The 228,500-nt window shown below is 46.8% G+C and overlaps 3 protein-coding genes and 2 long non-coding RNA genes across 24 annotated transcripts; 3 read left to right on the plus strand and 2 right to left on the minus strand.

Moving 5' to 3' along the window:
• Nucleotides 1-26,186: 26,186 nt before the first annotated feature.
• YWHAH (tyrosine 3-monooxygenase/tryptophan 5-monooxygenase activation protein eta) lies at nt 26,187-37,724 on the minus strand. The gene is made up of 2 exons (XM_004283675.3): nt 37,323-37,724; nt 26,187-27,627 (listed from the first exon to the last, which is right to left on the minus strand). Exons 1-2 carry the CDS (start codon nt 37,407-37,409, stop codon nt 26,974-26,976), a joined length of 741 nt encoding a protein of 246 aa, XP_004283723.1. The 5' UTR covers nt 37,410-37,724; the 3' UTR covers nt 26,187-26,973.
• On the plus strand, nt 36,414-67,533 carry LOC125961262 (uncharacterized). The gene is made up of 3 exons (XR_007471711.1): nt 36,414-36,941; nt 62,789-66,407; nt 66,641-67,533. It is a non-coding gene; the product is annotated as an uncharacterized LOC125961262 (long non-coding RNA).
• On the minus strand, nt 65,077-158,562 carry DEPDC5 (DEP domain containing 5, GATOR1 subcomplex subunit). 10 transcript variants are annotated; one of them, XM_033412802.2, is made up of 43 exons: nt 158,413-158,562; nt 157,606-157,723; nt 154,109-154,196; nt 153,668-153,714; nt 152,113-152,198; nt 151,357-151,440; nt 149,741-149,790; nt 146,369-146,438; nt 142,391-142,469; nt 141,455-141,516; nt 138,788-138,857; nt 138,363-138,435; nt 134,295-134,398; nt 133,565-133,639; nt 131,948-132,106; nt 131,101-131,162; nt 130,886-130,959; nt 130,034-130,103; nt 129,803-129,839; nt 128,812-128,932; nt 126,118-126,338; nt 122,300-122,503; nt 120,319-120,454; nt 118,967-119,064; nt 110,753-110,818; nt 107,210-107,366; nt 106,857-107,017; nt 103,626-103,743; nt 102,985-103,152; nt 100,851-101,070; nt 99,172-99,305; nt 93,761-93,869; nt 90,692-90,835; nt 84,732-84,886; nt 82,440-82,517; nt 81,836-81,968; nt 80,628-80,736; nt 79,029-79,253; nt 74,294-74,463; nt 71,005-71,176; nt 68,169-68,229; nt 65,892-65,974; nt 65,077-65,745 (listed from the first exon to the last, which is right to left on the minus strand). In XM_033412802.2, exons 2-43 carry the CDS (start codon nt 157,661-157,663, stop codon nt 65,453-65,455), a joined length of 4,884 nt encoding a protein of 1,627 aa, XP_033268693.1. In that variant the 5' UTR covers nt 157,664-157,723; nt 158,413-158,562; the 3' UTR covers nt 65,077-65,452. The 10 variants fall into 10 exon arrangements, with proteins under 10 accessions (XP_033268693.1, XP_004283726.1, XP_033268692.1 ...); XM_004283678.4 differs by lacking the exon at nt 90,692-90,835 and adding an exon at nt 90,836-90,901 and having other exon boundaries at nt 131,948-132,082; nt 158,413-158,561; XM_033412801.2 differs by having other exon boundaries at nt 107,210-107,393; nt 131,948-132,082; nt 158,413-158,561.
• On the plus strand, nt 101,079-105,762 carry LOC125961263 (uncharacterized). Its single transcript, XR_007471712.1, has 3 exons — nt 101,079-101,238; nt 102,892-103,013; nt 104,780-105,762. It is a non-coding gene; the product is annotated as an uncharacterized LOC125961263 (long non-coding RNA).
• A 3,302-nt stretch (nt 158,563-161,864) lies between the features above and the next one.
• PRR14L (proline rich 14 like) lies at nt 161,865-218,414 on the plus strand. Of its 11 annotated transcripts, none has more exons than XR_004479050.2 (10): nt 161,865-162,015; nt 169,306-169,829; nt 181,263-181,335; nt 191,755-196,930; nt 199,869-199,940; nt 200,624-200,795; nt 201,331-201,437; nt 202,198-202,231; nt 212,825-212,896; nt 214,117-214,173. XR_004479050.2 is itself a non-coding variant. In XM_033412818.2 (10 exons), exons 2-10 carry the CDS (start codon nt 169,356-169,358, stop codon nt 214,394-214,396), a joined length of 6,171 nt encoding a protein of 2,056 aa, XP_033268709.2. In that variant the 5' UTR covers nt 161,865-162,015; nt 169,306-169,355; the 3' UTR covers nt 214,397-218,414. The 11 variants fall into 11 exon arrangements, 8 of the variants coding, with proteins under 8 accessions (XP_033268709.2, XP_004283840.2, XP_033268714.1 ...); XR_004479049.2 differs by lacking the exon at nt 202,198-202,231 and adding an exon at nt 201,542-201,694 and having other exon boundaries at nt 214,117-214,171; XR_004479047.2 differs by lacking the exon at nt 214,117-214,173 and adding an exon at nt 201,542-201,694.
• The last annotated feature ends 10,086 nt before the right edge of the window (nt 218,415-228,500 follow it).

Genomic DNA, 228,500 nt, shown 5'->3' on the forward strand with positions numbered 1-228,500 from the left:
ACTAAGGCCTCAAGACTAATGATTTATCCAAGTTCCCCCAGTCAGGTGTCAAGAGAGCAGAACTAGAAGCCAAGACTCCTGCCTCCTAGTGTTGGAAGGGCCCATCCAAGCCAACCTCCATCCACAATTCAAAGACAAGGGCAGGGACTTCCCTGGTGGTCCAGTGGTTAAGAATTTGCCTTCCAGTGCAGGGGACAAGAGTTTGATCCCTGATTGGGGAACTAAGATCCCACATGCGCGGGGCAACTAAGCCTGCGCGCCTCAACTACTGAGCACATGCAATCTGGAGCCCACACGCCACAACAAAAGATCCCGCACACCTCAAGGAAGATTCTGCGTGCCACAACTAAGCCAACGCAGCCAAAAATAAATAAATAAATAAACATTTTTAAAAAAACAACACAAAGACAAGGGAAGCAATGTCATCATGTGCACAGGGTCTCCAAGAAGGTATCCCTAGCTCAAGGTGCCAAATGTACAGTCAAGCTCTGCTGTTGTGTGAACTGTGTCCCACCAAAATTCATATGTGGAAGTCCTAACCTCCAGTAGCTCAGAATGTGACCTTATTTGGAGATAGGGTCTTTACAGAGGTAATCAAGTTAAAATGAAAAAATGAGGTCATTAGGGTGGGTCCTAATCCAATATGACTGGTGCCCTTATAAAAAGGGGATGTTTGGACACAGACACATATACAGGGAGAACGCTGTGAAAACATGAAGACGGCCATTTTATATACAAGACTTGAGCACCCCGGGATTTTGGTATCCGTGGTGGGGGCAGGGGCGGCCCTGTAACCAGTCCCCCATGGATATGAAGGGACAACTATACTTTGTTATGGCAGCAGTAACAAATTGACAGAAGCCCTCTAGAGCAGTGGTTCTCAAAGTGCAGTCTTCCAGTGGGAAACAAGGGAAAAGTAGAATCAGCATCACCTGGCATTTGTTAGACAGGCAAGAACTACCAACCAGAAACTCTGAGATGGGGACCTAGCAAACTATGTTTCAATAAGCCCTCCAGGTGACTTCTGATGCACACCAAACTTGAGAACCATGCTTAAGAGCTACTCTATCTATGCTGGGATGACTAATGTCCCCCCCAAATTCATGTCCACCAAGACCCTCAGAATGTCACCTTATTTGGAACTAGGGTCTTTGCAGATGCAATTAGTTAAGATGTGGTCATACTGGATTAGTGTGGGCCCTAAACCCAATGACTAACAGAGAAAACAGAGACACAGACACAAAGGGAGAACACCATGTGACAACAGAGGCAGAGATTGGAATGATGTGACTACAAGCCAAGGAATGCCAAGGATTACCAGGGGGCACCAGAAGCTAGGAGAGAAGCAAGGAAGAATTCCTCCCTAGAGCCTTCCATCCGTGCTAACACCTTGATCTCAGACTTCAACTCTCCAGAACTGTAAGAGAATAAGTTTCTGTTGTCTTAAGCCATCCAGTTTGTGGTAATTTGTTATAACAGCCCTCAGAAAATAATTTCATATTCAATACAAGAGTAACAAGCCACATGCAGCTATTTAAGTTAGTTAAAATGAAATAAAATCAAAAACTCAGTTCATCAGCTGCACTGGCCACATTTCAAGTGCTCAATAGCCACATGTGACTTGTGGCTACTGTATGTGACAGCACAAATATAGAACATTTCCATCAGAACTGAAAGTTCTATTGGATGCCACTGCCCTAGTGGCCCATGGGCTAAATCCAGCCCACCACTTGTTTTGCTATGGCCCACAAGCTTAGAATGGTTTTTACATTTTTAAATGGTTAGAAAATTAAAAGAATAATAATATTTGGTGACATGTAAAAATTACATGAAGTTCAAATTTCAGTGTCTATATGTAAAATGTTATTGGAATACAGCCACACCCATTCATTTACATACTATGACTGTTTTTGTGCTACAACAGCTGAGTTGAGTAGTTGTGACAGAGATCATATGGCCCATAAAACAAAATATCTACTATCTGGTCTTTTTCAGAAAACATTTGCCCTACTTTTTTCTAGAGCAAGTTTATGCTGCTCTAGAGGATAATGAAGAGTGTCAGGAGAGGATATTGGAACAAATTGGCATGATGTTGAGCACTGAGAGACTCGCTTTGAGATGTCCATCGGTATATACTTCCCAGACCAGAGAAAAATCAAGGAGATTACATATTATCTTTTATTTATATGCATATAGTATACATATAAATAATAGCCACATATATACACTCACACATGTACATTATACACAGTCACATACACACAGAATATGCTTAGAGAAGGGACTGGAGGAACATATATTGTGTGGGCCAAAAAAGTGCCTTCAGTTTTTTAAGTAAAAATAAAAGACACATTTTTCATTTTCACCAAGAACTTTATTGAACAACATATCTACCCTTTTGTTCCACTACCTTCTGCCATTTTTCAGGCAACTTCATAATTCCATCTTCCCAAAACTTTTTATCTTTTTGAGCAAAGAACTGTTCCAGGTGCCTTTTACAGTCTTCCAGGGAATTGAAATTTTTTCCATTAAGAGAATTTTGTAAAGACCAAAATAAATGGAAATCCGAAGGTGCAATGTCTGGTGAATATGGCAGATGAATCAGAACTTCTCAGCCAAGCTGTAACAGTTTTTGCCTGGTCATCAAAGAAACATGCGGTCTTGCATTATCCTGATCGAAGATTATGCACTTTCTGTTGACTAATTCTGGACGCTTTTCATCGAGTGCCACTTTCAGTTGGTCTAACTGGGAGCAGTACTTGTTGGAATCAATCGTTTGATTTTCCAGAAGGAGCTCATAATAGAGGACTCCCTTCCAATCCTACCATAAACACAACAATATCACCTTTTTTGGATGAAGACCAGCCTTTAGTGTGGTTGATGGTGGTTCATTTCCCTTGCCCCACGATATTTTCTGTTTCACATTGTTGTACAGTATCCACTTTTCATCGCCCGTCACAATTTGTTTTAAAAACGGAACGTTTTCGTTACGTTTCAGCAGAGAATCGCATGAGGAAATATGGTCAAGGTTTCTTTCGTTTAACTTACGTGGAACCCAAACATCAAAGCGATTCACATGACCAAGGTGGCGCAAATGATTTTCAGCACTTATCTGGATATTTTGAGTATGTCGACTATCTCCCGTGTGGTATAACGTTGATTGTTCTCAATTATTGTTTCCATTTGATCGCTATCAACTTCAACTGGTCTACCCAACCGTGGAGCATCGTCCAGCGAGAAATCTCCTGCACGAAACTTCACCGACGACTTTTGACAGGTTCAATCAGTCACGTGCACCTTCTCCATTCACTGCACAAATCTTTTTGTGCATTTCAGTTGCATTTTTACCTTTCTTGAAATAATAAAGCATAATATGCCGAAAATGTTGCTTTTTTCTTCCATTTTCAATATTAAAATGGCAACACAAAAATTCACCAATTTTGATGTCTTTTTTTAAATGCACACTGACATGACAGCTGTCACGTACAATCTAACAAAATTGTTTCGAATGAAGTTAAAGACAACTAAGTGCTACTAGAGCCATCTTATGGAAAACAAACAAACAAACCTTTTGGCCCACCTAGGTATTAATGATAGCCCTCTAACGGGGGAGGGGAGAATGGGACGGTGGAGTTTATTTCTTCTGATATTATTGCCCTCAGTATTTTCTGATTCTTCTGTAATAAGGAGATACTGCTTTTTTCATAAGAAAAAAAAAATGTGCCTGATTCTAAAGCCAAGCTCCTAACCTCTATACCAGATTGTAAAGGCTGGGCCTCCTGGTCTGCCCTTATCTTTTTGTAGCTCTGAATACCTTCATGCTTTCTTTCCCCATTAGTACTGACTCTCAGGAAAGGCTCTGCTTGCCCCATTTACACTGAGCTATTGTCAACTGACTCACAGGTGACTACGTATATTCTTCCTCTCAGGGCAGAACAGCCTAGAGCTGCGGGCATGAAGCTCTACCAGTGGAATGGTAACTATCGGTAGCCAGGTAGGAACACGGAGGGCCTTCTGGTCACCCCTGAAATCCCTGGACACAGGGAACTGCCCACCTTGGTTATATGCGGGAGCCTAGCCAGGGTGCAAACTTAGCCTCTGCTTCCAGAACAATCAACAAATACATACAGCTACACTTACAAGGCAGGATCCAAGCTTGAGGCTTATGCAACACTAGACAGAAAGCCTCTGAAATCCAGCCCACTTTTAAGACCAGTTGATGATGACCTAGACTCAGGAGACCTGAGTTCAAGTTCCTGCTCTGCCACTAACTCCCTGGGAAACAGCAGTCCCTCTATTTTTCCTCTCCTGGCCTCAGTTTTGCCTCTGGTAAAGGGTCAGGCTTGGACGGGGTGACTTCCAGGTTTTCCCTCAGCTCCGCTCTGGGCTACCCTGGATCCTCCAGTTGTGTGTGTAGGCCTGGGACAGGGTCCAAAGAATTCCTCAAGGGTCAAACGATTAACCATTGGGCTGGGTCACTTCCAGAAAGGACTCAAAAATTAACCTGGTTACTCCTGTTTTCCCCTTTAATCTTTACCGTCCACACTCTGGTGAGGCATCGTTCCTTTCCTGCCTGCATGGTCCGGGTGCCATCCTGCAACCACCTACCCAGGGTGCGCCAGTCCCTGTCCCCTCAATTCCCCCTCCCCCTAACTAAATTATGCCAATCCTCTCTCCCCCCAAATCTTTTCTGACTTCCCAAGGTCCTGTGACCACAGCCCTCTGTTCAACTCTATATACTGTGCTATATCCCAGGGGAAGGTGCTTAGCACAGACTATCTGGGGTTGTAGTGACCTCTCCTATAGCCACTTCTTCCTACTTGGCTACTCCCCTTGGGGGTAGAAACTGTGCTGTGTTCAATCTTTTATCCTATGCACGGGTTCATTGTTGAGGATGCTGGAACACTTGAAATGCCTTTCACTGAGCTGAGAAACAAGGTCTGACAACGAGGAAATGTTCTTAACTATTCAGAGTGCTTGTAAGCTCTCTTAGCTCCTTGGATCCTTATGGGAACCCTGTGAAACCAGCCAACCACTTAACTGGAGTGTGAAGCACTTAACATGGAGGTGAAGCAATCTCCTTAAGGCCACGTGGCAAGTTGGTGGTAGAGCACAAGCATATGCCAGAGTTTTTCCCTACGAGTTCTGGGCTTTGGGGTGTGTGGCACGCAGCAAAACCATAGCCTCACCGTCTTTTTAAGAAACTGCAGCCAGTTGCAGCCTCCATACCAACATGTGGACACACACACACTTTATAAATACCTTCACACTGGCTCCAGGCTGCTCAGGGCTTCACCTCTTTAGAATCTTGGGCTGTTTCTCTCCCCACTTTCATCATCACTATTTAACAGTCCAGCACAGTTCCCAGCCAGATCAATACACTTTTCAAAGAGAATACAAAGGGCCAGGAGACACTGAACTTGGTCCCACTTGCTCTGGCATGCTCTCCTCAGCCCCTCCCTGTGCACCAATTGCTTAGCAGGGAGAAGAGAGGCATAAAAGCTTTAGAGTGTGGGCAAGCATCCAAGCACACAAGTGGGAGCTGAGCTTCCCAGTCAAAATATCTTTGCCCTGTCCAGTGTCCATGGAAAAATACTTTCTCCTCACAGCCACCACCTTTGCAGTTTAGCAGGGTCATTTAGGAATCTGTAAATAGATGCACATATTCATATGCATAGGACTCTTAGGTGCCAGTGTTTATAGACAGGTGCATTTATGCTAGTGTGTGTCGGGTGGGGGGGGGCGGTGAGGGGGGTGCGTTGTGTAGGTATAATGTGGACATCCGTGGATGACATCTGCAGGTACCCTCCTGAAAATGCATACACATGTAGATGAGTATGTGGGTGGGCAGAAATCACCATTCACCCATCAGTTCAACACAGATGTATTGGTGTTTCTGGCACTGTGTGAGGCTCTGGGATGAATAAGACACAGTAGATGGATAGGTACACACCAGAGTACATGAGTGGTAGGTGTGTTTTTCAGTACTATGTAGATGTCTATGAAATCACTGCACATATGTATGTGTACATCAGGGCCTACAGCAAGCTAGGATTGCATAAGTGAGGGTGCTTCTTCTGTCAATGCTGCAAGATGCTGCTATGCTCTCTCCCCGAGCCCCACGGATCAGATCTAAACAGCCCTCACCTGAGCCTTGGGCAAGAGAGGCATCCTCTGCCCACTGCTCTACCAGGGAAGAAGTCTGAAGTGTTGGGTCCCCCTCAACATTCCAGCCATGCCACCCTCCCCACCCACAGGAAGGTGAGGCAACATTTCTTGATAACAGGGCACCGAGAGTCCAGGCTGCTGGAAACCACCTGAGCTTCACGTGGTTTTATGGTTTCATAGTTAATGTTTGGCCCTGGGTTATTTCTACTCTAGGAGGTAAGCTGGAAAAGGCAGGGGAGAGATGGAGGCAGGGGAGATAAGGTGCCAGGTCACCTGCAAGAGGCACCCACCCCAGCAGTCACCTCTGGCACCACAATACCTGCAGTGTTCCAGGCCCTACCAAAGGAGGGAGCCACCCAAACAGGAGAGAGCAAGGGCTTCTGGGGACAGGGGTGGAAAAGAGAGCCCTTACAAAGTGCACCTCAGGAGCCCCGTGTCCCCTCTGCAGCCTTCAAATGGATGCAGGAAGTCCCTCTACCAATATGTCAGCCGGCCTCTGCGTGGTCACCTCTCAAGACACAGAAGCTCACGACCTCCAAGATGCTCTCTTGAAAATTTCTCTTTTATACTGGGACAAAAATCTACCTCCTAGCAACTTTCATTCATTGGTCCTACATTCCCTTTCAAAAAAATTAGTCTTCCTAGGAGTAACTGTCCTTTGATTAATGTCTCCAGAAGGTTTCAAATGCTAATACATAACCTGGGAAAAATACAGTATTATTTTATAGTTTATTTGAGTATTTTGCTTCCCCATTTGAAGTCTTTAAACTCCTTAAGAGTATGTATGTATATGGATGTATTTTTATGTATATACATGTACACACCGTGTACATATTTTACATTTACTGTGGATGTATATATAATATACTTTCTATGTATATACTATATATGTGTGTGTGTGTATGTTTACATATATAATGTATCTACCACCATTTAATTAATGTTTACCATACCAAGGACCATGCTCAGAGTTCATACTATCTTATTTCATCTCCACAGCACTATAGAGCACTATTATTCCTATCATATCAAAGAGAAAACAGATTACCTCAATACCTCAAGTGAGGTCTCCCAGCTATGAGTAGAATTCAAACCCAGGTCATTTTGATTTTAGGCATGTCCTATTAAGCACACTATAATCTTTCATATGCCTCGTGCACAGTAAACCAAAATAAATGCTAAATAAGTGAATTATTCATTTAATTAATTAACTAACCCATCCATTCCCAGTAACACTTAGAATAGGTGAGTTTATCACATTAATTGGCTGCATCTGGAATGGGTGAGATGTAGGACAAATGAAGAGAGAGAACAAGGAGACAGTCTGGGGTCTGGGCCACTTCACCGGAAGACAGGAACTCTTGACTTCAAGGTTTCCCCAGCATAGCTGGGGAGGGAGAGACAAGAAAGGAAATGCGGTGAGCTTCTGACCTTTGCCCAATCCCTGAGTACCTAGAATGCCCTTCTCTCCCATGTCAGCCTCTCCTCCTTCAAGATCCAACTCGAACGTCACCTTTTCCCTGAAGTTCATCGACCCATTCTTTCTCTCGAGGCAGAATTATTCCTCCTTCAGCTGTGTTCCCACTGAACTTCACACACACCTCGATTATAACACACATCACATCATGTTGTATTTGTCTGTCTGTCTCTCTAGACTGCAGCCCTCAAATGCTGGGCTTTATAGTCTCAGGGCCTAGGACAACGCCCTGCAGAGATGGCACTCAATGAACATATGTTGGGAGTGAGTCAGTGAGTGAGAGATCAGAGAAAGTGAGGGCCATCTTGTGGAAATAAGGGAACCCCTGAGCCCAAACCGGACCAGGAGTTGGTACCCCACAAATGACGTGTAGGTTGTCATCACTGTCATGGGCTCCTACTATGAGGATTGGGATGGCAACCTCCTTATTCTCCACAGCCAGGGTCCTCCAGAAACCTCCCTACCGTTTCTGGTGAAAGCTGAAGTATGAATCACCTGCCACTCTAATACCCTTCACGTTGGGGAGATCGGCCAGCCAGTCTCCCACCCTTCCTCTAGCTGTGCACACAGGAGGGGCCCCCCAGTTGGAAAGTTTACCAACCCAATATACCCAGGACTAAGAGGAAGAGTCTAGGAAACCTTGGAGGCCAAGAAATCTAGATAACTGGGAATGAGTAGACTGTGGACAGAAGAATTCAGAGAGGCCAAAACGGACAGAGGCTACAGCGGGTAAGCTCCAGATAAATAAACAATAAGGAACCTGTCAGGGCAGAGGATAAGAGCTCCCAGAGACACAATTGTTACCCCTTGGGAATGGCACAGCCAGCAGAAAAAGCCAGAAGCCTGAGGCAAGGACTGGGATGCGGCCAGGTAGAGAAGGAGTCACCAGGATGTGTGAGGCAAAAAAGGCTCTTAGACTGCATGTTTAACATCTAAGTCTAGCTGTTTCCCAGAGCCCTTTAGGGAACTCCCACAGTTTTTCCCAGAGCCCTTTAGGGAACTTCCAAGGTTTTTCTTATGGAACCTGGGGGCGAATTCACCAGGCTTAGATCAAAAGAATCTCAGACTGTGCCACAGGCATGTCTAAGAAACTCCTCTGGATGATACAGTTCTATCCATCAGGGCTTGATTCTATCCAAACAGGGCTTGATTCAGCTCAAAAAAAGATGACAACAAGCACATGAAAAAAAGCTCAGCATGACTCATCATCAGGGAAATGCAAATCAAAACCACAATGAGACACCACTGCACACCCACTAGGCTATAATCCAAATAAATAACAAAAGATAACAAGCATTGGAGAGAATCAGAACCCACATACATTGCTTGTGGGAATGTAGAGGTGCAGCTGGTGTGAAAACCAGGGTGGTGATTCCTCAAAAAGTTAAATGTAGAGTTAGTATGTGATCCAGCAATTCCACTGCTAGGTATATACCCCAAAGAGTTGAAAACATATGTCCACACAAAAATTTGTACATGAATGTGTATAGCAGCACTATTCATAATAGCCAAAATGTGAAAACAAGCCAAATGTCCATCAATTGATGAAAGGATAAACTAAATGTGGCATATGTTATTCAGCATAAAAAGGAATATTGATGTATGCTACAACATGGATGTACCTTGGAAACATTATCTTGAATGAAAGAAGCCAGGCACAAAAGGTCACATATTTCCATGTATGTGAAATATCCAAAATAGGTAAACCCATAGAGAAGAAAGTAGATTAATGGTTGCCAGGGACTGAGGGAAAGCAGAAATAAGGTGTGACTGTATATGTTTCCCTTTGGGGTGATAAAAAATGCTTTGGAACTAGATAGAGGTGATAACTGCACAACATTGTAAATGTACTAAATGCCACTGAATTATACACCTTAAAATAGTTAATTTTATGTTGTGTGAATTTCACCTCAATTAAGAAAAAAAGACCTGGGCTACCAAGGCCATTTAAATCACTGCGTAGGCACTGCCTTCTCACCAAAGTGGACACTGTGCCTCTGCTTAACAAAGTCAGGGAGTCACAGCTAGGAACCTTCTCTACCCAGCCAGGCAGTGAGGCAGGGCTCCTCTTCCTCACTCTGTCTCCACCTCAGCAATTCTCTCTCTCTGCCTAATGAGGCCACGGGTGCCCCCAGAGCCCTCAGAAGGTGTCAAAGCAGAAAATCAGGGCAGAAGCGAGCTCCTGAGCACTGACCTTCCTCTGAGCTCACTGTGTGGCTCCTTCACAGTTCCCACAGCCAATAATTCACCAGCTGCCCAAAGCACTGGTCCTGTTAAAGGGGCCCAGGCTGGTGAGGGAGACTTTCTCTGCTTCCCAACAGATAATGACCATTTACTGATGGCCTACTATGGGCCCGCACAGCACATGTTATTTGACTTGATTATCATAATAAACCTCACAATAAGTCTATAAAGTAGATATTATCAGGGCCACAGTAGGACTTTCATGGATCCTAGGCACTGTTGCCCTCAGGGATCCCTTCCTGAACAAAAAAATGTTTAAAATTGTATTTAATGACTGCATTGGTATAAATATATTAACACTGTCTTAATGTTGTATATTAAGACATTTTCTTTTACCTAAAAGTTTATCTTTTTCTAATTTGAAAAGAAACTAAAACATTTCCATGAGCCCCTAAAAATATCATGGGTCCTAGATGTTGTACTTTCTGTGCCTGATGGATAAATTCAGTCCTAGATATTACTGCCACCATTTCACAGATGAGAAAACTGAGGCTTAAATTACAGAGCTAAAAAGTGGTAGGAATAGGTGTATGGTCGGTTAATTTTTGACAAAGATGCCAAAACAGTTCAATGGGGAAAGAATAGCATCTTCGACAAATGGTGCTTGGGACAACTGGATATCCACATACGAACGAATGAAGTCGGACCTCTACCTCACACAATATACAAACATTAACTCAAAATGGATCAAAAACCTAACTGTAAAAGCTAAAACTTAAAACTCTTAGAAGAAAACATAGATATAAATCTTCATAATATTATGGTTTCTTAGATATGACACCTAAAACACAAGCAACCAAAGAAAAAATAGACAAATTGGACTTCATCAAAAATTTTTAAAACATTTGTTTTTCAAAGGACACTATCAATAAAGTAAAAAGATAATCCACAGAATGGGAGGAAATATTTGCAAATCACTTATCTATTAAGAACTCTTTTTTTTTTTTTTGGCTGCTTCGGGTCTTAGTTGCAGTGTGTGGGCTCTTCATTGTGGCACACGGGCTTCTCTCTAGTTGTGGTGCACGGGCTCCAGAGTGCATGGGCTCTGTAGTTGCCTCACGTGGGCTTAGTTGCCCCACAGCATGTGGGATCCTAGTTCCCCGAACAGGGATCGAACCTGTGTCCCCTGCATTGGAAGGCAATTCTTAACCACTGGACCACCAGTGAAGTCCCTGATAACATTTTTAAAACTTTCACAACAATTAAAAACCCCAATTTAAGAATGGACAAAGGAAATAGAAATTTCTCCAGAGATATGGGAATGGCCAACAAACATGTGAAGTGATGTTCAGTGTCATTAGCCACTAGGGAAATGCAGATTAAAACCATGAAATACAATTTCACACTCACTAGGATGGCTTTTTTTTTAAAGGAAGTAACAAGTGTTGGTGAGGATATGGAGAAGTCAGAGCCCTCATACGTTACTGGTGGGAATGTAAAATGGTGCAAGCTCTTTGGAAAAATAGTTTGGCAGTTCCTCAAAAAGTTAAACATAGAGTATGATCCAGAAATTCTACTCTTAAATATATCCCAAAAGCAATTAAAATATATATTCACACACTTGAACACAAATGTTCAGAGCAGCATTATTCATAATAGCCAAAGAGTGGAAACAACCCAAATGTCCATCAAGTGATGAATGGATAAACAAAATATATTCTATCTACTCAATGGAATGTTATTCAACCATAAAAAGGAATGAATTATTGATACATACTACAACATGGATGCAACTTGGAAACATTATGCAGAATGAGAGAAGCCAGATACAAAAGGCCACATATTGTATGATTCCATGTTATATGAGATGTCCAGAACAGGCAAATCCATAGAGACAGAAAGCAGATTAGTGGTCGTCTGGGACTGAGGGGAGAGGAGAATGGGGAGTGACTGCTAACAGTTTCTTTTTGGAGTGATGGAAGTGTTCTGGAATTAGATAGTGGTTATGTTTGCCCAACTTTGTGAATATACTAAAAAACAATGAAATGTGTATTTCAAAATGGCCAAATTTATAGCAGGTATATGAATTAATCTCAGTTTTTTTTAAAGAAAAAAGTGATTGTGGTTATGGTTGTATAACTGTGAATATGCTAAACACTATCAAAATGTACACTTTAAATGAGTGAATTGTGTGGTATGTGAATTATATCTCAATAAAGCTATTACCAAAAAAATTACTGTCCCTGGCAGTCCAGTGGTTAGGACTCCATGTTTCCACTACCAGGGGCCCGGGTTCAATCCCTGGTCAGGGAACTAAGATCCCCTCAAGCCATGTGACACAGCCAAAAAAAAAAAATTACAAGACTACAGTTCAAGTCCAGGTCTTCCCATTCCCAAATAAATTCTTTTAACCATGACATGACCCAGCTTTATTTGCAGGCTGACTAGTCCCTGAAGAGCTCTTTATCTCCCTCCTTTCCCCATACAAGCTCCTTTTTCACTCCCTACCTTGTCCTGCCCTCTGAACACCAAAAGCTCCAGGCAAGCGGTTTCTTCTTTCTAAATGGTTTCTTCTTTCTAAGCAGTCCCTCTTCAATTGTTCCCAATTGCCTACAATCTAAAGCCAAATCTCCTCACCCTGGAAATCAAGGCCTCTCAAGATCTAGCACCAGCTTTCTTTTTCTAGTACTCTGCTCCACACCCCCAACATTCTAGCCAAACAATTCTTTCTGCCCTTCCCTGAATCATATCCTTTCCTGATGTCCCATGTGCCTAGAAAACCCTCTCTCCACCCCTCTACAGTACAGCCAAATCCTGCCCCTCTGCTCTGACACCACCTGGTAGCTTCTTTGAGTTCAAAATTTTACACACACACACGTACTGGCATTAATTCTTCCTCTAGTTCTCACAGGTCTCTATTTACACCTCTATGCATTTGTCCCTGTGTTAAGGTATTTGGACATATGTTCCTTGAAAACAGCAAAATAAACAACCCAGAGCACCCAGCCCAGTGTCTGGCACACAGTGGTACTCACAAAAGTCATGCTCAACTAACTGAAGTGAATTCAGTCTCACTCCCAATCACCTCACTTCCCTTTTTCCCCTAATGGCAGTTTTCCTGCCAATTAGAAATGCTACAGGCAATTTGAAGAAGGTATTTAGAATACTAATGGATGAAAATGGCTTTCAGCCACGTCTATTTCATATAAATTAATCGCTGTGAGTTTTATGGCCTTGGTTGCCTTGACTACACAACTGTTGGTGGCATACCCTGCTCAACTCAAGGAGTGGAAGTATTCCCCTGCCAGGTGATGTCAGCCAGGGGTGATACAAAGGGGATGAGAAATCAACATCTGAGGTATCAGTATCTTCCTGAGCTCGCTGGGATCCCTCCTGCCTCTTCCTCAGCTCCAACTGAGACAGCCAAGGAGTTGGGAAACCCAAAGGGTGTGCTGCAATTCTGCTCTGACAAGGTCCCAGGAAGGGAGAGCCAAGCCAACAACCCCAACTTTGGGTGTAATGTAGGGCTGCCCTCAGCAGAGGTGCCCTGCAATTTCCTAACCACCACTGCCCCCTTGTGCCCTGACTGGCCACATCCAACAATGTCCCACCCGCCCAAACCTCTAATGCAGCACTGCCCAACAGAAATACAGTGCAAGCCACAATGTAATGTTTAATTTTCTAATAGCCACATTTTAAAAGGTAAGAAGAAACAGGTGAAATTAAGTTTAATAATATATTTTATATAACCCAGTATATCAAGAATATTAGCACTTCAACATGTAATCAATATAAAAAATTATGAGACAGTCTACATTCTTTTTTCCACTTTAAATCTTCAGAATCTGCTGTGGGCTTCCCTGGTGGAACAGTGGTTGGGAATCCGCCTGCCAATGCAGAGGACACAGGTTTGAGCCCTGGTCTGGGAAGATCCCACATGCCACGGAGCAACTAAGCCCGTGAGCCACAACTACTAAGCCTGCGCTCTAGAGCCCATGAGCCACAACTACTGAAGCCCGTGCACCTAGAGCCTGTGCTCTGCAACAAGAGAAGCCACCGCAATGAGAAGCCCGCGCACTGCAACGAAGAGTAGCCCGTGCTCACTGCAAGTAGAGAAAGCCCGCGCACAGCAATGAAGACCCAAAGCAGCCAAAAATAAATAAATAAAATAAATATATTTATTTAAAAAAACAATCTGATGTGTATTTTACACTTGCAGGACACCTCAATTCAGACAAGCCTTTTTCTTTTTTTTTCTTTTGTTGTACGCAGGCCTCTCACTGTTGTGGCCTCTCCCATTGCGGAGCACAGGCTCTGGACGCACAGGCTCAGCGGCCATGGCTCACAGGCCCAGCCACTCCGCGGCATGTGGGATCTTCCCAGACCGGGGCACGAACCCGTGTCCCCTAGCATCGGCAGGCGGACTCTCAACCACTGCGCCACCAGGGAAGCCCCAGACAAGCCTTTTTCTTTTCCTTTTCTTTTTTTGATGTGGACCATTTTAAAGTCTTTATTGAATTTGTTACAATATTGCTTCTGTCTTATGTTTTTTGGTTTTTTGGCCCCGAGGCATGTGGGATCTTAGCTCCCCAACCAGGGATCGAACCCTCACGCCCTGCATTGGAAGGCGAAGTCTTAACCACCGTACCGTCAGCGAAGTCCCCAGACAAACCATTTATGTTAAGTGCCCAATAGCCACACATAGCTAGGGCTACTGTGCTGGACAGCTCAGCTCTAGTGCCTTGACCAGCACTGTCCCTGCTGGCCTAACCAACACTGTCTCGTGTCCCAAGCCACTGGTAACTCTAGACCAATCCTCTCCCCTAAGCTCCAGGCTCAGAGAGCTAGCTGCCCTCTCAGCCCCTCCACTTGCCTAACAAATCTCTGTAAGTTCTCTAAAACTGCATTCTCATTTTCCACCCCCAAACCTATCTCCACAGCCCACTCAACTCAATGACATCACCATCCATTTGTTGCTGGAATTAAAATCCAAAGAGTTATTCTTTTTCTTCACCCCCACCCCACATCCAAGCAGTCATCAAGTCTTATCGGTTCAGCCCATAAATACATCCGATTACTCGCCTCCATCTCCACTACGACCACCCTCGTCCAGGCCAACATCATCTTGCCTGGACTATTGCACTCACCTCTAAACTGTATCCATTCCTACCCTTCCACCCCCTCACTCCACACCCACAAGGAGCACAAAGGGATCAGACCTCTCACATCCCTCAGACTGCTCACATCTCTCCATCAGCTTCCCAGTGCCTTCTAATAAAATCTAAACTCTCCTTGCTTTGCCACACCCTTCATTAACTGCTCCCTGCACCTCGCTGCCCATCACTCTCCCACCAGACTTACACTGCAAACATGCCAAACTCATTCCCACTTCCCTCTGTCTGGAATGTTCTTCCTCCAGACCTTTGCATGGCTGGCTCCTGCTCATCATTCGGGTCTCTGAGCGGCCTTCCCTCACCATCCTATCTGCCAAAGTGTCCTCATCCTTAGTCATTTTCTATCCCATAACCTTGTTTTTATTTTCTTTATAGCATTCATCACTCCCTGAAGTTGCCTTCTGTCTCCTTCCACTAGCACATAAGCTCCACGAGAGAAAGAATTTCCCTTCTGTTGTCCACTTCTGTTCTAGCAACTAGAACAGTAGCTGGCACATAGTAACCTAGGAATGAGAGTGTGAGTGAGTGAATGTTATTCCCTCCATCTGGAACACTCTCTCCACTGCATGGTTGGTTCCTTCTCCTTCAGGTCTTAGGTTAAGTGTCACCTGCCCAGGGAGCCTTCCCAAACTGCCCTGCTTTATTTTCTATCTCAGCAACCCCTTTGCTACTCTCATAGCACGATTTTGACCACAGTCAACTTGTTTACTTCCTTTTTTGTCTTCTCTGACCGCTCTTACGACCACTCTATACTCTGCACCCCAGAAACAGGGCAGCATCTGTACCGTTCGCTCCCGTCTCTCACCGCCTAGCTCAAAGCTGCACTTGTGGACGGCCCACAAATGCTTGTTGGACAGACAGCCTCCTGGCACCTCCCAGCCCCCACCCGGGGGTGTCCTGCCGGCCCCGCCCTCCTCCGGCTCCAGGAGCTGCGGCTCCCACCTCGTGGACCACAGGCCCCGCGCCTGACGGGAGCAGGGCCCCCAGCTTGGGAGAAAGGGGACGGGCCGGGGCAGATGGAGCAGACACCAGTCTCCGGAGCGGGGCCGAGGCTGAGACCCCCTCGCCCCCCTCCCTCCCCGCGCCGGCAGAGCCTCCTCCCTGAGAAGGTCTCGGAAGGCCCACGGGCCGCGCTGCGGGCGCCTTCCGCCCCGGAGTCCCCGCCCCGCCTGGCCGAACCTCCGCCACCGGGTCAAAGCTGCAGGCCCGTCCCCGGCCCCGCGCCGTGGCTGCTCGGAGCGCCCCCGCGTCCCGGGGCGATTCTCCTTCCCCTCAGTCTCGGGCCGCGGGCTTCGCGGTCCGGCTGCCCCGTCGTCACCGAAGCCCGGGCAGGGGCAGGGACGCGGCCCCGGTCACGCCGTCGGCCCCGGGCGACCTTCAAAGGCGACGGTATCCCCTGCAGCCCAAGTCAGGCCGCCTCCGCCCCCTCCTCCTCCGCGTCCCTCCGTCGCCCCAGGGAGGCCACCGAAGCCAGGTGGTGACCCGCTTGTCCCCGGGCCTCCGCGCCCGCTCCCACCCACGGCGCGGAGCTCCCGCCACCGGCCCCCAGTGGCCCCGCCGCCCCGTCAGGGTGCCGCCGCCCGGCTCCTCCCGCCCCCCCGGCCTCGACACGGCGACAGAGCCCCGAGGTGGCCCGAGAGGCCCAGTGGCTGACGAGAAACTTCGGGGCCCACTAGCCGTGTGACTTGACCAACTGACCTACTGACGGGCTGACTGACTGGCTGACTGGACCGACAGATTGACAAACTGACAGGATTTCTGATGGGATTGACAGGCTGACTGGATTGACTGACAGGCTGACTGACGAGACTGACAGGTTAGCTGACAGGCTGGCCGACAGGATTGACAGGCCGAGTGACTGGACGGCTGACTAGATTGACTGGCAGGTTGGCAGCTGCGGGTGTTGCCGTGGCCTCAGCCTCGGCCTCCGCCTCCCGCTCACTTCACGCCAACTCACCCACCACCAGCGGGTTCCTGAACCAAAAGGCGCCGAGGTGGGCGGCCCCGATGTCTTTCAGAGGCCGAGCCGGAGCCCTTAGGCAGCCCGCGGCATCACCTGGTGGACGCGCCCAGAACGGAGGGGAGGGGTCGGGGGTGGCGGTAAAGGGTTGTGATGGGCGGGGCGATGGGGGCGGGGTAAGGGCTGTGGTGGGCGGGGATAACGGCAGGGCGTGATTATGGTGAGCAGTGTAGGTGGGCGGGGATAGAGGCGGGGCTACGGCTGGAGAGTGGAGGGGCGGGACCTTCGCTCTGCCCCTGGGTCTTCTTGTCCTCCCCGGCAGAGCGCGCGTGTCCCCTCTGGAGCCTGAGCCGCGCGGCAGGTCTGTCAGGCGACCTGATGGGGGAGCGAAGTTCCCGGCTTCCTTAGACCCGCTCCCGCCAGCAGCCTGGGCCTCCCGGCTGCGGCAGGGGACGGCGGGACCCTTCGGGGGCCGGGCCGACGCAGAGCTCCGCAGGGGTGAAACCTCTACACACGCGGGGCCCCAGAAGACTCTTGAGGGGCCTGGGGGACCTGAGTGAGCAGGTGGGGACAAGAACCGGTTGAATTTGCCTTGTTTCTGTTACTGGGCCCAGTCCTCACCCCGAGTTGCTCCCTACCACCATCCCGCTGCCTCTCAGCAGCTCACCTGCCCCCTCACCTGCCTTTCAAGGGCCTGTCTGGAGCGTGGCGAACACCGGCAAGCCCCCTAGGTGGCAGCAAAGGCCCGAGAAAGTGCTCCCAGAACGGACCCTCCCTTCCGCCCTAAACCCAGAAAGGCAGGGTAGAAGGGAGCCACCTCGCAGAGGAGAACTGAAGTCCAGAGTGGCAGGACCGTGCTCACAGCACGCAGCGATTTGAACTGTGACTTGTGTCCCAGGAGAAGAGACACAGGAGAAGAGGACAACAAGGAGGGGCCAGAGACCTGCCATCCCAACCATGTGACCCAAAGGATGTCCTCACCTGTCTGAGGCTCAGTTTCCTTACCTGTAGAATTAGGGACAAGAAGGGCACCTGCTTCACAGGATGTTTTGAAGATTAAATGATATGCTGCAGAGAAATCACTTGGCACAGTGCCTGACACATGGTAAGTGCTCAGCAAATAGTCACATTAATAAACGTAAAGCAGCTTCCCATAGGCCTCCAAGACCATACCTAGCTGCTACCTGAGTGTGATGGCTTTGTTTAATGTGTCAGCTTGGCCAGGTTACAGTCCCCAATTATGCAATCGAACACTAATCTTGGCATTGTGATGAAGGTAGTCAATTTAATCAATTGACTTTAAGGGAGATTATCCTGGATAATCTGGATGGGCCTGATACAGTCCCATCTGGAAGGCCCTAAGAACAGATCTGAGGGGACTTCCCTGTGGTCCAGCGGTTAAGACTCCGCACTCCCAGTGCAGGGGGTGCAGGTTCGATCCCTGGTCAAGGAACTGGATCCCACGTGCTGCAACAAAGATCCGGTGCAGCCAAATAAATAAATGAATATTTAGAGCTGAGGCTTCCCTGAGGAAGAAGAAATTCTGCCTGTGGACAGCAGCTTCCACCCTTGGCAAGAGTTCCAGCCTGGCTTTACGACCACCTAGAGGGGTAGGATAGGGAGGGTGGGAGGGAGACACAAGAGGGAGGAGGTATGGGGATATATGTATAGCTGATTCACTTTGTTATAAAGCAGAAACTAACACACCATTGTAAAGCAATTATATTCCAATAAAGATGTTTAAATAAATAAATAAATAATGGATTGTGGGATTGGAAAAAAAGAGAAAGAGTTCCAGCCTGAGCCTCACAATTTCAAACTTGCCTCACCAGCCCCATACTAACATAAGTCAACTCTTTGCAATAAATCTCTTAATTTGCACCTCCTATTGGTACCATTTCTCTGGTTGAACCCTGTAATACACAGAGGAAGCAAGGGTGTGTGTGTATGTGTGTGTGTGTGTATGTGTGTGCTGGAATCACAGGGCCCAATCCTCATGTTTATTCACTCCTTTTTAAGGTCAAGGTAGGGGCTTCCCTGGTGGCGCAGTGGTTGAGAGTCCGCCTGCCGATGCAGGGGATACAGGTTTGTGCCCCGGTCCGGGAGGATCCCACGTGCCGCGGAGCGGCTGGGTCCGTGAGCCATGGCCGCTGAGCCTGCGCGTCCGGAGCCTGTGCTCTGCAACGGGAGAGGCCACAACAGTGAGAGGCCCACGTATCACAAAAAAAAAAAAAGAAAGAAAGAAAAAAAAAATAAGGTCAAGGTAGCCTGTGCCTTTAGGGGTCTGTAGTTGGAGGCTAAAGCAAAACCATGGCTGTTTAAAGGCAGGGCTGGGGGGCGGGCCAGGAGGTGGATGCAGCAGAGGGCCCAGGTGCAGGCCTCTAACTCCCTTGCACCACCCCTGCCCCCAGGCTTTGGCCTCCAGGGTGCGACCTACTTGTTTCCAGGCTTTTTCTAAGATCCTCTTTTCCCAAGGGAGGCCAGGCTCATCCTCCTCCCCCTGCAGCGGGCGTAGGATTGGAAGGAAAGGTATAAACCGTGCTGTCTCCCCGGGAGCCAGCTGGTGAGGAGGCTTCTCCCTCTGTCACCAGCCAGTCCTCGTGTCCCCGACCCTGTCTCTCCCACCTCTGTAGCACAAGCCGTGTGTCACACGCACACCCACATTCCCACCCTCCTGCTCTAATCCCAACAGCTGCTGACATCCATCCATCCAGTCTACACTGGAGCACCATGCTGAGTGCTTTGCTCACCTCATTCAGCCTCAGCACAAACAGATGGGGTGGGAACTCCTACTGTCATTATTCCCATTGTACAGAGGGGGAAGCTGAGGCACAGAGGTGGCTCCTCCTGGGGAGAACAGCCCCCAGGAAGGGCCCTGAAGATCCACTGAGAACACCTGTGGTAGAGAGAAAGGGGCTCCGATCATGAAGCTCTGCAGAGCTGAGGGGTCTTGTCCCTTCTCAGACCCTCTGTTCGTGCCTCAGCACAGATGAAGCAGGTGGCAGGCCTGAAGGTGCTTGGCTTCCCTTCCTTCCTTCTTCTACCAGGAAACTGGGGAGGCTGTGGAACATGGTCTGGGGGCCAGGGGGTGGACTCCGGGGTCAGCAGGCCTGAGTCTGAGGCCTGGTGCAGCCACCTGCGAACGTGAGTGAGTCCTTCAGTAAGTTCTGAAAGCTGTCTGAGCCTCAGTTTCCCCATCTGTGAGATGGGCCAGTGAGGAGCTCCTGCCCTGGGTTCCTGTGGGGACTGTGAAGCAGCTGGCACTCGTCGGCACTCAGGCTTCAGGCCTCCAGGCTGTTCTCCCCACTTTTATCAGGGGGCTGGTGGAAGTGAAGGCCCTTGTCATAAACACAAGAGGTGGTCATTATTACTGCTCCAGAGACTTGGTCCCGCACCCCCTAAAACCAAACCAAAGCCTGCTCCTCCGAGGTCACGGCATTAAGGAGGCACTCCTTTTAGAGGCCGCCCCTACCCCTGCCCCTCATGCCTCCTTAAATGTCACACCCTGGACTCTTCTCTTGCCCACCTTAGCAGAGTCACTCTCCACCCCAAGGCCCTCATGCCATCCAGGTGTCTACCTGACACCATGCCATCCAGGTGTCTACCCTACCTGACCCTCACTCCTGGACTCTTCTCTTGCCCACATTAGCAGAGTCACTCTCCACCCCAAGGCCCTCATGCCATGCCAGATGTCTACCCTACCTGACCCTCACTCCTGGACTCTTCTCTTGCCCACCTTAGCAGTCACTCTCCACCCCAAGGCCCTCATGCCATCCAGGTGTCTACCTGACACCATGCCATCCAGGTGTCTACCCTACCTGACCCTCACTCCCTAGCCAGTGCCCCAGCAAATCCTGTCCGCTCAACCTCCCAAATATATGCACTTCATCCCTCCATCTCCCTGTTGCCACTCAGCTCCCCACCCCCCAATTTCCCTCCTGGGCAAACTGCTCTCCACTCTGCCCCACACAGATTTTGAAGATGCAAACAGGATTGTGTCTCCTCCTGCTCAAAACATGTCCATGGGGCTGCCCAGGGCTCTGGTCTCCGACGCCCTGTGAGGCCTGGTCCCTACCACCTCTCCACCCTCGTTTTACACCTGCCCGCTCCCTCCTGCCCTGCAATCGGCCACCAGCCTCCTTTCGGTTCCTGCTGCTCAGCACACTCCCTCTGCAGATGCTGTTCCCCCTGCCAAACAGACTTCTCCCCACGCCATTCCAACCCCCTTACTAACTCCTCTCCCGCCCTGGCTGCTTTGGGCACCTGTGTTGAACACGCCCCTGGTGCTCTCTGCCTTCCCTTCTGAGCGCTAAACTCGGGCTGCACAGCAACACTCACCGGGTGACTGCGCCGTTACCTCGGACCACACACCACCACACACACACACACACACACACACACACACACACACACACACACGACTGTGAGCTCGCTTAGGCCGGTTTGATCACTGTGGTATCCCTGGTGCCCGCACACAGAAGAGCAGAATCCACGCTTATAGGATGAGCCATAGGTGAGGGAGTGAGGCAAGGCACCTGCCTGACCTGGGCAGGGGACACATGCCCTGGTTTGCTGGGGGAGGCCCAGTTTTCATCTGTCATCCAGTATAATAATAATGGTGCCCTTATTCACTCTCAAGTGTCCCAATCTGGTGACATATTAAATGGTCAGCCTAGTTATTAGAAAGGAGAAGGGCTTCACCCCAGAGCTTCTGCTCCTTCCCAGCCCCTGCCCTGGCTTCCCATTTTTTCCCTACAAGACCAAAGCTTTTACTTCTTGTTCTTGAGATCTTTTTCTTCTGTTAATAATCTCCCTACATTGTCCCCAAGCCCCCAGAAATAAATAAGAATTCTATTTGTCCCTTTTACTGCAGAACTGTCCTCCTGGAGGGTTGCCATGGTGACCGAATGATGTCACTGCCCTGGAAACAGTTGCCTAGGAGATGAGTGATGTCACTTCCAGGAGATGACTGCCATGGAAACCCTCTTGGAACTAGGGGGTGGCCAGGAAAGTGAAGGAGGGGTGGAGGGTGGATGCAAAAGGGACAGATGTGAAAGGAGGAAGGAAAAGGGAGGGGGGAGAGCAGGAAAAAGGCCAGGAAGAGGATGGGGACCATCCCAGAGCAGTTGAAAATAACAGAGAATCACAGAATCTCCAAAATGCAAAAGTGCCCAGAGACCACCCCAAGCACCTGCCTCGTTTTTAGAGGCCGCTGAGAGGTGAGGACACACTCAAGGTCACACCACCAGTTTATAGGTGATGTTAGAACCAAGCTCAAGGGCTCATGGCCCTCGGTTTCTTACATGGCTCATTGGTAGATTTGGGCGCAGAAATGAAGGATTCCTTTCGGTCATTTCTTTTGTCAAAATTCCGGCCTCAGATCAGTCATTTACTTATGAAGTCAACAAATTCTTACCGTGAGCTGTGTGCTCGATGCTGAGAAGAACCTGAGTGGCATTTTCATAGTTACTGTATTATTTTATATTTTTATTGTATCCCCCACTAGTGTTAGCCCCACAAGGACAGGTAATTCACCAAGGTATCCACCCCCAGCACCCTGCCCAATGCCTACCACATAGGAGCTCAACATGTTTGTTAACAAGACAGGTGATGAATGCCATCATGTGGTGCAGACCCACAGTACAGGAGCCCAGAGAGGGGCTCACAGTAGCTGGCAGGGAGGTGGGATTTCCTAGGTAGAGTTTGAAGAGGCCAAGATCAGAAAGCCATTCAGGAAGGCAGAGTAAAGACCTGAGCCAAAGTGAGAGCAGGCTGAACAGGTGGGTCCAGCTGGGCATGCTGTGGTCCACCTCTTCAGTCATCCTGTAGCTGTAGCCCCTACAGGTACCTCCCTTCTGGTAGAAGGAGCCCCGAGGATCGGAGGAAGACAAGCATCAAGGTCCATGTCCCTGGATATGCCTGGGCGGTGGGGGTGGGGCAGCAAAGAAAAAAAAAAAAAAAGGCTGATCCAGCTGAAGAGGCAAATGTAAAGAAGGTAACAGAGAAGTGGGCTGGAGGGAGGAAGAGGTCCCATCAATGGAGACCTGGACTGTCAGGCTTCCAGCCTCTGCCTGAAGGTGACACATTCAAGACAAGAGCAAGGGCCTTGGAGCCCCACACAGATGCTCTGCCCCTTCCCAACTGCGTGACCGCATGAAAGTCACTTTTCCTCTCGAAGCCTCCTGACTGGAGCTACAGCCCAGTTCACAAGAATGTTAGCTCTGAATTGAAATGCATGTAAGGCCCCACTTTGCAGGTGATCGCTGAGTCACCCGCAGAAGGCAGTCGGCAAATGTCCTTTCCCTCTCCCTCCTGGCACAGCCTCTGCCCTTCAGACCAACATGGGAGCTGTACTTTGGGAAGATGAACTTGACAGTGGATTCCTTCATCTTTAGCTCCCCAGCCTTTTGGAGCCCTTCCTTTGCTTGGCAACACAGGGGCCCACGGTCCAGGGGAGGTGGAGGGGAGAGGTGCCCGGTGACTAGGAATAATCAGTCAAGTCTGACTCACAACCGCCCGGCAGGGAAGCCTCAACCAAATCAGAGGTTTCATAAGAGACGCCATTTCATTAGGCCCTGAAGGAAGGATTTGATTTGGGTAGGATGTCACAGAGGCTGGAGAAGAAAAGACAGAGACTAGAGAGGCAGAGGGGTTAGCTATTGTTATGACTTTTCTAGAACTCCTTTTCTCCAGGTGGGGATCAAAAAACCCATGGTGTGGCGGGAAAAGCCTTGAGGTAGGACTGACCCGGTTTTATCTCAGTGTTACCTCTTACCAGCTACGTATACCACCTGATACCTCATCTCCTCATCTGTTAAAAATAGTATCATTCTGGGACTTCCCTGGCAGTCCAGTAGTTACGACTCTGTGCTTCCATTGCAGGGGGCATGGGTTTGATCCCTGATCGGGGAACTAAGATCCTGAAAGCCGCGAGGCCCTTGTATCATTCCTACCGTCCAGGGTTGCTGTAAAGACTCAGAGACCATGCACTTAAGGTGCCCAGAACACACAAGGTGTTTGAAATGGTTGTTTCCATCAGCCCAACGGCTGTTCTTTGTAACAGGAGATGATCTGTTCAGTCCCACTCAGCTGTGACTCAGTGCCTGTGCCTGCCCCATAGTTTGGAGGTCTCCTGAGAACTGAGGACCCCCTCAGCCTCTGAACGGCACGTCCTGACTGCTGAACATAGCCTATTTTACAGAACCAAGAGGCATCCTGAGCTTCCCAATCCCAAGTGACTTAAGATGGCCAAGTATTTACCCGACAATAGCTCCATTATCAAGAATCCTACCCTTTCCTCCAACTCAAACAAATGGACCTTTGAGCAGGGTTTGAGGAGTAATTGAAAATCTGAGCATTAGTTAGCATCAATATATTTAAATTTCCTTTCCAAGTATAATTCATTCAACTCTAAGTGAAAATATTAAAAGCACTCAAAGTGTCCCCATAATAGGATGTGTGTCACATCCATTTTTTCTTCTCAACCCCAAGACTGTGGCCTGGTGAAAAGAACCATAAACAAGGATTTAGGGGACCTGAGTGCTAGTTTAGGTTCTGTCACTAACTTTGCAGTGAGACTCTGGGAAAGCCATTCATTTCTCTGGTCTTGTTTCCCTTGCAGTAACACTGAGATGACCCCATCTCATTTCATAAATTTATCTTGACAAGCTTTTTTTGTCTTTTTACTTTGATACTGACAAGTTTTAAAACATCAGAGTGTGCAGAACTGGAAGGAAGCCTTTGAGATCACACAATAGGGAAGGCTTCAGCTTTACGCCACGTGTAATTTCAAGTCCTCTCAAAGAACCCCATTTACCACTTGTAGGGCTGACTGGAATTGTGTGCCCATACTTCCCCACACCCCATTCCAAGACCCAAGAGGATGCCTTGCACATGGTACTTTGGGTTGAATTAAATCTTATATTCCAAATCCTACTCTTAAAAAACGAGGGGCCTGAGCCTCAAAGGTTGTCGGCTGCCTGGAGCCTACCAGAGGGCAGTTAGGACTCTGAATTTAAAGGTCGTGGGCAGAGGCCGTCCTGTCGCACCAGCTGATTCCAGAGGTCCACCACCTCTGCACCTCAGTTTCCTCCTCTGTAAGGTGGGAACAAAACTTTCCACAAGATGGTTGTGAAATGAAAACGTTAAGTGCTTTTTCTAAAGCCCTTTCCGTGAAGTGCACTCCAAATGGACGAAGTTTCAATGTCTACGAATTTTTATCAAAGCCAAATGCCTTAGGAATATAAAGCTCATGGCTTTAAAATACCTGACCTGCTAATTGAAGCAAAACCCATAACGATTTTTGCTGGCAATTAGGTCAACTTGAAATAGGCTTCCTAAGGACTACTTATTAGCATGTGGGTCATCCCTCTACTTCAGGATGAGAAAAATAGGTTAAATGTCCACGCTCCACCACAGTGTAGGTTCAAGGACAGAGGCTGGGCATGGCCACCTCCACCAGTCTAGTGTCAAGCTTCAGTCAAGAATAAGGTGTTTAGGGCCTTTGTGTACCTGAACCAATCCACTCGACAAGCATGTCCGGTCCCGAGCACCACGCTGGAGGGGACAGAAATCGTGAGTGGCTGGAGTCCACATCACCGGGGGAAGGAAGAGTCCACTTGGTGATGCAGGGCCTCAGGAGCGGCCTGAGGTGCAGGCAGATGGGGAAAGTGCACTAGAGGCCAGGCCATTCTCTTTCTTAAACTCAGAGGGAGGTCTGCTGTCTTATTTTTTAAAGAATACTCAAAGCTTTCGTAATAATGATCACTAAAGTTTATTTCAGGGATCCCTAATTAACATTTTATTCCATCTAGTGCAAAAGAATATTAAGAAAAACTGAGAACATGCACCGACTTTGAGTGATACCTAGCAACCAATGTTCCAGTAGGCCGAGTGGAGCTACACCCTCAAAGTCAGACACACACACCCCTTCCAGAGGGGCTGTGCCATGGAACACGGCATTGGGGTCTGCTCGGCTCCTCCCGTACAGGCACCAGCAACAGGAAGAGGGGGTCAGAGAGGCTGTTAGCTGGGTTCACACAAAACTATTTAAAATTCATGAGTCTTTTGTGTACACTGCAAAATGTGTGATGGAATCAGGGGGCACCAGGACTCGCTATTCTAGAAATGCTTCAGGGTTTGAGAGATCAAACCAGGATTCCAAGCGGTGAGCCGTGATAGGGCTCCTTGAGAGCAGGAAAAACAAAGACCATACACACAGAGATGATATCCCCAAAGCAGCATTTATTTACCCACTGAATTCCAAAACATTTAATTTAGAAGTCTGGCATTTCATAATTACCCATCTTGATCGACATGGGCTGACACACATGGCGCTGTCAGGATACACAAGGACAATAGCCAAATAGTTACAAAAAAATAAATCCATGATTCTTAAACAGTCGCAACCAAAAAAAAAAAAAGTTACAGGTATCAAAACTTTAGATGCATTGCATTGAAAAGAAGGTTTGTGCACATCATAATTTAAAGAGGCAAACAAGGCGCTACTGAAACCTCACGTTAAAGTTTATTATTAAGCTGATGGAATGGAGCAAGTGGTCTCTCATATCAGCTTCCCTTAACAGTTTTCCATTAGCTAAGAAAGAGGTGGGAGGGGTGAATTCACTTTTGCATGCACAGATGTACTGCTTTAACAAAACACTAGCAGCTGGTTTTAAGTGGACCATTTAAATACCAACTGTAGCCTGTGTGGTTAATTCTCCTAACTTCCCCGAGGCTTTCGCCTGCACTTCACCTAGATCAGCAGGCATAGGAAAATGCCTCCTTCAGAATGCACCTGTCTGCACAATTCAGAAAGGGAGCTCCTGTGGGCTCAAAGCAACCATCAGTCCAGCAATGCCCATAAATTTATCTGGAACTGCTTCCCGGGGGCAGAGAGCAGATCTGAGTAGCTGTGCTGCCATACAGATAGGTTTAGCACTAGATACTTAGTGACTGTGGTGAGGAAGGACCGGTGGTGATGGGGTCGGGGCGGGGGTGGGCCGAGGCGCTCAGTTGCCTTCTCCGGCTTCCTCGTCCTGCTGGTCGCTCGTCCAGAGGGTGAGGTTGTCTCGCAGCAGCTGCATGATGAGCGTGGAGTCCTTATAGGAATCCTCGTTTAGTGTGTCCAGCTCGGCTATGGCGTCATCAAAGGCTTGTTTGGCTAAGAGGCAGGCCTGCTCGGGCGCATTCTGGATCTCGTAGTAGAACACGGAGAAGTTGAGGGCCAGGCCCAGCCGGATGGGGTGTGTTGGCTGCATGTGCTCCTTGCTGATTTCGAAGGCTTCCTTGTAGGCTGCCTCTGAAGCTTCGACCACACTGTTTTTCTTCTCGCCAGAAGCCACCTCTGCCAGGTAGCGGTAGTAGTCGCCCTTCATCTTCAGGTAGAAGACCTTGCTCTCATACTGGAAGTCATTGCAGTTCTTGATGAGGAACTTGTCCAGCAGGGCCAGCACGTCATTGCACACTGTTTCCAGCTCCTTCTCGATCTTCTCCCGGTAAGCCTTAACCTTCTCCAGCTTCTTCTCATTCCCGTCAGCCGTGGTTTTCTGCTCGATGCTGCTGATGACCCTCCAGGAAGACCGCCGGGCGCCGACCACATTCTTGTAGGCCACAGAGAGGAGGTTTCGGTCTTCATTGGAGAGAGGTTCGTTGAGCTCGGTCACCTGCAACATCCCCAAAAGATAAACACTGAGACCCGAGTCTGAAAACCCTGGAGAGAGATCTTCCCTTCAACCCAGTCAACAACCCTCCTCAAAAACAGGATTACGGACAAGCCACTCAAGAAAAACCAACTGGACAAGGATCCTATCTGAAGGGAGACTGCAGTCTAACAGAAGAGATAGATATTAACTCAAAATATTAATGATAAGGACTCTGAAAAAGTCATAATAATTTAGGCCTTCTAAGATGCCGCCTTCACCTTGGCGGAGGTGTGGGGATAAAGATGTTGATGGAAGGTTGTGAGGTGCTGGTGCACAAGGAGGTGGTGGGGAAAAGCCCTGAGGTTCAGCTATTCTGCGTAAGATATTCTCACAGTAAAATCATACAATTCCTTTGTCAAATATCCAAAGGTTATCACAGACTGGAAGTCCACTTCCAGCTTTCTATTCTAGAAAGAACCAATCACACCTCCCTCAAACACTTATTAACAAAGAAGAGTTTCCCAGATGAGCTCAAACACCACACAGATCTAGTGGCCAGAGTTTCACCCTGGTTACACGTGGAACCCACTGGTAAACCCAGCCCTCCTCCAACCCAAAACAGATGCATTAGTGACAATAAGGTGTCCCCAGCCTCTGCTGAAAGGAGGCATAACTACTCAGCAGCAAGCTTTACTCTGACCTACCTGACAGGAAACCCTGACTGCCCATCAAGGATGGAAGCACCAATTATTTTAAGTGGAAACGTTAAATTTCAAATTCTTCATGATGCCAACTGCAAGCAAGCCAGCTGTGTCATCAGTAGAAGGAACACTGGACTTTGCTGTGCTGAGCTGTGCCACCAAAAAGTCATGTTGAAGTCATAACCCCTGGTACCCATCAACGTGACCTTATCTGGAAACAGGATCATTGCAGGTGTCATCAAGTCAAGATGAGGTCATACTGCATAAGGTGGATCCTATATCCAATGACTGGTGTCCTTATAAGAAAAAGGGAGATATGAAGACGAAAGCCATTGCCATGTGATGATGGAGGCAGAGACTGGAGTGATGTGTCTACAAAGGCCAAGGATTACAAGGATTACCAGGAGCTACCAGAAACGAGGAGGGGCAAGGGAGGATTTTCCCCTAGAGCCTTCAGAGGGAGCACAGCCCTGCCAACACCTCGATCTCAGACTCTAGCCTTCCAAACTGTGATAAAATACATTTCTCTTGTTGTAAGCCATCCAGTTTGTGGTGGCTTTGTTTGGTGGTCCTAGGAAATTAATACAGACTTAGAATCAGAAAACTCTGGGCCCCAGCAAAGCCACTAACACACTAAATTGGCCTGTATCTTCTATAAAATGGGGGGATTCCTCAACTATGTTACCTACTGGGAAAGGTCTTTAATTTTAAAAACAGAAAAAGAAAAAAGAAGAGCACTTAGAAAACCACAAAACTCAACAAAAAGGCATTACTTAAATCAAACTATAAGGACAGAACTTGCTCCAATGGAAGGGAAAAGCCAAGTCTGATGGAGAAACTTATTAACAACATAATAAAACAGACACGCTTACCATGGATTAAGAAGACTGAGCAGCAGAGAATCAGAAGTTTAAAAAAAATGAATTAAAAAGGATGATAGGTCTATTTGAAAAATTAGTAGTTCAAGAACATAAGCAACAAATGTAATCATTAAACGTGTAAAATTAGAAAACTTGTGCCAAGTTCTTAAAAGTGAAACACGCAACTGTCTACCACCACCTCCCTCCTCAACAAATCCCAGACAAAATAAAAATACCAGCTCCCTCTTCTAACTTCCCCATTTCCCTGTCCCCAGAACCCCTACTCTTCTGCTGCAAATCATTAGCCAGGGATGGCCTCTCCCTCTTTGCCTAGTCAATCAACCCAACCCACTTCCTCCTTCAGCGTGGTCTTCAGCTACAAGCCGCCCCTGACATTCCCCAGGAGGGCTGCCTGCAAGCCCGGCTCCTCATTCCTCCCCACAAAGACAGGAATGGTCTCCACGCTGGTCTGCGGCAATCCCCTCCTCTCTACTAATCCACAATCCATGTTCCCCTCAAGACCTGTAACCCCACTAGTTTTCTCCTTCAGGGAGTGCCTTTAAACACACTTGCTTACTAAAAGTATAAAGAGACATTGTAGATATTTTTCTGATAATTTGGCCTTTTAAGGAAGCAACCCTTATAAATCAAAATTCCATCTCAAATACTAAGACAAATCTCAGAATGCTTGAATCCTTTAGCATGACACTTTTCTAGGCCAATATTCAGTAAAACAAAACATGAGGCAAGAAAAGAATTTGAAAAGCTCCTCAGATCTTCCAATAAGTAAATCCAACTAAGGCCACTTGATGTTAAAATGCAAATGACATCCATAAGGAGCCACTATATACTTCATCCTGCGACCAGTAAAGCTGCTTTTGTTGGACTACTGCAAAGACACCTCATAGTATGTCCCCAGAGCACATCATTAAAATTGAGTGCATATCTGAAATATTTATATATCACACAGTGTTCGCACAAGGGGTGGTATCATTACTCAAAAAAAATCTTAAGGGCTTCCCTGGTGGCGCAGTGGTTGAGAGTCCACCTGCCGATGCAGGGGACACGGGTTCGTGCCCCGGTCCGGGAAGATCCCACATGCCGCGGAGCGGCTGGGCCCGTGAGCCATGGCCGCTGAGCCTGCGCGTCCACAGCCTGTGCTCCGCAACGGGAGAAGCCACAACAGTGAGAGGCCCGCATACCGCAAAAAAAACAAAAAATCTTAAGACATCTACAGTTTAGCCTGAGCTAGCTGTGTGACATTCAACAGAACACAGCTTTTCTGGGCATCAAAAGTCAAATAAGGGGGACTAGCCCAAACAGTCTCCAAGGACTTCTTCAGCTCTGAAATCCTAGGATTCCATTTTTCCTGAGCAACTATAACAGGTGTGGTAAGGCCTGAGGTCAATACTATTGAATATCAACATAAATGTGGGTGTATCTGTAGGTTCCAGGAATCCGAGGATCCCTGCTCCATCAGGAATAAAATGCCAAAAAAGGCTACTGGACAATATTTATGACACCTTCACAAGAAAAATCATTGACTAGGAGTGTCAGTGTTTATGTAACGATCACCTGGTGGCCTGCCAGTCTGAATGAATCACTATCGGCATCAGCTGAGTGTGACTAACGGCTACACAAGCATTGTTCTCAGAACCCCAGCCAGGGCCTAACTAGGAAATAACTGGATACGTTTAAATATAGTGTGTTTTAATACTCCTGGATTACAGCTCGGTTAACAAAAGGAAACTTATGGGAGGAAGACAGTTTTATTACTTGATCGGATAACTAAAGAAAATTGGGAGTTTTCCCCAGATTGGAAAATTACGGACTGAAGTAAAATCAGATGGTCTATTAAAACAAGATTTACAGCCAGTCTTGGCTGGTGATACTTACTGCAAATAACCTTCGCTAATGTTAGTTAGCACGAGTTCCCAACACTTCAAATTCCAAAATACGGGAGCCAGGAGACTTCAAGAGAAGTCTCGTCACCCACTAAGAGGCGCAGACACTGGGAAGCAAATGGTGTAGGGAAAGGAAAGCAGGAACGGGTCCCAACCACCCTAAGACTAAACCAGCGGGATGGCCATCTGCGGAGTCTACGGAGATGATTTACTGCATCTCAATAATCACAAGTTTCCAAATGGTTTCTAATAAGGAACAAAGACTAAACACGGATTTCTCGAGATAGAAGAGACCCAGACAAAGGTTCTCAACCTTCTTTCTACTCCAACTCCAGTTTCAACACTCTCGTTTCCGTCGCACACCAGGTGCGCCCAGTGCGGCCACCCCAGACATCATATCTTCACGTGGCTATATCAGCTGCAAGGGGTTCCACCACCTCTGCTTGCAGCCACTCTGCTGTCTTGTTCTCCTGTCCACCTCCCCACCCCAGGTAATCCTACTTATAGGCTTCCTGAAAACCTTAAATTGATGGACCCTTCCCATTCAGGAAGGCTCTCCTCTCATCTCCTTTGAGGACTGGACTCCCTGCCAGCCATTCTGCTCATGTACATCCTCACCACGCAGCCTTTGGCTGCACCAACTCCTTTCACCCATTTTCTCTGCTCTGGACTACACAGCATTTCTGAAAGTCACGAACAACCTGGTCGACTACGAATTCATTTATCTTCCTATGACACCACTGGCTTACTCAAAAATCCCTAAGGGCCTCCTCCCACTAACTCACAAGGCAATAAACTATGTGTTTGTGAGTAAAAATAGACCCACTGCCAAAAACAGCCCACGGACTATTTGGGAAAATTTAAAGTTCTCAATCTGGGAAACATCCAACCTCAGAAGGAACACTGAGCAAACAAAAAAACATCACCCCTGAGCTGCCAAGCCACACTGCTCAAGTTGGGGTTGATGCGACTCCTCCTGAACAGCGCTCTCATCCTTCACAGCTACACACACACAGCACAGCCACCACCCCGAACTTTATAGCTACCCACACCCACATGCTACCAGCAAGCTTGCTTTTGATATAAGAGCTTATAACAGAAAAAAAACAATCCTCATGAATAATTATGTAAACATAACCACATCATAAAATCTTTAAGCTTCTTTGGCAGAACCCTGTATATATTAAAAAAAAAAGAAAAGAAAAGTGAGCTTGAGGGATGAAAGCTTTTTTGGCTGACTGTTTCCCAAGTTAATGCCCCGAAAGTGAGGATTCTGCCTGTACCCCAGCTGGCAAAGCACCTGCCATTGGTCACCACTTGCCCAAGCCTGGAAAGACTGCCCTCTGTCTAAACCAGGGCGAGACTGCAGTTCTGCAAGGCTGGGAGAGGGGCCAGCTTCAAGCTCAGAGCAGGTGAGTTCAGGTTATGAATATTCACTCTAAGCTTAACATTAGTCAAAATAGCTCGCTTTGTATCGTTAAGAGACCACCTTTGTCTTGCTCTGAACATAAGTAAACATTTTCACAGGTCTTGGCAGGCATTATATATAACCCCATCTGAACAGCGTCACTCTACCCTACTGCCCCTGAGGCACCAGGACCGAAGGCTTCAGAAGCTGTGCCAGTTCCCATCACAGGGAAGTGCCAACACCCACCACCAAGGAGGGGATGCCACTGCGGCGAGGAGTGGGAGGGGCAGCCTCAACCTGGACACCTGGGAGCATCTCACCAACAACCTAGACACTGAAATTTGGGGGCCTCTAGGCTTACAAAATATACTAAAAGCAATATGGAAAAACAATTTCCTAAAACACCACAACTATAATGTAACATAGTCTTGCACTTCTCAATTCATAGCAAGAACTCAAATTCAATTAATACTTTGCTTCTTAAGCAAAAAAACTGGTCTTCAAGAGAACAGCACAATCCAGATGAGTCTGCCTTTCATGCTCCCCTGCTGCAGCTAAGAACCGTAAGTGGTAGATTCTGTTTTTAATCAAACTTGGCAAAAATGACTTACATCTAATAGAGGGAATTATTTGTTCAGTAAGCCCACTTATGTTAATGGCTTGGAACTTAGTCACCAATGATGACAATGGCTAATAGACCAGAAAGTACACTAGAAAGAAATATGATTCCTTAGCCTCATGGGGCATTGTCACAGTGGTTAAAGTGATAGCTCTAAATTTGAGAGTTCAAATCTTCCCTTTACAACTCAACCTTGAGAAAATTAATCTCTTCAAATCTCATTTGTAAAATGGAGTTAATAACAGGATCCATCCAGAGTTGTTCGCAAGATTAAATGAAAATGTATAAAAGCTACCATTTACTAACTGCCTAATAGGTAAAATGATAAATTTCATAAACTTGATGAATTGTAACATGGAAAACACATCTGGGGTATCCCCTCCCAAACCGTTTTTCTGGAAAAGTGTGACACTGCAGTCTACCACTAATATTAAATTCCAGACAATGATGAGAAAATACATTTTTGGTTTCCTTAAGGGAGTAGTGAGGTCCTTGACTGTGGGAGCTCTTCCGGGGATAATGCAGCAACCCCAAATCCAGATGGGGACAACTCCCACGTCAGTGCAGCAAAGCTATGTGAACTGTTCACCAACTGAAGTGTCTTTTAACTGAGGATATTGCAAGAATAATGCAGAGACTTCTTCCTTCCTCAGTCAATACGTGACAAAGCGATACTTACATGGGAAACACGACTTGCTATTTTACATAGATTTCAAACGGTCCTACCAATGTGGCTTTAAGATGTCACACTAACCACAATTCTGGTACACCTCAAAATCATCCCTAGTTTCAATAACTGCAATACGGGTTAGGTCTCACCCTGGGCCACTCAGCTGTGCTCTCCTTTTACATACCACCTGCTCACTTCCCCACTTCCCAGGATCTCACAGCTGTTGGAATAACAGCCTCTGGCCACTGGTTGGACCTCTTCCCCTCCGACCCATTTCCTTAAGCTGCAGCTTTGTTGCCTGCACTTAAGATTGCTACAGATATTCTTCAAGTCCTTCAGACATATTTCTCCCCGTCCTTTGTCAACTTTGTAATCAATGTTAAAACACACCATGCCATCCCAAACAATTTTAAAACTTCATGATTGCCCCTATGTTTTAATATAAAAGATGACCAAGGGCAATAAGTGACATGACTGAATTATGTCTGTCCATGAATATTCACTAGAAATCTATCTGGTTAGTTACTCTCTTTCCTTAGAATCACTTAGTATTATGCACAAGTATTTTTATGCCACTTTATGGGTTTATCTCGTAGTTCTCATAAGATGGTACTGTACTCATTTTATAGAGGTTATGAATTGTATAAGGGCATTCCAAGCCTGGTCTAGAAAGGACTTGGGTTCGAGAATCTTTCACAGTGTTTCTTTCTAGTTAAGGGACAAGGTACGAGATGGGGGAGAGCTGGAAGAAACGTCTTTACTTCACTTCAAAAACATTTCTTGCCTCTTCAAATTAGGACGAAAGGCAGGGAACTGCAGTTCTCAACTGATGTGAGCCAACACCTTTGTTTCCAACATGCGTGATTTCTTAAAGCCTTACTGACAGCATCCTCCAGGTGACGCTGGTAGCATACGGAACATCAATCATTACAGGCAGGCAATATTATTAGCTACCATTTAAATTATAAAGGAAACAGAAAACAAGTTAGAAGAATGAAAGCTGAAAGCCCACTTGATAGTAACACGAACATTACAACTTACACACTTTAGAGGACCAGAAGACAAGAGATGTGAGCTTCAAGGTCACAGAGTGGTGGCATCAGAACATCCCCTCACTCAGGTGCGGTAGAGAAGCCTACTTACCTGCCCTGAAGAAAACCCACACAAGCCCAGAGGGTTATCAGAATTCCAACTCTTTCCAAAAGCTATATTTTAGGTCTATGATATTAATGAAATAGGGACTGAGTCTTCTCAATAAAATTAAGAATTTAACATACAAATATCAACTTAACAGGTAAAACATGAGAAACAGTTTTCCACTGACCCTTGCCAAGTCCTTTCCAATTAATATATTCCATTAATTTAGATGACCAAAAAAAAATTATTTAATAGAGGAAACAGGCATACTGACCAAAAAAGTTCTTATTTTTTAATAGGAGTTACCTTGAGGGAATGTTTATCACAATTCTGAAATGACATAATTAGAGTATGCACTGAATTTTCAATGGCCTATCCAACCCATCAATCATCTCAGATACAGATATTACATATTCCCAATACATGAAAGGGTCCATTAGTTTGCAAAATCCTACCTTAATGTCTCAGAGAAAATCTGTGTACACAAGTAGGTAGCTGCAGGAAAGCATCTTTCAAGTCTGCTTTCGAAGACCAGAAAACCAATTATTTTCTCTCCACAAACTGTATTCCATTCGGTTACATCTCTGTATTCTTTCCTTACTTCCAATTGCAAGTTGCCTCGGGTTTCCTATAGCTCCAGAACTACATTCTAGTCATTTTCCCTTAGCCTCAATTCACTTTGCTTCCAGCCCCATCCCTTCTTTATTCCCCAAAAGGCTCCTAAAACTGCGGCCTTCAAAGTGCCACTTGCAGGATAGGCGAGGGCCTCGCTAAAATGTCCAGAAAGCGGCCTCAACCGCACAATCCCAGTTCCACTCGGTGACTGGGGAGAAGAGGCGCCCTTAAGTGTCACTTGCTGTGTGGACAGAAGTGGCTTTATCCCAAAGAAGATTAAGCTCAGGACCCCTTCCAAGGAAATGCACTCAGTCAGTCCTGTTTCTGTGAAATTTGCTAAACTCATATACCCTACTTTTTTTTTCTTATAAGACCCCCAGAATTACACAGACTTCAGGTCCCAAACCTAAATCGTCCCTGGTCTGGATGAAAAGCTCCTACCTGGCCCACAACACCATGATCAACTCCGCATCACCAATGAATCAACAAATGGGTGGTGGTGGTTTCCAAACACCTGGTTCAACGTGTGACGTGAACGACATGGAAAAGATAACACTTCTTACCTGGATAATCCTAAACACGGACCTCAACAACATGTTTCATATATTAATATCAAAAGCTTTAAAAGGAATTTTTCACATGACTCTGAAATTTTACGGAGCCTCGATATTTGTAGTTTTTTCTTTAGGAAATCCCCTCCCAAGGCCCTAAGAAGGGCAAATGAGCTATATAACCCAGGGCAGTAATTCTTGAACTTAAACCCAATAGCACTTGCCATGAGGGCTGGTTCAAGTGCAGATATGAGTCCCACCCCTGCGAGTTTCTGAGTCTGTAGGTCTAGGGTGGGGCCCCGGCGGATCCTCCCACGTCTCAGGAGGTTGTGCACTGGGTGAACATGGCACGTTGGCGGCCGCAGCTGTGGCTCTACCCCTCTGTGACCTTGACGCAGAGATAAGTAATGTTTATTAAAAGAAAACGTGAACTACTGTGAGGAGACAGGGACAGTGGGAGGGTCACCGGAACTCTAGGTCTCAGACACGCAGGTGGTATCTAATCCACCGCATTGGCCAGGGTGTGGCCGGCCGCGACTCCTTCCCCGGAAATGGAGCTGCAGACGAGGCTCCAAGGGTCTCGGGAAGGCAAAGGCACAAGGGCTCGCCTCCCCCAGGCGTCAGGACCCGTTTTAGTCTCCGGGCAGATGGGCGCAACATCCAACCTGGGAGGGGGCCCCAGGCCCGCCGCGCTCCCGCCCGCGTCCTCGTCGGACTTCAGGATGGGGGGTCTCCGCACACAAAGCGGACCCCGGGCGCGGGAGAATGGAACCAGAACGATGCCGGCGATCAGAGCAAAAGCGGATCGACATTACACCGAGTTCAGGTCGTGGCAGAGGAAACCAGGAGAGACAGGGCGCCACTCACTAGGTGATTCTTTATTACAAGTTGGGGTGTGTGGAGGAAGGCGAGAAGGGGTGACCCAGCCTGGCAGAACGGTCCAGGAGGAGAAATGCGGCTCCCTCACCCTCCCTCGAGCACCCTCCCCCACCCGCGGCTCCGAGCTGGGATGCCGCGACCCCCGCCCACCCCCGGGGTCCCCGCCGCGCCCCCTCCCTGGACACCCCCCAGGCCCGGCCGCAGGAAATGGCGGGGCACGCGGCGGGCGCGGGAAAAGCAGGCTGAGAGCGGGCGGCCGCGCCCAGTGGGGCGGCGGGGTTGCCCCTGGCCCAGAGGGGGCCGCCGCCCGGCTGCCCACCCCTCCCCTGCGCCGGGCCCCCGGCCGGCCGCCCGGGCTCCCGGCGCGCTCACCGCCTTCATGGCGGAGGCCATGTCGTCGTAGCGCTCCGCCTGCTCGGCCAGCCGCGCCCGCTGAAGGAGCTGCTCGCGGTCCCCCATGTCGCTGAGCCCTGCCTCGCCTCGCGCCCCGCTCCGCTAGCTCGCCCGCTCGTCTTCTCCGGTCGCAGGGGAGGCCGCCGCCGCGCACGCGCACTGGCTCGCCGGCCGGCCCAGGCTGCAGGCAGCAGGTAGCGCCGCTCGCCCTCTCGCTGGCTCGCCCCGCGCGCTCTGGCTCGCGCCGCGGACGCCGCCTAGGGAGGACAGGCGGCCGCGCGGGGGGATGGGAGGACGAGAGGACGCCTGCGCAGTGGGAGCGGCCGGGCCGGGCGGCGCGGTGCTGCGCGAGTGGGGGGGGGAGGGGCGGGCCAGCCCTAACGGTCTATTTCAAGGTGACGTCACCTTCTATAAATAGCTGAGGCCACCGCCCCGCCCCAGAGCCGCGCAGGCGCCTAGCGAGTGCTGCATTTTACCGCCGCAGAGGTGGAGGTGGGAGAGGGGAGGGCTGGGGTTGGGAGGGCGGAGCGGGGGTGGGGGTGGGGGCCTCGGTGATGGCAGCCGTGCAGTCTGCGCACTGTCACGACCCCACCCGGAAAGGCGTCTCTGAGTCCAGGTTAGAGGTCTGGCTTGAGAAGGGCCCCCAAAGCAAATAAACCTAGTGCTTGGGGAAGCCAGGAGGCCGCGTGCTGGAGGGACGGACGTGCCCCGGACCCGCCCCCGCCCAGCCTGGCCGATGGGTTTCTAGGGGCCACACCCTGAGCTTCGGTCAACACTGGCCGGGCAGGATCAGGTCCGGCCTTTGGGGACAGCCCCAGGTACTTTCACTCACTGCGTCCCCTTCCTGGGAAGTGGCCTTGTGCAGACTGTGCCCTCCACGGGAGGAGAGACTGAGTGGCCCCGCTGGGACGGGTAAGAGTCACCACACACTTGCTAGGAGATGGGCCGGTGCTAGGCCTTTCCAGGTATGATCCTATATAATGCTCACAGCCCTCCACCCCTGGTGGGCCCTGCTGGCCTCCCCGTCTGTCAAAACCAGACTAGTGACTTGCTCAACGTTACACAGCCTGTAAGTGGTGGCAGGTTCCTCCTGTGGCAAAGAGGAGAGTGGACCAGCTGGTCACTGAGCCCAGTCCTGGCGTTCCATGCTGAGGACCCCTGGTGCCAGGCGCTGGTCTGGGTCCCGGACAAGGGAGGAAAATCCCAATCACTAAAGCATGGCCAGACTTAGTACAACATGCCAAGGAGAGTGCAGGTGACGGGGCCTTATGTTCTCTGAGCATTTTATTGAGCACCTACTGCATGCTCAGCACTAGGGGAAGGAGTAGCCACAGAATAACTAAGATACAGCCCCTGCCTCTGAGAAGTGGAGGTCTAAAAACCGAAGAGCAGGTAAGCTGGACCTTGAAGGAGGTGAGAGTCAGCGAAAAGGTATTAGGGAGGGGGGTCCAGCAAGGGTGAGGGCTTGGTAGTGAGGATAGAAACAAAATGGGGAGGAGAGAGGCCTGGCAGTGGGACATGAGGTGGGATAGAACAAGATCATGGAATGTTTTCAGTGCCAGGCTGAAGATTTAAGGCTTTATCCTTAAGTAATCAGGAGCCACCAGAGGCATGGAAGCCATATTTCAGGCCCAGAATCTTGCTCCACAGAGTTAGATGCATTAGAAGGGAGAGGGAGGGACTGGAGAATGGGCCTTTTCTGGACCTCAGTTTCACCGTCTGGAGCACTGGACTTGAAGGACTGTTTAAATCACTGTAGAATAGGAGAAATCCTGGAATGTCAGAGCTGGCAGGACCCTTAGACTCACCACGGTCCAACCCCTTATCCTACATAAGGGGAGAGTGAGGTATCAGGGGGAGGAGAGGCTGACCCCAGTTTGCACAGCCAGCAGAGCTGGGACCTTCATACTAGGTCTCCTGCTTCCTGGGCTGCCTTCTACCTGCTGTGATGCTACAGTGAGGACCTCAGTACCCATGACACAGCGTTTGGGAGGAAACCCCCACCCCAGGCTTCTCCATGCTTTGAGGATTCGCCTTTGCTAACTACAAATGGAATCGAGGTTAACAAACCAGGCTGATCTTTCCCCTAGTGAATATCGTTAAAGAGTGTGGTAGATAATAACTTATCATCCACCGTGGGCCTGATGAGGACAGATTCCCGTGAGAGGTGGAGGAGGGCCAGCACTGGGGGGACCTCCACAGTTCCTTCCAGCCCTTAGAGGGGTTAGAGCCCTTCTAACTTCTGATCATGTTGGACTGAGATTGATTTCAAAACAGTAAAAATCAGATAGACTGGAGCATTCTAAATAACTGATTTTGACATTCATAAATGTCAAATGGGGGACAACTTTGGTTCGCCCATAAAGCTTTGCTTTCTTTCTCACCAAACTTCACTGTCTCCACCTCCTCACCACCCACCCACCACCCCCACCTCAGCCCAGTGTACTCTGGCTCTACCCCCACTCCTCCATCTAGGTGGCCCTTGCTGTGGCCACCAATCCGAGGTCACTGCACAGTCCCCACTTTCCTGGCCCTCTTGGCTGCACTTGGCACAACTGCTCGCCCCTCCTTGACAGGCTCTCCTCTTAGCTTTCATGACCTTGCACTCTCCTGGCTCCCCTCTGCTGCTCCAGCCACTCCTCTTCTGTCTCCTGTGTGAGCTTGTCTTCTCAGCCTACCCGGAAATTCGGGGGTTCCTCAGAGCTCTGCCCAGGCCCTCTGCCTTATCCTGAGCGACCTTAGCCACTCCCACTCTTGAACGGAAGGGGACATCTACCACGTTGCCAGCACTGGGCCAGGTGCTTTGCAGAGATGGGCATATTTTTTCCCTCAAGATACCCCTGTAAGGTAGGTAGGATTTCCATTCCCATCTTACAGATGAGGAAACTGGCTTGAAGATGTTCCATGTCTTGAGTAAAATCACACAGCTGGTAATCAGCAGAGCCAGGATTCAAGCTCAGTTCTGTCAGACTCCTAGGCCTGATGGCCCCACGATGTCGTGAGGTGTGAGCTGACAAGGGGTCAAGGTGTGACTCCCCTTTGGGGATCATTCAGATTGTAAAAAGCACACACAAGCCTCCCTCTTGTAGCTTATACACTTATCAGCATCCATCTCCTTCATCCTTGGGAGAGAGCTGCCCACTCCCCAAAGTCTTGTAAATAAAGCCAGGATGACCACCTTGGATAGGTCACCTACTCCCAGGGGTCTAAGTCCTATCAAGCAATGTAGCTTTTGAACAATTTCCAAGAGGGCCTCTGAACCAAGGCAAGGGGGCTGATGATCAAGGTCAGACACACTGTGTGGCCCCCAGAGCTCTGAGCAGGTACCCAGAGCAGGGGCCAAGTCCGCTGCATCTTTACCTGGCAGGGTCTCACTCAGGGAACAGAGCAACACTCTCCCCCCAGCTATCCAAGGACATGTGTGTGATGTGATGGGGAAGAGGATCTGAACTCAGGTCTAAATCCTGCTCTGCCGGTTACCAGCTGAGTACCCTTGGGGAAGCCCCTTTTATTTTTGAATTTAATTTATTTTTTTATACAGCAGGTTCTTCTTTTTTTTTTTTAATTTTATTTATTTATTTATTTTTGGCTGTGTTGGGTCTTTTTTGTGGTGCTCAGGCTGCTCATTGTGGTGGCTTCTCTTGTTGTGGAGCAGAGGCTCTAGGCACGCGGGCTCAGTAGTTGTGGCGCACAGGCCCAGTTGCTCCGCAGCATGTGGGATCTTCCCTGACCAGGTCTCGAACCCGTGTCCCCTGCATTGGCAGGTGGATTCTTAACCACTGTGCCATCAGGGAAGTCCTTAGCAGGTTCTTATTAGTCATCAATTTTATACACATCAGTGTATACATGTCAGTCCCCATCGCCCAATTCATCGCACCCCACCCCCAGGAAACCCCTTTTAAATGGGACTGACCATCCTGTTTCTTAGGGTTGGGGTTCGGCAAGAGCACATTCACACCCTGCCTGCACCAGCCATCACAACTGTAGAAATTTCCTTGCTGCACCCCACCCTGAGCCAGTGGTAATGACTGCTTCTCACGCAGGACTGGATTTCCAAAGCATTGCCAGAGCCCTCTGCCAGAGCCCCGTGAATAGGTGACCCAGAAAAGGCACGTCCTGCTTTTTTCCTTGGGTGTCCTTGGACACTCTGAGCTCCCTGCGAAGTCTGGGTGCCAAGGGACGTGTTACAAAGAAGCCCTGGTATTGTTCTGGAGAGATGGCGTTCACACTGTCAGCATGGTTACCGGCTTGAGACGGAGGGGCCACCCACCCACAGGTTCGTGTCACCCAGATAGAATTTTCTTTCCCCTCCCCCCCCCAAATGCAGACCTCCTGCTGCCCGGGTGAGCCAGCTGATCCCAAGCCAGTGATGATAGCACCACCACCAGGAGCAGCAGCTCTTGCTGTTAATTGCTGGCTGTCTGACTGGCTTGGGGGTAAACACTTGACCCGCCTGTACCAGCTCCCCAAATCCTCACAACTCTGGGAAAGAGGCTGTTAACCCCATCATATGGAAAGGGAGACCTAGAACAGTCAGGTGCTTACTCAGTGGTCAAGGCGGTCACCCGCGGCCTCCCACTCATGGCCACTCTCTGCCAACTGCCTGGGCCCCAGTGTCCTTTCACTGATACCAACTTCCACCCCCTGTGTCTAAGATCAGCCTGAGTGCACAGATTTTAGGATCAGCCAGAGCCTCCCGCCACTCTTTGAAAGCCCGCTTTGGGAGCAGATCGGCTTCCATGGCAGCTTTTGGCATTAAGAAGTGTGAAAATGTCCTGGTAGCTGCAATCTGTGAGCTGGCAGAGCTCAGAGCCCCGTTCTCAGCACCACCCCCCCACCACACACACACACAAGTTTGTTCAAAGGAGCTCAGCTCTGGGGGAGAAAGTGAAGCTCTTGCCTATGGAATCGCAGTTAAAATGAGGGTGAAGAAGGCTTTTGCTTCAGTTCGGCAGATGGTCAAGGAACTTGTGTTTCTTAGCCAGAATTTTCTAGATCCTTTGGCTGGAACCATCTGGATAATTGCCTCAAGCTTCTGTGTGGTTCTCACTAGGTCGCCCCAGGTGGGAGGGGCTGTGGTGGTCCAGGGAAAGCTGGAGGTCAGAGCCTGGAGTGCGGTGACTTCCAGTCTCTGAGCCTTGGATTTCCTGTCTGTGAAATGGGAGACTACACTGGCTTGGATGGCAGAGTTCTGTCTTTTTTCCAGCTCTGAAGTTCTAGGGTATGTCACCACTGGAAGTTCAGCAAATGACATGGCAGCTCAAGAGGGTGAAGCAGGGATGCCTCACAGGCCCAGTGTCTGGACCACATCCATACAAGGAGTGGAGGAAAGTAGCAGGACCTACTCCACAGCAGGCCACAGGCAGCGGGTGGCCAGCACACTCCCACTTGGTCAAGGAAATGTCAGTGTTATCGTTCCGACTTTACAGATGTGGAAGCTGAGGCCCAGGGAGGTTAAGTATCTTGCCCAAATGCAATGCAGAGAGCAGGGAGCAAGAACCCGGATCCAGACCCACTCCACCATCACCATTCTTTCCATGCCCACCCCAACCTTCTGAGCACCTGAAAACGTTCTTTCAGTCTTTGAGCTGCACACATCAACAGCTGTCATCAACTGCTGCTTAAATCATAACCTTGGAAGTGAAGGTGAGGTTTGCTGAGTTTCCACCAAGGTTCCCTGCCAGGCAACTATGCTACAAAACAGCTTTTCCTCCCCAGTATGTTAGTAGGAGGCAAGCAGATTTCTACAGCCTTCTGTCTTCTTCCAGACAACAGTGGTGGGCTGGCCCTGACTCAGGAGACAAAGGGATCTGGCAGCACCAAAGACAGAGGAGAAGGCTGACTCCAGGGGGCTGGTCTCTGCAGATAGCCCTGAGCTGCCGCTGGGGTCATAGGTAGGAAGGACACGCTTTTCCCCTTAAAAGATACAAGCTCCTCCACCTGGCCCTTCATGGCCTGGCCCTGGCCCACCTTTCCAAGCTCAACACCTACTTGTTGGACATCCTAGGACCACCGGGCTCACAGAGCCTGCCCACAAGTTTCTACCAACCTTCCCATTCTTCTACCTCTTCCTCTAAGTCTTTAATACCCAGCTGAAATCTTACCTCCTCTAAGGAGCTTTCCCAGGTCTCCACCAAGAAGCACTCTCTCCTTCTGCTCACTCCCACTGTGACTCTGGAATCCACCACCTGCATGGACTTCTTTTGGTAGGATTGGTGTTTCCTGGCCAGCTACTAGGCATCAAGCCCTGTGCTATGCAATTTCATCTAATCCACGATCTCATTTAATCCTCATGACAATTGTGAGGTGGGGAATTCCTCTTGTACCCATTTAAGCAGATGGCGAAAAGGAAGCTCTCTTACCCAAGGTCTTGGAGCTAATAGGGGCAGAGTCACTCTTTGTCACTTATACCACCTGCTTCCCACTTCATAAGGAAGTTGGCATTTCCCTCGTAAAATGTAAACACTGGAGGACAGGGCCTGTGTTTCATTCATCATCTGAGGCCCTGGGGTGCCCCTCTTCATGAGTGCTGAATCGAATCTGATCACACCTTGTGCCTATTGCAGAAATGCCACCACAAGAGCCCTCTTTGTGAGTGGCCAAGGCCTTCCAGGAGGGAAACGCTTTAAATTGGCTGATAGCTAACTGACTGGCAGCCTCGTGGAAGATAAGACCGGGGAGAGAGCCAGGGGGAGGGAGGCAAGATTGCAGGGGCTAGGAGGGGGCTGAGAGGAGGAGGAGGAGGAAGTCTCCCGGATGAATTTGGCCACCTTGCAGTTACTTGGAGTATAAGATCTGGAGTTGCCAGACGCGGCCTCAAATCCCAGCTCTTCTGCAGTAGCTGGGATAGCCTGGGCAAGTCGCTGCACCTCTCTGAGCTTCAGTTTCCTCATCCGTAAAGTGGGCCTGTCGCTCACGTTGAACCTCCCACCCCCGGGGCTGATGCCAGGAGGAAAGAGGTTGTGGATGAGGGAGAGAGTGGGTGCTGCCTGCCAGAAGCCTGTGACAGTGCTGTTACTGCCTTTATTTAATTAATCAATTTATTCATTCATTCATTCATTCATTTTTGGCTGCGTTGGGTCTTCGTTGCTGCGCACGGGCTTTCTCTAGCTGCAGCGAGCGGGGGCTACTCTTCGTTGCGGTGTGCGGGCTTCTTATTGCAGTGGCTTGTCTTTGTTGTGGAGCACGAGCTCTAGGCATGCAGGCTTCAGTAGTTGTGGCACGTGGGTTCAGTAGTTGTGGCTTGAGAGCGCAGGCTCAGTAGTTCTGGCGCACGGGCTTAGTTGCTCTGCGGCATGTGGGATCTTCCGGGACCAGGGCTCAAACCCATGTGCCCTGCATTGGCAGGCGGATTCTTAAGCATTGCGCCACCAGGGAAGTCCCCTGTTACCTCCTTTATATGGGACAGTTGGAGAATCAGCCCAAGCTGAAATGCCCTCCCTGTGAAACCACTGGGCCCTGAAGGCCTGGGGGCAGCATGGAACTCACAGAATCACAGACTCACACTAAGGATCTTGGAGACAGCTCAGGCTGGCTTTCTTTCTCTGAGAGACAGCACTGCATGATGGGCCATTAGTCAGCTCTGCCAGCAGATGGGCCTGGCTTCAAATCCAGCCCCCACTTGTATGTGGCCTGGTTCCTCATCTTCAATATGGAATTAAAAATAATTCCTCTGCCACAGCTCTTTGGGAGGATCAGAGACCCAGGCAATGAGAGCCGGTTTTAGTGTTAACTATGGGGAACTGAGGCTCAGAGAAGGAAGAAAATTCACTCACAGTCACACAGTAGATTAGCAGCAGAACAAGGTCTATGCCCAGGCTCCACCCCAAAGCCAAGGCCCGGGCTTGTCCTTGGACAGCTGCAGCCTTACCTCAAAGAAGGCCGAGATGGGGAGTGTTGAAGGCCGAGGAATTCACACTGAGATCTCTTGTGATATTCTGTGTCTCGCTGAGCTGAGGCCACTGCTTGGGTTGCCTATGGCCAGAGAATGTCAAAAAGCCCGCGTCAGAGCCTGGGATTGTGTGTCCAGCCTGGGGTCTGATCCACAATATTACCCAGGGCTTTGTGATGTCACCCCTCTGAGCCTCAGTTTCTCATCTCGCCAAATCAGAGTAAGCCTCCATGGCACGGTGAGGAATTCTGTGAAGGCACAGAGCTATTTTCATAACAGCTACCGCTGAGCTCTTGTCCTGAATCAAGCCCTGTGCCATCACTCGCCATGGCTTCGTTTGGTCCTCATAACACCCCTGTACAGCGGAAACCCAGCTTGTAGATAAATGGCTGGGAAGGGGTAGAACCAGGGTCTGAGCTCCGATCCTGTTCCCTCTTCCTGAAACACTCACCCCTCCTCTTTCCAGACCTAACTCAGGCTCCTTCTTTGGGTTCAGCATAGTCGTAGCTTCCTCTGGAAGGATCCCTCGGCCACAAGCTGGGTCGGGCACCTGCTCTGGCGCACAGTGCTGGGTCTGCCCCTCTGCGTTGAGACTGTTTCTCCCTCTCCTCCACCAGACGGGGAATCCCATGATGCAGGGACCTTATCACGCTCATGACTGTATCCCCAGAGCCTAGAACTGTGCTTGGCATACAGCAGGTGCTCAATAAATATTTGCCGAATGACTAAAGGCATTGTGCCAGCATCGGGATGCCAGCCGGGCCCCGAGGGAGCAGGGGAGATGGAAGGAAAACTCCTGGACTCCTGCCACGCCTTACATTAGCTGCATCTTCTCTGAGTCCGACAGCCAGCCCCCTGGGACGCCATTTGAGCCAGCTGAATTCCAGGCACTGCTTCACTTTGGAAAGGCAGCCACAGCCCTCATCAAGCAGCCCGGTAATTGACGTCACAGCGGTGCCAGGAGCTGCCCCGTTAATATTTAATGCAGACTCCACTGCGGCAGAGCGGCAGGCTAGAAGGGCTGAGGGGCCTGCAGAGTCCCCAAAGGGTCGTGAGGAGGGCACAGATGGGAAAGGGCTTCCTAAACCGGAAAGCCCCCAGCAGATGAGCATTACACCAATGCGTTTTAGCCCCTGGCTTAACTCAGAAAGAGCCAGGGCAGCACGTGCCTGCCATGGGACAAGGAGACTGCTGACTGAGCCCTGGTGATAACTATGTGGGGGATTAGGGACTCCCGGGGACGTTTCCTGGAGACAGTGGAGGACAGAGCCCTGGCGCCGGCCAGACCTGGACTCCACCCCAGGTTTGCACTACGCAGCTGTGTGACCTGGGCAGCAGCTGCACCACTGAGCTCTCAGTTCTCTGATCTGTGCAATGGGCATAATGATACCCTCCCTGAGACGCTTTTGTGAGAATTAACATGAACGAATGATGTAAAGGACCCAGCTCATCACACAGTAGAACCTCAGCAGATTCTGGAGTGCCTTCTCCCAAACCAGGTATGTGGGTGTTTCTTGCATTCATCGGCTGAAGTGATGTTGGAAGGGAAGAAGGAGCAAGGTTTGGACTTGTCACCATGGTGGGGCACCACCCCAGAGAGGCATCAGACAGAGGATGGACAGAGAGCCCAAGATGGCAGGAACAGAAGGGCCCTTTTGGACCATCTCTTCTGATTGAACCCCTCATTTGACAGAGGAGGATGCTGAGGGCCCCAGAGGGAGCAGACCAGCCCAGAGGCTCATGCTGCAGAGCCAGGGTCTGACCTGGTCTGCAGTCACCGGCCTGAGACTGCATCCACTGAGGGATTTACCCAAGGCCACCCTCTCAGTGGAGGAGGCAGGTGACCTGATAAGTGCTCTGTTCCCTGGCCTCTGCTTCTCTGGCCTGGACAAGGCAGGAGCCTCATCCTCCCCACCCGCTTCCTGGTCTCCCTCCAGCGTGTTTCCCCACAAATCCCGGGAGCTTCACAAAATGTAAATCCGACCACGTCATTCCCTGCTTAAAACGCTTCTGTGGGCCCAAACTCAGGGTTGCCAGAGAAAATACAGGAGGCCCCATTAAAACTGAATTTCAGATAAACAATGGTTTTTTAGTATAAGAATGTTCCAAATACTGCATGCACATAATTATACTTAAAAATTATTTGTTGTGGACTTCCCTGGTGGTGCAGTGGTTGAGAATCTGCCTGCAAATGCAGGGGACACGGGTTCGAGCCCTGGTCTTGGAAGATCCCACATGCCGCAGAGCAACTAGGCCCATAAGCCACAACTACTGAGCCTGCGCGTCTGGAGCCTGTGCTCTGCAACAAGAGAGGCCGCGACAGTGAGAGGCCCGCGCACCGCGATGAAGAGTGGCTCCCGCTTGCTGCAACTAGAGAAAGCCCTCGCACAGAAACGAAGACCCAAACGAAGCCAAAAATAAATAAATAAAATACTGAATACATAACTACTTTAAAAAAAAATACTTGTTGTTTATCTGAAATTCAGAGTTAACAGGACAACCTGTATTTTTATTTGCTAAACTTGGCAACCCTACGCAAACTGCATTCAGGAAAATGTTGGAGTGTTTAACTGGCCTCCGAGGCCCATTTGGGCCCCAAGCTCATCCTTTCCCTCTCTTCCACATGAACGCTCTGCTTCAGAAATGGCTCTTTGCCTTTATTTGAGAGTCCCGGGCTCTCCCTCTCCTCTGGCCTTTGCAGATGCTTCCTTCCGCTGGAACCATCTCAGTGCCTCCACGCCTCCTGCTGCCCCACCATGCTTGACCTGACACCCTTCAGGCCTCCGAAGGGTTGCTGCTTCCTCCTGGAAGCCTTCCTGGCTCTCCAGGCCTGGGCAGTACCTCTTCTGGGTTGCCACCGTGCCTTGGGCAGGTCCTCCGTCTGTTCTGGTCCCTTGATGGAGAGTAGGGATTCAGCAGACATTTGTTGCATTTGCTAAATTCCACAGCCCCTCGCACTTCCCCTAGCAAAAGTTTCCCCTCTTTCATCCAAGTCCTATGTGCTCAGATGTCACCTCTCCTCAGAGAGGCCTTTCCTGACCATCCTGGCTGAAACAGGACACACACACCTGCTGTCCCGCCCCACCCTGCCCCGGCCCCACCAGTCACTCCCTGTCCCGTTACCCTGTCTCATCCTGTCCACGGCTTTTACTGCTCTCGGGAATCACGATTTATTCACTTATGGACCCACCGTCCCTCTCCTCCACTGGGCAGCAGCTTCCACAAGGGCAGGGGCCATAATGGCTCGTTCCTTGCTGTCTCCCTAGCATCTGTGGGATGTCTAGCCCAGGCAAGATGCTGCAGACCATGGCTCGTGGTGAACTTGTGGGCCTGCCCCTTGCTGGTGTGGGCCTTAGGGGAGCAGAGTGGCGGGCATGAGCTCCCACCTTCCGTGTCCTCCAAAATCAGTACCCTTGGGAGGGCAGGAGGGCAGGCCAGGTGGCTGGCCTCTGTTTCAGGGGCAAGAGCTTCTGGGAGCACAAGCTGAGCAGGAAGGAAAGAAATCTGCCAAAACATTCATTTTCGGCGGGGGCTCAAATTCAGAGCAAGGAAGTCATTGGGTTTTCTCTCCTCTGTGTTGATTGCCAAGTGCCAGCTGCCCAGCTACGTCCTCCTGAAGGGTCGCAAACCTGGGACACTAGGCAATGGGAGACAGTGTTGGGGGTACCGAGCCACTCCTTGGCAGCCAAGGATTTCTAAATCCCTAACACAAAGCAGATCCTCTGAGCTTGTCTTTTCCAGCAACAAAAAATAGGTCCAGCCACTGCCTCCACTGAGGGAAAAATGCACACCCAAGAGCAAAAGACTCTGCTCTGCAATGCCTCTTAGAGCTACTGTTCTGCATCAGAGAGCCCATCACACTGTTCAAGCCAGCCTGCTTTCGAGTCAGGGGGCCTCCTGTCTGAATTGTGGCCGCACTGTTGACTGTGTGACCTTGGCACGCAGCCTGACCTTCCTCAGCACCAACCTCTGCATCTGTAAACAGTGGACAGTGACGACCCAAGGCTGCAATGAAGAGTCAGGCAGGCCCTCAGCACAGCTTCAAGCACAGAGCAATGTTGAACTGATTGTAGTTAACTTACTAGTGTTTCTTCTCCTGTCCATGTAGGGGAATGGACAGCGAGGTTTGCAATGAAACAAGGACCCTTCCTGGGGACTAGAGCCAAATTTAGGAGTTGCCTGGCAGGGACTGGGGTTATGATGTGAAACCCTTGGTCCATGTTGGAGACATTGGAATGCTTGATTCTATTCAGCCACTGTTCTCTAAACAGATGAGAGGACCCCTCAGAGCATCCCTCCAACCCTCCTGGAGGCCCCCTGGTATGGATAAGTCAATGGTTTGTGGGTAGAGCCCTGACAAGGATTCAGGAGGCCTGGGTTGGAGTCCCAGCTCTGGCACAAATATGCTGTGTGACATGCAACAAATCACTTGCCCTCTCTGGGCTCTGGTGTCCTCATCTATAAAATGGGTCATTCCTCCCTTACTTACCAAACTCACAGAATTGTTGGGAGGATCAGATAGGAGAGTGTTTTAGAAAGCATTAGCTGTTTGATGAATTAAAGGAAGATTGTTACTAAAACTGAAAGGACTACAGGAAATGTCTGTACCTTCAGCTCTGTGCCTTTGCTATGAACCTAAAAGTGCTCTAAAAAACAAAGTCCATTTAAAAAAAAAAAGGAACCCTAGATTTTCCACCAAAGACCCTCTAAAGCCTTTAAGTCAGGCAATATAATGCGGGTTCAGGTTCTAGCTTGTAACTTGCGTGACTTTGGGCAAATCAGTTAACCGCTGGCACTGCCAGAGGTTTGGTTTTCCTTCTGCAGAGACAGTAGCCCTGGAGCAAGAGAAGGATTGGGAAGATGCTGCAAGATACAGGATAGATGAGATGAGGCAGAGAAGCCCAGCAGCCTCCCAACACCCTGGACAACCAGGGAGGAGGGTTCCCCACCTGAATTTGAGCTGAGGTGGGGTCTACCTGTTCCAGTTTGCATCCCCTGCAAGCAGCCCTCTGGATCTCAGCTCCACCCCAGGTAGATAGTGACTCAAGTTGTTCTGCAGAGACTGGTCCCTCTGCCCCTGTTGCTATGGCGCTGCAGCACAGCCTGGCCAATCAGGAAGGAGATGTGTATCTGAGCCTCTGTTGCTAAAGCCGGAGCAGGACGCCCAGCCAATGGGAAGGGCAGCAGAGTGGAGCCACCGTGGAAACCTCAGCCGCGAGATTCCAACTGGGTTTTTGTCTCCATGCCTTATTTGCAGGGGGTAGGCTGGGTTTTCTACATTCCTTTTTTGCAAAGAGCATCTTGCAGCCCTTGGAGGACACCCAGGGGTCACAGCAGGGGTGCGTGACCAGAGGCATCTTCAATAAGTCAGAAAGGACCCCAGCTCAGCAGGACACAGCTTCAGATGTCCCTTCATCACTCTTCTCCCAGATGCTCAGCATCACCTGTGTCTATGATCTTAGCCCATCCCCACAGCTCTGCCTAGCCCCCATCTGTCCTAAGACATGGAGGTAGGCTGCAGAAAAATCCCCACCCCCAAAGTAAGCAGAGGACCATGGGGCTCACCCCAAAGGGTGCTCTTCTTCCCTGTAGCTTTGTGGCTCTACACAAACTGTTCCTTCTCTTCTGCTACGTGCAGGGTCGGGCAGGAAGAGAGAGAGGAGGATCAGACACAGGTGCTGCACCTCTGTAAAATCAGAGGATGGGGCAAGCGGGCTCTGTGAGTCCTTTCAGAGCTCACATTCTAGACTCAATGCTATTTTAACCTTCAGGCTCTGGATAAAGGGGATCTACAAGGAGTAACTTTCCAAGGGGGAGCCCTGTAAATAATGCCAGTGGACACGAATAAGACTCAGATTGCGTTATGCCCTTAAAATGCCTGACCAGCAGGGCTGTCAGTTGTAGAGCTGAAGCCCACAGGGGTGAAGCTGCCCCCTCAAGGTCACACAGCTACCTGGATACAGAGCCAAGACTGGAAGGCTAGCTCCCCGGCCCAGCTCTTCAGCCTGCAACGTGCAGCCTCCTTAAACCAGCCTTCTCACCCCTGAGCAGGCGTTCAGGGAGCGGTGCACACCCACACTCCTGACACCGTTATTTTGCAAACACAGACTTAACAACAGCAAGGGAAATTGTGTCCCACCCCTTCCCTGCGCTCTCCTGGCTTTCACTCTGTTGCCTGGCAACAGTTCCATCCAGAAACCTGGGTATCATCCTAGGCAACTCCCTCACCCTCATTCTTCCCACCACACACATCTCCCCATCATGTCCATTTATCTCTTAAATGGCCTCACGCACTCCTCCCCTCCCCAACCCCTTCCCAGTCCGAGGTTCCATCATGGATTTCCTGGACAACTACATTGGCTTCTCACAGGTCTCCTGTTTTACACCTGCCCGTCCCATCCCCCCACTTCCATTTTCTATAACCATAGCCAGACGGTCTTTAAAAAATACAAATCTGATCATGTCACCTGATGCTTGCTTAGAACCTCTAAGGATAAAAATCGAAATCCTGAACATGCCCAGGAGGTCCTGCATCATCGGGCTGACGCCCCCCAACTTCATCTTGCCATGGCATGTGCTCTGCCCTCTCTGCCTGAAACATTCCCCACCCCCAATACACTTCCAATTCTTCTAGTTACTCCAGCTTGCCCATGAGTTCTCAGTTCAGTGGTCACTTCCTTGGGGAGACTTTCCTGACCTCCCTGTATAGGTTGAATTGCTCTGTTTTGGACTCTCCTGGCACCATGAACCCCTTTGACCTGTAGCACTTACCACAGTTGCAGTTTTACACTTATTCATGTCATTATTTGATTCATATCTGTAAGCCCTGCCCCCCTTGATGTAAGCTTCGAGTGGCTTTGTCTTGTTCTCTGCCTGAAACATATGGATGGATGGATGGATAGATGGGTGGATGGATGGATGTGTATGTATGTATGTGCGTGTTATTGGATGATGGACAGGTGTGTGGCTATATGGAAGGATGCTCTTATTTTCCCCAGGTCACTTAGAATCTAATCATATCTCCCTCTATTCTGTGGCAGCCAGTCCTGCGCATACAACATGCACCAAGCATCTCTCATGAGCCAGGAATGTGCCCACAGAGCCATGGGAGCCCAAGGAAAGAGATTGCCATGCCCTTGAAATTTAGGTAATAATAATAGCTACTGAACTTCCCTGGAGGTGCAGTGGTTAAGAATCCGCCTGCCAATGCAGGGGACACGGGTTCAAGCCCTGGTCCGGGAAGGTCCCACATACCACGGAGGAACTAAGCCCGTTGAGCCACAACTACTGAAGGCCACGTGCCTAGAGCCCGTGCTCCGCAGCAAGAGAAGCCACCACAGTGAGAAGCCCGTGCACCACAACGAAGAGTAGCCCCCGCTCGCCGCAACTAGAGAAAGCCCGCACGCAGCAGCGAAGACCCAACGCAGCCAAAATTAAAAATAAATAAATTTATATTTTAAAAAAATAGCTACTTACTAGACCCATACTTAATAGATCACTATATGCTCTCCTCCCTGGAAGCTCCCCACTCCTTCCTCTCTACTTATCCAGACCCAGGCAGCGTCTCAAGGTTCAGTTTAAGTGTTACCTACTTCCCTGATCGCCCATACTCAGAAACGCCCCAGCACAGCCGTCGGGGCCACTCTTGCCGGTCCTTTCTCGTAAGTTGCTTCACATTATCCTTTCTCTGTGATTCTGCTGCTCTCTACCAGACTCTAAGTAAGCTCCCTGGGGGCAGGATTCACAGCTCCTAAAGGCCTCACTCCCTTTTTTAATCCTCACAGGACCCTGAGGGTGGTAATACTTACCTCCATTTTAAATAAGAGGAAACAGAATTGCCCAAGGTCACACGGATAGTAAGTGGTGAAACCGGTGCTGAAAGCAGGTTGAATCTAAGACCAAGACCCTTAATTGGTACCCCAGGCCCGAATATTTTCTCCACCAGGCCCCAATGGAGCTGCCCCACCTGTGCCTGAACACTGCCGGGTGGGGCAGCCTTATCTGTTGTTGAATACTTGCCTGTCAGAAACTATTCTAAGCCATGAACGTGCCCACCTGAAACTGCTCCCCAGAGACCCCAGGGGTGCAGGCAGAACAAGCGTGTCCCCTCTTCCACATGGCAGCCCTTTGGTAGTTTACAGCCAGCTCTCATGTCTCTCCTGCATCTTATCTTCTCCAGGGAGGGGCTGCAGAGTGGAGAGACAGTTAAACTGGAACCAGCAAACCTGGGTTCTCATCTCTGCTCAGCTGCTGTCCACGGACCAGGAAATTTCAAAAGAAATTAAGTAGGTGATTTGACAAGCCAGGACATTAAGAAGGAAGAAAGAGAGAGAGAGAGAAAGAAAGGAAGGAAGGGAGGGAGGGAGGGAGGAAGAAGGAAGAAGGAAGGAAGGAAGGAAGGAAGGAAAGAAAAGAAAGAAAAGAAAGAAAGAAAGAAAAAAGAAAAGCAGGGAGGGAGGAAGGGAGGAAGGAAAACCTATCACTGGGACTTCCCTGGTGGTCCAGTGGTTAGGACTCCATGCTTCCACTGCAGGGGGCACAGGTTCGATCCCTGGTCTGGGAACTAAGATCCCACATGCCGTGCAGGAAAAAAAAAAAAGAGAGAGAGAGAGAATCTTATCACTACCTCCATCAACCTTATTTCATAAACGAAAGGGCATCCTGACACACAAAAAAGGAGGACAATCTGAGAATTAATTTAGCCTTATGAGAACACCCTATAGTGTCCCTATTTTTCTCATTTTGCCATGTCCTGTCTCAGACTCGAGGCAGGGGGATTGGCCCAGGACTGAAGCCTGCGGGGACCTCTGTTCCAAGCAATCAAAGGAAATACCGTCAGCCAGAAAAACCAGAGCAGAGCACTCGGCCTTCAGGACCCCAGAGTTACCCTGTTTTGAGAGGGAAGGAAGAGCTGGATGTCTGGCCATGAGCCAGCAGAGCTCAGGAAGCCAGACAGACTTCCCCATCGCGTCGCTGCTTCACATCCAGTTTCTATCTTGGCTTCACCGAGCAAAGGCTCTCCCAACTTCTGTAACTCTGTGGGCACTGTGTGAAAGAAGGCAGCACGCAAGCAGCGGCTGCCCCAGGCCACGTTGCAAGCAAGTGGACCCTACTGGAAGTCAGGAGGGCTGTTCCAGCTCTGTGGCCAGAGGCCGGTGAGAAAGGCTGGTTGGTTCTGCAAAGGCAGCAGATTTTCTCTTGGGGCGTTGTGTGCCCAGCCCAAAGGCTTTCTCCCCACTCCTTCACTTAATATTTACTGAACACTTACCATGTGCAAACACCGTGAGTACAAAGGTGGGCAAAGGATGACTGGGTCTTTGCTCTCGTGGAGCTTAGGGTCTCGTAGGAAAGGCACGGATCGATCCAGGGAAGGAATGAGTGCCCGCTCACAGCTATGAAAAGGGCTGCAGCGCAGGTTCACAGTGCCTGGGGGCGTGCAGGGAGGCTGAGAGGCAATGGCCACACTGAGGAGGCATCAACCAGGGGCAAGAGGAGGGAAAGGTCATGCCAGGCAGAGTGCCTGGCATGGGACGAGCATAAATCACGCGAAGAACTGACATGAGGCCCATGTGAGTGCAGGGAATGGAGCAAGGGGGAAAGTCATGCAAGGTGAGGCTGGAGAGGGAGGTGGGGCTTCCAGGCTGCTTCCAGGGGCTTGGTCTCTTCCCAAGTGGATTAGGAAGCCACTGAAGGGTGCTGAGCAGGCAAAGTGGCCCGGTAAGTGTTATTACTTGAAGGCAGAGAGGAAACACCAGTCAAACTGGTGATGACGGTGGTGATCATGGCAGTAGAGCTAATGGTACTGAACGCTGGGTCCCATGCACTGCAATTAAGCCTCTTTCTGCATTAATGTAATTCTCACATTCGCCCTATGAGGCGGGCACTGTTACTATCCCCACTTTACAGCCGACAAAACCGAGGCACAGAGAGAATAAGTAATTTGCCCAAGGTCACGTAGTTTGTAGGTGGTAGAGCGGGCAGGTAAATGAGCAACCTCTGAGCACTTAAAGAAATTACTGTCTTCAAGAAGTCAAAGGACAGGGAACTGCTGTCCTACAAGAGAGTCCGGGGACAGCAACCCGGGATGAACCTGATTTGTAGCTTAGGCCCTTGTGGTTGGTTCTGTGAACAATCACTCACTGAGCGCCTACTGCATGCCAGGCACACTGTAGTAAGTACTGAGGACGTGGAGGGGATGAAAAACAGTCCTGGAACCTGCATTCCAGTGAGGAAAGAAGACAGTGCACAAGTGTGCCAGTGATGCAGGTGGTTTTGGGTGATGACAAGGGCTGTGCGGGGGAGATAACAAGGCAGTGTGATGGGCAGTGGCGGGCAGAGGGGTGGTGCTTCTCTAGACATGGGAGTCAGGCAGGGCGACAAGCAACACCAACAATGAGGAAGCAACAGAGCCATGATCTTGGGAGGAGGATTCCAAGAAGAGGGGAGAGTCATGCAAAGCCCCCGAGGCGGGGGCAACCTTGGGACTTCCACGGAACAGAAAGAGGAGACACTGCATGGTTCAGAATGAACAAGAGGAGGTGAAAACGGAGATGGAGGCTTCCAGAAGCCCAGGCCCCATAGGGCAAGGAGTTGGGGTTTCATCCCAAATTGTTGGGAAGTCACTGGAGAGTTTTCAAGCAGGGGAGGGATGCAACCTGTTATGTGTTTGAAAGACAGTATGTTGGTTGCTGTGAGGAGAATAAATTCTTCAAGGCAAAGGAGGATGCAGGAGGACCAGTTTGGTGGCTGCTGCATCAGATAAAGGTGGAGATGGGAAGAAGGGTCAGATTACAATATATTTTTGCTGATGGATTAGATCTGGGGGTTGAGAGAAGGAAATACAGAATAACTCCAAGGCTTTCAGCCTGAAAAACTGGGTAGATGATGGTACAGTGACTAAAACTGGGAAGACTGTAGGTAGAGCAGGTTTGGCTGGGAGCTGGGAGGACGCAGCTAAATCAAGAGCTGTGTCTGTTTTTTTTTGCTGTTGTTCTTGCTTTTTTTTTTTTGGCCCTGTGGCACGGCTTGTGGGATTTTAGTTCCCTGATCAGGAATTGAACCCTGGGCCCTCGGCAGTGAAAGCATGGAGTCCTAACCACTAGACTGCCAGGGAATTCCCAAGAGCTGTGTTTTAGACACAACCAGTTTTTTATGCTCTCAGGTCTCTAGAGACCAGCCAAGAAGGCAGCTGGACAAATGGGTTGGAGTTCAGAGTTCAAGGCTAGAGGTCTACATGGAGACCCACAGGCATGTAGATGGTAATTAGAATTACAGGACCAGGTTGCCCAGGGAATGAGATGCAGAAAGGAGGTCCAGGGGCTCCGGGCTGGGATCCTCCAACGTGCGGAGACTGGACAGGGGCCCAGAGGCCAGCAAGGGAGGTCACGAAGGAGGCACAAGGAAAGCCCACCGGCTCTGCACCAACCAACCCTGTAACCTCAGGCAAGCTGCTCTCCCCCTCCAGACCTCAGCTTCCTCTCTGTAAACCAGAAGGGTGGCCCCACCCATCACTGAGGTGCCTCTAGCTTGTGTGACATTCCCGCAGCCCCTTGCCGGATGAAGAAACCAAAGCTCAGCCTTGCCCACCTCGTTTCCAGGCCTCCTACAATACCCTCACACCAGATGAAATACAAAAATACAGCAAAACCCAGCCCAAAGGGCCACTACCAAGGGGCAGGGGGCAGGGCAAGGTCACGGCGACCTGGAGTAGAATCCAGACTCTGCCACTTGTCAGCTGGGTGACCCCAATCCTCAGTTCCTTATCTGTAAAAGTGGCCAGTAATACCCAGCATGAGGGGTTGTTGCTAGAACAAAGCCAGGTAGCAAGCAGAGCACCTGCATGGCTCCAGGCACGTGTGCCCCGGGTCAGGTCCTTTCCCCTCTAGGGAGATTCCTTCCCTGAATGAGAAGAGAGGGATTCCAGGGTGGCTCTACTGTTGCAGAATAATGCAGTCCTGCTGCCGGTCAACCCCGGGGCTGCCAGCTCTGCGTCACCCCCGCCCCTCGCCTGCAGGCACGTGGCTGCCATCACAGAGACTAGCTGATCAGTCATCTGCCGGAACCTGGGGCGCCGCGGGGGCTGGGAGGTGGGAGAGGACATCGGCTCCTAGGCTGGCCATGGCTGTGGACCAGAGCCTCTTCCCAGGCTGCATTAGCGTGGCTGGCAAAGGGCAGTGAAATGACAGCAGGGAAATGCTTTATCAGAGAGCTAGTTGGAACTCGGGCCAATGTGTTCAGTCCTGATGACGGCTCCTGGCTCCGTGTCTCTTAGAAGCAGCCCTGGACGGGGGGTGGGGGGTGGGGGGGGTGGGGGTGGGGAGGCAGGAACTGCAGGCACAGCCATTGGAGGGGGAGTCGGGCTGGAGCCTGGATTCCTGGCCTGCCTCGGTCACAATTAGACTAATGGCTGCACTTACAGGGCACCTCCACCGTGCCAGACGCCGCGCCAGTGCTTTCCATAAAGGCTCATCAACACCCCTGCAAGGACTGCAAACATGTTCCTACTGAAAAGATGAGGAAACTGAGGCAGAGGGAGGAGGAGAAAGGCTTGCTCAAGGTCCCCCAGCCTTCAACACTCCTCTTGAGGATGCATCCAACAGGCGGAAACCCTTACATAGCTTGCAAGATCTTGCGTGATCCGGTCTCTGCAGTGACACCAGTCCCCCTGTCCCTCTCCCTCCTGCCCCCCAAGCTTCTTTCCATCACAGGGTCTCAGCCTCTTCCAGCCAGCTCTTCCGCCTCTCTGTCGTCTCTGCCGTTTGCAAGCCCTGCCATCCAACAGGCCTCCACAGAAATGCCCCAGAGCCTCCCCTGAGCCCCATATGTGGTCGGGGGCCCGTCAGACCTCCCACAGTGGCCTCTCCGTGGTCTTTGGAGCACTTTTCACAACTATTCTTGTTCCACAGCCATAACCATAGTTATTTGTGTGGTTTTTGTTCATGCCCTTCTCCCTCCTGTATCCACACAATGCCTGGCACACAGATGGTTCTTAATATATTGGTTGATGGGAGAGTGGAGGTTGAGTGTGTGAACAATGAATGAGTGAACAAACCACAAATGAACCTCCCTCGTGCAGCGATGGGCTGGCTGTGGCTCTGCCGGGAGACTGTCTCCCTTAGAGCCTAAATCATAAAAACTGGAAACAGTATCTTGCAATCACAGGGATGCTGCCCAGGGAGGCGTGCACGGTGGGAAGTAGACCCCAGCTCCCTGTGTGGTTCCCCAGACCAGGCCAGCTTCTCTTTGTCGTCCCCCAGTCTCAGATCCCAGCGGTGGCAGCCAGGCTCCTGCAGGAGGTGGTGGTGAGGGGGTGGTTGGACTTGCCTCCTGTCTTGCAACGGGAAGTGTGCCTCATTTCACTTCTGCTTTGAGGTGAGACACATCCCGTGTGTCAGACCACCCTGGAGTGCTCCCATCCTCCGAGCGCCAACAACCAACGGTGGCTAGTGCGGTGGTCAGGCCCTGGGGAGGCCAGACACGGCCCTCATCACTGTGCAGGGAGTCTAGGCCACAAGCCCTGTCCTCCCTACTTCCAGGACGTGGCTGCCCCACCCTGAAAGCCACTGTTGGTAGGCTGCTTCCTCCCACATCCCCCCCTTCTCTCTCTAAGGGAAGAGCTGTGAGGTGGAGAATCCCTGAGCCCAATCCTTCCTCTGCCATGTGTGTGCTCAGTAACCCAGGGTAAGTCCCTCCACTTCCCTGAGAAGCGGGGGAACTGCCCTCAGGCTCCAGCACTAGGACAATGGATGCACACTAGCTTGGGATCCAATGTTACTTTTCTTCTGTTTTCTTTCCCTCCCTTCTCAAGCTTCCAACCAGCTGGTGTACCAGGCTCTCAGTGGACCTCCAGACACATTCAAATCAGAACGTTTGGACGGCCTCAATGCCCCTTTCTCTAGTCTTCCCCAGCCCCCCTGTGCAGAATTAAGTCCCCTCCTCTATTTCTGTAGTGCTTTACATGTCTGCTGCCCTCCACCAAGAAAGCAGGGCCACCTTGGTTCGGCTTTGCATAAACGTTGGGCTGAAAAAATGAATTCAACCGATTCTAAATGAGCACCTTTGTGGGATGGAGACCCGCAGTGGAGGATACAAGATGAGCAAGATGTGCTCTCTGCTCTTGGGGAGCTTAGATACAGCTGGAGAGGCAAGCCACATGTACAAGGGAAGGGAAACACAAGAGCCGCATCATAGCACGTGGGCGCTAAATACAACCAGGATTCTGACCCTGGTTCTGTCGATAACCTGCTATGTGCCTCTAAGCAGGTCTCTTAGCCACTCTGGTCTTGGAACCCAGCAAGAGAAATTGCTACAGGACATTGGGGATGGGGATGCCATCAAGAAAGGATTCAGATCTCCACCATCAGGGGCAAGTGGCGGGCCCTCTTCCTCCAAAGTCACAGGAGGGAGGGGTCCCCCATCTGGACCGCTTTCCCCATCAGAATCTAGTTCAGGGCTTCTCAACATCAACACTACTGACATTTGGGACTGAATAATTCTTTGTGGCAGGAGCTGTCCCGTGCACCATACGGTGTCCAGAAGCAGCCACTGGATGCAGGTAGCACCTCCCGCAGTGTGACAACCAACTGTCCCCACATGCCCCTTGGGGGTCAAAATTGCCGCCAGCTGAGAGGCCGTGGCTCTCCTGATTCTCCTCCAGCGCTGTAGCCAGGGGCTGGACAAATGTTTCTCGGGCTTGCCTCTGGCAGAGCCCTGCTCGCCCCCTTGAGCTTGTGTCAGCTCAGGTTCTGAGGACACAGGGCTTGAGGAAAGGCAGGACATGACACCTTGAAAAGGGGCCCCTTCCCCAAGACAGCAGCTGATCACGCCTCCCAGAGCTCTCATCCTGGGTAGGAGGAGGACCCAGGATGTGAACCACTAGGGTTGGATGAACATCAAAGGCACTAGGGAAACATTTCTCTCTTGGGATGCCACGGGCTTAAAAATAAAATTTTCTGCTGCTTAAGAGACATTTGAGGATGAACAGGGGTGGGGGCAGGGGGACGGGAATGGAACCTGGATAAACAACCTGGTACGTGAGACTCCATTCCAGTCACAGCCACCACAAGCTGCTGAGGGATCGACAGGGACGCCAGCCTTCTGGGAACTCAGCTTCCCGTCAGTTGAGAAGGGGAGGTCTGGAATCTTGTGGGCCCCCAGGTTTCACCCAGACTCGCTGCCAAGGGAGACAGCACTCAGAGAGCAAGGGGCCTCCCCTCACCTTCGTGGGGGAAGAGGGCACCTTCTTGGAAGGACAGTGTCGTGATTCCCTGAGAAACAGATGGATCTTGCTGCAGCCAGAGAAGCAGGTGGAGGTCAAATTTAAAGGCTGGTGTGACTGAGTTCATGGTACCCACACATTCCAGGCCAGGCTTGGGGCCAGTGTGAAGGCCAGGAGCTGCCTGAAGCACTTGCAGGCTGAAGTCAGGGGCCAGAGGGGAGGAGCCTGGGGGGAGAGGAAAGACCCCGCCCCCTTCCTACCAGAGCCTTGAGGCCATGTCCACACCTGCACCCCAGCAGGGCCGCACCACACACGGAGCATAGTCAGCCAAAAGGGAGAGAGGGGCCCCCAGGACGGAGCAGAGGGCAACACCTCACTGTCCCAGCTGCAGCCGGAGGGGAGGGGGACAGCACAGTGGGCAGGGCTGTGTTCTGGGGCCCCACAGACCTGATTCCAGCTGCTGTCGGCTCTGTAGCCTGAGGCTCCGCCACCTGGGGCTCCTACCCCACATCTGGTGTGACTCCGCCAAAGATTACAAGATGGAAAGGCATGTAAAGTATGCTACACTGCCCAGAACGCAGGGAACCCTCGAGAAATGGGGCAACCATTTTTATTTCATGCATCTGAAACTATTCAGTCTTCTCTCCCACTCTTTCCACTTTAGCAAAACCTTGTGGTGTCTCAGGTGTGTATTGTGTACTTGTTCCTCGTAATACCTGAAGTTTCCATTTTGTTTTGATGGGTCTCTTCCTACAAATGGGAGACGGGCTTCCGTGCCTCTCCAACATAGAATTTGGCAGTGTTGGCCCATCGTTTGGGGGTCCCGTGCCTGTAGGGGTCCCATGCCCTGGGAGGTTCTCTGTCCACCCCTGCTGCCATCGTGCTGTCACTTGTCGTTTCACCCTGCTCTTGAGTTCTCTGCCTTCCGGTGTGTGGCGACCTCTGTTCTGCTTTGGTCTGAGAACCAGATTTCCAGGCTGGTTAGGCCTGCGTGTAAAGTAAGAGGGAAGAATCCCAGAGAAGGGGTCTGCAGCAGGGTTTCTCAAATGGACCACCAAGACCAGAGTCACTCGAGCATCTGTTTACAGCGCAGAGTCCAGACCCCTTGAATCAGAATCTCTGGGGTAGGCTGTGGAATCTGTGATTTAAGCAGCTCTTAGGCACAGGAGCCTTGAGGAATCATGGGTGGGACTAACGCAGCTCCTTCTGCTTTGAAGCCCCTTTGGCTGAATTCTCGTTCCTTCGGTAAAGGGATGTGTTTCTTTCCCCATCATGTTTTCTGCAACCCACACCTGTGTGGTTCCTCACCCCAGACTCACTACTACGTCCAGGAGGCTGACTGGCACCGCCCCAGGTGTACAGGGGCCCATGCGCATCCACCTGCCCCCAGCACAACCACAGAACTGAGAAATGTCTCCAGAGCTGCCAGCCTCGGGCCACAACCCTGTTCCCGGTGGGCAGGAGCCAGGAGGCCCTTCTTCCTGCTCTTAGCAACATGGCACCTCTGCCAACAGAGGAAACTTCCCGGCAGAAGTTCCTGGGACCCAGATAAGGCAGAACAGCCACAGCTGTTAGAGGAGTGCAGCCTCTTGACCACACCGACTCCTACACATCCTACAAGGCCCAAGGCTCCTTCCTCTTTAAAGACTGCCTCGTCCATTCCTGCCCTCTGTGGTCATTCCCATCTCTAATCCCCTGGGGTTCACAGAGTCCCAGGCAGTCATTATCATCATCATAACAGCTCATGTTTAGGAAGGGCTCACAACCTTCCAGGCACCGTCTTAGCTCTTTATGCGAATTCTCTCGGGCAATTTTCACAACCCCATGAGGGTATTATTGTCTCATTTTTCAGATGAGAAAACCAGGGCTCTGAGAGGCACAGTAACTCACTCAGGGTCACATGCTGGCAAGTGGCCCTGCTGGAATCTGGATCTGGTGCCTAGAAAGGTACTAGGCCAGGAGCCGGAGGTCCTGGTTCCTCCTGCTGGTCCCACCCTGAGCCTGGGGCAGGTCACTGTCTTATCTGGGAGAAAATGAAGAGGTTGGACCAGATGTCCAAGAACCTCCTGCTCTGGGGCTCTTGCCTTATGGGACCAGCCTCATCTCCACCCGCAGTGGGGTGACCCAAGGCATGTCACGCATGTGTTGGGGACTCAATGGCGTCAATTCTCAACACGAATGAGTGCCTTCCAGGAGTCAATTTAGGAAGCCAGACCGGGGATCCTTTCAAGGTGTTTCTCACAGTTCTTGTGTCCCTCCTACATGCTGGATCCCGTGAGGGGCCCTGCAGCGTGCACCAGCTCCCTTGATCTCACCAACTCATTCTTCTCTCATTAGCTGAAGAATGTGCCAGAAGAAAGTCCCAGCAAGTGAGCTGAAACGGGTCAGCAAATAATGACAGTGTCGCAAGCACAGAAAAAGAGAAACACTCAGAGGCGTGCTCGCAGGTTTGTGTGTCTGGGTGGGGGCTGGGGAAGAAGCTGAGGCCACACCATTCCTATTTAATAGGGGAGGAAACAGGCTCAAGGCACAGAACCATCCCTGGTTCTCACAGCTAAGAGATGGCAGGGCTGGAATTTAAAGCCAGGTCCTTTTGGGCCCAAGCCCACTGCTTTTCTCTTTCCACCAACTAATGGCTATCACATCCTTACACCCGGTGGTGGCCTTGCAATCCGCACCTGTCCTCCGAGTCTAATCAAACCTTGCCCTCCCCAAAGGCCGGGCTCCGCACCTGGGCAGCAGGGAGGGAGGGAGGTGGTGGGCGGGCCTGAGGGACAGGTGGGAGTCTGATGGAGGAGGACTGAGTTTGACTCCCAGGTTCGGTCTTGGACAAGTGGGTGGAAGGAGGTGTGGAGCAGCGGGAGGAGGGATGCGGGGGGAGCAGTTCGAGGGCACGTGTTTCATGCCCAGCTCCCAAGGATGGGTGACTCGGGATTCTAACTTGTCAGCTGCCCCTTCTCCCACCAAATCATTCTCTGAGCCTTCTCCCGGGTCATCTTTGGAAGAGGGAAGAGGGCAGAAAGCAGGGGCGATTGCTGGCCTTACACGCAGGACACCAAGGATCACAGGTATGGCGGTGGGTGACCTGATCTGAATGGGCCAGCGGCTGCCGTGTCCACACAATGACTCAGGAAGCTGGCTCGGAAGCACATGAAGACTCCCGGCCTGGGGACATGAGGGTGGGCAGCCTGCATTTGTGTACTGCCTGCTGGTAAGTCAGCTCTTTCATATACATCTGTCTTTAGATCCTCCAACCACCCTGGGAGACACCCTCCCATTTTATAAGTGAAGGACACTGATGCTTAGAAAGGAGCAAAGATTCAGCAGAGGGAAGGGAAGGCGAAAAAGGAAAAGAAAATGGGTTTTTATGGAGGACCTGCTACATGCCAGGAATCAGCAAGTGCGGTCTCACATATGTTAACAGACCTATTCTTTCAAAATCTCTACAGGCAGCATCAACACCTGCATTTGCAGAGGAGAAAACAGGCTCCATTAAATAAGCTGGAAGCCCAGGGAGTGAGGGAGAAATTCAGATGGGACACCCAGTGCCTGGCCCTCGAGCCCAGAGCTCATTCATTCACCCCATGCGCTGGGCCAACAACCACTTCTCCAGCATCTTCCATTAGGCCAAACATTTAGGAAAAAAGGATGAACAAAATAGTCAAGCCCCCTGCCACGTGCCGCGTGTGGTGGGAGGAGGGCAAGATGCCGTGGGAAGACATGACGGGGTCCCACAGAGCTTCTCTGGAGAAGGGACCTTTGAGCTGAGGGCGGATGGATGACGGCCAGGATGAGTGAGGAGTGTTCCAGGCAGATGAAACAGCGTGTGCCAAGGGTCTGAGCCCATAAAGAGTTTCTGACGTTCCTGGTGGCTGGAGAGGAAGCCTGGGACCAGATTGTGCAGCTATGTCTAAGAGCTTTGAAGTTCAAGTCACCAAAGAGGTCTAAATAGGTGGGAGGAACAATCAGAGTGGTGACTGCCGAGTGGAGAAGGGCCTGGAGGGAAAGCAGAGACCAGGTGGGAGGTGCTCCTAGCCATGCAGGAGGAGGAAGAGGTGAGGGCCAGGCTGAGAGCGGCTGCAGGGCTCCTGGGAGAGGGGTACGGACTTGCAGGCCATTGAGGTGGTAGATCAATAGGGCTTGTGATTAACTCGGGGTGGAGGGGAAGTGGCGGGAGGGGAAGTGGTGGGAGCTGTCAGGTCCCCCACCCTCTACCCCCTGGCCAGTGAGGGCGGGGCTGCGGTTGAGGACCATGCGGAGTCTTATCCCACGGAGCAGTGGGTCCTAACCTCAGCCAGAGTCAACAGAGGCTTCCTTGGATTTTTTTCGGAATGCCACATTTGTGCGTCATGCCAGGCTCACCTACTTAGCAAGACTCGCCTCCCACAACCAGGCCCGCGGGATCCCAGCACCTCGTCCTGTCTGCTCATGAGGCCTGCCCGGAACTCTCTTCTCCTGCCCGAGGGCCCGTGAAGAGAAACCTTTCAGTAAACTCACAGCCAGACCCCCAAGTGAATTCTGGAGTCCTCCCCAGCGTCTGTGGCCGCCTCATCGGCCTCCAGGGCCCCAGCGGCAGGGCACGACTGCCCAGCCGAAGACAGGATTGCTGCTGCCCGGTACCGGGCTGGGGACAGAGATGCCACATGGGCCAGTTTATTCCTGTTACTGCTCTGTACAGGTATATACAGTTGGTGTGAGCCTATGGTACATTATTTCACAAAGTTATCTTACATCCTGTGCACACTCCTCCTGGGCGAGAAGTACCTGCGGGCGGTGGAGGAAAGGACGCTCACGGGAGCCACTCTGTTGCTGAGGACGTGCACGGGGGCGCCCTCCCACCTGCTCCCGGGTGCCGGAGGCTTCCGCAGTCTTTCTCCTGGAGCGGATAGAGGCTGGCGGGGGCCAAGCAGCACCCACAGCCCCCACCACCCCAGCCTGCCTGACCCCACCGAGTACCATCAGCAGCAGGACAGTATCCCCCGGCCCCTCGCCCCCCGCCCATCACGGGGCGCTGGCGTGCATCTTCTCCAGGCAGCTCGTCCAGAAGGTCACCAGCCGGTTGTCACGGTTGACGCAGAAGTCCGTGAAGTCCTTCAGCAGCCGGTCAGCAAACCTCTCGTCGCCGGTGGCGCTGGAGCGCCAGGTCTTGGTCAGCATGGTGTTGTAGGCCCAGCTGTAGCCCACCCTCTCCTCGCAGAACAGGCTCTGGCTGGCGGAGCTGGTGGAGTTGCGGCGCCGCCGTGGCTGCCCTGAGAACTTGCGCTTGGAGTAGGGCAGCTGCAGGAACACCGTGCCTGTGGGGACAGGGGCCAGGTCACAGCTCCGGGAAGGAGGGAGGGAGGGTGCCCGGGCCAGTCCCCCGCCCCCACTCTGGGGCTCCCGGTCCTACCTCGGCCGCCCCAGACCCCGCCCCGTCCACACTGCGCCTGGAGCGCCTCACCTGTGACGTGGATGTACTGAGGCTTGGTCTCAGCAGGGAAGTTGAAAGCAGAGGCAGAATATTTATCTTGAACAAACCCAAACCTAAGGGAAGGACAGGGAGACAGGCCGATGAGGGCCCCCTGGGCTACAGGGACATGGCGGGGGGGGGGGCGGGGGGGCGTGCTGGGGGGAGCGAGAGTGTGGCTAACACGACTCTCCGATGGCCATGGGATCTGGAAAGTCTCTTTCAGGTGGAACATTCAGGCTGCTCCTCACTGTCCTCACTACTTCCCACCATCCCGGCCCCCTTTCCTCTCTGGTGCTGAGAGCCTCTCACCTGCCCAGCTCTCCCTCCTCCAGCCTTCATCTCCACCCAGCCACCCCCCACTCCATCGCATCAGCCCTCCCCCCTGCGCCCACCCCCAAGACTGTCAGCTCCCCCGGGGAAGGCCCTTATCTTAACTCTGCTGAGCCGGGCCCCTCTCCCCTTCCTCTCAGTTCTCCCACACTAAGCACATAGTAGTTCTCAATAAAGGTTTTTTTTTTTTTTTTTTTTTTTTTTTTTTGCGGTACATGGGCCTCTCACTGCTGTGGCCTCTCCCGTTGCTGAGCACAGGCTCCGGACGCGCAGGCTCAGCGGCCATGGCTCACGGGCTCAGCCGCTCCGCAGCATGTGGGATCTTCCCGGACTGGGGCATGAACCCGTGTCCCCTGCATCGGCAGGCGGACTCTCAACCACTGCGCCACCAGGGAAGCCCCTCAATAAAGGTTTTGCATTGAGAAATATCATAACTGGAGTCCTTTCCTTAAGGCGAGGAAAGCTAGGGCCCTGCCTCGCTGTGTTCTGGAAACAGGCATCCATGGCTTGTTCTATTCCTGGTTTTTTAATTTCCACAAAGTGCATGTATTACACTTTACCTGCTAAGTGCTGTAAAGGATGCATTGGCAGATATGGCCCCTGCCCTGAGTCTGAGGGGTTTATGTAATGAAGCCTGTGATGAGGCAGAACTATAGCTGGGAAAACCCTGTCTCCCTTCCTGGACTGAGCTCCAGGGAGGTGCTGTGTTGCATCCTCTACAGAAGCTGCTGGCTTTACACGGGCACTTGATAATTATTTACTGAAGAACATGTGAAGTCAGACGCATAAACAGATCGGCTGATGGGCACTGCCAGCTCATCACTGTCAGCTGGTTCTAGCACATGCAGGAACGGCTCTGGAGTCTGCCCTTCTTCCTCTCTACTTTCCGATCAAGGCTCTCTATTTACTCAGCGTGGATCAGCAGGACCTGCTGACAAACTCGTCTTCCTCATAATAACTACCATCTCCTGGGGCCCTACTAGGTGCTGGGAACGTCAGGGAACCCTCCCAACAAACCCGGTGAAGGGGGAGAACTCGAAGGCAAAGCACCTCACGGTTCCTCAGCCAGATGCCGGTGGAGGCCGAGGTGAACCAGGCCTGTCCGCTTCCCACATCAAAGTCCTTTCCCACCTACCTCTTCATTGACCGCCCCAAATCGCACCCCCTCCTACTGGACGGAGGAAGTCAGGTGCCCTGGCATTCATTTCACAGCCTTTACCAAGCATTGAAGAAAAGGGCTGAGTAAGGTCTAAGGCAGGCCTGGGCCGGCTTGGGTGGGGGAGGCTGAAGAGTCCGGACTTTATCCTGCGGTTGGTGGGGGGCTGTGCACGGAGGGGGGTGTGCCAGGTGGGGCGGGGACAGCTGAAGGCGCCTGAACAAGATGATATGACACTGAAGCAGGCACAGGAGGCTCTGATTTTCTATGAATAACACAAGGCAGCAACCGGACACTGAGTTAGTGATGTTCTAGAGACCCAGCTGGACCGGCCTGGGGGATACAGCTAAGCCTAGGAAAGGCTCTCCCTGGTATACATATTAGGTACCAGTAAATATCTACTGAACGTATCTATTGCTTTTTAACCATTCATTGTCTTCTCAACATGTGTCAAGAGGCTCCTGACAGATTCTACAGTTTTTCACCTCCTGGAGAGTTTGGCTCCAGGTCCTGTAGGAGGCTGAGGAGAGAGCTCTCTGCTCTCCTACAAACTGGAAGAAGAGGGAAGCAAGTCTGAAAAACTACAGCTCCAGGAACCGGACAGGTGGTGCTCATCTCTGAAACCAAGGCAGAGGGACTAGTCGGAGATAAGCAGTGAATCTGTCACTGGTGGACTGGGTCCATCTCCCCAGAAAGGGAATGAACTGGGCTTCGCTGTGGTAACTGCTATTTGAGACAAACACTGATGCCTCCCCATGCTTCCCTCTTGCTAAGGGACAAACCTGTGTGCAATGGCTTCCTGGAAAAGGTGCATTCGGTCCCAGTATGTTTCTGGTTCAAAGCCTAAAAGGAAAAAAGAGTAAATGCCGAGTTGTGATTCCAAGATTTGCAAATCTCCCTGGGTCCAGCCTTGGGTATCCTTCACTACTCTTGGCAATGCTCCCCCCTTGAGCCTGAGCTCTGCTTTTTCACACCACCTGCTTTCAGAAAGACCAGCCTCCACCCCAAGGAGGGATATCCTAAAGACAGTGACAGCCCTCAAGCTTCATCAGGGTCTAGAAAGGAGAGGAATATGAGTCCTCAGCGACCCGTGTGAGCTACTAGAACTTGGTATAAGACTCATTCTAATGACCGTCTGTGCCAAAAGCGGAAAGGAGCAGGATATTAAAATACAACCAAGAGATAAGCTTGAAATGAATGTCATTTGCTTCTAAGGAGAAAAAAAAAAATCCCAATCTTCCATTTTAGGGGTGGGGAAATTGAAGCAAATCAATATAAAATGATTTTTGGAAATGTGATCAGCTGGGGAGGGGAGGGGAGGGGAGGGGGCAGGGCAGGTGAGTGCCCGCCCCCACCGCCCACTTCGTGCTCCAGCCTGGCTGGTGTGAGGACAGGAGCAGGGTGAGGAGGTGGCAGGGCTGAGGCAGCTGTCACACAGCAGAGGCAACAGGCCGGGGCTGCTCTCGGGATCAAGGTGTGGAGGGCTGGGGCAGCAACCACATGAGACCTCGTCCCAGAGGCCAGGGGTGCCTGCAGGGGCTTTGTTGCTCTTTCTGTATTTGGAATTTTATATCTAGGTTAGATTTGAGGATTCTGGGTAACCAAAGAGCAGAAAAGAGAAAAGACTTTGGCTTTAACAGATAAAAACAGACAGTGTATTCTTGTCAGATTTTTAAGATTTTGAATTCCCTGTTATCAGAACGGGAGATAACAGGAAGAGAGGTGGCACAGAAGCAAGAAAATTGATTTTTAGATTCAAGTCCTTATTCCTTTCAACTAGGACTCCTTTCGTTCAGCTGTAACCATGGCAACCAACAGAAGTTGCTGGTCTTGAAGACTGGGTTACGACTGGCAGGGAAAACCATCGGTTCACACAGAAATGTCCTCCAGTGCCAGCCCTGCGAGCACCCCTGCGCTGTTACAGCGAAGGTGGAAAACCCCAGAAGAGTCTTTGGGTGGTATGGGGGGAGATCTCGCCTTCCCCTCAACATGTTAAAAACAGCAGTAGGAGGCGGTGCCTGGCTTAAAGTCATCAGATGCAGACATAATCACCTGCCATTTCAGGACGGCAAAAAACAGTCCCCCCTCGGCCACACCGTGAGGGTAAATGAGAATGTGTGTGTGTGGGGGGGTTGGGGGGTGCTTTGTAAACCCTAAAGATCCCAGGATCTTCAGCCTCCAGGGGCCGGGGGGCTCACCTGGAACCCCAACTATCACTTAAAACACTGTGTCTATACACAAATGTCTTCCAAGATGTAAAGAATGTACAGGTGGGCCTTTGGAACAAAAGCTCTTTGCACCCCGGGGGTGGGGGGGCCGTTTCTCTGCCACCAAACACAGCACAGACTCATAAGAACTCAGGAAAAAGCATCTCCTTCACCTCAAAAGTTTTTTTCTCCACACTGATAATTTCTACGCCTGAGAGTCTACAAGGCTCTGACACACCAGCAGCAACTCTAGCTTTTCGTTATAAAAAGATCATCCATGAGCTCATGGGGTGCTTTGTAGGAGCTAATTACATGCTCACTGAAATGAGTGCTTGGTGATGAAAAGTCCGTGCTGTGTGAAGTCAGCTCATCCCTCCATCTGTCTACACCTGCCCTCAGAGTCTGGCAGACGAGGGTGGAGCAGCGGGTGGGGTTGGCCCCATGGTCTCCATTCCGGGGAAGCACTCTGAGGGGGTCCCGCGTCCTCCAGGTGCTGACGCATCTCAGCTTTGCACAACAGCACACTGTGTCCTGTTTTTGCTTTCAATGCCTCCCATTTCTGGCCTTTATTCGTGGAGCAGCAGATCCAAGCCTCCAGTGAGGATCAGATTCCTGCCGCCCAAACCAGTAAGGCTGGAGCAGAGAGAGGAGGGTGTAGGGAGAAGCCTGGTGCTGCTCGAGATTTACAGAGCACAGCGCCCTCTCCCACCCACCGTCCCCTCCAGGCCTTACGAGGGTCTTCTTGAGCTAGTGAGGCAGCTCTGGTCACCCCCATTTCAGGAATAAGGCATTTGAGGCTCAGAGACATTAAGTGACTTGCCCAGGGTTGCTCAGCCACTAAGTGAAGAATCAGGATTGAAACTCTGGCCCCAGCACTTCCCTGGTGGCGCAGTGGTTGGGAATCTGCCTTCCAGTGCATGGGACACGGGTTCGAGCCCTGGTCCAGGAGGATCCCACATGCCATGGAGAAACTAGGCCCGTGTGCCACAAATACTAAGCCCGTACTCTGGAGCCCACGAGCAACAACTACTGAGCCTGAGTGACACAACTACTGCAGCCTGCGTGCCTAGAGCCTGTGCTCCGCAACAAGGAGGGACCACCGCAATGAGAAGCCCGCACACTGCAACGAAGAGTAGCCCCCGCTCGCCACAACTGGAGAAAGCCCGCGCGCAGCAACGAAGACCCAACGTGGCCAATAAATAAATAAATTTATAAAAAACAAACAAACAAAACCCTCTAGCCCCCTGACTACAAGGCTCCTTCTTTTCACTGGCCCGTGAAAAGCTGGCCTCCATTTTACCAAATTGAAAAAAAAAAAAAAAAAAAAGCTGGCCTCCAGGCGCCTCGAGAGGCGACCCTGGGGGAAGGGTCTACGTGGGTAACAGGCCCTCTGGAGAGGGGTGTCTCTTACTGTCAAACAGGTGCTCGCTGCCCTCCTTGAGCAGGCAGCTGATGTTGAGTGGGATGAAGAGCTGGGCCCGGAGCGGGTCGCCGTACAGGTAACTGGGCAGCGCAAAGGGACCCTCCAAAACCGGCACTAACAAAAAGCCACAGGAGGTGGCCTTGCGATGCCAACCTTGGACCTGGTGGGAAGCACAGAAACACACAGCGTCACCTCCAAGTTCATTCTGACAAGAGAAGTAACTTCCTGAGGAGTGAAGCCACCCGAGTGATGGCCTGTGTATTGATCCACAGGTTCACTGATTAATGTCCACCGGCTCCAGACCCGCCCTGGGAGGAGGAAACACAGTTGAACCTCCTGTGAATCCTTGGAAGACCGGGAGGTAAGCGCATGGCTCCTCACAGCCTGAGTTTCTGCAACTTCAGGGGCTCTTTCGGGAGGAACAGGCTAGAGAGAGCTATGTCCTGCCTCTTCTTGCTCCATAGGATGTTGGAGGAAAGTCACAGGATATAGGTTAAGTCCTTCTAATTTTGTCCTTTATCAAAAATTTACTAAGTCCAAAGTATCAAATAGGAAAACAATCCACTCAGGCTGGCTGAGAGAGATAAGACGCGGGCTGCAAGATGATCATGGTGGCCTCTGGCCAAAAGTGACAAGCGCTGACCTCGCAGAATGAGAGCTGCTCTCTGCAAGCTCCCAAACGCCATCTGTCTGAAGACTGACCGAGAATAAAAGTTACTGGGGCTTAACGACAAACCTCCCCACTCTTAGCTTTTCTCCCAGGAACACTCCTAACCATGACCAAAACACCAAGGTCTCTGTTTGACCAAGTAATTTCTAAGGCTTATGTAATATTTATCTAAATAAAATGTGGTTTATAACAAATGTGGACATGGCCTTAAAATAATAATTAACCTACACTCGAGATTCTTAAAAACTTAATAAAATCATGATAAAAATGAGCAGCTTTCAGTGGGTTTTACATGAATTGATGTGCAAAGTGTACTTTTTAAAAGATAGATGCTAAACTCCTCTGAGGAAATAAATACTCTTCTTCCCGCCAAATTATAACTGTATCTCTGTGTGTGTGTGTGTGTGCGCGTGTGTGAGTGAGAGAGAACACTGTGGCTGTGTGGTTCTGAGACAGTGTCACCTGGTGGGGCTTCTGAGGAGGACGCTATCGCACTGGGCCAGAGGGTTAGTTCTGGCTGGAGGGAGTGGTCATCCCAGCGCTGACCCGCTGGGGAAGAGCTGGTGTCCCCTGCAAGCTGAGCGGAATGGGCAGCTGGGCGTCTTTTTTGATTTGGACCTTAACAATGTTCCCTGGATGGGAGTGTCTCCATGGGAGGGGTCCTCAAAGACAGTAATGCCATTTGGAGGCAGACAGGGGTTGGGCAGACAGAGACGTAGACCAATCTCTTCCACGTCTTATAGGGATAAAACTAGGCTTTTGAGCCCCGGACAAAAAAACCTGTACGTTGCCAGCCGACGCTGTGCTCCTTTCCCTTTGGTCATCTCCTAGGCTCTTCCAAACTCTTTTTGAACTTTCCAGCTGCTTTCAGCTGTGCAATGAGATGTTTGGACCAGTGTTGGAGGGGCGTGGGATTCAGTTGAAGCCACAGAGAAATACTCTTTGGGGCTGAAGGAGAGAGCATATAAAAAAGGGTAGGAGACCGTAAAGATGGCTCACGAAGGCTCCTGGAAGACACTGACAGCTCGGCTAAGGAGCATTTATTTTAGACACACAGCCTGGGATGGGGGGTGGCCAGGAGCAATGAGTGACCTGATGAGGCAGCTGGACCACGGTGGACGAGAAGCAGAAACAGTCAGGAGACCAACTGAAACAGGGCTTCTCAGCTTTGGCACTTGAGACGCTGGGGCTGGGGGATTCTTTGCCGTAGAGGCTGTGTTGTGCTCTGTGCTATAGGATGATGGGCTACATCCCTGGTCTCCCCACCACCCGCTAGACCCCAGGGGCACCCCCACCATTTGGGGCAAGTAAAAATGTCTCCAGATATGCCAAATGCTCCTAACAGGTCACAACCACACACCTCCCCCACCCCTGTAGAGAACCAGTTAATAGCAGTGATATTCACGAACAGAGGATTGTGTAGATAAACTATGATACAAACAAGCAACAGAGTATTCTGCAGCCCTTAAAAATAATGAGGCAATGTCTTCCAAATTGAGCTGATGTAGTGTGTTCTTGGTTACCAAAATACTCAGGTAGCTTTGGAAATTTGAAATGGTAAATATTCATGATGTATAAAAAAAACATGATACAGGGACTTCCCTGGTGGTCCAGTGGTTAAGAGTCTGTGCTTCCACTGCAGGGGGCGCTGGTTCGATCCCTGGTTGGAGAAGTAAGATCTCGCATGCCACACGGTGCAGCCCAACAAAAACAAAACACATGATACATAACTATAGAATCTTAATTACATAAAAATGGATGCTTAGTTGCATAGATACATAAACGGGACCTAGAAGGACGTGTCAGACTCTAAAATACTTGTGATTACGGATGACTTTGATTTTTTACTTCTTGTGTTTTTTAGTTTCCTATTACGCACATGTTAACTTTTAAGAAACAAATGTTATTTTAAAAACTTTCCCCCCAAATGAGGCAAAACAAATTAAAAAACAACTACAGCGAAGCCGACTTATTTATATTGATACAGAAGATATATAGGTGATAGGAAAAGCACAACATGAATAGTAAATATTCTGAGCTACTATGTCTGTTAAAAAAAAAAAAAAAAAAGTAAAAGTAACAGGGCCTCTATATGCACAGAATCTCTCTCCAAGTACCAGCAAAGTGGCAGGGCAGTAGATGGAAGTCCCAGGGAACAGGGTGAGGGTGGGAGAGAGGGTTACATTCTGCTCTGCACCAGTGATTCTCAGCTGGGGGCAATGCCTCCCCTCCCTGGGGACATCAGCAATATCTGGAGACATTTTTGGTTGTCACAGGAGGGTATGCTACTGGTATTTGGTGGGTAGATGCCAGGGATGTTGTTCAACATCCTACAATGCACGGGCCAGGCCCCCCCATGACAGAACCATCGGCCCTACGTGTCAGTAGCACACCAAGGGTCAGAAACCCTGATCTACACACCCTTTTCGACTGTTTGAATTTTTCACTACGCTTAATTTTTTCAAAGAGGCTAATCCAACGGTCCACGTGAAGGTAATAGGAGCCTGAAGTGAAAACCATTTTTTGAGTGACGTGAATCTCTACCGAGCACCTGCGCGCCCGTCTGCCAGGTGAGCCCAGGCCTGACCGCACATAAGGGGGTCTCACCATCTCAAAGAGCACAGCGGCGGTCACCGCCATCCAGTGCAGCTTGATCTCGAAGGCCGCGTTCAGTGAGAAGTTGCCGTGGTAGTAACAGCTGCACCACTCCAGTCGGTCTGTGCGGTTGTTCACATCCACGTCCAGGGTCACGGTCCTCTGCTCTGGGACAGTGGCAGCTACATGGCAGGGGGGGAGGTTGGTGGGCGGGGGGAGGGAAAGGAAGGCAGGGGGTGAGGAGGAAGAGAAAACAACTGAGCATCCAGATGTGAAACTGCAGATTCCAGATGCTTCCTGGAAATCAGCTAGTCCAGGGCTCGGCAAATGCTTTCCATAAATGTCCACGTAGTAAATATTTTAGGTTTTGCAGGCTACAAGGTCTCTGTTTCAACTATTCAATGCTGCCGTTACAGTGCAAAAGCAGCCTCAGGTATTACCTAAACGAGTGGGCGCAGCTGTGTTCCAGTAAAACTTTACAAAAACAAATGGATTTTTAGGGCAGTCAGGCTACTCTGTGTGATACAATAATGGTGAATACATGTCATTATACATTTGTCAAAACCCATAAAATGCACAGCACCAAGACTGAACCCTAAGGGAAACCATGGGCTTTGGGTGATAATGATGTGTCAGTGTAGGGTTGTCGATTGTAACAAATATCCCACTCCAGTGGTGACGCTGATAGCAGGGGAGGCTGTGCATGTGTGCAGGTTGTGCAGGGCGGGGCAGGGAGTATATGGAAACTGTACTTTCTGCTCAGTTTTGCTGTGAACCTGAAAGTGCTCTAAAAATAAAGTTTATTATAAAACAAACAAATGAACAAACAGGTGACAGGCCAGATGTGGCTGGTTAAACCATAGTTCGCTTCCCCTAATCTAATCCAATTCCTGATTTACAGATGAGGAAACAGCAACCCATGGAGGAAAAACGTCTTGGCCAAGATCAGAGTCAGAACCTCAGCCAGGCTGAGCCCCAGATCTTCCAATTCCAGTGACCACGAAGGGACATGATGGGACACACAACCCGGACCACAGCGAGGAGAAGGTCTTGCTTTTCTGGTTTCAACCCAGGAAGGCAATAGTTCTATAATTGTTTCTCAAGAAATGAAACCTCTTAATGAAGCCTAACGCTCTGTCCCAACAACCGTGTGCTGCCCAAGGATGTCAGGTCAGTGCCAAAGTGGCTCATCCAATCTGGGCTCCTGCTCAGAAATCCTTCTCAACCAAGACAGGGGTGTTTTAGAGACGGGTCAGACTGTCAAGTTCCTGACCAGACTAAAGGCCCAAAGCGGGCTCAGAAGTAAGAAGATCAGGGCTCTGCTCCACCTGGCTGGGCACTGCCACACATGGGGCTTCCGCAAACTACGATCGGACCCTCTTTCTCCCCTGCCCCCTTGAATCCAGTGACATTTCTCTGCGGCAGTCAGCTTAGTTCTGGGTTCTGCAGGTAGAAGCCCCGAGTGGCTTTTATCACACAAAAGTAACAGCTCTTAAGTCAGCAATTTGAATGAACTTGTGCTGGGGGGGCAGTGGAGCTGCCGCTCGGACGCTGAACGGGACCTGGGCAGACCAACACTCAGCTGCGAGGTACACAGCTTGTCATTCTCTCAAAACCAGAACGTGCAAAAAAAAAAAAAAACCAGAACGTGCAAAGTGGGAGACACTGTCGACTTGGACTGGGAAGACCTAAGCCCTGCCGTCCAAGCCCTGCGCCCCTGAGAACATTGCTCCACCCCTCCTGGTTTGGCTCCTCGTCTGCAAACTGAGAGGGCGCCCGTCCAGCTGCTCTGCAGAGAAGAGGGGAGGGTCAAGTGAAACATGGATGAGAAGGGCTCTCGGACTCCCCTCCTGCCTTCTCCTCTGGCCACCCTCCCTTGTGACTCTCCTCCTTTCCTCCTCCTCCTGTTATTCCTTCCTCCCAGTTTAAGCCACGGGCTTATTACCACTGCTCCATCAGAGGTCTGCCTAAGACTCCCATGGACGCTGCTTAAGCCTAAAGAACTAGGTGGCTCTGGTGCTAAAAGTCTCATCAGAACGAGTTTCTGTCTCTGCCTCGTGTTCCTGACTCCTGACACCGCCAGAGGAACCCTTTACTGAACAGCCCAAACTCAAGGAAGGAAGTTTGCTCTCTGGGCTTGGACAGTGTGTTCTCTGTAGGTGAAAAGCCCCGGTCACAAAAGAAAGGGCACTCAGAAAACACCAGCAGTGACCTTGCACATGTCTCCTCTCCCATGTGGCACGTCAAGTTCAGAACAGGCTGGTCTGAGGAAGCCAGAGGAAGCGCACTGTTCAGCCTAGTGGTTACGGGCTCAAGATACCACTGGCTTCACTCCTCAGTAGGGGAGGTGACAGTGCAGACGCTGCGGGCTGAGGATGCTGACAATGGTGTGAGTCCAGCTGAGGTGCAGCCCCTGGCCAATTCTCTGCATCTCTTCTCGACTTCCATGAGGACCGGCTTGTTCCCCTTGGGATAGGGAGATATAGCGAGGCCAGTGAATAAGGACAAACCCAGGGTGAGCATCCTTCACCCGTGTCACAGAGACGGGTTGTCAAAGACCTGAGGAGGGGATCGGTGTCACAGGAGGAGAAAGAACAGCATCTCAGGGAGGGGAGTGAAGGTGAAGGTAACAACCAGCTCTGCCCACCGACAGAACGAGCGATCTCGGGAGTGAGTGCCACGTGGGTGGGAGTTTTCAAAGAGCGGCTGGCTCCCCACTCCTCAGGGCTGCTGTGGAAGACATTCAAACATCAGGGTTTGGACCGAGGTGCCCTACAGCCCCTTCTGAGCCTGAGATCCGGTGGGCTGCAAGAGAAGGCTGAGAAGTAAAAGGCGTGGGACTGGCTCAAGGGATGCAGTGCTGCCTCTTCCGGGGTCTCGGATCCCCTGAGCTTCACGGCTCAGCGACACAAGATGACAGGGGTGGGGAAGTGGAGCCACCACAGACCAAGCCAGACAGGACCATGTGCCACCGTCAGGCATTTCAAAACAGTTTTCTGCTGCTAACTTCCAACTGAGAATTAGGAATGTCTAAAAAGGAACACATCAAAATGAATGAACGAAAAAGGGAGCAGGTCATAAATGATACAAAGGCCTTCTTCCCCTTCTATGTCATTTTGATTTTTTTCTGAGAAAAATACTCAACACTACAGATAGACCAATTTCACTTAAGTAAACAATACAGTAAAAGTCTATATTCTAACCTGAAAAAATGCTGGGAAGAAGGATCTCATGTCCTAACACAGAGGTGGGAGGGGTGTTACTGGAGAGAAGTAGCTGTAATAATGCCGTGTTGGGTTTAAAAGGAAAAGAAACCCACTTCCTGTGGGAGGGGTGGTGGGAAAGGAAGCTGATGGAGTAAAATTCCACTATAACAATCATGGGAGCCATTGAAAACCTAGTAAGTGGATGTTTTCCCAGAAAACATGCACATATGAAAGATTCTGCCTAGTTTCAGAACCACCGACCCTCCTGACACCCCTGTACAGGGTGAAGAATACCCCAGGTTGATAAACTACCCGCTGTAGACATAAATCTCTTTGCCCCTACTCTTCCTCTTTTTTGGACATATTTTCCCATATGCTTTTCCTTTTTGACCACACTTTTTGAAGTAACTAAGAACCAAAGCTAAACCAAATGACACAAATCTCATCCTGAGCTTCAGATGATGGCAGTCACGAGAGGGTTGTACCAGCGGCTGCGGGAGAAGACTTTGGAAATGAGGATGTCCCTAGAGAGACTGTCAAGATAGCCTCCAGAACCAAAATGATGACGCATTTCCCAGAAGCAGTAACCCTAACCAAGGGGTAAGTGCAGCACACGGGCTGGGACCCTGCACACACCCCCGTGGAGAACTTGGTGAGAAGCGGTGGTCTGTCCCCTGCCTCTCGCACAAAGCACTGGCCACACTGGCCCTGAGCAACTCTGAGAATCTGGAAACTGTGACGACTTGTAACGTTTCCATTCCACCAGCTAGGCAAGCATTCCAATTAGCCGGGCACTTCTGGGCTAACCAAGTAGAATGGGGAATTTCCCTGGAGTTTGGCCTATGTTACGTTTGCTTCCCTCCATCCAGAGGGTTTTGAGGGTCTCTCCAACCTGCCTTTGAGGGAAATCTCACGACGCCCTGCCTAGAGCACGCATTTTCTAAAGACGCTCACATCTCGACCCATCAGTCCGGTCCTTGAGAGCAGAGGTCACCACTGTTCAATAAGCAGGTGCTCACCCCATCTTAGGGCTGCAGGAACCGAGGAAGGGAAAGAAGAATCCCGGTGTGCATCCCTTGATGGGGTAAGCACATTTGGGGAGGGAGGGCAGAGAGGAGGGTCACGCACAGGGTGAGTGCCTGGAGTGGACGCCTCTGAGGTCTTCTTCTTCTGAGGTCCTAGGATGTTGTAGTCATGGGACAGCCTCTGGCAAGAGCTAAACCAGCAGTGAGCACCAGCTCACGTCCCCTGTGTCCTGAGCCTCTTGGGAAAAGTGACCACACTGTCTGTCCTCTCCTATCCATAGAAGATTAGTGTCCTGCCCTGATCTGACAACTGCTGAGCCCTGTTGGTTTGTTGGGACAATGATGAGCTCGACCCACTAGGCTGGTGAAAGCCGCACAGGAGCCACGGTGCTAACAGTCACAGTGTGACAGCCACGGGGGCCCTAACCCTGGTTCCCGTGGCACCGCCCCTTTGGCTGCCCCTCTGCTCAGCCACCCGCCAGTGTGTCCCCGGGCTCCATCTGCTTGGGCACCTACCTAAAAGCGCAGCTGCCTGGCTCCGGCCCCCGAAGCTGCGGCTGAAGGAGCTGTGCCTGCTGGCGTAGGAGGCTGGCCGGCTGGGCAGCCAGGGCAACAGGAAGGCAGGGATCTCCGAGTGCAAGAGCTCCTCGGCCACGAAGGCCACCTCAAACCACTTGCGCTGGAAGCTGGCGAAGTCGTCCACCGCCGTCGTGTGCCAGGCAGTGGGCTGCTGCACGGCCACTGGGAAGGGCAGAGGGGAGGGGGAGCCCTCAGCACAAGCTCTCGTGTGCTCACCGGTTCACGCCCAACACGGGTGAACCTGAAAACACAACGCTAACGAGCCAGACACAAAAGACCACAGAGTGTGTGAGCCCGCTTGGGTGAAATGTCCAGAACAGGCCAGTCTTCAGAGACAGAAAGCTGACTGGTGGTGGCCAGGGCCTGGGGGAAGAGGAGTTTTGGAGGGAGCCCTAATGAGGACGGGGTTTCCTTTCAGGGCGATGGAAGAGGTCTGGAACTAGATAGAGGTGGTGGTTGCATGACACTTAGAATACTCCATGCCACTGCCTTTTAAAATGGTTAGTTTTGGGAACTCCTTGGTGGTCCAGTGGTTAGGACTCAGTGCTTTCACTGCAGTGGCCCAGCCAGATTCAACCAAGATCCCGCAAGCCGTGCCCCACGGCCAAAAAAAAAAAAAAAAGCCAAATAAATAAATAACTAAAATGGTTAGTTTTATGTTATGCAACCTCTCCTTCAATTAAAAAAATATTTTATCCCCAGTTTCAGACCTCTAATTTCAGAGCATGTGACAGTAACTGGGGGTTTTTCACCTTGAAGGTAAGGTGGGTGTCTACTGGTCAAACTCAGAATTTAAGGGAAGAGGGGTGATGGACACACTTGGTGTCTACGAGGAAAAAACCTAGACGGATCCACTTCCAATACATGCTTGGATAAGAGCACCAGTGAGTGGCACCAGCCGCTTCATCTGATGGAGTATTCCCGAAGCCCAGAGGCCGAGAAGCTGTCTGTCTGAAGGGTGGGAGTCACTCCCCTCCAAGGTCCCTGTGTGCTCGGGAGGGACTGGAGATGCTGGTCGGAACCCTGGGTGCCTGCAGCTCTGACCAGGCTGGAAATTGCTCCCCTTCTGGGAATTCCTTTTATTCATTAAAAAACAAAATACTTGAAATTTATCTTGGAAAGCTTGCTAGTCTTCCTGGAGGAAGAGATGGAGTCTGAAGGCCCAGCAAGTGAAAAGTGCTCTCAGTTAGATGAGAGCTGTCATGTTATACTCAGACCTACCTGCACTGGGTGGGGGTCGGGGGCGCCGTGAGTAAAAACAGTGACCAGCAAATGAGCCGCGGGCATTTCCTCATCATTTGCCTCAGCCTCTTTTAGGCTTATCTTCCATCCACACTGTGCTCACCAAGAATGTACTGTGGCTTTAAGAAACCCTTTGTCACTCTGGTGATGCTCAAAGTAAGTACAGATGCTCAAGGAGGCTGACGGATCCGTCAACTTAGGGGACAGCATCACACGAGGAGCTCGAGAAGCACCGTCATTTAACGGAGCATGTCACCAGGAAACACCTGCCCCACGGGCAACAGTTCGCCTCACCTCGCTCAGGCTCTCTGTCCATCACTATCTTGTAGAAATAGAAGCCATATATGAAGGTCCGCCAGACTTCACCAGAGGCGTGTGTGATGAGCTGCTCTTCCAGCATTTTCTAGAAGGAGAGACAACGAAGCTCTGAAATTCCTGCAGGGCAACATCTCAGAGGTGCAGCCCTCAAACCCCACTCTCCACCCCCATCAGCGGTGACGACTGCGCTGTGTTAAATGCTGTGCCTGGTGTAAATTATATTATAAAATGCAAATGCATAATACAGTATCATCAGATATTTCAAACATACAGAAAAGTATAAAGAAAATCCAGGTCATGCCATCAGCTAAATTCAACTAATTTAACTTTTTGCTATACAGACTTCAGAGATTTTTGTTTAAAAAAAAAAAAAATCTCGGGAATTCCCTGGCAGTCCAGTGGTTAGGACTTTCACTGCCGAGGGTGTGGGTTCGATCCCTGGTCGGGGAACTAAGATCCCGCAAGCTGTGCAGCGTGGCCAAATAAAATAAAATAAAAATTAAAAAATCTCTATGGAGTCTCCCATGTCTCACTCCCCTTCCTCTCTCTCCAGAAATAAATGGTTAGCGAAATGTAATTCTCATGCATGTTTTTAATAATTTTATTATATAGACAAGTATTGATCAAACAGCACTGATTCCCCATGGGGGCCTCTGTGTGGACAGTACGGTGTGAACCGACCTCTCCCTTTCCCCTTCTCTCGAGTTTAATTCCAGTTCAGAACAGTGTCATTAAATTCAGCGAGTGCTTGCTCAGTGCCTACCATGTGCCAAGCAACACGGCAGGCACTGGTGATGTGGAAACGCACAGTAAGGGATGGCCTGCGCTCGGGGGGCCTGGTCAGGGCGGAGGACGAATGAGATGTGGACCCCACTCTGCTGTGCCCAGTGCTCGACAGAGGACGCGCAGGGCGCCAGGAAGATGCTGAGGCAGAGGGAGGGCACTGCCTGGGGATCCTTCACAGAGACTCCCCCAAGGTTCAAAAGCACAGATTCTGCCCGAAACATTTCAGTTCCGGTGGCAGATTATGCCCGATGTTTAAGTCAAGGTAAAGTAGTGCCTTTCGAACCAAGACCTGCTCTATGATTCGTTGATCCCAGACAGGCCTCACACTGACTAAAAACAGACTCTTACTCCACCTGGTGACCTCGTTACTGGTGAGGGCCCCCGCTCTGTGGTCTTACCTGCATGATGTCGATGGCCATGGCCTGCGTCTGCACCCCATCCACGTTGTTCACCAGCCAGTGTACCACTTCCGCACTGATGAAGCAGCACGGTGAGAGGCCCTTCTGCTCAGGGAGCAGCTGGACTCCTGTCCTGAGTTCCAAGGCGGCAACAAGCAGAAACAGAAGGTAAAAAAGAAGGGACCCCCACTAAAACATTTGATATCTGAAGTGAGGATCCCCACAGCTCAATTTCTCCACATTAATCCTAGACTCAGAGAAATCCCTGTGACAGGACAAAAGAAGGTGTTACAGGGGAAAAGGAGAAGCGGGAGGAGAGAACCTGGCCTTCAGAGAACACCTATGCTTGTCGGGCATTACACTGGGTAATTTACATGATTATTTCATTCAATCCTCACATCGATCCGGTGAATCAACCATTATAATCCCACTTTACAAACAAGGTAACAGAAGCTCAGAGAGGTCAAGTGACTCACCCAAGGTCTCACAGCTGCTGAGCAGTAGTCAGGTATAAACCCACCAAACCACGCTGCCTGAGCACCACCCCAGCTTGGGCCACGGGATCCTCCCACCCCTGCACTCATTCATGAGAGAAGCCACTTACGAGGGGTGCTTCATGGCCTCCAGGATCTCCACCAGGGTGGAGGAGGACGTCAAGGAGCTGGCCGCCAACTGCTGAGAGCTGTAACACAGAGAAGCAGAGTGAAATTCCCGAGTCTTGACCCTCTTGCTTTGCTTCTTACAGAGCTGGAAACCAGGCTGATATGGACACTGAAGGCATTCAAGCAAATTCTGGACAGTTACATCCTGGAGATATCTCACAGGGGGGTTCCTGCTTCCAACATGTATACATTAAAAAAAGAAAAGGATTCAAAGTGGTTTTGCGTCCAAACTTGCTTCCTTTAATAAGCATCTCCCCTCTGAATAATATGTCAGGCTTGACCCCTTCCAAGAAATCTCTCTAGAAGAATGCTCTGGGCCTTTCACACATCACATCATTTAATCTCACCAAAGAACGCTAGGTAACATGGTCAGAGCACAGGGGGCAGAATCCTAGGATCATCACCATCAGCTGGAGGGCCTCTGGTTTTTCTTGGCCTAAGTTTCCCCATCTGAAAACTGGGGATGATACTGTTCCTGTCTTCCAGGGTTGCTGTGAGGTTAGGGTGTGTAAAATACTGTGCATGGGACTGACACCCACGAAGTCCAAAATGGTAGACCATACTAAACACAGTAACAGTAACATCCACCCTTTGGAACTTGGAGATGTAAAAGGAGCTGGTGAAGGTCAGAGCTGGGAAGCGTCAGGGTCATCATTTGAATCCCGTCTGTCTGCTCCAGCGCCCAGATCTTTCCGTCACCTGCTGCCCGAGTTCTTCCTCGATGGTACTATGGTCCCTTAAACATGCTTAATACTCAGCGACCGAGCCCAGATTACTGGGCATGGGACACACAGGGCCACCCATCACACCAAACCTGGGGCTTATCCGGAAGCTCCTTAAACCCCTCCCATTCCTCAGTCCCAGCCTCCTCTTCCTACTAGGCAGGTCCAGGACCCACTGGAGCATTTCAGATTCTCAGGGTTAAAGAAGACTTTAAAGACCCTGGAAGTGAACTAATGCCTGAGTCCTCGCAACAAGAGTCTGGACAGAGGCCGCTCCACTGTGTGAACATCTTCAGTGGCAGAACCAGCTGCTTGGGAGCTCTTTATCGTGAGATGGAGTGTGTTCTCTGTAATTCAGTCATTGGTCCTGATTCGTGTTGTTTTTGGCCTTCTCATCTCCAGCCTAAACATTCCCAGTTCCTCTTCCAAAAGCAGAAGAGAACCTGCCACGTGAGCAACGAGGAAGCAGAGAAGTGCACGCCTTTCCTGTGCCCTGGGCTGCCGGAGCCGAAGCGTCTGCCAGACTTGGCAGGGACGTGGGCCTGGGGAGACGACAGAGGCCAGACAAGGCCAGGCCTGCGGCCGCCTCCAAACTGACCACCTCTACCAGCCAGTATAGACGAGATGCAGGTAAATCCAGCACAGGATGTGTGACGTGCAAAGGAAACTGCGTGGCTGCTGACGGGGACCAGCCAGGTGAGCTGCCTCAGATGACCTTCTGCGCTCAGGTGAAAGGTCCAAAGTCATGTCTCTTAGACCATTTAGCTGAGGACCACTCAGTCAGTGCAGTGAGGGAACAAGAGCAGACTGGACAGAATTACGATAAACCAAACGCAGCTGGGAAGGATATAAAAAAGAAGTTTCTCAGATTTGACAACAGCATTAAAAGCTGGGCACTTCCTCCAGCAAATGAGCTCCAAGCAGCTTCTTTTCCCCCTGGTTATTCAGGAACAAGAAAAGAGCCACGGAGGGACTTCCCTGGCAGTCGAGTGGTTAGGACTCTGCGCTTCCACTGCAGGGCGCCCGGTTGCCATACCTGGTTAGGGAACTAAAATCCCACATCCCACACAGCGCGGCCAAAATAAAAAAAAAAAAGAAAGAAAAGAAAAGAGCCACATTGGGGCACGATAATCGACCCATTCACTGTTCGTCCATTTCCTCAGGTGGCGTGGACTGACTGCACCTGACATAGGCAAGGCATCGGGCCATGGGCGCCCCGTGCAGCAGGACGGGTTCGCTCTGGGCCCCCTTCCCGAAGCCCACTCCTGCACAGTGCCTGATGCTTCTCTGTGTCTCTGCGGCAACCTCTTAGCTGTCCTGTGAGGAAGGCAGGGCACTGACCACTAGCCCTATCGAAAGGTGCTGGTGAGGACCGACTGTCTGGGCTCCCAGATATAACTTGTGGCTGAGTCAGACCTTGGGCCTGGGATCCAGACCCCCGGCCTCTACAGCCTTTGAGGTCAGACCAGCCTCACTGTCCAGGAGCATGAGTTTGGCCTTTCTGGGTCTCACCTGCTGTCACTGGAGTTTGCAGAGGGGAAGCCCTGTTCCCCTGAGCTCTGCGAGTTCCCAAAGGTCTGGCTGTTGCCTCTGTCCACGGACTGGCCTGTGCTCACCCCCAGACTGGTGCTGTCCGACATCGGGGTGGCCGTCTGGTCCACAGACACCTGTAGGAGATTTAAAAGTTAACACCAAAGGGGAAAAAAAAAATCTTTCAGGCTATTCACACGCATGGTCCTACCCATTCCTCTCATTCCCAGTCCCCACTAGTCCCTGGTTGAGGAGCTAAAGGAGTCCAGGGACCACCCTGCTGGCGTGTGCCCCCTTCTATCGGAGCCAGTGTGGGGGGGGATTCCTGTGCCGCAAACTGAGGCCACGGAAGGCCAAGGTGCACAGTGAACCCCTGGGACCAGGACCTGACTCAAACCACAAGATTTACACTAAAGAAAACCCCCACCAAGGGAGTAAAGAAGTCAACATCATTCCTCAGGGCTGGGAGAAGGGAGAGAGCACGGTTAGAGACAAGCAGCTCTCCTGGCCCCCAGTCTTCCTCACTCGCGCCTGTCGCAGGTGCAATCAGTCTTCCCATTTGCCCAGGTTCACAGCTCAGGTGCATCTGAAGCTCCCTTCTCCAGCTTCACCTCTAGAGGCCTCGTCCTGTGGCCTCCCGTCTGCTGACTCCCACGACCCCTCAGGCGTGCCTGCCCCACCGCCTGGCTCCCACTGACCCCCCCACCTCACACACACCCTACCTGTGAGCACTCCAGCTTCATCTTCCTAAAGGATAGTTCCAATCTCATCACTCCGTTACTCTGAAATCTTTCAAGCCTCCCCACAAGCTACCAAACTGAGAACTGACTCGCGGCACCGGAGCTCTGGCTCAAACTGCCCCATCCACGCTCACCCACGGCTCTGTTTCCAGCCGAGTCAACCCTGTGTGTTTAAAACTGTCTGTGTGCCCCACCAACCTGGGACGCCCTTCCCCACCACCACAGGCTACAAACGCTGTGTTTCAAATGCTGCTCCCTTAGTGAAACATTCCCTGACTCACTCTGCCCCCATCCCCAAACAGAAACTGTCTCTCTACTTTGGGTCTCTGACTCCTGCCTGGGAGCTGCCAGGTTTTGCTTCATGTCGTGGTTTTCTATCTTTCTCATTCCCTTTAAACGGCCTGGAGGGCAGGACTATGACCTGCCCACCTAGAGAGGCTGCACCCCACAGCAAACATCTGGAGAGAACAGCAAGCCTTCCAGAGCACTTCTGGAAAAATCTAAGACTCCTAGTCCCTCTTACATGGGGTTCTCGAGTACTTCCAGAATGGAGCCTTATATTATCAGATACTCTATTGGATGATGGAAAAATCACTCCTTCTAAAACAGGGTATCTCGGGACTTCCCTGGTGGCGCAGTGGTTAAGACTCCACACTCCCAATGCAGGGGCCCCGGGTTTGATCCCTAGCCAGGGAACTAGATCCCACACGCATGCTGCAACTAAGAGTTCACATGCCACAACTAAGGACCTGGAGAACCACAAGTAAGGAACCCACTTGCTGCAACTAAGACACAGCTCAACCAAATAAACAGTAAAAAATAATAATAATAAAATAAATAAAACAGGGCATCTCAACCACGGCATTATCGCCGTTAGGGGCCAGATAAGCCTTTGTTGTGGGGACTGTCCTGTGCATCCTCGGGTGCTGAGCAGCTCCCTGGCTCCTACTCACCAGATGCTAGTAATGACCCCCTTATCATCGCCCTCTGCTCCAGCTATGACAAGTAAAAATGTTTCCAGGTATTACCAATCGTCCCCTAGGAGACAAAATCACCCCTGGTTCTAAAAGAACCAATTTGCTCTCCTACATCAGGTTCAATGAACTGCCAAAAAAAAAAGGACCACTAAGTCTTTGCCAGCACCATAAATACTGAGAAATGCAGCAAGAAGCAGTTTGCAATTACCAGCCACCACCTGCCCCCAACCAGTAAGACTTAGGAATAGATGCTACACCGAAAAATTAAGTTAGAAGCTAACGGAGGGGACTAGACTCAGTTCTCAGGCACAGAAGCCTCTAGGTGCTGCCTCTCTGGTGGGGTCATCTCTCGTCTACTGCCCCTGAGAATTGCCCCACCAGCCTGAGCCAGGAAGTGGTTAAGAATTATCCTCTAAATCAGAAATTGGCAAATATTTTCTGTCAAGGACCAGATGGTAATTATTTTAGGCTTTGTGGGCTATAAAGCCTGTTGAAACTTATACAGTTTCTGTATAAGTGCAAAAGCACAAAAGCAGCCATCAATGATGTAAATGAAGGGGGTGTGGCTTTGTCCTGATAAAACTTTATTGACAAAAGCAGATGGTGGGCCAGATTTGCCCCACCCCTGCTCCATATCGCACAACGTCCATGTTTCAAGAGGCTGCTCAGATGGGACTCCTCTGTTGGTCCAGTGGGTAAGACTCTGCACTCCCAATGCAGGGGGCCCAGGTTCAATCCCTGGTCGGGGAACTAGATCCCACATGCATGCCACAACTAAGAGCCTGCATGCTGCAACTAAACATGCCTCAGTGAAGATCCTGTGTGCCACAACTAAGACCCAGTGCAGCCTATATAAACAAATATTTAAAAAATAAAAAAATAAAAAAGGGGCCACAGAGAAAGGCATTTTGCTCAGATCTTAATACCAGGAAAAGTTATGCTTCTCCCCAACAACTGGTTTGTCTTTATCTCATGACCACTCTGAATCCTGGAACAGATGTTTCCCACTTTTCTTTGGCTACCAGGAAGTGCAGAGCTGAATTTAGCAGGAAACTCTAAGTACGTTATAAGACCTCGTAGGATGTCCTGTCTTATTTTTTCTTTCCTGAATTTCCCCATCTAGTCACATTTTTATTCTGGAGGTTGCATTTATTTCCATAATCCACCCGAAGAAACTTTTTGGAATAAGACCAGTGGGAAAAGACAGACAAAGAGATGGACAGAACCGCCGTTGTCTCACACGGAGAGCTGAAAAGAGCCAATCAGAGGGAGGTGCTTGGTCTGGGATGGGTTTTGTCTTAGGAACCTCATTCAAAACCTTCCTTACAGAAGGACCCCATTAAACCTGTGCAGATGGGACCTTCCAGAGGTGAGTTTAATCTCCTGTCTCCTCTTTGGAGTGGGCTAGATTTAGTGACCTGCTTCCAGAGTATAGAAAGGGGAAACAGCAGCTTCACAGTGGAGACAGCTGGCAAGTACCACGTCACCAAGCGATGACGGTTCACGTCACCAATGATGTTGTGTGGACCTTGTGGACCTCCATGGGATGTGATGAGATGGGTATTTCACCTCTGAGGATTCTTTTCAAAAACCTATAACTCCCGTCTCGCCATGAGAAAAACATCAAACCAACCCAGATTTGGAGACTTTCTACAGGATATCTGGCCAGGACTCCTCCAGACCATCAAGGTCATTAAAAAAAAAAAAAAAAAACCAACCCAAATAACAAGAAAAGACTGAGAAAATGTCACAGACCAGAGGAGACTGGGGAGACATGGCAGCTAAATGCAACATGGTGCCCCGGATTGGACCCTGGAACAGAGAGGACGTTCACAGAAAAACCAGTGAAATCCAAATAAAGTTTGGCATTTAGTTAATTAAACAAACAAACCAACAACCCTCAGCAGCAACACCAACCCCTTCTCCTCCCACCTTCCCACACGCCCAAAGCTGTGGGAGAAGCTGAGGGAGGGGGCTTTCCCAAGGACGCCTCTGAGATGAGCATCAACCACAACACGTGCCCGCATGGCCCCCAACCCCATGCCTGTCAGAGCCCTGCTTGCTCCTGCTGGAGGACAACCAGCCACCAGGACACAGCAGGACCCGCCAGCCCAGCCCTCAACTGTGCATTGAGGCCAGTGTCCCACCTGGAGACGAGGTGGGTTAAGCAGGGCTCCTGGCCTCCAGCCACCCAGCACCATCCGGGCACAGAGAGGCCTCGTAAAAGCACTCATGACGGAATCCCATACACCTTGCAGAGCTGGAGGATAACCCCAGCCCCACAGCCAGGATGTTTTCCAAGGTTTATATCATCAGAGAAGGAAGGAATATCACCCCTCATCAAAACCCTCCCCTGAAGTTTGCGATTGACATGTACACACTGTTATATTTAAAATAGATAACCAACAAGGACCTATTGTATAGCACAGGGAACTCTGCTCAATATTATGTAACAACCTAAATGGGAAAAGAATTTGAAAAAGAATAGATACATGTATATGTATAACTGAATCACTTTGCTGTTCACCTGAAAGTAACACAACATTGTTAATCGGCTATACTTCAATATAAAATAAAATGTTAAATAAACAAACAAAAAAACCCCCCAAAAAACAAACTTCCCCTGCCGTCATGGTGCTCACCCTCTGGGGGTGAGGAGGGGGGAACAGACATCAAACAAGCAACAACCACAGGGTGTCGTGTTCATCCCTGTATCTCCCACGGCACTCAGCACAGCTCAATTTAATTTCATGTCAGTACAGAGCGCTCCCTTACTACATCTTACACGGGATCATTTTTTTTTTTAATGGTGGGTAACATAAACTCCTCATCTCTGTTTGCTGTTTCCAATTCCAGAAACTTATCCACTTCTGTTCTTCCGGTGAATGCCACCACGTGAACCTGTGTGGAGTATTATAGGATGTATAAAACAATTCTCTCCCGCTCTGTTGATTTATCTTAGGTTAAGTTCTAATCTAAGTCTGAAGCTTTTCACAAGAGGGTCTATTGTTAGAAAGTAAAAGGTTAAAAACTCCAACCGGAGTCTGTTTTAAACCACAAGGGCAGGTTGCCTCCTACGGATGGTGATTGCTGGATTAGGACTCAGAGGCCCCAACGGGGACCTGCCCAGGGTCGCGCTTTCACTGGGAAGAGCCCAGCACAGACCCAAGATGCCCTCTGGCCTCCCAAGAAAGGGAAGACACCAGTGTGAACTACAGAACAGTGGAGGGGCTCTGCCACTTGCTAGTTCCGGGCCCTTTAACCAGGCAACATATTTAAGCCTCGGTTTCTTCATCTGGAAAATGGGGTGATAGTACATGTACCTCATGGACTCACAGGCTGTTTGCAAAGCCCTTTGCACAGTAGCTGGCGGAGCAGGTCCTCAATCCATGTTGGTTTTCTCACTTCCATCAAATAAGGGTTCCTAAACCTTTGCCCCGAACCTCCCACGTCCGTCCTCCTGAGCCTGCTCTGCTCTGCACAAACCCTCTCCTCCCTTTCAAATCTCTGTGACCAGGTCAATCACATATACTCAGGGGCCTCAATAAAGGGCAGGGAGCCCAGGTTCTCTTCACCAAGATCTGTCAGCACAGCAATGACCGATGCTAATTATGGGGTGGGGGTAGTGAATCAAGCATCTTGGTCTTGATTTAAATCCCAGCTCAACCCTGTACTGTGTGAAGCACAAGTTCTTTGGCCCTCAATTTCTCCATCTGTAGAACTGGGATAAAACTTCTGCTTAACTCATAGGCTATGCTGTGAGGATGAGATGAAATAATACTATGAGCCTGGCACATAGTAAGTGAAGAGTTTTAAGGCTTGGAAGCCCCTTGAGATGGGTCCAAACCCTTTATGTGACATGCGAGTTCAGGACAGTCCAGAGGCAAGCTGCCCAGGGACGCACACCCTCAGTCTATGACAAAGCACATGCCTGGTAGTAAATGCTTGCTCTGTTTTTCACTACTTCCTGCCGCACTGCTATAAATTTATTTGCTTGTACTAGGAAGAAAAAAATAAGAGTTCTGTCCTTAAGTCAGCATGTATCATGTTGCTTATGTCATATGGCCAAAAACAACTAAATAGGAAGATGCTGCCCCGTGGCCAAGAGTCAGTGGCAACACATGACAAAGACGGGAACACATTAAGCCACACGTGCCAGCATGTTTTCTGACGTTAATCTCCTCATCCCCCTGTGTCACCACAAACACCAAGAAAGGAAATGCACCTCTGAGACTGAATTCAGTTTCAACTGCCCCTCAAACTCGGCTTCGGCCCAATTCCACGCGTTCAGAGCCGAGCTGAAGGCCAGGTCGCGGCTTCTGCGACGGACAGGCATGCACGGGCCTCGGGGCCCTGGGGTTGGACTGACCTGCGGGTAGAAGGTGGACGATGCTGTGCGTGGGCTGCGAACAAACTCCATAAAGAAGGCCCCGTCCTGAGGTCAGAGCGGCAGGAAGCGGCAGCAGGTGCGAGGGGGCGGAGGGACGGAACGTGGCCCAGCAGCGAACCATCGGGGAAGGAGGGGGGGACGAGAGCAAAAAACAAAAACAAGGAGGGAAGGAGAGAAAGAAGGGCACATGAGGGGAAAGGGAAAAAAAAAAGAGAGGGAGAGAGAGAGAGAAAGAGAGAGAGATCCACCCAGGAGGAAAATATCCAAATGCGAAGCATTAGCAGAAACTCACACCTTCCTGGGCAGAATATCCCAGTGGGGTGGGAGTCAGCACCTGGGGGAGAAGGTGTGTCCAAGCGCCTCAGATCTCATCAGAGCCTGGCTTGGCTGCTTGCATCCTCCCACATAGCTCTGAACATCCTCAGACCTATGCCGAAGGGAGGAGAAGGCCGCAGGGCAGCTTGCAGAGGGGGGCATGGGGCAGGATTGGGGGGCAGCGTCCTGGCCTCCCGCCTGGCTGGGTGACCAGCAGGCCTCTGGGAGACGCACGGAGGCCTGACGTTTGCGTTTCCGCCTGTAACATGGCAGCCAGATGGGAGAAGAGGATACACTGCAGGAAAAGTTCTTTTTTTTTTTTTTAAATTTTCTATATAGATCATATATTGAAAGTGATGATATTTTGGATACATTATGCAGGAAAAGTTCTTGTTTAATTTTCTGAGCAACGTGGGAACACAGGAGCAGCAATACCTTCTCCCCCACTGGTTGTGTAACAAAATCATATGCAGTCCCCGGGAGGGGAACCTGAAGCAGCCTTCCCCTCCCCACCCTATTCTTGTGGGGTTCAAGCTGCCGTGTACTTGAAACATAAATGACAGAGAGAACTTTTCCAAAGACCCACTCCCTCCCTCTTTCTTAAGGTCAAGAAGTGTCCTCTTGTCCCTTCAAAATCTTTTTACTTTTTATGCTTTATTATCACTGAAATTCGGAAATGCCACTTGATACACCTGAAGGTCCCTGCTTTCCTAAAACTTTTTAAATTCTAAAAGTAGAATCACTGAAGTATTTCGGTGTCCATTTTACCAGGACTGCTGCCACGCCCATCAGCCACTACGAGCTCAAGTAACGAGCTGAGGAAACACATGTCTGCGGAGATGCACACTCGGGTACCCTCTACACATCCTGACACAGCTGCTGCCTGGAGAGTGCTGGGCCATCTCCTAACACCTCTTTTTCTCCTGGACCACTTGGGAATCTACACCCAGCAGACCGATGGCTATCCACATGGATTTCAGTGTCCAGCTGGAAGATGAAGGGAGTGTTCTAGACCACGATCTCCTATTTGGCTGTTGGTGTATTTTAACCATAATGCTTGTGGTTCTGTAATTTCTGTACTTGTCAGTACTGTCCCCCGCACTGTTTCTAATCCTCAAAGACGGCAGTGGGTGGACGTAACAGCTAGTGAACAGCACACAGGCACTTGTGTGTTCTCACGTTCTATTTGCGTCCCTTCTCTGCCAGAACATACAGAAGCAGAGGTGCTCACGCTGCTGAGATGATGTACCCGTGAGTGAGGACAGGTGAAAAGACTTTCTTCACCAACAGGTCATTCTTGACGCACAGACTATCCTTGGGACCGTACCTAGAGTCACTGCCTTAGAGCTGGGTTTGCGGAAACGACAGCCTACAGCCTAATCCAGTCACCTGGTTATTCCAGCCTGTGAGCTGAGAACCATTAAGATTTTAAATGGTTACAGAAGAGCCCACACAATAGCCTTGATCTTCCCTCTCAGCCCACAAAGCCTAAAATATTTATTGAGGTTTGCTGTCTCTGGCCTATGGATGCCACACACTGCCTGCAGCCTCAGTTGCTACTTTTTCTCAGATTTTAATCCCTCCATCCTAGAAGTCTAATTCTAGGAACTTACCCTGTAGAAACAATCAGAGATGTGATCAAATAATTATATGCAAGGATGTTTGCAGTATTACTTGTAATTGTGATACACTGCAGAATAATTATACAAACTTATGGAATAATTGCCAAAAACTATTTTTAAAAATCTGAAACCACCATTTTTTTAACAAAAAATGAAGTTATAAACAAAGGTCTAATCATATGATGAAATATTATATAGTTATTTTTTAAAATCAAACTTTGGAGAAATAATGACATGGGGAAATTTTCACGATGTGAAAGTAAAATAAATAAATATGCAGATGGATATACAAGTTGACCACAATGTTGAAAAATAAAATCCATCTATTGAATCTCCTTCATTTCCGAGTGAGAGAGACCAGGTAAGAGAATGTGTGGCCAGCTCACCCTGCCACATCAGAACGATATCAGATTCTGAATTTCCAAGGAGAAGGAGTTGGCAGAGACACATCTATTGGTCTTAAAAGCTACAACAAGCCTGACCTGTGGAGCTTTCAGCTCCTCTACTGTACTTGCTATTCCGTATAGAGGCCAAAGCCTCAGGTTTTGGTTTCCGTCTCCCAGGATGCTCCCGTCTGACTACTTCTTAGGAGTCTAAGCAAACTGATGGGAATTTCATTCACCAAAGAGTGAGCTCTCCCAGAAGCTGCTTCAGTCATTTTCTACCTCCCTCCTGCCACCAGGAGGGCTGAAGATGGGGCTGAAGGAAAACCAGAGGCCAGTGTCACAGCTTGAGCCAGATCTCGGATAGATAGCGTTTAGCTTGACTGATTTACATCTGCTTTCATCTAGCAGTTAGCGTCCTTACAACCGTGAGCAGGCAAGTCCCTGCATCAAAATAGCAGTGCTGCAAAGGGTTCCTCCAAATCCTCAGCACACTTAGTCCTGGACTCATGGGCTGCGTGTTACCCTCCATACCGGGTCCCTGAGCGCACACGCCAGCCCCCCCACCGGAGGGGCTCCTTTACCTTTCGCGGGCTGTCCACGTAGGTGGGAGTCATGGCTACGCCGCTGCTCTCGGCTGGGGGGGCGGAGCTCTTGCCCCCATGCACCGCCACCTGCTGTTCTCCCAGGCACCTGAAAGGGGGGAAAACACAGGGCGGTCCTTGCTCAGAGCCCCCTGGGGAAGGACCCATGTTAACCACAAAGAAGCGAAGGCAGCTCTGTTGTTAGCACCTTCGAAACACGCTCTTCCGCTTTGTTAATCCTCAGGCCCTACGTGGTGCCCTTAATTTCATTCATTGTCCTGAACAATCACCAGCTGCCACGGAAAATCAGAAAACAGCTCAATTTTAAAAGCCTCTTGGCAGCACCTGGGCTTATGTATTACTTTGAAAAGGCAAGTGACATGGTTTGAGTGACTCTGTCCATGAACACCATTTTTTTTAACTCTCTGGGAGAAACTTTATCTCAGTTTTTATTAAATATACCAGCAGAAGCACATTCTGAACGTTAGGGCTGCGTTACCATTCCGCATTAACTAAACAGGGTGAAATGTGTCGACTCTTTATACATTTTGAAGATCCATTAATCTTGCAAATGCACACACTTGAGCCCTCCCCACCCCCCAAAAAAATGCCACACACTAATCTAACAGGCATTTATCTCAGACACAAGACAACTATGGTTTTCTTATGACATGTCCTCCCATCTCAGTTCTGGTATCCATAAATGCCTACTTTCACATATATTTTCCTAACTTTTTTTTCCGTACTAAGATAAGCCATGAACTATGGTAACTTAAATGCTACCCCCAAATTAGACTGTTTTAATATACCATTGAATTTTTATTTGGTAAGTTCCAGGAGGCTCACATTACAGTCTAAAGTGCTTCATTGTTACCATAACACACACTTCTCGTGGTGGGAACTTCGAGGCGCCACCCAGACCCTCTGCCGTGGCCCTGCTGACACGGGAACTGGGCATGTTGTCCCCCTCCAGAGACGGCCCAGCTGCAGAGCCCGAGCCCCTCCCTGGGCTGCCTGTGGACAGTGAACCATCACCAAGGGGTGTAAAGGTCTGGCCCTGTTGGTCCAACCCGGCTCATCTCCGAACGTGGCTCTAGCTCCAGGGCTTGAGGGAGTTGCCCGAGGCCGTCACTGGGCTTTCCTGCATCTCAGCTTCTCCCTCTGTCCCCTCCGCCTTCCGCCCCCTCCCTCCCACGGGGGCTGAGCCCACGACTAAATTCTGTCTCCATCCGTTTCCCCGGGAAGCCAATTTGTGACATTTCCCTCATCTTAAAGCCTGACACATCTCTTACTGATGGTGAAGTAACCTCATATCGGAGATTAAAAATCAGTTTCCATAGTAACCTGTTACACTCTCTCTTTTTGGTTTTTGTCATGGAAAATTTTCAAACCCATATGAAAATAAGGAGGATAATGTAATCGAACTCTTATCTACCTGGACCCCAGAATTATTTATTGATAGAACCAATCTTGTTTCATCTATCCCTATCCACCCGATTATTTGGAAGCAAAACTCACACATGCTATTACTTCATCCATAAACACTTCAGTATATATTGTATCTTTAAAAGATTTTAGGACTTCCCTGGGGGCGCAGTGGTTAAGAATCCACCTGCCAATGCAGGGGACACGGGTTCAATCCCTGGTCCAGGAAGACCCCACATGCCAGAGAGCAACTAAGGCCGTGTGCCACAACTACAGAGCCTGCATTCTAGAGCCCGCGAGCCACAACTACTGAAGCCGGTGCACCTAGATCCCGTGCTCTGCAACAAGAGAAGCCACCGCAATGAGAAGCCCACGCACTGCAACTAGAGAAAGCCCGCATGCAGCAACGAAGACCCAACGCAGCCAAATATAATAAATAAATTTTTTTAAAAAAAGATTTTACTGTGTGTTTGTTCAAAACAGGATTCAGTTAAAATCCCTACAATGCAGTCAGTTATGTCTCTCAAGTGTTCTTTAAACTAAAATCTCCACTCATCCCTCCATCTCCCTGCAATTTATTTGTGGAAGAAAGTAGCTCACTCGTCCTGTAAATTTACAGTCTGGATATGCTGATCATATCCCTTTATTGTTTATCGTGTTCCTCTGCGCCCCATACTTCCTGAGCACTAGAAGTTATATTTAGAGGTTTGAGCACATTTAGGTTTGATGGGGCAGTAATTCTTCCTCAGCGTGTTGTGTGCTTCTACATGGAGGCCCACAGCATCTGGCGATGTGAGCGGTCACTGGTGATCTCTGCTAGGTCCGTGAGCGCATCAGAGCCCACATGTGGTAATGTTCCAGCGCTCCTTCTGGACCCATTAGCTGGAATATTGGAGAGAGACACCTCCTGCACCAATCACTTGGGTACTCAGAGGTGTAATTCATATAAGAAAAGCAGACTAAAAGCCTGACTCTGCCTGGTCCACGTACAGTGCAGTCTCTGCACCACATCGTGGTTTGTTCCTCTGGGCCTCATCCGCAAACACACGCTAGGACGCTCTCCTGCGCCTCCTGGGGGCTGTGGCCTAGCCCGTGGCTGGGACGGTGGTGGCAGGAAGCCTCGGTTGCCCCCCAGGGTCCCCTCGTCTGATGCACATGACAACCCCCACGTACTGAGCTGCCATCTACATGCTGACCCGTGGACTAGGAGTCGGGGATTCAGAGACAAGTAGGACCCGTCCTTGCCCTTGGAGGTTCCTTGTCTCACGGCTCAGGAGAGGGGATGTCACAAAAGGACTAGCTGTACTGTGCAAGGCCACATGTGAGAATACGCATGGGGCACGCTGCCTTCTTCCCAGAGGCCGCGACAATTGCCACGTGGGCTCTCTCCCTGCTCTGACTCCCTGACATCAGTTTATCCCCATCTAACAGGAGCCGCAGAGCTGCGGACTGGCACCTGCAGCCCAGACTGCCCACAGCCACGCTCCTGGGGCCTCTGCCTCCCACGAGAGCCTGACAACAGGTGCACGCCTCCAGGTAAAGACCCAGGGGAAATGGAGGAAACAGACACGCGTGGTAAGATGACAGGACTACGGGTGAAACTTCTGAAACTCTTCTTCGTATGGCTATAACAGTTTTCCATAATAAAATTGGATCTGCTTGGTGTAGCAAAACAATAAAGAAAAACACAAAGTAAAAAATGCTGTGTGAGCAAACGTCATGTAAAGGTCTCGCTCCCTCTGCTCGGCCTCTGGCTCTGAGAAATCACACCACATCACCCAGGAGCGGTCATCTGTCCTGCCTCCTGCTGTGGGGTCAGCTGAGCTCCCCACACACACCCAGGGACACTGCCACCCCAAAGTACCCGTCCTCTTCAAGTCTGAGCAGAAAGAGGCTCCTTGGGGTGCACTGAACGATGACTCACTGACACATTAAAATAAGATTCCCCTGCCCCCAACTTCACACCCCTCCCAGCAACATATGTTCCTTGTTCTTTTTTCCAGCAGGAAAGGTCTGTGATTAGCTACAGGGACAACCTGCCAGGTGGAGTTCTGGGGTCTTTCCTTGGTCAGATAAAGGTATTTTCTGGAGGCCCCAGCACCCTCAGTAATGAGCCCGACCTACCCCAGCTCTCCTCCTCTCATCTGCTCCCCTGTCACCATGGCCACGCTCTTCCCTTCTCTCCCCGCATCCCTTCCTCTCCATCCCATCCTCACCCTCTAGCCTCTTCTGCCTCTCGCCTGGACTAGTGAGGCCTCTGCCTCCTGGGCCCACCCACCAGGCCTTCCTGTACACAGGACCCATCTCTGCAAACACCACTTCTGCCAAAGATGCTGAATGAATATTACATGATATTAAGGAACTGCTGTGACTTTTTAGGTAAATTATGGTATTACAGTTTTGCTTTAGGAGTACTTATCTTTCAGAGATGCACACTGAAATATTATAGACAAAGGGGTGTGATGTCTGGGACTTCATAAGCAATAAAAAGGAAGATATGAGCAAGCAGGATATAAATGAAACAAGATTGGCCGTGAGTTGATAATCATTGAAGCTGGGTGATGGGTAAACAGGGATTTAATACATGAGTCTACTTTTTTTTAATCTGTTTGAAATTTTCCATTAAAATAAACTTTCAAAGGGTCGCTCTTGCTATGAGAATGTGTAAGAAGAGCCTGGAATCCGATTTCCCATGCTGTCTTTGCAACTGCATCTCCCACTGGGCCTCGGGCTCACTCATGTTACCTTCTGAAAGCTTAACATATTTGGGCTCCTGTGGGCATGGCACAGACCCCCTCACCAGACAGACACCAGGAAGTACAGCAGGGATCTGATCTGGCTGGAAGGCTGGAGGGGGCAGGGAAGACCTCCCAGAGTAGGTCCCACCTGCTCGTGGCAATGTTTTCTCCTTTTCCCCAAGTCCTCCCCCTACCCCCCATATAAATGCATCCCTTTCTACAAGGACATCTTAAATCCTACCTCCTGTGACGCTGTTCCTGCCTTCCCAAAGCAAGATGTGGTCCCACGGGGGTCCTAAGAGCTGCAGCACCTACTGTTTACAAAGGGACCACACACTCAAATGCCTAGAGAAGCTGGTCAGGTGGCCCTTGTCTGAGGGGCCAAGACAAGTCCAAGAGCAGACGGCGTGCTGGTTCTACAGTAAACCAGGGGCACTAGTCCACCTAAAGTGCCAGCCCGTCGTGGCTGGGCTTGAACGTGGACCCAGTGGTAACTGAGCCTCCACCACTTCGAGCAAAGTTGGATTTTACATATTACCCATAATATAATTTCGTATTACATTATCTATATTTTTTATACAATATAACCATGTTATATATTTTTTCATGTAAGAATTCATTAAGAAATCAAGATTTTTATATGAAATCTTCAAACGAAAAAAATTTGGCTCAAATATTTAAAAAGTATTTTGTGTTTTTAGGGCAATGTTAACTACTCTATAACGGTGGCTACATGTCATTATAAGTTTGTCTAAACCCACAGAATGTGCAACACCGAGAGTGAACCCTGATGTAAATAAACTGTGCTCTTTGGGTGACTACGATGTGTTAATGCAGGTCCATCGATTGTAACAAATGTACCGTTCAGTGAGGGATGTGGATAATGTGCAGGGACAGGGTGTAGATGGGAACTCTCTGTACCTTCCATTCAGTTTTGCCTTGAACCTAAAACTGCCCTAAAAAAGAAAGTCTATTAAAAATACAAAACAAACAAAAGCCCAACCAACCAACAAAAAAACACCTTGTGGACCAAACCAACTGTATCTGTAGTTCAAATCAAGCCCCAGACTGCAAGTTTTTAACTTCTGACCTACTTCATGACATTCGACACTTACCAGGTATTAACCTAGCTTTCTTTTCACATATGTGTCTTTTTGTCAGTTACTGGCTCCTTGGTAGACAGAAGTCACATTTCACCGCACTGGGGCCTGGGGGATGGGAACGAGTCTCTGTCCACCAGGTACTTACTTCTGAGTGGCTTCCATTTCCAGCAGGGCAGACAGAGCTGAGGTTCCCTTCTTCCCAACCGGGGGGCCGGTCGACTCGAGGGAGTGGGTAGGGATGGGCCCAGCCATCTGCAAGCCTTTCATGGCGGCCCCTTTCTAAAGCATAGAGGAGGAGACAGGCCATCAGATGCTGCTGCGTCTGCTGTGCCTCAGGCTCTGGGAGCCCACCAGTGCAGTTGGGGAAGACGGGGTCTCAGGATCAGGAAATGCCAGGAAACGGCTTTTTGCTTGAACTGAAGGTCCCAAATAGCTGTGGACTCAAAACACACTGCCTCCTTGAGGAGGTTTACGTATAGCATCTCATTTTATTCTCAATCAACGGCTCAAGGATTTCCTTGTAAATAACATCACATCTAATTTAAGGAAAAAGAAGCTAAGTCTCAGAGAAGTGAAGTAACTTATCCCAAATCGCACTGCAGCTGGAATTCAAACTCCAGTTAACTGACTTCAAAACCAAGGTTCTGGGCTTCCTTGGTGGCGCAGGGGTTGAGAGTCCACCTGCCGATGCAGGGGACACGGGTTCGTGCCCCGGTCCGGGAGGATCCCACATGCCGCAGAGCGGCTGGGCCCGTGAGCCATGGCCACTGAGCCTGCGTGTCCGGAGCCTGTGCTCCGCAACGGGAGAGGCCACAACAGTGAGAGGCCTGCGTACCGCAAAAAAAAAAAAAAAAACTAAGGTTCTTTCCACTACATAAGCTCTCCCAGAAATGATGCTGTGTACGAGAGGCAGCTGGCCTGGGTTAAAGAACACTGAACTTGAGGTTAAAAACAAAAAATAAAAACACGGCTGATGATGGAACACTACTCAGCAATGGAAAGGAATGAACCGTGGATTTCAGCGACAAGTTGGATGAACCCGAAAGGCATTATGCTGAGTGAAAGAAAGCAGCCTCGAAAGGTTACGTATCGTATGATTTCACTTATAGGACATTTGGAAAAGACAACAGTATAGTGATGGAGGACAGACCAGTGGCTGCCAGGGGTTAGAGATGGGGGACAGTGTGACTCTAAAGGGTAGTGTGAGAGTTTTTTTGCACTGATGGAACTATTCCATGTCCTGATTATGGTGGTGGGGGTGGTTATGTGAATCTATACATTTGTAAAATTCACAGAGCGGTATGTGTACACACACACACACACACACACACACACACACACACACACACACACTCTCTGAATCATCCCAGATCAGCCCTTTATTAGCTCGGTGTCCTCAGACACATCCCATCACCCCCACGAGCCTCAGCGTCCTCACTGGGGAGTGAGTGGTTGAATGAAGGCCCAAGGGTGCAGGAAACACTACAAGTGACATTGCCGCTGTCACCCTCTTGAGCGAGTTTCTATCCAGCAATCCAGCACCAGCAATCCAGTCACATAAGCAGCTGTGCCTGACGCCGGGTCCCCAGTGGGGAGCTCACAAAGGGCTGTATCCTCGGGTCAGATGCGTGGCCCCAGCCCGGTGGCTGGCTGTGTACCCTGCTTCACCCTGCTCTGGAGGAGAACCCACTTCTTTGGACTGAAGATAAACGCTGGGCAGCTGTGGAGTAAAGAAACTGGCCGGCGAGAGGCCTCAGACACAGGAGGAGACGGTCCCTGCATCCCAGACCGGGCCCAGCCCCCAAGGGGTCCGTGGTGCCTCACCCGCATCATGCGATCGGAGCGGTGCCGCCGGCGGATCCGGTTTAGGCCCTCCACGAATCGGATGAAGCCATCCAGGAGCTGCCACTCCTCCTCGTCTGCCCGAGGCCTGTCCCCGTAGATGTCACAGTGGGCCTCCCCCTCTGTGATGCGCTTGGTGGCGGTGACACAGGCTGGCAGCAGCAGGAAGCGGGTCCTCCAGAACTTCAGAGACTCAATTAAGCTACAGAGGGCCAGAGGGGAAAAGGGGTGGTGGTGAGAAAAAGTAGATGATAAAAGCACCCCAGTAAGCATCCCATCTCAACACCCACGCCCCCGGAGTGAGGGTGCAAGCATCCATCTGCCAAGGAGCACGTGCTCATCTGATGCTGCATTTCACGCAGGCTGAGAGGTAAGAACTCCAAGGCTGCTTTTACTTTCTATCCCAGAGACGTCAGAATGCTTCTGTGCACCCAGGCCCAGTGCCGCTGTGGCCTTTTATCATCACAACCATAAATCATGCGTAAAAATGAAAAATTAAAAACAAGATGTCACAGGGAATTCCCTGGTGGTCCACTGGTTAGGACTCGGCACTTCCACTGCTGTGCGCCCAGGTTCAATCCCCGGTCAGGGAACTAAGATCCTGCATGCCTCGTAGCATGGCCAAAAAAATAAAATAAAATAAAATAAAAACAAGAGGTCACAAAGCTTTTATATATAGAATGGATAAACAACAAGGTCCTACTGTATAGCACAGAGAACTATATTCAATATCCTATAATAATAAAAAAACAGTGAAATAATGCTATTTGCAGGGATATGGATGGCCCTAGAGATAGTCATACTGAATGAAGTAAGTCAGAGAAAGACAAATATCATATGATATCACTTATATGTGGAATCTAAAAAAAAAAATGGTACAAATGGACCTATTTATAAAATAGAAATTGAGTCACAGATGTAGAAAACAAACTTATGGTTACCAAGGGGGAAAGGGGCGGGGAGGGACAAATTGGGAGACTGGGATTGACATATACACACTACTATATATAAAACAGATAACTAATAAGAACCTACTATATAGCACAGGGAACTCTATTCAGTACTCTGTAATGACCTACATGGTAACAGAATCTAAAAAAGAGTGGGTATATGTATATGTATAACTGATTCACTTTGCTGTACAGCAGAAGCTAACACAACATTGTATATCAACTATGCTCCAATAAAAAGAAAGAAAAAATCTACATTTATATGAAACCATCACATTGTACACCTTAAATATGTACAATTTTTGTCAGTTATACCTCAATAAAGCTGAAAAACGATTTTTAAAAAATCCTATGATAAACCATAATGGAAAAGAATACAAAAAAAAAAAGAATGTATATATGTGTATAACGGAACCACTTTGCTCGACAGCAGAAATTAACGTAACATTGTAAATCAACTAGACTTCAATTAAAAAAAAAAAAGATGTCACAAGCAGTCAGGAAAATGTGAAGAGCACTGACAGTCCACCAAAGAGCACATCTTGGGACTTCCCTTGTGGCACAGTGGTTAAAACTCCGCACTCCCATTGCAGGGGCCCAGGTTCGATCCCCGGTCAGGGAACTAGATCCCACATGCATGCCGCAACTAAGAGTTCACATGCCACAACTAAGGAGACTGTGTGTGGCAACTATGGACCCAGAGAGCCACAACTAAGGAGCTCATGTGCTTCAACTAAAGAAGCCCGTCTGCTGCAACTAAGGAGCCCATGAACCACAACTAAGGAGCCCACCTGCTGCAACTAAGAGCCGGTGCAACCAAATAAATAAATAAATATTTTTTAAAGAAAGAGCACATCTTCACCAGGTTTTTTGCTGTTGTTTGTTGTTTCATGCGGTAAAATATACATAACAAATTTACCACTTTAATGATCTCTAAGTGCACAATGCAGCAGCATTCAGTACATTCACACTGTTGCACAACCAGCCACGTCCATCTCATCACTGAGTTTTTAACCCAATGCAGATGTGCTATTTCCCTCCATTTTCTTTTTCTTTTTTTTCTTCTAAAACAGGCATCATTTTGCAATCAGGAGAAAGGACAGAGACATTAAAATACGGACACACACAAGGCGGCGAGGATGGAAAGTGAAATCGGGGTCTCTGACCTGAAGTCCTCGGAGCCGGCAGAGCAGATGTACTGGTCTAAGTAATTCCACTTGTACTCCTCCAGCCGCTCGTGTGAGAATTCCACCCAACAGGAGACAAACTCCGAGTCTGAGTGGGAGGGGCAGAGGCTGTAGGTGTAGTGGATCTGGGCAGATTCGTAAGGGTACCTGAAAAACAAAGGGTGTGGCCTGAGGTCCAAACAAGGATCCCCCCCTCCCCCCAAGTCTCCTGTACCTTTTCTGTCTCAAGACACTTAGCAGTATCCTTGGCACTCAACCCTCGACCACAGTAACCAAAACTCATCCCAGGGAACTGGTAATGGAGATTTCTCAGTTCTTCTTAAACTTTCTCATTCTTCTAGCCTCATACTCTTTATTTTTAATTGGCATGTTAAGACTCATGCTAAACATTATAAGCTGGATCAAATCCCTTTTGGAAGTAGGTGAGCTACAACCATAAAATACAACCCTAGAGAGCAAAACAGTAACTCTGAAAGAAAAACCAATTACTCAACCTCCTTGGTTTGAATTACATGTTATACACATAATTCAGTATGTGGACAGTATGTGTTAGAAACATAACTTAGTAGTTTGACATAATTTAGGACAGAGCTGGAAACTTTAAATACCCAAGGACTCACTTGGGAAGGTATCGTGTCACTGTGATCATCTTATCCTTCAGTGTGACTTTGTGGAAAGTTCTGCCCATGCTCAGCCAGTACTGGTCTTCCTCCTCAGGGCGGTTTCGGGACACAAGGCCTAATAGGGAAAAAAACAAATAATTTCCTCCATCTGGTTGAGGGTCATTCCTTTAACAGGCAATTGCTTCTCTTCCATATAGATTTAGAAAAGGAGAAACAAAAGAGGCAACACTTTCTTTCCAGGGGCAGTTTCATGGAAAAGAAATATTCTTGGTTTAAAAAAAAAAAAAAAAAGTCCTGAAGTGGGCAGATTTTTCCGTTACTGAACCAGCCAGCAGGAGGTTAGAGCCTGGGGGTGCCTACAACAGCTGGCCGAACAGCCCAATGCCTCGTCCTCTGTGAAGGAAAGTTCCGGAGTAGATGTTAATTGGCTAAAATGGAACTCCACTCCCCTCAGGCACAAGCTGCCACCCGGCATCTGAGGCCCTCAACCGCGGGGGTGGCCAACCTAGCTTTCGGCCCTCAGCCCCCATGACGCCCACACTGCTGCACCACGTTTCAGACTTATTTGCTCAAATTTCCTTCTCCAAACATTTGCTCCTGTTGCTTCTTCTGCCTTCTCTTCCTGGGCGACTGTCGAAATCCTAGGGATCATTTAAGGTCACCATCAAATGCCACTTCCTCCAGAAAGCTATCAGACCCTATCAGCGGTGAATTCTACCCTGGATGTAGCTCCTTGTGTGCCTCTGTCTCACACCCTGACAAACCAAAAGTTCCAGGAGGCCAGGACCCAAATCTTGTTCGTCTTTGTATTTTCAGTAGCACCTGATAAAGTGCTATTTCACAGAAAAGGAAGTAGGCAACCTGGATGGAGCCACTGACACGAAAAGCAGATTCATCCCACTGCTCTTGGGATAAGAACAAAATCCTTCACGTGGGCCTGTGCAGACTGGGTCTCCTGACATCTCCGGCCACATTGCTGGCTTATTCCCAGTGCTCTCCACGCCAGTCTTCTTTCGGGTGCCTAGAAAGTCTCATGAGGTCTTCCAGCCAACAGGGCCTTTGCACATACTAACCCTGCTGCCTGGCATGCTTGGCCCACCTGTTCCTGCCCTCCACTCCTCTCTCACTAAAAACTCCTGCATGTGTTTCAGGTACAGCAGCAGCTCAAACATCAACTCCTCAAAGAAGCCGCCCCTGACTCTCCAGACCAGATCAGGTCCTGTATTAAATATTCTCGCAGCCCTCTGATTTTCCCCTCACAGTCTTTATTGCAACGTGGAATTGTATATCATAGTTTGACTAATGTTATTTTCCCCCACAGAGCAGGAGCTTCAAAAATATTAATGAGGGGCTTCCCTGGTGGCTCAGTGGTTGAGAGTCCACCTGCCAACGCAGGGGACACGGGTTCGTGCCCCGGTCCGGGAAGATCCCACATGCCACGGAGCGGCTGGGTCCATGAGCCATGGCCGCTGAGCCGGCGCGTCCGGAGCCTATGCTCCGCAACGGGAGAGGCCACAACAGTGAGAGGCCCGCGTACCGCAAAAAAAAAAACTAATGAGGACTTCCCTGGTGGTGCAGTGGTTAAGAATCTGCCTGCCAGTGCAGGGGACACGGGTTCGATCCCTGGACCAGGAAGATCCCACATGTGGCGGAGCAACTAAGCCTGTGCGCCACAACTACTGAGCCTGCGCTCTAGAGCTCACGTGCCACAACTACTGAAGCCCACTCACTCTAGGGCCCGTGCTCCACAACAAGAGAAGCCACCGCAATGAGAAGCCGGTGCACCGCAACAAAGAGTAGCCCCTACTCGCCACAACTAGAGAAAGCCCGCACGCAGCAATGAAGACCCAACAGAGCCAAAAGAAAAAATACTAATGAACGAATGAATGAACACAGTCATATATTCATCAAGGCACACTGTCGTACACCAGGCACAGTGGTTTTCGTGGTGGAGGACAACAAGATGCAGCTGAAATCATCCTGGCACTCAGAAAGGTTACTATTCAGTACAGTCTATAATGTGCGAAAAAGGCATCACGTGATACATATCACAAGGGGCTTTTAGAGAAAATCCAGAGGGAATCCAAAGCTTTGTCGTGAACAACAGGACCTGGACCGGAGGACTGCTAAGCTCCCATTAACAGGTCCACGCTTCTTTGATCCTCTAACCAGAGGAGATTTTTTTTAAATTTTTGGTTGCTTTGGGTCTTCATTGCTGCGCACGGGCTTTTCTCTAGTTGCGGTGTGCGGGCTTCTCATTGCAGTGGCTTCTCTTGTTGCGGAGCACAGGCTCTAGGCAAGTGGGCTTCAGTAGTTTCATCACGCAGGCTCAGTAGTTGTGGCTCCGGGCTCTAGAGCGCAGGCTCAGTAGCTGTGGCACATGGGCCTAGCTGCTCCGTGGCATGTGGGATCTTCCCAGACCAGGCTCGAACACGTGTCCCCTGCATTGGCAGGCAGATTCCTAACTACTGCGCCACCAGGGGAGTCCCCAGAGGAACTTTAATGAAGCCAAAGATGGCCTGAGGTTTGGTGCTGGCTGGTTAGGGAGGAGGGGAGCTCATTATCTACAAGGAGGAAGCAGGGGACTATCAGATGCTCAGTGATGGTTCCAGGAAGTGACCGCCGCTGTGTGGTTCCAGGCCCCTGCATGTAATTCTCGCTGCCTGACTTGTTTCAGAGGAGCCCTCCAGAGCCCAGCTCTGACTCAGCCGGTGCCACTGAGTCTCCGCCACTCACTAGCCTCTGCCACTCAGGGACAAACCATCCCGGCTTCAAGTCACTGAGCTGCAGTGACAAACAAGAGAACATGAATCCAGAATAGGAAAAAAACCCAAAAAACAACAAGTATAAACTTGAGATTCAGGTAACATGAGAAGACCTACTGTGTCAGGCCCTGTGTGAGACATAAACCCAGGCTCCTGGGTCTGGAATATTCACCCTGTAGTTTGACAGCTCAGCCCCTGCTTGGCTGCCTGGGACCCCGAGGTACTGCTCAAGCCAGGCTGGAACTTCCTGAACTTGGTCATACCCTCTACCTTAAAAGGAGAGTTTTAAGATAACTCTGAACCCAGTGGAGAGTTTAATTCTCATGTAAAGTTAGATTTAGAGGCAAAAAAATGTGTGTTAAAAACAATGACTCCTAAATGTATGTATTCCCTACTATCTTGAGAACATGCTTGCACAAACTTAGTAGAGAAGAGAAACTACAGTCCAAAGAGGACAGCTCACCACGGCCATAGAGCGGGCTGCTGCTGAGCGGGGGCGGGCCAGCGGGGCTGGGCTGCTGTGCCCTGGGCTGCACGATGATCTGGTAGCCCTGCATGAGCCGCTGGCAGACAAACTCCTCAAACACCTGCTGAGCCGTCATCTGCACACCTTCCTCGTCCCTCCTGAAAAGACAGACGGCTGTTCACAGGACATGCCTGGCCCAGGGCCGTGTGACACTCATAGAGTCCCCCGGTCCTTGGCTTCATCCCCACGAGCCAGCCCTGATGACCCTTCTGTGGTGGTAAGTGAAACTAACGATTTGTAAACCAGTCTTGGGAGAAACAAAAGCTGCGCGCCTTTCCTCTGCCACCAACCTGTCGATGTCGGCCTCTGGGAGGAGATCGTAGCAGCCCTCTGTGTAGTCATTCTGCAGGCCCTGGCGGTCGGGGAAGTAGTCCGTGGTGAGGGGGAGGCACGCCGGAGTAGTGAGAGACTTCCAGTCCACGCCAACTGTGCAACAGAAGCCTGGCACTACAGGGGGAGCAGACAGCGTCAGAACTGCCTCGTGTGAACAGGGAGGAAGGTACGTGTAGTCACCAGGCAGGTGTAGGATGGCGGGGTGGGGGGTGGGGGACAGGGGGAGGGACGAAGGGAGGGGGAAGGAGAAAGTAGGTGGTGACAGGTGATAAAATTGCCAGGAAAGGGGTGGGGGGGGGAGAAAGAGAGAGAAACAGAGGCTGTTAGACAACGCAGTGCTTATCCAATCCCATCATGCAAATGGGATGCACAGCCGATACTTTTCATTTTCTGCTGATCGTGAGCTACAGCCGCGATGCCAGTGAGGTTACCGCAGGGCAGGCCAGGCCAGGCAGTTACACATCGAAGCAAATCAACATTCCGAGACCGGAAGAGAGGCTCGAGCTGGAAGCCTCCCCTGGGCTGATGGAGAGGCTGGGTGGGGAGAGGAGGAGAGCGCAGCCGGATTTTGGAGCTGGATTTTGGAGCGAATAGCACACGGGAGCAGAATTCAGGAACACTTTCAGGATGGCAAAAATAAGTCACAGATCCAAAAGGGTAGGAAGAGGAATCAAGGAAGGATGTCTGGGAGTTACAAGGCCGGAACTTTAGGAGACAGAGTTTAACAATCTAGAAATGAAAGCTGCCATCAGCAGAGTGGGCCCGACCACATGGGTCTGTCCAAAACCTCCTGCTCTTTGGGTAAAGCAGGGTTTCTCCACCTTGGGGCATGAAGGCTATTCTAGACCAGATAACTCTTTGTTGTGGGGGCTGTCCTGGGCATTGTAGGATGTGAGCAGCATCCCTGGTCCCTACTCACTAGATGCCAGTGACATCTTCTGGTTGTGAAAACCAAAAATGTCTGTAGACGTGACCAAATGTGCCCTGAAGTGCAAAATATTCCCCGGTTGAGAATCAGAGTTAAAGTAATGGGGCGGTAATCTCTCTCAAGTCATTTAAGTGAAAATTATTTGTCAAATCTCCATGCGAGGGAGCAACGAGCAACAGAAACACTCCGCGCCTCTGCCTCTGCATTCCCAGTGAGACCCTCACGCACCTCACTTCTCGTGGTGCCCTGTGACTTACCGTGTGCTGTACCCCCTCACATCACCTCCTCCGAGCAGGTGTGGAGGCATCATCGGCCCCTTTAAACACCTGGCCGAGCCGAACCCACCACAGGTCACAGGGCCAGAAGCCACTCTGCTCAGGGATCTTTCCTCCATACAGTGACCGACACACACCACCCAGGGCAACAGAGCCTCCCTGAGCCCGGAGTTAGGGACAAGAAGGGGATTGCACCCTGAGTCCCAGCAGGAAACAGGCCCTGTGTGGCAGCCCTGCTTTGGGGAAGATGACTTGACCTGCAACAGGCCTAACTCCATGGTCTCCACTCCAGGTCCTGGGCTGACTTTTGGTTGCTTGGTTTGAATTTTATTTTATTGTGGTAAGAACACTTAGCGTGAGATCTACCATCTTAGCAAATTTTTAAGTGTAGTGGAGGGTAGGGTGAGGCAGGGTGGGATGAATTGGGAGAATGGGATTGACATATATACACTAATATGTATAAAATAGATAACTAATAAGAACCTGCTGTATAATAAATAAAAATAAATAAAATTTAAAAAAACAAACAACAACAACAAAATTTGTAAGTGTCCAATTCAGTATTGTTAACTGAGGACGGTGCCGAGCAGCAGGTCTCCAGAACTTACTCATCTCCCAGGACTGAAGCTTTACGCCCACCAATCAGCAACACCCCCCCTACTGCCCACCTCCCCACAGGTCCCAGGCAATCACCACTCCACTCTCTGAGTCTATGCTTTTGACTCTATACAGGTCTTGTTAACTCCTTAATACTTCAAGAACTCAAAACACAGCCAAGGGGGAAGGGGGGAGGGAGAGGGATGGACTGGGAGTTTGGGGTTGGTAGATGCAAACTATTACATTTAGGACAGATAAACGACAAGGTCCTAATGTATAGCACAGGGAACTATACTCAGTCTCCTGTGATAAACCATAATGCAAAAGAATATGGAAAAAAAAAGTCTATATGTGTATAACCGAGTCACTTTGCTGTACAGCAGAGATTGGCACAATGTTGTAAATCAACTAGACTTCAATTAAAAAATAAATAAATTTTTTTAAAAAACGACACAGCCCACGATAACCTAGTTAACACCTCAATTCCCCATAGGGCAGACAAGGGCTGAATTTGTTCACATTTCTTGGTTAGAACCAGCAGCAGAAGGTGGGCACACAATGCAGCCCCCGTGGGGAGGCCAGAAACAGAAGACACTCTATCACTGTGCCTTCTTACATCGTTCTGGCCGTCACCAGCTTCCTGACCCTCAAGATTATAAAAACCTTTTAGAAATGGTGTCTGCGGGCACACACTGAGATACGGAGAATTCAAACCCCGTGGTGAGAAAAGCTCCCGATTCTTAGCTTGATGATGTTCTTTTCATGGGTAAAAGGTCTGTGTGGCCTCTTTTCTACCTCCAGTATCTTCAGGCCCTGCAGAGGCCTCTGAGGAGGTCCCACCTCAGAATCATTCAGTTAACAGTAATAAACACAGATGACAAAATCCAGTGCTGGGGTTGTAGAGAAGAAAACAGGCTCATCTATTCAGGGCTGGCAGCTTTCTAGAAAACAATCAATCTGCCAACTATTCCTTGGAATATATTCCGAGGATCTGAACCAAGAGAAAAAAACACACCCACTGCACCATGCATTATATGCTAAAAAACTAGAAATCACCCAAATGGCCACCATTAAGACATGATTATCCAAAGCACGATTTAATAATGTGTTTGATATTGCCATGAAAAATGACCAGTATGCCGGACCTGGAGAAGTAGTGAAATGATTGTTAAGTTCCTTAAAAGTGGGGATAAAAAGACTTGGTGATGTACATATATCCACTGGTCACAGTGAAGTAAAGCAAAATCGACCAAGCAGTAGAATTTTTTTTTTCTGGTCTTTTGCTATTGTTGATATTTAGATGCTCAGCTATTTCAATAGACAAGGATGATCAAAGCAAATGCAACCCAGACAAACACTTCCAACTACAGGGATGCAAACAGTTTCAGGTCTTATTCCTTCCGACTTCTCCCCAGAGCCATCATTAAGCATTTGAGAGCCAAGGCCAGCTCTGGGAATTCCGCTACCCTTCCTGTGTGGCCCCGAATCACATTCCAGAACAGGTCATTTGGCCTCCCTGCCACTCATGTTCCATCGGAGAGGCTGCAGAGTCTCCCCTCTCCCCTCACCACCCAGAGACATGTGAACTTCCAGACCATTCTCTTCCCAAAGAGCTCCCTCTTGCTCCCCCAGTGCCTTGACCATCCACCCCCACGCCCCCACCTCCCTGCCACCTTCCCCCGTCAGCAGGCCCCTCTTACTTGGGTCTGGAGAGGTAGAAACACTGTCCTCTAAAGAATCCTTATTCTGGGTCCTAGGATTCATACCTGTGGAAAGATGAAAAGAATCTGTGTCAGTGAGACTCATTCTGCAATAAAAGTTCTGACCAGTTATGGTTTTTAAAAAAAGCCCCAAACTGTAGCTAAAAATAAAAAACCAAGTACAAATTCTGTGCTGAGTATCTCCAACAGCACAAAAGAATCCATCAAAGAAAAACAAGCAATCTAAAGTTCGGGAAGGAGCCAGAACTTTACTCTGAGGTTATCAATACTGTTCGCCTAATGGGACCTTTAGGGCACATGCACAAAAGCAAACAGCAACCCACCACTTAGAATAAGAAACGGGACGGGGCTTCCCTGGTGGTGCAGTGGTTGAGAGTCTGCCTGCCGACACAGGGGACACGGGTTCGTGCCCCGGTCCGGGAAGATCCCACATGCCGCAGAGCGGCTGGGCCTGTGAGCCATGGCCGCTGAGCCTGTGCGTCTGGAGCCTGTGCTCCTCAACGGGAGAGGCCACAAAAGTGAGAGGCCCGTGTACCGCAAAAAGAAAAAAAAACAGAAACAGGACGAATTTCAAAGTAATTTCAACTAATTAGAGCAACCTTTAGCAAACACAAGATGACCTATTTAAATTTAGTCCACTTAACAGTCATCCTCTGAAACTTTCTTTCCTGAATCATGGCTTCCTGGAATATGACTTATGCATTGAAATGCAATGCATTTCAATGCAACTTATTGACTGAAAAGTAATAGAACTAATTTCAAAACACACATTTCAATATTTAAATGTCCCTTTCAGGGCTTCCCTGGTAGCGCAGCGGTTAATCCGCCTGCCAGTGCAGGCGGACACAGGTTCGAGCCCTGGTCCGGGAAGGTCCCACATGCCACGGAGCAACTAAGCCCGTGCGCCACAACTACTGAGCCTGCACTCTGGAGCCCGTGCTCCGCAACAAGAGAAGCCACCGCAATGAAGAGTAGTCCCCTCTCGCCGCAACTAGAGAAAGCCCACCTGCAGCAACAAAGACCCAACGCAGCCAAAAATAAATAAAAATTTAAAAATTAAATGTCCCTTTCAAAACACATTTACTAGGGAATTCCCTGTCAGTCCAGTGGTGAGGACACCGCGTTTTCACTGCCAAGGGCAGGGGTTCAATCCCTGGTTGGGGAACTAAGATCCCGAAAGCCGCGCGTTTACATTTACTAGAAAATTAGGATAGGACTGGAAAGATCCTCACAAAACTGTCAACAGTGGCTATCTCCTAGAAGAAAGCTGGAGGAAGTGGTGGGAGGGAAAGGAGATCTTTGGCTTTTTACTGTAAATACTTTCGTGTCAGCTGAATCTTTTCTAACAAGAACAAATACTTACAAATCCCTTGTGAAATTTTTGAAAGGACAAGCTACGACCTGTGAGAAAGTATTTGCAAATCGCACCTCTGGCAGAGGACATGTATCCAGAACACATAAAGAACTCTAAAAACTCCAGAGCAGGAGAACAACCTGATGAGGAAATGGGCAAAAGATATGGACACACATACAGAAGGCACGTGAAAAGATGCTCAATGTCATTAGTCATTAGAGAAATGGCAAATCAGAAGTTCGGTGGGATACCTCTGCACCCGGGTCTCTTGGGATGGCTAGAAGGACTGCTCAAGCCAAGTGCTGACCAGGATGTGCAGCAACAGAAACCCTTATCCACTGATTGTAGGAATACAAAATGGCACACCACTTTGGAAAACAGTTTTGCAGTTTCTTTAAAGGTTAAACATATATTGACCATTTGACCCAGCGATCCCACTCCTAGGAATTCACCTAAGAGAAATGAAGATTGATGCTTACACAAAAACCTGTTATGTAAGTTATGTAAGTGTGGCTTTATTCACAACCCAAATGTCTTCCACCTGGTGAAGGGATAAACTAATACGTCTATACAATGGAATAAGATATGGCAATAAAAAGTACTGAACACGACTGGGGATGCCGGCAACAACTTGGATGAATCTCGAATTACGCTCAGTGAAAGAAGCCAGACTCAGAAGGCTTCAAGTTGTATGATTCCATGTGCAAGACTTGCTGGGAGAGACTAAAGGGACAGAGAACAGATCGGTGGTTGCCGGGGAGGAGGGAGGGATTGAGTACAAAGAAGCAGCACAAAGAATCTGAGGGGTAATGGAAATGTTCTGTATCTTGATGTTTTTGTTGGTGCTTATGACTCTATGCATTTGTCAAAACTCATAGAACTGTACACTAAACAGAGTGAATTTTACTGTATGTAAATTTAAAAGTAAATATTTTTTTTTTTAATTCAGAAAGATGATGTCACTTGGCCAAAACAATTTTAGAACTTCTTTTTTGGAGCTGCCTTCAGTAGATTTTTAAAAATTACTAGCTATCATAATAAGAAGATACAATCTATTAAGTCAGAAAAATAACAGTGCTTCATTTTATTCAAACCCACACTGAGGCAAATGTGAGGTAGGTGTTATCCCTTTTCCACAGATAAAGAAACTGAGGCACAGAGAAGTTAAGTAAGTAACTGAAGATCACACAGTAAGGAAGTGACACCTGCATTTAGACTCTTTCTGCGCAACTCCACAGATGCTTTATTTCCTGACTATCCAAATGGGGCACCAGTTTTCATCTACTGAAAACGTTATCTGTTCTCTGCCAACAGCCAAAAGCCATTTGTAGCTAAATTTTCTGAAAAAGCTAGCCTGACTGACAGCATCCATTTTCACACAAACACAAAGCATAACAAAGAAGAAGCAATGGGGTGGTTTTTCTTGTCTGGCCTGAGAACTGGTATGAAGGCAATTATAAAACCGGCATTCTCCGAGCGATGCGAGCAATAGGAGAATTACTAATACATCGCCTCATGGGTTTGGATTCTAAATTTCATCATCAGAGCACCTTTTTTTTTTTTTTTTAACCCAATCCAGACTTCGTCTACAAGAACTGAAATTCTTACCCTCATAAAGAAACAGTTCAACTTAAGAATTGTGTGAGCAATTGTTTGAGTTCAAAGAGGCAACCCATCAAAGGGTTCTCGGAGCACCTCTGGCTTCTAGGCCCAGAGCAGACCTGCCCATCTCTAAGTGATAAAGCATGTTCAGCCTTTTGTGCCTCCCCTGTCTTCCGTCCCCAAACACATTTTATTTGAAAGAAATGAAAAGAATTTAATGAAAAGAATTAGAAGAAATAAATATTTTAAAGGCTTCTTCGAAGCTACTTTCACAGTTTCCTTGCAGCTCAAGCCCAGCACACAGCCTCTCCCTGCAGCTCTGCCTCTGAGGCTCAGCTTTAGGCCCGCAGACTCACCACTGGCATGTGAAGAACCCAACGACCTGGGAGGGCGGTGGGGAGACCTCCTGGGCGGGCAGCTCTGCTCCAACCCAACATTTGGGAATGAACCTCACTCTCAAAGTTGAAAGCCAGACGCACCGCTCGGGGAGCCAATGCTCAGAAGAGCCAACTCAGCTCTGTCTCTTTTGACAGCTGTTCGGAGTCAAGCAGTGTGAATGTGTTCTCTGGTTGCTAATGTTTGGCCAAAAAAGGTAATCCGTGTGGGGCCTCTGGGGCTGCTTCCAGGGGACACCTGTGCCTGGGGCGAGTCACTTCTTCTCTCTGGGCTACAGAGATGGTACTTCCCCACAAACACCCAGCCTGGCCTGGGTGAGTAACTGTGCGCTCTGATTTACTTTGCCTGGTAGCTCTCGGTCCAAATCTGCTGCACGTATCTAAAACTCAACACAAACACCAAGTTGCAGATTCAGAGTCCCGACAGTAAAGAGAAAGAAAACTTGGCGTCCACTGATTTTCTTTATCAAAATTCTCTAGCACAGTTCCCCCCATCAGGGGGATGACACTGACAAGTCTTATAAACGGGTGCCCAGTTAAAGAAACAGAGGGATAAATGCTGCCTGCCCAGACCAACCAACAACCTGGTTCCTGCTGGGCAGCACAGGGCCAGGAGGGAAACCCGCAGAGATCCCAGCCCTGTGAATCACAACTCACCTATGAGTCAGGTCCAAATGCAGGCGAAATCGGAGTCACGCCTGCATGCCTGCACATGGTGCAAACCGCCAAGGCCAGAAGGCAGAGGTGGGTCACAGATGAGGTTTTCCCATTTCTCTTCCATTTTTTAATGAGGGAAATGTTCACTAGTTTTGTTTCGGCCCCCACTTTGTCCCCAGACAAGGACCCAATGTGATAATTTTGCCCTGAAGGAACCCGATCTACTTCTGGTCCTTCAACAAGTCTGTGAGGCAGGCAGGCAGGTGAAGATCTTTATGTCCATTTCATGATCTAACTTCTATTTTCCAAGGGTCACTCTGAACCACTGTGCTGAAAATAAACTCTACGGAAGGGCAAAGGGAGGAGGCTGAGAGACCAGTTAGCAGGCCACTGCAACAATCCAGGTGAAAGATGAAGGCCTCTTGGGTTGGGCTATGACTGGTGGAGTGATGAGACATGCTAAGATTCTGGATATACCTGAAGGTAGATCTGACAGTAACTGGTCATTGCACATGGTAATACAAATTAGAATGATTTTCCCTAATTTCTCTCTGTGGCTAGCTGACATAATTCATCAAGAAGTACAAGAGCAGGCTTCCCTGGTGGCGCAGTGGTTGAGATTCTGCCTGCCGATACAGGGGACACGGGTTTGTGCCCCGGTCCGGGAAGATCCCACATGCCGCAGAGCGGCTGGGCCCGTGAGCCATGGCCGCTGAGCCTGTGCGTCCGGAGCCTGTGCTCCGCAACAGGAGAGGACACAACAGTGGGAGGCCCGCGTACCGCAAAAAAAAAAAAAAAAGTACAAGAGCAAAGACTAGAGTCAGTTCCCACGCGAGGCCAGTGCTAGACCACCTCCTCACGAGCCCCGGCCCCTTAATTTTTTAAATTAATTAATTTATTTATTTTTCTTTGGCTGCGCTGGGTCTTCGTTGCTGCACACGGACTTTCTCCAGTTGTGGCGAGTGGGGGCTACTCTTTGTTGCGGTGTGCAGGCTTTTTGTTGCAGTGTGCAGGCTTCTCGTTGCGGTGTGCAGGCTTCTCATTGCGGTGGATTCTCTTGCTGAGGAGCATGGGCTCTAGAGCACAGGCTCAGCAGTTGTGGCACACGGGCTTAGTTGCTCCGTGGCATGTGGGATCTTCCCAGACCAGGGCTCGAACCCGTGTCCCCTGCATTGGCAGGTGGATTCTTAACCACTGCGCCACCAGGGAAGTCCCAACCCTGGCCCCTTAGAAAACACATGCTCCTGGTCACAAAGGGACTGGGCAAGGGTAAGGATGACCCTATTTAACTATATCACCCTGACTGGAGAAAGAACCCAAGGACCCGACACCTGCTCTAAGAAGCTAAACACTGTAGGACATATTTACGAATTGATAGCTCGTATACCAATTAAACAGAATAATTTTGTGGGTTGTTCAAATGCTGTCATTCTGGCAGTTTGGTTTTAGAAGTATAAATGTCTTTGTCAAGAAACACACTAAACACTGTGAGGAGAAGATAAATAAAGATAAGCTCTTTCAGTCTAGTGGAGAAGCAGACGCAGAAACAAACAGTGGGCCCAGGATATGCCAAGTGTACAACTACGTCTGGAGTTACGTGGAAATGTGCCTCACACCTCCTGGGAGGGCGCGGGGGGAAGCAAAACCACCAGGGAGGGCTCCAAGGAGGAGGTGTTGTTGGAGCTGATCCATAAAGACCAAGTGGATGTTTACAAGGCAGAATCAGGGGTTGAAGATAAAGGAAAAAGCATATTCTGTAGACAGACTAGTCTATGCACAGAAACATCAGGACAAAGATCTTCTGAGAAGGCACGACAACAGCTGGAATATAAACTGTGTTCATCTAATAAGAGTAATGACAACAACAGCTCTCGTTTGCTGAGTGCTCACCATGCGTGCCAGGCACTGTCCTTAGCGCTTTGCGTGGATTATTATCACACTTAATACTCAACCCTCCTCACAGATGAAGAAACCGAGGTACAGAGCAGTTAAGTACCTGGCCCAAGGGCCTCGCCGCTCTTTAGAGGTGGAGTCAGGACTCATGTCCTAAGATTCCAGAGCCTGTGTTCTTCCCACATGCAGGGCTACGTGGGAGTAGAGGCAGGTGAAGGTGTAAAGGCAGGTGGGGCCCAGGTGACGACAGGCGTTACAAGCTGTGAAGAACCAATAAACGGTTCATATGTGGGACAGAGAGGGTGATCAGACCAGACCTGCATTTGGAAATGGCTCATTGGTGACAGTACAGGAGATGGATCGGAGGGGACACGAACAGAGCAGGAGGATGATTTGAAGGCTACGGTGACAATCGTGGCCAGAAATGACACGGGTCTGAAACAAAGCAACGGTGGTGCGAATGGAGAATGTGGCCCAGAGTCAGAAAAGGAGGGGCAGGTGGGCAGGCGGGGGGGACAGCAAGACGTGAGCTCAGCTGCCGGTAATTAAGGATGAGGTAGCCGGGGGTCATCCAGGTGGGGAGGCCCGTCAGGTAGATGGATCTATGACTCAGGAGCCCAACAGGGAGAAGGTGAGCCCGAGGTGCAGGGGGCAGCAACCGCTTTCCCAATGCATGTGCACCAGGGAACTCTTAGCTCAGAGGCCTCTAGGATGGTGTCATTTGAGGATCTTCCACACCAATCGCTGAATAAGGATTCTTTGCAACTTCCCGCTTTTCCCCAGACTAGATTGTAAAGTTCCAAGACTCGTCTTCTGAGGAATCATCTGGTCTACGTGAGCTACCCACCCCAGGCCCGGAAGCACTCCACGACCACTGTGGGCAAATCCTGGTGCTGTTACCACCTGAGCCCATGGTTCCCCAGCTTCAGGTCACCAGGAAACTCGCTCAAAGTGTGGTCCCATGAGCCCCAGAGCAGCCCTCCTTGGTACAACCTGACCCCAAACAGCCAGGAAGGTCAAACTCTGGGTTCCTATAAAATGGCTCCTTCTTTTAGCAAAACAATAGAAACGTTGCCTTTAGCGTATTCTGAAGGTACTTTAAAAGAGTCTGGTAGACAAGTAACATTTTTAGCCCCCTGAGTACAGGGATAAAAAGTATCTTACTCACCCCCAAATTTTTATTCAATTTGTTTTCTCATTCAAAATAATGACAGAAAAGATGCACTAGAAATAGGAAGGAAATAAGTATAATCCTTTAGTAATTCTCTCACTGCCAGTCCAGTTTCCGAGCCTTAGCTATAGGCCTCTAGAAACGTCGCTGGCTGAATCCACCCGTGAATGGAGGAAAACTTCATTCACCAACTTAACACAACTTCACTTTCATTACGCCTTCCTTAAGCCAAGTTCCACAAATGCAGGTTAACTGATAGAAAACTAAGACACAAAGTAGCAGCACCATTTTTTCTTTCAGTTTTAATGTTTTTCATATTCATTTTGTATAATTATCTGCCCTTTGAGGCTTTCCAAAATCTGCCCCCCACCCATCCAAATTCATGTTCCCCTACCCCTGTAAAGGCTCTCTGAACACTGCTGCTGAAATCAGAAACAGCAGGACACCTGGCTACTGGCTTGAGCGATTAGTGTAACATCTCCACACCTCTGGGTGCTATGCTGCCGTATATGTAAAATATACTTAATAACCTACTCCCTACTGGGATGATCGCATAAGATAACAGATATACAAGTGCTTCCAAAAAGCATAAACCCTGTATTAATACAAGTTCCTACTCTCCCTCCACTTAGAATCCCTTACCTTCTCACTCTCCTCCTGACCAAATTCTACCCCTTCACGTCTGAGATGCATGCCCACTTCTGTAGGCAACAACGTCACCCTTCTCTTCTCTGAACTCGTAGGTGGAACCACACTGCTCCCTCTGGGTCTCTCCTGATTGTTTTTATGGGGGTGGGTTTGCCCACACACACACATGTAATTTAAAGCTCTCAGGCCTGGTGTTGCCCACTACAGTGATCTCATAAGCAGCCCTCAATCATGACTCACTGACAGTCCAATGATAAATGTGTTCTTGACCAACACGTTCTCGGCTAAAAACGTAAAGTGCAGCCCATTTATAATTCCATGCATTATACAGCACTGCTTCTAAATAGGTCACCCGAAATTGTGGCTGAAATGATCCGGAAATAGACATGGCCCTGCTTTTCTGGTTCCCACCTCGCTTCTAGGTGTGGGCCTGCTCTGAGCATCCCCACTCTGTTACCTCTTGGGTTGCTTACCTGCACCACTGCTGCTGAGCAGGCTGACAGGAAGCTCTTCTGTTCCAGTGAAGTTCAAGAAGGATGTGCCATCGCCAGGCTGGTGGGAAGCGCTGTGCCTGCAGAGAACAGAGCCCAGCCGCCTGGCTTAATGCGGATCATCACCTCTTTTATCCTGCTCACCCTGTCTCCAGGGGGTTTTCATCAAAACCAGGCCTGATGGGCTTCCCGGGTGGCGCAGTGGTTGAGAGTCCGCCTGCCGACGCAGGGGACCCGGGTTCGTGCCCCGGTCCGGGAAGATCCCACATGCCACGGAGCGGCTGGGCCCGTGAGCCATGGCCGCTGAGCCTGCGCGTCCGGAGCCTGTGCTCCGCAACGGGAGAGGCCACAACAGTGAGACGCCCGCGTACCGCAATAAAAAAAAAAAAAAAAAACCAATATTATTAAAAAAAAAAAAAAAAAAAAAAAAAAAAACCAGGCCTGAACATTTGGCCACACAGGCTGGCAAACACTAAGACCCATACCATGGCCGCCAGGTTGCGGGGCTTGGAGTGTGTGCCAGCTCTGGTCTCCTGCCCTGGTACCCCAGCTGCTTCCCCACTGCCACGTCAGATGCCTGCCCCCTCCGGCCTAAGCCTCCCCTTGCTGATACCCACAGGACAACGTGAGGTGCTTGAATAGAGGTACCAAGTTAACCTGGGAAAGAGGTTATGCCCTGCCTGTATCCCTCATCCATCCCATGGGATGTTGGGATGACTGAAAAGGGATCAAAGATTGCTCTTTGCAAAGGTAACAGATCACAGCAACAGCGGGTAGTGTAGCATGGACTCGAGCATGTCAAGGCTTAAATGACTTTCTTCCTAGGCTGACTCTCCTCGGATGCCTTGTAACACATTCAGGATCCTGGTTTGAAAAGACTTGTTTCTATAAACACAGGCCTTGGTTTCCATTGCTTTTAGCATCAACTTCTTCTAAACCCAACAGTGGAATTCCTCAATGACCAAAATGACAAAAGTCATAGACTGACTGCCCAAAACACACAGCGGGAACCACCTGCCTTGGAACTCGTTTTCTCCCATGACTGAGGATTAGGAGAAACTCATGTCTGAGGTTGACAAAGCGTGTTTTGACTTAAAGCAGAAGCTAAAGCAGGGCCTGGGGAACATCTCTGGCAAAAGCATCTCAGGCTATTTGCTGTGCACTGGCCTGGTGGCAGGGACAACGCTGACAAAGGAAAGGCCCGCACGCGTGCACACGGTGTCTCCGAGTCTCACGAACGTGACGTTTCGCGGGCAGTCTATTCTGCTGCTGCCCTGGGTGCCCGAGCGCGTTCTCGCAGTACCTCCCACCCAGTACCCCGTGCCCGGCCTCACCTTCCAGTGGCTTCATGGTATGCCAACTCCAGCAGCTCTGCAGAGGAGTGGGTCGGGTCCCTCTGCCCGCTGCCCTGCAGCTCTGCCATGTTCTGTCGGGTCTGGTGATGGATCTGGATGGCCTCTCCAGATGGTCCTACCCAGACAAAGATCCACTGAGCATCATTCCCCCGACAGCCAGTGCTGTGTACTTCACCTCAACCTTCCTTCCTTCCCGCTGCTGGGACGCGGGTGATTGAAAGGCGACCACACCACAGAGGCATGTCCTGTCTGTGACCCTCTGGCTCCCAGATGGGACATCGCCTCTTCCAAGCAAGGCTCATCCTCCTGTGAGGCTTCAGTCTAAAAATATTTTGGGGTCCTCTGTCTCGCACATGTCAACTGAGACACAGTAAAGAAAGATAACAGTATGGGAGACAAGGGTCCCTCCCAGGAGGGTCAACATGGGCGAAACGAGAAGGGACACACGAGAGAAACACCGATGACTCTGTTAGTACCTGAGATGATAACAGCTCCTACTTCAAGAGCAGAGGACGCACAAGGGCAAAACGGACATCGAGTAGGAGCTAAGTGAGAATTAGTTGCGTCTACGGAAACATGCTTCCTGGAGAATGATAGGTTTCAGAGCTGACTGTCCAACCAGGTTAGCGGGGATTGAAGAAGAGGGTATTTGGGCAAACCCCAAACGTGGAAGAGGCAAAACACAAGCTGGAGGCCACAAACTCGCTTGGGAAAGAGAAAAACCTCTGAGGATGGGGGTGAGGAGGCGGGAGGTTGGGGAGCCTGGCAGAGGAGGGCCTCGGCTCTTAGAGGGCCAGGTGGGCAGAGTATTTAGTAAACACATTTAGCTTTAGAAAAGCATGGGTGATGGGGGTGGGGGGAAGCACAGAAGCAGGAAGAGCTGACGGTCATGGAAGAAACATCAATAGTTCTCGTAAGAGAACTTGAAGGGAGCCGGTGGGGATGATGATGGGGAGGAAGGGACACCAGAAAGAAACAGGTAAGGTGACAGATTAGGATAGAGATAAGAGGGGCAAAAAGGGGGTTGGGAATGACCCCCAATTACAGCCAAAAGAACCAGATTCATTGCTCACTTATTTAACTTGTAACTCCGAAAGCAAGTACCAAAGAAAATAACTAGACACTTGCAAGCATTCAGCAGGATGGCTTCATGAAAACACCCAGGAGGTTAATGTACCTGTTCCTCCCCAGCCCAGTAACAGCCCATCAAGCTGAAGTTTAATTTTAGCCACAGCTTTATAAAACCTTACTGTCATCTTCTTTAGGACAGAACACAGATCAAAAAGGATGAGCTCGGAAAAACAGTGAATTTGAAAAAAAAAATTTTTTAGTTTTGATTGGTTTTGAACTTTATTTAAATGGTATCATACAGAAAGTACACTTTTATGGCAGGCTTCTTTCATTATGTTTGTAAATTTAAACATGGTTTGGAATATGGCTGTAGTTTGTTTTTATTTCAGCTTCCCATTATAAAAAATAGAACTCGTTTATTTTAAGCTTTTTTCCCCCAATTTATTTAAACTAAAAAAAAGAAAAAAAAGAAATTGTTCACCCATTTCTCAAAAAAAAAAAAATTTTTTTTTTCTGCTGTCAGAGACCCTGAGAGGAAACAAAGTAACATAACTCCGTGTAACCAAGACTGTAACACTGACATCCAGAGAGTAAGGAAAGGAAGGAGTGAACAAGAAGAGGGACATTCGTCTCAGGAAAGAAAGCAGGTGGCAAAGCACAGTCCCTGTCAAACAGAAAAAGGAGCCCTTGGGTCTACACAGCTGGCTAGCTACAAAGTCCTCAAGGATCCTCACAAGAGCCCCGGGACAGACAAAGTGGGCGTGGCCACCCCATCTTCCAGGTGGGGCACCACAGGTGCAGAGAAGATGACACCCTTGACCAAGGCCACTCAGGGGACGCCAGGACTAGGAGTTCCCAGTCAGGGCTCTTTCCCGAGCGCCCAACTTACCCACAGGAAAAGTGTGCATCCAGCGCCTCCTGTTGGACGTAAGCTTCATGGGCATCCGCGAGGGTGCAAAGGGGTTGATCAGTGCCCGCTGGGGCATGTATCCCCCAGGTCGAAAGTGCAGCATGGACTCTGCGCTGCCCACGTGGAACCTCCCCGGCGCACTGGAGTCCCGCTGTGGTGGCTCCATCATGTTCTCCAGGACATCTGCCAGTTACCGTGGGGTGGGGGAGGCACAGAGAGAAAGCACAGGGTCACGATGAAAGCAGAACTAGGAGGACAATCTGCGGAGGCTGACAAGGACCTTGGAGAGCGTACATGTTAGGGAACGAGGGAAATGAGTGAAATCGCCAAACTATAAAGGAATGAAATAATGGGTTTACTTTTTAAATACCTGGGAGAAGGGGGTTCTGGTTCCTAAATTACTGGCCCAGTGAAGCCACACCCAAACCTGATGGGGAGGACCACACATTGCCTGGAGACCTTAGATGTTGAGCTGGATGCAATGACTCAATAGTGGATCTTGAGTTGTCTCCCTTTGGGGATGGGGCGGGTGCATTCTGCATGTGGGAGGAACAATACATGTAGATATTTGGTGACCAGAAGGGCAGACCCTAGCAGAGAGAGCCAATGTGTTCACTAGACCTGTTTGATTTTCCTCTGAGACACACAAGGAGACTGTAGTTTCCAGTCCCTTTGCACTGGGGCCAAATAACTGAGTTCCAGCCAAGAGAACACAGGCAGAAGTGACATGCTCCACCCGAAGGCCTGGACCACAAACCTCTCCACGCATGATCTCCATTCTCCTCTGCCCTGCTGTGGAAATTTTGGAGACCAGTGTTGATGACCATGGCATCCCGGGATGGAAGGGCCATGGGGCCCTGAGTGACTGGGTGGATCAGAACCCCCTCCCATTAATGCAGTGGCCTGGAACATGAGTAAGCAATCAAACATTACTGTGTTAAAAAAACTAAATTCTTGGGAGAAAAGAATGAAGAAATGGATGCATCCAGCCTTGACCAGGTAAGGAGATGGCATGATATTTAGACTCAACCTGTCCCATTCAATGGCAGACAGGTCCCTAACCTGAGTAGATCAAAGAGCTGAAACCTACAACCAACTCTGTTGGTGAGCATCCCATGTTTACTAAGCAAACACCCAGGTTAGAAAGTGGGTCCAGCAGATACAAATTCCATGGCATCAAGGAATGTCTTGTCCACCATTATCTACCCAATTCCTACCAAAGAACACGGTACATAGTAATATTTAATTCCTCAAGCCATTGTGCATGCAAGAAGAGAACATTCAGTTCTCCATGAAAACTGTATTTTTCACTGTAAATTAATGAAATTGATGGTCCAATTTATCAAATAAGAAAGAATACAGTCTAGTTAGTTATCATGGAAATAAAAGGAGAGAACTCAACTTTAAAAAAGGTGAGTACACACTTTGAAAAGGATAAGAAATAGGACTAAGTGCTAAAATGGGTCAAAAATATGGGTAGAGGAAAGGGGAAATGTTTCCTATGCTACACTGGGTAGGTGGATGGGTGAGAAGCCCTAAATTTAACAGAGAAACTGGAAACAAAGGCCATGTGGATGGCATTGCCTGACACCATTCCAGTGAATTGCTTTTTGGCTTTTCCAATAAACTCTCACATATCATTAAGGATGTTGAAATCAATTCTACCATTCAGATAACTTTTAAGAAAACTTGTTTTCAGGGGCTTCCCTGGTGGCGCAGTGGTTGAGAGTCCGCCTGCCGATGCAAGGGACATCGGTTCGTGCCCCGGTCCGGGAAGATCCCACATGCCGCGGAGCGGCTGGGCCAGTAAGCCATGGCCACTGAGCCTGCACATCCGGAGCCTGTGCTCCGCAGCGGGAGAGGCCACAGCAGTGAGGGGCCCTTGCACCGCAAAAAAAGAAATACTTGTTTTCAAAGCTACTTGGATTGGGACTTCCCTGGTGGCGCAGTGGTTAAGAATCCACCTACCAATGCAGAGGACACGGGTTTGAACCCTGGTCCAGGAAGATCCCACATGCCGCCAAGCAACTAAGCCTGTGCGCCACAACTACTGAGCCTGCACTCTAGAGCCCATGAGCCACAACTACTGAAGCCCACGTGCCACAACTACTGAAGCTCGCACACCTAGAGACCATGCTCCACAACAAGAGAAGCCAACGCAATAAGAAGCCCGCACATCACAACGAAGAGTAGCCCCCGCTCACCGCAACTAGAGAAAGCACACATGCAGCAACGAAGACCCAATGCAGCCATAAATAAATAAATATATATATATATAATTTAAAAAAATAAAAAGCTACTTGGATTAAGAGCAAATTTATCTCCTCAGAGGAGAACTGGCTTTTAGAATAACAAAGGTTTTTAAAGGATTAATGTGTAGTTTAACTTTTACTACAGACCCTTCTAAGAATATGTTTAACGGAATGGGAATATAACTGTCATGCAAACTCAGAAATTTCCAGAAGGTGGGAAAAAGCTAACCTAGAATTTTTTTTTTTTTTGGCCGCAGAGTTTGTGGGATCTTAGTTCACCAACCAGGGTTTGAACCCGAGCCCTTAGCAGTGAAAGCGTGGAGTCGGGGAATTCCTAGAAATCTTCCAATGTATTAAAATTCTTTTGAATACTAACCCTAATTAATGTAGGTGACATAGGTTATATTCTATAGTTGTGTAATTAAATATCTCCTTTCTCTTTCAGAATTTCCTTTTTATACTTTGAACCAGTTTAAAAAAAAAAAACTTTTTTCAGCAGTCAAAAGATTTCTGGCTGTTGGCTCAGTGTCTATGGTGCCTAATGAATGAAAGATGAAAGCGCCCTGCTCCTCGGTCCTCAGGCCCCAGGAGTCACCAGCTTCCCCTTCAAAGTGCTGGGAAACACCCCTCACCCTTTGGGAATCCTTCCAGGGCAACAGGAGGCAGCTGTGTGCACACAACAGTCCTAAATCAGTGATTAAAAGTCAGGAGGGCTACTCCTCCATTTAGAAAACATTCTTGAAATATCAAAATTATGGAGGAGAATGATTAGTGGGAGGGTATGGCTCTAGAGGGGTAGCAGAAGAGAGGCCGTGAGGATGGAATATCTTAATTGTGGTGTGGTTACATATGTCTACACATGTGCTAAAACTTCACAGACACACACACACCCACACACACCCACAAATGCATGTACGACCAGTGAGCTCCGAATAAGCTCTGTGGATTGTACAAAGGTCATGTTCCTGGTTTTAATACTGTACTAGTTATGCGAGATGTTATCACTGGGGAAAATGAGTGAAAGCTACACAAGACCTCCCTGGATTTTTTTTTTTTGGCATTTCCTATAAATCCATAATTATTTCACAACAGAAAGTTTTCCAAACAGGCAGGAGGGGGCTGTATACTTGAGTTGCAGATGCCACTGGATGGGTAAGATAAGATATAGGAAAAGCAGCACCTGTGCTCCCTGGGCCATGCCAAGTTAACAGGTCACTTGAAGTGGAATAGAGGAAAGAGGCTGTTTTAAGTGTGGCTCGAATGGAAATGCTAAGGAAATAAGTAAACACTTTAACCTTAGGCCTAAGAAAAGCTCTACCTTAACATATGGAAAGGTAGACATTTATAGGGAAGAGAGAAGAAAGGGCAAAGATGAAAATAGTATAACACACACACACACACAAACAGCTAAGGCCATTCGTACTCACTGCACCTGCATGGAAATAATTAACACATGGGACTTACAGCCCACACCTATCCATAGTCCCGCCCATCCCCGCTACAGGAAGGCAGCTATCCCCACCCTGCCCAGCCCTGCCCTCTGACCTCGAGTGCTGGTGTAGCCCAAGGAGCTGCTGACTTCATACTGGTGCAGGTGGGGGTGAGGGATCATCAGGATGTTGGCGCTCCTGCCCAGGGAACTGTCGTCAGAAGCCTGGCTTCTCACCTCCTCTGTGGGCAGCGGCTGGCCAGGCAGGGAAGGGCTGGATGAGACATCACAGGAGCTGGCGCTCTTCCGACTGTGACTCTCCCGCTCTCGCACGGACCTGGTGGGTAGAGACCAAGTCACACCAAGCGGGGGGTGCTGTCCCACCTAGAGTTACAACTCCCAAATGGATCCCCAGCCTGGGCTACATGGGAGGCCAATAACGAAAACCCCCAATGGGATCTCCGAGGAGGTAATGTAGGAGGGACTCTGCCCTGAGCAGCTGGAGACGTCGTGGAAGAAACGGGGGAGATGACTGACAGTCATCCAATGGCCGGAGTCCCAGGATCAGAGTTGTAAAGAAGCAATTGCTCAGCCTGACCCCACCTCATCCCACCATCAAGCTCGTGTCACTGAGAATGGGGTTGTGAACTGATGTCACCCAAGAGGAAACACACAGCACAGCCTGAGATGTCTTCCGGCATCAAAAATTGAATCTAAATCTAACCAAGCCTCTAGAGATAATTGCCAGTTTACAGCAGATTCAGAGACAACAGGAAAAGTTAAATGTCATATGGAAATAAACAAAGGAAGAAAGCAAGACACTCTGCGGTCACAGAAAATGACATAAGAGAAAATGCAACATGTGCATCTTCTTCAGATCCCAACTCAAACTAAGTAACTGTAAAAATCACAGTTTTGAGACCATTGGGAAATCTACAGAGGGACTGGCTATCAGGGATATTAAGGAATTAGTGTGAATTTTGTTACCAGTGACAAGGGTACTGTGATCAGATTTTTTTTGTTTTATTTCTTATTTGTTAGAGAGACACATGCTGAAATACTTACAGGTTTAAAAAAAAAGAAAAGGGGGCTTCCCTGGTGGCGCAGTGGTTGAGAGTCCGCCTGCCGATGCAAGGGACACGGGTTCGTGCCCCGGTCCGGGAAGATCCCACATGCTGCGGAGCGGCTGGGCCCATGAGCCATGGCCGCTGAGCCCGCGCGTCCGGAGCCTGTGCTCCGCAACGGGAGAGGCCACAACAGTGAGAGGCCCGTGTACCGCAAAAAAAAGAAAAGGATACCTGATATCTGTTTTAGAATACTCAAGCGAAATTTCAAATGTGGGAGAAGTGATAAAACAAGATTGACAACACACTGATAACTGTTCATTTCACTGGTCTGTTTGAATGTTTCCTTAATAAAAATTTTAAAAAACGTATGCCCTTATTAAAACATGAAACTCCCTGAGGGGAAAACCTCTGGAAACAGCAGGAAGAAGGATCAGCAGGAGAGGAGCCCAATGGGGTACAAAATTTCAGAATGGAAGAGTCAGCAACCGCCGATAGGGCCACCGCTCTGGCATCAGAGCTGTTCTCCTTCCACCTGGAAGGATTTTAAGGGAGAGCTTAAATGGAACATGAAAATAGATCCCATGGGCTGACTACACTTTTCATTATTTCAACAGTAAATATTTAAGCACCAGCATATGCTCAGCCCAGCGTGGGGATAGAGCACAGATTAGGGCACAGTCTGTGCCCTCAAGGAACACAGCCTGAGTCTCTGAGACACCAGGTCTTGCCGTCTTTGATCAGAAGAAAGAAAACCAAGGATCTTGGACCATGAAAGGGTTCTTAGACACTCAGAAGAAAAGCACCGCCGAGGCCCTAGGCAGCATCTATGTGCAGGGGAGCTGCTGTTAACAGCACTCACTGTGAGCTCTAAGCATTCTCGGGACCAGACATCAGGATGGGATGAGGGGAAAAGACAGAAGAAGAGCACGTGGCCACTCTAAGCCCATTTGTCACAATGTGAAGAGACGGAATATTCCTCCAATCAGTGATTCTTCCAATCAAAGCACACTTTCCATGTCTAAGAAATGTGGAAAATGGACTCGCGGTACTTGGTCAACTAGGGAAAAAAATAAGCTAGAGCTCTGTTTCACATTTCATTAAAAAAAAAAAATTCTATATAAAGAACTAAGTATAAAAACCAAGACCGAAAAAGTATTGGAAGAAAATACAAAAGACACGTTTCTAACCTTGGAGTGGGGATGGCTTTCTTACACAAGACCCAGAAATGAGTATGTTGGTAAATCTGACTATATCACAATGAAAAACTACTACATGACCAAAATACCATGGAGCAAATTTTAAAAACAGGAATAAAGAAAGAAAAGTCTCTCGCCCTCTGGGAATAATAAACCTAAAAGAAACTCTGGGCCCTGGGATCGATCGGTTGATCAATCTATCTATTTACCTATCTATCTATTATTTATTAGTGGCTGCCTATCTATCTATCATTAGTGGCCTCCCAGTGAAATGAAAATTCCAGAATTCACGAATTGCTTCTCTTGGCTAGAAAAAGCAGAATGCTCTCCTTATGAGGGGACAATACTTCATAGCAAACATAGCTAACAAAATGGCTGGGCCAGAGAACCAGAAAACAGACTCCCTAATGATCCACATACTACGGCTTCCACTTGGCTAATTTTAATTTAAGATGTTTTCAAGGTTGCTCTCATGCAGGTCCCTACTGGGCCTCAGGTTTTCCTAATCAGCTTCTACATCCACCCCAAAGTGCATCTGGCAGAAAACCTGCAGGTGGCGAGGCGCTGAGCCCGGGATGGGCCTGGCAGCCTGAAGACTTGCGCGTCATAAGCATCGTAATCCACTTGGATGGGAAGGGTGTTCTCAGATTCTTTGGGAGTCCCCAGAGCTGAAACACACAAATAATACAAACTGTCCTCAAAACACATTTCAACAAGAGGCCTTCGGATGGTCTTCATGAAAATCTGCAAGATATAGGTCATCATCACCATCTCCCCCTGAAAAAAATGGGATAATAACCCATTCGTCAGGTTACTAAGATTAAATGATTTATATGTCAAAGCGATATAGAGATTACTATTTACTAGCATTAAGTAAAGGCAAGATGATGGCAGCATTTCCTTCTGTGATCCCACTTTAAAAATATCATCTTGGGCTTCCCTGGTGGCGCAGTGGTTAAGAACCCACCTGCCAATGCAGGGGACACGGGTTTGAGCCCTGGTCCGGGAAGATCCCACATGCCACGGAGCAACGAAGCCCGTGCGCCACAACTACTGAGCCTGCGCTCTACAGCCTGTGAGCCACAACTGCTGAAGCCTGCACACCTAGAGCCCGTGCTCCGCAACAAGAGAAACCACCGCGTTAAGAAGCTCGCGCACCACAACAGAGTAGCCCCCGCTCACTGCAACTAGAGAAAGCCCGCGAACAGCAACAAAGACCCAACGCAGCCAAAAATAAATAAATTAATTTTAAAAAAATAAAAATATCATCTTAATGTGTATATTTAGTCCTTTAAAACTTTCCACCCGATCCCTACAATTGACCTATGGAAAAGAAAAATAAGGTTTTGTTATCACCCATTTTGCAGCTGACAGGACAAAAATATACAGGATCACTAAGGGACCTTCCAAAGATCACACAAGGGGAACTCTGGTCTCCCAAACTTGGCTGTGAATTTTTTACACAACCTCACAAAATCTTGTTGCCATGGGTTAGGTGACTCTTTCTAAAAGTGATGAAAGGAGAAAAAAATACTCACACGTATCACGGCCATTTTTTGCTTTCTCAGAGGCAGGCTGCAAAATTAAATAGAGTTTATCACTCCTGGGATTTGCTTTGTTGTTTATTTATTTAATGCAGAAAACTATAAAGTACTAAGACAAATTTCTCAAATGCTATTCATGACCACTGGGGGATAGGAGGTTTCTTAGGCCCAAAATAACAACATCAGTGACAGTCCCTAAAGGCTCTGCTGGTGGGTGAAACCTACCTTCTTTCCGGCCAGTTTTATTCGTGGGGTGAAACTATTACAAAAGAGCTGGCTTTTGGATGTGTAGAAACTGCAAAAGAAACAGACAGGGTCATTCATCTAAACCCCTTTCTTTCTTTTTTTTTTTTAATTAATTTTTTTTTTGGTCATGCCACACGGCATGCGGGATCTTAGTTCCCCGACCAGGGATCGAACCTGTGTCCCCTGCAGTGGAAGCGTGCAGTCTTAACCACTGGACCGCTGAGGAAGTCCCTAAACCCCTTTCATTTTAAATCTCAAGACACAGCTGGAATCCCAGCCATGGATCAGCCCTCCCAGGAACACCTTTGTCTCAGGCCTCACTGATCTTCCCAATTCTTTCTTTTGTAATTACTACAAAACATTAATCATGTTTTAAAATATTGTTCTATTCCTTTTTTTCCTATAAATTGTCTCATGTGCGCTAGTCCTGATTCCTAACTGGATTAGAACCTCCTCCTTGAGCTGAAATTAGCAGGAACACTGAGGCCTGGTCTCATGCGAAGAGGAGGCATGGGGATTTTTCTACAAATGGAGAGGCCCAGGCCCTGTGCTGGTCCACTATGGTCTGTGTGAGTTGGGAACAGGGGGAATTGGGAATAGTTGTGGAAATAAGTCCTTCAAACTTGTTTTTATGTTTTTCACCATAGACTGTTCTTATGTCACAGCCATGGCTTTGCATATAGAAATGCTTTAAACAAATGTTAGAACTTTGGTTTCCATATTCTCGTCACAAAAGATTTTGTAGTAAGAACTTAACAGGTTTGAAGAAAAAAATGGCAAGGAAGCTAATGGAATTCCTGATCCTCTATGGCGAATCCAGATCTCACCCACCTGTGGTTTATCCAGTGAGGGATATTGTAGTCGTCACCCAGGCGAGAGTCGCGAGGGCCACTCCGATTGTGCAGCTGAAAGGGAACAAGGCAGGGCCCAGGTCAGCTGGAAAGCAGGTAGGGCCCGGAACTGTTCCAGCTTCTCTGATTCTAACTATTCTCAAGACCACCCTGCACTGGAACCTGGCTTTTAGTGAGCACTGCAAAATCAATCACCTTGAACAACGGGACAGCATGCAGTGGCTGCTCCCCCATGCACACCAAGTCCACACCGATTCCTAAAAAAGGAAAGACAGAAAGAGTTGGGGGGGGGGCAGGCAGTGTAGAGATACGTATCCCAATCTATTAGCCGTGTGATTTAAGTGGGTCAGGGTACAAGGCACAGCTGACTTACTCTCCTCACCAGCTCTGCCCACGCGGTTAAGAAGTAAATAGGTGCATTTTGTCTGTGTCCTCTTTACCAAGTCCCACCGCATCTGCCACTAATCAGTGCTTGACAGCTTTTGACGGCCTTGCAGATCGTGATTTGTCAAACAGACCGCCAGGCCTCCATGACTACAGTTTCAAGGCCCGAAAGGAAAGGGAACCTTGTCATCTCAGTAAAAAGCAAAATAATCCACATCATTCAACAGAGTTTCTTTACTGGCCACCGGGATTTACGTTCCCAACTCCATCTTGTTGTTAGAACACAAATCAAATGGGGGGGGGGTGCAAGTCGGAGACGCACGGCACATCACAGAGGGAGGACCGGATGATCCCATGGCGCTTCCCAGGATGGGCTGATGGACACTGGATCCTGGAAACAATCCCCCAAAGGGGTTCTCCAGCGTCAAGTATGTTTGGGAAACTCAGAGTGCCAGTTATGTCCTCTAGAGATAAACAAGATACACTAACATATTCAAACTGGCAATTAGGAACTGTGCCGAACTGTGCATGACCCAGCATGTCCCAAGCCGACTGACCATGGAACTCTTTTTTGTCACCTGACATTACTCATGTCCCCAGATCCCGATGGGTAAGGGTAAATCAGGCTATAAACACAGCAGCGCCCCGGAAGCATTACCGTTATCTATCATCCGCTGCTTGGTCAGGATCATGAGTAGCCGGTCCACTTCGAACACACCCACCCCGGGCGTGATCACCACAGACATCTGCCCAGTTCGGTCAAAGTTGCGGTTGATGTAGTGCTTGTCAAACACTTGAAACAAAATAAAAAGTCCTCCTGTGAAGATGCTACAGCTTATCAGAAACCAGCCAGTGGCAAGCGTCTCCATGCTCTCGGACCATTTCGTCCATGTTTCTGTTAGAGCAGTTGTCACCTCCCGGCCTGAATTCACTTCTGTCCTTCCCCTTCTACAGTAAGAACTGCTTGAATACAGGTCTATGTCCCCGTTGCCTTTGTTAATACCCTTCTTCGAGGCTGAATACTTGCCTTGTGTAGCCTTAAATATCCAAATTTCATGTCGCTAATTTAAACCATCCATAAATGGATCTGTATTGAAACTTAGAAGAATCAAATATTGATTTAAGACAATATTTGAGAGCTGACCAGAATCTTGTGATGACTTTTTAAATTTGGCAAGTTAATTCTTACTTCTTGGTTTTTTTTTTGGCCGTGCCATGCCACGCAGTTTGCAGAATCTCAGTTCCCTGACCAGGGATTGAACTTGTGCCCTCAGCAATGAAAGCAGAGAGTCCTAACCACTGGACCGCCAGGGAATTCCCTAATTCTTATTCCTGAGCTGTGCGATTTTTACTATGGAAATTTAGTGCCATTCAAATGTGACAAAAAGGCTTACTAATAAAAGACCCCATGCTCTAGAATCCCTAGCACCTGAGTACAGACACAGGGGCAGGCGATACACACAGTAAAGTGACCACACACCATCTCTTCTGTCAGTTGCCAGTGATGGACAGACACCTAACCAGAGCTGGGAATGTGGAATTCTAACCAGAGAGCAGAGACAGGGTCACTGGGAGCTGAACTCGTGTCTAGGAATTCCTGCTGCTGCGGTTCCCAGAGCCACCCTCATTCCCACCTTCCTCAACAAGGTGTTCAAGCCTTTTCTGGCTGCCCCAAGAGCCCCTGTATCCTTAGAGTAAACTTCCTTTTTTGTTTGAATTCAGTAGGTTTCTGTTATCTGCAAACAAAGTATCTCAGCTAACACATAAATGCAGGGAGAAACGTTTGGAAGAAATCACATCACGCTGTTAACAATGGTCCCTCTTGGAAGGGTCTGACAGTGGAGGGAAGGGGGAGATTTTCATTGTACTTGATATACTTCTCTAGTATTTGAATTCTAGGAACAATGGGCTCCTTCTGTAACTAAAAAAAAAAAAAAAGTAAATTAAAAAAAATTACCTGGAAGCAACTGAAGGATGGAGTGGAAAATAATAAGAACGCAGTTTTTAGGAAAACAAAGGGCCCAAGGAGGACTTTCTCCAGCTCTTTACTCTTGGATCACCATGAGAAGCAGATGAGAAGAGGAAGTTGATTCCCAACAGAAAACCCAAGAGCTACATGGTGGCCATTAAAACCATCCAAACAGAAGTTACTGCTTTCAGTTAATCTTGGGGGTAGGTAGATGGGGGCATCACCAGCTAGGTCTGGGTCTCTGCACATTAGTAAAAAGAAGGTCACAGCCATGTGGTCAGCACTGTGGCTGGCGCCCTTACTCACCATTGAATGACAGATTGATGGCCTCTAGGTAGTTTCCTTGTGCTGAGGTAGAATTGTCTCCTTGAGGAAAGCCCTCTGAAGCAAAAGACACAAGAGAAGGAACAACATCTCATGAAAGATGGACTCGTAAGAAGCAAGTGGGGGGATTTCTCTGGTGGCGCAGTGGTTAAGAATCTGCCTGCCAGCGCAGGGGACACAGGTTCAATCCCTGGACCAGGAAGATCCCACATGCCGTGGATCAACTAAGCCCGTGCGCCACACTACTGAGCCTGCACTCTAGAGCCCACGAGTCACAACTATTGAGCCCATGCACCACAACTTCTGAAGCTCACGCACCTAGAGCCCGTGCTCCACAACAAGAGAAGCCTCCGCCATGAGAAGCCCGCACACCACAATGAAGAGTAGCCCCTGCTCGCCTCAACTAGAGAAAGCCCGAGCACAGCAACAAAGACCCAACGCAGCCAAAAATAAAATAAATAAATTTATATATATAAAAAAAAGAAACAAGTGGAAGGTGCCTTGATCCACAGGCCCCTCCCCCTGCAGAAGGGACGTGACTGAACTTACTGCACATGCAATGACCAGCGGGACCCAACCAGACATAGAAACCTGGCCAGAAGCAGAAGCCATACTCAACACTGGAAGGGAAGCAAGCAGGAACCTCTTGGTCCCCCAGCCTCCATCTGACACCTCCTCCCCTGCCGCACCTTCCAGCACATAAATGCAGTACCTGCCTGTTCCAGTCGCACCAGCACTGGATACTGGATGAAGAGCTTTTTAATGGTCACGAGGAGGGAGGTCCACTCTTCTCTCCTCTCATTCTGCACCACCACCCTGAAAGGAGCACGATCACAAAATAGGTATCGAGCAGTGATGACACACAGGACATAGGGTCCCTTACTGGGTTCAAGGAAAGGAGAAGAGGGGACGCCTGGAGCTGGGGTCATTTATCATATAGCAATATGTAGTAAAGTCGAATGCCTTTAACAAACGTTAACAAAGGAATGTAATCACATCAAGAGAGTAAAAATTGAAAACAAAAAATATAAAAACATTTCAAAATTGCCTAGAGATTATATAAATGCCCAGTGCTGTGCAGGGAAATGAACATTCTTACAGACTGAATTACAATTAGGTAGCATATACGAAAAGCCTTAAATGAAAACATCCATATATGTGTTTTTGCACAGACAGCCAATAAACATATCTAGGTCAGGGAACTAGATCAGTGGAAAAGGATGGGTGGGAATCTGCTTACTGTATACCTCTGAACCTTTAAAATTTTGAACCATGTGAATGTATTCCAAAAAATAAGTAAAATTTAAATTGAAGAAGATAAAGATACATTTCCATTTAATGTTAGGAATTTATCCTAAAGAAACACACAGGATCCAGAATAGCCAACACAGTGCTGAAGAAGAACAAAGTTGGAGGACGGACACTATCCAACTTCAAGACTTATATGAAGTTACAGTAATCAAGACAATGTGATATTGTGAATGACAAATAGATCAATGGAACAGAATGGAGCCAGAAACAGACCCACACAAATATAGTCAACTGATCTTTGCCAAATGAGAAAGACAATACAATGGAGCAAAGATAGTCTTTTCAACTGGTGCTGGAACAACTGGCCGTCCACATTAAAAAAAAAAAAAAAAAAGGAAGGAAGGAAGGAAGGAACAAGGAAGGCAGGAAGGAAGAAAGAAAAAAAGAAAGGGGAAGAAAGAAAAAAATCTACTTGTAGTCTACCAATCAACAGCATTGGGATCATCAAACTCTCAGGATCCATCCCAGAACTTACTGAATCAGAACCTACATTTTAACAAATTCCCAGTGATTCATTTGTACACAGCGGTTTTAGAAGCACTAGTACAGTGGACCACAAACACTAAAAAGGTGCTTTATAGATAACTCTACTGAGCTGATATTTAACATACTCTCTACAAAAAAAAAAAAATCTAGACACAGACCTTAACAGCCTGCATAAAAATTAACTCAAAATGGATAACAGACCTAAATACAAAACATAAAACTATAAGACGCTGGAAGATAACACAGGAGAAAACCTAGATGACCCTGGGTATGGTGATGACTTTTTAGATTCAATACCAAAGGCACAATCCATGAAAGAAAAATTGATAAGCTGGACTTCATTAAAATTAAGAAATTTCTGCTCTGCAAAAGACAGTGTCAAGAGAATGAGAAGACAAGCCACAGACTGGGAGAAAAGACTTGCAAAAGACACATCTGAATAAATGACTATCATCCAAAATATACAATGGACCCTTAAAACTTTACAATAAGAAAACAAACAATACAATTAAAAAGTGGGCAACAGGGCTTCCCTGGTGGCGCAGTGGTTGAGAGTCCGCCTGCCGATGCAGGGGACACGGGTTCGTGCCCCGGAGCGGCTGGGCCTGTGAGCCATGGCCACTGAGCCTGTGCGTCCAGAGCCCATGCTCCGCAACAGGAGAGGCCACAACAGTGAGAGGCCCGCGTACCACAAAAAAAAAAAAAAAAAAAAAAGTGGGCAACAGACCTGAACAGACACCTCTCCAAAGAAGATAGACGGATGGCAAATAAGCAGATGAAATGATGCTCCACCTCATACGCCATCAGGGAAATACAAATTAAAACAACAATGAGACAACACTATATACCTATTAGAAAGGCCAAAATCCAGAACACTGACAACACCAAATGCTGACAAGGATGTGGAGCAACAGGAACTTTCATCCATTGCTGGTGGGAATGCAAACTGGTGCAGCCATTTTGGAAGACAGTTTGGTGGTTTCTTACAGAATTCTTATCATATAATCCAGCAATTGTGCTCCTTGTTATTTATGCAAATGAGGTGAAAACTTATGTCTACACAAAAACGTGCACATGGATGTTTACAGAAGCTTTATTTATAACTGCCAAAATTTGGAAGCAACCAAGACTCCTTCAAGGGGTGGATAGTACAGCCAGACAAAGGTCCATTATTGAACGCTAAAGAGAAATGAGTTATCAAGCCATGAAAAGACATGAAGGAACCTTAAATGCATACTACTAAGTGAAAGAAGCCAATAGGAAAAAATTACATATTATATGATTCCAACCATATGACACTCTGGAAAAGGCAAAATTATGGAGACTGTAAAAAGATCAATAGTTCCAGGGGTTGCGGGTGGAGGAAGGAATGAGTAAGTGGAGAACAGAGGATTTTTAGGGCAGTGGAAATACTCTGTAAGATACTATAACGATGGAGACTTGTCATTATTCATTTGTCCAAACGCAGTGAATATACACCACCAAGAAGCCCATTTTTTCATCTTGTTTGTTTTGGGTCTTACCCCTGGTCTGACTTTGCAATCCAAAGGGAAGTACTTTTAACACTATGATATGTGTTTCTCCAGACCCTTTTCAGTTTAGCCTGTTTTAAAATTGGACGTTCCTCTTTTTAAATTTGTTTTTGTTTTTAATAAAATCAAATATACTTTGGTAGAGAAAATAGCACTGTGAGCCTCCATGTACCTACCACTCATATCCAACAATTATCAAAGAGGATTACATCATTTTTAATGGGATGGCTGTATAATATTTTGTCAGTCTGAAATTCTACCATAATTTAATTCTTTATTGTTTGATATTTAATTTTTTTCTAATTTTTAAAATTATATGTCACTGTGAGAGACAGATACACAGTTATGCATCCCTGAGTGTTTCCTGCTTTTTCTTTATTCAGACTTTTTTTAGAGCAGTTTTAATTTCACAGCAAAATTGAGAGGAAGGTACAGAGATTTCCCATATACTCCCTCCCTTAACACATGTTTCATGCCCCCCTCACCCATTTATCAACATTCCTCACCAGAGTGGTACATTTGTTGAAATTAATAAACCTACAGTGACACACCATAATCACTGAAAGTCCATGGTTGCCCTTATTCTTTAGGAACAAAATGTTTTAATATCTATAGTTTGCTCTTAAGTAAAATGTAGCCAAAAAACAAATGAAGCGGGGCTTCCCTGGTGGCGCAGTGGTTAAGAATCCGCCTGCCAATGCAGGGGACACGGGCTCGAGCCCTGGTCCGGGAAGATCCCACATGCCACAGAGCATCTAAGCCCGTGTGCCATGACTACTGAGCCTGCTCTCTAGAGCCTGCGAGCCACAACTACTGAGCCTGCGTGCTGCAACTACTGAAGCCAGCGCTCCTAGAGCCTGTGCTCCACAACAAGAGAAGCCACTGCAATGAGAAGCCCGCGCACTGCAACGAAGAGTAGCCTCCGCTCTCTGCAACTAGAGAGAGCCCGCGCACAGCAACGAAGACCCAATGTAGCCAAAAATAAATAAATAATTTTTTTAAAAAAATGAAACAAATATGGCATGATAATAACTGTTTAATCCAGGAATTGGGTATATGGGTTCATTATATTAATTCATTATTCTTTTCTGTGAGTTTGAAACTTTTCACAATAAAAAGTTTGGAAAGTCTAATTGCAATGTGGTATCCTGCATTGGATCCTGGAACAAAAAAGGTACATAAGCGGAAAAACTGATGAATCTGAGAAAAGTCTGATATTTAGTTCATAGCAATGTACCAGTCCTCATCTCGTAGTTTTGATAGATGTACCTTGGTTAGGAAATATTCACAGAGGAAACTGGGTGAAGGGTATATGGGAACTCTCTGTACTATCTTTGCTACTTCTCTGTAAACCTAAAATTATTCCAAAGTAAAAAGGTTAATTTTTTTTTTTCTAAGTTAGGAAAGAAAAAACCAAGGGAAAACAAAAGGCAAAAGCAACCCAAACATACTTATAGAAGTCTTCATAGAATCGCCCCTTGTGATCCTGCCTAATTGAGGCTCGGTTTATTTCAGGAAATTCATCTGAAATAGAGAAAACAACATATACAGATCAGATTAAAAAGAGAAATTCAGTTTCTCCACTTCCCCCTTCTGGGTTGAAGAGTTGCATCACACACACACACACACACACACACACACACACACACACACACACACACAATTATGTATCTGTTAAGTTGGTTTTAAGATGAATCACAGCCCACAGACTCCTTGAATCTGCTAATGGACTGTGTCATTTTCCACTCTACCCTACCCTCTAACAGAAAAGATAGGACAGATGGAGCAGTGCCAAAGGAAAGAAAATGATAAGGAATGAATTGGGATGGGCGTGTGGAAAGCTTAACAAAAAAATAACTGTAGGAGACTTACGCACCAAGAGATTTTGCATCATAGAAAGTCCTAGAAAATAGGACCACTGTCACTTCATGACTACAGTTCTTCTCCTAGGGATGAGTAGAGAAAAAGAGGACTCAAGTTTATTTCATTTACTTCAGTTCTGGGAGGCTTGGGGGCTCAGGCATTGGGTAGCATCATGTAATTGTAGGCTGCGTAATGCAGTAGACAAGCTCTGCCAGAGTCAGAAGGCTGGGACTGACTCCTGCCTCTGAAACTACCACTACATGACCTTGGGCAAGTTATCTAAAGTCCTAGGAATGTGGAAAGTGTTTTGAAAACTGCAAATCATGGGACTTCCCTGGCGGTCCAGTGGTTAAGACTCCATGCTTCCACTGCTGGGGGTGTGGGTTCCATCCCTGGTCAGGGAACTAAGATCCTGAATGTCGCACAGCACGGCCATTAAAACAAACAAACAAACAAAACCCTGCAAATCACCAATAAGCTGCGGGTGCTGTCTCCCAGCTCTTGATTTGGCATAAAATAGATCAGCCCATTGTCAGAGGATCATGGTATTTGTACCTGCTTCATGCTGTTTTTTAATTTCTTCAGGACTGTGGTTTAGGGAAGAATGGAACCCGTGGTGGTGGATGTAAGCACCAGACACTCCCACCTACTGCCAGGGCCATAGGACGAGGACTGGGTGCTGCTCAAGATGCACGGGTTGAAACCAAGGTAATTACCTTTGGACTGCGATGGGGACGAGTGAGAATACACATTTCCATGCAGTCTGGAGTTCAACATTCTACAAGTAGGGTGTTTACAGACGGCATGAAATTTGGCTTGCACCAGTGAGCCAGAAAGCTCAGTTTCAGTTCCTCCTGGGTCTTTGAAGACAACAGCCCATACTGACCAACCCCATCTCGAACTGAACTTACCACACAATTCAGCATTCACCGTATAAGACAACATAATGAACATAACATGTCACCTTATATTCTTCCACCGATATCTCTCAAGTAGACAGAAATTCCTAAATACAAGCCACAGTACCAAGAGCAGACCTTCACTAGCCACCAACTAATTTATTGGACGCCTAGTGCTCCAAACACAGCTCCAAACTCATCTGATTTTGGTGTAAGTTTTACACAGGAAAAGTGCCTGACAGTGGGCTGGTGTGGGCATGAGAGCCTCTCAACTCATGTGCGATGGAGGAGGTAACATACAACAGTGGTGACGTGACTCAGGATTACAGAAACAAACAGGACGGCCCAGGAGTTACGACCTCAGGTGAGCACTGGATGAATGGATGGAACTGGATTAGAATCCTCCCTCTGCTTTTTCGGGCTATCGATCACAGGCAAGTTACCTAACCTCTTTCAGCTGTACTTTCCCTACCTGTGTAAGAGTGACAAGAGGATGAAGTGAGATAAGGAGGGTAAAACACTTCCCACAATACCTGGTATGTGCTCTTATATTTAGGTCTCTGATTCACTTTGAGTTAATTTTTGTATATCATGTGAGGTAAGACTCAAAATTCATTCTTTGGCATATGGATATTCAATTGTCTTGAATCCATTTGTGGAAGAAGCTATTATTTCCCTCATTGAGTGGACTGCACATTCTCATCTAAAATCAACTGACCATAGATGTATGGGTTGATTTTTGTACTCTCAATTCTATCCCATTGATTTACATAGCTACCTTTATGCCAGTACCACACTGTTTTGACTACTTTGGCTTTGTAATAAGCTTTGAAATTAGAAAGTGAGAGTCCTCCAACTTTCTTCTTCTTTTTCAAGATTGTTTTGGCTCTTCAGGATCCCTTGCAATTCCACATAAATTTTAGAATATTTTAACAATATTAAGTCTTCTAATCCATGAACACGAGTTGTTTTTCATTTATTTAGGTCTTCATTCATTTCTTTCAGCAATGTTTTATAGATTTTAGTGCATAAACCTTGCCCTTCCTTGGGTAAATTATTCCAAAGTATTTTATTCTCTCTGATGTTCTTGTAAATGGAATTGTTTTTTAATTTAATTCCCTTTAAAATTTTTTATTCCTTGTTTTAATTTCCTGATCAGATTGTTCACTGCTGATGAAACACAAATGATCTTATGTGTTGATTTTGTATCCTGCAACTCTGCTGAATTTATTAGCTCTAATAGTTTTTGGTTTTGTTTTTTTATGGATATTTGGGGGTTTTCTACATACAGGATGTCATCTGTGAAGAAAGATAGTTTTGCTTTTGCTCTTCCAATCAATATGGATGCTATTTCTTTTCTCTTTTCTTTCTTCCTTTCCTCCTTTCCTTCTTTCCTCTTTCCCTCCTTCCTCCCTCCCTCCCTCCCTTCCTTTCTTTCTTTCTTTTTTCTTCCTTTTTTCTTTCCTACTTGCTTTGGCTAGAATTTTCAGTAAAAGGATGAATATCAGTGGTGAAAGCAAACATCCTTATCTTGTTCCTGATATTCTTAAGGTGGAACATTTTCAGTCTTTCACCATTGAGTATGATGTTAGCTGTGTGTTCTTCATAAATATACTTGACCATGTTGAGGTGATGAAGGTAATTTAAATCTAGAGTCTTATCAATTTAGACTTTAGCTAAGGTACCTCAATTAAATTCAGCTTAATAGAAAGAGTAAGTTTTAAAAATCTGAATTGAATAATGTTTACGCAATGAGATTTAGTGCATGAGAAGAAACGTACCTTCCATTTGGTAAAGAGATCAGCAAGGAAACCATTCACAGCTTTCTCAAAATACAGATCCCCTGAAAAGAAACAATAGAAAGAAGGTGGGAATTATCTTTATTTCTTGCTTACATTTTCTTCTCTCAGTAAATTAACAGGAATAGGACTAGTCAAAGAGAAGGTGGTACTGCTACATCCTAAAAGCATTTTCAACCTAGACTTTCTATGGAGCCAAATTTAATATTTACCTCACTCAGTAAGAGGTCATAGCTTCAAGGTAAAATACAAGATTGAAAAGCTTTGATGATTGAAAAAGACAGTGTATCTTCAAAATGAGAGAACCGTCTAACTTTTAAATATAATTATTCTCACAGTGACGCTTCCAGTTTGTTTGAAGGTGATCTGGTAGCCCCTGGGCCTTCACTAAATTACCATTTGCAGTTTCTGCTGTTCTTGAGCATCCATGATGCCCTACATCAAAAATTAATTTGTAATTTTGCTAAACACAAATTAGAACTGCACGCACCATGAGGCTGGTGTGTTGGGCACAGTGTCCACACCTCATAGCAGCTTTATTACACTCCACTTATTGTGTAGTAATTCTAATAAAATGAGACAAACTTGGTGATTTCTGTGAGTGATAGGACATAAGATGAAAGATATCAAAGAAGGTGCTGGTTCCTGGCCATAGAGTCACTCCCTCTATGACTTTTGATCTATGCTTATAGAATAACTGAAGATCTGAGAATTCAGATTTTTCATTAATGCTTTACTACATTTCATGCAATTCACTAGATATATAAAATATTTATCTATTTTAGCATTTGAGGATTTGTTAAGATCTCAGGACATATCTTCAGAGAATGCTAAGAGATTGCTGTAAATGATACCAACTTGGGGGAAACCAGAAACTTCTCCCCATTAGCAGTTATGACCCGCACTTAGGAACAGTACCATAAATATCAAAATCCCACATTTCACAGCTCATCTGAATAAATATGTAAACCATAGCTGACGTAGAACGGAATACCACCTGAAAGAAACAAAGACATAATTGCATTAAAAAGCAATGATGGATAGAATTTCAGTTCTGCAAAATGAAAAAGTTCTGCAGATCTGTTTCACAATGATGTAAATATACTTAAAACTGCTGAACTGTATATTTAAAAATGGATAAGATGCTATATTTTAGGACTTCCCTGGCAGTCCAGTGGTTAGGACAAGGTGCTTTCACTGCTGGGGCCCGGGTTCAATCCCTGGTCAGGGAACTAAGATGCTGTAAGCTGCGCAGCGCAGCCCAGGAAAAAAAAAAAAAAAAGCTAAATTGTATATGTTTTTTACAAAAAAAAAAAAAAAAAAAGCAATGCTGGAAGATTTCTCTTAATTGTGAGACATGGAACTTCTAAACGCAAGCTCCATCCCTGGCATCACAGGCCATGAGGGGAAGATTCTGTCCCTACCCTCTAGGAGCTCATGGCAGAGGATAAAGACATGCAAAACATTGCAACTATATACAAACATTCCTTGAAGCTTCCCACAAGAAACGTTGGAGAAGGGGCAGTGAATCTACTGGGAAAGTCGATGAGACCTCATTACAGAAGGAGAACTTGGGCTAAGATGCACCAGTTGATGAGTTGTTGATCTAATAACTAATCCACATCGTACCCCTCTCCATACCCAGAATGCCTCCAGGAAAAGCCCTAGTGGTTTCCCTGGCCTGTGTGCTTTACCACAAAGCCCTTTCTTTACCCAGCCCTTCCCTCCTCCAACAGACTTTAAAGAGCTTTGGTGGGAAAGCAAAATGTATAAAATGTGTAAGTTGCAGGCATCAATACTCCCTTTCCTTTTACATTTGCTCCTTCGAATCTTTTGTGTGCCAGGTAATTGAACTGATTATAAAGATTATCTCAAGTAAAAGAGCCTTGGGACATTAAGTGCCAGGAGGTATGCCAGACAACTTTGGGATATAAAGGTAAAAGACACAGTCCTTGCCCTCAAAGCGCTTGCAGTCTGGTGGCAAGGCAGGTAAGAAACGCATTCACCGGAGTGTGACAAGTGCTGATATAGATATATGTCCCAGGTGCCACGGGGGCACTTCCAGCCTGGTGCATCCAGGGAGGCTTTCCAGGAGCAGGGAAGCCTGAGACTAGTGCTGAGGGATGGATGAGAGGCTTGGGAAAGGGGGAAGGCGAGGAGCAAGCACCGCAGGCGGGAGAGAGCAGCACGCAAAAAGACACGGAGGCAAGAGAGCACGCTGCCATGTTGGAGGGATGGTGAGCGGTTCCCATGGCTGGATGGGGTGGGGAGCTACATGGGAGAAGTGACAGATTAGCTCCAGACTCAACTGCCTCCCCTGATTTTTCCACTCGGCTGTCCAGACATCTCACAAACTGAAGTTCCCCTGAACGACTCCTCCCTGGCCTTCTCCATATGATAAATGGCACCGCCATCTCTCCACCAGCTGCTCAATTATTCCTTTCTTCACTCTTCACACCCAACACATTAGCAAGTTCTGTGGACTCGACCCCAGAATGTTTCACCAATCTGCCCATCTCTCCCCTGCTCCAGTGCCCAGCCTAGCCCACGCCACCACCTTCTAACTTCCTAACTCATCTCTCTGCTTCCACTCTTGCCCCGACAATCAACTCTCTGCTCCAGAGCCAGAGGGGCTGCAGCGGGTACTGTGGACGCCTAGCCAACATCCTTCCTTTCTAAGTCAGAGGAAGCTGATTCTATTCTGGGAGGCAAAGGACCCGCCAAGAGACCAGACCTCCAGGCATGCTGAGCAGTTCCACATGACTCAACCCTGGTCAGTAAGGTATAAATGGAAGTGTGTCCTGAAAGGAAGCTGACTCGGCTGGAGCGTGCCCCGTTGTTGTCTTTCTTCCCTTCTTCCCTCCTCTGCCTGGCATATGGATGTGGTCACAGCAGCTCCAGCCAGACCACGGAAGCCCAATCCTGAGATAGGCAGAAAAGGAAGGCAGAAGGGGCCTTAGACCACCAGTAACTGTGACGCTGTCACACCAGCCATAATTTGCCTACCCATGGACTTCTTTTATATGAGAGAATAAAGCTGACCTTTAAGTATCAATTTGCCACTGTAACTCTGGGAGTTTATTTTTTTTTATACAGTATTATTTTTTTTAATAAATTTATTTATTTTTGGCTGCATTGGGTCTTCGTTGCTGCATGCGGGCTTCCTCTAGTTGTGGCGAGTGAGGGCTACTCTTCGTTGCGGTGCTCGGGCTTCTCATTGCGGTGGCTTTTCTTGTTGCAGAGCGCGGGCTTAGTAGTTGTGGCTTGCGGGCTCCAGAGTGCAGGCTCAGTACTTGTGGCACACGGGCTTAGTTGCTTTGCAGCATGTGGGATCTTCCCGGACCAGGGCTCAAACCCGTGTCCCCTGCATTGGCAGGAGGATTCTTTAACCACTGCGCCACCAGGGAAGCCCACCTTGGGAGTTTTGTTCAACAAAATCCAACTGAATGAATAAGTGATCTCTTAAAAGCGTAATTCAGGTATCATTCCCCCACTTAAAATCCTTCAATGGGGAATTCCCTGGCGGTCTAGTGGCTAGGACTTGGCGCTCTCACTGCCACGGTCCCGGGGTTCAATCCCTGGTCAGGGGACTAAGATCCCACAAGCCGCTCAGTGGGTAAGCATGTGCCAAATTATCATGGTTTTTATAAGCCATACTTAAGAGTCAATTCCCAGAAAACTGGGGGAAAGATCACTGTAAAATACCAATGTATGCCCAGTAGAGTGGCAAAAACTTTCAAAATCTAAGACCTGGTGTTGGAAAAAGTGAAAAACAAGATTTTATATATGGCTACTAGGAGTTTAAAATGGTCCAAAGAGTTTGAAAAATAATTTGGCATTACCTTACAGAGTAGAACCTATGACCCAACAAATATACTCCTAATCAATGATGAAAAATATAGTGAGTACAAACGAGATAGCTAAAGTGGGGGGGGGAAGAGAATACATTTTAATCCACTTTAATAAAACTTAAACGTGAGCAAAACAAATAATATACTGTGTAGGGTAAAATACATATGTATTATCACTATGTAAACAAGGGAATTACAAAAATAAAATTCAGATAGTGGTTACCTCTAAAAATGGCCCCAAGTTCTCAACTATTTTGCTTGCCCAGGGGACATCTGGTAATGTCTGGCGACATTTCTGGTGGTTATGACTTGCAGGGGGTGGGGATGGGCGCTACTAGCACTTAGTGAGTAGAAGCCAGGGATGCTGAACACCCCACAATGCACAGGACAGTTCCGCACAAGGTTACTGCCCTTGGGGCCCAGGTGACCCTTTGTTCTGGAGGGCTGTCCTTTACACTGTAGTGCGTTCAGCAGCATCCTCCACATAACCCCAGTTGTGATGACCAAAGATGTCTCCAGACTTTGTCAAAAGACCCCTGGGGAGGCAGGATCACCCCTGGGTTGAGAACCAAAGGGAGGCTGGGGGATAGGAACACGGAAGAGCAGACAGGTGCTTTCACCGGCGTGGGTAACGTTCACAGCTGTTCAGTTTGGATTTTTCCGACTGGAACAGAGTCACAGGAGGAGATTCCTTGGCAAAGGTCTTTCTTCGTGTTTACCAACACAATCTTTTACGGAATTTAACTTTCGCTATGTATTAGTGGGCACAGAAACCTGCGAGCTAGATGTTCCATCTCTACATCTGATATTAAACAGAAGAAAACGAAGATCAACCCCAAACTGGAGAGATCCAACTGTAAAACACTAGAATTTCAGGAGTCCCCAACTATATTACAATATTATCCAGCTGAGCAGATAGTAGCTGGTCACCAGCTTGATCAGGAGATCAAGTTTTTGCTGGTTTCTGTTTTGTTTTTTGATTTCACAACGTATAGACATAATACCACGGGGAAACAAACCGAAAAAAGCACTTTATCACCCTTACCCTGGTATCTTCGCTTATATAACCACACATGACCTTCTCATTCTTGACCCACAGCTCCCCGGCCTGCGCCCTGAAAGGAGAGGCACACGCGTTATTACGAGTCCTACATAAACCGAGAAGAAACAGGGGTGCCTTTGGGGCGTCTCTCTCTACTCTATCATTTACACCCAAATGACCTGGCCAGTTACAGATTTCCAGAGGGCCATGAACAGATTACACAACATAAAGAATTCTCAGAGTACGCTGAATCTGTACAACAGGAGCTCTTAATTTGGGGGTCTGCAGACAACATGTGGGTCTAAGGAAGGGCTTCGGGGAACCCACGAACCTTCTGAAATGATGCAAACTTTCCTGAGCACAGAATTGTACCTTCTGGCAAACCTCAAAAGGGCACACGTCATAAAAACAGTTAAGAGGCACAGATGAACAAATTTGCTAACCCCAGCTTTGAGTCAATGAGTTTCAACAAAAACAAGATCCACTGCAGTATCAAATTAGAAGATAAGAAAGAAGTCAGGGGGCACAAAGGGACAGGGTCCCTATTCAATGAAGGCCATTTTGCTGAAAAATTTTTATGTCAATATTCAGTAATGTAATATTATGTCTTTTCCCCCTGCTTCTTTACTCTGTTTTTCATATTGTCTACAACGAGCAAGCACTGTATGTAAAAATACTTAGCATAGGCCTGATACATAGCATGTGCTGAACAAGTGGTACTTGACAGTATTAATTCTATAATCAGGACAGGTGTGTTGAGACTTGACACCATAGAATCAGAGCTCAAGTCAGAGAAGATCCCGGAAGATCCTCTGCAGTGGGGCAGATCTAGCAGGAAAACACCCAAACTGTTGGAACAGTTTGGAACACCCATGTTCCAATGGGCTTTAAGTATGACTCTCAAACAGATCTGTCTGCCCCAGGACAGCTGGGAAGTCAGGGCCAGAAATTATTCAGTGTTGCTCCCTCTGGAGTGTGAGTTAGAAAAAAACAACAAAAAAAATTTTTTTTAAGTTAAAAAAAGTAGGCAGCTAGTCAGTAATCTCCAAAATTATATCTGGGAAAATGGTATCTCTTCACAATAAGATCAAATAGACTAGGTTTCTAAGTTCAATTTTTAAAAGATATTTATTTTTTTACTGAAGTATAGTTGCTGTACAATACTATATGTTACAGGTATATAGTATATTGATTCACAATTTTTAAAGGTTATACTCCATTTATAGTTATTATAAAATATTGGCTATATTCCCCCCGTTGTATGATATATCCTTGTAGCTTATTTTATACCTAATAGTTTGTACCTCCCACTCCCCCCAGCCTATAATGCCCTTCCCCACTTCCCTCTCCTCACTGGTAACCACTAGTTTGTTCTCTATACCTGTGAGTCTGCTTCCTTTTTGTTATATTCACTAGTTTGTTGTATTTTTTAGATTCCACATATAAGTGATATCACACAGTATTTGTCTTTCTCTGTCTGACTTATTTCATCTAAGTTCAATATTTTAAAAAAGCAGAGTGCTGTTAGGAGATAGATTTTAGTGCAATATTTTTCTTTAAAATTTTTCTTCAAAATACTGATTTTGAAGTTTTTTTGTTTTTTTTTTAAAGAATACATTGTGAATTTACTGAGAGAAAAACAAAATGTTTACCTTTAAGGAAAAATAACATTTCAAAGGTAGGGTCTCAAGGTAATAAAACTATGTCCTTAACTGTTGACTAAATTACCAGATTAAAAGGCTAAATTACAGAGAAATTCTCTAATAATTTATTATGATTTGATTTGATTTTCTCATATGAGGCCCAGAACACTTTTTTTTTTTTTGGAAAAGAAAGTGACTTTTGATTCAATGTAGAAAGACTATAAATTTTTTGGAAAAATGATAGAAGATTTTGTGGTTTACATTTAACCATGAATGAGCAAAATATTAGGACAGATCTTGAAAAGTCTAAAACTGACATTATGTCAGGGTGTATGAAGGCACTTACATGGAGAAACAAGGAATTTAATTATGAAAGGGATTCTGAGAGGGTTTCTAAACCAGGACTCATCAAACTGTAGCCTGCAGAACAAATCCAGCCCATCTCTTGTTTTCGTATGGCCCACAGCTAAGAGTAGATTTTACATTTTTAAATGTTAAAAAAAAAAAAAAAAATTGCAACAGAGACCTGAGACTCACGTGGCCCAAAGTCTAAAATATTTACTATCTGGTCCTTTACAGAAAAAGATCCTAAACCTACCACTTCATTTTGCAGAGGAAGAGATGCAGAGACTCCCTGAGCTGTACAGCATCACCCTGCTAACCACTGGTGCTACAGAAATGGAATACAGGTTTCCTGACTCCTGGCCCACCACCTGGGAGAGACCAGCTTGTATTTGATGGCATAAATAGGTTGCATTTCTTGTTCTGCTTGAGACTTCATCACTTCTTGAACTGTGCTTTAGTTGCTAAAATTTTTTCAAAGAATTTTTGACCTTATAACAACTTCTAAAACATCCCCTTTCGGAAAGAAAAAAATGAATCTTTTATCGTTTCTTTCTTTCAGGATCAGTAATTCAGACTAACCAAATAGCCCTCATTGCTGGTGAAAGGTCTTTACAAAAGGATTCTGGACAATAAAGGTAGGAGGAATGGCTGAATTAGAAAATCACCATCTTGCAATAATCATCAACAGATGAAACCACTCTGTGAAAACCTGATGGGGAATTTCATAACAGGGGACCAGGCTGCATCACCAGAATCCAGTGGTCAATCTCACATTAAAAGTGAGTCAACCAGATGTAAATATGCTTGAGTATATACAGTAAATTTCAAGAAAGACACAGTTTCCTCTAGGGAAAAGGACATATTTCTAACACACTTTTTCGGTGCTGTTAAGCCTTCACTATGTGGGTATTTTGATTTTTGAATTTAGAGGGGGTTTCAAAAAGTCCCCTTTTCTCTCTTCTTCACAAACTGAAATACAGAAATCATTTTAATAAATCAAGAGCAGTGTGATATCTCTAAAAAGGCAGCAAGTCAGGAACTATTGTGCTAGTCATTTTATGTCTCCAAACCTGTTTCTTAAACTGTAAAACAAGAAAGTTTGATGAAATATGTTCATCTAAGGCTTTTTCCAGTTCTAAACTTGTGAGTCTATCCTTCCTTTGTTCAGAATACAAGGCGGCTTCAGCAACATCCACCCATCTTAAAACTACTATAGTGCATTTCGGGGTCTTTTGGATTGTTTTAGCTACCACAATCTAACGTTTTAAGCTATTGTGTATTTTATTATAAGGATGTCCTCATGCCTCAAAGGTTGTATGTAGCAGTTACTGCACTACATGCTATTCCCAGTTACAAGCTAATAAATCAAGAGTGACATAGTATCTACCTGATGCCAGCAAATTCCACCTTCTGAGTGATATAGGCACATGTGCTGACCTAAGGGAAAAGAGAGAGAGAGAGATTCAACAATACATCAAGGCCATGAAAGGTCACAAAGAACATCTCCTGGCTTTCGAATCTCTTCTATTAACCCAAAGTTCAATTAACATGGGAGTAATAGATTTATCCCATAGGAAAACGTGTTGGGGCAGGTATAACAGTAGGTTTTTACGGGTTTGGCAAGTATAGACAATAGTAAAGACCAAGTGGATAATAAGTGGCCAGCTTCAGTAATATGTTCACACACACTTGCATACATATGTACATTTACATATGGAACATTTATTTCTCATTTTAGAAAACAGAACCTTCTCCCACCAAATAAAACATGAGCAAAGATATCTCTTTCTGAAAATATACACTGTATGGACATTCTACCTATGATTTGTTGTTTCATAATAGCCAAAAAGTCCAAAAGGAGAATTTTCAGCAGCAGCTCACAATTCTGATGAACGGATCATGTTCAGCGGAAAATGTCCATTAAAAATAAATAAACAAGGGCTTCCCTGGTGGCGCAGTGGTTGAGAGTCCGCCTGCCGATGCAGGGGACACGGGTTCGTGCCCCGGTCCGGGAAGATCCCACATGCGCGGAGCGGCTAGGCCCGTGAGCCATGGCCGCTGAGCCTGCGCGACCGAAGCCTGTGCTCCACAACGGGAGAGGCCACAACAGTGAGAGGCTCGCGTACCGCAAATAAATAAATAAATAAATACACAAGGAAAATGGAAGGAGGGTAAAGCAAAAAAGCAGTCTAACCTGGAAGGAACAAGATCTGGGTTCCAGGGACTTCCCTGGTGGCGCAGTGGTTAAGAATCCGCCTGCCAATGCAGGGGACACGGGTTCGAGCCCTGGTACGGGAAGAGCCTGTGCACCACAACTACTGAGCCTGCGCTCTAGAGCCCGCAAGCCACAACTACTGAGCCTGTGTGCCACAACTACTGAAGCCCACACGCTTCGAGCCCATGCTCCACAACAAAAGAAGCCACCGCAATGAGAAGCCCGCGCACCGAAATGAAGAGTAGCCCCTGCTTGCCGCAACTAGAGAAAGCCCGCGCGCAGCAACGAAGACCCAATGCAGCCAAAGATAAATAAACAAAATAAATAAATTAATTTTTAAAAATGTTAAAAAAAATTTAAAAAGATCTGGGTTCCAGCCCAGAGTCAATTGCTTACTAGCTTTCTCATCTTAACTCCTCAATCTCAGTTTTCACATCTATAAATTCAGGATAATAAATGCCTGTCCACAAGAGGAGATGCGAGGAGCAAAAGAGATCAAGTGAAAACCTGAAAACTAAAGTTCAAATGTAAAATAATATTACACTCTCCCCATTCAAACCAAAAATGCAGAGTTAAACTCTCTGATAACAAAGAAGCAAAACAAAGCTTATAAAAACCATGAAAAGAGAATGGGAGGAGACATACAACATGTTTACAGTAATTGTCTGTGATGCTGGAATCAGAAAGGATTTTATACTCTTCTCCATACTACATCTACATCTCCCTGGTGACATGGATTATTAACATAATGGAAAAAGTAACACACTTTTTAAAAAATAATAACTTACCAAACTTTTCTTCAGTCGCCACATATCCCCACGGCCAATATATTGATCCTTAAAGGTTAATTCCACTAGGTCAAGGGTCACATCCTAAAAGGGATAATCAAATATATGTCTCTGCTTTACTCTGCCGTACTTTATAGTCTAAGATAACACTCACTCACCATGGAGAAACCTTTTGACAAAAGGACAACTACTGGAAGACCATTCAGTAGTAGAACCCTGACAAACAGAATTTTACCCTGCCCAAGAAGGCTTTGGAGGACAGGTAAGTCTCCAACAGATACTATAGCTGCTGTATCATGTGTAGTTAAGTGCAAAGGGTACCAGAGTAGTGATTCTGTGTTTTAGTCTTGATTCTGGCACACAAACACGACATTGAACTGTGGGCTTTATTTCCCTAGATAATGTCAACAATATCTTTTGGACAATGATTTTTACCCCCTTAATTTTATAGCATCATTTCTCAAAGAAAAAAAAGAACACATAAAGAAATGTTAGTATTTTTATAGAAAATTTTACATTTAGCTTCACAAACACACATATACATACAGAATCTTTTTAGGACAAGATTTTTAAAAAGGGGTGAGGATTTTAAATGCAACCTACATTCTACCTATAATCTAAATGACCTATGTATGACCACATATTTAATAGCCTAACACTATACTTAAGTAACTCATTATTTCCTTAGAGACCTAATCTTGAGGAAGGGTGTTAATCTTTCCTCAAAAGATATTCAAATCCAGAACAAAGACACACCTTAGGGTCTACGACATTCACATACACATCTTGATAAGGTCTTAGCCGAAACACTTGAGTCACCGTCTGGTCCACACTGATAGTTTCTGAAACGGGAGAAGGAACCTGGATCAGGTAAATATATTCGAATCCATAACTACTCAGACATTCAACAAACAACATCCTTTGCCAAGGGCAAGACATGTTGTCAGCCTTCAACAGCTTAAAACTTAGAGAGTTCTCTGCTTTTCAGGTGAAATAAGACCTGAACCCAAGCAATTAAAAAATGAGAGAGACAAACGAATAATACAGAGAGACAGAGATAGAGACAGACAGAGAGAGAGAAAGGAAAGAAATTAAGAAGCAACATAAGAAAGTTCGAAGGGTTGTGAAAATTCAGAAGAGGAAATCATTCTTTTGGAATGAAAGTAGCAGGGGTAGTTAAGGAAGAAATAAACTTTTCAATGAGCCCTTAAGTCTGGTAAGTAGGAAACTTAACAGGTGGCAGGAGATGAGGTAAGAGTAAGAAGGACACTCAGGGTCTAGATTTTACTGACTGTTTTCCCAACAAGTTAAAAAATAACAAAAGAAGTGGTTGACACCAAAATCCTTTAGAGCAAATTAAAAGTTTTTCCTTTTCTTTTAAGTGCCAGTTAAGGAAATACTTTATTAGCTATCAATAAACATTTTAGTTCCTTGATCAGTACGGTATAGTCATTAGAGGAAAAAAGAAAGGATTTGGATCCAGAATGAATAAGTAGAATCACTGCTCTGGCTCCTTCACTTACTGACTCCAGGCAAGCCCACTCATACCGGTAAGACAAAGCTTCCTCACTCTCTCAAGAGTTGGTGGGAAAATCAAGAAAGATAAATGACAAACAGGGTTTCCCTTGTGGCGCAGTGCTTGAGAATCTGCCTGCTAATGCAGGGGACACGGGTTCGAGCCCTGATCTGGGAGGATCCCACCTGCCGCGGAGCAACTAGGCCCGTGAGCCACAACTACTGAGCCTGCGTGTCTGGAGCCTGTGCTCCGCAACAAGAGAGGCCGCAACAGTGAGAGGCCCGCGCACCGCGATGAGGAGTGGCCCCCGCTTGCCACAACTAGAGAAAGCCCTCGCACAGAAACGATGACCCAACACAGCAAAAAAAAAAAAATTAATTTTTAAAAAAAAATGACAAACAGCTCCCAGCACAGTGCCTTGCACAAGTGGCAGGTAATCAACAATATATGTTCCTCCCCTGCCCCAACCCAAAGTAGGTACTTAAATATTTTGTGAAGAAAATATAATATTGAGAAAAGCATGCTTTGCCAACAATCTTTAAGTGTAAAGCTTCACCTATTCAGATTAACCGTCCTCTTGACTCTAAATATAGTTTTTTCAGTGCCCTCAAGATGCTAACAAATGAGATTCCCTGGCAATTTTGATATCTGACAATATTTTTTTTTAGCAGGAACACAATTTGATAAGGAGAGAAGTACTGTGCCCTCATTCCCAGAGATTGTGAAGAGGGGTTTCTTACAGTTTCTCAAACAGTAAAGTGTAAAAATCTTAGAGAAGCGAGATGGAATTTTTACCTTTCTGCAAATCCTCCTTAAGTGACTTGACCTGCAAAAGCAGAGGGCTGGGGAAAAAAAGAAAAGCAACAGAGAGAAGGGATGTTGTCAGCAGTAACTAACCAGCTTTCTTCACCACCCACAAAACACAAACAGATCACTCTGGACATATTCTAACTGGCAGCACAACAATGGGAGAAAGTTCCCTTAGAAAACAAACCCTGCACTTGTATTAAAGGAAATGGATAAATGCTACAGAATTGTTCAGCGTTGTCATCTCAGCTTTAAAAACAAAAAGAATGGACCACTTTTTAAAAGATGATTGGTTTATCAAATCCTGGAGGGCAGGAGCATTTTTATCCAAAGGCAAAGAGCCATCTTCCCCTTCAATCCCCTTAGACACAATATCACCTGGAAAGAGAGGGCTGCCCAGTTAGTTCCCTGCTCCTGTCGGAAGCTCACCTGTACTCATCGTTGGGGTGAGCAATCTCCACAATGTCTCCAAGCTTGATGTAAGGAAACACTTTGGGGTTCACGACTAGCTCATCATCTGAAAGACAATTCAGCCATCTCAGGCAGCAAAGAACTCACTTGGGCAGCAGGTTGCTGTGTATGTTTTCACGCGGGGTCCTTACAACCCCATCATTTGGTATTATGGCCCCATCTCGCAAGATGAAGTTCCATTTAAAATTGAGATTTAGCTCAACTGAAGGATTTGCACAGGAATCCAGAGCTAGTGAGTAGTTGAGGGGGCCGGTGTTCGGGGACCTTTGTCTCCAGAGCTTTTCCTACTAGCCCACTGCTCCCAAGGAGAGGGTAACTCTTCTTCTTTGGGAATTAGGTCTCTGCGGCAATCCTTGACTCCCTCAAATAGCATGTATCTGGCATATGCCAGGAACAAAACAGCCGGGGTCCCACATACAGCAAAATCCTTTCTATTTACAGTGTTCGCAGAACTTCTAAAAATACTGTCTGAATGTGACCCTCACAATAAATATTTGGATCTAGCAGAAGCAAGGAAATGACCTAGGAGATAAAGCAACTTGCCAAAGGGTAGATAGCTAGTAACAGTACACCAGGACTGGTTACTAGTCCAGGGTTCCTAAACAAACCACCTCTCACACATGAAAATCAAGCCAGAGAAAACACCCTGGACTTTGGAGGGCAGCACCTGATCAGGGGAAAACTTCATATATCAGTTCACATTAGAGTCCAATGAGACCCTTAAAATATAAGGAGAATGTGATTTCATATGTTTATCTAGCCCTGCCCCCCACTGGGGGTGGGGGAGAATTCTTTCAAATATAACAAACTCAGGATCATAAAGATAGGGTGATTTTTTTTTTGTTTGTTTTAGCTTTTAGGGAAAGACATGGCCTTCAGTTATGCTAAAACCATGACAAATAAGTATGTCCAGATTTCAAATATAATCAGACCCAACAAAAATTCAGCCTAGGAAAGCGAAGTACTGGGTTAATCCCACAGTTGCTTTTTTTGTATATTGTTTCCATTGACAGATGTATACCAAATCCTCTATGAAGTCTTCCCCTAACTTCCACAGTCTGAATTAAGCTCCCTGAACACATATTCCTTCCTGCTCCATTTTATCATTTCCTTTTTGCATGTCTGTCTCATCAAGCTGAAAGCTCCGTAGGGAGAAGGGACCTTGTCATATTCAAAATCTTTATGTTTGGTACAGGTATGTACTTAATAAATACTTGTTGGATGTATTTTTTTTTTGGATGTATTTTTTAAATTTGATTTTTACTTTACTCATAGAAATACAGTTGATTTACAATATTGTGTTAGTTTTCAGTTGTTCAGCCTAGTGATTCAGTATTTTTGCAGAATATATTCCATTATAGGTTATTACAAGATAACAAGTGTATTCCCTGTGCTATGTAGTATATCCTTGTTGCTTATCTATATATAGTAGTTTATATCTGTTAATCCCATACGCCTAATTGTCCCTCCCCACTTCAGTAACCACAGGTTTGTTTTCTATGTCTGTGAGTCTGTTTCTGTTTGTTTTTTTAAATAAATTTATTTATTTATTTATTTATGGCTGCATTGGGTCTTTGTTGCTGCGTGCAAGCTTTCTCTAGTTGTGGTGAGTGGGGGCTACTCTTCCTTGCAGGCGTGGGCTTCTCATCACGTTGGCTTCTCTTGTTGCGGAGCACAGGCTCTAGGTGTGCAGGCTTCAGTAGTTGTGGCACGCGGGCTCAGCAGTTGTGGCTCTCGGGCTCAGTAGTTGTGGCTCTTGGGGTCTAGAGCACAGGCTCAGTAGTTGTAGCGCATGGGCTTAGTTGCACCGCAGCATGTGGGATCTTCCCGGACCAGGGGTCAAAGCCCTGTTCCCTGCATTGGCAGGTGGATCCTTAACCACTGCGCCACCAGGGAAGCCCTGTTTCTGTTTTACATGTACATTCATTTGTATTAGTTTTTAGATTTCACACATAAGTGATATAATATAGTATTTGTCTTTGTCTAACTTATTTCACTAAGCATAATATTCTCTACTTCCATCCATGTTGCTACAAATGGCAGTATTTCATTCTTTTTTATGACTGAGTAATATTGCTGGATGTATTTTATTTATTTATTTTTCTTTATAGTCCTGCAGCAGACTGGGTACAGCACAGAGCTACCTTTGTCTTGTACACGTGAAAAAGAAGACTCGCATACATTGTATATACACTGTATATACTGTAGCCTTGTATCTTTCCCTCCTCTGTCAAAAGTTATTTCTGTTGTGCGTTCAATTCTGCTCCACAAACGTTTAGGCAGCTTCAGCTGCATACAAAGTACAGTGTTAACAACAGACTGTGGTTTTAGCAGAAATAGTGTTTTAAATATAGCAATGCTTAGTATATCCTTCCTGGTAATTACAATGGTTACATTTATTAAGCAGGTAGAAGGAGCCTGGTGCTCTACTAAATACTATACATACATCATTTTACTTTATTCCCGTAAGACCTTATGATATAGAAACTATTATTTTCCCTTTTTGGCAGTCCTGGCCTTTGGGTGGCTTATACATATATAACACAGGAGCAAATACATACTAAAATACAATTTTAAAAACACTCACTGTGTTGTTAATTCTAATTTCTGAAGTAAATAAGGTTGTTAGGACAGAGGGAAATTTATTCCTTTACGAAAGAAAAAAAAATCATATGAGTAGGTGCTTTCCTATTCTACAGGTTTATAGACTCAAGGTGCTAAGAGAAATGGAGAAATTATTCTAAAGAGCTGGAATTTGTAGTTAAGGTAAACTAGGGGCTTGCCTGAGGTCACAGGGAAAGTTAGAGGCAGAGCTGATACCCGGATTCATGTTTAACACAGGACAAGATGCTGTGTCCTGCCCCATCTCACCGTGCTTCAGAGCCAGGCAAAGGTTCATGCTTTGATCATACCTGTCTTATGCACATCCACTACTTCTTTCATTAAACATAAGTTTCTCTTATCTGCCAAACCAGTGCATACTGGAATTTTGCAGAACATACACAGTAAATAAGTAATAAAAAGATACAAACAAATCAACAAGGACCTAGCACAGAGAACTATATTCAATATCTTGTAATAACCTGTAATGGAAAAGAATATCTAAAAAAAAAATCTATATATAGGTATATATATCTATATATCTGAATCACTTTGCTATATATCTGAAACACAACACTGTAAATTAACTATACATTAATAAAAACATTTAAAAAACAAAAACAAATGAAGAGTAGTAAGCTGGCAATATTCACAAAGTTTGTTAAAATGCAGGATGCAAATGCTTCTAGAAGGGGCCTGCTACTCTCCCCACTACAGTATCACTTGCTGCTTCACTCAGTTAAGCTACCTGCTTAGCCTCGATTGTCACAAGTCAGTTTGAAAATTTCAAGGCACCGGACACATCAGAACCTCGGCCAACTTACGCAACCCCCCTAAGACCAATCAATACTGACCACTGCCCCCAAAGCCCTTCTTGTGGATGACAAGTTTGTAGACCTTTGTTGTTCTCATCTTGTACTGTTGTTTCCTTCAGCTGTTCCAAGCTTGGGGGAGAGAAATCATCTTGCCTCCCTGCCAGTGAAACACAAACAAAAAGGCTGGAATGTCAGACTTTTCTTTGCAACTGCTCTTTGATTTCAGGGCAGTGAAAATACTGCCCTTGCTCAGCTGAGAGGTGGCACCAACCCTCGGATGAAATCACTCCTCCAATTACCAGGAGGGACGTTGAACAAACAGAACCAGTGAATCTGGAAACGAAAGGGAATTCGGGCCAGGGTCTAGTCCAACCTCCAAGAAGATATTTTATCACACCCTAAAGGGAAAACTTGGAGTGAATGAGGCATTCATTACCTTGCCTCTATATAAACCAATAACACCCAAATATTAAAGAGATCTTAAAAAAGATTAGGCACACAATCTGTAGATGAGGAAAGTGAGAGCCAGCGCAAGGGACTTGCCCAAGGTCTCTGAGACAGAGAGGCATTCCCACTGCTCACGTTTTGCCATCGATGTCCTGGGCAAGAAGAGTGTAAACAGAGGAAGGCTCATTACCCAAACCTCCATCTGCACAAACTCTCAGTGGTTCCTCCCCGCACCCTCCACCCCCATTTCATAGCTGAAGCCACGGAGGCTCAGAGACGGAGAGAGACTTGCCTAAGGTCACACAGGGGATTGGGGGTGGGGCCAGGTTTCGAACCTGGGCCCCGGCCCCTTTCCTCCTGCTCCCCAAACCCGGGCCCCGGGCGGGCAGCTCCACTCACCCGCAGCTCCGGAGCCCCTTCCCGCTTGAGGCCGGGGTTCCGGAGTCCGGACCCTGGCCAGGGCCCCCGCGCCTCCTCGGGACGCCCCGCCTACGCCCGCAGAGCCTGTGCAGATCCCGAGCCAGAGCTGCAGGCGCCAGCCGCCCCGCCCCGGCCACCAAGCGCTCACCTGAGAAGCCGCGCGGCTCCGGTGGCTCCGCCCCGGGGCACCGCCCCCTTCCCGCCCACCCGCCCTAGGCCGCTCTGGCCGGGCCTCCGCCTCGTCTCGGTGTCCGCGCCACTTCCCCATCCGGGGCTCGTGCCGGGGGCGGGGCCTCGCGTGAGGCCTGTAGGTCGGGCTGCCCACCTGCGTTTCCCGCTCCCGAGCCTGAGGGCCGTCGTCCCGGGAAAGGAAGTCCTTTTCCTCCAGACGTTCCGAAATAGATCCGAGCACAAGCGGTTCTCTTCCGACCTAGTGATTTCCTCAACAGGGCAAACTCGGGCGAATGTCCCCGGATCTGTAAACGATGTTATGGACCCTCACCAGGCCTCTCAGGGCTACTGAGAGGCACAAAATAGAGTTTCTGGGAGAACTTTTGTAAAATGCAAAGGGCTAAGCACGTGCGATGGCCCCTGCTGGGAAGTATCCACTTGAGGGGCTTTTCAAATCCTTCCAAATCCCAAGTGGTGTTCCGTGCTTCTCTGGTTGTTAACAATAGCTACCAGAGCTGTCACAGACATTCTTATGTAATCGTCACATCTCTTTTAGGTGGCATATACTATCTCATTTCACAGACAGGGGAACAGGCTGAGGACACCAAACTCCTTCAAGGACAGATCTTGACCCAGTGGAGTCCAACTTGGCTCCGAAGGCTGAGCGTTTAACCAGCAACCTCGTGTCTCACCCAAGGGTTCAGCCTAAGCCCTTATCTGTTGGGACACCTTTCTCTTCTCGAGTTAAAAATCAGAGCTGTGTGGGCATTGCCTGAAGCTGGCCAAGGGCTGCTGGCAAGTTGCCAGCTCCATCTAATTGACCAACCGTTTTCAGAAATTTTCTGAATGTTGAAATAAAAAAAGCATCACATACCACAGAAGGACTAGGGAGTGAGTGAAGGATTCGATTCGGAAGTTAACTCTTAAATAATTGCAATTTTTTATTTTTTTATTTATTTATTTTTGCGGTACGCGGGGCTCTCACTGTTGTGGCCTCTCCCGTTGTGGAGCACAGGCTGCGGACGCGCAGGCTCAGCGGCCATGGCTCACGGGCCCAGCCGCTCCGCGGCATGTGGGATTTTCCCGGACCGGGCACGAACCCATGTCCCCTGCATCGGCAGGCGGACTCTAAACCACTGCGCCACCAGGGAAGACCTAATTGTAATTTTTTAATAGTAAAGAAAAACATGTAATCAAGCAGACTGCAACAGTTGCAAAACCTGTCAAGGATAAAATGTTAAATATAAAATACATGTTTATGTTGCCAATTCGGGGGGCACACCCAGATCCCCCAGGCTGTTTTTCAGTAGCTGAAGTCCTTCCATCCCAGAGTTTAGGGGACTCGCTGTCCCTGGCCCTCAGGGGAATTTGATTCCGTCTCCTGAGAGATTGGTGTGTCGTATCTTGGAAATACAAATATTTCACTTTTTAATTTGGCAAAAATTTGTAAAAAACCTTGACGAGTTTTGAGATTTTAAAAAATTGCCTAGGGAATTCCCTGGTGGTCCAGTGGTTAGGACTCCATGATCTCACTGCCGAGGGCATGGGTTCAGTCCCTGGTGAGGGAGCTAAGATCCCACAAGCCATGTGGCCAAAAAAGTCTAAAGCTGGTCAAAGTTAGGGGTTAGGGAAGGCTGGAGGGGGTAGCTCCCAGACTGGAGAGCCAATGGCCTTCGTTCTACAATGTACAATCACTGTGCTACAACCACATGGAGGATTGCCTGTTTTTAGCTGTGTGGCTTTGCACAGGATATTTCTCTTTCCTCAAATTTCTCCCCTGACAGATGGGAATAAAAAGTACGTGTTCTTCCCCCTTCACAAGGTGTTTGAGGGCCAAGCAAGGTGAGGGACATGTTAAGTCTTTGAAATTAGAAGAACTTAAAGTGCCAAGTAAATGTCACCAAAAGCATGGAATTTGTCAGGAAATTGGCTCTTCTCGACTTTTAGGGGATTGAATTATATATATATGATGCTTCTTTGGGGTCCCTTTGTGCTTAACACAGAGCTAGGAGCAAGACTGGGACTAGGGTGTGGTAGGTGGGGCTAATGAGACACTTGCCTTATTTAGAGCACAAAATGCTAAGGGGGTCCCAAAAAACTCAGCAATGTAAATAATGTGATTTTTGTTTTTAAAAAAAGAATACAGAAAATCCATGTTGAACAAAATATCACATTTTTAAAGACGAGATCAATAATGGTGCTGTGCAGTAATATTAGATCCTGAGGGAAAAGACAAACCAGTAATACTGAGTTTCTCAGATCCTCTTCTATAGGCACATAGTTGCCTGAGAAAGAACTTGAGGACTTGGCTACTATAAGTGTAGAAATGTTCTAAAGTGAATTTCTAGTTAATTCATCCCAATAGCATCTGTGGTAGCCTGTATGTGAACTGTGTATGTATATAGACGATGGATGGACTTACAGGCTGTAAACAATAGGGTTGGCCTTTAGGTGTGTATATCTCCAGCCCTAACTAAAGCTGGGAAAACCACTGTCTTAGATAAAATGGTCCACATGTTGACTGGTTCAAGGATACGTTGATTAGAGAGGAGAAAGTTAAAATCTCCCACAAACCACCAAACCTCTAGCTCTCTACTCAGCCAAGTTGATAAGCTCCAAGAGACAACAGATTTCTGTTTAATACAGGGCTGTGTGATTTGGGGATTGATTGCATTCTCTGGACCGTCTCAATTCCCTCTTGAATAAACGTTCTTTTCCTTCCTTCAAATATCTGTTGAGTGCCTGCTTGTGCAGGACACTGCTCTAGGTGCTGAGCAAAGAATGATGAACAAAACAGACAAGGGCGCGAGGGACAGATGATAAACAAGTCGATAAACATGAAATGGCAATTTTGGCTACTGTTAAAGCTATGAAGAAATTAAAACAAGATGCCAGAAAGGAGATGTATCAGGGGAGTGACATGATCTAAAATACTGATTCCAGGTATAAAAAGATATCTTGGGCTGCCAGGGTAGAAGCCGGGAGGCCCGGAGAGTTGCAGCCGTTCGGGCCAGAAAAGAGACTGGACCAGAGTGGTCTCAGTGGAGTCAGACACTGGACCTGAAGCTCAGCAGGAGCGGAGTCAAAAGATGTGTTCCTCTTTAAGAGTCCTGGCCGCAGGGGCGGGGCAGAGGCCGCTGGAGCTAGCCGAGGGCGGGAGGCTCAACGCGGGAAGAGCCGCCCCAGGAGAGCGCGCGCGCAGTGCGGGGGCGGGACCTGGGCGAGTCCGCATGGCTAGCTCGGGCCCCGGATGAGGAAGTGCGGGGCGACCATAGAGACGAAGAGGCGGCGGCGGCCGGAGCGACCCCGGGCTCTCGGCTCCGCAGGCTCAGGTAGACTTGGAGGCTACGGGGCAGTGGCTGCAGAGGCTGGGCTGGCGGGGCGAGCGCGGGCCGCGGAGCCGACCTGAGGGTAAGAGGCCGGGGGCGGGAAGGCTTCGGGCGTAGCCGCCCCGCCGCACTCCAGTCTGAGTGGACCCTTCGCCGGGCTGTGCAGGCTGAAGGGGAGCCCGGGCCCCCCGCCCTCTCGGGGCGCCGAAGGGAACGCAGGCTGCGCTGCGGGCGCGGAGCGACCCGGGGAGAGGGAGGAGACCAGGCCCCGCGTCGCGAGGGGAAAACGGCTTCTCCGAGTCATGGCTCCGGCGGGGGAGAACGATTCCTCTTCGACCTCGATACGGCGGGGGACCCCCAACTTCTCTCCTCGGGGCGGGCGACGCCCCTTGTCGTGGGCGAACGCGCTTCTCCGGCTGCGGCGCTCTTGTCAGCAGAGGGAGACTCGCTCCCGGGGTGCGAGAGGGCGATTCTGAACTTATTTTCAGGAGGGATAAGATCGCTCTCGATTTGGTCAGCGACCCCCAGGTGGAAAGGAAGACTCAAGTTGCCTAAAAGTGACAGGGGGCTCTTCCTTCCCTGTAAAAGATAGACTTATCTTCCCTTCTTTATTTTTTATCTTTACCCTGATACAGAGGGAGGAAGACCCTGAATTTACTTTATGGTGTTAGTCAGCCTTTCTCCCCTCCCCCAGTCGTGTCCACAGAGGGAGCCTCGCTTCTCCGCCCCCGAGCTTCTTGGTGTGCCTGGAGCTCTTTTCCCTCGCACAGTGAAGAGCGTGGCGTTTGAAGTGTGATGGATGCAAGCCCGCGTGTGTCCCACTTCCCACCTTTGTGACCTTGACTCATTTCTTAACCTTTTGTCAGTCCTCCCATCTCTAATTTGGGTACTCTCTTCAAAGAATTGTCCTAAGGGCTAAAGGAAATTTTGTGTAAGTGCTTAGTACATAGGAACCTTTTGGAAAACTGTTGCTATTACTGTTACTTAATTTTTTTTTAAAGGAAACTAGTATCTTCCACAGAGAAACACAGATTTTTCCATGCATGTCTCTTCCTCCCATCCGTCCCCACCCCCATCACTTTCTGAGGAGGCATTTCCCCGGGGCAGAGAGACACTTGTACTGTCTTAGATCCGACCACACTTCCCAAATTAACAAAGAGGGCCTCAGTTAGAATAATCTGCAAAAAAGACTGCTTTTGGAAGCAGGTCTGTACTCCAAGAGGGAGACCTGATAGGAGAAGCCAACCTTTCCTTTGTCCACAGAAGCTATCACTCCTTCCCGACTGGTTAGAGATGCCCTCTCCCACTCCCCCTACTTGCTCTAGTGACGAAAAAGCTTCCTTCTATCTGATGTGCACACCCCCCTACACCCAAGATGGAGATTCCAACTTCTTTCTCTTGCTCTCCCAAGAAAAATAAGACTCTAGACCTATGAGAGAAGGACGCTTTCCTGCTGTATATTTGGAGTGGCACAGATGGTTTCTTTTCTCCCCTTCCTTTGAAAAAGGAATGAAAATCTTTTATGCAGACTCTTTGTCAGTAGAAATCAGGAGCATTTTCACTGTTTCACTCCCCATGTGGAGACAGGGATCCTTTTTCTGCATGCTGATAAAGGGAGGAACGGGGGAAGCCGTGCTTGATGCTATTGAGATTTCTTGTGCACTCCGTGGGGGAGAGCCAGGCCCTGTTCAGTATATGGACTTCCCTGCCCCACTTTCAGTTTGTCTAGAGATCTTCTTCAAAGATTCTTCTTTATCTGTTACTCAAGAAGAGGCCCCCTTCTCCGAATTCCCTCAGGGAGGGATTGGCTACAGTGTCCGAATCTTTGGAAAAGAAAGCCCCTTTCTCAAGGTGAAAGGAGTGTGGTGAACTTCTGAGGGCCTGATCATTATTGTGAGTATTGTCCCTTGTCACAAGTGTGGTAGTGCCTAGTGTTATTAACTGCTTCGTTTGGTTAAGAGCAGCCCCTTTGCTTTTGGAATTAAAGGGAAGGGAGACCATCAGATGGGATTATTGGGGCACATGGCTTTCTGTTCTGTTGTTTTCTTTGTTTGGTTTTTTTTCTTCTTTTGCTTACTGCTGTAAACTTTGTACCCCCAGAACTTTTGTTTTGGGGCATGTTTGAATGACGAAAGTTGCCCCTTTGTCAGGTTTTTAGTATTATAAAATGTATTCTAATGAGGCCGAGAGCTACAATGTTAATCTTTCATTCGTAGTTTCCCCATCCTCCCCTTGGCTTTTGTTATTTGGTGGGATGGGAATTAACACTTCCAGATTGCCTGAAGACACACTGAAGAACAGCTTTCTATCTTTTTCCTATGTAAAGTGTTCTTAAATTACCTCGTTTGCCCTTGAGTACTTGCAGTGGGGATTAGTCTGAGCTCTGTACCACTTTTGTTGGTGTCTGTCTGTAGGTCTGCTGTGCTGAAACAAACTGGAATAGAAAAGTTATTTAGAGTCTTGGGATTTTTACGGGTAACACAATGTTTTGCGATTATTTTGTTTAATTTGTCCATTTTACATGTGAAAAACAAGCCCAGGAAAGTTCAGTGACACACTCAAGGCCGTGCAGCTAGTAAGCGAGAGGCAGGATAGGGACCCTGATCTCCCAGCTTGGAGACCAACAAGTAGACTGCTTCCCAGCACTGATTCTGCATTTGAAGCAGAAAGACTGGGAGATGATAATTCTCAATTCAAAGGGCTTTCTTCTTTTATTGGAATAATTATACTGCATACTCCTTATAAACGTTAGTCTTCACCCCCATCCCCACCCCTGGGATAAATCCATCCCCTAAACAATGTAATTCTTATTTGTGTTAATGGTAAATATGACAAGCTAATAGCAGCAGGAGAGAGTTGTTTGTGAATTTATGGGTTATTTTCTGCTTACACCTCAAACTAGGTAATTATCTGTGTCTTCACCCAGTAGCTTGGTTATAAATCATTAGTAAGGATTAAGCCATAAATCCCTGTCTACATTTTATAAGCATGTGTTACTCTTTCCGCTTACTTCAAGTTTATTTAACACTTTAGTGTAAAATCTTTTATGATTGAGGGAGAGAGCTGACATTTGGAAAGATACTGATAAAGGGATAATATACTTACCGGTTATTCTTTATTGCTTCATATTTGGATCTTGAGATATAACGTTTTAAAAAAATTTTAACACGTGTGATAGACGCTCATTGTTAAAAAAAAAAAAAGTACAGCATGCAGATAAGTTATCCATGGTCCCATCACCCAGGGTAACACTGTTAATATCTGGCTTATAGTATTTAAAACAATTTTCCTATATGGATATATATTTTTCCAAAATAAAAGAATCCTAATATTTATCTAGTTTGATAAGACATCTCAGGCAGCTTTCTATGGAGAGGTATATTTCTGTACCATCATTTTTAATTGCTCCATTGCATTCAGAAATTTAAAGAACTTGAATGGTAGAATTCTGTTGTTTCTGCAGTCTTGTGGCATTACCAATGTCTTGATAGAGGGAGAAAGTTGAGAGGACAGTTTAGTGATGCGAGCTAGTGAGTTGAGAATAATTGTAAACTGCTGCTCTAGGCTTGCATCTAAATATGACTTCACCTCTGAGGGTTCCAGCTGAGGCACTTAGCTGTTCTTGGTGACTCCGTTTCACATACTGCTGAGAAACTTGAGGACCAGAATCACGCTGCAAAAAGGAGGGAGTGTCTGTTTTGCTTCGACAGCCGACGTGCCTAGTTGTTTTACAGGTTGAAAAGTCTTATAATTATGTCTCTACCAAACAAACGTATCAAGAGATGGTAGTTTTGTGGCGTTTGGCTTTTGTATATTGGAAGTTATCTTTTGGTGACCAAGCTTTACAATTCTGTTTTGGTCCACACCAGTTTACAACATAGATGGAGGTGTAGGAAAGGTAATGGCACTGTTTCTCCTGAGGAATATTTTGAGCCATTTTATGTGATTATCAACATTGCCTCTTTGTGATAAGCATCTGCTTAGGAAGCATGTATTTGTGCGTGATTTTGTGTTCAGAACAAAATCTTGAGTTAGGACTGTGGGGTTGGAAAGGAGTGAGATTTGTTAGAGACACAGCTGGAGTTGGGACCGTTGGTAGAAGCGCTAATTGAACGGCATGTGGATGGTCAGACATGATTACGTCTGAGGATTCAAGTCTGAGCTCTGGGGTAACGGGTGCCATTACTAAGAGAGGCAGTGGGATCAAAAATAAGCATATAATGCTACCGAGAGCCTCTTACTCATCCTGTTTCTCATAGCTGCTTGCATGTAGCAATACTCGATTATTCACTGCGTTGAATGGGTTCTATTTTAGGCTTGTTACGTTTTGGGGGGGGTGCCATCCTTGTGAGTGAAACGTAGGTCACAGCTTGAGAAAAAGTTGGGGCTAGGGACAGATTTCTTTCTTTTAAAAAAAATCAGCTGTATTAAGATGTAATTCATATAACTTGTAATTCATCAACTTAAATTGTACAATTCAGTGGTGTTTGGCATAGTCTGAATTGTGCAGCCATCACCACAATCAATTTTAGAACACTTTTATTGCCCCCAAAGGAAAAACTGTCCATCAGCCACTCCCTGTTTCTCCAACTCTTCCAGCAGTAAGTGGTCACTAATCCACTTTCTGACTCCAGATTTGCCTGCTCTGTACATTTCGTGTAAGTGAGATCTTTCGTGGTCTTTTGTGCCTGGCTTCTTTTACTTACATAAGGTTTTCAAGGTTCATCCATGTTGTGTCATGAATCAGCACATCATTTCTTTTCATAGTTAAGTAATACTCCATTGTGTGGATAGACCACATTTTGTTGATCCGTTCATCAGTTGATGGACATTTTGATTTGTTTCCACTTTTTGGCTCTTGTGAACAGTTCTGCGGTGAACATCCGTGTACAAGTTTTTGTGTGGGCATGTGGTTTTTGCACATGTTCCTCAGAGTGGAGTCGCTGGATCATGTGGTTACGCTGTGCTTAAAGGGACAGTTTTGAGTCATCCTGTTAGCAGAGAAGCTGCACGAAAAGGTGAGGTCATCAAAAAAGTGAATCCTGGGAAGGGAGGTGTATCGAGGGTTGAACTTGAGAACACCCGCACCCTGGCAGGCAGGGAGACCCACGGAGCTCGTCTCCACCTTCTCTTCTACAGTAGTCTTTCCTGCAGTTACTCTTTTGGTGCATATGTGGTGTGACAACTAAAAGCTGGATTGTTATCTGTCGATGGGAAAGGGAAACTGAACCAAATTAAAATGGAGCACTTCCAGCCTTTTGGGAGCGGGGGCATCAAATAGCAATTTCACTTTATCCCTTAACCCCCACGTATACACACACACACACACACAAAATGGCTTAAAATCTAAAGTACCCCTAGAAATCCAGGAGCTAGAGGAGAAAGGGGAAGACTAGCTCCAGAAAGGATGCCTTTGTCAGCACGGTTTATGAAAGTCCCCTGTGAGTCTCACCTCACTCCTTTGCACGCCAGTGCATCTCTCCTTGCTTCTCCTTTGGATTCAAGTTTCTTCACCAGCCCTCCTGTGTTACCTCAACCTTATGGACCAGCAGTCAGCTTTCCTGTAATTTCTAGTATTCGTATTTAAGTTAGTGGTATTGCGTTATGTCCTTTCACCTTTGAGTAGGGTTCCTTGAAAACACTAAGGCGCTCGCTCAGCAGATGAGAGCATAGGGACGTGAGTAAACCAGCCACCACAGGTTGGAAAACCAGGAGGAGGGCAGAATGGTCTGGAATGAGAGGACCTGTCATCTGCCCTTCCTCAGCCCCAGCTCCAGTCAAGACAGCACAAGCCAGTGTAGGGGACCTTCTGTCAAGGAGGAACAGTCGTCAACCCAGGAGTGCTCAAGGAGCGGGCTGCTCATTGACGGGGGAGGCAGAGTGTGTGCCTTTGTGTAAGCGGCATCGGTGGACTTTCCCCTATAATCAGGGTACAAACAGACAGGGCCCAGGGCCGCTGGGTCGTAAGGAGGGAGTTACGTGGTGTCTCAGAGAGTCCCTCATGCTCAAAAATCTGATCGTGGTCGGTGGAGAGACGGTGAGACAGCCTAACAGTCAAAACAGTTCAGTAGCAAGCTCTGGGTATTACTTGTATGTAACATGTTTATTTTGGAGAAAGATGGACATTAGGAAGTGGTGAGAGTACATCTGAAACATCCTTTCCTATGTACATTTCGGCCAAAGGAATCTGCTGTCGGTACTTCCAATAAATTCTTGTTATGAACTCGGAGATTCCAAAGATTTCTCATCTTCTCTCTCCTCCTGTTCAGGGTTAAGGAAAACATCAAGAACGAAAGTGTGCAGTATCTCATTTGGTTATCATTTCTGCCTTGGTCAGGTCAAGTGGATTTTGTGGTGGAAACCACACGCGTTTGGTAGACTAAAATGGAAAAGTTACCGGCCAGGAGACCCTGGTTTTGGGTGTACCATTCCCAATCTGTGTGTGTTTGTTTTGATTACTTTAATAATACAGTATCATGAACTACTTAAATATGTACATTTTAGCAAATAACCCATGTTCCCATTACCCAATGTGAGAAGTGAAACATGACCAACACAGTGGAAGCCCTGGGTGTCCCCCCTCCATCCCTCAGTTAACCATGTAATGTTTTAGGCAGGTCACCTTTACCCTCTTCAGGTGTGGTGTTAGAACCTGTAAGAGGAAGACAACAGCCGCCCTGCTTAGCTCACTGGGTTGTTATGAGAATCAAATGAGTGGTGTCTGTGAAGGCACTTGGAAAATCTCGAGGTGCTGAGTTGAAGTCAGGAGGGATTTGCCCAAGAGCTGATTTAGTCGTGTTGGGTGCCAGCCTGCGTAGACACAGCTCAGGTGTTTAGTGAGCACTTTTCTCTATATCTTCTTCCAAAGAGAATTCTTAATGAAGAAAAGTCAGTGAATCGAATTCTTCAGAGTCCCTCAGTATATGTTAATTCAGCAGATATTTTCTGAGTACCTTCTATGTGTGAAACAACTATTCCAGGCAAGAGGGATATAGCAGCGAACAAAACGCGCAAGGTTCACACCTGAAAACAATTCAAAAACAATCTTTATTTTCTTATTTACATTGGGTCTATCCTTGGACTTAGACATGTCTTATTCTCATCTACATTTGATGAGATCTCACTTAAATCCAGATTTATACTAAGAATTGTTCACAAGGCAGTATTTGCATTGAAATTAGACATGTCTATTAAAGGTTTAAGGTATTTATTTTCCTCAAACTCAGTCTCTTACAGAGAATTTTTTGGTGCCAGATAATGTTGGCATTTGAGTTAGAATTTTTTGCCTTTGTTTTAGCCAGTTTAAGCTGAGACAGCTTTCTACTACCGTGCAAGGTTTTAAACTTTTATCCCTTCCTTTGATTTGTGTCAGGGTGAGCCGTTTGGTGTAAAAGACTTGACTCCATATCTGCATCTGCCCCCATGCTGTCATCCGGCGTAGAGACCCAGCCCGTTCCACTCGATTCCTCCATGTCTGCCGAGGTGCAGGAATTATACTCTGAACTCCCAGTGAGTGTCTCCAAAGAGCTTCATGCTGACCCTGAGCCAAGTGCGATTCCAGATGTAAAACCTGGAGCCTCAAGCTCTCGTATAAGTCAGAGTAGGGCAGTGCCCTTGGAGCTGCAGAGGACTCCTGTGGAAAGTTGTCGCGAAGAAACCCCTGAGACCTTGGACCATGGGGGTGAGCCTGGGCGGTGTGGGCTGGTGGACCCCACAGCAGAAGGTTCTGTGGCTTCTGGGATCTTGGATAGGGAAGTGAAAGCCAACAGCATGGAGCAAAAGGTCTTCAGAGATGGAGGGGACCAGGCGGAGAGTGTAAGAGACCCCTGTGAGGGAGCAAAGGAAGACACACGTCAATATTCCACAGCTGCTGAAGAGAAGCTCTGCCCCAGCCAGGTAAGAAATGAGATCTTGATGCAGATCAGTTGAGTGGGAATGGCATCTTTCCAACTGGACTAACACTTCTTAGAATAAAGTACAGAGTCTGACAGGTAGCTTATGATTTATTCTTGAAGCATTTCCAAAATGTTGATTTTGATGTTAACTTTCTTTTGATGATTTTTAAAAACATTCGTGTCGCATCAGACACTTGAGGAGAGGAAGTGCTTATCTCATGAAAACGTGTCAGTCCTCTGACACAGCTACTGTATATGGAATGTTGAGTCTCTTTGTGATGGTCGTGTGGGATTTCTGTGTCTGATGTTAAGGAACGATGTGTACTCGTTCCTTGGGTTTTGGTAGCGTCATGGTTAGGATAGAGTGAGGTGTCACAGGGGTATCTTTGAGGGAGGCTGTTGACCCAGCTAGGGCTTCATAGGATGGATACCCTCGCGGGGTCTCCATATTTCAGAAGTAAGTCCTAAGCTTTGCAGGTCTAGAAACTTGACTTATATCTTTTGTACGTCAGAGGTGATGATCTCCAAAAGACTGATCCAAGCTACCCCCCTTCATGAGAGGTTGAAGCTTAAATCAGAAAGCCAGTTCTTTAACTAATACACAGTGAAAAGTGGAATCACTGCTTGGTGTGGCATGGAAAATCCCATCTCTGTGAATTTGATATTGGAATAAGAGGGATTAGTTAGGTGAGACTAATGGTTAGTGAGCTAAGGTAGCCTGATGGACCCCAATTCCTAAAGGAAGTTTTACCTGCCAAGTGGACTAGAAAGCTTACTCTTTGCCCTGGATGGTGCCTTAGATCAAGAGTTAGTAAACTTTCTGTGTAAAGGGTCGTAAAGTAAATATTTTAGGCTTTGCAGGCCATATGGCCTCTGTTGAAACTACTCAACTCTGCCATTGTTGCTTGAAAGCAGGCATAGGTGATTCTTACAAAAATTAGTGTGGCTGTATTCCAGTAAAGTGTTGTCTATAAGCACAGGCTGTAGTTTGTCAACCCCTGCTCTATGTACTAATAAATTCGTATTCTCTGGGCTTCCTGGGCTAGGAAGCCCATTCCCCACCTGATAAAAATACATCATTTCTTTACACAGGTTGCAGGGCAATTGACTGTCATTAGTAGGCTGCGTATATTAACCATAATTAAGAATAGATAAAGCGTGAAGTAACAGTTGAAAAAAATATCAGATTTTATGCTGTGATGCCCTATCCTTAAAAATATAGTTAAATGAGCAAGGTAACAGACCCAAAGTTCCTTACTCCTTGCTATGGTGGGCTGCATCTAACAAGATGGAAAGTTTTCTTCGTGTAGAATTTGATATAAAATGAAATTATGAGTATATAAATGAACACAACATACTTATATTAGTACGTGTATATACATACATATATACGTACCACCCAACTCGAGAACTAGAAGATTACTGTCTCCCTATTCCTTTTCTAAACCATTCCCTTTCTCCCTTTTAACTCCACCAGAGGTAAATTCTATTTTGAATTGTGTAAAGCAAAATGAAATTTAATAGATATAAATGCAAGATTTTGTACTTGGTTTTCATAAAGGGAACTACACACAAGTGGAAAACAGAAGTGAAAAACAGAAGCCCTACACGTTTTAACTGGTTAATTAGAATTGACTCTGTAGCTGCCAAGAAAAGCCAGTTTGCTCTTAATATACATTAACAAAATGTGTTGCCTGGACAGAGGTGGTGGTTGTGTGCTTGTGTGCTGGTTCGCCTGTACCTAGAGTATCATCCTCGTGGTTCTCTCTCCCCTACCCGCCCCAGCATTCAGATGAGCTCAAGATACAGGGAGGATGGGGTGGGGAGCAGAGGGGAAGCAAGGAGTGAGTCAGTGTTGGGGTTCCTGGCCAAAGCAGAGCCTGTCCCTTCCTTTTCACATTGAGCCTGGGGTCATGTGGGAGGAATGTATTCATGGATAAGAATTCACACTAAGGACACAACGTGAAAATACCCCATTGGAAGCCGAGTTGCTGGGTCTTCCTGAAAAATCAGGAGGAATGAGAGAAGCCTTTGCAACTTTGGAGGGTTGAGCAGAGCAGTTCTGTTGGGCACAGTTAAGCTCAGGGGAAGACGGGTGGGACGGTGGCAGCTCCTGACATTCTTAGGTCACAGCACCATTGGAAATCTGGATGAATGTTGCAGGCCTCTCAGAAAAGCAGACATGCCATCCCGGCAGGTCTGCAGACTCCAGACATCTTTGGACCCCAGGTTAACTCTTGCTAGATGGCAAAAACACCACAAACATAGTCAAAAGACAACTGACACATTGGTAGGACATATTTGCAACGTATATCATGGATAATGGGCTTATATCTCTAATGTATAAAGACCTCTTAAATTGGGGAATGAAAAAACCCAATAGAAAAATGGAGGAGACACTTGAGTAGATAAGTCACTGCGTGCATGTGTGTTTGTGTGTGTGTATTGTGTTTAAACACATGAAGATGGCCAACCTCACTCATAATTAGAGATGCAAATTTAAACAACCCATGATACTACTTTTATGAAACCTATCAGATTGGTGAACATGAAGAATTAGGACAACACACCTGGTCGGCAAGGCTGTGAGGAAAAGGGCTGTTCTCACACATGGCTGGTGGGAACGCATACTGATACAACCTTGCAGAAGAGGAATTGGGCTACACTTAACAAAACTATGCCCTGACCTGTTGACCCAGAACTCTCATTTCTAGAGAGTATCTACCCTGAAGATACACCTCCCACAGCATAAAAATATGTATACACAAGGGTATTGTTTGAAGCGTAGTTTATTATTGCAAAATGTTGGAAGCAACCTAAATGCCCACATATAGGAGACAGGTTGAATAAACTATGGTATATAAACATCCTTCCCTGGAGCCCTGTGCAACTGTAATAAAGAATGAAGATCTCCATGTACAGGTACAGGTGTCCCCTAGACCGCTTCTGTGTTTGGTGATTCTCTGGAATTCACAGGACACTGCACATGGTCATATTCACAGCTAAGATTAATTACAGTGTAAGGACATAAAACAATCAGCAAAGGGAAGAGGGGCATGGGGGCAATGTCTAGAGGAAATCACGCACAGGCTCCCAGGACTCCTCTCCGAGTGTAGTCACACACACTTCACTTCCTCTGGGAACAAATTCTGCTCGTACACGTGAAATGTCTACCATGGAAGCTTGTTAGAGTTCAGGCTGGTCACATGGGCATCCTCTGGCTGGCACATACCAAAATCCCAGACGTCACAGGAGGAAAGCAGGGGTTCCCTATGAATCACATTGTTGTATAGGTGTCATGAGCCACTCTGATCATTTAGGAAATAGTGGAGACTCTCCTGCAATCTAAGTTCCCAGATGCTAGCCAAGGCTACCCTTGTAAGTATGCCTTTCTTAGAATAACAGTTAGGCCTGCTGCTGTTAACTCTTCTGCAAAGGAGGATATACTAAGTGAAAAGAGCAAACTGTGAAGGACTTTCTACAGTATCCTCCCTTTCATGCATGAAAGAAGGGGAAATAAGCAAGTGTACAAGTGTATGCTCATTTGTATAAAACACACACATGTGTACACACAGGAGGGATGAGCCAGAGAAGAACCATGTCACTTCTGTGGGGTTCCTGCCCCCCAGATGCACAACCAGGATCTAATCATGAGGAAACATCTGAGAAACCCAAACCAAGGGACTTTCTTTCCAAAAGTTATGAAAGATGAATACGTATGGAACCCTCTCAGTTGAAAGGAGACTGAGGAGGCATGATGACTAAATGCATTCTGGGAGCCTGGATTGGATCCTGGTCCCGAAAAAGGGTGTTATGGAGCCATTAACAAGATTTGAATAAGGTCTTAAGACTAGTTAGTATTTTATTAGTGTTAATAACTATACTGTGGTTATTTAAGATGTTAACATTAGGGAAAGCTGGATGAAGACTATACAAGAAATTTTTTTGATCAATATTTGCAAGTTTTTGGTGTATGTAAAAGATATTTCTAAATCAAATGTTTAAAAACTTTAAAAATATTATAACAATTAAAAAACAAAACAAAAACCTCTTCTTGATAGAGGGAGACAGAATTTAACTCAGTATGAGAGGTGCTTTTTAACAGCTAGACCAGTCTAGACATGGCTTAGGTTACTCGGGGAAGTCCTATTTATGAAGAGGCTCAGTGACTGTTTGTCAGGAATATAGCAAAGGGGATTCTAACTCAGACAAGCAACCTCAGAGGTGTTCTTTTCCATGCTGACATTCTGTGATTTTGTTCTAATAGTTGATTTGCCTTTAGCAGCATTCCACAAAGCTTTTTCCTTCAGCTGTTGTTCGTCTCAAACCAACAAAGAGGCCCACAATCGTGCACTGGCTCCAGTTTGGGGAAAAGTACTCAGAGGTTATCACTTAACCCACTCTTCTCTGTTCCCTCTGAACCAAAATCAGTCAAGGCGGAAGGGTACTGACTTCAACAGAGCTCGGCTCCAGGAATAAGAACTTGCTGTGGTTGTGAAGGACGGCCACCTACACTTTCCGGCGTGGATTGCATGAATTAAATGAATTTAATGAAGTTAAGTCTGCTTGGTGAATTTCCCAGTTCATGGAGAAGAACAGCACCAATATTTAGAATTAGAAGTTTACGCTTTTTTGTACCTTGGGCCCTGATGAAGCCTAAACTGTTTTTGTTAAATATTCATTTCATTCACTCATTTAACCTCTGAAGGTCATTATTAGTTGTGTTTTTGTTTTTCTGTTTTTTTTTTGGTTGTTGTTGTAAAAGAAAAACAAAGTACATGTTATTTTATGAAGCAACTTATTTTTAAATGTTGGTCTTAACTTTTTTTTTTGGCTTTTTTTACTGTGGTAAAATACATATAACATTTACCATTTTTATTATTTGTAACGCTTCAGTGACATTAAGTACATTCACATTGTTGTGTAACCATCACCACCATCCATCTCCAGAACTCTTTTTATATTCCCAAATTGGAACTCTGTCCCCATTAAACAATAACTCCCCATATGCTCTCCCCCAGCCCCTGGTAACCCCCGTTCGCCACCTTTCTATGAATTTGTCTGCTCTAGGGACCTCATACAAGTGCAATCATACAGTCTTTGTCCTTTTGTGACTGTACTTGACATTTTCTTTAAAGATCCACGTGGGGCTTCCCTGATGATCCAGTGGTTAAGACTCTGCGCTTCCACTGCAGGGGGCAAGGGTTCAATCCCTGGTTGGGGAACTAAGATCCTGCATGCTGTGTGGTGCAGCCAAAATATTTTTTTTTAAATTTAATAAAAAATAAAAAAATAAAGATCCACTTAAAAAGTTAAAATAAATATTCCAGCCATGAAATATTTCAATCATGAAAAGTTAAACCAGCAAAAAAATCATTCTTTCCTGCCTTATGATTGTGTCAAAAAGTTATAAGGACCTGTAACTGGTACTTTTGTCCTTTGATCTGGGATATTCTGTTATCGGGAGGGGAGAAGAAAGGCAAAAACAAGAAGGGGAAAGAGTCTGGGAACAGATGCGTGGAAGGGACAGCTGCAGGAGCCACGCTGAGTGGTGAAAGAACCGTTCAGCTGTGACCTTTGCACTCACAGGAGGAAGGTCAAGAACTACGGTGCACACAGAGGTTATGGACCAGGATACGGAAAAGACTGGTCTTATTTAAGAATAAAGTGGAAAGACGGGTATGCGACATCCCACACAGGTGATTTGACATTGAAAACTTTTTTTTTCCTGATTTGAACAACCAACTTTGTTTTTCTTTTTTTTAACTGAAGTATAGTTGGTTTACAACGTTATATTAGTTTCTGGTGTACAACGTAGTGATTTCGTTTTTGTTTTCTTGGCTGCGCAGTTTGTGGAATCTCAGTTCCCTGACCAGGGATTGAACCCAGGCCATGGCAGCAAAAGCCTGGAATCTAACCACTAGGTCATCAGGGAATTGCCCAATGTAGTGATTTTTGACATTTTTATAGGTTATACTTCATTTAAGGTTATTACAAAATATTGGTTACATTCCCTGTGCTGAACGTTACATCCTTGTATCTGTGAAAACTCTTTATACCATGCTTTGTTTGTTTTTCTTGGTGCTTAGATGTAAGCTGTACACAGGGGTAGATCTGCCGGGGTGAACGTGTTGTAAAAGCTTTGGCTTCAAGATACATCATTCATGCTCAACACAGACACAGAAAAAGTTCTGAATTGTCTGTTAGCGGAAACATATGAAGACTCAGTATGCATCTTTTGAGAGATATTTGAAAGCATATGGACAGGAGACATCAAGTCAGGAAGCACAATGGCTGTTGATCACCCGAGGCATGTTATGCTATTGGAGAAACTTCTTATTTAATGGCATGTTCAGAAAAGACCCAATCTTGTGCAATTTATGTGACTTTACTTAAGGGAAAGGCTGTTATGCTAAATGCCCATTAAGCTTCCTTCCTCATCACCCTAGGCGTCTCTGATCCTAAGGGAAATTTGCAATAGTGTGAAGCAGCTTGCTGTTTGCTTAAAAGGAAATCTTGTTGGAAATAACTCATTTTCAGTGATTTAAAGGTGAAAAAATCTGAACTTCACACTCTCAGTAGTACAGTTGGTGGCCATAAGGTGTTCTCCCGGTCTGCCAGGGTACCATGGTCCCCACAGTGATGGTTTGCCGTGGTTCTCAGCTCATATTGTTAAAAGTGTGTGACAAACAAGTGCCCAAAGCACCATTCACATACTGCTGGGACTTAAGGTGGAACTTTCTCCTCATTAGTTTAGCAGTTCTCTTAGATAAATCCTTGTGGCGGACTGTTACTAAATGCCTTACCCAGCTAACGTGATTGGTGCCTCATTTAAAGTTTCTCTGAATTGAGATACATGGAGGAAAATTCCTTTTTAGGCTCAGTAAAGATTTAAAGTTACTGTCCTACAGCTCTTCCTTCCTAGATGTGCAAGCGTAAGAAACTGAAAGGTCCATCTAGAGATCCAACATCTTGTTTATTTTCAGTGTTCTTCACTGTGAACATGATCACTGCTGTTCCCACAAGTGCCAGGAAATAGGAGGTATCTCATTTGCTCTGTGTTGGGGCCCTATTGTGTGTTCAGTGTGTCGGCAGTCCCACCTGAAGCTGGGACCACCACTGCTCCAGCTTAGGAAGCTCAGTCTTGGAGGGGGTCAGCGAGATCTGCTTACAACCAGGGCTCATGGCTCAGGTGTACCTCAGGCCCTGAGGAGCTTATAACTACCCTGCTTATAAAAGCTGAAGGACCTGGTGCATGTTCATTTCCCTCCTAAAGATATTTGTGGGGTTTTTTTTTCTGGCTCAATACTAGCCTCATAGGAATGAATCAGTATTGCATCTTTTCCAGGATAAACAGCCAGCTTTTTTTTAATTATTATTATTTTATTTAATTTTATTTATTTATTTTTGGCTGTATTGGGTCTTCGTTTCTGTGCGAGGGCTTTCTCTAGTTGCGGCGAGCGGGGGCCACTCTTCATCGCGGTGTGCGGGCCTCTCACTGTCGCGGCCTCTCTTGTTGCGGAGCACAAGCTCCAGACGCACAAGCTCAGTAGTTGTGGCTCACGGGCCTAGTTGCTCCACGGCATGTGGGATCTTCCCAGACCAGGGCTCAAACCCGTGTCCCCTGCATTGGCAGGCAGATTCTCAACCACTGCGCCACCAGGGAAGCCCCACAGTCAGCTTTTAATGGGAAATAAGATTATAGACGAACAGTAAGAATGGTTTTCAAGACCCTCCTAAAATCTGCCTAAACTTTGGAGAAGTATTTTAAGTTGGTTTTGATTCCAAGCAGTGGGCAAGAGGATGACATGTTGGCTGTGCCAGGCTGAGGCAGAGAATTTGCTGTCCGTTTGACAAATTGCACTATTACGTGGCATTTCGTATTTTATATAGTTTATATAATGCTACAAACTACTGCAGTTATCTCATTTGATTTTGCAAGAGGCATCCACATGAACTTTTATCTTGGAAACAGATTTTGCAAGGAATGTTAGGATATTAACGATCAGATGTCAAGATTTAGTAAAATCTAGATGGTAGAGAGAAGTGTTTAGGACTTTACCTCTAGGAATCCTGAAACTTAGAACACTTAGCTGATAAAATATTGTAGGAAAAGGACATTGTGTCTGATAAATTTCTGCAAGTGTTTCTTACATGGTCGGTTGGCTCGAGGGGATGGAGGGAGTTAGTTGCACACAGGATGCTTACGCTACACGGCCATTGCTCGCAAGTGGTCTGTTCTGTTCCTTCATCTGCGTTTGGGACCCAAGGCTGGTTGAGCTCCCACCTGATCTGAAGATCACCCACTGCCATGGTGCTGGTGGTTGGGGGTCCCTCACATCTGAACTCAGCCTCACACTGTTTTTCAACCCTGTCAATTCCTGATCATATCTAGACTTAAAACTTTGTAGGGTCCACAGCCCTCTGTGAGGGGAAACTTGTTTTTCATAACTCAGAACCTTTCAGGAGAAGTCAGCAAGGCAGGGGGAGAGAGGAGTCTGTCACTCCTGGCTTCTGCTGCTCCCTTTCACTGTTAGGAGTCGTGGCTAAGCAGGGAGACGGCGGCGGGTGGGGGGGGGGATGGCTTGAAGCAGTCAGGTAGGCACTCCACCAGGGTGTGTGCAGGCTCCAGCTAAGACACCTCCTTAGAGCAGCAGGTGGGGCCAGACTAAAATCCCAGCAGTCCCTCCAGGAGCCGGAGCCCTTAGGGTTCATCATACGAGCTCACCAGAGTCCATGGGAATCTGAGGGGACCTGTATGCTGCTGGCAGGTCAGCTCTCACTGCAGTCTCTTTTAGGCCCAGAAGAGCTTAGGGTGGTCACTCCAGATGACACTGGGCTCTGTTGGTGACAGTCCTATTGGCTTTTCTCACAGGAAAGTGAGATCTAAGGTCTAAGGTCTACTGGATGGTGAGAGCTTCTGCTCATGGAGCACCCGTCCTGACGGGGCATCTTGCGAGGTGTCTGTGGTCCCCATTTATAAAACCACGTGTAAGCATGCACTCTGTGCAGCAAAGCTAGCAGGTGGGAGTCCTGCGGCTGGAACGGAGCTGCATCTGACTCCTCACCCCTTGGCTTTTGCTCCAGCACCCGGCCTTTCCCATAAAGTATTAACCTGAAGAAATACTCTAAATAGCATCTAATCTAACACTTCAGACATTCAGTCTGAGAACTGGAAGTGTGGAGGGTAGTATCATTTTGGAGAAAGGATCAAAGGTAACTACAAATAATGATGTTTTCTTAACCTCTTATTTTGAAATAATTTGAGACTTACAGAAAAGTTGCAAAAGTAGTGTGAAGAATTCCCATTACCCTTCACGTGTATTCCTCACATGTTAACATTTTACCACATTTGCTTTTTTTCCCTTCTGAATAATTTGAGCGTATAGTTGCAGACGTGATGCCTAAATACTTGACTGTGTATTTCCTAGCAAACAACGGCATTCTGTCAGGTGACCACAGTACCCTAATCAAAATCAAGAAATTAACACTGATCAGAGTACATTTGGCCAATTGTCCCACTGAAGTCTTTTGTAGCAAAAGAAAAGAAAATGCTTTCTTGGTCTAGGAAAAGTCCAGGATCATTTGTGGCATTCAGTTGTCATGTTTGTTTAGTCTCATTTAATCTGTAACATTTTCTCAGCTCATGACCTTGGCACGTGAAAGAGTACAGGCCATTTATTTTGTAGAATTTTCCTCAGTTTGTGCATTTGGGGGGCAGGAACCCCACAGAAGTGATGTGGTTCTTCCTGTGCATCCTCTCAGCAAGCGCCTGGCATTGAGGTGCCTCATTCCTGGGCAGGGGACCTGCCATCACCTGGTTCAGATGGGGTCTGCCAGGCTTCTCCACTGTGAAGGTACTATTTTCCCCTTCATAATTATTAAGTATCTCGTGGGGAGATATTTTGAAACTATGTAATATTTCTGTTTCTCATTCAAACTTTTAGCAACTAGTTTTAACATCCATTGATGATTCTTGAGATAATTATCACTGTGATGGTTGCCAAATGGTGATTTTCTAATTCCATCATTCCTTCTACAGTAAGTAAGAGCTTTTCTTCTCCCCATTTACAAATAAATTGGACCTGGCATCACGCTAGAATTTATACTCTTTTGGCCAAACGTGGTAACACGTAAGTTCTGTGGGAGATGGTTGTTTTAAGTTCATGCTGTGCAAAAGCATTCCACGCTGAAGTTGCAATAGAAAGTGAAGGAACAGTCCAGCTTTGTACATGACACTCCACGCCAGGCCTCTTCTCTCACTTCCAGTGATGATGCTTTATTTCCTCCTGTGTCCTCCTGTATTTGCCATCACTTTGATCTTCTGTTTCCACCACAGAACTTTGCTTAGAAATGAAATGGTTTTGCTTGTTTGTTGTTGTTGTTTTTTTTTTTTTTTGGTATGCGGGCCTCTCACTGCCGTGGCCTCTCCCGTTGCGGAGCACAGGCTCCGGACGCGCAGGCTCAGCAGCCATGGCTCACGGGCCCAGCCGCTCCGTGGCATGTGGGATCTTCCCGGACCGGGGCACAAACCCGTGTCCCCTGCATCGGCAGGCGGACTCTCAACCACTGTGCCACCAGGGAAGCCTTGTTGTTGTTTTTGTTTTGGGGTTTTTGGGGGGGGGTTTTTTTTGGTGGAGAATGTGGGCAGTGATTTTTTTTTAAGTGCTGTAAAAGTTATCAAGCATTGTAGCAGTGATTTTACCATCTGTCAGTTTAAGTGAGTGCTGTGTCAGAATCTTTTACTTACCAGTTAAATCCATGTGAAAAAAAAAATCTTCGGACAGAGAAAAAGGTGACCCAGAAGGAAACTTTGATGTGAGCAGCCATCATTGGTCTGTCAGTGTCTCCAGCTGGTCAGCCTGGTCGGACCCTTTCCTCACGGGGCCCCATGCCACACATGCGCTGCTGCTGCTGCCCCTTCCCATTTTCCTGAAGTCCCTCTGTAGGTTGTCATTGATGGTGTTCCTCCTTATACCCTCCTCCAGTGAACAGGGATGAAAAGGAAAAATAGCCCTTCCAGGAAGTTTGAGAAAAAAATGAGTATGTGATGCTGAGAATGGTTAGGGACTGAGTTACATTCAACTTCCTGATAGTTTCCATTCAGATTTTCACTTAATTAAGATCACATTGCATCAGTGTGTTTCTTGATTCGGAGGATACTTACAGGGTTTTGTTTGGATCTGCAGCCCAGCATTCTCAACCTCTGTTATTGTCCAGACCTTGGGAGACTTGGCTTTTCAAGCTCAAATTCTAGAGAAGTGGAAGTTTTATTGATTATATTAATTTGAATTTGAGGTTTGCTTCAGTTCCCAGTCCTTGTGACTGCTAGCAAATTTCCAGGAGTTGGAAAGAAGACTCTCAGAGAATCATTGGCATTGGTGAGCTCGGGTGTCTCTGGATCCTCCCTGACGGCTGGATTTTCTTACCGCAGGAGGACCTCCTGATGCAGGCAAGCAAAGAACATCTATGCACGGACCTCCCTGAAGATGGTCTGAGGAACAAAGGTATTTATTTCTCTCACATCTTTTCCTTCTTCCATTATTAAACACACAATTTTAGTTCACACTGGGAACGTGAGGATTTTAGGTCCCTGCCTTGCCAGATGGACTTCACTGTAGCAGCTCTTGATATCATTGCCCACGGACGTACTCGGAGGCCCCTGGTATGATAGAGCGATGCCTCATTTGTGACAAAAGTTTGCTTCCCACTTTTTCTATAATGAGTCCCCATTGACTGTGAGTTGAACCTTAATGCTGGTGTGAAATCTTTCATTTGACTTTATAAAGCTGCACTGCTGTGTGGAAGGGTTCATGTGGACGGGGAGGAACCACCGCTGGCTGTGTAGGGCATCCTGCTCTGTTCTCGTGGACGGCGTGTCCACTCCCGGTGACCATGAGAGTTTGCAGAACAGTTTCTCACTTCCGTTACCTCGTTTACTTCTCAAAACCATTGTTGAATATGGGCATCTGAGATACTGCCTTTAATTTGATTGATTGATTGATTGATTGATTTGATTGAGGAAGAAGCCGAGGCCCAGAAGAGTGCTGAGCCAAGATTCTTCTCCCACTGCCCCAGGCTGAAAATAATCTTAGGCAACTTTAGCGAGGACTCTGTGTATCTATTTTATAATTAAGGTTAACAATGTAGAATAATCAAAACTGCAAAAAAAAAATTCAGCAAATATGTTTGTGTGAACATTTTGTTACTGTGATACAACGTCAGATTTGACTCTGCTTCTTGGCAGCCTGGACAGAAAAGGAAGCACAGACCATCCCTATGAGAAAGGACGCTTGTCCCAGTTTATCACCCTGCTTCCTGCTGCTGGAGATTCTCTCTGTGGCTCAAAGCCTTGGCTGTCCAGTAGAGAGTAAAGTTCTGAAGATGAGAAATGTCGCTTTGTGCATGTCTCACCCAGTCTCAGGGCTTTACTAGGGATGCAGTTTAGTGCCATCACCTGTACCCGCCTGGATCTTTTTTTTTCTTTTTTGGCGGTACGCGGGCCTCTCACTGTTGTGGCCTCTCCCGTTGCGGAGCACAGGCTCCGGACACCCAGGATCAGTGGCCATGGCTCACAGGCCCAGCCACTCCGCGGCATGTGGGATCTTCCCGGACCGGGGCACGAACCCGTGTCCCCTGCATCGGCAGGCGGACTCTCAACCATTGCGCCACCAGGGAAGCCCCCACCTGGATCTTTTTAGTGGGGCTCCAGTACTGGTATACTGAGTCGTAGGTGTGTTGGTGTATTTTCACCCACATCTTATCACAAAATTCACTGTGTATGTTATGAACTACATTTAACTACTTTCATTTAACCACTGAATGGACCTTTTAAACAAGAGAACCAGAGTTATTTTCTATGACGAAATCTGCATTCTCAGACTTACCTGGGTACTCTCCACCTAAAAAGCTGGTCCCCACTGGACCTGGGTAAGTTGAGCTCTTCTGAAAAGTGTTCTTAGATAAACTGCTCTGTGGCACTTTTCTTCCTGTCCTAATGCCATTCTTCTTTAGTGACTTAAATTGGTAAAATGAAATTGTTTTCCTCCCAAGCCATAGGGAAGGTTCTCAGGTTGATGTGGGGGAGCCTGGAAATGGCAGCTCTGCCTGACTTTCAGCAGCGATGGCCTAGTGCCCGACTGTGAGACGTTCTTCCATGCAGCCCCCGAGAACCTTGCAAGTTGGCCCTGTGTTACACTTGCGGGAACCAGCTCGGCTGTCCAGTGTCCCAGGCAGGCATGGCCAGGCAGAAAGGAGGGTTCTAAGCAGGCAGGTCTCCGCAGGAATTGAGCCCTGGGAGTGCGAGCAGGCCGTGCAGCTGCCACCACGGATTTGAGTTAAACAGATGCACATGCTCTACTGTCTTGTGGCCAGCATTTCTGCTTGCTTTGCCAAGGTCAAGGTCAAACATTTACTAACTTACCATTTACTACAGAATTGAGAAGTAAATGATGTTTCTTGGAAATCTGGTTGTACTGTCTCTCCAGGGGCCCCAGTGGCCAAAATTTTCACTCTGCCGCGGATTGTAGCTCCTAGTTTTAGACATGTTAGATATTTTAAGTTTTCCTGATGGAAATCTAATGGATCCTTGCTACCTTTGTTGTGAGCGTTTGTACCGTTGAGCACTGTGCAAATTGCTATACATAGTTTTGTTTATACTAAGTTTTGCTTATTCTGAAATGGGGGCACCTCTGAGGTCAGTGTTCTGTAATAATTTATAAATTTGCTGAGGGGTGAATTTGGGTCCCCCGTACTGAGCTATCTAGTAAGTGACCCTCTTGCAGCTCCCGTCTCTGTGTTGTTTTTCCTTCTCTCTATAAATGTCCCGTTCACAGCACACTCCCAGGTTCACATGGGATTCCAGGCTTTTGAGGCTCTTTACAGTCGTTCTGTCTGCTGTGGTTCAGTGAAGTAAAATGAGAACACGATTGACTCTTTAATAAAAAGGACCTTTGTGTTAACCAAAAGGAGTCTTTAATTTGTAGAATGCTATTTTGCATATCATTCCCTATTTCTTGATTGCCGTAAGGCAGATCCGAGAGAAGCGGGCATGGGGACCAGTGCTGGGTGTTAGTCAAGAGGCCATTTCACAAGGGAAGAATGTCCCATCAGGCCCTCTGACTGTGCCTCTCCCTCCCTGCTGTTCTGAGTGTTAACCTGGCTGTTTCACCATAATTTTCTGTTCAATATTTTATAAAACTAATGTTATCAATTCTTTTTTCCTTGTAACTGGGCTTGATTGGGAAGGTTGCGTAAGAAAGATGGAATGGGCTCCAGGAAAAATACAAATATTAGTTCCCACTAATTACTGTGAGACTTAGTTCCCATAGTAACAGTCTCCGTTAAGGCTTATGTGGGAATCCTCTGAAATAGTAGGGTCACCAGAAATTGGAAGAGTGTTGAGGAAGTAAACTTTGATGCAGAGGTGAAAGCATCAAGGAGGGAAAAGCTACCTTATATAATTTTTGGAACTAGATAGTTTAAATTATTTAGAATAACTAAAGTTGAAACAATCTTTTCATAGCCTCTATTTCTATTATGTGAATAAATTAAGCATTTTAAGGAGATGGAATGAACCTATCAATAAAGCCCTTAGGTGGTATATGCATCCAGATTCTTGGAGTTTACTGATCTGTTTGTATAGTTTGGAATTACTATCTCATGTTTTGTATTCCCTGTTTATGTCATTATGCTCCTATAATTTACATTTTGGGGAGTGGAAAGTTGAAAAATCAGCCAGTACCACACCCATTTAATAGGCTACAACGAGGAGGTGTAGACATTTGGGGAACTAGTTTTTCATTTTAAAAAAAATTAAGGTATAACTTACATATACTGAAATTCACCCTTGTTTTGGGTGTGTATATGGTTCTGTGAGTTTTGAAAAATACATACAATTGTGTAATCACAACTGTACCAGCACAATCAAGAAATAGAACATTTCCATCATGCAGCAATCTCTTGCAGGCCCCTTTCATAGTCGGTCCTTGCCACCCCCAGCCCTTGGCAACCACTTATCCATGTTATTTCCCTATCGTTTTGACTTTTCTAGAATGCCCTATACACGTAATCATGCGGGGGAAGTCTGTGAGCCTGACTTTGTTCATTTAGTGTAGTGCATTTACAATTAATCCACAGTGCTGTGTGTATCGTAGCTCATTGCTTCTTACATCTGAAAGGTATCCTGTCGTCTAGTTGTATCACGATTTATCTGCTTCTCATTCGAGGGAAATTTGAGTTGTTTCCAGTTTTGGTAATTATGCATAATGCTGCGGTAAACACTTTCATACAAGTTTTTTTTTTTTTAATTTACTTTCATTTATTTATAGTTTATTTTGGCTGCGCTGGGTCTTAGTTGTGACATGCAGACTTCTTAGTTGCAGCATGCATGCAGGATCTAGTTCCCTGGCCGGGCCCCCTGCACTGGGAGCATGGAGTCTTACCCACTGGACCACCAGGGAAGTCCCTTGTACAAGTTTTTGTGTGAACTTGAGTTGTCATTTCACCTGGGCAAATACCTAGGCTTGGGACTCCTGGGTCATTTGGGAAGTATGTGTTTAATTTTACAAGAAATTACCAAACTGTTTTCCGGGGTGCTTGTACCCTTTTTTATTCCCACCAGCAATATATAAGAGTTCCAGGTGAGGAGTTGAATGCTATCTCATTGTTTGTTGACTTATCTGGAATTCAGAAAGCCAGGTGTCCAGTGGGCAGTACAAGCATAGGAGGTGACGGAACTTATAGGGCTCTCTGCCGCAATCCTACCACCAGTAGGCAGCCTTTGTGAACCTCCACCAGAGAGCTTCCTTTTATAAGGCATTTCAACATTGCTAACCCATTACACATCTTTCCAAGGACAAGATGCAGGATAAACCAAAACTTACGTCATATTTAGTTTCCATGTCTAGCCACTTAAATTTTGATCCAGGAAAATGTTGTCATGGAAATGCTATTGAATCTTTGTCAACCTCCAGCATGTCTATCCTGAAGTAGGGTCATTTGGAGATAACACCAAAAAGGTGTCTGAGTTTTCTGATGTAACTTTTATTATAATTGGAGTATGAGCACTTTTTGAAAAAACAATTTCATGGAGATATAATTTATAGACAATAATTTTCACCCATTTAAAGTGTATACTTCAATAATTTAATTTTTATCACTTCCCAAGGAAACCTTGTACCTGTTAGCAGTCATTCCCCATCCCCACATACCCCCAGCCTCCTCCAGTCACTAATCTACTTGTGTCTCTGTAGATATGCCTGTTCTGGACACTATAAATGAGACCTTACAACATATGGTCTTTTTGGTTTTGTTTTGTTTTGGCTGCATCCTGCAACTTGCAGGATCTTAGTTCCCTGACTAGGGATCGAACCCGGACCCCAGCAGTGAAAGTGCCGAGTCCTAACCACTGGACCACCAGGGAATTCCCAAAATGTTCCAATTTCTCCACATCCTTTATCAGTTATATTTTATTTATTTTTGGCTGCATCGGGTCTTGGTTACTGCACGCGGGCTTTCTCTAGTTGTGGCGAGCGGGGGCTACTATTCCGTGTGATGTGCGGGCTTCTCATTGCAGTGGCTTCTCTTGTTGCGGAGCACAGGCTCCAGGCTCATGGGCTTCAGTAGTTGTGGCATGCGGGCTCAGTAGTTGTGGTGCATGGGCTTAGCTGCTCTGCAGCATGTGGGATCTTTCCAGGCTAGGGCTTGAACCTGTGTCCCCTGCATTGGCAACCAGATTCTTTAACCACTGTGCCACCAGGGAAGCCCCCAACAGTTATCTTTTGTTTTCTTTTGAATAATAGCCATTTTAATGGGTGTGAATTGACATCTCATTGTGGTTTTGATCTTCATTGCTCTTATGACTAATGATGTTGAGCATCTTCTTGTGTGCCTATTACCGTTCATATGTCTTTGGGAAAATGCTTATTCAAGTCCTTTTCCCTTTTGTTTTTCTTTTTTAAAAAACTAATAATTTTATTTGTAAAGCAGTGTAGGATTTACAGAGAAATTGAGCAGATGACACAGAGGGTTTCCATCCCAACCTTCACTCCCCTCCCCACCCCACGCCCTCCCACGCCCCCCCCCCCCCGTTTCCCCTATTGTTAACGTATCAGTATTGTATATTTGTTACAGCTCATGAACCAGTGTTGTTATACAGTTCATAGTTTATTCTGATTCCCTTAGTTTTTCCCTAATGTCCTCTTTCTGTTCTAGGGTCCCATCTAGGATCCCACCTCACATTTAGTCCTCTTAACCCCTTAGGCTCCTCTTGGCTGTGATGGTTTCTCACACTTTCTTATTTTGGGTGATGCTGAGAGTTTTGAAGAATGCTGGTCGAGTGTATTGTAGAATGCCTCTCCATTGGGGTTTGTCGGATGTTTTTCTCATTAAGACTAGGGTTATTTATGGGTTTGGGAGAGGAAACTCCCACAGGTAAAGTGCCACTTTCATCACATATCAAGGGTACTTACTATAAACGTGAAGTGGTGTTTGTGAGGTTACTCCCCCTCCCCCTTTCCATACTGTCAGCTCTTTGGAAGGAAGTCACTATGTACAGACAACACTTGAGAAATGGGGAGCTCTGCTCCCTCTGCCTATTTTTAAATTAGACTTTTTGTCTTTTTATTGTTTAGTTGTAAGACTTCCTTATATATATTAAGTACAAATCCCTTATCAGATGGTTGATTTGCAAATATTTTCTCCCCACCAGTGGTTTGTCTTTTTGCTTCTTGATGTTGTCCTTAGAAGCACAAAAGTTTTGGGACTTCCCTGGCGATCCAGTGGTTAAGATTTCAGTTCCACTGCAGGGGGTGTGGGTTCAATCCTTGGTCGGGGAATTAAGATCCCACATGCCACATGGCACGGCCAAAAATTTTTTTTTAATTAAAAAAAAAAGTTTAAAAAGCACAAAAGTTTTAAATTTTTTTAAATTGATTAATTTAACTTTTTTTAAAAAAAAATTGAGGTCTAGTTGATTTACAATATTATTTTAGTTTCAAGTATAAAAAGTTTTTAGTTTTGATGGAGTCCAGCTTATCAGTCTTCCTTTTTTTAATCACTTGTGCTTTTGGTTTCTTAGCTAAGAAATCATTACCTGGGACTTCCCTGGTGGCACAGTGGTTGAGAATCTGCCTACCAATGCAGGGGACACGGGTTCGAGCCCTGGTCTGGGAAGATCCCACATGCTGCGGAGCAGCTAAACCCATGCACCACAACTACTGAGCCTGTGCTCTAGAGCCCTTGAGCCACAACTACTGAGCCCGAGTGCCACAACTACTGAAGCCTGTGCGCCTAGAGCCCACGCTCTGCAACAAGAGAAGCCACCCAATGAGAAGCCCGTGAATCGCCATGACTAGAGAAAAGCCCACATGCAGCAACAAAGACCCAAGGCAGCCAAAAATATAAATAAATAAATAAATTTTTAAAAAAGAAAGAAATCATTATCTAACACAAAGTCATGAAGATTTACTCTTGTGTTTTGCTTGTAAGAGTTTATTATAGTTTCAGCTCTTACATTTAAGTTTATGATCAACTTCGAGTTGATTATTTCGTGTGATGTGAGCTAGGGTTCAAATTTATTGTTTTGCATGTGGATATCCACTTTTTCCAGGACCATTTGTTGGAAAGGTATTCTTTTTGGTCCCTTTGTCAGAAATCAGTTAACTGACTATAAATGTTAGAGTTTGTTTCTGGACCCGGGGTTCTGCTGCATTGATCTTTATGTCTCCCCAGCGCCAGGGCCACACGGACTTGATTATTGTAGCTTTGTAGTAAGTCGGTTTTTTTTTTTTTTGCGGTACGCGGACCTCTCACTGTTATGGCCTCTCCTGCTGCGGAGCACAGGCTCCGGATGCGCAGGCTCAGCAGCCATGGCTCACAGGCCCAGCCGCTCCACGGCATGTGGGATCTTCCCGGACCAGGGCACGAACCCGTGTCCCCTGCATCGGCAGGCAGACTCTCAACCACTGCGCCACCAGGGAAGCCCTGTAGTAAGTTTTTAAAGCAGGAATTATGAGTCTTCCAGCTTTGTTCTTCAAGATTGTTTTGGCTGTTACGTGTCCGTTGCATTTTCATACCAGTTTTAGGATGTTTGTCAATTTCTGAGAACACGAGCACCATTAAGCAGTTATCATAGAACTACAAATCCAGGATCTTCAGCTGAGGTCATGAAACTCCTGTGCTTCTTAAGTGGGCACATACCTCACAGAATACACATTTCACCCTCCAGTGTACCTAATACTTCTAACACCTTCCCTCATTTAATTCTTCTTTCTGCTAACATCTGTATGTACCTGCCAGTCTCCAGGGTCACGGTTGGGTACTGAGTACACAGCGATCATTAAGATCCAGTTTCTGCCCTCACATACTTCCAGTCTCATGGAGCTGATAAATGAGACACATAATTGAGAAACAGCCTTACAGAGGCTTTGATAGAGATGTTGTGCAAGGGAGTGAAGTTCCAGGGGAGTGGTTCGCACTCACTAAGCGTGGACTCTGTCGGGCACTTCTGACAGTTTTACCTGTCAGAAGTAACGGACAGGTCACCGACTCATCTAATCTTTACAAGTCCTGTGATGTGGATACTCTTTTTCTCCCACATTACAGATGAGTACCCAGGTCAGTGTTCCATGGCCTTTTGAAAACTTACTAATAAATAGAAAACTTTCTTAAAGGCTCCTTTAAAGTTCTTTGTGATTTCACAATAAATGTGATTAAAAACAAGCCAAAAGAGTAGGCAGAGTATCATTTTGCTTTCGTGCTGTCTACAATCCCTCTTCCCCACCTGCCCCTCTGCTCACCACCTGGGAAGTAGCTGCTCCCCGGCCTCCCCACTAAGACTGGACGTGTGGAAAACAGGCGGTCTTCCAGCAGGTGGGGGCTCTAAGCGTGAATCTTGCCTTAAGTGCCTTGCACAGTAAATGGTTTGGGGTTGGATGAAGAGTTTTAGTGTTTTCCTGAGTAGATATAGTGAGGGATAGGACTAGTGTGGTGAGGGGAGTGGGGGAGGGGCCAGAATATACATGACCGGTTTCATGAATGCTGCTGCGTCCAGCAGAGAGACATAGTAAAACCATTTGGAGTATTTTGCTTAGAAATTCATGAATAGGTTAGAATTGTCTGCTATGATATGGAAAGTGGGTCAGTTTCAAATATAAATACTCAGTGGACCATTAGGATTTCAAGGCTGCCTTTTGTCAGTGATTGGTAGCTTTGCACACTTATGGAATGCAGCACACATTTATGTATCTAGTATTTGGTGACTCTGAGTATTTCTAAATGCTGTCTCCTAGCCTAGTTATTAAGTTTATCATTTAAGCTATTCTCAGATTCAGTAAAATAAGAATCAGAGAGAGCAGAACAAAGGAAAAACACTTCTCCTTTATATGGCAGGCACTGTACCAGGTGGTTTGTTTGTTTGTTTGTTTTGCGGGACGCGGGCCTCTCACTGTGTGGCCTCTCCCGTTGCGGAGCACAGGCTCCGGACACGCAGGCTCAGCGGCCATGGCTCATGGGCCCAGCTGCTCCGTGGCATGTGGGATCTTCCCGGACCGGGGCACGAACCCGTGTCCCCTGCATCGGCAGGCGGACTCTCAACCACTGCGCTACCAGGGAAGCCCCCAGGTGGTATTTTATATGTATCATTTAATTTAATCCTCAGAGTAACACTGAGGTAAGTATACTTACCCTCTTTTTACAAAGGAGACTCAGAGAGGTGGGTGACATCACAGAGCCCAGCTGGCTTGCCTTCAGAGTCACTGCTCTTTCTCTCAAAATTGCTGCTCTCAGAACTAGTTAAGAAATGGCCAGGGAAGCCCTAGGAAGACATTATTAATAGCATTTGCTGATGTCACCCAACTGTAGTCATTTATTAACTTCACAAATATTTATTGAGTGCTATTACATACGAGGTATTATGCTAGACAGTAGGGAGGTGGAGAGACTAAAACAAACTTGATCTTTCCCCTCGTGGAGCTTATGTTCTAGTGGGAATTAGATTTGTAGATGGATTTGCATTTTGCTTTATCTGCTTAATGCAGGTGTCCTGTTATGTACATGCATGTATACGTACATGCATATACACATTTACATTTACGTTAATGTGAATAGCTTCGGGTTTGTTTTCTGTAAAGAGAGAAGGATGAAAAATCTTTTGTAGATTAGCACGTTTGGGGAACTTCTTTATATTACATCGTGTGCCTAGAATTTCAGAGAAACTCTGTGCAGTAAACTCCTTCTTTATGAATGTGTTTATATTCTGCTTAGAAAGGTTTTTTGTTTGTTTTTTAACATTTTGTAACGGAAAATTTCACATTTATTCAGCAGTGGAAAGGAGAATGTATTAAACCGCTGTGTACCTATCACTTACCTTCAATAATTACCAACTAATGACCAGTCCTGTAGGGAGGCAAGCATTGCAGGTAATTGGGTTCAAGACTAATATTCAACTTAAAGAGTAATCTCTTTTACATAGGTTTTATGTATAACTGTTCTTTGTCAAAGAGATAATTTTATCTATTGTTTACTCAAGTATTAAGAAGATGGTCATTTAGTAATATAAGCTATTTTATTGTGAGTCTACTTTATTAATGCTTTAGGATGGAAGCTTCCTAAGATCTGAATTAGGCATATGTCTCCCCATTATATTCATTTGTCCAGCTAAGTAAGTGCATTTAAGTAAGTAACATTTAAAGAAAGGCATTTGTTCAGAGTAACCTCTTTCTTCCAGGTACTCTTTTGGCCCTCTGTCATATTTTGCAGAGAAGAACAGGCCAATGGTATTGTAACACTAACTTTGCAATTCTCTTTGTGAGTTGGGTCTTTTTTGTTGCTGCCGTTTGGTGCATGATTAAATTTATGATGATATAGCAAATGGTTTGTTTCTTTTAATGATTACATATTGATTTGGATTTCTTTCTCTTGTGCAGAAGGAAATGTACAAATTACAGCTGAAACTCTGCTAAAATCTACTGAGGAAGTACAAGGTATGAAGGTCAGTGGGACTAAGACGGATAATAATGAAGGACATGAGAATGGCCATGTAAGTAAAGGTCTCTCAGCTGGGTGCAGCGGATACCCAGAAATAGACAAAATCACGACCAGTGGTGAGGTTTCAGAGACTAGCACATTAGTTTCCCTAGAGCCTTTAAACTCTGTGGACCCTGGATTAATAGAAGCAACTAAAGAAAAAGAATGTGAAGAACTAAAAACCTGTCCTCCTTGGTTGTCATTATTACCAGGGAAGAGTGCCATTTCCAAAGTGGACGAAGGAAAGGAAGAGTTGTGTACATTAAAACTTGTCAGTGAAGCAGATGACAATCGCCAACAGGTTCCTGGCCACCATAGTGAGAGACACAGTTCTGCACATGGTAGTCCCAAAGCCATGAGAAAGGTGGTTATTGTAGAACCCTTAGAAGAAAATTCTGAAGTTTCACATTTCACATCATGTTTGTCTGGTCCAGAATGCAGAACAGCATCCTCAGAAAAGTGTGGTTTTGATGGTGATAGCTTGCCAAAGGGATCTGCTAAAAAGACAGACAGTTCCTGTTTTGATGGGGACGATCAAAGCAAGAACTTGGCTTCTAGAGAAGAAAATGAACAGCCTTTGAACCCCAGGAGTGAAAGAGAGGAACTGTTTCTTGTTAATGCCAGGCAAGCAGAAGAGGATGCTAGTGGTCACTATTCTGGAAAAAAAGAGGCTGTTGACTTCCCCAAAGAAAATATCCATGATCACTACTGCCCTCACGGCAGTATCCATACAGACTGCTCTAGTTCTTTAATGCCTAATTCTTTTACTGAAGCCACGGAAATAATGTTTAAAAAAAATGATTTAAAAATCACTTTAGACATTCAAGATAACTTGGCAAATCATGAGGACCATAGAGGAACTTTTGCTAATATAAGCTATCCAGGCACACACTCTGAAGAGAACCATTTTTCCTTCTCGATGCAGATTGAAGAGCCAGAACAGACAACCACTATAGAGCCTGGTATGTTAAGGGAAAAGATTTACAGTAAAGACTCTGACTCCTTAGTCAGCACCCAGAGAAATCTGGAAGGCAGCACCCAGTTAAATGAAGCATCACATGATGGATTTCTGATTGAAAGAATATCCCCTGTGAGTTTAATGCTAGAGGACCAGATAAGTTCTATAAATGAGGTGTTGAAACCCAAGAAAGACATTGCTCCGTTACTGCCAGCCCTAGAATTTGATGACAGACCTGAGTCAGAAATAGCTGTACAGAACTCCCAGGACGATGGTCCCCATTTAGAGAAACAGAGCGCTGCATGGGAGGTGAATGAACTTCCTTATGCCAACGAACTAGTTGTAAACAAAATAGGAAGTGAATGTGTTTTAAATCAAGTGTCCCTTAATTCTCAAAACCATGTGAAGTTGCCAACTGACAAAGAGATGCCTGTAGCAGCGAGCGTGGGCTCCCAACAGAGCCAGCACCCTCCGTCAGAGGATGGAGCAGATGTCACTGCTGGTACCCAGACTGTTCCTATAAAGACAAAAATGAAAGACATCTCTCCACCAGGTGACAGAACCTGTGGTGCCTCTTCAAACAATCCCACCTTAAACAGCAAATCAGAAAGCCTAGAAAGAAAAACTGAAACAGCTGATTCAGGAGCAGAAGGTCTGCATTCCAGACTTCTCTCAAATCAGAAAGAAGCAGCAGGCTTGCCTCAAGAGGTCTCTGCCATGGAATGTCAAAGCATTCAATCTCGGGATCTCTCTAGCTGCCCTTGTGTAAGAAAAAACGTCCCAGAGGAGAGCGCGTGTTCTGCCCATGCTGCCCTGGAGCCCAGCGAAACCATCCTGGGAGTTGAGAACTGTCTGATAACCAAGTATGAAAATGCATTTCAGCACAGCGATCACCGCCCCCAAGGGAGAGAAGCCTCCGTGGAAAGTTGCATCCATAAAGTGAGTTGTACATCGGCGGAAAGTGAGCCAGATGGGGGAGAAACTGAAGGCAGGCTTCCAGGAGGTAAGATCAGAAACGAAATGACGGCAGGCATGTTAAATAGTGAAGCTCCAAACAGGACCATCCACTCCACCTGTCACATCCATCCCAGCGAGGAAGGGCTAGAAGAAGAAGAACAGGACACACCCAAAGAGACTGTGTTTTGTAAACATAACATCTGTGATTGTGCCGCACAGGAATTAAACCAACCTGCAGACATTCCAAGTCCTGAAAAATTGTTGGACCAGTTTCCTACTGTTATGTTCCCCGGTGTTAAAAACATGAACCAAGCAGCTGAAACTCCTGAGCAGAAGGCAGATGAAGCCCTCGGCTGCCAGAGTAACCCAAACAGATCCAATGAATGCAGAAGTGAAGATAACCCAGCTAAGGAGACACTAGGCAGCGACCAGAGAGAGGTGGTCACAATACCTAATGGAGAGGTGAGCCATAGCCTGAAGGATCTGCCAGTTGGTTCAGGCAATAACAGCTCATCGTCTGGTGGAAGCCTGAAGAAAGGGGCCTTTGAAAGGATTTCTGGTTGTGAGGAGCCCATAGACGGTATGGCAGACATGGTCTCCACAGGCTGTAGTGTTAAGGACACAGAAGGCGTTCTGGACATAAGGGCGTCTAGTACTCTTGATGGGGGTGCAAGGCAGGATGGGCCAGTGTTAAAGGAAACCTCAAGGAGTGTGCTGTCACAAAGAGGAGAGCCTATTGCTGCATTTATGGGAAGGATGGACCAGGATTCAGATTCCCAAGATGCTGCTTCCTCGACAGCAGACTCTCTCGAAATTAAAAAATCACGTGAAGAGAAAGTATGCAGATTGTTAAAAGACTGTGAAATGGAAGTGTGTCCAGACTCTTGTGCCCCTGAGACAGGGTCTGTGGCAGATCATAAACCAAATGTAAGAGTATTGGATAGAATAAATGTGTCTTTAAATTATATTCATCTTGAACAGCAAGCTAAAGAAGCATCTCTGAGAGAAACACAAGGGATGATTGAAGGATCAAGACTAGAAATAAATTCTGAGCACGACAAGGGAAACGCCATTGGAATTTCCTCAGAAGAACTGACATCTTCTGGACACCAAGATGAGAACTCTGTTCCCCCGGGAAGCCTGAAATCCAATGAGATAATTCCTTTGTATCCGTTGTCTCAAGAAAAATCAGAAACAATTATGAATAGTGAGGAAACTGACCTGAAAAACCTTTTTAAACCAAAACATGGTGAAATGCCCTGTGAGAATGTAAAGGACTGCATGGTCCTGCCTGAGATGAAAGGAAGAGCACCAAGGGATAAGAGTAATCCTAGCAAAGAAAGCGGCACAGCCCTCATTGCGGAAAGTTCGCCTTTGACGATGGAAACAGAAACCGAAGTGAAAAGAGAAGAAACTACAGGACACCAGAGGGGACCACGGGGTCAGTTTCCTGCTGTGGAGGAGTCCGAAGAGATGACTGTCAGAGAAGGTGTTCATGGTGATAACATGAGCCAGGTGTCTCAGACCCATCTTAAACCCCCGAGGGTGCTGCGTGTTGCTGAGGACCAACAGAGCCAGAAGGTTTCGGACTACAAGGAAGAGGAACAGATGCATCAAAAAGAAGCACATGCAGCTTTGGAACGATGCACATCATCTAATATGTTGTCAGATGAGGCGCAAAGTAAGAGCCAACCTAAGGATTGCAAAGCTGAGCCCACCGTGGTGAAAAATATCACCCTAGCAAAGCCAGCCACAGGCGGCGACACTGCTGCAGGGTTTCAGAAGCTGAAAGACCCAAAGGAGGAAAGCTTGTGTCGCCCATCAAAAAAGGACATTGAGTCCTGCGCAGGCCCTTGCCTCCATGATGTCCCCCGGAAAGCACAAGACCCCAACTCCGCTGGGCGTGATGAACTACACGGTGCCTTTGGGAACACTTCACATCAGAAAGGAGTGCTTCCCTTAAAGAAGCAGCCCCACCGAACGTGTAAGAAAGTTTCCTGCCAGGAGCTAGTCAACATGGGGAGGAAAATAAGTAAAATCAGAAATTCTACATTTTTAAAGAGCTCCTCTGAAACCATCCCCACAAACGCATACAGATTTCTCAGTTCACATACTGTGTCTGCACCCACGCAACTGGAACCTGAAACAGCCCCTGCCAGGAGCCTTGTTAGCCACGTACCAAAGCAGAAGGCCACTCCAGGCCAGCCCTCGCGTAGCCTGAATGTTCGGAAGCCTACCAAAGAATCAGCCTTATTCAGCAAGCTGTCCATCCTTGCCTCCAGACTGGCCCCAGCCACGAAGACCCAGAAGCTGCGGTATCGGCGGTGTTCCTCTGACCTTCTTCCAGTGGCTAAAAGCTACAAGCGGCTCAGATACAAAAGGCTCCTGGATGGGTTTTCCTACAGCACAACACAGCTGAATCCATGGTTGGCACATAGTGATTGGGACAGGAGGCCTAACAGTAAACCCTTGACGCTTTATTCGCTCGAAGCCATCAAAATGAGCTTCATAGATTTGAGCGACAAGATGCCATCCCTGTTGTTTGGTTCCGAAATCTTCCCAGTATCCTTTCACGTGAAGTCGGGCTCCGAGTGCGGGACCGAGTCCCCAAGGACTTTTCCCGAGCACTGTGCACCCGCGAGGCTCGCCTTAGGGGAGGCCCGCCGGTGCCCGTCTTCACCTCCCAAGTGGACCTTCTCTTTCTTCTTGGCCCACGACTGCCCTGGGGTGGCCATGTTCAGGGAAGACCCTGGCCTGTACTGTCAAGCAGGCGCCCAGCCTCCACTGCAGCCTCCAGTTCCTCTCCAAGACCATGGAGCCACCACCATAGTCCAGACCAGAGCGGGCTGCTCCGTCCTTGGCCTTCACACACTCCTAGCACTTTGTTCCCCAGGATGTTACCGAATCTGGACCAAAAAACGGAGCTGCTCTAGCCACATGCCCACCATGCAGAGGCTCTTCCTGACCCAGTTTACCCAGGGTCTGAAAGGGTTACGGTCTCCCACCTCCATAGCAGACAAGGTCTTCTGTTCTCTGCCCTACTCGGTGGGCCGAGTCCTGTCCATTTGGAGCCAGCACGGGCCTTCTGCCTGCCCCTTCGAAATCTCTGCTCTTGATTCCTCTCACAGCAAGCGGCAGCCACCTCTGGGCACCATGAGCAGGTAAAATCCGTCCCCTGTTCTTTGCTGAAGTACCATGTTTGCATCCTACCATTGGGGGGAGGAAAGGGCGCTCCTGAAAATTCAGGGCACAGAGTCTGTGCCTGCCATTTCCTGTTTATTGCCCAATCTCTGCTAGGAACATGCAGCAGTAATTCTGAAGTGTAGCCCCCTCTAATTTTCCTGAAGGGTCTAGATTTCTTGCAGAACCCTTTATTTTGTACCTTCCTTTGTTCTGTCCATTTAATTCTGTGAACCATTAAATCTTGAATCTCTCCTTTTCTCCTCTTGCTCTCACCTTGCAAAGAACATATCCCATTACTATAAGTAGTGACTTGTGACTTGTAACTATTACTTGTTCACAAGGTATTATAACAGCCTGCACCTAACTCAGTGGTTGGTGTGTAAAGGATACAGAAGAAATACTTTTTAAATAAACTAATTAATTACATAGGCATCACCAAATCTAGTTTAGGAATCTATGTGTTTCTTTCTGGAGCAGGGAAGCTTCAGAGATTGGTGTTTACATATTATAGCTATAGAATTTATAGAATTTTAAGTGAACTGGAAAAGAGTTCTTGTGGTTTGACCACTGAGAATAGTTGAAAATAATTTCACCAATATCATTTTACCTTCTAATAGGAAATGAGAGAAGAAAAAGAATTTGGGAGTTACATCCCCGTAATCCTCTAGATAAACAGAAACTTTAAACATCATTTGGTTTGCCCTTATCATTGCTGTAGTTTAAAACTTCAACACCAAAAAAGCCTTAAAATTCCAAACGGCCTGGGAGAGGCCTTGTTGTTTGTGTGTCTGGGCAGAGTCTCTCATGCAGAATCATTCTGTCATTGAAAAGCTTCTGGGGCATACTGTGAAGTTACCCAGCATCTTAGCAGAAAACTAACTAAATAAAAGAGCTTCAGAAAGGCACCCCAGAACCTGAATGTGGCTGATTGTGAGTTCTTGTCCTGTAGGAAAACAGGAAAATGTTCACTTCTTATCAGGCAGCCATAAAAATAAAACAGGATGAATCAAATTGTTCTAAATGATGGTGCACTGCTTCTGTTGCGTAGTTTGTTTGCCTCTACAACAAACTCTGCTCTGTGTCTGTAACACTCAGTTTTAAATCATGTTATCTTCTTTAAACTATGTCCAGTCCTAAGGTAGCATGGAGGGTAGTTATTCATTTCACCCTGTGAAGGTGAATGACCCTATGACCCTTTTCCCTCTTCCAGAACTCTTTCCCACCTGACTTTTCTGTTTTCTGGTGGGGAATATTTTCTCTCTCCCTTAGATCCTGTATCTGACATTTCATTTATTTTATTTTTTAGTTTACTTTTAATTTAATTATATATGTGTGTGTATGTGTGTATATATATGTATTTTATTTATTTTTTATTATTTTTTAAAATTTATTTACTTATTTTTGGCTGCGTTGGGTCCTTGTTGCTGTGTGCAGGCTTTTTCTATTTGCGGCGAGTGGGGGCCACTCCTTGTTGCGGTGCGCGGCCCTCTCATTGCGGTGGCCTCTCTTGTTGTGGAGCACGGGCTCTAGGTGCACGGGCTTCAGTAGTTGTGGCACGTGGGCTCAGTAGTTGTGGCTCGCAGGCTTTAGAGTGCAGGCTCAGTAGTTGTGGTGCACAGGCCCACTTGCTATGTGGCATGTCGGACCCTCCTGGACCAGGGATCAAACCCGTGTCCCCTGCATTGTTGACAGGCAGATTCTTAACCACTGCACCACCAGGGAAGTCCCTATTTTTTAATTGAAGTGGTAGGGGTGGTGTTTGTGGGAACTTTTTTTCTCATTGGCTCTAAAAGTACCTTAACATCATATATATCCTTGGCTTAGAGCTTAGAAGTTTGCTGTGTTTGTAGACACACTTAGAAATGTTAAGCATGATAAATTGGGGAGCCGCAGAAAGCAAGACTTAACCAAGATTAAATTAACTTATGGTTTCCACAGCGTTTTCTCATTTGAACCTCATCCTCCAGCACTCCATAATATGGGTCAAACAGACATCTTTTTTGCCTTTTTTTTTATAGATGATGAGACTGAGGCACATGGTTTTTTCTAACTTGGGTCACTCAGCTGGTTGCTGTGTCAGCTGAGCTAGACCCAGATGAGGCCTCTGATTTGGTCAGCCCCTTTCGCAGTATTCCAGATTGGTGCTAAGCTCTCTAACAATCTGATTTATCTGTGTTTCAGCCATTGAACAAATTTCTCTAACTTCCCAGAGGAGATGGATTATATGGTCATTATATAAACATCTGATTAATTAAACCTGTACTGTGTCTAAATTCAGTAGAAATGGATACAAGCTTTACTTTGAGGGGTACCAAAAGCTCTCCAACAATGCATATTAATGTATCTATAAGTGATTAATACCATTTTTCATCTATAAAAATCAAAGCTTAATTATAAAGGAACTAGCCCTGTGAACAGTTTTCATCTACATGGCCATGTTTTACATGGAACTCGGCTTTAAAGATAATACGGTTTCTTCACAATTTTTTGTAAGTTTATAGAAATTGGCAGATTTTATTTTAATACGGTTAATACAGAACTGAGGAGTGTATTTTTATCTTTAAATTACTTTTTAAAAACTTTAACATACACGTTCAACAACTTGATTAAAAGGTATAAGGTTAAGGGTATTCTTGTCCTCCTCCTTTCTCTTACTGTCCTCTGTATATCTCTCTCTGCCTTCTTTCCATTTAAGTTAGAATATAATCCTCCTGTCAGCCTGCCTCCATTCCAGTGATGGGCACGTACATGTAATTCTCATGCCTGGGAGGGAGGTTTTCGTCTTCCTGGGTGACTGACACTTCTCGTCTTCCTTGGGCTCTGATTGAGCATCCTTCCAAACCCATGGTACACCAGAGCCTCTCCTGCCATCCCGCTGCCCTAACCTGCCTCTCGTGTACTTTTGCTCCACTTCAGCCACACTGCGTTACCGTCCGTGCCTCTTCCGGACCTGGAAGCTGCTTACAGCACCAGCGGCAGTCATGTGAGGTGAGGCTCCAGTGGCGCCTGGCACGTGAGGGCTTGTGGTTTGCAGTGTGTGTGTGTGTGTGTGTGTGTGTGTGTGTGTGTGTGTGTGAGAGAGAGAGAGAGAGAGAGAGAGAGAGAGAGAGAGAAGTGGGGGACGAGTGCACTGGTGGCTGGTGTGGCTCGGGCATGGTATAATTCTGACCTCTTGTTCTCCTTCTAAGCCTGATCTACATCTCTCAGATGAACAATCTCAGGTTCAACCTGTGTAACTAAAGTTGTGTGATCAATCCCATTTATGAAAAAAACGTCAAAATCCCTAGCCAGCTCATTGTACCACAAGTCCCCTTAAGATACTGCTTGGTCATTTAGCCGATTTCAGTGCCCTGATGGGTTCGATGTCGTCTGAGCACAGTCCATTTGTTCAGTTCACTAAATGTCTTCTTCCCACAAAAAACCTGTTCCTTTTTACGTTTTTCCTTATTCACTGCATCTTCCTCGTTCGTTATTCCATCACAGTGAAGTGGATTGACCACATTCTCGTCGTTTTTTACATGTATAGACACAGGTGTGTCCAGAAGTGTCAGGAGGACAGGTTTACTGGGAACGTCATTCAGCTCTTGTCTGGATGTTAAGACGAATGTGCCAACATAGAAGGTGAACCCGTCCCATGTCGTTCTTCTCTGTCTCTCTCTCCGTGGTGCTAGGCTAGAGCCTCCATTCCCTGCCTTGGTACCAAAGTCTCGCTTGGTAACAGACTCAGCTGTCAGCAAGCTCCTGCTTTCAGCCTCCGAGTTCCCGGTTCCTGGATTTGATGAGCTGGATGGTGTGACAGCCCCGTGCCCCCGACCACAGAGCAGCCCCCCAGAACAGAAAGAGGTAAATTTAAAGTGCCTGTGGGGTCAGGTGGCGGTAGCACCACAGATGATGTGACAGGTACAGATGGGCCCCTGAGTCTCTTTGCTACCACCTTACCTTCAGCTGAGTATGGGAGGTTAGCAAGACACTAAAGGATACCTTGAATCTCTTCTTCCTCGTCGCCTTCCAGACCCTTTTCTCTTGATGACACATTTAACAGTGTTTAGAGAACCGAACCACAGAGCGAGAAGCTTCATGCATTCAGAGACGAGTGAACAATGGTGTGCTTCAGTTTTGCAGTATCTGCTGTCTCCAACGGTTGCAAATTTCCATATTGATAATCTCAGTATCTGAACTGCATGTACAGTAACATAAAGGGGGTGGTTGCTGAAAACGCTGTTGTCAGGAGTGGGGGCGGCGGGGGGTGGGAACTTTGTCATAAACTACTTCCTGAAGTCATCTGTACACTGAGGAAGCAATACGATGGGTGTCAGGAAAGGGGACTTCGTATATTTAGAATGTCTTACAACCTGACCATCTTTCTTCTTAAAAATAGACTGAGCCGGAGAAGAGGCCAAAGAAGGTCTCACAGATTCGCATCCGGAAAACCATTCCTAAGCCAGACCCTAACCTTACCCCCATGGGCCTTCCTCGACCCAAAAGGTGAGCGCCTTCTCTAACATGCATGTGTGCACTTTTTTGGAAGTTGGCAGAATATAATGACCTTTTGAATGATCATATACTCTGAGCTTTTGTTATACTTCTAGGAATTTATCCAAAAGAATTCATCGGTACTGTGGCCAGAGATTTGTGTGCAGGGATATTTGAACGCGTTCTCGATCACTTTTCCTGAGCTCTCTATGCCGGGTGCTGTCGCTCTGTGTACACAGTCCCAGTTCATCCTCCAAGGGTGCTGGAAGGTAGGCACAGCCGTCGTCCCCAGGTTTAGGTGACGGTGCCAAGGCTCAGTAGCTGAGAAATCTGTGTTAGGCCTGAGTGTCCCTCATGACAGAACAGGTGGTTCCTGTCTCTCACAGGTCTTACCCGACCCCACAGCCCAGGCTCACAACATTCTGTGCACAAAACTGGGAAGGGACCTACACATCATGAAGGAAAGATGTCTTTTTTTTTTTTTTCAAGAAAATGCTAGATCCATGTTATGGTCCATAGTATAGCCTTTAAAAATTTGGATTCTAAAGATTTTTATGACAGAGCTGACTGCTAATTCCTATAAAGTGAAGTGGAAAGAAAAAGATTACTAAATTATATATTGGTTGGGCGTGATTCCAAATTGTGTATTTGACATGATTCCAGTTTGGGGATGATGTATATTACACAGATACTATGAAGATATAAACATTTTTAAAAGATCTCCAGAGTTATGTTTTCTTGTGATGGATTTCACTCCTTAATTTCTCATCAGCAAATGGAAGCCTGTGTCCCTTGATTAACCCAAGGTAAGTTATTTCACCTTCCTGAGCTTCAAGGACTTACCTGTAGAATGTGAGTAAGAATTCCCAACACTTAAGATTGCTGTACAGTCCAGTTGAGAAAAAAATGTGCACTGTATCTATTTTATTGCTTCACACAACACAAATGCGGTAGTTAACTGTTACTATGATTTACGTTCCACTTTTCCCACGTGGTTCTTATCTTAACGTGTTGTGTTTTTATACTATAGTTCTTTTATTGATCATCCTACCATGTCTTTTCAAGAGAAATTTTTAAAGTATTTCAGATATCCTGGGTTGAACAGTACTTTTTACTAGAATGAAATAGGGTTCAGAATCATGGTATTCTCTCTTGAATTTTTGTGTAGATAGAAGTTCTGGAAAACCTTATTAATAAAGATAGGTAGTTGGGAGTGCAAAGAGTTTTAATAGAACAATGACATTCAATCCTTTCAACTTCTGTCAAGTAATATCAAAAAATCACAGAGTGATCTATCATCAAATCATATTTAATGATTTATCACCTAATCTTTTTTGAAAGCAAAGAATCAAACAGTGCTGACTTACTTGGGTTCTGTCACCCAGCCTTTGGAGGCCAGCAGTGGCTCAGTTTATGGGACGTGCACCGGGAGGATCTGACCAGTTTCAGATACCTAAGAATTCTATGTTACTTTCTCACTTAAGGGCACTTTATTTAATCCTATATAATGAAAGGGTTGAAAAATACAAGATCTTCAATAAATCTTTACCTAAGACATCTTGGTAAAATGCTTTTATTACTTCAAATACACTTTTGTATAGACACTTTGAAGGTGCCGATTTAGGGCATTAAATTTATGGAAAATTTTTGAAATACAACTTACTTGGTGAAGGCAGTTTTTATTATTCAAGCCCATTGGCCAAATCATTCTTACTTCCTAGCTTTTCTGCCTTCCAATTATAATATAGTCATCCCTCAGTATCCTCGGGGAATTGGTTCCAGGAGACCCCCCAATACCAAAATCCACAGATGCTCAAGTCTCTTACCTAAAATGACCTGGTACAATGAATACAGCCTCCCCTCCATGTCTGTGGGTATGAAACAGTAAATATGTTAATATTTACCTTCAAGAAAATCATACAGACCATTGAAAAATAAATTATGGTACACTTCTTGTAACGTAGATTTCTAAAAGCCGTAAGTCAAAATTAAAGTTATGTATAAGAATTTCCCATTTTTTGAATTTGTAATAAAGCAATGTAATTTATAGCTAAAATAATAAATTATGAAGTGAGTATGTTAGAAAGCATGATATTGCTTCAGTAAATGTGTATACATGCATGAATACTCATTATTAGACTTTTAGGAACAGTTAAGAATCATGTAAAAAATCAGAAATAAATCCATCAATTTATGTAAATCTCATGATTGCTTCAATATTTAATGTAGGAGAAAAGTGTATCACTGCAAACCAATTGGCATGGCAGCTCATATAATTTTTGTTGTTAACAGGAAGTAGAAGTTATAATATTTTGTAAGATGAATGATTGACTTAAATATTTCCTTATATGATTTGATTAATGTTCTTCTAAGTGATAACAGACTGTGCATGAGAGTTGAGAATAGTTTGAAAAGACATTGTGTATGGTTAAATACATGACCAAGCTATTTTTGGTGTTTGAAGCTCTCTTTTTTTTTTTTTTTTTTTTGCGGTACACGGGCCTCTCACTGCTGTGGCCTCTCTCCCGCTGCCGGAGCACAGGCTCCGGACGTGCGGGCTCAGCAGCCATGGCTCACAGGCCCAGCCGCTCTGTGGCATGTGGGATCCTCCTGGACCGGGGCACGAACCTGCGTCCCCTGCATCGGCAGGCGGACTCTCAACCACTGCACCACCAGGGAAGCCTGAAGCTCTCTTTCTTAAGTAGGCATTGTTTGATGATAGTCAGGAGGTGAGTGAGGCCAAGTCCCTCTGACAGCCCCATTCCACACCATATCTGAAATTAGGCTGAGTCCCCTCTTGCTAAAGCCGCTCTTCTCTTAGCGGAACCGTGTGTAAGGTGGGGAAAGACACGTCCAAAACACGTTTATGGTGATTTCATTAATATCTGAGGAGGGCCTAGTGAGATCAGTGATTTTATTCAGATACCAAAGTAGAATTCAGGGTGGATAGGGGCTGTTCTAAAAGAATTTGTGAGGGGACTTCCCTGGTGGTCCAGTGGTTAAGACTCTGCGCTTCCACTGCAGAGGGCATGAGTTTGATCCCTGATTGGGGAACTAAGATCCTGCGTGCCGTGTGGCGTGGCCAAAAAAAAAGAATTTGTGGGAATGGAGACGTTTACATGAGTGTAAGGACACTTCTCAGGTGTGTCACGTGCAGGAGTTTAAAGATCAGGAGATTGATTACCCTAGAGCTGGGTTTCAGTGTGTCTGTGGAAAGTCTTCTAGTACACTGGTGTGAGGACCCCTGGTCTAGCAAAACCTTAGGGCTTTTACCTTAGTATCATGTTATTAGTCTAGGTCCAGTCAGGAGATGGAAACCACACAGTATTTTAAACAGGGGAAGTTTAAAGTGTTAAAGTATAACAGGAGAGTAACTGTTAAGGTGTACCGGGAATTCTGAAGGGCATCCTAGGGCCAAGGGAGAAGGGAGCCCTCTCCCCAAGATTGGAGTCTGACTTTGTTGGAGAAGGTGTGGTTGCAGCCCATCGGATAGCCAGGTTGCTAATGCCAGAGCTGGGCGAGCAGGAAACAACAACAGTAGCCTTCCAGGGCTTGAGCTGAGGCTGGAGGGCAGGCACCCGGGGTGTCAGGGTGCTGCTGCAGGTGCGTGGTCTGGGGCATGTGGCGTTTGCTCCAGGAGAGTCACAGGAAACAACCCTCAGGATGTTGGGGTCCCACTATGGGCTTCAGTCCCCGAATGCCCCATCTGTGGTGTGGTGGTCACCAGGTTAGTGCTGCAGGGGCATTGGGGAGGGCTCCACGCTCTGGCTGGGGCAACTGTCCCCATCCAGCCCCGCCCCAGACATCCCAGTACACATGCACCCATGATGGGCCATGTGGCAGCAGCAAGAAGAAAAGCTCCTTTGCTCCTCCAGTGTCCTCCAGTGCCTCCTTCTGCCGAAGCTCAGCACCAACTCACTGTGAAGAAGAAATGCATTAGGAGTCCAAGATGCCATTGTCACAGAGCAGGTACTGAGGGTGCATTCTGAGCTGAGAAGCAGTAATTAGATAACTGGTACATTCCAGTAAACGGTAAAAATTTAAACACATTCACTTGACCAAGAACTGTTCTTTTAGGAAGAGATATGAATAAATGGAAAGGAATGTATTTAACACAGTTATAGAAATAAAGAAGCAAGAATAGCCTGGAAAATTCAGAAAAGGAGTGAAATAAGAGTACTAGTCTTAAGAGATCTTAAAATATATTGTCGTCTCAGTAATTAAGACAGTATGATGCCAGAGCATAAATATACAAATTGGTAAAGCAAAGTCCATAATTAGATACAAATACATAGAGAAATTTAGTATGTGACAAAGGTGTCCCCTCCAATCAGTGGTGAAAAGATGGACTATTCAGTAAAATGCTACTGGGACAGCTGGATGGCCATTCTAGGAGTAATAAAGCTGGGGGACTTCCCTGGTGGTCCAGTGGGTAAGACTGTGCGCTTCCACTGCAGGTGACACAGGTTTGATCCCTGGTCCAGGAACTAGATCCTGCATGCCGCAACTAAGAGTCCATATGCCCCAACTAAGACCTGGCACGACCAAAATTAATAAATAAATAAATATTAAAAAGAAGAAGAAAGCTGGATCTCTACCTTAGACCTTTCATCAGAATATCTTCCAAATAAAATCAGACTTAAATGTAAACAAATGAAGCCGTAAGAATAATTGAAGAAACTGTAGGAAATGGTTAAGTATAACACAAAATTCAGAGCCATAAAGTAAAAACCTGAAAAATATGTCATAAAAATCTATCACTTCTGCTGGGAAAAAAAGAAACCAACTATAAACAAAATCAAAACACAAACTCTTAATTAACTAGATAGGAAGAATCCTCTCACAGTGTATACATATATCAGGTCATCACAATGTACACTTGAAATGTCTTACAGTTCTGTGTGTCAGTTACACCTCAGTAAAGCAGCATCTAAATGAAAAATTTTAAACAGCTTTATTGAGAAATAGTTCACATACTGTGTAATTCCGTGTGTTTTAGTATACTGGCAAAAAACGATACTAATCCCATACAGGATCAATAAAAAGAATTTCATACCTAACTTCAGAAAGAAGTTAAGTATGAAAACTTCAGACTTCCAAAGACAAAGAGATAACCTTAAAAGAAGCCAGGGAACCTTATAAATGTATACATCAAAATCTTGAAAATAATAGCAAATGGAATCCAGCAACGTATTAAAAAATGATTATACATGTGACCAAGTGGGATTTATGCCAGGAATGCAAGGTTAGTTGAACACAGGAAATTAATCAGTGGAATATACCACATTAATAGAATAAAGGGGGGAAAGCACATGATTATCTCATTAGATGCAGAAAAGGCATTGGACAAAATCCAACACACTTTCATGATAAAAACACTCCATGAACTTCAGAATAAATAAGAGGGACTTCCCTGGTGGTCCAGTGGCTAAGACTCCGAGCTCCCAATGCAGGGGGCCTGGGTTCGATCCCTGGTCAGGGAACTAGATCCCACATGCTGTAACTAAGAGTTCGCATGCCCCAGCGAGGATCTCACACATAGCAGCGAAGATCCCACGTGCCGCAACTAAGACCTGGTGCAGCCAAATTAATATTTTTTAAAAAGGGAGAGAGAGAGAGAAGTAAGAACTTCCTCAAATGAATAAAGGGCATCTACCGGAAAACCCGAAGCAGAAATCCTACTTAATTGTAAAAGACTGAAAGATGTCCCCTAAGATCAGAAACAAGACAAGGATATTCAGTCTAGCCATTTCTATTTAACATTCTGCTAGAGGTTCTAGACAGGGCAATTAAGCAAGAAAATGAGATAGCACTCAGAAAGGAAGTAAAACTATCTTTTCAGTATCTTGTATATAGAAAACCCTAAAGAATCCACTATTAGAGCTAGTGAATGAATTCAGCAAGTTTGTAGGATATAAGATCAAGATACAAGAAAAAGAAAAATAATTGTATTTCTGTACATTAGCAATGAGCAATCTGAAAATGAAATTAAGAAAACAGTTCCATTTACTGTAGCATAAAAAAAAAAAACCTAGGGATGAATTTAACAAACGAAGTGTAAGGCTTGTTCAGTAAACACTACAAACTACCAACTACTGTTGAAAGAAATTAAAGATCTGAATAAATGGAAAGACATCCATTCATAGATTGGGCTACTTAATGCTGTCAAGAAGTTAGTACTACCCAAGGCAACCTACAGCTTACTGCAATTGTATTATAAAATGTCGACTACCTTTTTTTGCAGAAATTGACAAGCTGATCCTAAAAATCCTGAAAATACAAGTGGCCCAGAATAGGCAAAACAACCTTGAAAAAGAGGAACAAAGTGGAAGACTCACACTAACCCATTTCAAAACTTACTACATGCACAGTTAAAAATAATTGAGGGCTTCCCTGGTGGCGCAGCAGCTGAGAGTCCGCCTGCCGATTCAGGGGACACGGGTTCGTGCCCCGGTCCGGGAAGATCCTACATGCCACGGAGCGGCTAGGCCCGTGAGCCATTGCCGCTGAGCCTGCGCATCCGGAGCCTGTGCTCCGCAGCGGGAGAGGCCACAACAGTGAGAGGTCTGCGTACCGCAAAAACTAAAATATAAATAATAATAATAATTGAAATTGTTTTGTATATTTTACCACAGTAAAAAAAAAAAAAAAACACAAACTTAGTACAAAACTTCAGTAATCAAAACAGTGTGGTGATGTGTAAGGATTGACATAAAACCAACGGAGGGGACTTCCCTGGTGGCGCAGTGGTTAAGAATCTGCCTACCAATGCAGGGGACACAGGTTCGAGCCCTGGTCCAGGAAGATCCCCCATGCCGCTGAGCAACTAAGCCCATGCACCACAACTACTAAGCCTTCACTCTAGAGCCCGAGAGCCACAACTGCTGAGCCCGCGTGCCACAACTACTGAAGCCCGCGTGCCTAGAGCCCATGCTCCACAACAAGAGAGGCCCACGCACTGCAACGAAGCCTGCGCGCAGCAACGAATACCCAACGCAGCCAAAAATAAACTAAATAAAATAAATTTATTTTTAAAAAATGGAATAGGGAATTCCCTGACGCTCCAGTGGTTAGGGTCTCCATGCTTTCACTGCCGAGGGCCCGGGTTCAATCCCTGTTTGGGAAACTAAGATCCCATAAGCCAAGCCATGTGGTGTAGCCAAAAAAATAAAAAGTAAACCAATGGAATGGAAGCGTTTGGTGGTTTCTTATAAAACTAATCATACTCATACCATACGATCCAGCAATCATTCTTGGTATTAACCAAATGAGTTGAAAACTTATATTCATATAAAAACCTGCACAGAAATATTTACAGCAGGTTAATTCATAATTGCTAGAATTTGCAAGCAACCAAGATGTCCTTCAGTAGGTGAATGGATACTAAATCATGGTACATCCGGACAATGGAATATTATTCAATGCTAAAAAGAAATGAGCTCTTAAGCCATGAAGAGGACATGGAGAAACCTTACTGAAATACTACTAAGTGAAAAGCCAGTCTGAATAAGCTACATACTGTATGATTCCAGCTATGTGACATTCTGGAAAAAGGCAAAACTATGGACACTGTCAATGAATCAATAGTTGCCATGGAATAGGGAGGAGGGAAGGAGGAATAGGCGAGTACAGTAATTTTTAGGGCAGTGAAAATGATTCTGAATGATACTGTAATAGTAGATACATGTCATCATACATTTCTCCAAACCCACAGAATGTGCAACACTAAGAGTGAACCCTAATGTAAACCATCGACTGTGGGTGATTATGATGTGTCATTGCAGGTTCATCAGTTGTGACAAATGTTCCACTCTGGTGCAGGCTGTTGATAATAGGGGTTGCTGTGCTTAGTAGGGGAGTTGCAGGGGCTTCCAGGCAGGGTGTTTATGAGAACTCTGTCCACTCAGTTTTGCTATGAACAAAAACTGCTCTAAATAAGTCTTTTTTGTTTTGTTTTGTTTTTTTATGATAACAGATAACCCACAGAATCAGAAAAAGTGTTTGCAAGTCATATATCTGATAGGGCTCTAGTATGCACAATATATAAAGACTTCTTACAACTCAACAACAAAGTGACAGCAATGCAATTTTTTAAAGTAGGCAAAGATTCTGAACAGGCATTTCTCCAAAGAAGATGCAGACGAATGGCCAAAAAATTTTGCTCAGCATCATTAGTCATTAGGGAACTGCAAATCAAAACCACAAGATGGCTCTCACCACTAGGATGGCAGTAATTTTTCTACAAATAAAAACAACAAAATAAGTGTTTGCATTGAGGATGGGTAGAAATTGGAACCTTCATACATTGCTTGTGGGAATCTAAAATAGTGTAGCCACTGTGGGAAATAGTTTGGCAGTTCCTCAGAATGTTAGAGTTACTATATCACTACTTCTAGGTATATGTCCAAGGGGAATTGAAAACATGTTCACACAGAATCTTGTACATGAATGTTCATAGCAATATTCTTCATAACAGCTAAAAAGTAGAAACAATCCAAATGTCCATCAGTTGATGAATAGATTAAGAAAAGGTGGTCTATCCATAGAATGTTAAAATGAAGTACTGAGACATGCTACACCATGAATGAACCGTGGAAACAGTGTGCTAAGTGAGAGAAGACCGACTCCAAAGAGCACATACTGTATGATTCCATTTGTATGAAGTGTCCAGAATAGGCAGAACCATAGGGGCAGAAAGTAGATACGTGGTTGCCAGGTGCTGGGGTAGGAGAGGGTGGGTGTGACTGCTCGTTGGTCCAGGGTTTCTTCTGTGGGTTGTGAAAATGTTCTGGAATTAGTGGTGATGAATCACATTGTGCCTCTACGGAAATCCACTGAACCGTAACTTTAAAGGGTGAATTTTAGGGCCACCATCACCTGGCTGTGAGGAGAGCCTATAGGTGCTCCAGCACAGGATCGGGGGCGCTGCACCCACTGACCACCAGGCCCCGCCACATCTTTCCAGGAGCCAGATCTGCCACGGCATGAGCACAGCAATGTGCTTTGGGGGTCACAGTGGCATGGTCCTCACAGGAGACCCCTGGGACCAGCGACCCCGAGCGAGCCCCTCAGAGCCTCAGTTTTGTCAATACTAGAATAGCACAGCCTTGCTTCAGAATTGTGTCAAGATGCTTCTTTACCAGGGGGAAATCAAGTTGTAAAAACAGATCAAGAGGCGGAGGGAGCAAGGAACCACCAGACAGAAGATGCTCGAGCGTAGACTCTTGCCAGAGCCACTCTGGGCAAAGTGACATCTGCACAGGAAGTGTCTACTTTTGAGGACATCTACACATCCCACCACCTCCAGTGAGTGAAGCCCCTCTGAGGAAGGCAAAGCTTGTTGAGAGCCTAGGAATCCCAGAAGCTGAACTTGGCGCTTCAGCAGTCACCTCAGCTCAGAAACTGGACATGGGTGCACACTGCCCTGATTTGCTCGTCAGAATGACTGTCAGAAGCCTAATCTTTCACTTTCCAACTACCCATCCGACATCCTTAATCTAACGTAGCTATTGCTGTCGTTAAGAAGCAAAGTAACAGTTGTTTGTTGGAAATCCCTGTGAAAAATCTTATCCATGCTATTATTTATGTATTTTTTCCACAAGTATGTTCTTTGCTGAATTGGAATTGAACCAAACTGAACCTCAATTAAGATTTTCAAAAAGCCGGGAAGAAACTAAAGCACAATGCTGAAAAGTTTATTGCTGTGCTGTTCAGTCACTCCTTAACTTATCTGAAAAAGGTTTAAAGCACAGAAACTTTATAATAATTTGCTCTTTTGTAATAAAGGTATTGTGCTGTCTGAAAATAAGTTTCTACTAAGAGTGGTGGCCTGAAGGTTGAAGCTATTATCTTCTACATAGTACCAAAAACTAAGAGTGAACAAACAGATTGAGCACACTCATAAAAATAAATAATAGGGTGGCTTCCCTGGTGGCGCAGTGGTTGAGAGTCCGCCTGCCGATGCAGGGGACACGGGTTCGTGCCCCGGTCCGGGAAGATCCCACATGCCGCGGAGCAGCTAGGCCCGTGAGCCATGGCCGCTGAGCCTGCGCGGCCGGAGCCTGTGCTCCGTAACGGGAGAGGCCACAACCGTGAGAGGCCTGTGCACTGCAAAATAAATAAATGAATGAATGAATAAATTGGTGAATTTTATGATATGTGAACCAGGGCTCCTTGAAGACTGGCTACAGGTCTAGGGCAGGAAATGCATGAGTATAGACTGTCTTGTGCCAGAAAGTGATGAGCTCTCAAGAGGCGACTGGGGTCATGTTGGAGAGACACAGGAACCAGTCTGAAGAGACTCTCAACTGCCACAGATGAGACTGTCTGAGCATCAAAAGGAATAATAACTGCAGTAGATGGAAGCACATGAGATATGTTTCAGTCCAATAGTTCATAATGAATGAGTTCACAACTCTGGCTGTATTTGGATGATAATAGGGAAACAATTCATTGTTTTGTAAACTGGTAAATAAAGGGAAAGAACCAAGCATACAACCCACTTTTCCTGTGCAAACGGTACGTCAGGGTTACCAAAGCATGGATGAGCATGAAGTTTTCTTTAGATGGAAGAATTCTCCCAGCAGAATGATAGACTGCCACCATGTACAATCCTAAAGAACTAATAAATATATTCAATGTTTATTAGTGGCTGGCTGCTAATACACAAAAAGGGTGACAGCTGGGTATCATGTCCCTCGTGATGGACACCTAGAAGTCTATCAGAAAACCCAGAACACCTAAATCTGATCATACCTCTCTATTTAATTACCAGTCCATAGGAAATACCTGTAGTATTTTCCATATGTTTGGGTCAGAGGCGCATGTTAAATGACATCAGTGGGATGTAATCAAGAAAATCTAGACTGGGGAAGCCACAGACTAAATGACCTGATTTCTTACACAAAAATTTACAAAATAAAAAGGCAAAATAGGACACTACTAACATAAATTGGGACAGTATTGATCAGACTTAGAGGTTCCAGGGACTTTGTGTTGTTTGAGAGAAGGGTTTATAAGTTAAATATGCTCATTAAAATTTTTGCCAACCACTAAAAGAACAGAATATGTATAAATTTCAAGCCAGGAGAGGAGAATATAAAAAGAGCAGTCAATTAAGCAGAAGAAACATTGAAAAAGTAGGACGAGAAGAAGCTGTAAACTAAGATAATAGGTACAAATCCAGTTATATCCCTCCAAGTAAGTATAACTGGACCAAATCTCACAAAGTTGAAGATTGATGCCCTGGAAAAGAAGATCCCGTACTCATTGTTCTCGTGAGGCACATCTAGGACTCGTCTTTTACTCTTGGAAAGTAAAAGAATGGAAAACATAGAGTTGGGAAACCAATCTTGTCTCTCTTACGAGACCATGAAGAATTTATTTTTTTCTCTTTTCAGGTTAAAGAAAAAGGAGTTTAGTTTAGAAGAAATATATACCAACAAGAATTATAAATCTCCTCCTGCAAACAGGTAAGTACCTATGAGCAGGAAATAATAGATTGGGGGGCTTCCGAAATGATCGATGTAAATCTCCAATCCTTGTGCTTTGGAAGGGATTTTATGTTCAGTTCTTCCAATACCGGCGTCTTGAAAATAACTAGAATTGGTATTTTTAGTTCCCAGCACTTGAATTGGGGTCAGTGGTAGGATGGGAAAGAGATGTGTGTCAGGTTAGGTAGTCTCCTTTTCGTTTGTACTTGGTTTTTAGCAAATATGCCGGCTGTCTTCAGGACCAATAAGCACTGATCTTCAGATATGACTCCAAACCCAAGTACAGAAGGCATTTCACTTGGCTACCTTTGCGTCTAAATCAGTTCAAGTCATTGAACATTTATTAAATTCCTGTAGCGTCCAGGATGTAGCAGGAGAGTTTTATCCTAGAGATAAAACTCTGAGGCATTGATATAAGACTATTCATTACAGCATTGCTAAATAATAGGAAAGGATTGGAAACAACTTAAAATATCCATTAATAGGGTTCTCATTAAATTATAGTCCATCCTTGTAATGGGATACACTGCATAGCCATTTAAAAGAATGAATCAGATACCTGTGTACCCAGCTGGGGCAATCTTAAACGTTATTGATAGGTCAGAGTGGCACAATGCATAGGCCAGTGCATGTAGTTTGCTGCCATTTGAGTAAAGAAGAAACCATAGATGCTGTGGGTCAGCAAACTACAGGCCGGGTCCAACCAGCAACCCGTTTTCTTTCTTTCTTTTTTTCCAGCCCTGTGAGCTAAGAATGGTTTTTATTCTTTTAAAGGGTTGTTTAAAAAACAAAAAAGAATATATAGCAGAGACTTGTGTGCCTCGTTAATTTTAAGATGTTTACTACCTGGCCCTTTACCCAAAAGGGCTGACCTCTGATGATACATGCTTACCTATGCACATCTGTACGTTGAGTGACTTTGGGAGGATACACAAAACACTGTTGCTGCTGTTGCCGGGGTGGGGAGTGGGGGGGGTTCATCTTACTTTTATTCTTTACCCTCCTGTCCAGTTTAAATTTCTTCACTATGTTGCTTGTACTACATATTCATAGATATATGTGTTTTGTCATCAAAAAATAGCTGCAGACCAGAGGAAAGAGCTGTCAGGAGCAGTTAGCCTTTAGCGCCCATTGACTGGGAGGGTTGGTGGCCCCCAGGGTGAGCATGTTGGTGATTCTGTTTTGTGCTCCACCCTTAGGTGTTTAGAGACCATCTTTGAGGAACCTAAGGAACGGAATGGTACGCTCATCTCAATCAGCCAACAGAAGAGGAAGCGAGTTCTGGAGTTTCAGGATTTCACAGTCCCACGAAAGAGGAGGGCTCGCGGTAAGGTCAAGGTGGCAGGCAGCTTTACCCGGGCCCAGAAGGCGGCGCTGCAGAGTCAAGAGCTGGATGCTCTGTTGATACAGAAACTGATGGAACTGGAGACCTTCTTTGCCAAGGAAGAGGAGGAGCAGGAGCGGTCATCCAGTTGTTGAGAAGTGATTCAGGTGGGGGGGTCTCAACTTTAGACTTTCCCGGCCTCCTTGGAAGAGGTTGCCTAATTTTGCCCTACTGCCCAAACCACTCAAAATGCAGACTATGGATTTTTACCTATTTCAAGGTGCAGCCTTTTTAGGAACTGGTGAAAGAGGGTCCTCTAACTTGTACTGCTGAGTATAGAACCTCAGGAACGCTCCCTTTCTCCTGGAAATGGTCCTGAATGATGTCGGCCTCCTCCCCACACTCTCTGCCATCCACGGAGGAGGACACCACATACCTTCAGTAACACTAGGTTTCCAAGGACTCACAGCATTTGCACGTCCATGTGAAAGTTCCGCGTTGTTTACGGTGGTGCTAGACCAAGGTTATTTAGACATGTGGCCTAGGGAGGGGGACCTGGCGTCCTGTCCCGTGTCTCACCGGCTCATTTCAGTAGTTGAGGAAAGATGAGCTGCTGTGTTTTCTAATCCTTTGAGCCCATCTGTCCAGAACCAGGTTGTGTGTGTGTGTGTGTGTGAGTGAGTGTGAGTGTGTGTGTGTGTGTGTGTGTGTGTGGCTTTTCCCCATCATTTTCTCCCCTCTGTGACTGTGGGTCACTAGTGCCAGAGGAGCCCGTCCAGGCCCCATTCGAAGTAAGTTGCACTTTTTAATGTGGTAGTGTTGATTATTTTCATTTGTTTTATTTCCCTTTTTTTGTTTTAATTATTGCTGCATGTTTGGAGCCTTTAAATGTGATTTTAAAGCAGTTTTTTAAGACATCAAGGAGAAAGACAGTACACGTCTTCAGAACACATGACAGGCATTTGACCTGGTTTGTCGGTGCGTGGTGTGGGGCGGCCGAGAGCCGTTTTCCCGTTGACGTGTTCAGGCAGCCCCTTCCCCGCCTCCAGCTCCTAGTGCGACTCATTTCTCATCTGGGTTCTCATTCTTGCTTAAGTAGTTGTATTTATTTTAATGACGGAAGTAAGAGCAGGTCTCTCCCCCAGTCATTTAAAAAGTTGGAAGCTTGGGTGTGGTCTTAGTGGGTTTCATCTGAAGTGGTGGTCCATGACAGAGGCATCCACGATGGCTCAGGTGGTGATTAAGCCAACCCAGAGCGTTTGCAGCTGCCAGAGCAGCCCGCTCCATAGTGGGGAGGAGGACAGTCTGGGGTCACGAAGTTCCATGGCCAGCCCTCTTGGAGGGCAGCTCACTGTACTTTGGGCTCCTGCGTCAGACCTACTGTAAGTTTGGTAGAATGCCAGACAAAGGTCTCTGGGTTTCTCCGTTTCTGCCTGCAGCAGTCTGTGGGCAGAGGACCAGAAGCGTGCTGTGTGAGGCCACAAGCCCGGAAGTTTCATTCCTTTCCCACTTAAGGCCTATGTGCCCTTGCCTTGCTTCCCCTCCTCCCCTTCCCTTGTGTTTTATCTTTTCTCTCTCTCTCTCTCTCTCTCTCTCTCAAAACAAGAGTGCAGAGAATTAACATTCCTTGGCTGGTGAGTGGGATGCTAAGCCCAGCCTCAGGACATTGGTCACCTCTCCCACCCTCCCAGGAGCCACTGCCGTGGAGCAGCGCCAATGGGAACTGTCAAAGCTCCAGAGACATTTTCGAGTCAGTCTGTGAGAGGAGTGAGTGGTGCCGTCCTGGATCATGTCTCCTGGGTCCCGTTGGTTTCCCTGTCTGTCAGGGGATGGGAGGATGGGGTGGGGGTGGGGGTTTCTATGTGCCTTTCCTTTGCAGGTTGACAGTCTGTGCCACACTGGAGCAGAAAAACTGACAGTGCGAGAAAAATGAAGTGCCACGTCTGTCTTGTAGGTCCAATGCCTCAGACAGAGCATTTAGTAAGTGAAATACACACCTGGTGATCCATGGAGGCTTCTAAGGCCACAGCCACGTAGCATTAGAGGGGAGCCTGGCTTCCGCACCAGCTCTGAACAGTGCAAACCAGATGCTGCCATCGTGCATTCGCTTTGCCCAGACTGTGTAGACACGACCTGTGTTTCCCCTCAGTACCTCTCCCTTCCTGGGACAGGGTCCTTAGACACAAATGCTTCTCTCTGTCTTTTTGCTTAAGGGAGTGAGATGAATTTGTGCCCTTGTACAAACGTTTTTAGGAATCTCCTGCTGCACAGCTTGCAAACTCCCAGCAAATCTACAGAGCCCTGTTTGCCAGCTCCATTGCCAGTGTAGATGGGTCTGCAACGTGGCAAGCGTGGCAGACTGAAGTTGACGTGGGTGCAGCTGTGGCATCACCAACATTACGGAGATACAATTTCAAGTTTGCCCGTTGCAGGAGTGGCACTTGTCAGGGCCAGGAGCAATGATTTGGAACATTGGCGTTTGGAATGGGGGCTTGGGGGAAGTGGAGACCTGGGTTCCTTCCTTGTCCTGGGAACATAGGAAAAAGCTCCGCTGAGGCCAACCCTCTCCTTGTAATTCTTGGCGTGCATCTGGCCGAGGCCCTTCCTCATTCCAAAGTTAAGAAGGGGCCCCCACTGCAAACTTGAAATTGCGTACTTGAAGTTGCCATATCGTGTTCTAGCTGTGCTCAGCCATACCTGTCTTAACATCCATTTTTACCATTGGCCTAGCCAGCTGCAGTGCTGTCTGTGGTCCTCGGAGCCAGCCACCTGCCCATAGCTACAGGAGGTCTGGTTCTGGGGTGGGACTTGGTACAGTTTCTGAGTATGGGGACTTACCACCCAAAGACACTTAGTGTTCTTAATATGGGAAAGAGAGGAGAAATCTCAGGTCCAATCAGGGTTCTGCACGTCAGCTTTTCACTGAAACTTTCAACTATTGTGTTTTCCATCTGTCAGTTTATAGCTATATTTGCCCCCCCACCTTCCCCCTCCTCTTTTCTTTTGGTTTCATTTCTCTATTAATTTAAATGTACCTCATCACCTGTTCAAGCAGATTATGTCCACTTTTTTTTACTGACCTTATTCTAAGAGCTACAGCTGAGGGAGGTACAGTGGAGAGACATACAGCGTTTGCCTTACTCGGAGCCTGAAGAGCTCAGAAACTCATGCTGTGAATCCTGAAACAGCGCTCCTCCAAGAGCTGTGAAAAACATGATGCTTTGTCACAACTTTGCCTGAAAGGGTCTTTTGCGCGAGTGCCAGAGCCAACCTGAGGTAGATTCCAGATCCCACCCTCTGGGCATGATCCTACCCCTGTGGCTGGTTCCCTGTCTGCCAGGCTAAGGGCTGCACAGAGTGCAGGACTGGGGCTGCCGGTCCAAGGCTTGGTGCGGCCTGATGGAATGCAGAGCCAGTGCTCCGTCTCCAGGCTGGGATTTCATCTCATAATCAATGTACATCAAGATCCGCGAAAGACGAACTTTTAGACGGTGGTACTTTTCTCCCATTTCCTGGGGGCAGAGTATGCAGTTGGTGCTTTCTTTAATTCCCTTGTGTTTTGTTTCTGTAAGCTTCCCTCACCCCGGTATCATGGAAAGGACCTCTGAAACACCACATCATGGGTGGCTGTATCCAAAGTCTTTAAGTAGTTGGCCAGAGGTGCGGAGTATCCTTTCCTGGATTCATGCGAGGGAAGGGCTCCTTGCCACGACTGAACTTCCTGTATAAAAAGCTGGCCGGGAAGAAGGCTTGATTTACTGAAATCAAAGTTTAGTACTATTATCTAGCCACAAATTGATCAGCAAAGGCTATTTATTTTTATTGTGAAGTGAGGGCCCCCACATAGCCTGCCATCTAGCACAGCACTCTCTCAGATTGGATGTTTGTTCATTGTGTGTCTCCACGAGCCCCTCTCTGGTGCTGAATCGGATTTTAATTCTTGACAAGAGGCCTCAGCATCATTTCCTTGGGCTGGTCTAGGCCAGTAAATAGCTGCCTGAAGTGTTTGTATATTATCATGGTCAATAGTTCAGTGAAATTTGTACATTTTTGGTAACATTGGCATACATGATGCCCCTGCAGTTCCTTTTCTGTTTGGTAGTTTGTGACTCTAAAATTCCCACTGTTATGTGTGTTAATTTATGAAAATAAAAAGGAATTTTTTTTGGAAAACCTTTCAAATAACTCTCAAGGCTGTTACTTTATTCTTATGGCTTCATAATAAGTTAAAATTCTACCTGTAATATCATGAGGTTGCTGTTGTTGGTTTTTAATAAAACATTCCAAAGTTATATATATAATCCCACAAGCATTTTCTCTTCCAAAGTGGTCACCATTTTCTGAGGACGGCGCTGTGCTCAGAACATGTGTAGAGCTCCACCTCTGGGTGGCCTTCCAAGACTGTCGTGGAGCTTTTAAAATTTACTCAGGTGGCAGATCATCTCTTGGGAGGGACTTTAGTATTTGGAAATGCGAAGACTCACTCAAATGAGTCACACCCAATTAAGTTAGGTAGGGATGCCGAGCCAGTATTCTAGGTGTGATTTTTGAATAGTGTTTATTTTCTCGCATGGCTGAGAAATGAAAAAGCAATAATAAATTCAGGTCAATGGGGCTTCCCTGCTGGCGCAGTGGTTAAGAATCCGCCTGCCAATGCAGGGGACACGGGTTCGAGCCCTGGTCCGGGAAGATCACACATGCCGTGGAGCAACTGGGCCCGTGTGCCACACTACTGAACCTGCGCTCTAGAGCCTGTGAGCCACAGCTACTGAAACCCACATTCCTAGAGGCTGTGCTCCACAACAAGAGAAGCCACCGCAGTGAGAAGCTCGCGCACTGAAACAGAGTAGCCCCTGCTCACCGCAACTAGAGAAAGCCTGTGTTCAGCAACAGACCCAACGCAGCCAAAAATAAATAAGAAAAATTCAGGTCAAAATGTCAAATATTAGCAACATATCTGGAATAAGAGCTTAGCTTGCTAAGGAGGCTACTTGGGAGAGTATAAATATGGTGGAGCACATTCATTTACTTTTTTTTTTTTTTTTTTTTTGCGGTACGCGGGCCTCTTACTGTTGTGGCCTCTTCCGTTGCGGAGCACAGGCTCCGGACGCACAGGCTCAGCGGCCATGGCTCACGGGCCCAGCCACTCCGCGGCATGTGGGATCTTCCCGGACCAGGGCACGAACACGTGTCCCCTGCATCGGCAGGTGGACTCTCAACCACTGCGCCACCAGGGAAGCCCCATTCATTTACTTTTTAAAAGGTCTTAAAAAAAATAAAAAGGTCTTGCCTTTTAGCTCATATCCTTCCCAGCTGTACATGAGGTTACGTTGCGAGTCCTCTGATTCTCAACTCTTTGTTTAACCAGTGGAAACTGGTGAAAGAATGACTGAAAATAAGGCTGTTTAACACCACGCCTACGTGTTCCAGAAAGAAGCGAGATTCCTGAGGATGTTCTTCATCTGTCCAGAGGGAAAGCAGTGCCCAATGTGCCTTCCTGGCCTTCTTCCAATTCTTGGATTTCTACAGTCAAGACCTCTCTCTGTCCTCCTGCCTGGCAGTTGTGTTTCTGCTGCTTAGGTTTCACAATTACCTGGATAAGAATCCTCTCTGCAATTTTTCTTGCTTTAGAAGGAAGAGGCCAGTGATCACCTACGGCCCTGTCATTCCTTTAGCACCCCCATCGCAGAATCTTAGCCTTGGTAGGGCCTCCTGAGAGTAAGAGGTCTAAACCGATGGGAGAATCCTCCACCGTGTCCTGCCCTCTTCACATGGTGGAGACCTCATTTCTTCAGTTCCTTCTGTGACTTCTCTTGAGAAGTGTTCTAGAAAACTCCCAATACTTCAAGCAACTTTCAGGGTCACCGGTGAGTCTTTCTAACATCCTTCTCAAACTTACAGCGTCTTCTCCCTCCTTGCCGTCAGCTGGTGCTTCTGCTTCCGCGTTTTCCTGAGGTGGAAGCCGTTTGTATAGGACTTCCATGCGGACCCTTTTTGCAGTTCCTTGGCCAGCGCCGGCATGGTCCTCCCTGATATGTTCACCCAGCGCTCTCTGTGCCCGGAGGGCTCTTCTCCCACACGGCCACATGGTTCCCGCAGGCACTGTTCAGATCTCTGCCTTCCCAGATCACTCTTCCTAAAAGTGTATCTCCCCCCACCCCACATCCTCCTTCTGATTCTTTCTTTTTCTTTTTCCTTTTTTTTCAGGCCGCCCCTGCAGCCTGTGGGATCTTAGTTCCCCGACCAGGGGTCAAACCCGTGCGCCCTGCATTGGGAGCATGGAGTCTTAACCAATGGACCATCAGGGAACTCCCCGACGCTTTATTTTTGAGGCTCCTCTCTGGTCCCTCCTGTGACCCCTCAGGCACCTAAAACAGTGCCTGGTATAAATCGTAGGGGCTCAGTAAACACTTGATGGGTGAATGAAAGGCCGCCTTCATTAACAGACCCTGTTGCTTGACAGAACGGCCGAGGTCCTCTTCCTCCTGCCGATTCTGAGTATTTGAAGACCTCGTAATTCCCCTCCCTTCAATTACTCTTCAAAGGACCAGTCGCAGGTGAACCGGGAGCTTTTCTGGTGCAGCCACACCCACTGCTGACCTCGCGCCGTCTGATTGGCTGTAGCTCACAGGCTGGGCGGGGCCAGTCGAGGAGTTACCACCTCCTGTGAGATCTACCTGGAAGGTAGGTTCACGCGGCCCAACCCGGAGCCTGCATCCCTGCCTCTGGGCACGGGCATGCTGGGATGCTGAGGGTGGAGGCTCATGTGGATAAGAATCGGCTTGAGAATCTTTCTCCCTTTTGCATTTTCATTTCAGATTTTGGGAGAGGGTAAAATGGTCTGGAAGAATAAAAACGCGGCGGCAAATAACCCAGGTGCTGCAGCAGCCGATGAGTTTTTCCCCTACTGCTGCCAGCCTAAGTGATCTTTGTAAAATACAACTTCGCACTTGTCAGAACCACTGCCCTAAAATCCTTCTGCGGGTTCCCCTCGCCCCCACATAAGGATAGTAACTCGGCGTTTGTTGAGCTCTGACCAAGTGCCAAGCATTCTGTGTTTATTACCTTCTTGAATCCTCACAACAACTTGATGAGGTAGATGTTTTTAATCCCCACTTTGTAGATGAGGAAACTGAGGTTTAAAGACATTAGGCGGCGCCTGTGTGGTAAGTGTTAGAGCCCAGGTCTATTCCTGCCCCCAGGATCTGCTCTAGCAAACCAGACACCTCCCCCGACACCTGCCTCTCCAGCTCGGCTTCCCACAGGCGCTCCACACTCTGAATTTCCTCTAGTTCCTCAAATCCTCCATGCTGTCTCTTGCCTCGAAGCTTTTGCACAAAAGCTGTACCATCAGCTGCAAATATTCTTTCTCCCACCCCTTCACTTGACTGCCTCCATGTCTTCAGATCTCTGGAGGTTTCCCCCACCTGTTCCTTCTCCCGCTCCCCTCCCTGTCAGGCAGGCTTCTTAGCTGCTCCCTCAGCCCACACCCCCCCACCCTCTGAACTGCCTGCTGTAACTTCTGCACCCCACACCACCCTGTGAGCTTCCGGAGAAGCCCCACCGGCTACATTTATCTGCGTACAGGTCACGCACCACAGTTAGGTCTGCAACACAGCTTTGGAACAACTTTCACAATGTTCTCTAAGAGGCCGGGCGCTGGAGGTGAGGCCCCCCACCCCCCCGTGAACCCGCCGCCTTCCTTACAGTCTCCTTTTTCTATCTGCAGCTCCTTATGGGTGTGTTTGTTTCCATCGCTGCTTCTTCCTTTTCTCCCAACTTCTCTCCCTCCCCCTCTCTTTGTCCAATACCTCTCCCTTCTCCTCATTAGACACAATCAAGAACTGATTTATTGTTTTAAAAATTTATAGAACAGAATCCCAAATCAGGCACATATTGCCTTAAAATCGTAGAACTTTATAGCTGGAAAGAGGCCTTAAAGCTTTGATATATAAATAATTTACATACACACAGACACATATATGTATATATTCTTAAAATTTAAGAGGGTTGGAACACGTCCATGTGTATACATATATATGCATATATATATACACACGTCCACGCTTATATATATACTTAAAATGTAAGGGGTTGTATCTTGATGTCTTTTAATTTGTTTTGTTGTTCACTGTTGAAAAGTGTTGATGACCTTCCCCTGCAGAATTGTGCTAGGGATTTCTATAGGAAGTTTCTGTGCCCACAACCTATGTGGAGCCTCAGATATGAGATGAGGTGCTGAAAGCCATGACCTCCACTCCTCTGGACTGGCTGGGTACTTGCTTGTCCCTTTACCACCTCTGAACTCGTCAGCAAGCCTTCCCTGGCCTTTTCCACAAAGATTTCCAGTTCTCCAAAGCCCTCTGTGTCTTTCTCCACCAGGACAGTTAACCTGATCCAGGTTCCTCTGATTCAAATCTGAATTCTTGGTAGTAACTGAAGGTCAAAGAGCATAAATCATCCTATGGAGATACTTTTCCCTTTTGGTAAACTATATCCAAACCCTGTCCTTTATGTTTTTTTGTGAGGCTGTGGCCGGCCCCTATCTCTGATGCCAGGACAGAGGCCCCCCAGGGAGGGTGCTCTAGACCACAGTTGAGCCAGCTTTCTCTATGAAGGGTCAGATAGTAAATATTTCAGGCTTTGCAAGCCATATGATCTTTCTTGCAGCTACTCATCTCTGTGGTTGTAGCAGGAAATCAGTTGTAGGTGATATATGAACAAATGAGTGTGGCAGTGTTCCAATAAAACTTTATTTACAAAACAGGCAGTGACACCTAGTTTGCCAACCTTCACTCTGGAGGATAAGCATCTCTACTTGTACTCAGGAAACTCCTCCCTCTAGGATTTTACCAGGGGACTCACCAATCTAATGTGTTGCTAAATGAGATGACTTAAAGGAAAAATGAGATGAAACAAAATCTGTCAGCACATGAAATCCATATACTTACCCTGACCAAAGAAGACCATTGTCAACACAGAAGTAGCTGGAAGCCTCTAGTCCAGTGCATGTCAAAGGGCTGCTGGGAGGTAGCCAGGGGAGTCTGGAGCAGAGGGTTCCATCTGACCATGGCAAATTCCCTGGAATCTATCTCAAGCAGCTGCACTGTTTCCTCCTCCTTTTAATACAACTAGGACCTGGTGTGACAGTAGGTGGGCTGGAAAGAAAAGGGTCATGTCCCTCACTGTACATCGAGCCTGGGCTTTAAAAGGATCATTCCAGAAATGGTCTCTGGAAAACAAAAGTAGAAAACTTTTTTCAAAACTTGCTTGGCTGCAGTACAAGTCAGAGAGAAAATGGAAAAGTTTTCATGGAACAAACTAATAAAAAAAAGAAAAAGAAAAAAAAAGTAAATCAGTAGGTTTTGGTTTTCCCAGATATTTTCTTTTTCTTGATGTATAATTTACCCACTGGAGAATGCACAGAACTAACATTTATTATTTGATGAGGTCTGACAAATGTATACCCATGTAACCACCACCCAGATATTTCCATTGCCCCAGAAAGTTCCCTCAGGCACCTTCCAGTTAATCACTCCTGCCTTGAGGAAGGCAACTATTCATAATTCTATCCCTCTAATATTATAGTTTTGCCCGCTCTTAAATTTCATAGCACTGCAACCAGACAATGTTACTCTATGGATGTCTGACTTATTTTGCTCAATGTAATGTTTTTGAGATTCATCCTCCTTGTTGCAAGGAGGATGTGAGTTTGTTTGTTGCAAGGAGGATGTGAGTTTGTTCATTTTGTTGCACAGTCACATTCCATTGTATGAACACACCATGATTTGTTCATCCATAGTCTCGCCTGCTGATGGACATTTGTGTTGTTTCCAGTTTGGGCATCTTACGAATACAGCTGCTATGTACATCCTCATGAAAACAAAATCTAATAGAATGAAGTATAACAATGTCATCACAAAAGGCTGGAAGAGAATAAATAGAATTTAAATGTTCTAAGGTGCTTGCATTGGCCAGGAATGAATAAAAGTATAGGCAAACCTCAGAGATATTGGGCATTGGGTTCCAGACCACCGCAATAAAGCTAATATTGCAATAAAGTGAGTTGCACATGTTTTTTTGTTTCCCAGTGCATATAAAGTTATGTTTATGCTATACGTTAGTCTATTAAGTGTGCAATATCATTACATCTAAAAATATACACACCTTAATTAAAATTTTATTTTTAAAAAGTGCTAACCATCATCTGAGTCCTCAGCAAGTCATAATCTTTTTGCAATAGTAACGTCACAGGACACTGATCACAGATCACCATAACAAATATAATAATAATGAAAAAGTTAGAAACAGTGTGAGAATTACCAAAATACGACACAGAGGCACAAAGTGAGCAAATGCTTTTGGGAAAATGGTGCCAGTAGATTTGCTAGACAGAGGGTTGCCACAAACCTTCAATTTGTGAAAAACCACAATATCTGTGAAGCACAATAAAGCAAAGTGCAATAAAATGAGTATGCCAGTACTAATTTACATACCATATTTTTGGTTGTAAACAGTCAAAGATGGAGAGATTTATCAGGTCCATGGATTGGGAGGCTCAATATTGTTAAAATGTCTGTTCTCCTCAAATTGATCTCTCGTTTCAACACAGTCCCAATCAAAATCCCACCAGGCATTTTGCTAAAATTGACCAACTGATTCTAAATTTTTTATGGAAATGCAAAGGACTTATAAAAGCCAAAATAATCTTGAAAGTGAAGAACAAAGTTGAAGAATCCATGCTACCTGATTTCAAGACTTATAAGTAAAGCAGCCATAATTAAGATAGATCAATGGAACAAATGGAAATCTTTGGAACCCAGAAATAGACCCATGCATGGATGTTCAGTTGATTTTGACAAAGACACCATGCAATTCAATGGGGAAAGGAAAGTCTTTTCAGCAATAGTAGTGGAATAACTGGATAAGTGTATGGTGAAATGAACCTAACTTCATACACCTGAATCAGTTTGACATGAAAGTAATAGTCCAATTCTCTCTCATAAAGTAGATACAAAAATCCTAAACAGAATATTAGCAAATTGAATCCAGTGATAGATAAAAAGGATAATACACAATAACCAGCAATGTCAGGTTGATTTAACAAACGAAAATCAATCAATGGACAACTGGATAGCCACAGGCAAAGGATGAAGTTGGATCTTTACCTCACACCATATACAAAACTTTTTTAAACTTTAAAACTCTTAGATGAAAACGTGGTATAATCTTCATGACCTTGGATTTGGCAAAGGATTCTTAGATATGACACCAAAAGCACAATTAACAAAGGAAAAAATAAATGAGATTTCATCAAAATTAAAAACTTTTTGCTTCAAAGGACACCATCAAGAAATGAAAAGACAACCTAAAGGATGGGAGAAAATACTTGCAAATCATATATATGATAAGGGAATTGTATCTAGCATATATAAAGAACACAACTCAATAATAAAAAGATAAATAACCCAATTTAATAATAGGCAATGAATCTGAATAGATATTTCTACAAGGAAGATATGCAAATGACCAATAAGCACATGAAAAATTTCTCAACAGCATTAGTTATCAGAGAAATACAAATCAAAACCACAATGAAACACCACTTCATACCCATTAGATTGGATATAATGATAGTCATTTTGAAAAGAGAGAAAATAACAAGTGTTGGTGAGGATGTGGAGAAATTGAAACCTTCATACACTACTGGTGGGAATGTAAAATGGGGCAGCCACTTTGGAAGACCATCTGTCAGTTCCTCAAATAATTAAGCTATACAACCCAGCAATTCCACTCCTAGGTATACACAGAAGAGAAATGAAATTATATGTCTATACAATAAACTGTATATGAATGTTTATAGCAGCATTTTTCATAATTGCTAAAAGGCGGAAATGACTCAAATGTCCATAACTATGACTGGATAAAGGAATGTGGTCTATCCATATAATGGAATACTATTCAATCATGAAAAGGAATGAAGTACTGATACATGTTACAACATGGACAAACCCTGAAAATATTATGCTAAATGAAAGAAGCCAGTTACAAAAGTCCACATATTATATGATTCCATACATATGAAAATGCAGAATAGGGACAGAAAGATTATTCTGATTTCTCCACATCCTCATCAACACTTGTTATTAACTGCTTTGTGTGTGTGTGTGTTGAAATATAATAAAATTTACCATTTTAACCTTTTAATTCATTTTTAACTTAATGTATAATTCAGTGTCATTCAGTACATTCACATGTTAAACAACCATCACACTATCCATTTCCAGAACTTAATCATCATCTCAAACAGAGACTCTGAACCCATCCCTCTTCCCTGTCCTCTCAGCCTCTGGTAACCTTTATTCTAATTTTTGTGTTTATTAATATGCCTATTCTAAGCACTTCATATAAGTGGAATTAAACAATATGTGTCCTTTTGTGTCTGGCTAATTTTACTTACCATAATGTTTTCAAAGTTTATTCCTGTTGTAGCATGTAACAGTACTTCATACATGCTTTTATAGCTGAATAATATTCTATTATATGGATATATCACATTTTATTTATTCATCTATTGAACCACTTTCTGGCTATTGTGAATAATGTTGCTATGAACATTGGTGTATAAGTCTCTATTTGAGTCCCCGCTTTCATTCTTTTAGATTATACCTAGGTGCTGGATCATATGATAATTCTGTTTAACTTTTTGAGGAATGACCGAATTGTTTTGCACAGCCATTTTACATTGTTACAGCAATGCAAAAGTGTTCCAATTTTTCCACATGTTTGCCAACACTTGTCACTTGTTATTTTCCTTTTTCAATAATAGCCATCCTAATGGGTGTGAAGTTCATATCTCATTGTGCTTTTGAAGTGCATTTCCCTAATGATTAGTGATGTTGAGCATCTTTTATTGGTCATTTGTATATTATTTTTTGAGAAATGTCTGTTCAAGTCCTTTGCCTATTTTTGAATTTGGTTATTTTTTTTTTGTTGAATTTTAGGAATTATTTATATATTCTGGATACCAGACCCTTATCAGATATATTGTGACTATTTTCTCCCATTCTCAGGGTTGTCTTTTCACTTTGTTGACAGTGTCCTTTGATGCACAAAACTTTTTAACTTTGATGAAATACAATTTATCTTATTTTGTTGTTGCCTGTGCTTTCGGCGTAATATCCAAGAAATCATTGCTGAATTCAGTGTCATGAAAATTTCCCTTATATTTTAAGAGTTTTATAGTTGTAGTTCTTAGCTTTAGGTCTTTGATCCATTTTGAGTTAATATTTGTATATGGTGTAAAGTAAGGGTCCACTTCATTCTTTTGCATGTGAATATCCAGTTTCCCCAAATGCGTTTCATTTTGAAATAATCTCCCCCTCCCATTTTTTTCTTCCCCCTGGTTTTGAGTTACTACTCTCAATTGAATAGTAAAACCAATTCTATACTTTTTTTTTTCCTCCTCTTCAGACTTTTGAAAACCATAGAGGGAAGTGTCTCCTCTCCAATAGGAAATCTGCTCCCTGTTAGGCTCCCTGTAGGGCCCCGTTATGCCCTAGTTGAGCTTAAATAACCATGTAGAAATAATTGCAGTTACCAGGCAACATACCCCTCCTCCTGTGTCAAACGCTTGGTGAAGACAAGTGCTATTAGCAGCTTAGGGGAGAAAAAAGAGGAGCTGTATTCCTTCAGTTTGGGGACCCATACTCAGCCAGATTGTAGGCAAAGGGCTTAAAAGGAAGGATGTTAGATCATGGGTTTTGGAATCAGAGATGTATGTTCAAATTCTAGCTTTTCTCCTTTATAGCTGTGTGCCCTTGAGCGTTCTAATGGTTAACTTTCCTGAGCTCTGTTTTCTCTATCTTTAAAATGAGAATAATTCTCAGGGCTGGCTGGCTCTGCCCACTAAAAAAAAAAAAAAAAAAAAGCTTATACTACTGAAAAGTCTATTTTTCCTTAAATCTGAAGATCAGGAATCTTTGCAGGAGCACGCGCTATCACACCCGGCACCTTGTTCGACGACTAATTGCACTTCTAGGTGATCCAAGACCTCTGGTCTCTGGACTCCCAGATAGTACAGCGATGGGAGGTAAGAATGAGACACCATGCATGCTAAGTCATCAGCACAGAGCCTGGCACTTAGGAAGCGCTAAGTCAATGGTAGCTGAGTTGTGGACGCTCTCAGTTTCCCCATCCGTAAAATGAACGATTTAGCTCAGTTGATCCATTCTCGGACCTTGAGTAAATCAGATTTTC

This window comes from Orcinus orca, chromosome 15, assembly GCF_937001465.1.
Source record: "Orcinus orca chromosome 15, mOrcOrc1.1, whole genome shotgun sequence".
Lineage (NCBI taxonomy): Eukaryota > Metazoa > Chordata > Mammalia > Artiodactyla > Delphinidae > Orcinus > Orcinus orca.

What these genes read in the sequence shown, in the direction of transcription:
- YWHAH (XM_004283675.3), bottom strand. Translation starts at nt 37,409, where the DNA reads ATGGGGGACCGCGAGCAGCTCCTTCAGCGGGCGCGGCTGGCCGAGCAG. An exon ending in TGGCCTCCGCCATGAAGGCG is followed by an intron (nt 27,628 to 37,322) that starts GTGAGCGCGCCG and finishes GGGATGTTGCAG; the next exon opens with GTGACCGAGCTCAACGAACC.
- PRR14L (XM_004283792.4), top strand. Translation starts at nt 169,356, where the DNA reads ATGCTGTCATCCGGCGTAGAGACCCAGCCCGTTCCACTCGATTCCTCC. An exon ending in CCTCTGGGCACCATGAGCAG is followed by an intron (nt 196,931 to 199,868) that starts GTAAAATCCGTC and finishes GCTCCACTTCAG; the next exon opens with CCACACTGCGTTACCGTCCG. An exon ending in GCCCCCCAGAACAGAAAGAG is followed by an intron (nt 200,796 to 201,330) that starts GTAAATTTAAAG and finishes TCTTAAAAATAG; the next exon opens with ACTGAGCCGGAGAAGAGGCC.
- DEPDC5 (XM_033412801.2), bottom strand. Translation starts at nt 157,663, where the DNA reads ATGAGAACAACAAAGGTCTACAAACTTGTCATCCACAAGAAGGGCTTT. An exon ending in TGAATGTCGTAGACCCTAAG is followed by an intron (nt 151,441 to 152,112) that starts GTGTGTCTTTGT and finishes TATCCCTTTTAG; the next exon opens with GATGTGACCCTTGACCTAGT. An exon ending in GATGCACACTTTTCCTGTGG is followed by an intron (nt 120,455 to 122,299) that starts GTAAGTTGGGCG and finishes TTGTCTGGGTAG; the next exon opens with GACCATCTGGAGAGGCCATC.